At 46.0% G+C, this 254,998-nt stretch overlaps 1 protein-coding gene and 1 non-coding gene across 7 annotated transcripts; one reads left to right on the top strand and one right to left on the bottom strand.

Annotated features, from left to right (window-relative positions):
- The first annotated feature begins 15,117 nt into the window (after positions 1 to 15,117).
- ADCYAP1R1 (ADCYAP receptor type I) lies at positions 15,118 to 134,770 on the top strand. 6 transcript variants are annotated; one of them, XM_042248616.1, is made up of 17 exons: positions 15,118 to 15,240; positions 84,277 to 84,415; positions 86,166 to 86,271; positions 101,943 to 102,050; positions 104,126 to 104,146; positions 105,375 to 105,416; positions 107,869 to 107,978; positions 108,619 to 108,716; positions 109,177 to 109,309; positions 110,189 to 110,342; positions 110,773 to 110,833; positions 111,400 to 111,469; positions 115,712 to 115,803; positions 123,275 to 123,358; positions 126,727 to 126,856; positions 128,324 to 128,365; positions 129,851 to 134,770. In XM_042248616.1, exons 2-17 carry the CDS (start codon positions 84,314 to 84,316, stop codon positions 130,037 to 130,039), a joined length of 1,542 nt encoding a protein of 513 aa, XP_042104550.1. In that variant the 5' UTR covers positions 15,118 to 15,240; positions 84,277 to 84,313; the 3' UTR covers positions 130,040 to 134,770. The 6 variants fall into 6 exon arrangements, with proteins under 6 accessions (XP_042104550.1, XP_042104551.1, XP_027824438.1 ...); XM_042248617.2 differs by lacking the exon at positions 15,118 to 15,240 and adding an exon at positions 72,818 to 73,194 and having other exon boundaries at positions 123,278 to 123,358; XM_027968637.3 differs by lacking the exon at positions 15,118 to 15,240 and adding an exon at positions 72,818 to 73,194.
- Positions 134,771 to 154,107: 19,337 nt separating this feature from the next.
- TRNAS-GGA (transfer RNA serine (anticodon GGA)) lies at positions 154,108 to 154,179 on the bottom strand. The gene has a single exon. It is a non-coding gene; the product is annotated as a tRNA-Ser (tRNA).
- Between the last annotated feature and the right edge of the window lie 100,819 nt (positions 154,180 to 254,998).

Here is a 254,998-nt window from a genome sequence, read left to right as displayed (position 1 = left end):
GCTTACCAAAAGCTCGATTGCACCTGGCTTCCTCTTGGTGTTCTCTTCCAAACCCAAGTGCCACAGAGCTACTTCTGACGGCACAGCCTTGGCCTGCTAGTGGCAGGGGGTGCCAGAGAGCCCCTGCTGACTTCTACCCAGAGAGAGTCTGCACACTGTCACAAGTTCCTCAGACATAAGACTGACATTCAGAATAAGCTGGCCACGGACGTGACAGAGTCCAGCACTGGGAGGCGGTCATGCAGCTCAAACAGTTGCATGATAATGGTGTACTCGGGAGAAACAGAGCTCCAAAAGAAGCAGCAGCTAGAGGACCAAGTCTAGCCTGGGCTAGTTTCTTAAAAAAAGGCTGTCTGCTCTGTGACAACCTGGAGGGGTGGGACGGGGAGGCATGTAGGAGGGAGGTTCAGGAGAGAGGGGACATCGGATAACTATGGCTGTTGCCCATTGGACATATGTATACTTATGTTGATGTTTGGCGGAAATGAACACAATAATGTAAAGCAATCATCCTTCAAGTAAAAATAAATACATTTAAAAAATATTTAAATAAAAAAGGCTTTCTGGAGAAAGTGCCATGCAAGCTGAGATTAGACGACAAGTATAAATTGGCTGGATAAGAAAGTGGGTGAAAATCCCAGATAGTGGAAATAGCATGTGCGAAGGCCCTGAGGTGGAAAGGAGCTTGTCATTTGGCAGGAACTGAAAGTAGCTACTGTGGTTATTGGAATGAGAAAAGCCTGAGATGAGGAAGTTTGGGCAGCACCCAGCTCATGCAGGGTCAGTGAAATCACACTGAGGAAGTTTTATCTCAAGAGCTGTTGGAAATGTGTGATGTAATGAGACTTCCAATTTTGCAATAATCTCTCTGACTGGTTTGGATAGGAAGACTGAATTTCCGGTGGAGACCTCAGCTGGAAGCAGGGAGGCTGGAAAGGGAGGCTTGACTCAGGGGATGGTGGTAGGAAAGATTAGGCCAGAGTAAAGATGTCTAACTGGGTGATGAGTTAATATGTGAGGTGAAGGGAAGGGAGATTTCCAGGAAGGTTCTTCTGAAACAGGTTGTGGTGGAGAAGAGCACATTTTAGGGGGAAGGTCACATCTTAGGAGTGTGAGCACGACTGGTGTTGGGTGCATGGGAGACAGTTGGATGCTAGAGGGCAGGCTGGAGCTGAGAAGACAGGCCTGGCTCTGGAGTGGAGTTCCTGAGTGGTGGAAATATTGGTGGTGGTGTTTGACTCCCAAAGGGTGAGAGTGAGTAGTGGAGACAGAGCTGCTGAACATCCCCGTGGGGAGCAGGAAACTCCAGAGCAGGCTGGAGGGGACAGCCCTAGACTGGGAGGAAATCCAGATGGACTGGGACTGGGGACGCTTTGAGCACTGCCTCACAGCCCTGAGACCTGAGACCGGGCTTGCAAACTCGTCGGTGGACTTGGGAGCACAGCTCAGGGCAGGAACGTCTGGGGCAGAGGATAGACTTGGAAAGCAGATGGGAGGGTGCTGAAAAGTGAGTGAGGCATGAGGGCACAGAGGCAGGATGTGTAGACCAAGCTGGCTTGGGGCGGGGTAGGGGAGCTGAAAGGGTTTTGGGAGGGGAATGTGGGGTTCATGGTAGGGAGGTTGGTTATAAGAAGATAATCTGGATAAATGCTAATGAGCTGGATACGGGAATCACTGAAGGATAAGGGGAGGGCACGTTGTGGAGCGAGCTCACTGAAAATGTAGTCTCCGAACCCAGACGAGGGTACCTTGTCTGGGGAAGGGGGTCCCTGCCCCTGGGGATGTGGTGTGTGAGTGCCAAGTTGCTTCTGTCATATCGGACTCTGTGTGACCCTATGGATTATAGCCCACTAGGGTCCTCTGCCCATGGGATTCTCTAGGCAAGAATACTGGAGTGGGTTGCCATTTCCCTCTCCAGGCAATCTCCTTGATCTAGGGATGTAACCCGGGTCTCCTGCGTCTACCTGCATGGGCAGGCGGGTTCTTTAGCACTAGTGCCCCCCGGGAAGCCCTGGGGATGTGGTGGATGCAGGCGATGGGAGGGGCAGGGGTGGACGGCTGTGGAATGCTGGCCGTTCACTCTGAAAGCACGGTGATCTGCGGGGGAAGGGAGGGGAGCTGGGCATCTTGAGGAGAAGGCAGAAGGTGGGAAGTAGCAGTGGCAGAGGTGGGGGAACTAGTTGGCAAGAAGTGTGGTGAGCTGGGCAGGTGAGTTTGGAGTGAGGGCACTTCCCCTGCGGAGAGTATCTGGCCCAGGGAAGGCCCAGGGGAGCCTTACTGAGGGTGTGGCTTTGCCCAGAAGATCGAGGCACTAGTGGCTTCTAGGCCATGTTTGCAAATGAGGGTTTGTGTTGACGACCCTGTGATCTGAGCCGGAGGGGACAGTGAATGGAAGGTCCAGGGTATGGAAGTGTTAGCTGTGTGGGTGGGGACGTTGAGAACTGGAAGGACAGATGACAAGGTCAGAGGGGACCGAAGCTGCTGCCTGCCTTGCCCTTTGTACCCAGGGCAAGGGCTCCTCGCCGGGCAGGGGAAGAGCTGCTGTGAGTCGAGGAGGAGGACAGGGTGGTGCAGGATGGGAGGGGCCGCTTGGCCAGTAGGCCTGGGCATCACAGTCACCCAGGAAAAAGGCTCGGATGGAGGGGAAGGAAGACTTGGAGCCAGAGTCTCCAGGGAGGAGGGAAGGCTGGTGATGGCGGAAGGGGGCTCAGGCAGGGAGGGGTGATGCAGTGAGGAGGACAGGGCATGCTGGAGGGAGATGAAGGACAAAGCCACAGATGGAGCGGACCGGGCAGGGCGGGCAGCGGGCAGGAGAAGACCCAGGCGCTTGCCCCCTCTCCAGAGCCCGCGTGTCCCGGTCCTGCCCAAGTGTCCTGTGATGCCCTCATCATCCTCCGGGGCTGCCAGCAGCTGGGCCCTGCAACCATGAGGAGCAGGACTGCTTTGGGAGGTAGAGCAGGGCCTTGGAGAACAGCGAGAAGCCGAGAGCCGTGGATGTCTGGGGCTTTTGTGGGAAGGGGGTGGTCTGTCGCGTCTCCCTCATCTGTGTGAATCTCCTGGTGTGGATGTTTCTCTTCTGGGGCTCCCCCACCCTGTCTCTGTGTGCATGTCTCTCTCCCTCTGTTCCTGTCCTTTTGTTTTTCTCTGTCTCTTTCTTCCACTTTATGGAGCTCCAGCTTCCAGCTGTGGGAAGTGAAGAACCAACCCATTAGGCAGCTGGCTTGTCTCTGTGATACTGGACATCTGGGGCTAGGGTTGGCTGGAGGTGGCTGGAGCTGTGCACTTGCATCCAGATGGCCAGCTGCCTGCTCTGTCAGAATCCTGGTTCCCTTTGCACACCTGCCTCAGTATGTCTCTCTCTCTCTTTCCTCACTGTCTTCTCTCTAGATTATTCTACCCCAGGTGTCCCTGCCACAGCCAGGATGCCGTGTGTGTGTATGTGTGTGTGTGTGTGTGTGTAGGGAGTCTGGGGAATGACAGGTGGGACAGCACAATCCAAGTTCACGGAGCCTGTCTGCCGGCTTCCCAGGGAGCAGGGCAGGCTGGCAGGCAGGATGAGGTTGATGGGCAGTCCGTTTCCCAGTCTCGGAGATGTTGCATAAGCAGCCTCAGCCCCGTGTACATTCCCATGGTTACGGGGCTGGGAAAGGCTGGTGGCGGTGGCATCGCCATGGCACCAGCATGGCCCAGGGCTCAGCTGGCATGGTGCTGGCACAGAGCAACTCTGGGTTCTCATTGGACAGATCTCTGCCAGGCAGGGCTCCTTCCGGGCACCGAGTGCTTGTGGAGTCAGGCAGGAGGCAAGCAGCCCAGGGCCAGTCTCAGCCCAGCGGCCAGAGCTCCGTGGGGTGGGGGCTGGCCATGGGAGTAAATACCCCCCATATTAGCTGGCTCAGCGCAGGCAGAACTGACTCTGTCCACAGCCCCATCCTCAACCCTCAACCTGCGGATATCTTGGCCTTGACCCTAGCCTCATCCTGAGAGTTTTCATCCCCTCCACACTCTCCTGCTAGGCCTGTGCCCTGGGGATCTCACAGTGGAGACCTAAGCCCTGTTTTGGGGGGAATGCACACCAGGAGCTTCCCTGGTGGCTCAGACAGTAAAGAATCTGCCTGCAGTGCAGAAGACCCGGGTTTGATCTCCGGGTTGGGAAGATTCCCTGGAGAAGAGAATGGCTACCTACTCCAGTATTCTTGCCTGGAGAATTCCACGGGCAGAGGAGCCTGGAAGAGTTGGACACCACTGAGTGACTGGCACTTTCACTTTCATATTCTGAGGATAGAGGCATATAGGATTCAGGCCAGCAGGACTGTGGGGGTTCAAATGTCAGAGGTCAGTGGGGGTCAGAGCAGTCACAGAAGTCCTCCTGAGAGGCAGTGGTATGCTGGACCCATGAGGATCAATAAAATTTGAGGCAGGGAAAGATCCTGGGAGGAGGAGCATCTGACATGAAGATGGGGAGGCCCAGAACACATGATCTCTCTGATGAGATTAGGTCTTTCAAAAAAGAGAGTATCTGTGTGTGTGTGTGTGTGTGTGTGTGTGTGTGTGTGTGTGTGTAGCAGTTTCTCCAGGTTTAGCTTTGGGCTGCTTGAGCGCAGGAAGTCTCCTGGTGGGTGAGGTAGGGGAAAGTTAGTGGGAAATCCCCTTAGAAAGAGCCTTGCTGACGCCCTGACACAGCCTCCAGGGAGGATCTTGAACACGTTCCATGAGGCTCCTGCATGACCCCACTCCCCCTCCACACCCCAACCAGCTCCTCCTCCACACCTCCCTCTGCCTGGGCACCTGGGCCAGCTCCTCCTGCTCTTCCCCAGCTCTGAGGGTCACCCCCACTAAACCAGCAGGTCCTGCACAATTCCAGGACTGATTCCTGCATCTCCACCAGGGAGTTCTGAAGCCTCAGCGTCGGTCCTGTATTCACATCCACCCTTTGTCACCAAGTCCCTTGTGACAACCCTAGAACTCCTGCCACAGGGGGACCCCTCCCTGGTGGCCTCTCAGCCATTCTAGGACCTCGACCACAGGGGAGGAATAAAGCCCTCCTGGCCCTCCCCACTTTCCCATTTAACTAGGAAAGAGGAACCCAGGTTTCTTTCCGTGGCCTGCAGGGCCTGGTGTGGCCGGGACCTCCTACCTCCCCAGCTTCATCTTCCATCATCTTTCTCCCCTGGGCTCTGCCCTGGCCGCACTGGCCATCTCATGGTGCCCAGAGTCCCTCGGGCCCATGCTCATTCCAGAATGACTGCTGCTTGGCATACTCTGCCTGCCGCATCTCCCCCAGCTGCTGTCTTCACCGAGTCCCGACTTAGCGCTACTGTCACCTCCTAAGGGAGGCTCATCCTAACCGCCTGGGGACATCGCTCAAGGTCGTGTGGCATCTCCATGTTTTATTTTCTTTGTGGCACTTGGCTGTGGTTGCAGTAGAGCCTTATTGTTCACAGGCAGTCTATAAAGTCACCTCGAACACTGAATTAGTAAATATGAAACCATTGCTCCTAGAAGAGAGACAGAGCTAGGCTCCTGTGAGCCTCTAGTCACCAGGTTTTGTCAACGGATCAATACATAACCTTGTTTTCTGTGTGTTTCTGTTTCTAGACACCTGATTTAATATATATCACTGATTCATTAACATAGAACTCACGGCCAACAGCACTATTATTCATGATTTAGAGACCCTAAGTTACCCTTGAATTTTCTCTGGAGAGCACATCACAGACGCCTTGCATCAAGGAACTCTAGATAACACTTCTGCCCTAAGCTCGGGGCCATTTAAACAGTGAAACCACCAACAAAAAGCATGAAAATGTAAAGAAACATAGCTCTCAGTAAACCTCAAAAAGGACACTTTAAAGTCTGAACTGAGCCAAGATTGCAGAGGTCATCGTGGTGGAACCCAGCTGGGGATTCGTGAATCGGGCTGTTCAAGTTCTCCCCACCCAGGGCACGTCCAAGAATGACTGTGGCAGCGCTGTGAGTATTGACTGAGGGGTGCAAATACATTTCAGGGATCAGGCGAGTCACAAATACGGAGTCTGCCAGTAGTGAGGATCCACTGCTTGTTATTCCTAAGTGTTTCGTGTGTATTGCTGGACTTCCTTTTGCTTATTCACTGCTGTATCTTCAGCACCAAACAGGGTCAAGGTCAAGATTCACAGTAGATGCTTAATAAATATTTATTGACTGATTGTCCTGCCTCTCTCTCTTTCACATACACACAGACACACACTCACACACACACTCACATGCACTTACAACACAGAGTACTTATCAGGTCTTGGAGCTGAGAAGATAGGGATTCTCTTTTCTGGGCACCACAGGCAAGAGAGAAGGAAGAGGGGGTAGATGGGCATCCTTGTCCTAAACCTTTGCTATTCCTGGCCTCTGCTCCCTACTTACAAGTCCTGGGGCTAGCTGTGTGTGTGCAAGCGTGTTGTTAAATCCCCCGCCCCGCCCCCCCTGCAGGAATCCATGAGGACATGCGGTACGTATGCAGCCTGGCTGAGGACCCCTGTGTCTGGTCCTGGGAAGATGGTGTGGGCATGTGCATGAGGGTGCCATGCCCCTTCGCAAGCACGTGTGTGAACACGGGCTCCAGCCTGCCCCGATGAGGCCTGCTGGCTTCCTCGCAGCTGCAGAGCTTGCTGCACTGACAGGCCTGTAATCACGGGAAATTACCGAGCCCAGAACTAAAATTAAGGCTGCTGCTGCTGCCACAGGACCTGTTTACAAAGACAAGCACCCGGAAGAGGCCTTGGGAGGCTCTGCTGGGAGCTGCAACTCCTGGGGAGGATGGAGTGGGGACCCAGCAGAGAGGCCACAGAGAGAGAAAGCCTCTTATATTTGTCATACACCTGCTAAGTGACAGGCACTGTGCTCGGTAATTTCACGCTTCAGTTTATTTGATCCTCACAGAGACCCCGCCAGGCAGGAAATGGTCCTGGGGTACCAACACCAGACCTGGCCTTTGAGGTCGAGGAAGGAGCTTGAGGTTGTGAAGCTTGCTACTGGCAGAGCCGGAGTCTGAACGCAGGGCTGGCTGACTCCGGGACCAGGGCTGCGGGGCCCTGTGGGGTAGGGAGAGGGGAGCCCTGGGGAGTGGGAGGTGGGCTCTCTGGTTTTCGTATTTGGTGTCTGGTGTAAGGAACACTGGAAAGACGACCCCCATCCACCATCCTGTCTCTCCCGCCTGTCACGTGGTCTGTGGCATACCTCTAAATACTTTAGGGTGAAGGTGGCCCCACGGGAACCCACATATCCCTCCAGGAAGAAAACAGATGAATCGTGCACACTGACATCAAGTCTAAGGGACCCTGTTCCACGTGCAGGGTGGCCCCACCCCCAGCACAGCCATCCGGCCTCACATGGGTGGGGCTGAGGGGACACGGCATGAAGCTATACATTGGCCCGGGCTCTGGATTCCCAGCTGAGGTCTTCTCTTTTCCTTTTTCCTTTTCTGTGGCTCTCCACACACCTCTGGCCCCAGAAAGCCCTAAACATGACTCTGAGAGCTGCCCTTCCCACCCCAGCCCCCAGCCAGAGAGCAGGTTATTTGTGAACAGTGAGTGATGATTGTGTCTGTGGAGGGGCATTGGGTGGGGCAGGGAACTCCCTCTACAGAGGGCAGAGCTGGACTGGGCAGACAGTCATCCGTGCTGTCTGGGTCAGGCTTTCTGGGTGAACAGCAGCCTCCTCTCTCCCCAGCCCCGCCACTGTCTCAAGGAGAGCCTGGCTCACTGGCCTGGGGGCCGTGGAGAGAGAAAACTCAACCCAGAGGCCCCATGTGACATATGTTGGCACACTATTGGACTGGCTTCCAGCCAATAAGCACTTTCATCTGACAGCAGTCAAAATATTAGTAGTGCCAGGGGCTGTTCTAGGACACACAAACAACACTCACATACATAGACTTGCAGAGACTCCTTTGAGGAATTAGCATTATCCCCATTTTACAGATGAGAAAACTGAGGCACAGAGAGATCAAGTGGTTTGCCCACAGCCATAGAGCTGGCTGGTTATGAGGTGGAATTTAGACCTGGGCAGTGTGGCAGCAAAGGTCCTATGCTAACCACTATGCTCTACTGCCTCCTGAGTCCCCAGTCCCTTGGTCTTTCCCAAAGCAGACACACACCGTGCAGGCTGTATGGTGAGTGGCCATCTGGTCTCTGCCTGAAATGGCCCCTGTCATCTCCTGAAGGCAGCTTGGCTGGGCAGAAGGGCCCTATTTGAGAGGCTGAAGCAGACTCTTGGGAGCATCTGCTGCTGGGGTCTGCTCACCAGGCCTCTTGTGTCCCTGTGGGGGACTGAAGAGGACAGTCGCATGGCAACGGTCACACTCACCCACCAGCCCTCACAACCCCGAGCTGTTCTCAAAAGGGCTGAAGGGAACCCTCTGTGAGCCCGACTGCCTGCCAGATCCGTGGGCTGCGCTTCATGTGAGCTTGTTAATCATTTTTTTGCACTTGGGTTGTGACCAGCGATTAATCTGGAGAAGGGAATGGCAACCCACTCCAGTATTCTTCCCTGGGAAGTCCCACGGACAGAGGAGCCTGGCAGGCTACAGTCCATGGGGTTGCAAAAGACTCAGACACGACTTAGCGACTAAATAATAACAACAACAACAGCATTTAATAGTTTCAATGAAATGGAAGAATGAAAATAGAGTACATCATGCCTGGTAAAGGTAGGTACTGTTTCATGAAACTTTTATTTCCATTTCACACATTTATGCTGAGTCACAGTAAAAATGAAGTAAAAAACCCCCAAGTCTGAACCTCCCAGAGGTTGCCTTCTTACTCCTTGCATCTCACTCAGGTTCCTGCATCCATGGAAGGCAGCCAGCACCTGGATCAGGCCCAGCCTGGAAGTCCCCCTGCTCCTCACACTGCAGAGCCAAGCCCAGCTCCGGGCGCCCGGAGGTGAGCACTCAGCTTACAGACTGAGCCGTGAGCAAAGGGCCTACTGTGTGGTGTAGGCCGCCAGGCACCAGGCTCTGTGCTGGGCATTTTGCTTGCATCACCTCTTAAGCCTCACGAAATAAGCGGCCCTGGTCTCTGCCTTCCACAGATCAGGAAACTGAGGCTCAGTGAGTTTCATGTGCTCACTCAGTCTTGCAGCTCACACACATCATAACCGGGTTCTGGATGGTGGACACACAGGTGCTGATGACAGGCAGGCAGTGATGAGAAGGCGCCCTGACCCCGTCACCTCACCTCTGGGGACCCCTCCTCCTCCCTCTGTACCCAAGCTCCTCGGCCACCAAGTTCCCCTGAGACCCCCTCCCTCACGGCCTGTGGGATTCTGTGGGTCTACTCTGAAGCAGTTTCTGATTTCAAGGACCCCGGGATGGAGTAACTTGGGAAGCCTCCTGGGAATGTAGGGAAGGGTCCTGCCCAAGGAGAGCCTGGCCCTGACTCCAAAGGCTATTGCGCAACCTTGGGTCTACACATTTACCTCACCCAGACTTTTCCTTTCCCCATGCGCTCCATAGCTGGCACCCGAGGGCAACATGCCTTGTGTTGCTGAGGGTGAATGGTCACAGGAGCCACACTCCTTCCCAGAGCTGCTCAGAGCCCAGCAACGCTGCCCCAGCCCAAACCCCTGACCCAGGGCTCGACAGGTCGCTTCCATTCCTAGTTCCTTCCTTTTCAGAGGTGTGGGGACCTAGTGAGCACTGAGTTTGGAGTTAGTTGGACCTGGGTTCACACCAGGGCTGGATTCAGAGAAGAGTATGGTGCCTATTCCTCCTCTGACACATGTGAATTTAAAATAAACCCTGTTACTTCACAAACTCTCCAGTCGCTCCCCGTTCTCTTCAAAGCAAAATGCTGAAGGCCTTACAGCGGTTTGCAGAGGGCTTCAGAGTCCTGTATGTCTACTTCTCTGGACACGTCTCATTTCTGGAGTCACTCAGCTCTAGCCATGCTGACCTCTTGCCATTTCTGCCCCAGGGCCTTTGCACTTGCAGTTCCCTCGGCCTGGAGCCATCTTTCCTCAGATGCCCACATGGATCACTCCTTCACCTCAGTGAGGGTCCCTGATCCAAAGGCACGCTTCAGCCTCAGCTACAGCCCGTGGCATGCCTTATGTTGCCCTCTCACTTTATATTCCTCCACACTAAATCACTTCAGTCATGTTCAACTCTTTGTGACCCTATGGACTGTAGCCCGCCAGGCTCCTCTGTCCATGGGATTCTCCAGGCAAGAATACTGGAGTGGGTTGCCATGCCTTCCTTCATGGGATCTTTCTGACTTATGGATCAAACCTGCATCTCTTATATTTCTTGCATTGGCAGGCAGATTTCTTACCACTAACACCACCTGGGAAGCCCCTCCTACTAAAATACTGTATGACTTATTCACCTACCTTGTTTATCCAGAGATGTTTATCATCTATCTCTATCCATTAGAATGTAAGCTCCACAGGGGTGGGGTTTTTTGTGTCTTTGTTCAGCGGAACTTAACACCAAGTAGGCATCCAAAAAAAAAAAAAAAAAAAAGGTGCAAAAGAACTGAGAGAGAATTAAGTATGTGTAAAGAGATCCAGAATTTGGATTTCTTCCATGAAGTCCCTGAATCATCCATATCAAATTCTTTGAAGCCAAAGTCTTCTGAAGAAGCTGGTCTTGGACATTCCTTCTTTGCTCCAGGTCTTCATTTGGGTGAGTTTCCACTCTGACCCAGTGGCTGGCCCCAGCTGTCATCCTCCTGGGTGCCAAGCTGGGCCCTGTAAATACAGACGCAAACCAGAAAGCCACACCACGCCCCACCCACCAGCCTGGTGGAGACGCTGACAGGAAGACAAGAGGCAATGACGTGTGTGTGACAGGGAAGCAGCAGGGCACCCATAGAACAAGAGAGAGAGATGGAAACGGAAATCCTTTTTCCCAGACAAAGGAGATGGTTGTGTGGGTAGCTGACCTCCTTAGAGTGTTTCCTCACGGTGGTGCTGAGTTCTAGACCAAGCGAGGTGAAGAACTGGAGGCCCATCCAGTTCTGAAATGTGACATGCAGAGATTTTTGTTTTTCACTCTTCAGAAACAGGCAAGAAGCCAAGGCAGAGATCAGTAAGTCCATTTCACAGATTTTGCCATGTGTGAACTTCTTCCTCCATCCCAAATTTCAGTCTCATCCAGAGGTCCTGAGACAAGACCCTTTCAGCTTCATCCTGCCTCCTTCCTGACCCCATCTCAAGCTGCTGCTGCCGCTAAGTCGCTTCAGTCGTGTCCGACTCTGTGCGACCCCATAGACGGCAGCCCACCAGTCTCCCCTGTCCCTGGGATTCTCCAGGCAAGAACACTGGAGTGGGTTGCCATTGCCTTCTCCAGTGCATGAAAGTGAAAAGCGAAAGTGAAGTCACTCAGTCATGTCCGACTCTTCGAGACCCTATGGACTGCAGCCTACCAGGCTCTTCCATCCATGGGATTTTCCAGGCAAGAGTACTGGAGTGGGGTGCCATTTCCTTCTCCACCATCTCAAGCTAGCCTTTGTCAGTTAGGACACTGAGACTCAGAGAGAGAGAGTGAGCTGCTTACGGTCACACAGAGAATTAAGAGTCTGGGCAAGGACTGGGAACCAGGCCTTCTGCCTCTCAGCCTGAGGCCCTTCCACTGCCAAACATGTGTTCTTTGGAGCCTCTGCCTTAGCCTGGGTTCCTGGAAGATGCCATGACCTCTGACCTGGCTAAGCCTGCATCCACTCCTTCTGCACCCCTGGGGCCACCAAATTCAGGGCTGAGGGCCTGTGGGGGCTGGCTAGAGGCGTGGGAGTCGGGGTAAAGCCAGTTCTCACTGAAGCCTTTGCGTGCCTCTGCCAGCGTTCTGCACTGCCTTCCTCTGGAGAGCAGCTCTGGGTGGGTGAAGGGGGGTGGTGGAGGTGGGCATGGCCCACGCTTTTGGGGCAAACTCTCCCAAGGCTCAAGAATACAGAGTTTTAGGCCCAGAGGGGCTGTCATAAAATTCAAAGTCATACCTTCTCCTGACATACTGTAGAGGAGAAACTGAGGCTCAGAGCAGGTACGAGGCCTGCCCAAGTTCCCAGGGGATCAGAGACAGGGCCAGGCCTGGAGTCAGAGTTTTGCATCATCATCAAGTTTGATTGTATTTGCTCCTTCAGGAATTCTGGTATATTTCATTTGGGCAGCATCCTGGAGTCCAGATTTCTAGCTAGACTTACATACGTCCAATGATGGGGGACTCACTACCAGTTTGTGTTTTCTCTTGCTCTCTCTCCATTTCTGTTCACCTGATCTCTGGGCCCAGACCCTAGAGTTCAGGTTCTCTGCTTCTGACCCATCCTGCCTTTCCCAAGGGTGCTTCTAAGGACCCTCACATGCTTGCTGTCTGTCCGTGTTTACAGAGGGGACTTCTATCCTTCTATCACCCCCTCTCCACTCTAATGAGCATACTCAGGGCCCGAGATGGGGTTTGCTCTTCCTTGTCACTCATTTTTTCAAAAATTCCTACTGACTATGTGTTCTGTCATGTACCGGGTCCTTCGCACTAAGGATACACTAATGAAAACAAACATAAATATCAGACCAGAGACTTGAACCGTCCCTGACACAGGCCCTCCATCCTCACCACACAGCCTCATGCAGCTCTGAGACCGATGGCCGGAGGGGCAGACTACCATAAAGAGACGGATACACAGAACACAAGTGTTCAGAACAAAGGTGGGAAGAGGCGCAGGGAAATGCTATAAACCGCCGGCCCCATGGTCAGTACAGTTCCTCTGCCAGGAAATTACAAGGCTGTCCTTTGGCCTTCTTCTGGACTTGGAGGCTGAGCAGCCCTTGGGAACATCTGGAACATCTGGTAGCCATCTTCTCCCACCGAGGGAGAAGGGCCAGGGCTTGAGTGGGCTGGGGGTGGGGCCGGGGAGGCCTCTTCCTTCTCCCAGATCCCTAACATCAGTTCCAGACCCAGGGCGGCGTGGTACCTCGCCAGCCTCTCTGCTGGACCCTTCTGGTCTTGCCTGCCTCCTCTGGCTTCTCAGAGTGGACCGTGCCCACCCGGGGCATACTCTCTGCCAGGTCCCATGGGGATGTCAGCTCCCCTGGAGCAAAGCCAGGCTGGGGGGCAGGGGCGCAAGCCAAGCTCCCATGAGAGTTCACTCTCTGGGACATTGGGACTGGGCTGCATGGGCTGTAACGGGGTGGAGGCCTCCCCAGGGTGGTCCAGGCTGGGAGCAGCTGCGATAGCTGGGGGCAATGGAAGATACAGGTGGGTGGGGATGACAGAGTGGGCAACTCACATCCCACACTGAGAGGGATCAAACTTGCCCTCCCCCCATAACTGCTGTTGGGGTTAAAACGAGAGTGGGAGATGTTATGGGCCTAACTAGTGGCCTGTCAATTCCTATGTTGAAGTCCTACCCCCCAGTACCTTGGAATGTGCCTGTATCTGAAGACAGGGTTTTTAAAGAGGGGATTCAGTTAAGACAGGGTTTTATGGTTGGTACCTAATCCAACGTGCCTGCTGCTGCTGCTGCTAAGTTGCTTCAGTCGTGTCTGACTCTGTGTGACCCCATAGACGGCAGCCCACCAGGTTCCCCCGTTCTTGGGATTCTCCAGGCAAGAACACTGGAGTGGGTTGCCATTTCCTTCTCCAATGCATGAAAGTGAAAAGTGAAAGTGAAGTCGCTCAGTCGTGTCCGACTCTTAGCGACCCCATGGACTTCAGCCCACCAGGCTCCTCTGTCCATGGGATTCTCTAGGCAAGAGTACTGGAGTGGGGTGCCATTGCCTTCTCCATCCAATGTGCCTGGTGCCCCTTTAAGAAGAGGAGGTTAGGACACAGAAACACACAGAGGGAAGGCCATGTGAAGACACAGGGAAGGGATGCTAGTCTGCAAATCAAGAAGAGAGGCCTCAAGAGACACCAACCCTGCTGACCCCTGGGTCTTGGACTTCCAGCCTCCAGAAATGTGGGGAAATAAATTTCTGTCCTTTATGCCCTCAGCCTGTGCTATGTGCTACAGCAACCCCAGCAAACTAACATAGGTGCAAATCTGTTTCATTATGGCAATGCCTTAAGCATGGTCACTTTCAGCCCCCCCCAGAGAACCCCATGTTCAGATGCTCTGCCAGAAAATAGGCAAGTATACCTTTAGGATTATACTCCTGGATTATTATTTCCCATGGATTAGCGTAAAGATTGGAGCAGCTGGAGGAGTCGATATTCTTCAAGGAGACCAGACAGGACATCAGTTCTCAGCAGTGAGTTGTATCTGCCTTTAGGAATGTAGGTGAAAACGAGACACAACATCAGCAGTACAGAGACCAACCAGAAAGTTACCACTGTCTTCCTCTTGGAAGGGATAGAGGTGTTTTCCTCCCACCTGGAATTAATAGAAAGCCTATAAAAAGAGGAACTTATGAACATTTAGCAAGTGCCTGAGGCCGCGCAGTGTACACAAGTGCAGGATGTGGTGGGGTGCTGAAACTTTATAATCTGGATGGCAAGGTGTGTGTCCACAAAACAACTACAACAGCTAATCCTTTTCTATTCAGACATTAATGACAGACCATGTTCTAAGCATGTTACAAAAGTCATCTTCATTAATCCTCACAAAGCCCTATGAGACAGGCATTATTTGTGCCCCTGTTTCATGCATGAGAAAACCAAGACACAAAGAGATTACACGATTTGGCGAAGATCACAAAGCTTGTAAGAAGGAAGAGTAATAACATTAGATGGAGAAGAGACATGAAGAAAGGAAGGGTGAAGGCACAGGGTAGCAGACACACGGGCTGCCCCCCAAAGTTCAGTCCCCCAGGTTGCGGTGACTTCAGAACACTTATTGGAACCCTTCAGTGAAGAACTACGTAACTCACCACTGGGGTCCAAGGAGTATTCAATCTGAAGATAAGCCCTGAGGGACTACTGTTGAGATAACTCAAAATGCCAGTTAAAGTGGAGAGTCATAAACAATGGCACATGGATCTTACATATTTTGGGACAATTTCTAAAACGCATGGCTCTATTAATCACTCTGAATATATGACCAAAGCCTCTTCTTTGAGCAGAAGTTCACTGACTGGAACTCCAGTTTATCTATTTTTTTAAAAAATAAGCCACACCCATGATGCCTCATCTTTGGTTTCCTGTTCTGGTTCTTTAATATGCAGAGCAGTGAGGGTGTGGGCTGGTTCACACTCGCTGTGTACAGGGTGGGCAAGACAGCCCCTCTGTGCCCGCATGAAGTTCGTTCCAGCCAGGTAACTTCCCTGGGTCAGCAGAAGGTAAGCGGAAGTGACGGGAGTCACTCCTGGGCAGGAGCTGGCAAAGCCAGCACAGGCTTCCCCACGTTCCCTTCCTTCTGCCTTGGTTTCTGGCAAAGGTGCAGATATCGGCTGCACCAGCCGTCGAGGCCTGCAGCAGAGCCCCTGCTTGCCAGGAGGAGTCTGCAGCAGGACCAAGACTGTGTGGGTTGAACTGCTGAGGTTTGGGGAGTGATTCGTTCTTGCGGTCTAGCCTACTACCTCCTCCCGACCGGTATACTCATCAAGTACTACGAGTTCAGTCTTGGTCTGGGCGTTTTGATGTATTTCTCTATATTTCTCCAGTGTTTAGACCTCATTTCACTCTTCTTCCTAGCTCTTTGTTTTTGCTGTGGGATACCCAGAGAACTCAGCCCTTATTTATGATGTTGTTTCCGTAGTAAACGTGTGCAAGGCCTCCAAGGAGAGGCCTAGTGGGCAAGCACGAGACAGCATACTGAATGTGGTCACTTGGGACACCCCGGGGGGTAGGAACCGTGCCCACCCCTCTCCTGCATTTTCCTCCTGCTGAGACAGACAACTCTCTGGCAACCCTGGGCGTTTTTCCACATTCCTACTGGGTACTCCACGAATTCAAGGCCCTGACCTCTCTTCACCTGGGCCACTCCTCAGAGTCATGTCTGCCACAAGCAGTCTTGAGAGAAGAGGTAACATCTCCTACCAGGCAAAGAGCAGTCTTTCTCCCACTTTCTATAAAAGCAGAAAATCTCCCGAGGCCAGAGTTCCTCTCCTGTTACTCTAGCCACTGAGTACCCCACCCGTCCTGGGCCCCTCGCAATGGCTGTGTGGGACTTGAGTGGCAGCAGAGAACCAGAGCCAACCATCAGAGTGCTCTGGGGACTGCTTTTGCCTGAGTAATGAAGTCTTTTGTCTCAGACCTAGGAGTCCGGGCTCTTCGGCTGGCATCTGTGTAACAGTAGCAGGCTAACTTGTGAGCTTATACACAGGCTAATGGGGTTTCCCAAGTGGCTCCGTGGTAAAGAACCTGCTTGCCGGTGCAGGTGACCCAGGTTCGAGCTCTGGGTTGGGAAGACCCCCTGGAGGAGGAAATGGCAACCCACTCCAGCATTCTTGCCTGGAAATGCCCTGGACAGAGGCGCCTGGTGGGCTATAGTCTATGGGGCTGCGAAAGAGTCGGGCATAACTAAGTGACTAAGCAACAACTGCAAACAGGGTGATGTATCAGTCTCTGCACTGCTCCTGACACCCCACCCCACTTCTGCTCAGGACCGGGCAGTCTGTGGACTGACGGGCAGTCAGTAAGTGTCCTTTTCACTCACTGACCTGGGGACCGGGGAGTCTCCAGACAGTTCATTCTATACCGGTTCCCTAGGGGCTGCAGTACTGATGCTTCCTGGAACCTCAGTTTTCCCCTCTGCAAGAGGCACAGCACCCAGGACCCAGTTCACACTCAGGGCTGTTGGATTCAGGTTTGGAGGAGGATGACTGGCCTTCTCTGGCAATTGCCAGCTGATTTCTGTCTTCCTTTGAGGTGATGCCAGCACACTTGGACTCCAACCAGAGAACTTAGGAAGGAGGAAGGAAGAACTCACTGTGAGTGAGAAAGGGGGAACGCAGCCAGTGGAGACGCACTTGGCCGCAGAGTCTTTCCTTCTGGAGGTCTGCGCAAGCAGGACAGGGGCTCAGTGTTGTCATGAGGCTGGGCTGCTGTGTGTCTCTCCTGGGGTTCTGTTTGGAGAAAGAGATGTGACGTCCACCTTCAGGGAGCTGACAGGAGGGAGTTGCCGTAGTTTCTAGCCAAGGATTTGAGGTGGCTTTGTCAGGGAGGCCGTGGCAGCCTGGGGAAGGTAGCACGTGTGAGCTCAGTTGCTCAGTTGAGTTCAACTATTTGCGACCCCATGGTCTGCAGCCCACCACGCTCCTATGTCCATGGGATTTTCCAGGCAAGAATACTTGACTGGGTTGTCATTTCTTCCTCCAGGGAATCTTCCCTATCCAGGGATTGAGTCTGTGTCTTCTGAGGGAAGGTAGAAGGTAGCCAGAATCAAGGGGACGGGCGTGTGAGGTCGCTCCCCAGGAAGTGCTGGAATTTGCCCCCAAATCAACTCTTGGCAAAACTAGGTTGTGTTCATGTTCTTCCCACTTAACAAATCCAGAGAATCCAACTTAGTGTGACATTGGAAAAAAAAAAAAAACCAAAGGGACGATTACTTGACTAGCATTTTTGCTATGTCTTCAACAGCTGTAAGCGGGGGACACCTGTGTGCCAGCATCTCTTTCCTCTGCTTCAGGAAGGAGGTGGCTTAGGGAAGATTGCAGGTGAGGCTGGAAGCGGAGAAGAGAGGCAGTGGGGGACAGGGACGAAAGCAGCTCTCTTGGGAGGGGCTGCAGCAGGAGAGAGGAGGCATGAAGGAGGGGACATGATGTGGTTTACTTCTCAGCAGGGGGTGTGGTGTCTGACTGGCTCTGGGGGCCTTGGTGTGCCCTCGTCTGCTGCAGCCAGCCTAGGGCTTTCTCTTCACAGAGGATTCTGGCAAAGGTTGGCCCTCCTAGTCTTGGGTCTCAGGGCTTGCGGGGAGGGGTCTGGCCAGTCTCAGGAACACAGCCTCTCCGCCCTCCACGTAGGAAGGGCCTGTCGCCAGAAGAAGGATAACCCTACTGTGTCTGAGTCCTCATTTCACTTGCAGCTGGGCGCTAATCCAATTGCTGGCTCTAACCTAATTCTCCATTGATGCCCGAGTCCTTTGCCTGCCGATATTAAAACTCTTTTCATTTAATTGTGTAGAAGATAGATCCTCCTCAGCCGTCAGGTGGTAAATATAGAAGAGCTGATGTGTAGCTCTAATTTCTTCCTTGGCAGGGCTCCTGTGGCTCTGAATAATTGGGGACTAAGATGCTCCGGAAGGAGGACCAGGAAGGAGGGGAAAGGAGTTGGGTGGGGTGCTGGGACGTTACTGTGGCCCAAAGGTTACAGCTCAGAGGGAGCTGGGCCTGGTCAGCGTGTTCCTGGCCTGGTCGGTGAGTCCGTTCCATAAGGACAGTCACCTCCCTTCTGAATCTTTCACATGACTGATGTCCTGAGATGTTGCGGGAGAATCAAATGTTTCTGAATTGAGGATGATTAAGAAGAGGGGGCTGTCCTATCGGCAAGAGTAGGAGGGGTCATGAGAGCCCCAGAGTCAGAGGCAGGGAGCAGTGGTCATGATAAGCCCCTTTGATCTCATCACAGGGAAGACTGTTAGAGTCTAGGCACAAAATCACCTGCAGAGTCAGCGTTTTTAAAGGACCAAGACCCTCTAAGACAACTGATTGCAGCTCCCTTGTCCGGTGACCACAAGCAGGGCAATGAGGAGGTGGTGATGAGAGCACGCCTCATGGTTTCCAGTTCAGCCTATAACAAGGTGGCCATCCTATTTCCCAGTGGAGGGAGGGACGGAGAATCAGAGTGAGACCCTGGTGGCTGTTCGTTAGGAGGCTCATCCACCCAGCAGAGGCCTCCTGAAGTTACTCCTGCCACATGCTGCCTATCCCCACCCTCTTAAAACACACTTATGCAGGGAAAGGCGGTACAGACATAAAGACCACACGGCCCAGGCAGCGGGTCATGGGCAGAGCCTGTTGCTGGCCTCACACCCGGCCTCAAGGAAGCAGGAAGCATCCTAGCAAGAGACCCACTAGTATCTTGGTCACCAGACATGGGCTTCTCTGGTGAGACACTCCAACTGTGGCTTCCCAGGAGCTCACAGCTTCTGGGGCTACCCCAGGCTCTGGAGGGCCTGGCACACACTCCAGCTGTCTTCTCAGGGGCGGCTGCTGCTGCCTCTAGGCCACCTACTCAGCTCCCAGCTCCTCAGAGTTCCCTGTGCTTGACCACTGGAGGACCTGAGCTTCCTGGACTGGCCATGCTTCCTATGCGAGAGGCTTTGCTTATCTTAGCTTCCTGAAACCCCCCTCCCCTCCCCCTTGTCATGGGCTGGGAGGCACCTCAGATGGTCCTTTCCTCTCCTCTTTCCCTTCCTGCCTCAAGACAAGGCACATATCCAGCATTTCCTGAGGGCTGTTCTCTCCTGGATACTGGGAGATTCTTAGGGCTCCATCCCCTCCTGGCCTGGCCACCCTAGGCCTCTCTGACTCCACCTGTCCACTTCCAAGACCAGCTTCTCCCTTCCCACATCCCACCTTGGCTCAGTCTTTACCCCTCCTTCACCTTCTGAGCCAGGAGATCCTGGGGCAAGGAGAGGGCATGCCTGGGGCTTGGAGTAGCTGAATCCTCTGACCAGGAGATCCTGGAGAAGGTGACCAGAGCACTTTGTAAGACTATGGCCCGGATATCACCACTGTTCTTTCCTTCAGAATCTGAGGCAAAGCCTGTGACTTGGGGGTCACTCTCCCCCATAGTATTTTCAGAGGAAACACTGCTAGGACAGATGACTGCTGGGAACATGGGCCCAGATGGTCCAGTCACAGGATCCCTGAGTGCTGGGGCCGTAACAGTCAAAGCTGCTTAGCAGAGTGACCTCTGTTCAAATGAGGAAACTGAGGATCAAATACAGCACACAGGAGGGTGTGTTCGCTTAGGCTCATGCTGTGTCTCCGCTCAGAGACCCTGGCTTCCTAACTTCAGTCTATACTCCAGGCATTTCTGCCAGTACGGTCAGAATGATGAGGATTCTTCTGAGCATGGGGGTCAGGATGACGACGTGCCAATTCCATCTCCACCCTCTGCTGGCTGTGTGACCTCCAGAAAGTTAACTGACCTCTCTGGGCATCAGATTCTTCATCAGTCAACTGGGGATGCCAATGCTGTCTACCTCATATGAGGCTTGAGAATGCACTGAGATCATTCTCCCAAAGCCCCAGCACAGCATTTGGCACATAGTGAGTGATAATTAGCCATCATGTAACATTCAGCTTCTCTGGATTGCAAATATCGCTAAAACCAGTGTGAACCAGAATGAGCATTAGCTATTCAAGAAACAAGCAGGCGCTTAATTTACTCCCTCAGCAAATCGAAATGTTCTGTGTCAGGACACCCTTTGGATGGTTTTCCAGAAAAAGAAGGTGACACAGGTGTTGTTCTCCCCTCTGTAGAAGTTTCCCAGCCCAGAACAGGGGCAACAGAGACATTCCTCTCACCTTGAAGCTGCTCACAGGAAGCAGATGGAGCCATCCGAGCCAGGATGCTGCCTGTTCTCTTCTAGAAGGTCCAGAAGCCCAGGACTGCCCTGACCTGCAGCCCACCCTCAACTGAGCAGTGTATCTAAAGCTGTGAGAAGCCCCACTCCCCATCCAAGGACCTTCGGAGCAATGATTACGCCCCCCACGGTTCAGTACCTTACTTTCAGATTAAGTAAAAATGCTACTACTCACTAGGATTAGAAGAACTAGGGTGAGGCGAGTGGGGCACTCCTAAGATGTAAAATTTAAGAGGCACCCTCAAACTCAGTGGGGGCTTCCCAGGTGACTCTAGTCCCTGGGTCAGGAAGATCCCCTGGAGGAAGGCATGGCAACCTACTCCAGAATCTTTGCCTGGAGAATCCCATGGACAGAGGAGCCTGGCATGGAGTCACAAAGAGTCGGACACAAGTGAAGCGACTTAGCACACATGCATTCCCCAAACTCAGTAGCCAAGATAAATAATATTTCAAGACATTAAAATTAATTTAAAAATCCATGATGAACAAAACATCACCTATCCTTTTTTTGTTGTTGTTTTTTAATATAAATTTATTTATTTTAATTGTTGATGTATGGCAAAACCAATACAATATTGTAAAGTAATCACCCATGCTTTTAAGTGAAGATGGACTCTGTCCCTGCTGAACTGGAGAGTAAGCGCCTCCCTTGCCTCACTCTAGTCCCAGCCCTGAAGCTCAGGTCCCTTCTCAGACAGTAGAGTCAGACTCCCTGGGAAGGGTGTTCCAGACAGAGGTACCATCTGTGGGAAGCTCTGCGGGTAGTTCTGCTGTGCAGAGAGTTGAGTTCCCTTGCTCTGAAAGAAGTAGCTAATGCAGGCATGTCTGAGGTTTGCAGAGGAGAAAGAGGGGATGCAATGTGATCCCCTAATTGCAGCTGTTTAAGAGTTTTGTGTAGATAGACAGAGTCCCACCCACCAAGGGTGCTGAAATTCTGCTTTTCCAACTTTATTCCTTTGGGGCTTTCTCTGTGGGTTTTCTTTCAGAACCCAGAAACTCCTAGAACAATTAAGCAATGCAATAATTGAACTTACTGAGTCTTTGCGGACCTTATGCTCCGCAGTTTCCACTCCAGATAACTGGGGTCCTTCTCTCTGCTTATTCAAATCCTGTGCAGATTTCCAGCCCCAGTTTATTAAGATTCCGTCTGTGGAATCTCTCTCTATATTCATTCCATATGTACACATTTGAGGACCTACAGTGTGCCAGTCTGGATTATGGACAAGGACTGAATTTTAAAAATTGTGCTTGGGGAACTCAAAATAATGCCAGCATATAACACAAGTTAAATTATACTAGAAGGTTTAGAATGAAAATCAGCAGTCTCTGGTCCAAACTTCTCCAAGTTCAGTATCATTTCTAGGCGCTTATCTCCCTTAATTCTTGTAGGTGTTTCATCTAGTCTTCATTTAGTTCCCTTTTCTAAATATATGCATACAAATTTTTTATTTAGCAGCTTTGGGGATTCACTTTTGAACTCTTGCCATGGTAAAAAAAAATAAATAAATAAGACAAGTCTCCCATCTCCTTCCTGTTTCCTTTCCCTCTGTCCTTCCAACATGGTTATTTTCCAGTTTTTTTTTTTTTAACTGAACAATAAAGAAACCATTGCTGAGCTCAGTTGTACAGTAAAACTGCATTCTTTTTTTTTATACAACCTAGAGCTAAAAACCTTTTTTATTTATCTGATGCGAGGTATCTATTGTTAACTTTTTCAGTGTCTCTGCCTCTTACCTATCAATATCAATCAAATACGTTGGTTTTATTTTTTTCTGTTTTCTTATTTTAAGTTGGACTTGTTGCTTGCTAAGCCTGGGACTCAAACGTCTTCTTAGGACACTTGGTCTTCGTCTTCACACTGAGACATACTTCACTGCACGTCTCAGTTCACGTCCTCGTTTCTGGAATCTCTTCCTTTTTCTTCCAAAACAGCATTTGTTCCCCTGTTTTGGTGGCACCCATACTCCAATAGCTTCCTGAGAAAGGGACCTGGGAAGCAAAATTCTCCATTCTTTTATGTCTGAAAATGTCTTTATTCTATCCTCACATTTTGTTATAAGTTTCCCAGAGCATGAAGTTCTAATTGGAAATACTTTCCATTGTAAAGCATTGCCCATTGACTTCTAAACTCCGGAACTGCTGGTAACCCAATGCCATTTCTGGTCTCCTGTGACCTGCTCTGTCACTTGGAGGCTCCTAAGATCTCTTCATAACCATCCCAATTCTCTCTCATGACTTTTTTCACATCCATTATGCTAGGACCCAAGTGAACCCTTTTGTTCTGGAAATTCTTGTCCCTTAACCCTGGTGAGGTTTTGTGTGTAATTTCTTTGGTAATTTCTTCTTTTCCATTTTCTCTGTCTTTGCTTTCTTGAATTACCTTTAGCTATATGCTGGGCTTCCTAAAATGAAGCTCTAATTCTGTTGTAACATTGTCCCCCTATATTTTTAAAGAGAATTTTTTTCTGGATGGGTTCCTCATATTTCATCTTCTACCCATATATTGGTTTTTAAATTTATCACTCTTTTTATTTTAATTTCTGAGAACTCATTTTTGTTCTCTGTTCCTTTTTCCAAACTCCCTTGTGTCTGGATGTGATATTTTTCTTCTCATTAGGAATGTTATAATTATAATTAGCATTGTTTAAGTTTTCTTCTGTTCTCTGCATAGTCTCTATTTTTCTTCCTTCCTTTCTTCCTTTCCCTCTTTCCTCTTACCATCCTTCTTGTTTCTTTCTTTGCAGTTTGGATCTTGTATTTTGTTTGGACTTTAGTCTTTAATGTCAGATGTCTGGTCTTTAATGTCAAATGTCTAGTGATCCTTGGATACCATTTCTTACTAACTGCATGCTCAGTTGTGTCTGACTCTTTGTGACCCACACACTGTAGCCCACCAGGGTCTTCTGTCCCTGGGATTTTCCATGCAAGAATACTAGAGTGGGTTGCCATGCTCTCCTCCAGGGGATCTTCCCAACACAGGGATCAAACACACATCTCTCGTGGCTCCTGCATTGGCAGATGTGTTCTTTACCACTGAGCCACCTGGGAAGAGCTCCCCAGATGCTGACTAAAGCCCTGTGTGCCTGGCCAGGCTCAGCTATTGGTGTGCTCCACTGGAGGTGGTCAGAGGGCATGCCTGCTTTTCTGTTGGGGAATACCTATATGTCAGAGTTTGTTTGTCTCTATCTTACGGGCTTGTTCAGGTCTCCTGAGAAGATTCTTACATCCTGTGTGTGGCTCTTGGCCTCCCAGAATCCAGGAGGACTGGAGGGCTGTTGTGGTCCTTTAATGTACTGGAACCTGGTGGTCCAGAGTCCACGATAAAAAAGTGAAAGAGAGAAAGAAGCTAGTATTCCCTGGTTTACGCAGAGAACCAATGAAACCCTAGAACAGGGCTTGCACCGCTCACAAAGGCACAGAGCATCCTCTCGAGGAGGTCTGAAAGCCCGGGCAGGAGAGTGAGCTTGGCGGGTTTCCACGCTCCAGAGCATTAGCTGGAGGGGGAGAGAGAGAGAACAAGAGAGAGAGAAAAAGACAAGGGGACCCAAGTCTCTGGTGGAGCAAGGGTGTTTTAATGATCTTTTTATGAGTATATATAGGGCGGCTGCGACGGCGCGTAGAGCACGGCTGAGAGGAGCTATCCCACGTCTGAGGTCAGGGGCAGCAGCTGAGAAGAGCTACCCCGCGTCCAAGGTTAGGGGTGGCAGCCGAGAGTGCCAGGCTGAGACAGCGCAGGAGCTGCCAAGAAGAGCTACCCCTGCCCGGGGCCAGGGGCAGCAGCCGGGAGGAGCAACCCCACATCCAAGGAGCGGTGGCTGCGCAGGCACCAGAGGGCCTAGAGGAGCTATTCCACGTTTAAGGCCAGGAGGGGCGATGGTGAGGAGATGTCCCTTGTCCAAGGTAAGGAGCAGTGGCTGCGCTTTGCTGGAGCAGCCGTGAAGAGATACCCCACGTCCAAGGTAAGAGAAACCCAAGTAAGATAGTAGGTGTTGCAAGAGGGCATCAGAGGGCAGACACACTGAAACCATAATCACAGAAAACTAGTCAATCTAATCACACTAGGACCACAGCCTTGTCTAACTCAATGAAACTAAGCCATGCCCTGTGGGGCCAGCCAAGACAGGCGGGCATGGTGGAGAGGTCTGACACAATGTGGTCCACTGGAGAAGGGAATGGCAAACCACTTCAGTATTCTTGCCTTGAGAACCCCATGAATAGTAGGAAAAGGCAAAATGATAGGATACTGACAGAAGAACTCCCCAGGTCAGTAGGTGCCCAATATGCTACTGGAGGTTAGTGGAGAAATAACTCCAGAAAGAATGAAGGGATGGAGCCAAAGCAAAAACAATACCCAGTTGTGGATGTGACTGGTGATAGAAGCAAGGTCCGATGCGGTAAAGAGCAATATTGCATAGGAACCTGGAATGTCAGGTCCATGAATCAAGGCAAATTGGAAGTGGTCAAACAAGGGATAGCAAGGGTGAACGTTGACATTCTAGGAATCAGCGAACTAAAATGGGCTGGAATGGGTGAATTTAACTCAGATGACCATTATATCTACTATTGCAGGCAGGAACCCCTTAGAAGAAATGGAGTAGCCATCATGGTCAACAAAAGAGTCTGAAATGCAGTACTTGGATGCAATCTCAAAAACGACAGAATGATCTCTGTTTGTTTCCAAGGCAAACCATTCAATATCACAGTAATCCAAGTCTATGCCCCAACCAGTAACACTGAAGAAACTGAAGTTGAACGATTCTATGAAGACCTATAAGACCTTTTAGAACTAACACTCAAAAAAGATGTCCTTTTCATTATAGGTGACTGGAATGCAAAAATAGGACGTCAAGAAACACCTGGAGTAACAGGCAAATTTGGCGTTGGAATGCAGAATGAAGCAGGCCAAAGACTAATAGAGTTTTGCCAAGAAAATGCACTGGTCATAGCAAACACCCTCTTCCAACAACACAAGAGAAGACTCTACACATGGACATCACCAGATGGTCAACACTGAAATCAGATTGACTATATTCTTTGCAGCCAAAGATGGAGAAGCTCTATACAGTCAACAAAAACAAGACCAGGAGCTGACTGTGGCTCAGATCATGAACTCCTTATTGCCAAATTCAGACTGAAATTGAAGAAAGTAGGGAAAACCACTAGACCATTTAGGTATGACCTAAATCAAATCCCTTATTTGGAGATGAAGTGAGAAATAGATTTAAGAGACTAGATCTGATAGATAGAGTGCCTGATGAACTATGGATGGAGGTTCATGACATCGTGCAGGAGACAGGGATCAAGACCATCCCCATGGAAAATAAATGCCAAAAAGCAAAATGCCTGTCTGAGGAGGCCTTACAAATAGCTGTGAAAAGAAGAGAGGCGAAAAGCCAAGGAGAAAAGGAAATATATAAGCATCTGAATGCAGAGTGCCAAAGAATAGCAAGAGATAAGAAAGCCTTCCTCAGTGATCAATGCAAAGAAATAGAGGAAAACAACAGAATGGGAAAAACTACAGATCTCTTCAAGAAAATTAGAGATACCAAGGGAACATTTCATGCAAAGATGGGCTCAATAAAGGACAGAAATGGTATGGACCTAACAGAAGCAGAAAATATTAAGAAGAAGTGGCAAGAATACACGGAAGAACTGTACGAAAAAGATCTTCATGACCCAGATAATCACGATGGTGTGATCACTCATCTAGAGCCAGACATCCTGGAATGTGAAGTCAAGTGGGCCTTAGAAAGCATCACTACGAACAAAGCTAGTGGAGGTGATGGAATTCCAGTTGAGCTGTTTCAAATCCTGAAAGATGATGCTGTGAAAGTGCTGCACTCAATATGCCAGCAAATTTGGAAAATTCAGCAGTGGCCACAGGACTGGAAAAGGGCAGTTTTCATTCCAATCCCAAAGAAAGGCAATGCCAAAGAATGCTCAAACTACCACACAATTGCACTCATCTCACACGCTAGTAAAGTAATGCTCAAAATTCTCCAAGCCAGGCTTCAACAATACGTGAACCATGAACTTCCAGATGTTCAAGCTGGTTTTAGAAAAGGCAGAGGAATCAGAGATCAAATGGCCAACATCCGCTGGATCATGGAAAAAGCAAGAGAGTTCCAGAAAAACATCTATTTCTACTTTATTGACTATGCCAAAGCCTTTGACTGTGTGGATCACAATAAACTGTGGAAAATTCTGAAAGAGATGGGAATACCAGACTACCTGACCTGCCTCTAGAGAAACCTGTATGCAGGTCAGGAAGCAGCAGTTAGAACTGGATATGGAACAACAGACTGGTTCCAAATAGGAAAAGGAGTACATTAAGGCTGTGTATGGTCACCCTGCTTATTTAACTCATATGCAGAGTATATCATGAGAAATGCTGGGCTGGAAGAAGCACAAGCTGGAATCAAGATTGCCAGGAGAAATATCAATAACCTCAGATATGCAGATGACACCACCCTTATGGCAGAAAGCGAAGAGGAACTAAGAAGCCTCTTGATGAAAGTGAAAGAGGAGAGTGAAAAAGTAGGCTTAAAGCTCAACATTCAGAAAATGAAGATCATGGCATCTGGTCCCATTGCTTCATGGGAAATAGATGGGGAAACAGTGGAAACAGTGTCAGACTTTATTTTGGGGGGCTCCAAAATCACTGCAGATGGTGATTGCAGACATGGAATTAAAAGACGCTTACTCCTTGGAAGGAAAGTTATGACCAACCTAGATAGCATATTCAAAAGCAGAGACATTACTTTGCCAATAAAGGTCCGTCTAGTCAAGGCTATGGTTTTTCCTGTGGTCATGTATAGATGTGAGAGTTGGACTGTGAAGAAAGCTGAGCACCGAAGAATTGATGCTTTTGAACTGTGGTGTTGGAGAAGACTCTTGAGAGTCTCTTGGACTGCAAGGAGATCCAAACAGTCCATTCTGAAGGAGATCAGCCCTGGGATTTCTTTGCAGGGAATGATGCTAAAGCTGAAACTCCAGTACTTTGGCCACCTCATGTGAAGAGTTGACTCATTGGAAAAGATTCTGATGCTGGGAGGGATTGGGGGCAGGAGGAGAAGGGGACAACAGAGAATGAGATGACTGGATGGCATCACTGACTCGATGGATGTGAGTCTGAGTGAACTCCTGGAGTTGGTGATGGACAGGGAGGCCTGGCGTACTACGATTCATGGGGTTGCAAAGAGTCAGACACAACTGAGCGACTGAACTGGACTGATGGGCTGTTATACAAGGAATTTCTTTTGACAATGATAAAGATCAGAAAACCAAAGGTACAGCAATGTCATCAAGGAAACAAGGAATTAGGAATGGTCAGAAGGTCAGTAGACAATCCATATCTCAAGAAAGAGGGTGATGACTAAGCAGTTTTGTTGTAAGGAGAATGTTTACTGAAGGAAATCCACGCATGTGTTTTATCTCATGACCTCAGTCCTGGGAGCAGCGTGCCACTCCGCTCGTTCCCATTACCAGGAACTGATAAGGAACAGAGGATTTATGAGAGACAGAAAACAGCACACAGGAATCCTCCTGTTAAACCTTGCCTGACAGAGGGGAAACACCTGAGAGAGCTTTCAGACATGGAATCCACAGGACTTGTTTTTCCCTGAAGTTACTAATTTTTTGTTGGCTTGTTTCATACTTAGTTTCCACATACCTACCACAAATTCTTCCTCAAATTTCCAACAAAACATAAAAATGCTCTCGATTCCATCCACCTCCTTAGATAAGCTAAAAGTGTGATTTTTTTTTTTCTTTTAATGACATGCTCCTTAGAACCTCCTATTCCTGCCTGGAAGTGATACTCTCCACGTCTCTCCCCCAGTTAAGGAGAATCATTTTAGAGCTGTCCTTCCTTATAATCCTGAGGATTTACTTCTCTCTCTCATGAGCTGACCTCACTATGTCCTGGATCCAATGCCTTTCTATTTCCTAGCTAACTTCCTTGTTTTAGGGTAGCACATTCTCCAGTAACTACCTAAGAAATGTACACAGGAGATAAATTTTGTGAATCATTGAATGTCTGAATATGTATTTATTTTACCTTTTATTTACTCTTCATTCTACTTACATGATGGATAGTTGTGCTAGATATAGAATTCTATGTTGCAAGTAAAATTTCTCTAAGTTTTAAAGACATTTCTTCATCGTTTTCTAGTTTCCAGTATTGCTGTTGAGAAGTCTAATGTCATTCTAAGTCTTTGTCCTTTGCACATGACTTGTTGTTCTCCTTTTCCCTAAATTTTTCGTGATTTTTTTCCCTTTTGTCTCTGCTGCTCTGTGCCTTGAATGAATGAATCTTTTACAATTCTTTGCTGCTAAGTTCTCATGAGTGCTTTCAATGTAGAGACTCATATCCTTCAGTTCTAGAAAAGCTTCTTGTATCATCTTTGAAAATTTTCTCCCCCTTTATTCTCTCTGATTTCTCTTTCTAGAACTCCTGTCACTAAGATAACTTGAACTTCTGATCTCTTATTTTTTATCTCTTACTTTCCAACTTGTCATTTTGCTCTATTTTTTGAAAAAAATGTCTTCAAACTCTCTTTTAGCTCTTCCACTGATTTTAGCTAAAATATTTTTCTTTTTTACTTTCCATGAGCTAGTGCTTATTTTTTGAAAGTTTCCTTTCTTAAAAAAAAAATAGCACTCTGTACTTTTTTTCTCCCATAGATGCAATATAGTCTATCACTTTTCAGAGGATATTATCTATACTTTTTGTTTTTTCCTTCCTACTTATCTCTGTTTCTCTAAGTTTCTTTCTTTATCTGCCTGATGGTTTTCTTGCTCCCCACTCCTTGTTTAGTGCCTTTCACATTGAAGGCATTTCTAGTATGTCTGGGGATCCTTGGCAGGAGTTCATTTAAGAAAGAGGCATCCACCATCTGATCACAGACTCTGTGGACAGGGCTTGTCCTCAGAGGGGCTTTCCTGGGGGGATCAGGTGATGAGCTCATGCTACTGAGCTCATGCTACTATCTCTAGATCTTCCCTCTTGAGCTGATTGGTTTCTCCAGAGAGGGGCTCTCTCCTATCCTGCTGAGAGTCTTTTCAGTGGAGTAGCAGCTGGGACTGGAGATCCACCATTCTGCCAGGCAATCCCTCATTTTCAGTATGGCACTTCATCTCCTGCTCCCACTGCTCAGACCCAGTGTCACTAAGAAATTCTCTTTCCATCCTCAGCTAGTAGGGAAGAAATTTGCAGAGAGAATGGGGTGGGAGAGGGTGGGTTTAAGTCCTTTCCTAAAGGGACTTCCACTGTGTCTCACTCATCCTCCCTCCTGCTTTCAGAGGCGTCTGGCCGCTCTCTGTCCTGAGGCTTTCCAGGCATCGAGGTAGAATCTGGCTCGCTTCTTGCTGCTTTCTACTGGCATGTACGTATCCACTTTCTCAAATTTGCCAAGGCAGTTACTGCTGGGCCATCCACTTTCCCCTTTCCCAAACTGTACCGTGTCGTACTGCCTCAAGCTGTGCTCTCCATGATCCTTCTGTCCTTACCTGTCTTGTTCAGAATCAAGAAGTAGAGCTGTGGGAGGGGAAACAGTTGGCTAAAGGATGCTTGCTGACCTCTGCCCTTCTTCCACCACCCGTCAAGTCCCCACCTTCCCGCCCCAGCATCTCCTCCCTCCATGGGTATTCAGGGCCCTCATGGTGTCGACTGCTACCTATCACAAGTTGGTCCATCCTAAGGGGATGCCTCCGAGGGTAGATGCCCTAAGCTTCAATGGTGACCATTCTGGCATCTGGCCACACTCTGGAAAAACAGTGTTGTGTTAACACAACAGTGGCTGCCCTGAATTTCCCTTGGAGGGAGTACGTGGGTGGTGCCCAGGATTGGTCAAGGAGTCCAAGGACTCCATCCCTCATCTATCCCAGCTCAGATAGAAATCCAATCCCCAGCCTAGACCTTTGAGAAATAAATGCCACTCTCAGGGATCCACTCCTCAGAGTAAGGCCATGCTAAAATGCTTTAATTCCGGGAAAGACCTGATTGAAGCCTTACCAGTCATGTCATCCTTGGCTTGAATGAAAGCCTCCTGCCTTCCCGAGCTCAGCTCTTAATGATGAGGGTGGGAATGCAGGGCACCCGAGAGGAAAATGATTTTGTTGGAAGTCATACAGCGGGAGTGAGGCTGAGACAGGAAGCCTGAACGTACAGTGGTCCTCTGGGCCAGGCACCACTCGCTCTGACCTCAGCCTGCTACCCCAGGATGGAGGTGCACTAGGTGGACACTGTGGAGAAGTTTCTGGGATGGATGTAAGTTGTGGGGGAGGACACAGGAAATGGAGGAAAACTCCACCCCACCCACTCTGCCTTGAGCTGCTTACAGATCCCTGGTTCCCACTCTTCTGGGGGGTTGTGGAGAGGGTATGCCTCCACACGCCTCCCTGGCTGTTGTTCTGACACTGGCTGTTACCCTCTTTCCCTCTAGCTGAGGGTGGAGCCTTTGTTGTTGTTTTTGCGGTGTTTTTGGCATCCAGGGTGAACTCTGGTTGTCATGGCAACCCCAGCAGAGGGAAGGAGGGAGAGGGCCTGAGGGAGGCAAATTTATTCCATCGTCAGCTGGTTCTCCAAGAGGGGATCTGCTGAGGATGGAGACTGAGGGGCCTCTCCCTTCCTGGCCCAACTCCAAGCTGGCTCCTGCACCGCCACTTCCCCATGCTTCTTCCCTTGGGGGCGACATGGGCTTTCCCCGCTGCCACATGACATTCTGGGTCTTTTGAAGGATACCCTAGTAGGGGTGGAGAAAAGGGAGGGAGAGCCCCAGAGAAACATCCAGGACTTGGGAACTTGTGCTGACCTCTTAATCCTGTTGGGGCAGTGGCCATGGGGTGGGCCAGTGCTAGGAAGTCCTCTGGGTGGTCTGAGAACACATAGGCCTTGGGCCAGGAAGTCAAATAAGAGCACAGGACCATTTTTTGATGGTTACATATCTTTCTAAGGACATCATCTCCTTTGCTATTTTCTTCTTAAAACATATGTCCCTCCCATTCAATTCTCCACTTCTGACAGTGACACACTGACAGAGTAACAGCTTTCTATGAAAACAACAGCATATGACTGGTGATAAATGGCATCTGGCATTAGGGACGAGGGACGATGGGGAATGGTGGGGACCATGGCCAAATGGAGAGCCCTTTCTCAGGATGATGGGCCCTGGGCATGCCCACTCTGGTTGATTGCTGCCGTGTGGACATCCCAGGTCAATTGCTCAGAAGTCAGAAATCCATTTTATGTGAAGTTTCCTGAACTTTACCTTTTTCTTTACTGTAGTCCTGTGCCCACCTAGATCCAGGACTTCTGAAGATCATAGACAAAGAGGCCCCTGTGATCACTTAAACAGTTGAAGTGGGTCAAGCCTCTAGAAATGATCTCATTTGCCTCGTCCTGTTACAGACAGAAACTGGGGCAGAGACCTGCCTGGCTAATGGCCCTGAATGGGTTAGTGGCAGGGCTGCAGCTGGAGGTACTCAAGGTGGATAAACGGAAAGACAGCCCAGGTCCTACATGTGCTACAGGACCACTTGATGAGCACCTGGCCCCTTCAGGATCAGATGGGCTGAGAAGACCTAGGGATCATCATTTTAGCTCATATTTATTAGGACAGGCATCCGTCGTGGTTCTTTACATGTATATGTTGAATGAGCAGGACTTGCCTATTGAAAATAAATTTATTTTCAGATCTCATAGCCTCGTTAAAATGTATTTTTAAGGAGGTCTTCTCTTGCTCCAGTGAAAACTCAGGCTGGTCCTATGCGTTTTCCAGTCACTCTTAGGCCACAGAGGAGACAGGAATTAAAACTCTGAAATTGATTTAACAGCACTTTGCCCCTGGCCCAACTCAGGTATGGAATGTGCTGTGGGAAGAGAGAATTTGTTCTTCTGCTAGTGTTTCTCCCCTCCTTCAGCCTCTGTCCAGCTTGCTAGCCAGTTTCCGACTCCTCCTGGGTGTGGGAGGACAGGAGGGAGGTGGGGCTGACAAGGGGAGGAAAAGTCTTGTTGGAGCTGGCACCACCATGAACTGACCTTGTATTCTCTGAGCTCAGCAGATGGGTAAAGCCAGCTCCTCCTTTGCAGTCCCTGGAGGGGGGCGGGGGGCATCTCTATTCTGTGGCCTGGGGAAGGAGATGGCACCAATCACAGTGGGTAGCAATGCCCACCCCACAGCCTACCACCTAGCCACAGGGGTCCCCCAATCAATTGGACCATCCCCAGTAACTTGGTCTGTGTCAATGTTTTATTCCAGGACCACTTCCCCACTGCATGACCTTGTTAAAGACCTTGGGTAGTCTCTTTTGGTCTTAGTTGTCCTCATCTGTAACATAAGAATGTCCATACCTTGCCTTCCTGCTGGTAAGGAGCCGGGTCCCCTGGAGGGCATGGGCGAGAGAGGAAACCTCTTTTCCTGGCTCCCACCTGGGCATTCCGTTCACAAGGACTCTGAGTTCCGGTCCCCATGAGACTCTCCACTGCCTGCCTGTGGGGCCCCTCCCAATCTCAGACATCTCCCCTGCCCCTCCAAGCGCTGGGCTCCTGGCCTCACCCACACTTCCTCCCCTGTACCAACAGCGGAGCAAGAGAAGCCGCTGACTGTGGGGTAAGGAAGGGGCAGGGATTGATGCCTGGTGGGTCTCTGGACCGCCCCTTCGTTCTTGTCCTCCGTCTCCTAACCCCGCCCCGTCGCCAGGCACAGACCCTGCTCTTGGTAAACTGGCCATGGAGGAAGGTGAGGACCCCAAGGGGCCGAATCAGTGTTTGGATGTGGGCTGCAGGAGTGTAAGGTGGGGCAGCGGGCTCATCACCAGGAGTCCCTGCTCTTCCCCCGGGACTCAACAGCTGTGTCATTGAGGTCAGGAAGCCACACGGATTCTCAGATGAGATAGGGCAGATCAGATTAACCCAGAAACATAGAAGAATCCCCCCGACACCTTTGCCTCAAGCCCGTAGGCTCCGGCGGGCCTCCCTGCTGGTGCCTCTGGTCCAGCCCTTCGAGCACTCTAGGGATGGTCATCTTCCTTTGAGGCCCAGGGCTGGGCTATATCTGTTTCCCCCGCTATACTCCAGCCCTGGGTCTCCTACCTGGCACAGTGTGGCCATTCGACCACTCATTGCTGAATGAGTGGATACATCTGGTAGGATGAGTGGAGGAGAGAGGGGAGGGGCGGGGGCCCTGGAGGAAGGGCTGGGTGTGAGCGCCAGTTCTGTCCAGCTGGGTTCATTTCTGCCTGGCGGGAAATATGGGGGGTGGGGTGGGCTCTGAGGATAAAGCTCCCTGCTCTAGTGTGTGGGGCTTGCCCCAGGCTGACAGCTCTGCTGCTAGTCTGAGGGCGACAGCTCAGCCCCACTCCTCTCAGTCTGCCTGGGTCTAGGGGTGGGGGCCAGGGGTTGCTCTGGGGATAAAGGGGGGCAGGTGGAGGAAGCCAGGGGAGGACCAGGCGGGCACGGAGACCAGAAGAAGAGAGAGACTCAGAAGGAGGGAGACTGAAGCAGGGATGGGGGATCTGGAGGGGTTTCCCCTCCTGGTCCCTCATGCCTTGGCTGACAAAGCACAATCTGCCTATTTGCACCTCTCCTTCAGGAACCACTTCCTGGCTCACTGACCCTGGCTATCTCCTCTGCAGATGGGTGAGGACCACCACAGCGCCTTCCGTAGGCTGTGGGCTCCCAGGAAGGCACTGATCCATGCCTGGGGGGTGGCTGACCAGAGCCATTCAGGCTCACCCTATTAGTCCTTAGATTCAAGGGGGCTAAGGCAGTGAAGAGCGTGGCATGCTGAGAGATGAGAGGTCCTGGGTTCTAATCCCTGACAGGCACCCAGGCACTAGGTGCCTCTATGGGCCAGTAGCTTAAGCACAATCTGCCTCGGTTTGCCTGTCTATAAATTGGAGATAGTAATCAGACCGTTTCATGGTGGTGTTGTGAGAGCTGAATGAGATAATCCAAGGAGAGCACTGAGCCTGTGACAGCATAAGGTCTCCGTAAATATGTGCTGTTTTTACCTGGGGCTCTCTGAATGGACTTGGGACAACAAGCAAACATTTAACATCTGCATGTTGGTGATCATATCCACCAAAAGGGAGAGAATGACTCTGGCTCAGACTGCCTGCCAAGGATGGTGAGAGAACTCAAGCTGATGATGGATGGGAAAGCTAATAATTTCCAATAATTCCAATGGCCTCCTCCTTGGTTTCTTATATTATTTCCAATCTTCACTTAATCCTTTGAAGAAGATGTCAATGCCCATTATACAGATGAGGAGACTGAGGCTTGGGGAAGGTAGGTGGTTTGCCCAGGGTCACAGGCCCTGCTGGGGACAGCAGGGAGGGCTCCTCTAGATTCCCGCCTGAGGAGGGGACTGGGGTGTCTAACGTGAGAGCAAGAGGAAGAGGAGGGGCTTCTGCTTCATCTCTGCCCAGCAACCCTCTCCATGTGTCCCACACACTGCTCCCTGCTGATTCTGAACAGCAGGTCTCAGATCTCCCTGCCACAATCACCTGTCTATTTGAGGAGAAAATTGGACTGAAATTGTCTGGAGCATTCAGCCTACAGTTTAGGAGAAGGGAGGGTCGGGAGGGATGATCAGGATCAGGGAGGAAGAGAGCAGGTTCTGAATTGATGTTTGCACTGCCAGGGCCTCAGAAGATAGCAGCCCCAGGCCCAGGTCCATGTTTGGGGAGGAGGTAAATGCCAGGAGTCAGAGGACTTAGACCCAGGCTCCCAGCTGCAAGACCTGAGCTCCCAAACTGCTCCCCCAAGAAGATATGGTGTAAAACCCATCCAAGACCACTGGGATCCCAGAGTTTTCCTCTGAGAACAATAAATGTAGTTGTCTAGGCCAAGGAAAGGTGGAGGGCATGAGTGGTCCCTCTGAATGTTGAAGGAGACCCTGCTCTACACTCTGTCCTCTAAGTCCTGGTCTTCACTTTATTGGCCTCCTGGAAATACTGGGATGGAGACCTGTGACCTATGCTTTAGGAAGCCCCTGGCTGGTAGGGAGACCAGCCTCACCAGCTTGTCAGTCAGAGAAGAGTCCAGGCTGAGGTGAGAGCCAGGCTGGAGGGGAGAGCTCAGCCCTTTGGGACATGGGAGTTCAGAGAAGGGAGGTCCATGGGGGTTGAGGCTGTTGGGAAACTCCTCTAGGAGGGTGGATAGAGCTGGTCTTTCAAGACTTGGACATAAGAACTGGGGCTACCATCTTGCAACATGAGTTGGGGCAAAAGTTGAGAATAAACCGAGAAACGATGGAGGAAGGTGAAGGAAAACTTCACCTGATTGGATCAAGGAAGTTTGGCAGGTAGAGTAAGTCAGGAAAGAGAAAACAGACCTGGGAGCGGATGGCAGAGAGAGTTGGGAGCCACTGAGGATTTTAGAGCAAGGGAATGGCTTGGTCAGATTAACAGGTGGCAAAACTCATTCAATTCCTGGTGGGACAGTGGCGGAGAGTAGAGGCCTGGTACATGTAGGGAAGATGTTGCAACTGGTAGAAGGTAATCGTCCCTGGCTTGAGCAATTCCTTACTGTCAGAAAAGAGAAACAAAGTGCCTTTCTAATGTAAATGAGGGACAGGACTAGTTGGATTAGATCAGAATAGGAGTGATCTATGTAGAAGAGGCTAATTCTTAACTAGGTTTCTCATTTGGGCAATTAGGTCATTTACAAGGACTGAGAATGCAGAGATGAGCTGGATTTTGCCAAGTATCTGACTGCCAAGTATCTGTGAGGTATCAATGTGGAGATGCCCAATAGATAGCTGGATAGATAGGAGTGGGGCTCAAATGATGGCTTTGTTTTCATTGGTAAATAGATTGGGATACAGGGTGGTGCTCAGTGGGGTGGGCGTGGGTGTTCAGTAAGAGTATCAGAGTCCATGGGGGACATCTCTACCCCCTCCCACAGAGACTGTGCTGTGACTAAAAGTGCTGCTGCAGAGTGAGAAGGGGGTGGGGACACAGCCCAGGGCCACCACCATTTAATGGGGGAGCAGAGGAGGAGTGGCAATGGGTGGGGTTAAGGAAGTTCAGGGTCAGAGTCAAAGGCGCCTGTGTTGCCAAGGGGAGTGCAGTGAGGTGTGGGTTGCAGCATGGGGTCAGCTGACGGCAGGGCCCATGTTCCAGAAGCCAAGTCACTCCTGCTGTGGCTGGCTCCCACTGGTTCTGCAAATTGTCCTGGAAGGAATTGGGGGTGCACTACTGTGGGCCCCCAAAGCCCCAGGGATGCCCTCCATCTTGTGCTTATGGGAAGAGGCAGCCGATGAGCCAGCATCTCTCCCTCTCCTAGCCCATTTGTCCCGGGTCTTGGCCATCTGTCTTCTCGGCCCTCCTAGTCCCTTTCCTCCCTCCTTCACACTTTCAGAGCCAGAAGACTAGGCCACCCCGGGCCTGAGTGTGTTGCCAGTTCCTGCACCCCACTCTGGGGCCCCAGAACTCCCCCATTCCAAGGGGGCAGAAGTGCCATGCAGACTGAACCCGAATTTTATGCTGCAGTTCTGACCTCCTATGGCATGAACAAGCCATTCCCGGCCTTGTGAGGGAGTGAATAGACTTTGGGGGTAGGCACAGGCTGGGCCCAGTTCTGAGGTGACAAAGTGTACTAGGAAGTTGGCCACTGGGACCCAGGCTGGGAGAGTGGATGGTCTCTGCCACCCGCCTGATGGCTGAGGGAGGCAGCCAGCACTGGGGGCGTTGGGCAGCTGAAGGCACAGCTCCTGAGGTCCACATAGGGGGTGCCTGGCGGTCTGGGCAGTGGCTGAGTCATCTCTGAAGCTGCTGTGGCTGGAACATCCAGTGCCCACTGATGAACAGGAGCAGATCTGGGCCACCCGCTGCCGGCCTGTGTCTGACGTGATCTCCTGGAGGAGACTGTGTCCCTGGCACTGGTCTGCAGCATGGAGGCCTTGCAGAGCTGGGTGGAGGTGGTGAGGAGGCCCCTGAAACCTGTGGCCCAGGACCAACACACAAGACTCGGGTCTTAGAGGCACAGGGTGAGTTCTTATCCAAAGAGACCCAAAGTCCCTTTGCTTCTATTTCAGCAACCCCTGCCAGATAGCTCCAAACTATAGCTGCTTCCCTAAGGGACACTCATATCTCCCGTCTTGGGCTCAACAAGATCAAAAATACTAGCTATGCCCAGAATGGAGGCTTGCTGTGGGTAGGTGGTCTGGCAACATGGAGAGAGGTCGGGACCTTTAAATATGGAGACTTGGAGAATGTCTTGCCTGGTGTGGGTTTTCAAACATTTTTAGCAGTGGCTCAAGTACACGAAAGTAGTCACAGTGACTGCCCTGGGGCGTGAGGGGCTGGGGTCCCTGTTGACCCCAGGGCAGCCCCTGGATTGTCTCTGATTAACAGCTGCAGTTCCAGGTAGCAGTCTGAAAAGCCGTATGTATCAGCTTCAGCCTCTGCCTGATACGTTCAGCCTCCCTGGTTTACAGATAGGCACGCTGAGACTTGAAGAGGGGGAACGATCTACATGAGGTTGTTTGTGGCAAAGCAGAGGACATGAACCCCGGTTCCTGCATCCCAGCCTGGGGCCTCCCAGCTGCCTGAGAGAACTCCATCTTCCTGACTGCTGATTGGATTCCAACAGCTCTGTTTTAAAGAATAATTTTATTGTCCTAATTATGCATCTCAATATTCTAAACCATCTTACATCTGCTTTGGAAGCAGGCAAAGTGAAGGTCGTGAATGGATATGTAAAATCATTATGCCTCTTTTTTTCCTCCGTGGGAAGAAATAAAAGGATGAATCTGGTCCCTGCTCTTGATAAGCTCACAGTCTGGGTGGGGTGTTGGGGGGAGAGAGGGTGGCAGACTCTGGGTCCACCCTCAAAAGCTGTAGATAGACTGGGGAGGGGGGCAGTAAGGCAGACACCTCCAGGGCATCATTCTGGCTAGCTGCAGAGCAGAGACATAGTCATAGTTCCTGCGTCTTTGGCCCGAATGCTATTAAGACTGTGGATTCTGCCACTTAATAGAAGTGAAGTTTGCTCACATCTTTGTGCCTCAGTTTCCTCATCTGAGTGTAAAGATTTTAAAAGCACAAACCTCAAAGAGCTATTATGAAATTTATCATGTATCAGTTCACACAAAACTCTTAGCACTGCACTTGGCAGGTGGTAAATGCCTCTAACAATCAGTTGATGATGGTGATATGACTGGGTTCCCTCGGGCTCAGGTGGGGCGTCTATCCTGAAGGAGGGGCTGTGGGGTGAGCTGTCCCAGGGGCAGCACTTCTTGCCTGAGGCTTGGTCATGATTGAATATAGAGAAATTGTGCTGGCCCCAGAAGCAAGAGGCTTGGAACTCAGATCCTTACTCTGCCACTGGGGCAGTTCTGTTTCTTTCCTGAGCCTCAGTTTTTGCAGCTGTAAGATGGGGAGCATTATACCAAACACACCATGGTGCTGTGAGTGTTAGATCAAATCAATGTGTGAAATGCTTATCTCTTTACCTGGCATGCTGGAAGAGGCATTTGGAAAATATTAGTTCCCCTCCCAAAAAGAACAGGTAGGAGAACCCTGGGTAATGCGTCACACAAGGTTCCTCTTCAGAGTTTGGGGAGAAGTTAGCAGTGGCAGCACCAGGAGCTAATAGAGATAGGAGCAAGGGGAGAAATCTGGTGAGACATTGGAAACTTTCATTTTCATTCACTGAGCACCTGGACAAGAATTGTGTCTGGCCCGTGGGCTGGGTCCTGGGCAGATATAATCTCTGCCTACAGGAGCTCCTGGCCTGGGGGAAGCCGGGTGAAGATGTCCCCTTAACTGAACACCATGCCAAGTATAGCTATTAATAGGGGCTGAAGGCCCTTTAAGCTGGAGATGGTGGAGGTTTTGTTTTGTTTTGGTTGGTTGGGCTTTGAGAGACAGCTTTGATAGAAGACATTTTGGTAGGACAGGCAGGTTGGAGGGCATGCCAGGCGTACGGAGCTCATGGGCAAGGGGAGGGGTGGGGAATTATGAAGGGTGACTGAATGAAGGTCTAAATTGCGAAGTTTTCTTCCCCAAAATGAGGCAAGCCTGAAACTCTGCTCCATCCCCACCAGTTACTTAGATCACCCTATTCAACCGGATCAGAATTCTTCCTGGAGGAATTTCTTAATATACAGACCAAAGCCGTAGGGCTGCACAGGGGAATATGGACTGCAAGTTCATCACAGGCCTCGGGAGGGTCCAGAGAAGGCTGCGGTGAGCCTGGGTAAAGTCAGCCTAGGCCTGGAAGTCTTCTCGGAGGGGGTAATATATATGGAGACCTGCCCTTGTGTCAGGAGAAAGCCAAGCTAAACAGAAGATCATTTACTTCGTACTGCATATCAGAGCTGAGAGTTTCCCTCAGATTACTTCTCACTAAGAAGACAGGCCTCTTTTCAGGCATGGCAGTTCTGTTTTCCCCAGATGAGGATAATCAGCTTGTTTGGGAGTCAGGCTGACAGCTCAGGCAGCAGGCAGGGGCTGGGGGCGGGAGGCCCTGGGCTGCAGGCAGCTCTGAGGGAACCAAATGATGCTGCTGTCTGGGTGACAACCTGGGGCAGGAGGGGATTTCTGTTTGCACCACGGAGGAGTGAGCTGCAGGGCAATGAGTTCAGTTATGTGAACCCCAGAGCCTGTCTGAGTCCTGCCACCCCTTCCTCCAAGAAAAGACATCCATCAAGATCTATGCTTGGAGCTATGCCAGGTCTTTTCAGACCTCCTGTAGGGAAGGACCTGATGCCCCCTCTCTCTCCCCTTCTCTGGGAAGACATCTGTTGCTGATGGCCCCACCCATGTGACCCCACAACCCTGAGAGGCCCGGCCTCAGACTCCAGCCCAGACAGGAATTTTCATGGACCCATGAACTGGGGGGCAAGAGGGGCACCTGCCAGCCTTGGGGTCTTCATGAGCAGGCCACGGATGAGTCACTCTTCTGCTTGAGGGTCAGCTCCAGGCCCTTGTCCTGCTCAGCACAGCTAAGCACTTGACTGGAGAGCTTGAGTACTGAACACAGCAGGGCCGAGGATGGCTATCTTAGAATCACCTTTAGCAAAACAGCTGTATGTACCCTGAGGATGGCAACCTCCACCTCGTCTCTGCAGGTCTGTGGGAGGCCCCATAACTGCTTCACCACCTTTAAGGAGGCAAACCTGGCCATACAGACTTTCTCAGAGGCTTGCACTTTCCCCTTAACCCAACATACCCTTTGATTTCCTCCTGTGTAAGAAGGGGGTGGACTTGACTGGCTCCAAGGTCCCGCTGCCCCCATCTCACCACCCCTTCTCCGGCTCCCCTCTCGGGGCCCCGCTTCCATCTCTCAGTGTTTGCATATTCACTTCCAGGGCATCCAGAGCTGGGAGATTTCCTCAGACTCTGTGGGGGCAGGGAGCGAGGTTTAGTGGGGATCTTCAACAAAGCCTGAGGTCTTTCCTGAGGATGCAGATGGGGGACCTGGCCGTGGAGACCACTACATCCCCTGGCTGTGTGTTGCTGGGTTGTGGCCCCTGGAGGTCTGTAGAGTCCAAGGCTGAGGGGCAGGGCCCCTTGCTCTGTCCTGGTTCCCCCACCAGTGACCCTCAGTGTGTCAACCTGTCAGGTCCTCCACCGTCGGCGCCTCAGTTTCCCTATCTGCCTCCTGCATGTGGAGGAGGGACCTGCACGGCGTCCCTGCGCCCGTGGCCCCCTGGAGAGGTACCTCTGGGACCAGCAGCCATTGGCCCTCGGTAGCCGTGTGAAGCAACTCTCCTTCTCCGTGGTCTCCAAGGCAACGCCGAGCTGCCTGCCAAGCTTGCTGCCGAGGGTTGGCTCTCTGCACACATCTTTAGTGCCTCACTGAGATGGCTGATGGCAGGAGCCAGGGTGAGGCCCAGCCTCCCCAGCTGTCACAGGAGCGAATCGGACAAAGGCTGAGCGGGGTCGAGAGGGGTGGTGCCGGGGCAGGGAGCCTGGGAAAGCATCTCAGAGGCTGTGCTGCCCTCCACCTACCTCATCCTCCTAACGCTGCCCTCTCAGTGACCCCTGCTTTCTAGAACACTCCGTTTGGAATCTCAGTTTCCCCATATATCAAAGGGGTGGGGGCCAATCTGTAGCCCTTCAGACATTAATGGCCTGAGACAAGAGCCCAGTTGGGATATCAGAGGTCTAGGGAATGGGCCCTGAACAGTCTTTGGACAGCTGCTCCAGCAGGACATCAGAGGGTGTATCTCTCCATGGCGTTTACTAGACATAGTCTCCAGGAGCATTTGCTCCAAGGTCCAGAAGCTACCCTCTGCTCCTCACTCAACACCGCTGGTGATGAGCCTTCTCCTAGCTGCCAATCCAAGGACTGGCAGGCTCTGGGGGCCAGATACATGTTTCTTACAGTCACTCCTGCATTAAGGCCACTATCCCACTCCCATTCAGGGAGGTGTGGAAGTTTGAGCTGGCCCAGGGAGTTGGGACCAGAGGGGGATGGACAGAGAGGAGAGAGCCCTGCAGACGGTTGCCTTGGTACATGAATAGCTGGGGTGGCGGGAGCAGCGACCTCCCAGCACCCACAAGACGAGGACAGGGAAAGGAAGTGCCATCCCACCCCCAGCAGATTGCCAGGTTCAGAGCACAGAGGCAGGCATTCCCCACCTAGGCTGAGTTCCCTGGGTCCTGGGCCAGGCTTGGGGCACGAGAAGGGACCATTGCTGTTATGGAGAGTTCCACTGGGACTGGGCAGCTGACAGCATTAGGTCAAGATACTGCCAGCCCCTGTGGCCCCTTTGTGTGAATTAGAGAAAGACTCCTTCTCTAGGCAGACCTAGCCCTGCAGTGCATGGATTTCTCCCTTTGCCACGTGCACAGGTGGTCATTGCTCAGGGCTGAACCTGAATTGCCATCCAGAGCAGCTGGCCAAGCAGCAATTGGAGAGGCAGTGATGCTTCGACCAACCCCCTGGAGAGTCAAGGGTGGCTCCTGGCACAGCTGTGTGGGGAAGGGCTGGGGACTTGGAGTGAGGCCTGGAGGCTGGGTCAGAAAGGGCATCGGTTCCTTCAGTCCTAGCTGAGAGCACGTACTCTGCCTGGCTCCCCTCAGGATGCTGGGAGGACAGTGGTCATCAAGACAGACAAGGTCCCTGTGGTCCTGAAGCTTACGTTTCAGAGTGAAGAAACAGATGACAGTAACCCAGGAAAACATCAGGCAGCTTGCAAAGACTTACACTCCAGGGATGGGGAGTGAGTGAAGAGCAGTGGGAGCTTGGAGGTGGGTAGAGATATCTGACAGTCTCCATAGAGCCATACACCAAGGCCTGAGTAACAAGAAGGAAGGTGGGAGTGGGGTTGCTTCTGGCCTCTAGGGAGTAGAGGTCAGAAAAGAAAGTGTACTCGCTTAGTCATGTCCGACTCTGCGACCCCATGGACTGTAGCCCACCAGGCTCCTCTGTCTATGGGATTTCCCAGGGAAGAATTCTGGAGTGGGTTGCCATTCCCTTCTCCAGGGGATCTTCTCCAACCAGGGATTGAACCCGTTTCTCCCGCATTCCAGGCAGATTCTTTATCATCGGAGCCACCGGGGAAGCCCAGTAGAGGTCAGGGATGCAGTTAAAAATCCCACAAGGCACAGGAGAGTCCCCACGGCCAAGAACTGTCTGCCCCCAAATTTCAATAGTGCTGAGGTTGTGCTCCCCAGGGCTGCTGTTCTTCTTGGATAATCCAGGGCCCCTGCACTCACATTTCCAGCACCTTCTATACATACTCTGGGTTCAAATTCTGTCTCCACCACTTGCCCCCAAAATATCAATGGTGCAGAGGATGAAAAACTCTGCTATGGAGGAAAAGTGGAAACCTTAAGACTATTTAGACCTGCACGGGTCCAAGCGGCAGCCACTGGCCAGACAGGGCTTTAGAGCATTGAAATGGGCTAGTTCTAGCCGATGTGCTGGGGGTATAAAACACACACTGGATTTAAGAAACAGTACAAAAAAATAATGTAAAATATTCATCTTTTAAAATTGATTATATGTTAAAATCATAATATTTTACATATAGTGGGTTGAATAAAACATTAAAACTAATTCCACTTCTTTTTATCTTTTATAATGAGGCTAGTAGAAAATTTTAAATCATATGTACAACTTCTGTTTGTAGCTCAGGTTATTATGTTTCTATTGGGTGGTGCTGAGTTGGACAGTGATGATATTAGTTGCTTCCTATGTGCCAAGCACTATTCTTTTTTACATATACCATTTGACTTAATTTTCATAATGACTTCATCAGGGATATATTGCTATTATTTTCGCTTTCCATGTGAGAAAGCTGTGGCTCAGATAGGTCAATTAACTTGCCCAAGGGCACACAGGGAGTAAGTGTAGAGCTGATTCACGGCGTTTGCTTTGAACAGCAGGTGGAGTGTGATCACTGAGTTGGGGAAGTTGGGAAGCAGGCATGTAAGTGGACTCATGTGTTCTGAGTGGTTCTGCTAAGCTTGAGATGACTGTAGACATCCAACCAGAGATATCAAGAAGGCAGGGGGTTTACAGGAAGACATTTGGGGTAGAGATACACAACTGGGGGTCAGCAGTAGAAAAATGGAATTTAAAGCCATAGGGGGCAATGTGATCACATAGAGAGGGGTTCTTAGGATGGAGCCTGAAGCACACCAACATTTGAGGGAGAGATGTGGAGAAGGAGCCCCAGCAGGAGGCTGAGAGAGAGAAGCAAGTGAGGCAGGAAAAGAAAATGTCTCAAGAAAGAGTGTTATCAGGCTGACCTGGGAGCTGGGAGCTGCTGGGCGGTCGGGGCAAGACCGGAGGAGAACTCACTGGCCCAAGGTAGGACATCTGGGGGACTGGGCTCACCTGTGGGCTGGAGCCCTGCAGGCTGGCCAGACCCATGGTGAGTTCCAGAACTAGACATCCTTGGTTCCTGAAAAGATCAGGGAGGGGCCACGCCAAGTGCACCCAGCCAAAGTGAGAGGCAGGCCCTGGGGTGTGGGAGTGGGACCCAGACAGCTCATTTTGTTTGGCAACCAGGAAGTCCTCCCTTATGCCTGACTATAACCCTAGGGGCTTCAAAGTTAGCCTAATAGTTCTTGGTAGCTAAGCTGAGCAGATGCTCTCATACACATCCTTTCTATGGTTGAAGACAGAAGATGCTTCTTTTCCCCTCCCCCTTCTCATAAATCCATTAGCCCTTCTCTCCTGGGCTACTCCTGCTTCTTTTGCTCTTCTTTGCAATAGCCCATAAATTCAGCTCAGAGCTCAGAGTTTGGAGTTCAGGACACATGGGGATTTATAGGTAGATCTGAGCTTCCAGTGTCCTGTCTGTTGTTCTAGAAGCTTCTGGCCCCCAGCCTTATTTCCCACTGTCTCAGTTGATTCGAAAGTTCTCTGTGTCCAGGAATCTGTTCTTAAGAGCACTTGTTTCTGCTTTGGCAACCTCCTCGCTGGCACCTGGCTCCTGACCACAGCCCAACTTGGCTTCTGTTCTCAGTGTGCCCACCCTGGATATTTTGGACAGCCCCCGCCTGGAGCCTACACCTAGTCTGGGCTCTCCTGCGGCTTCATTAGCGCCATCTCCCCAGTGCACTAGCCCCTGCATGTCCCCAGTCACTAATCTCTTCATCAGCAGCTTCTCTTCAACCGCATTGCCCACAGAACCAAGTGCTTTGTCAATGAAAAACTCCTTTGGGGGCAAACACAGGAAATTAAAGACTCTGAGTGCAGTAAGAAAATCCATTCTTTTTCATAGATTTCTGCAGTCTGATTGCTTCGGCTTCTGCTGAGTGGCTAGGATCTCCTGGTTGGAGCTCACACCCAAGGGGCCTGGCCAGAGGAGGTGATATTGCCAGGAGAGCAGGGCTCTGTCTGAGATTCCACCATCCCTGTCCGTGCCTCTGGGGCTGTAGGGCAGGCCATCTGGTCAGCAGGATGTCCTGGGCAGGAGGGAGCCTTCAGGGTACCATCAGAGCTCATACCTAGAGTGGATCTACCCATGGCCAGCTGGGCAAGAGTATGTCCTGCCAGAGGAGAGCTTTGTGGCTCTGAGTGTAAAGTGTGAGGGGAACTGCCTTCTGCAGGGATGCAAGGGGACCATGGCCCTACCTCCTGGTCCCAGTGGGTTAGTGCTACTCTGTGACTCCATGGCTCAGGCTGTAAAATGAGGGAGTTTGGATTGATGGTGTTTAAGGTCCTCTGGGTATATAACTGATGCAACAAATGCTAGTTGAGCTCTGTCCATGTGCCAGAACTTTCAGGAGCCTCAATCAACAGCTCCCAGGGCTTCAAGTCAACCAGACAGTAGCGGCCTCCCCTCACCTCCTGAGTCCGGCCACTGCAGAGACCAGATTCAACCTGCCATTCAGCTCACAAGCTCACTGGCCCTGACCTTTGGAAGTGCCTGCAACACCAGGGGGCCTCAGGGACACTGGGCTCAGGTGGGTATTGGGTGTCTTCTCTGAGAACCCCTGAGATTCCACCAAGGCACTTTACTGTGGCGGGCTCTGCATCCAGAGGAAGAGACTGGGTCACTGAGAAGGCAGGCCAGGGGCAGAGTGATGGAAGCAGGGGATGCCCTGCAGGGCAGAGGCAGAGGGCAAGGAGACACGACCTACACCCGGGACCCTAACTCACCATCTCTGGGAGCAGAAAGAGCAATGAATGAAGAGGGTAAGCAGAGCAGAATCTGGAGTAGGGCACAAGGAGCACTCCTTCAGGTCACCCAGGCCCAGCCACAGGCCTGAGTGTGGGAACTGGGGCCTGGGGTTGCAGCTGGCCCTGCGAGAGCCTCCCAACTCAGGGTTCTAGGGAGTGGCCCAGTCCAGGCACAGGGAGAGCAACTCCCACAGGGCAGGACAGGCCACCCCAGCCCCAGGGGTGCAGCAGCTGTCAAAGACAGTGGCTGGACAACCTGTCAGCACCAGGATAGGGGCTCAGCATGAGCTGTCCAGGCTCCGTCACCCTGTTCATTTGTCTACTGACTCATCCGGGGAACATTTCCTAGTTGCCCTGCTTTTGCCACCACCGCCCCCGTCCCCACTGCCTCTTGCCCAGGTGGCTCCTTCCCATTCACAAGCTATTCCCTGTAGACCCTCCCTTGTGTCAGGCAATACTTCCTGGTCGTGTGTCTGACCTTTCACATTTTCTCTGGACACCCCAGGTGCAGTAACTGATTTCTCACCTTGGAGATGGTCATTTCAGGTGCTGGATCAGTAAGCCCTCTTCCTGCCAGCCCATAATATTGCCAGAAATCTCTTGGTTACAGGGAACTCATAATCCTCAGACTTTACATTTGTACCACACTGAACAGTTACTTGATTAATATAAAAGAAAAAGAGGAACCGATAGGCAGCTACACTGAGTCAGGCCTTTTCCTGATTCACTCACAATTTCCTGACGTTTGTGTAATCTGTCAACAGCAAACATAGCTAATATTTACTATTGGCTACTGCGATGGTCTATGCTTTATGTGAGGTGATTTGTAGATGAAGAAGCATCTTCAGAAGGATAAGTGCTTCATAACTTGCTTAGCATCACATAATCAAAGGTTGGTAGCACTGATATTCAAATGGGTCTGGTGATCCTTGCCACCTTCCACCTTGACTTCCCAGGATAGACATGGATTGTCACATGCTGTGGGGGACCCAGACGAGGAAAACACATGTTTGATTTCAAGACAATACTGCAGCTGGGACATCCTTCTGGGGGACTTCCTATCATGACCTCTGCCCTCCTGAACTGCAGGCTCCTCCTGACCAAATGCTTCATGGTTTTCCCTGAAGTCACGCTCTTGCTTCTGTAAGCATCGGGGTCCCCTTCCTCTCTTTGTCTGCCTCCCTCCCTCCCTCTGTCTTCCACCAAACCTGGAGAGCAGCAGAGGTGGGGAGATGAAAGGTGTTCATAAATCCTTATAATTTCATTACTGGCCGCTTTGATGCTCACCAAAAACTTACCGTCTTGGTAGGAATGAGTAGAACTAGGCTATTTTATAGAAGAGAAATCGGAGGTTCAGAAAAACAAAATGGCTGGAAAGAAAGGGAGCAGCAGATATCCGGAATGCTCCCTGTGTGTGAGCTCACAGCACAGGCAGCTGGGCCCTGCAGACAGAGAGCCCAGCTCTGGTGACAGCCTTGGTGGAGTTCCCGGGGGCAGGGCCTCCACCCCAGCAGGGAAGGTGGAATTTCCTCCCTTGCAGCTTCTGGCCAGCTCAGCTGTGAGGACTGCCCAGCAGGGAAGGTGGAACTTCCCCCCTTGCAGCTTCTGGCCAGCTCAGCTGGGAGGACTGGAGCAGCTTCCCGAGTGGCAGGCAGGCAACCCCAGGAGGGAGGGAGGGAGGGAGGGAGGGAGGAGGGTCTGTTTTGTCACTCCAGAGCCTGGTGACATCAAGAGGACTATTGCGTCGCCTCTTTGCCTCTCCTTGCCTTGTGTCGTGGAAGAACTGGGGTGGAGACGGCTGGGCAGTTGCTCTGTGTTGTCTGCTCTTTCGCCTCTGCCAGTGGGTCCAGGTGGTGTGAGGCGGCCTGGAATTGATGGGACTGGAAGATGGATTCTTCTGTCATTCTCTACATCTTCCGTTGGCCATCTCATCCATTCTTGCAGCTTCATTACCATCCACACTACTGGTTCTCATCTCTGGCTGCACGTTAGTACCACCAGAGGGGATTTTTAAAGATGCTGATGCCAAGCCCTGTCCCAGACTGAACAAAGCAGAATCTCTGAGGTTGGGCCCAGGTATCTGAATTTGTTAAACGCCTTTGTGCGGTTAGGGCTGAGAACCACAAATTCATTCTCTGATCATACTTTCTTCCAACTCCGATTCTAAGTTTCCCACCTGCTCCCTGGACATCTTTTTTTGTTTCCTTCCAGGAAACAACTTGCCCAAGTTACATTCACAATGTGGACAAATCCTACCTCGTGCCACCTTGAAGCCTGTTTCTCCCCCAGGATCCCTGTCCTAGTGAGCTCGACCCGCACCATCCAGTGGTGTTAGCCAGTGACCGGATGGCAGCCCTGTCTCTCTTGTCCATATTCTTCATGTCCAACCTGTTGTTCTATGAAGATAGGATTCAGCAGCTGTAATGGAGAGACCCAAATAGCAGTGCCCAGACAAAATAAAGCTTACATAAAAGGGTGGGTGGAAAATTCAGGGCTGGCATGGCCACTCCACAATCACCAGAGGCCCCGTCTCCCTCTCAATCGAGTCTTTGCTCTCCAGCATAAGCAGATTTCTTCTCTTTGTCCAAGATGGATTCTTTAGTTCCCACTGTCATGTCCCAATTCCAGGGGGAAGGGGAGGTCACGGCCCTTTAGGGCACAAGTTGGATGTCATTCACATCACTTCTGCTCTCATCCCATTGGCCTAGACACAGGCCCACACCTGGCTGCAAGGAAAAGTGGGAAATGTATCTTATTGATTTCATTTGCTCAGATGGTCTCTGGCTCCTCCACTTCCTCTTCCACCATCCCCTTAGTCCAACCCATAATCTCCTGCCTCATCGACTGCAAGAGCCTTCTAGTGGGTCTCCCCACATCCTCCAGCCTGGTTTTAAATGCAAATAAGTGATATGGTTTAAAAGCAAACGAGACCAGATCATCCGTTCAGCAGCTTCCCATTGCTCTCAGGATAAGCCCCAGAGGCCCTCATGACCTCACCTGGTCCTCTGGCCTCAGATCAAGCCTCTCTGCCTTGCTTGTCTCCCAGCCATACTGCTCTCAGTCCCATTGCTCTCAGGGTAAGTCCCAGAGGCCCTCATGACCTCACCTGGTCCTCTGGCCTCAGATCAAGCCTCTCTGCCTTGCTTGTCTCCTAACCATACTGCTCTCAGTCCAGTGGGTTGAGAGCAGCTGGCACTGTCTCTCTGGCTCTGTCTCTCTGTTCATGGTCCTGGTTCTTGTTGCTTTCTCTGCTAAAGTATTTTTCCCCCACCCTGACCCCCTACCTCCCCCTACTCCCAGCCCCATCAGACCTTGTCCTTTAGAACCAAGATAAGTGGACTGTTTCTCTGGAAAGCCTCTTGGACGGCGTGGCTGAGATCAGGCCACCCATTACTTAGGCTTACTGTACCCTTTTCTTTTATTTCAGTGTTACTGTATAATGTTACGTGTGTGATCATTGCTAAACTTCGGTGCCCCTCATCTGACCCAAAGCTCCAGGAGGGCAGGGACTGTTGTGACCCCCGTGCCTGGCATGCTGCCTTGCCCACAAGGTCCTCACTAAATGTTGGCTGCCTGGGTGAATTATGAGGCATGGCAAAGTGTGAAGAATGACTCCCAGGTTTCTGGCTCACACTGAATGCCTAACGTGCAGTCAGGGCCCAGGGAGGTGGGTGCAGACTGGAGTAGGATCCTGTGTGCAGTGCTGGAAATGGTGGGCCCAGGATGTCGACTAGGCTGTCGGATAGTGACCCTGGACTTCCAGGAAGAGGTATAACTTGAATCAACTGACACTGGATTCTCCTCTTGGTTCAAGGTTATCATGGGTCAAGGCTGCCACAAAGGCAATCATTTGGTGGGGTCAGGGGGTGGTAAGAATAGGGGTCCTGGTCTTGTGTCCAATTTTAGATGAGAGGAATTAGGAAAGAGGTACCAGAAGAACTCCTTAATGCAATTTTCTCTACTGAATCCTATTCTCAAAAGGGCCTGTTCAAGGCGTTAGATTGTCAGGGAAGCTGAGGGTCTGGGTAGCAAGCACAGTGAGCATGGAGGGGCTGGAATGGTGGTGACAGGGCATACTTCTCACCACACTCTACACCCGTGAGCAGCCTTGTTCAGCGAACACATACGGGATGTACTGAATGCCAGAGGCCTGGGGATCAATCATGAAAGCGGCAATGGCAGAATAGTATAGCTGCTATTTATAGAGCCTCACTCACATCAGACATCACCCTAGGCACTAGGCATAGAAACACAGTTCCTCCTTAAAACAACTCCATGCGCCATTATTCACATTTTACAGCTGGGGAAACCGTGCTCAGTCGCTCAGTCGCGTCTGACTCTTGGCGACCCCATGGACTGGAGCCCTCCAGGCTCCTCTGTCCATCAGATTTCCCAGGCCAGAATACAGGAGTGGGTTGCCATTTCCTTCCCCAGGGGATCTTCTTGACCCAAAGATCAAACCCACAGTCTCCTGCATCTCCTGCATTGGCAGGCGGATTCTTTACCACTGAGACACCTGGGAAGCCTAGAGGAAATCAAGGCAACAAAAAAAAAGTCAAAACAAGATCACAGCTACTTGGTAGCAAAAAGAAGAACAACTATAGCCCCTTTGTTTAAAAATGCTTAGAGGCATGGGATTATTTTATATAGTGAGAATAGCTAGTATCACTCCCCTTAGGTAGATGGGGAAGAAGATCTGGGGGCTGTAACACTTTCTAGCTATACTAATTCTCTCTGCCTTTCTCTTGCTCTTTCCCTTCTGCACCCATTATGACTACTCAAGTTTTCTTTGGAACAGGAGAAAACTAGTTTTAAGAAGACAGCTAGTGCGCTGTCTGCATTTCAGTGAAAGGTGATGGGTGATCGTGGCAAAGTTAACTTTCAGCAACCTGCTGGGATAATAATCCTTCACAGAGCTTGGCAGTTTAAAAGGTCCTTTATAGAACTCAATCCTGTGAGATAAATAGTATCGTCTATGAGGCACATATGACTCCAAGAAGTTAGGTGACTTGCCAGGACCGTGGGGCTGCTAAGTTGTGGATCCGTTAGAGACGTAAACGCTGTTCCCCAGACTTTCTGTCCAGAGCAGTCTGTTCTGTCTGTATCACCTTCTCCAGATGTCCAGCTTCATTCCCACTTGTGTCTTTCATTTTCCTGGTGGTACATTTTTCTTTTGCCTTTCCCTACCAGGTTTTCTCTCTTTTTTTAAACATAAATTTATTTATTTTAATTGGAGGTTAATTACTTTACAATATTGTATTGGTTTTGCCATACATCAACATGTATCTGCCACAGGTATACATGTGTTCCTCATCCTGAACCCCCTCCCTCCTCCCTCCTCGTACCATCCTTCTGGGTTGTCTCAGTGCACCAGCCCCAGGCATCCAATATCATGCATTGAACCTGGACTGGTGACTCATTTCATATATGATATTATACATGTTTCAATGTCATTCTCCCAAATCATCCCACCCTCTCCCTCTCCCACAGAGTCCAAAAGACCGTTCTATACATCTGTGTCTCTTTTGCTGTCTCACATACAGGGTTATCGTTACCATCTTTCTAAATTCCATATATATGCGTCGCCCAAGGTAAGAGAAACCCAAGTAAGATGGTAGGTGTTGCAAGAGGGCATCAGAGGGCAGACACACTGAAACCATACTCACAAAAAACTAGTCAATCTAATCACACTAAGACCACAGCCTTGTCTAACTCAATGAAACCAAGCCATGCCTGCGGGGCAACCCAAGATGGGTGGGTCATGGTGGAGAGGTCTGACACAATGTGGTCCACTGGAGAAGGGAATGGCAAGCCACTTCAGTATTCTTGCCTTGAGAACCCCATGAACAGTATGAAAAGGCAAAATGATAGGATACTGAAATAGGAACTCCCCGGGTCATTATGTTCCCAATATGCTACTGGAGATCAGTGGAGAAATAACTCCAGAAAGAATGAAGGGATGGAGACAAAGCAAAAACAATACCCAGTTGTGGATGTGACTGGTGATAGAAGCAAGGTCCGATGCGGTAAAGAGCAATATTGCATAGGACCCTGGAATGTCAGGTCCATGAATCAAGGCAAATTGGAAGTGGTCAAACAAGAGATGGCAAGGGTGAATGTCGACATTCTAGGAATCAGTGAACTAAAATGGGCTGGAATGGGTGAATTTAACTCAGATGACCATTATATCTACTACTGCGGGCAGGAATCCCTCAGAAGAAATGGAGTAGCCCTCATGGTCAACAGAAGAGTCCAAAATGCAGTACTTGGATGCAATCTCAAAAACGACAGAATCATCTCTGTTCGTCTCCAAGGCAAACCATTCAATATCACAGTTATCTAAGTCTATGCCCCAACCAGTAATGCTGAAGAAACTGAAGTTGAATGGTTCTATGAAGACCTACATTCTATGAAGACCTACAAGACCTTTTAGAACTAACACCCCAAAAGATGTCCTTTTCATTATAGGGGACTGGAATGCAAAAGTAGGAAGTCAAGAAACACCTGGAGTAACAGGCAGATTTGGCCTTGGAATGCAGAATGAAGCAGGAAAAAGACTAATAGAGTTTTGCCAAGAAAATGCACTGGTCATAGCAAACACCCTCTTCCAACAACACAAGAGAAGACTCTACACATAGACATCACCAGATGGTCAACACTGAAATCAGATTGATTATATTCTCTGCAGCCAAAGATGGAGAAGCTCTATACAGTCAGCAAAAACAAGACCAGGAGCTGACTGTGGCTCAGATCATGAACTCCTTATTGCCAAATTCAGACCAAAATTGAAGAAAATAGGGAAAACTGCTAGACCATTCAGGTATGACCTAAATCAAATCCCTTATGATTACACAGTGGAAGTGAGAAATAGATTTAAGGGCCTAGATCTGATAGATAGAGTGCCTGATGAACTATGGACTGAGGTTCATGACATTGTACAGGAGACAAGGATCAAGACCATCCCCATGCAAAAGAAATGCAAAAAAGCAAAATGGCTGTCTGGGGAGGCCTTACAAATAGCTGTGAAAAGAAGAGAGGCTAAAAGCCAAGGAGAAAAGGAAAGATATAAGCATCTGAATGCAGAGTTCCAAAGAATAGCAAGAGATAAGAAAGCCTTCTTCAGTGATCAATGGAAAGAAATAGAGGAAAACAACAGAATAGGAAAGACTAGAGATCAGTTTAAGAAAATTAGAGATACCAAGGGAACACTTCATGCAAAGATGGGCTCGATAAAGGACAGAAATGGTATGGACCTAACAGAAGCAGAAGACATTAAGAAGAGGTGGCAAGAATACACGGAAGAACTGTACAAAAAAGATCTTCACGACCCAGATAATCATGATGATGTGATCACTAATCTAGAGCTAGACATCTTGGAATGTGAAGTCAAGTGGGCCTTAGAAAGCATCACTACGAACAAAGCTAGTGGAGGTGATGGAATTCCAGTTGAGCTATTTCAAATCCTGAAAGATGATGCTGTGAAAGTGCTGCACTCAATATGCCAGCAAATTTGGAAAACTCAGCAGTGGCCACAGGACTGGAAAAGGTCAGTTTTCATTCCAATCCCAAAGAAAGGCAATGCCAAAGAATGCTCAAACTACCACACAATTGCACTCATCTCACACGCTAGTAAAGCAATGCTCAAAATTCTCCAAGCCAGGCTTCAGCAATACGTGAACTGTGAAATCCTTGATGTTCAAGCTGGTTTTAGAAAAGGCAGAGGAACCAGAGATCAAATGGCCAACATCCGCTGGATCATCAAAAAAGCAAGAGAGTTCCAGAAAAACATCTATTTCTGCTTTATTGACTATGCCAAAGCCTTTGACAGTGTGGATCACAAGAAACTGTGGAAAATTCTGAAAGAGATGGGAATACCAGACCACCTAACCTGCCTCTTGAGAAACCTGTATGCAGGTCAGGAAGCAACAGTTAGAACTGGACATGGAACAACAGACTGGTTCCAAATAGGAAAAGGAGTACGTCAAGGCTGTGTATGGTCACCCTGCTTATTTAACTTCTATGCAGAGTACATCATGAGAAACGCTGGAATGGAAAAAACACAAGCTGGAATCAAGATTGCCGGGAGAAATATCAATAACCTCAGATATGCAGATGACACCACCCTTATGGCAGAAAGTGAAGAGGAACTAAAATGCCTCTTGATGAAAGTGAAAGAGGAGAGTAAAAAAGTTGGCTTAAAGCTCAACATTCAGAAAATGAAGATCATGGCATCCGGTCCCATCACTTCATGGGAAATAGATGAGGAAACAGTAGAAACAGTGTCGGACTTTATTTTTTTGGGTTCCAAAATCACTGCAGATGGTGACTGCAGCCATGAAATTAAAAGACGCTTACTCCTTGGAAGAAAAGTTATGACCAACCTAGATAGCATATTCAAAAGCAGAGACATTACTTTGCCAAAAAAGGTCCGTCTAGTCAAGGCTATGGTTTTTCCTGTGGTCATGTATGGATGTGAGAGTTGGACTGTGAAGAAGGCTGAGTGCCGAAGAATTGATGCTTTTGAAGTGTGGTGTTGGAGAAGACTCTTGAGAGTCCCTTGGACTGCAAGGAGATTCTACCAATCCATTCTGAAGATCAACCCTGGGATTTCTTTGGAAGGAATGATGCTAAAGCTGAAACTCCAGTACTTTGGCCACCTCATGCGAAGACTTGACTCATTGGAAAAGACTCTGATGGTGGGAGGGATTGGGGGCAGGAGGAGAAGGGGACGACCGAGGATGAGATGGCTGGATGGCATCACGGACTCGATGGACGTGAGTCTGAGTGAACTCCTGGAGTTGGTGATGGACAGGGCGGCCTGGCGTGCTGCAATCATGGGGTCGCAAAGAGTCAGACACGACTGAGCGACTGAACTGATAGAACTGATATGATCCTTTGTATTTCTGTGTTGTCTGTTGTGATCTCTCCATTTTCATTTCTAATTTTATTGATTTGATTTTTCTCCCTTTGTTTCTTGATGATTCTGGCTAATGGTTTGTCAATTTTATTTATTGTTTCTAAGAACCAGCTTTTGGCTTTGTTGATTTTTGCTATGGTCTCTTTTGTTTCTTTTGCATTTATTTCTGTTCTAATTTTTAAGATTTCTTTCCTTCTACTAACACTAGGGTTCTTCACTTCCTTTTCTATTGCTTTAGGTGTAGAGTTAGGTTATTTATTTGACTTTTTTCTTGTTTCTTGAGGTACGCCTGTATTGCTATGAACTTTCCCCTTAGCACTGCTTTTACAGTGTCCCACAAGTTTTGGGTTGTTGTGTTTTCATTTTCATGCGTTTCTATGCATATTTTGATTTCTTTTTGATTTCTTCTGTGATTTGTTGGTTATTCAGCAGTGTGTTGTTCAGCCTCCATATGTTGAAATTTTTAATAGTTTTTCTCCTGTAATTGAGATCTAATCTTACTGCATTGTGGTCAGAAAAGATGCTTGGAATGATTTCAATTTTTTTGAATTTACCACGGCTAGATTTATGGCCCAGTATGTGATCTATCCTGGAGAAGGTTCCGTGTGTGCTTGAGAAAAAGATGAAATTCATTGTTTTGGGGTGAAATGTCCTATAGATATCAATTAGGTCTAACTGGTCTATTGTATCATTTAAAGTTTGTGTTTCCTTGTTAATTTTCTGTTTAGTTGATCTGTCCATAGGTGTGAGTGGGGTGTTAAAGTCTCCCACTATTATTGTGTTATTGTTAATTTCCCCTTTCATACTTGTTAGCATTTGTCTTACATATTGTGGTGCTCCTATGTTGGGTGCACATATATTTATAATTGTTATATCTTCTTCTTGGATTGATCCTTTGATCATTATGTAGTGTCTTTCTTTGTCTCTTTTCACAGCCTTTATTTTAAAGTCTATTTTATCTGATATGAGTATTGTTACTCCTGCTTTCTTTTGGTCTCTATTTGCATGGAATATCTTTTTCCAGCCCTTCACTTTCAGCCTGTATGTGTCCCCTGTTTTGAGGTGGGTCTCTTGTAGACAACATATATAGGGGTCTTGTTTTTGTATCCATTCAGCCAGTCTTTGTCTTTTGGTTGGGGCATTCAACCCATTTACATTTAAGGTAATTATTGATAAGTATGATCCTGTTGCCATTTACTTTATTGTTTGGGGTTCAAGTCCTGTCTAGAGAATATCCTTTAGTATTTGTTGGAAAGCTGGTTTGATGGTGCTGAATTCTCTCAGCTTTTGCTTGTCTGTAAAGCTTTTGATTTCTCCTTCATATTTGGATGAGATCCTTGCTGGGTACAATAATCTAGGCTGTAGGTTATTTTCTTTCATCACTTTAAGTATGTCTTGCCATTCCCTTCTGGCCTGGAGAGTTTCTATTGAAAGATCAGCTGTTATCCTTATGGGAATCCCCTTGTGTGTTATTTGTTGTTTTTCCTTTGCTGCTTTTAATATTTGTTCTTTGTGTTTGATCTTTGTTAACTTGATTAATATGTGTCTTGGGGTGTTTCACCTTGGGTTTATCCTGTTTGGGACTCTCTGGGAGTTTATCTCTGTTTGGGACTTGGGTGATTATTTCCTTCCCCATATTAGGGAAGTTTTCAACTATTATCTCCTCAAGTATTTTCTCATGGTCTTTCTTTTTATCTTCTTCTTCTGGGACTTCTATGATTCGAATGTTGGGGAGTTTAACACTGTCCTGGAGGTCTCTGAGATTGTCCTCATTTCTTTTAATTCATTTTTCTTTTTCTCCTCTCTGATTCATTTATTTCTACCATTCTCTCTTCTAATTCACTAATTCTATCTTCTGCCTCTGTTATTCTGCTATTTGTTGCCTCCAGAGTGTTTTTGATCTCACTTATTGCATTATTCATTATATATTGACTCTTTTTTATTTATTCTAGGTCCTTGTTAAACCTTCCTTGCATCTTCTCAATCCTTGTCTCCAGGCTATTTATCTGTGATTCCATTTTTTATTTCAAGATTTCGGATAATTTTCACTACCATTATTCGGAATTCTTTATCAGGTAGATTCCCTATCTCTTCCTCTTTTGTTTGGTTTGGTGGGCATTTATCCTCTTCCTTTACCTGCTGGGTATTCCTCTGTCTCTTCATCTTATTTATATTGCTGCGTTTGGGGTGTCCTTTCTGTATTCTGGCAGTTTGTGGAGTTCTCTTTATTGTGACATTTCCTCACTGTGGGTGGGGTTGTGCAGGTGGCTTGTCAAGGTTTCTTGGTTAGGGAAGCTTGTGTTGGTGTTCTGGTGGGTGGAGATGGATTTCTTCTCTCTGGAGTGCAATGAAGTGTCCAGTAATGAATTATAAGGTGTCTGTGGTTTTGGAGTAACTTTGGGCAGCCTGTATATTGGAGTTCAGGGCTGTGTTCCTGTGTTGCTGGAGAATTTGCACAGTATGTCTTGCTCTGGAACTTGTTGGCCCTTGGGTGGTGCTTGGTTTCAGTGTAGGTATGGAGGCATTTGATGAGCTCCTATTGATTAATATTTCCCTGGAGTCAGGAGTTCTCTGGTGTTCTCAGGGTTTGGACTTAAGCCTCCTGCTTCTGGTTTTCAGTCTTATTTTTATAGTAGTCTCAAAACTTCTCTTTCTATACAGCACCATTGATAAAACATCTAGGTTAAAGATGAAAAGTTTCTCCACAGTGAAGGACACCCAGAGAGGTTCACAGAGTTACATGGAGAAGAAAAGAGGGAGGAGAGAGTTAGAGGCGACCCGAATGAGATGAGGTGGAATCGATAGAGGAGAGAGCAAGCTAGCCAGTAATCACTTCCTTATGTGCACTCCACAACTGGGCCACTCAGAGATGTTCACGGAGTTATAAAGAGAAGAGAAGAGGGAGGAAGGAGACAGAGGTGGCCAGGAGGATAAAAGGAGAGAGACAGATCCACCCAGCAATCAATTCCCTAAGTGTTCTCCACCGTTTGGAACCCACAGATTCACAGAGTTGTGTAGAGAAGAGAGGAATTAGTGAGGAGACACAGGTGACCTGGTGGAAAAAAAGGAGAGTCCAAAGGGGAAGAGAGCAGTCAAGCCAGTAATCTTGCTCCCAAGTAAAAATGCATCCTGCAAATTGGGTTCTTAAAGGTACAAAATTGATAACAAATATCAAAAAGCAAAGATTAAAAATCTAGAGTAGGGTTTGGAATTTAAAAAATACAATATTAAAGAAAAGCAGAAAAAGAAAGAAAGAAAGAAGAAAAACAAAGTCACAAAAATTATAAAAATATATATATATGAAGTTTGCTTTTAAAAAATAGGGTCTTTTTTTCAAAGTAATAGGTTATAAAAGTGAAAATTAGAGGAGTAATAGAGGACTTAAAAATTAAAAAAAAATTTTTTTAAAAGAATGATCATAAAAATAGTAAAAATATATCTAGGACTTTCTCTGGTGTTGTGGGTATTGTGGGGTCAGTTCATTTTTGGATAGTTCTTTGGTCCGTCTTATATTTCTCAAGATCTGTAGGCCCCTTCCTATGTAATCAGTCCTAACGACAGGGTTTTAATCTATTACACCTGTCACTTCCATGGCGGTTCCCTCTGTTTTAGCTTCTGTTTGCTGGTCTCTTCAGTGTCTGATTTCCGCCCTGACACAAGGGGGGTGGTGGTGAACACGTTTTTTAGGCTCACTTGTTCAGTCGTGCTGTGGGGAGGGAGGGATGCTGCAAACAAATAACACTGGCGTGTGCTCGCAGTGCCTCAGCCACACTGGGCCTGCCCCTGCTCACGGCGCGTGTGCCCTTCCTGCCCACACTGCTCAGGCTCTAGGTTGCTCCGCTGGGGACCGTCCGAGGCCGGCCCTGGGCTGCATGCACCTATCAGGTCTAAGCCGCTCAGGTTCAGGCACTCGGGTAGTCCTCAGAGGCGCAGACTTGCTTGGGCCTGTGTTTTGTGCCCTTCCCAGGTCCGAGCAGCTCAGGTGATGGGGTGTTTGGCGAGCGTGGTCTCTGCGACTTATCGCCTCCCGCGTCCCTGCCGCTCAGTTTTCTCCCTGCTCGGTTTTCTGGGTGTAAAACCAGCGCACCTTCTCAGGCGGATGTTGACCATCCAGAACCCCAAGAAGTCTTAGTTAGCAAAGAAGCCTGCTTACAGTTTTGTAGATAATGTCTCTCTGGGGCTGCGATTGCCCCCTTCCGGCTCTGGCTGCTTGTCACTGGAGGGGGATGGTCTGCAGCCGGCTATCTCTGTTCAGTCCTTAGTTCTGTGCGCAGGCCTGGCGGTGTCTTAGGTTAGGGCTGGCTTTTCGTATAGTTATCCCACAGTCTGGTTTGCTAGCCCAAGTTAATTCACTCAGATTGCCCTCGGGGCATTCAGGCCAGATTCTTACGCTAAGCAATGCAGCCTGCGCCTCCCTGCCGAGCCCCTGCTTGCTGGTGGCGGGTGCAGGCATCTGCGCTGCTTCTCTGCTGGGGGAGTTACCGTTGGGCATGGAATCTGTGGGGTTTAATTATTTATTTACTTTTCCTCCCTGTTATGTTGCCCTCTGTGCTTCCAAGGCTCACCGCAGACTTGGCAGTGGGAGTGTTTCCTGGTGTTTGGAAACTTCTCTCTTTTAAGACTCCCTTCCCAGGATGGAGCTCCATCCCTACCTCTTTTGTCTCTTTTTTTTGTCTTTTATATTTTTTCCTACTTCCTTTCGAAGACAATGGGCTGCTTCTCTGGGCGCCTGATGTCCTCTGCCAGCATTCAGAAGTTATTTTGTGGAATTTACTCAGAGTTTAAATATTCTTTTGATAAATTTGTGGGGGAGAAAGTGGTCTCCCTGTCCTATTCCTCTGCCATCTTAGGACCGCCCCCAGGTTTTCTTAAAACCTGCTTTTGCTAAATGTCAACAGCTCCACGGATGAATGGCTAATTCATACTAAAGTGTTAATGACTGATAATGGCACTCATCTATTCCCTCTCCAGAAAGTTTTGTATTTTAAGACAATAATGATAACAAAACTCCTCTTATGGGTCTTGCCTTTTGGAGTCTTCACAAACAGTTCCTATTGATTTATCTTATTTTTTCCCTCAGCTCCACCCCTACCCTTTCACATCTATGTCCACTGTTGTAGCCCAGTCCAGCCCTTCATCATCTGTCCTCAGGACTACCTCAGTAGGTTCTTAACTGTTTTCCTGCCTCTCTTGCAGCTTCTATCATGCTGCCCACATGATTCTGTTTAGCATGCCTTGCTTTAAGCCCTCCCCTGGCTCTATATCCTGCATAAATAAGGTAAATCCCTTGGTATAATTCTTCCTACACATTGGGGGGGGACATGTCTCTGGGAAGTCAGCTGTCAGTCTCTGTGTCACCCAATTTCAGCAAAAACTGCCAAGCTCTCCACAAGAGTCTTTTCAAGCTCTTTTCATGGGGCTGGGATGAGGGCAAGTGCCCTTTTCTATGTGCCTTCCTTTGGGAGCCCCCACCACAAACACATCCTCAGTAGTTTTATCATGTCTTCCTATCTTCTCTCATATAGCTTGGAGGTGGTGGTGGACTGATGTTGGTTAAACAGGTTTGAGGCTCTTCCCTTTGCAGTTACTGCAGAGACAATGTCTCTGAATAGTTCTCAAGTGGGTAGAAAGTGGGTAGTGGTGGGTAAGCATGGGAGGGCTTTTAATGTCACAATGACTGGGCAATGCCGTTAGCATTTAGAACTAGGGACTGAACTAATGCTTAATGGTGTGCATGGCAAGGGAAAGTCTGGCAATAAAGAAGAAGTAGCCTAACCAGGATGCCCGCCATGTGAGGTTATGTGGTAGAAGTGTGGATCAGAGCAGTACTGTGATCCAGATTAGAATGCAAGGTCTCTCCTCATCAGACCAAAGCTCTTTCCTCTATCTTCCAGAAGAAAATGCATATTTCCTCTATCTTCCAGAAGAAAATGAGTCTCAGTGGAGAGATTTTTGTGCAGCACTGAACAGGGAAGATTGCCCAGAGGATAGAGGGTTTTTCCTCGTGACCCTCATATCTTGTGGTCATCTGAGCCAGGTGAGGCTGGACCTCAGTAGAGGAACTACCGCAGCCCCTGGAATATGGGTGACAGTTTCTCGCTTCTTCGTCCAGGTGCAGCTCCAAGAGGTTGGTGGGTCCATTTGTCCTTTCACTGCCTTATCTTCCTGGGAGTGAGCAGTGTGTGTCAGACATTTTAAAGTGCCTAAGAGGGGGAGCCTCCAGTTCTACTGGGCACCATGTTGATGGGATGAAGGCAGCTGTCCTTCCACCTTGGAGATGCTAAAACCAGAAGCAGGGAATACACAAAGACTCCAATTTATTTGTTATTTGGATTATTACAGAGTTCCTCCTCCAAAAGCGCTGGGCTTATTAAGGAAAAACAGTGGCCTATTCCAAGGCACTAAAACCAGGCCAATCAAAGCCAAGATGGTGAGTGTCAGAAGGGCAGAAAGGAGTGCAGTTGAGGGAAGAGCGGAGAGGTTGGGAGACCTTCACGAGGCACGTGTCTATCACCAGGCTTACAAATATTCATTGATATCATCAACTTCATTTGTCAAGACCGCCCAGGCAAGCATCACCACAGCTGTCTCCACCTCCAGTACCACCAGGGTCACCTCTGCTGACGCTACTCCGGCTTTCATGCCGCAGTTTGCATCTCCGTCCCCAGCAGCGTCTTGACGGGGTCTGGTCCTCCGACAGCCTTCCAGGTTCTCTTTCTCATGTTGGAAAGAGCTCAGGCTGGAGCAGGACTACCTCTGAACTGAAGCCCTTCCCACAGCAGGGAGGGGAGAGTCCACTTGCTCTGGGCTTTGAGAGGGAGATCAACCTGGGTCTTTGTAGCTGTTTCTGGAAGCCAGCATGTGTGTGTACGGTTTAAGGAATCCTCCTGGCTTTTGGATTCTTTGAGGTGAATTCTATTTTCAGAGATCTGCAGATGCGTGAAACATTGTTTGGAGGAAAATTTAGCTGGGATCGGGCTTCCCAGGTGGCACTCGTGGTGAAGAACCCGCCTGCCAATGCAGAAGACATAAGAGACGCAGGTTCGATCCCAGTGTTGGGAAGATCCCCTGGAGAAGGGCATGGCAACCCACTCCAGTATTCTTGCCTGGAGAACTCCATGGGCCTGGAGAACTATAGTCCATAGGGTTGCAAAGAATCGGACAAGACTGAAGTGATTTAGCATGCACTCACTTAGCTGGGATCAGGGTTCTGATCCCAGAGCTCAATCTAGAGGTTAGTCTGTAGCTGGGATAGGGGCTTCCTATGGGACTGGGACCGGGGCCTAATTTGAGAGAAGTTCAGGGTTCAGTGTCTAGCCCAGGTCAAAGGGCTGCCTGGGATTGAGTCAATATTCAGGGTAAAAGTAGTGTTCAGTTCAATTCAGTTCAGTCGCTCAGTTGTGTCCGACTCTTTGCGACCCCATGAATCACAGCATGCCAGGCCTCCCTGTCCATCACCAACTCCCGGAGTTCACTAGCGGCTCATTAATTGAACCTCTGTTTAATATGCAGAATTTCTCATCAAGTACCATATATTCTACCTTAGGTCTACCATTCTACCCTAGGTCAATCCATTTTCTTGAGGAGTTCCTCTATTCTCTGCCCCCTGGCCACCTCCCCCCTTTTAGCCCTGGGTCTCCTGGGGCTCATAACCTAACCACACTCCTGCTCTAGGGTGTGGACTTCAGAACAGGATAGGGCACCTGTCTGAACCGCAAGCACTGTGCGGACCCAGCCTGCCTTTGGATGGGAGGGCAGAGCCAGACCTGGGGCCCAGCCGGTCCTGGCAGCTGGATGGCCAGCTGTGATGGGATCAGAACGGGCCATGCCCATGCCCTGCATGTTGCCCCAACCCCCTCCCTCCCTTTCTCCTCCTGCATCCTCATTAGCATGCAGTCTTAGGCTCCACCTGCCCAGCCAGCCTCATTGTCTCAGCCAGTGCCAGCGCCTAGCAACCCTCTCAGGGGAGCCCTTTCCCACCACTGTCCTGGCCCTTCTCCCCGCCCCTCAGCTCTGAACACCAGCACAACTTAGGTTTGTTTTTATCACTGCAAAGAAGTCAGCAACGCAGGGCCATTAGGTCTCACCGGGTTCTCTCAAAGACCCGGTTCTGAGAGCCTCTTCTGAAATTCTGGGTCTCCTCTCCAAGATTCCTAGGTTCTATCAACAAATCGCAGATTACATTCTGAGCTTCCAGAGTTCCATTCTGGAATTCTCCAAGGCCTGGAGTCCATTCTAGGCATCCATGAATTCTAGGCTTCCAGGATTTTATGACATAAGTTTCAGACCATTTCATCACAGGGTAGAATTTGGTTATTGTGGTACAGAGTCACCTTGTGGTTCCAGAAGTGAAGTCTGTGGTCATGAATCAAGGTGACAGAGGTTAGAAGATGATGAGGGCATGGAAGCTGCATCTTTATTTTCTTTGAGAACTTCTGAAGAGCACAGAGAGAAGTGAAACGTCTGCCCGAGAAGAGAGAAGGTAGGATTCACTCACTGATTCAACAGGTGCTTTGGAATAAAGCAATGAGCAAAGAAAAGCCCTGCCCTCAAGTAGCTTCCATCCTTTTTGGGGAGACAAATATTAAATAGACAAATAACACGCAACATATTATTTGTTGCATAGCAGATAGTGACAGGTGTTATAAAGAAAAAGAAGAACAAAGGAATTATTAACACTTTATTGTATTTATTCTATGTTAGACTCTGTTCTAATGTTCTTCTTATTTATTTTTGGCCACATCATATGGCAAGCAAGATCTTAGCTTCAGGAATCTAACCCAGGTCCCCTGCAGTGGAAGTGTGGAGTCTTAACCACTAGACCTCCAGGGAAGTCTAATGATTTACATATATATTAACTTATTTACAGTCATAACAATGTGATGCTACTGTTTAGTCCCACTTTAAAAATGAGGGAACTGAGGCACAGAAGGTTAATAATTTGTCCAAGTGGCAGAGCCAGGATGGGAACCCAGCAGTCTGGCTCCAAAATCTGTGCTTACCTACTGTGTTATAACTTGGGGTCAGGAGCCAGACAGTGATGAGTGCAGTGACATTTGACCAGAGCTGTACAGAAGGAGTGGCTTCCCTGGTGGCTCAGCTGGTAAAGAATCCGCCTGCAATGCAGGAGACCTGCGTTTGATCCCTGGGCTGGAAAGATGGCCTGGAGAAGGGAAAGGCTACCCCCTCCAGTATTCCGGCGTGGAGAATTCCAAGGACTGTATAGTCCATGGGGTTGCAAAGAGTCAGACACGACTGAGCAACTTTCACTTACAGAAGGACAGGGAGTGATGCATGAGGGTCTCTGGGGAAGGGTGCTCCCCTGTGGAGCATGGCAGGCCTGTCTCCCAGGATGGACGTGTGTTCTCTGTGCTCTGGATCTGGAAAAATACAAGCTCCCATGGGGATCTGGTGGAAGGGGTAGGCTTGGTGAGATACTTGTCTCTGTGGTCATGAATGACCTGATTGCCCAATCCCAGTCAGATTCCCCTGCATCCTCTTCTCCCTGGTTATGCAGACAGGTCCCCTCCTTTCCAGAGAAGTGTCCCCAGAACACAAAGGAGAGCACTAACAGAGACAGTCCCATGTGACAGGACTAATCAGCTTGCTAATTATGAGTAATTAGAAAGACCTCCCTGCCTTGTCAGGCTCTGGGTGGCCCAGTGTGAAACAGTGATGACTTAATCCCCATGGGAAGGAAGAGGAAGCAGCGGGCAGAGTCATGGGGGAAGGTGACCAAGCATCCCCAAGCATCTCCACACACACGGCCTCCTCCTGCTGCTCTCAGTCTCTCCCACCTGCAGACACAGACAACTCAGCATGGAAAAGGGAGCCCCAGGGACATGGGGTCAAGTTGAGCGAGCTTGAGTCCTGATTTATGATGGTGCCAGCAGCATCTTTGGAAAAATTACTTTGCCTCCCTGAGACTTGGTCTCTTCATCTGTAAACCTTGGGTATTCATCATCCCTAATCACACAGCTTTATGACAATTTAAGGAGCTGGTAAGATAACCAAACGTGATGTCTGGTACACAGTAACTGCTCAATTAATGGCAGTACTTATTGTTGTTCCAACTTAGCCATCGGTTGCCTTGGATGACTTGAAAAAGTACTTTCCTTTCTCTAGTCTTGGCTTCCCCACCTGTACATTGGAGGTAGGAGTTGGTGACTCACTTATTCAACTGAAAAATATTTCCTGAGCATCGATTTCATGCCAAACACTTGGATGGAACAAGACTAACACGGGTTGTGACCTCAGAGATCTTTGCTTAATAGGTTGTTCCCACCCCATCTCTCACGTTCAGTCTCTAGATGACAGGGACCTCAGTAGACAGGATTGTAAGGTGCCCTGGGATACAAGCCCACACAAGTCCCTCCTCTCAGACGTGGACAGGATGTAGAAATAGAATGGATTCTACTTTCCTGGTTAGGCTAGTTACATGGCAAAGGGGAAAGGATTTTGCAGAGGTTGTTGGTCTTCCCTGGTGGCTCAGATGGTAAAGAATCTGCCTGTGATGCAGAAGACTTGGGTTTGATCCCTGCTTCAGGAATATCCCATGGAGAAGGGAATGGGTGCCCACTGCAGTATTCTTGCCTGGAGAATTCCCTGGACAGAGGATCCTGGCAGGCTACAGTCCATGGGGTTGCAGAGAGTCAGACAGGATGGAGTGACTAAGCACACACACATGTTGCTTTGACTTTAAATTTGTCAAAAGGGAGATTAGCCCAAGACAATTTGAGATAATCAGATGAGCCCTTTAAGAGAGAGTCTAGACTTCAAAGACGGAGGCATCAGTCTCTCTCCTGTTGGCCTTCAAGAAGCAAACTGTCATGTTGTAGAGAGGACCAGATGGGGTCCCGGAAGCTGACTGCTCAGCCCCTCAACCATATGGAATAGATTCTATCGACAAGCTTGGAAGAAGACCCTGAGCCTCAGATGAGACCCCAGACCTAACTGACACTTTGATTGCAGTCTTATGACACCTTGAGCAGGGGACTCCACCTGTACTCCTGCCCTAGGAAAACCATGACGTAATCAATGTGCATTATTTTAAACTGCCAAGTTGGTGGGAACTTGTTATCCTGCAGTAGAAGTCTGATCTACATACCCCACCCCTGAATACCTGCAAGGTCTTGGGTCAAGGTCATCCTGCCAGCTCTATCTTCCCAGCCCCCACTCAGGGCCCAGAGCCCCCAGCACCGCCAGTGAATTCCCAGCAGACAATGCTCCCATCAGCTGTGGCAAAGAATTGTTTCATCACCTGCCAACCTGCTCCCAAAGTTGGTTGTCAAAGAACGTTCTATTTGCCCTACTTTTAATATAATTATCAGCATCGTTTGCACGACACCGAGTCAGGGCTCAGCCCGTCACAGGGCCCCTATTATCCCGAGTTGCTTTTCTGGGAACGGCTGGATCCATGCCTCACGCTTGCTGCCTCCTCCCACATGAATTATCTGTAATTTCCACACCTCCGTGCTTGCTTGCTGGGGTCCCGCGTGAAAGCCAGGACTTGTGCTGGGCCGGGTGCACTGTTATTTTCCAGGCAGCCAAGTCAGGCTCTGAGGAAACTGGAACAACAGCAAGCAGGACCAGGCTTTTTCTGTGGGACCTGCAAGGGGGTGGGTGCCCCATCCAGCAGGAGCTGGAGCCAGACTGAGGGCAGTGAACAAGCATCCAGCAGAGGGCGAGGCATGAGCAACGTGGCTCTTGAACACCTGCAGTGAGGCCCGTTTGTAGAGTGCCCAGGAGGGGGCCTTTCTTGCAGGGGAAGACCTCACACCAACTCCAGAGCGTGCCAGTGAAGATGGGGAGGATGGAGGTGCAGGGAAGAAATAAAAGTCCGGTGAATAGAGAATTGGAGATGGAATGGAAATACGCATTCTCCTTCCACCAGAGTTCCCGCAGGGTATTTGGCTCTCATGGGTAAACAGCTAAGTCCCTGGGGAGGGGACTACGGAAGGTGAATGGGAAACTGCTTTACGAAAACTGCCTGACAGGGATGAAGCTCTGCCTCTGCAGAGTGGCCCACTGCCTGGCTCAATTCTACAAGGGAGAAATGGCCTCTCTTGGTAGAGACAGTGTAGTTTCGCCCGGCAGATCTGTGGATGGTGCGCATGAGCGTGTGCGTGAGAGCATGTTTGGGCCCTAGGCGAATGCACCTCTGGGCATACCTAATGGACAGAGAAGCACACGTGCGCCTGTGTGGCGAATACTCCCATGCAGCAATGCATGCTAAGTCGCTTCAGTCGTGTCTATCTCTTTGCAACCCCTGTGGACTCTAACCTGCTAGGCTCCTCTGTCCATGGGAATCTCCAAGCAAGAGTACTGGAGTGGGTTGCTATGTCCGAGAAGGACCCAAAGATCGAACCCGTGCCTTGGGTGCATTCCCCACCCAAAGATCGAACCTGTGTCTCATGTCTCTTGCATTGGCAAGCGGGTTCTTTACCACTAGCGTCACCTGGGAACCACCCTCTCCATGCAGCAATAAGTATGTGTATTTGGGTGTGTGGGAGGCTTCCCTTGTAGCTCGCTAGTAAAGGATCCTTCTCCAGGCCAGCGGCTGCAGTTGGGTACTTATGTACATGGGGGACAGAGATACGACATTTGGCTCTTCGCATGTATCTCTCACTTTTGCCTATTTTGTATTGGGATATAGCTGATTAACAAACAATGTTGTGATGGTTTCAGGTGAACAGTGAAGGGACTCAGCCATACATATTCATGGATCCATTCTCCCTCAAACTCCCCTCCCATCCAGGCTGCCACATAACATTAAGCAGAGTTCCATGTGCCACACAGTAGGTCCTGGTTGGCTATCCATTTTAAATATGGCAGTGTATCGTGTCCATCCCAAACTCCCTAATTATCCCATGCCGCATCCTTCCCTCCCAGCAACTGTAAGTTCATCCTCTAAGTCTGAGAGTCTCTTTCTGTGTTGTAGTTCACTTGTATCATTTCTTTTTAGATTCTACATATAAGAGAAGTCATACAATGTCTCCTCGTCTCTGTCTGACTTCCTTCACTCAGTATGACAATCTCTAGGTCCATCCATGTTGCTGCAGATGGCATTATTTCCTCTTTCTAATGGCCGAGCAATATTCCATTTCACTTTTACCTCCTTTGATGCCTACTCACATTTACCTACACTTCCCACCTCCCAAGAAGCACCTCTTCCTTTCTAAGAGTTATGGTCCAGGGGACAGAACTCAGGACTTGAAATCCAGAGATCTGGTATGTGGCCCCATCTCTGATAATAATTAGCTTTTATGACTTTGAGCCAATCATTCCTGTTGAGCCTCATTTGCTTTCTCTGTGAAATGGGGTGCTTAACCAGTCAAGTCTGCACTTAGGATTCCCAAATTGGTGACCCCTGGTCTCTTTCTCTTCCTCTGACAGTCCTCCCCTTGCTCACCCTCATCCATCACCGTGCCCTGTGGACATGGAACAGAGAGGACGCAGAATGCCTGAGCTCTGAGGAGCTCCCAGGAGGCTCTGAGAACATGCCTTCCTTCCATCTGTGCTCCAGGTTTCTGGTGAGGCAGCTTCAAGTATTTTAGAGTTCCTGGAGAACAGTCTGAAAACCATGGGTCTAAGTAGCCTGGTGTTTATTGCCTTGGTTTCTTAGAAAATTTCAAGGGTCCCTGGGGTAGTTGAAAAGGCTCTGGAGGGTACTGGTTTATCCGCTAAGGATGCTGCCAGCTGGGTGCAAGCCTGCTTCTGGAATGGTGCTCTCCCCAGGGAGCCCAGGCCTGCTACCTGGATGTCCCTACAGACTGTCTATCTGCTGGAGAGCGGAGTTATAGAGGCACTGGACCTGCCCTACGCACCATCATGGGACTGACCTTCCAGAGCCTCCCTGCTCACCCCGCTGTGTTTCTGGGCCTTCCAGGGGCCACTCCCTGATGCACGTGGGTCGACTCAGAGCCTCCCTGGCTGTCTGACTCCAGCACAGATGCAGGGGGTGACCAGAGGCCCTTCAGAATCAAACTTCCCCTGTGCACTGGCTTGCGTGAGAAGTGACCCAGGGTCAACATTTTGCTCCTTCATAGAAAGAAACACAGATTCCATAGCTTGCCATGCAAGGCCCAGCACTTTCCCCAAACAGGAATTAGATGGGCAAATGCACGGAAGGCAGTTACTTTCCCATCCGTTTCATGGCCCGGAGCATGTAGAAAACAAAAACATATGTATATGAATAGTTCCCTGAGGAGGTAAAAGAGGCTGCTGATGGTTGCGAGGGCACTGAGGGACGGTCCCTCGGCACATCTCTCAGGGTTCCAGACATGTGAGCATGCCACCTTGTGACACGCACAAGGAAGGCATTTAACAAAGGGCTTATGACAGTGGTTCTGAGCCTTGGCTGCACATTACAATCCACTGGGGAGCTTTTAAAAAAATCCTTTTGCCCAGGCCTTACCGCAGACTGTCTACTGATCTCGGTGGTAAGACCTAGGCATGGGGACATTTTTAAAGCTCCCCAAGGATTCTATAGCACTGGAGGGTTGAAAACCACTGGCTCAAGATAAGGTGAGCATTCAGCAAATGTCAGCTGTTTACTGTACAATAAAAACGCCTCGGTATCCTCGAATGTGCTGTTTTCCCCGCCTGCGCAGCTGGACTGGTGTGGCTGGCATGGGGTGGGGGTGGGGGGGTAGGGGCTGAGAGTCATGGAGGGAACCGGTGCTCAGGAGAGATGAATGCTGGGTAGGGCAGCCTGGCATCCATCTCCCTCTGCCACATCTCAGAAAATTGAATTAAAATCCATCTTTTTTGGCTGCTGCCCGCCTGGCTGGCTGGCTTGTGGAAGGGAGCTGAGGCAATGAGCACCTCAGGGGAGGGAAAAACTGTTGAGGAGACCCCAGCCTCCCACCCCAGGGGAGAGACGGAAACTCCAGGGGTCCTCTAGGAGGAGCGGGTGGTCCCACGGGTGGTCCCTCGGCCTCCAGTCTCCCTGAATGAAGCCAGGCAGGCAGGGTGAGGAGGAAAAAGAAGGAAGTCTGGTCCTGTCCTTGGGGAGGCCCAGTCTGGGAGACCAGAATTGGCATAGCTCCTGCTGAAGGAGATCAGGCTTGTCTGGAGAGACCAGAGCTGTAGGCCTGCATGGGTGGAGAACAGTCTGGGCCATGAGAGGCCAGCCTGCTCCAGAATGATTGGGGCTGTTAGCTAGGTCAAACAACACCAAACTGGGCACATGGACACAAACTTTAGTCCCCAGTCTAAATGTGTCCTCGGGCTAGTCCTGTGGCGCTCCAGGCTTGGGTGCTTCATTCTTAGAGAAGGGGACTAGTCAGCCTTCCTGGATCCCAGCTCTGATGATTCTCATTCCTGTGGCTCATCTAAACTGATGTTATTAGGTACGGCAGGGATTAGAAGCCATCTATAAGGACTGTAACACCTTGGAGAGAGTAGAGAGGTGCCCTGTCCAGAACCAACTATAAGAAATGTCCCTTATGGTGGACTCTATGTGGCTGGCTTAGTGGGCAGCAGGCAGAGCAGGAGCTGAATTTCTACCCTACCTGCTCCATGCTGGGCATGGATGGCACAGCAGGACCTGGAGCCCTGGCTGACCCCTAGCTGTGGCAAAGGGGGAAGAGGTGAAGGGAAGGGATGTGAGCGGAGGACTGCAGGTTAATTCCTGTCCACTGGCTGCTCAGGCAGAAGGGGGAAGGGATGCTCAATCTGCTCACTGCCCACACCAAGCAAGACACACATCTGGGACACAAAACAGACAGCAGGTGTTCCAGAGCCCAGAGGGGGACCTGGAGTATGGAAAAGATAGTAAACGTGGAAATGAAGGCTGACTCTGAGCCAAGGGTCCTCATCTAGTCACCTGACCATGGAAATTTCCAGGGACAGCCAGCCTGCCACAGGTGACCTTCGTCACATTTCGTGCCTCCAATGTCCTGAGTTCCATGCTTCCCTCCTGACTCTGAGACTGCTGTAGCCCCTCCTCTCTCCTCACAACATTTCACAGTTTACAGAGCACTTTCACACACAACATCTCATTTGATCTTCAAACACCTGGGTTGGAGACGGATGAAAGGAAGCTGCCAGGGGTCAGGCAACAATCTAGAAAGGGGTCTACTCAGGTGTGGAGGGAAGTCCTGCTGGTCTTGTCTGTCTGACTTGACCAAGGCACCGAGCCCTCTTCTCTCCAGAGGGACCTCACTCTTTATTGATACAGATAAGAACGGACATTCTCCTCTTCCAGGAAGCTTTCCTGGACTCAAAGAAATGTGATCCATGCAGACCAACAGTGTGGTGTACCACAGGGGGCCAGGGATCACTGTGTTGTAGAGAGAAACCATCAACTCACTGAGCAGACTTTCTGGACACTCAGATACTTCCTTTGTTTCCCTTATGGAGTCCTGCTCCATCCTCCAGTCCTCTCCTCAGCTGGGCAAGAATTCCCAAGGAAAGGCGCTCAAGTCTCTCTCTTCTTCCTCCTCCTTTTTGAAGCTTCCTCAAGAAGGTGGCATACCCAAAACTCAAACCCACTTGGAAGGTGAAGAATAACTTACTTGAATAAGGAAAGCCAGAGCCTGGTTGCAGAGCTGTGGGCTGGGGCATGGAGGGAGCTCTTCAGATGCTGACACCTGGGGTGGGACCAAGAAACCGTGAGCAGGGGCAGGTAGGAGCAGTGGGTTGGCTGGTAGGGGTGGGCCTGGGAGTATGTAACTAACTGTTCTCGGTTGGGCTTTGGCTTTGCCACCAACTGGCTACCTGACCTTGACCTGTTTGGGGCTTCCCAGGTTGCACTAGTGGTAAAGAACTCATCTGCCAATGTAGGAGACACAAGAGACACAGGTTCTATCCCTGGTTGGGAAGGTCCCCTGGAGGAGGGCATGGCAACCCACTCCAGTGTTCTTGCCTGGAGACTGCCATGGAGAGGAGCCTGGCAGGCTATAGCCCTTAGGGTTGCAAAGAGTCAGTCAGTTCCCCTCACTAAGCCTCAGCTTATCCATCTGTACCTGGAGGAGGTTGAGCAGTACAACAGCAGTTGTTCAGGCTCTAAGTCATGTCCGACTCTTCGTGACCCCACAGACAACAGCAAGCCAGGCTTTCCTGTCCCTCACGTCTCCTGGATTTTGCTCAAACTCATGTCCATTGAGTTCATGTAGCAATAGCAATTAATTCATTAGTGAGGAAATAAAATCAGTGAAAACCTACTTAGTCCTAGTCTTGTTTAATGCTGTTGACAAGAGGTGGGGAGTGGGGGAGGAGAGGTACTGTGATGTCCCTGTACAGGCAGAGAGCTGAGACACCCAGTCACCTGCCCCAGCTCACAGAGCTACCCCTGGCACAGCCTCGACTGGAGCCAGGCAATCTGACCCCAGAGCGCTGTTGATTAAGCTGCTGTAGGGCGCCCCTGTAAGACACACCCACCTCCCTTTTCTGGCCGTAGAGGGGATCACATTTGAAGACATTCGGACAGGCTCCCGGAAGCTAGCTGACTTCCCCAGGCCAGGGCTGTGGGGGCAAAGAAAAATCTCAAGGGGAGTCTGGCACTTGCCGTGTAAGGAAGGCTTCCTGGAGGAGGAGGAACTGGTTCTGACAGGGAATCAGAAGGACGTGGGAAGGAGAAGACTGATGGTTTCTCGCTCTGGGTATTTCGGGAGGGTTAAAAGGAGGGAGGTGAGCCCCGGGATTGAGTCCCGGAAGCCGGGCGACAGAGGGGGATTGTCGCCTCCGCATCCTCGCCCCCAGGTCTCCGCGCCAAAGCTCCTGCTTTGGTTTGCGGCGGGCGGGGTCCGGCTCCCCTAACCCCTCCCCCGGGCGCCCATTGGCCTGCACCCCACCCCGCAGCCTGCGAAGCACGGGGGGAGGCGGTGGTCGGTCGCCTCCCTCCTGCCCCCGGCCTGGCTTCGCGGTGGAGGCGGCGCCTCTCCGGCAAGGCAGACCAGGCTGGGCGGACGCGCGGCGCGGGGCGGGCTAGGGCAGGCCGGGGGCCCCGCGGTCGGGCCCCGGGCGGCGACTGACAGCGGCGGCGGCGGCGGCAGCGGCTCCAGGCGAGCGTGGTCCCCGCGTGCGCACAAGCTCACGCCGCCGCGCAGGGACCCACGGACACCGGCGCCCGGCGGACACACAGACGCGGAGATCCGGCTCTACGCGCGCTAGTCAGCGCACGAGCTCCCCATCCCTGGGCGGAGCGGGGCGCGGACTCGCCGCTGCGCGCCGTCCCCGCGGAGTCTGCCCCGGGCAGACCTGCAGCCCGCGGCCCCGCCGCGAGGCCCCTGGGTGAGCAGGTAAGCGCCGCCCCGCCGCCCTTGCCCCTCTACGCCTCGTCCGCCCTCCCCCGACTCCAGAACCTTCGCCCCTCCGGGGCCACGGGACCCCTCCTCCAGCTCAGCTGTCTCAGCCAGCCGCGTCCTTCACCGACGGAGAGCGGGCCAGGGCCAGAGCGGGGCCAACCTCCCGAAACCGAAATGAAGCCCTCTCCCGCCGCTGCTTCCGTCCTGCGCGACACTCTGCCACCCTCCGTCCCGAACCCCCCACCCCCACCCCCCTCCACCCAGTATCTGGGATCGCGCCCCGGAGAGACCGATCCCTGCAGCCCGCAGAGGGTGGGATGGGCTAGCTCCCGGGCGCCCCTCCTCGTGCCAGAGGGAGGACCCGGGCAGAAAGGCACTGCGACCGGAGGGACCCAGAGGGACCTGTCTACGTACTCCTGAAGCAGACGGCTACGCGGATCCGATCGCGAAGGCAACGCTGGAGGGTTCCCAGGGGGGTGGGGACCGCAGTCTTCATGGGGTTTGAGGGGTGGGCTTGGGACATGCTGTGTAGAGGGTGAAGTACTGGCCAACGTATATAACGTTCCGGAGTAGTGACACCTTCGCAATGGTTCAAAAGAGCGTTGTCTCTGGATTTCCCGCGGTGCAGAGGCAGGGGTCGGGATGCCTGGGTTTCTGCGGTTCCGCGAGGAAACGGCTCACCCGGGGCCTGTGGGAGAAACGTGTCGGTCTCCCCTGGCTGAAGTGGGCCCGCCTGAGACGAGACCCCTGCCCGCTTCCTTAAAGGCACAGGCTCCCGCAGCAGCTGTGGGAGGCAGGGGCTGGCAACCTGGCCAGGCAGGACCTTTGCAGGTTTGCAGGAGGGGGTTCGGGGGCCGGAAGCGGGGGTGGTGGGTTAGAAGCGGCCAGAGTGCCACTGGATGGAGCTAGACACTCAGGAGGGAGCCCAGCCACAGACTGATTGTGTTTCATGTGGAGCTGGGAGTGGAAGCTCACCCCTGGAAGGTGCTGAGACCCGCTCTGAAAGCTGCTGGGGGAGGGAGGGAGGGTGGACCCCTGCCAATTCTCCAGAGGATTTCTATGCTTTTAGTACAGGTGCATCAGTCTCCTTTGTCTCCTCCAGCACCCTCCGCCCGACTACCAAAAGAAAAGACATGGCGTTTGGCTTTTCCAGTGAGCAGCCCTGCGTGGGGCGGGGGGCAGCTGGGAAGTGAGAGGTGGCTACACAGTCAGAGGGGGGCAACTTTCCCTGGAGAGAGGCAGAAAACCATTCTGAAGGTCAAGCTAGAGGATTTTGAGTAGCTGTGGGCCTCTGGAGGGGTTAAAAAACTATATGAGCCTTGGAGGGGTTGGGGGGAGTGGGGAGGAGAAGCACTTAGATTATCTCAAAAGGCCAGTCTGAGTTGGTGTTGGGTGCAGGTGAGGTTGGCAGAACCCCTAGTCCCTACCCAGATGAATCTGGGGCTCCTGCTCCCTTCTGACCTTGGGGAGGACAAGCAGAGGTGCCAGTCTGGACACCAGTCAAAATTTGAGCTTATAAATTAGAAATAGAACACACTGGGGCAGGTCCTGGCCAGATTTTCCAAACAGTTCATCAACAAGTGTGTGTGGGGTGGCCAGGGAGCTGAAGCCGGTGCCTCCCCCACTACCCTGGGTCATTCGTCTGTGATTCTGTGCCCGGGACAGGATGCATGACTCTCTTTGCCCCTGTTTGCAATGAGAGGGAATGTCTATGGGGAGATTCCTAAAGGACTTTTGCCTACACTCTGGGAACTAACCAGGCTGAAAGATCCATTAAGTCTTGTTTTATGTCAGGTTCAGGCGGGCAGGGAGAGGATTGGAGAAACATTGGAATCCACCCTTTTTATGTGGCCACCCGTCTCTGCCATGCCCCTACTTTGGGAAACCCCCTCGATTCGTGTTGAATAATCCAAATAAAACAAAATGTGGGTTTATAGATCAACATAGACACCTAGAAGGCTAGGGAAGACAAGACTTAAGCCACAAAGTAGCTTTCTTCCTGGGGATGTGGCCTCAGGTTATGTGTCCTGGGTATCCGGTCTCACAGATTTCCCTGACCAGGGCTAGCACTAAGTGGAGGACACCTTGTGTTGTCTGCTGGAGGGCAGAACCAAGGAGTGCCAAGCACAGAGCACACGCTCAGCTCGGTGCCAGAGAGGCCTTGCTTCCCCAGGAGCCACCCCAGCATGGAGCCGGCACTTGTGGGTGACAGGGGGTTTCCTGTCTGGGGAGGTATGTGAGCAGAGATCCCCATGCCCCAGATAGGTAGGCTTAGAGCCCCTGTAAGCCTCAATTCCCCCTGAATGGAGGAATCTATGAGTCTGGGGTCTGAATGGGCTGGGACTAGTGGTCTGGCTGCCTGGCAACATGAAGTCTGGAAACTCATCAGCTGCAGCATGCTTGTACTGAGCCCTGGATGCCGTCAGAGGCACATGGTGACAGCCACCCCCACAGTGACACACAGGGAGTGACACACCGCTGGGGTGGCATCAAGACTTCCTGTGGCACCCGCCAGAAAGCCAGGGCAAACGTACAACAGCAGAGAGCAACATACGCAGGGACATGGGAGACGCACATGGACATGGAGACACACCCTCTCACACAGGTCTGGACACGCCTGGGGACTGAGGTGTCTGCTCCACGAAGATCACAAAGTCTTCCTTAATGAGTGTCCACGTGCACGACGTTGACACTGAATGGAGAAAGTGTGTGTGTGTTGCGTGAGGCTGGAACGAGGGTTGGCAGGCTTTTTCTGCAAAGGGCCAGATAGTAAATTATTTTAGGCTTTTGCTGGCTCTACACTCTGCTGCAACTGCTTCATTCTGCTGTCATAACGTAAAAGCAGCCATAGATGCTACTTATGCAAATGAGCGGAGCTGTGTTCTGATGAGCTTTATTTATGGCCACAAATTTGATTTTCACACAGTTTTCCTGTGTCATGAAATATGAGCCTTTTGATTTTTTTCCTGACCATTTGAAAATGTAAAAACCATTTTTGGCTCCCTGACTGTATAAAAATAGGTGACAGGCTGGATCCAATCTGCTAGAAGGGTTTGTGATCTCCTGGGCTATAGGTTAGCAAAGAGAAATGGTTTAAGAGGTGGAAGAAGGGAGGAGCTTTAGTCCTGGGAGCCCACATTGCTCTAGGGGGCCCTGGATGCCTGTCTTCACCCTGCCTGGAGCTCAGGGTACCCGTCTATTTAATGCCTGACCTCAGCATCCTATCCTAGACAAGCTTCTGCTGGGTTCATGTTATACATCTCCCACGCTAAGGACACCTGGAGACAGTGTTCATGCCTGAGCATGAAAGGATATCATGTCACTGGACTCACCAAACAGGTCCTGAGCCTCTCTCTCATTCACCCTGTTGGCCAAGGACATGCCCACCTCCACCAGGAGGAAAACCCACAGGGAAACCTGGAGATGCCCCTTGTTTTTGGACAAGACTTCAAACTCGCAAAGACAAGGATGAGACCTGAAACAGCCCAGGCAGGGGTGAGGGCTTTCCTCATCTAGGTCTGGCAGTTGTCAGAGGAGGGTGAGGCCAGTGGAGGTGGGTGCAGCCAGGCTGGGCTTCCTGGAAGTGGTGATAGGAGGTTGTATTGGCCTCATGGAATACCTGGGCTCTCTCATCCCAGCTCCATGCATTGCCTTAGCGGTCACCTTTCTCCCATGACAAAAGGGCACTTCAGAGGGATGGATTGGGAATAAAACATAGAACTCCTTTGTGGATACCTCTGAATGTTCCAGCTTCTGACTTAACGCTGTGTGGTGGACTGGGTCCTGCTCAGTTTCTTCTTATCCCTCCTGTCCCCTTCTGACATTTCTTTCCTGCCATTTCCCCAGAGGAGAGGCCCGGAGATCGTTCCCCACTTTCTCAAGTCTCTGGATTCTGTCCTCCACTTCCCATTCCAGCTGCCCTTCCCTGCCAAGACCCCCATCTCCTCTACCTGGATCCCAGGTTTTCCGCTTGTGTTTTCTCCTTCCACTCAGCTCACCAGCCTTCTGAGGAATATTCCCTAAATGAGAAGCCTAGCACTTCAGTCCCCTGCCTGAAACTCTTCAGTGCCCCAGCCCTCTCTCCTGTAGCTAGGCTGCTGCATCCCTGGCATCCCAGACTGGCACCAGCTTCCCACCATCTCACCACCCCCACCTTGCTGGGTCCCTCAGCACTCTTCAGTCACCTTTCTAAGCTCATCACCAGGCACCCCTCAAGTTTTAGGGTCCCCACCGAATGCCCTACTTGTTCCAGGTGCTAGTCAGAGCTGGCCCTCCCTTCCAGGGGTCAGCATCCCCTCCAGAGGGATGGTTGGTTAGCAAGAGGGTCAGTGCAGATGGCCACGCTCTCCATCCCACCGGCCCCGAGCCTCAGCCCCGGCCTGGGAGGGGCACAGTCACCCATCGGCAAACCAGTGCCCACTTCCTGTCCCCCTCCTGCACTATGCCCTCTCCTCCCACCCCCACCTCCCACCGCCTTCCATCACCTCCCGCCCTGCCTCATGCTCTCCCTTTCTTTTATCTTCTCTTTCCTTATTTCCATTCTTCTCCCTTCTTCCTCTTCCAGGCCCTGGGGGGCTGTCCCTGACAGAGGATTCCTAGGACCCTTCAGGGATAGGAGATGCGCCTGGACTAGCTAGTGTGGAAGGTTTAGCAGCTTAACCTTGGCAAAGACTCTGGGCCGCTTTGGGCCTCAAACCCTCACCTATGAAATGGGACATGATTAACAATCATGTTAAAGGCGGGCTTCCCTGGTGGCTCAGATGGTAAAGAATCCGCCTGCAATGCAGGAAACCCAGGTTCAATCCCTGAGTTGGGAAGATCCCCTGGAGAAGGGAATGGCGACCCACTCCATCCAGTATTCTTGCCTAGTGAATCCCATGCACAGAAGAGCCTGGCAGGCTACAGTCCATGGGGTTGCAAAGAGTTGGATATGACTGAGTGATGAACACACACACACACGCATGCCACCAGCGCCCACGTGTGCCCAGCCTTTCCTGAGCCCAGGTTCCCTATGTGTAAGACTAGTAGGAGACCCTTTCAGGGACATGACTTCTGTCTCCTGCTGTGCATAGGCCGCCGGGAACCAGACTTTGAAAGGGGAACATTTGAACATCAAAGAAGAACATTCGCATGAATGATTAATCTGTCCATTGCCAGAACACCCCTCACTGCAGCATTGGGCACTGACCTTTATCAACTCTGACCTTATTGGTGAGAAAAGAGGTTCTTCTTTCCCAAAAACAAGTTAAGTTCCCTCCATTTGAGGGATGAGTTGGAGGAGCAGTGTTTCGTCTTTCAGCCTGCCTTCTCTGGTCCCCTGTACTAGGAGGGAGAGGAGGAAGTGGGGGATGGGTTCTGCTCAGGTTTCATGAGTAAAGGGGGCATGTGTAGAGTAAGGGAGGTGAATGGTCCACTTTCTCTGCGTCGTCTTTGATCTGGTGTCCAGGCTTCGCACTGCCCCGTGATGGGGACGGATGCTGAATGGCCAGAGGAGATGCCAATAGGAGATGCTCCAACTCCATGAGGACAGAGGAGGGACCCAGGGCTACGAGGCTCCACGGAGAGGAAGAGTGCGATGCTGCCCTCCTCCAGTGGGCGCTCCCAGGAGACAGAGGAACCTGTGCTGCTCAGGGCTGGCCTGGAAGGATGTGGTGGAAAGACATCAAAGCTTCCCCTGGGGGCCCTAGAGAGGGCTGAGCTCCCGAGCCCAGGAACTGGACCATCTCAGCAGGGAGGGGGCTACAGAGAGGGTCCTGCAGGGTGTGGGGCAGCGTGGGAGATGCTGCAGGGTCTCCAAGTCCCCTCCCACTCCATGCAGAGCCCAGTGAGTCACCGCTGGCTCCGGTGTGCTGACTGATGATGCCGTCTTCCTGTGTGCCTGGCGCAGTGGCTCGCTGCAGGACATGGCTGCTCTTTCTCTTCCTGCCCCAGGCCAGTCGCTGGGCTTGTGGGTCCTGAAGAGGGCAGGCCCTTCCAAGTCTGGAGTGGGGAGCCGACTCCCCTGTGGTCCGCATATTTGTCACGCATCCATTCCTGCCAGGCAAGGCTCCGGGACTCTCTTTTGGGTGACCTTGGGAAGTGTCTCCCCCACTCTGGACTCAGTTTCCCCACAGGAAGCTCAGTACCTTGGGGAGGAGGCCTTCAAAGTCCATTTCCGGTCTGAAATGCTATGTCTGTCATGAACTCTTCCTAAGGAGGGTGCTTCAGACATAGAAATGTGGGTAGAGGGGTAGCAGATGGCCTCACTAGTCCCGGGGGATGAGAGAGGGATTGCTATTAGGATACCAGTGGGTTCTGAACTGGTCTCTTTTTTAGCAATAGCAGAGAGTGGTGGGAGCATAGGGATGGAGTGCACAAGCTTTGAAGCCAGGCTGTTTCCGTCCACTCCCCAGCTCTACCGCATGCTTGCTGTGTGACCTTGGGGAAGTCGCCTACCCTCTTTGTGCCTCAGTCTCCTCCGCTGTAGAATGAGGATACTGCTAGTAATGACGGCATAGGTTTGGGGCAGGTAAAATGAGTTAATGTATATTTATTGTTGGGAAAAGTGCCTGGCATGTACTGAGTGTTCAATAAATGTTAGCCATTAGTGAATAAAAGTGCAGCAGACCTGACGTTCCCATTTTGAGTATAACAGAGGGCTTCCCTGGTGGCTCAGATGCTAAAGAATCTGTTTGCAATGCAGGAGACCCAGGTTCAGTCCCTGGGTCAGAAAGATCCCCTGGAGAAGGGAATGGCAACCCACTCTAGTACTCTTGCCTGGAGAATTCCATGGACGTAGGAGCCTGGTGGGCTACAGTTCATGGGGTTGCAAAGAGTCGGACACGACTCAGGGAATAACACTTAAAGGGGTAGAGATGACAGTAAGATGATAAAAAAAAAAAAGCCTGAACACAAGGTGGTAAGATAATAATAGTTAACATCTGGATAGTCCTTATTGGGAGCCAGGATATACTCTACTATCTATGGCTTATTGTTGTTTGGTTTGGTTTGTATTATTTTTTTATTGTTTGTTTGTTTGTATTGTTTGGTTTGGTTTGTATTGTTTGTTTGTATTGTTGTATGGTTTATTAATCGCTAAGTCGTGTTCAACTCTTTTGGGACCCCATGAACTATAGCCCACCAGGCTCCTTTGTCCGTGGAATTTCCCAGGCAAGAATACTGGAGTGGGTTGCTGTTTCCTTCTCCAGGGCTTCTTCCCGACCCAGGGATTGAACGTGGGTCCCCAGTGCAGGTGTATTCTTTGTCACTGAGCCACCAGGGAAGCCCTGTCTATAGTTAACTTACATGAATTGGTTGATGCCTCCTAGTAACATCTATGAAGTAGGTATTATTATTCTCATTTCACATATAATTGAATTAAGGCACAGAAAAGTTAAGTGGCTTGCCTAAGGTCTTTAGGCTTAAAACTCTAGCAAAATGGTTCTCAAGTCCACCGTACTAAATGCCAGTATGTAGTTTAATTGCCTTCAGATCAGTTGCAAAAGCTGGTTTATCTCAGCAGAGCCTGGACCCAAGAGACAGAGCCTGGGAATATCGGTGAACTGGTCATCCTGAGCCACATGTTCGGTGGGGCTGAAAGAGCCCAGCATCCATCCTGAGGGAGGGGAGAGTCCAACCCCACGCTTCAGTGGCCAGGCTTGACTGTGGCCCTTATGAGGGTCATTGAGAGCTTGGGGGAGTCCAGAAGAGGGAGGCAGCCTTGACAGGGAGCAGGGGACAGGGCTGGGAGTGGCAGACCCAGGGGTTACATTTGGAAGGGCTTTCCTGGGACAGAGGACCCTCCATGTGGTCCAGATGTATATGAGGTTTGGGGCAGGTGTAAGACTAAGCTCTAAGCTTTGTACTGTGGTCTTGGGGTGGGGGCCTGGGAAAAGAGGTGGGCCTGGGATTACATCCTGAGACCAGGTTCCCAGCTGAGGTTGGGGAGGGGAATGATCAAAGCCTGGGAGCCTGCAGGTTCTCTCTCTCCATGCTTTGGTGAGTGATGTCTGTGTCCTGTTGGGCAGAGGGTAGACTGTAGTTGGGGAAGGTGAACTAGAGAGGACAAAAGTGGGAATCAGGAACCCGGCTCTAGTTCCAGAGGAGGCCCCATATTGAGAGTATCCCCTCTGCCATGCGGCACAGGGTGGGGGTGGGGTGGGGGTTACACCGCTCTCTTGGTTCTCATCATTGTCTGAGCAGCCTGGTGACAAAGCAGAGAGCTGGGGGATGGTGAGGCAGGCAGGCTGGGGCCTCTGCTCTAGCTTGTTTTTAATCCACTGCAGGGATAAGCATCCTGCAAGTCAGGGCATCGTGTGTGTGTGTGTGTGTGTGTGTGTGTGTGTATGGATGTGTTTGTCTATGTGTCTGTGTGTGTGCTCATATGCTCATATGTGTGTGTACCTACAGCCCCATCTGAATTCAGATAAATCTGCTGCTTCTAAATATCTGAATGCTTTTGCAGAATGAGTGCGTGTATGGTTGCATGCATTAATAATCCGATAAATGTGCCTGAAGATGTAAATCTCTGTGTGATGCATCTGCACATACCTTTGTTCTGAGCTCTGTGAGGGGGCCTTGGCATTTATGTGAACATGTGTGGAATTGTGTGTCGATCCCCCAAGGAGTTTCCATCTTCATTATTCCACACTTGGGTGTTTGTATTGATGCCTTCAGGTGGGTGCCCTGGGGGTAGAGTCTCTCTCTGTGGAATTGATGTGTCGTTACGCTCTTCTCTGTAGACCTGTTTCTCTCTCTGTGTGTGTGTGTGTGTCTGAGAGAGAGAGAGAGCACCAGTCCTCAAATACAAACTCCTTCTGCTTGCCTGCTGCCACCCACTTGCCCCCTAGAACAACCGCAACAGGGCCAGCCCCTTGTTCTTCCAGGCTAACGCTCTTGGTTCTATTAAGTTAAGGTTAAAGCAAAGGCTTTATAATCCTGTCTCTATATGAGAATTTCCTGTAGAATTTAAACAACACTGGTACCTGGGCCCAGCCTGAGGGATTCTGACTCAGTTGGGCGGGGGTAGTTTTAAATGCTCCTCAACGATTCTGCTGGACAGCCCAAGTTGAGGACTGCCAGGGTGGTTGACAAAGGTATGGGGAGCACCAGCCCCTCTGACCCCAGGCCCCGTCAGCCTTTGCTCTGCACTGTAGCACGTGCGGGAGAATCAGCCCAGATATTGGAGGCTTCCTGCCTTAGGAGCTTTTCTGAGCCCTTAGTCTCCAGCGTCTGCTGAGGAACTGTAGGCCCAGCATTCCTCTCTTCCATTCAGCTGTGTAGGGAGCACCAGCTCTCTGAAGACAGGGACTTGGCCTTCCTAGGGTTAGTGGAGATGACGGATTCCCCTGGGGACCACCAGTGCCAAGTTGGGCCAGAGGCAGCCTGTGGCCCCAGGGGTATGGAGGGTTCTGGGAGGGGGTACAGAGGCTAAAGCCTGTGCCTGGGGTGCCCAGGGGTACTGGTGCCAATGTTTCCCCAACCTGCCCAGTCCTTCTTGACCTGCAGGGGGGAGACTGGGCCAGCATCCCTGAGGCCCCCTGGCCTTCTCAGAGCATCTCTTGGGGATACCCAGGCCCCCCTCAGTATTTCCAAGTGACCCCCAAAAGGCAGAACAGCAGGTAGGTAGAGAAGGTCCCCCTTTCCTTGAACCTTCCTGAAATTGGTTTTCTTTCTTCTTTTTGGGTGCTTATTTGTCACCAGATTGAGCTTGAAGAGGTGAGGAGAGGAGGGAGGTACGAGAAGGTGGAAATTCCAGGGGCACAGAGGGCCCTGGAGTGATGGCTGCTCTGCCCATTAGTGGGGGTGTGCAAGGACTCATAGTTGGGATGCAGCCCCTTGGGTCTCCCCATGGATGCAACCCCGGCACCTGTGGGTTAGTGGTGGCCCTGATATGGGCCTAGTCAATATTTTTAGTAATAATTTAATGGTAATAATAACTTTTAATTACTGTTTAGTACTTCATTGTATGGCTATGCAGGGGTCTATTAACAGTGCCTGCCTGATGGATGGGTGGCTGCCCCCCCCCTTTTTTTTTTTTGGCTGTTGGTGCTATTTTAAATGATGCTGCAGTGAACATTCTTGCATATGCTTCTTTCTGTACAAGTGCAGATATCTCCCTGGGATAGATACCCAGATGCCGAATTGCTGGCGTGTGAGGCATATCAATTACTGATTGATTTTAGAAGCAGACTGAACTCTTCCTCTGGGCAGATGCTGGGGCTCCCTTAACCTCCTCACTCGACTCTCTTTGCCCTATCTGGTCCCTGGGAGCTCTGAGGGGGAGATCCTCGAGGTCTGAGCACATCCTCCGTAGCATCACGTTTTGTCTGTTGCATTGGTGATGGTTTTATCCTGGAGGCCAAGTGGGCTGGGGCAGGGTGAAAGGATGCTATGTTTGTTGGGGACCAGGCTCGGCTGCTGGAACAAAGCGGCCCTGTATGAGCTAGTGAGCTGGAGAGAAGAGCAGCTCCTTGTCACATAGCAGCTGGCAGCTAGGTGGGCCTTCAGGCTGGCAGGGAGGCTCAGCACCCCAGGGCCCACTCCGTCATCCCGGCTGCCCCTGGCGAGTTGTTCCCCAACCCTCAGGTTATCCTGACTGCTCCATCCAGACTGGGCCTGGGGAGGGCAAGAGCAGCAGGGGCAAGCACGAGCTGCCTTAGGGATAGGTAGTGTTGGGGTGGCACATGTCATGTCACCCACATTCCTTAGGTGGGAAGTTCATCACATGCCTGCACCCGAGAGCAGGAGGGACCCGGAAATGTCCTCTCCGGGTGGGCATGTATGTGCCAGCTAAGACTTTGCCGCTGTCAAGGGAGATCCGGAGACACAGTCATCTGCTGCGGAGGAGAAAGCCACCCAGACCATTCTCGTAGTCCGATGGGCACCAGGGCCAGTGGGTTCCCTGCTGTGCCTCAGCGCCTGGTACTGAGCAGGTGCTCGGCAGATGCTTGTGTGTTGGAAGAATAAAGAACTGCACATACAAAGGCATGGACGGGGGTACCCTTGGAGGCTTCGCTGTGCGTAGGGAAGAGGGACTGTCCCTGCCCCTCCTGTGCCACTGAACCTGCGGGACTCATGCTTTTCCTTTCTTTCTAGCCTGTAGACACCTGGGGTTGAGCAGTGGCGGCTGTGAATGAGAGCCGGGCGGCACTGGCCTGAGCCGCCTGCCAGGCTGAGAAGCGTCATGGCCAGCATCGCGCAGGCCTGCCTGGCTGCTCTCCTCCTGCTGCCTATGGTAAGGACCCAGGACCCGCGCCGCACCCGGCCCCCCTCCGCCCACCGCCGACCAGCCAGAGCCCCAGGCTCACTCGAGCTCCCCCCAGATAACCTGTGTCTTTTGTGTGCTCTCAGCCAAGCTCAATTCACATGGCTGATATCTCTGCCTGTACCCCCACTGGACCATCCTGTACCATTGTGCGCATTGAAAAGGGTGCTTCTTCCTGAAGATCTTGTACCAGTTTGACAAGAAATTGTTACATAATTTACAAATTGATTATGATAGTAATATATGTGGGCTTCCCTGGTGACTCAGACGGTAAAGAATCTGCCTGCAATGCAGAAGACCCAGGTTCAGGAAGATTCTCTGGAGAAGAGAATGGCTACCCACTCCAGTATTCTTGCCTGGAGAATTCCATGGACAGAGAAGCCTAGCAGGCTAATAATCCATGGGGTCACAAAGAGTCAGACATGACTGAGTGACTAACACACACACATATGTGGCAGCCTTTAGAGTTGTGCAGTGTACAACCTGCTCAACTGTATACAGGGGCCCTCATTAGGGCTGCATAAAGCAATGCTGATCCTGGTTCCCAGCCTACTAATCTCTGGCAGGCTAGAGCACAGAAGCCTCTAGCTGGAGCTCAGAAGCCTCTCCCTGACCGAGAGGGATAGGGTGGGTGGTTCCCAGGCATTGCCCCCTGCTCCTCTATCTGGGAATTCTGACCAGCATAGATGCAGCTCTCTTCAGAGCCCTGGATGCCAGTCCTGCCTCTGGCTTGCCTTTCTGTGTGACTACAGACACGCTCCGTTCTTTCCCTCCACGACTATGAACAGTCAGTGCTAGACTGGATCCCTGGGCCCTGCTCTTGGCAGCCTGTGATGCCTGGCACCTGCCTCCACGCTTACCAACATCCCCTTGTGAAACCAGCCCTGCCCTGGAGCTTTAAGCAGAAGTAACAGCCTAAGTATGCGGCTGTCATGACAGCATTCATGGGCTTTGAAGTTATTTGACCCTGCACTGAAATCCAGTATCTGCCACTAACCAGCAGGCAGTATGATCTTGAGCAGGAGTTGTTTTTAACTCTTTTGGGCCTCAGTTTTCCTCTTTTGTAAAATGGGGCAGGAGTAAATGAGTGTGGTCCGTAAGCGCCATGCGGTGCTATTACTGTCCTTCGCCTGTAGCTCCTGGGCCCCAGAGGAGAGAAAGGATGAGCCCTCTCAACCGACTCTCCACTCTCCCTCACCTGCTGCTTGCTCCCCTAAAGTGCAGTCATAGCCTCGGGGTCGCTGGAGCTGGACTGCATGAATTTGAATTCTGGCAGTTCAGTCTACTGAGCTGTGTGACTGAGCAAGTTTCTTAACATCTCTGTGCTTAGGTCTCACATCTGTTGAGTGGGAAATGGCAAAAATAGTGCCTAGTTTGTAGTACTCTTGATATATATGTTTGCATGGATAGAACAGAGGAATGCACGCACTTTAGTATGGTGCTATCTATGTATTTGCTAACGTTCTAATAAAACGTGGAAACTGAGAGCCAGGCAGGGGAGTGGGATCTGCCCGGGTCCCACATTGAGCTGGTAAAGTGGAAGAGTCCTCATGGCATTTGTGACAAAGCAGAGGCACCGCTGCTTCTGAAATCTCTTGGTCACTGTCCTCTTGCTGCTTCTTTTGCTCCCCACTCCCACTGCCCCTGAGGCTTAAGTAGCCGGGCTTGTCAGTGAACCTCCCTGCTCCTCCTTACCATTTATCCCCTGTGTCCCCTGCAGGCCACCGCCATGCACTCCGACTGCATCTTCAAGAAGGAGCAAGCCATGTGCCTGGAGAAGATCCAGAGGGTGAATGACCTGATGGGCTTGAATGACTCCTCCCCAGGTGAGGATGGTGGTGGGGAGGGCCACCACCTCCGGCACATCTCAGGTCAGCCTTAGAACTGATGTGCCCACCTCTGGCCACCTACAGAAAGTGGGGGTACAGGTCCCTGGGTCCTTCAGAAAGCCCTTTGGGGTGATGGAGCCCTGGATCTGCTCTGGGCAGTGATGCTGGGGTTGCCCTCCTTGGGGATGGCCTGCCTAGATGCCTCACTCTGAAACGGGCTATTCCAGGTGGCACATGGCCGCCTTCACTCCCATGGGGGCCGAGAATGAGCTGGTATCTGGCTTGGGCAGCCAGTGGCTGTCAGAGAGCTCATTAGCAGGCAGCCTGGGTCTCATGGCAGAAGGGACACAGCTGTTGCTGGTGGCCAAGCTAGAGAGCCCCTGGTCAGTTCAGAGCATGAGGTGTGGGATCGTGCCCGCCTCCTCTGCTCACCCCATCAGAGGGCAGAGAACAGGGTGGCAGTGGGGAACCCAGCCCTGTGTGTGTCTGTGCTGCTCTTCTCCTGGGCTGCTATGAGCATGGGGGCCAGGAGGCTGCTCCCTTAGGCTGGATGGTGCCACACATTGCAGGACATTTAGTGGCCCTAGCTCTCTCACTAGATGCCTGTGCCACCCCCTAATCTCAGTGACAGCCCCCAAAACCTCATATTACCAGATGTCCCAAGGGAGTGGCCTGGGCCCTGGCTGCCAACCAGTGGTCCTGTGTACCCTTTCCTCCTATGGGATACTGAGGCCCATAGAGCAAAGGCACCCTGACCCCAGCAGAGCCAGGAGGAGGGTCTGCATGGGAAGCTGGGGACTTGAGGGTAGGGGGCATCACTGGAGAACTCCTTAGACTTTCCCATGCTTCAGTCACTGGAAGGTGGGACTCTCTGCCCCCTCCAGAGGGATCTCCTTTTCTCTTTGGTCCTCCCCATTCGCAGGGAGCTCTTCTGAGTACCATTTATTTAAATACTTGGTTAGCCTGCAGATCAGTTAATTGTAATGATCCCTCTGGGCTGAACTCCCTAGCCAGTCAGCTCAGTGAACATTAACTAGTAATGGAGTCCCTCCCAGCCATGCTGGCCTTTCCCTCCAGCCATGCTCTTGTTCAGCCCTGCTGCTGCTGCTGCTGCTGCTGCTGCTAAGTCACTTCAGTTGTGTCTGACTCTGTGCAACCCCATAGACAGCAGCCCACCAGGCTCCCCCAACCCCTGGGATTCTCCAGGCAAGAACACTGGAGTGGGTTGCCATTTCCTTCTCCAGTGCATAAAAGTGAAAAGTAAAAGTCAAGTCACTCAGTCGTATCCGACTCTTCGTAACCCCATGGACTGCAGCCTACCAGGCTCCTACCTGAGGCCAAAAGTGGATCTGAGGCCCCACCAGCCAGGGAAACCAAGGCGGGGGCCCAGGTGGGCACACGGTTGCAAGAGACTCAATGAAGAGCCGATCCAGGCCTCTTGTCTAGAGGATGGGAACGTGGAGCGCAGAGGGCAGTGATTCTTTGGAACCATGGGAAGAGGGAGCGTCAGACTCAGGTGGACCTGGACCCCATACACCCTGCCTCCCAGCACGAGGCCATTGTTCTTGAGTCACAGGTCTCAGGTATACTTGGGACTGAGTGGTAGGAAGCATCAGGTAGGGACAGGTAGAGATGGGAGGTGGGATGGGGACTGGGCCCACAGGTGTGCAAGCGGATTGCACCCATGGAGCCCTGGGCAGGAGGACAAGAGGCTCTGCCTGCAAGGGTGTCCTGGCAGAAGTGTGAATGTGGGCAAGGCAGGTGTAACGATGGTACCACCCAAGAGGGGCAGGCCAGAACTGCTGGGAGGGGCTCTCCCTTCCAGGTGTTCTCAGGAGAGGATGGATCAAAGGAATTCTCTATGGGGAAGAATTCATGGAGAAGGTGGTATTTAAACCAGATCCTTGGTCCTCACACCTGGCTCTGTGTGCCTCAGACATGGCAGCTTTTAGGAAAATGTAGCCAAGACCCAATCCAAACCAATTCAACCAGAACCTCAGTCTGTCATAGTCGCCATGAGTTTTCAAGGCTCCCCAGGCAATTCTGCTGAGAAGCTAGGCTGAGAATCCTTGAGTTAGTAGCTCTTGATGGTAGGTGAGAGCTGAGGGATGGATGATTGGGGAGAACGTTCTAGGCTGAGGGAACCACAGCAGCAAGAAGCGGATAGGGAAGGGGAGTGAGTAGGTCCCTATATCTGGAACCCTGAATTGAAGTCGGGGGGGTGAGCTAGAGGGAGGTACGGCTGAGGGCCAGGGAGCAGCTATCTGTGTGTTGTGTGTCCTCTACCACTGGGGCTGGAGGTGGGAGGGGATGGCACTGGGGGCTTCTTCCCCCAAGCTACTGTCTCTCCAGCTTTTCCCAGGATACCACCTGGACCTCCCTCCTCTAACCCTGCCTCGGGGACCCTGTGAGTCAGGTCACCCTCAAACCTGAACTTGAGCAAGGGATCCCAAGCCTATGGAAGAATTCTACTGACCCACCCACCGGCTCATTCATTCACTCACTCACTCTCATTCAACTTCCATGACAAGCTGGCATCTTGGGTCCTGCCTGGTGGAGTGCAGGCAAGTTCGGGGAAGGATGGGGGCCTGCCGAGAGAGAGGTTCACACACTGATAGCCCTACCTGGAGAGTTCTCCTGGGGAGTGTGGAGACATCTCTAGGGAAGAGGTCAGTGAAGTTCAGACCATCTGGGAAGGCTTTCTGGAAGAGCAGAGAGGGCTTAGGGACCAGATTTGGGCTTTGGAGGGCAGATGGGGAAGCCAGGAAAGTTCCAGGTGGGGACTGACCCCAGTAAAAGTAGGAAGGGAGCAGTGAGTATGGTCAGAGGGAATTGTGACAGCTGGCACTCAGATACCAGGGGCCAGGTTCTAAATTATTACACATTCACAATTGCATAGCATAGCTCATTTAAACCTCACCAACCTACGAGCCGGGTAGCATTTTCCTCCCATTTTCTGGACAAGGCTGTACAGACTCACAAGAGGGTAGGTCACTACCTGTTACCTAGTAAGTCACACAGCCTGGAAGGGGGGAGCCAGGACATGGGTTTGATCCTTCCAGAGTTCGTGCTCTCTGATCACTAGACTGCATTCCGGTTCAGAAAGGAGGGAAGAGACAGCCCCACCCCCGCATCCCCCCCCGCCCCAACCCGAAGGCCTGCAATTTTCTTGGCTACTAAAGGCCAGAGGGTGTTTGTGTTTACAAGGGCTGGGCTGGCTGGAGGCCTCAGCCTCTAGTGACCTGCTTGGCTAGGTCTCCCAGGCCCCAGCTTCAGCCTTGTGGAAAGAGAGGGGCAGGTAGAGGGGAGGTGTGAGTGTCCAGCTCAGCTCACTTCAGGGGTCCTTCCTGCTGGCCAAGGTTGGAGGAGCCCCACCTTGAGGGTCCTTCAGAGCAGGGGGCCTCTGGGCATTCCCCAGATGTCCTGGGAGATATCTGCCATCCTGTCAGCTGCCTGGGCTTGGGCTTGACTCAGGACTCAGGCTGGGTCCGCGGGGCATCCTTGGCTTCAGGTTTAACATGCTTATGAACCATGGGTAGCCATTCATCCCATCGTGCCTTGTAGAGCTTCTGGGAGCATTTAAAGATGCTGATGGTCAGGCCCTCCCCAAAGCAATGAGGGGAGCATTTGGGCATGGCGGCTTGTTGAGAGAGTGTGTTAAAAGCCTCTCAATGATTCTAGAGTGTATCCAAGTTTTAGAACCACTGGTTTGGTCAGAGAAGACCATCTTCCAGGGTGCTCATGTCAACTCAGGCCAGAGAGCAGTGCTCAGGGTCCAGGCAAACCCATCTGGGAGCCAAGAGTCCAATCTGACAGTAAGCTAGAGTCAGCAGTTGTGCATTCTGGTATTGATATCTGTGCCTGGGGTGAATGGAGAGAGACCAGCTCTCCTGCTACAGCCCTTCTCGGCACCTCCCCTGCCCCTTCTGTCCCAAGCGCACATGCTATGCATGGAACATTGGTCGAGGGTCAGCCAGTGTCACTGAAACACACCTGAACAAGGAAATCTGTCAGCCTGTTACAGTGACTGTGAGTGTGAATTCACGGCAACACTTTTATATATATTTTTATGCTGATGGCTCAGCAGTAAAGAATCTGCCTGCAGTGCAGGAGATGTGGGTTCAATCCTGGATCAGAAAGATCCCCTGAAGGAGGAAATGGCAACCCACTCCAGTATTCTTGCCTGGAGAATCCCATGGACAGAGCAGCCTGGTGGGCTATAGTCCAAAGGGTCACAAAGTTGGACACAACTAAGCAATTGAGCAGGAGCGTGTACTAATATTTATATATTTACTACTTGTGGGCTTCCTAGGTAGCTCAGCTGGTAAGGAATCCACCTGCAATGCAGGAGACCCTGGTTCAATTCCTGATTCAGAAAGATCCCCTGGAGAAGGGATTGGATACCTCTTCAGCATTCCTGGGCTTCCGTGGTGGCTCAGACGGTACAGAATCTGCCTGCAGTTTGGGAAGATCCCCTGGAGGAGGGCAAGGCAACCCACTCCAACATTCTTGCCTGGAGAATCCCCATGGACAAAGGAGCCTGGCGGGCTGCAGTCCATGGAGTCTCAAAGAGTTGGACATGACTGAGCAACTAAGCACAGCATAGCATATTACTTCTATGTCCCCGTGATCTTTTATATCCAGTAAAGTGAGTGCATTGGAATGAGGACGCTGATCTATTAGAGACGAAATGCGTCTGTGCCATGTTGTAGCTGTGTAGCTGTAGGTGGGGGGCCTCCCAGGAGGGCACCTGCGTCCGCTTAAATCCTTACTCCTCACTGATCCTGGGATACCCACCCCCTACCCCCAAAGAGAATATGGGATGGTAACATGTATAGTGGCCTTCAGAGTGGAAGCCGAGGGACAGTGATAGGCTGGGGAGGGCACTGAATCTCGGCAGGGGGCTTAAGCGAGTAGAAAATGCAGGGAAGACCATGGAGAGTGAAAGCAAGTCTCTGACTGGGTGATTTCGTCCACACCATCCTTGGCAGGTTTTAAGGATGTTTATTGGGACTGATATATTTAGTGGTTTTGTCCCTCATTCCAAAGCCCTGCATGTGAACTAGATCTTGAGACAACACCAAGTCCGGCTTCGTCGTTGTGACGCACGGAGAGGCCGAGGCCAGAGGTGGCCGACACTGGCCAAGTCACACCGAGGGCCAGAGCCAGCTCTGGGACAGGCCCCAGGTCTGCCGTCCCAGCTGGGGAGCGCTAGGAAGCAAGGAGACGAGAGACAAGGAGAAAGGACTCCTGTGCGTGGGAACCGGAGTCGCCTCTCTGAAGTGTCCCCAGGCCCACGCAGGGCACAGGCACCGCCCGCTGGGCTGGCCGCTTTGTTCTCTCGGTTCAGCCCAGGCAGCCCTGCCAGCCCCGGTGAGTCCTGCCAGCACCTCTTCTTTGTGGGGCTGCAGGCTTGCATCAGTCTGGAGGCTTTCCCTGGATTTAAGTGGGCTGGTCAGGTGTGGTCCTCCTTGGGGGTCCCCCGCCCCATACTTTGGAGGAGATGGAAGAGGGAAGCCAGCAGTGGCTTTGGCACGAGGAAAGCGGCTTGGAGGAGACATAAACAGCCTGCTCATTGCTATTCCGAACCAGCCGCTGAGGCCTGTCCAGGGTGCAGAGTGCATATCCCAGCCCCCACCTCCCCTCTCACCAGGAGAGCAGCCTGAAGGGGGAGGGAACCTCTGCAAGGCTGGGCCCAGGCTGCCATCCTTGGAGCAAGATCAGCTTCCTGTCTGTGCCTCCCAGCAGCTCTGAGAATGAACAGACCCCCAGCATGGGGGTCTGCAGGGACCCTCCCTCTGAGGAACTCACTTCCCAGATCTCACTTCCCAGTTTCTGTCCAAACCTGTTTTCCTTTGGTCCTGTAGTTCTCAGATGTAAGCCTGCGTCAGAACTTGCTGGAAGGCTTGTTAAAACCCGGATTGCTGGGCCCAGCCCCAGTTTCTGACCCAGTGGATCTGATGGGGCCTGAGAGTCCGTACCTCTGGCAAGCTCCCAGTGGCACTCCTGCTTGGGGGTCCACACTTTGAGGACCACTGACTCCCACAGAGAAGGGCTGCATCTTTAGTCCTCTCTCCACTCCCCTAGCACCGAATTCACAGCTGGTCCGCATTTTATGGATCAGCAACATTGGCTGGAAAGTAAATTTCAGTATGTTGAATCATTTTTACCCTTGAATCGTGTGCCGAGATGAGGGACTTGTTCTAACAATACCCAGGCACCCTCGGGCAGCTTCTCAAAAGAGAGGACGGTGCCTTTGTGTGAGTCCCCCTGGTTTCATGAGTGTTGAACGCTGTGTGGAACTGGACGGAATCATCGCCATGACAACCCGAGATCAGCTCCTTGTTTTGTTCCAGTCGGGGCTAATGGCTCTTGCATTCTCTCTCCATTCAACCTGCCCAAGTGGTCTTTCCCCTCCTGCTGTCACAACGCACCGCGTCTCCTTGGCTGCTGTGCGTCTCAGCGTCTCAGCGGGAGCAGCCCCAGAGAGTGTGCCCACCATCACCTCCCACCCCAGCAGGAATCCCCCTGGGCCTGAATTCCTCTCACCGAGTCCCCATCGAGGCTTGTAGTGGGATAGACTGAGCCAGGAAGGTGTAGGCAGGCTTCATGGAGAATTGGGAGGCTTGGGGTGTCAGAGTGGAGAGTTCTCCCAGGGAAGAACACTGTTCTGACTTCCTCTGCACGGGGAAAGAGGACGGGAATGCTCTTGACCCTGAAACCACGTCTGATGCACTTTGCCAGCTCCTCCTTGAAGCAGAGTTCGCTGCAGCCGTGTCATCAGTATCTTCCGGTTGTCCTTGTGTTTCTGGCCAGCCCTCCAAGTCATCTTTGCCAACTTCTCTTCTGAGTGGTGACCTTCCTTTTGTTGGGGCCAGGCCCTAGTCTCTTCTCTCTCTTTTTTTTTTTTCCTCTCAAATCTACACCCTCTCACTGGACATATTATATGGGCCCATGGCCCTACATAACTTCCTTGTGCTGACCGCTTCTTATTCTCTTCCTCCAGTGGCAACCTCCCTTCTGAACACTAGAATTTTATCTAAGTGCCTATTTGAAATCTAGTTCTGCTTGGCGCTTTGCATCATCTCAAGCTAAACATACCCCAGATGACACTCTTGAGTTCCAGCTTGCTGATTCCCTCCACCACCTGCTTCTCATCCAGCCCTCCCCACTGTGGCCGGTGGCTCAGTCATCTAGCCATCCAGACACTCAAACCCAGGTGCCAACCTCGGTGCCTCTCTCCCCTTCACTGCATAGTCAGGGTAGCCTAGACCATGGTGCAGTAGCAAATGAGCCTTAACATCTCAGAGACTTAGTACTGTAACATTTATTGCTTGCACGTCACAGGCCAGTGTGGTGGGAAGAGTGGGGAGGTGAGTTTGACTCCACTTAGTCCTTCAGGGATCCATCTCGGAACACTGCCACCCTGGATATGTGGCCTCCAGGGATGCTGCAGAGAGGGGAGAGACGGAAAGGCTGCAGGGTCTGCGAGGGGTGTTTGAGACCATTTGTCGTGCCCCGCCCGCTCGCCATGAGTGAGCGCTCAGTCACGTGGGATGGGTGAGCGTGAATGGTCCCTGGCACGCTCGCCGGTTGTGTCCAGCCGGTCTGCCACCAACCCCTGCCTGCAGACCCTCCTACACAGCACTCCATTCTACCTCGGCGGCCATGGCTCTTCATCGAGCCCCACCACCCTCCTCCCAACTGCTGCCGCACCCTGACAGGCCTGTCTTCGTGTTTGCTTTCCTGCTCTTGAAATGTATCCCTTCCCACACAGCCGAATCAGGCCGCGTGCCTCCTTGTCTTAAAACCCCTCCAGGGGAGGCACAATAATGTCCCCACCAAGGATGCCTACATCCTCATCCCCCAAAGCCAGCGGACTGTGTTGCCTTAAAAGACAGAAGGGACTTGGCAGGTATAGTTATGTTAAGATGGGTGAGTAGCCTGGATTATTCAGTATATTCACAAGCATCTTTATAAGTGATAGGAGGCAGCAGGAGTTTCAAAGGAGAGAGATTTGGAGATGCTATGCTACTGGCTTGGAAGATGGAGGAAGGGGCCACAGGGCAAGGGATGTGGATGGGTGCCTGAATCTGGAAAAGATAAGAAAACAGATTCCTCACTAGAGCCTCCAGAAGAAATGTTCACACCTTGACTTTGGCCCCTTTCTGACTTCTGACCTCCAGAACCGTGAGATAAGAAATCAGGTCATTGTAAGCCACTTAGTTTTCTGTGTTACAGCAGCAATGGGAAAGTAATACACCATCCAAGGTCTTCCTCAGCATTTGGCACTAAACCCAAATTTATTCCCGTGATCACAGACTGTAAGCCCTGGGTGAGCCAAGACCAATGGTGCTTATTCATCCCACTTTTGCTCTTCAGTATCTGACTCTTAACAGACACTTAATATTTCTTGAATATGTGAGTGAAGAAGAGGGAGGGAAGGAGAAAATGAGAAGATGAAAAAGAGGCAAAAGGAGGAGAGGGAGGAAGAGAAAAGGCATCTTGAAATCTTCCAGCCCCAACAGCACTAAGCTTTGTTGGGGCTGGAGTCTGGAACAGATGGGGAGAGAGAAGCTGGACGTATTGCGTGGGTGTGGAAGGAAGATGAGTCGTCATCCTTAGTTAAAAAAAAACCACACACACACACAAAAAAAAAACAGCCCAAGGTGTTCTCAGGAGCCCAGACCCAGCTCTCATTTCCCTGGAAAGTGTTCTTGGGAGCACTCAGCTCCGAGGCTCCTGAGGCCAGAACCAACCCATCGAGAATGGGGGAGAAGACAGACCCCACCTCCCTTCTCATTCAGGTCCAGCTGAAAGGTGATAACTGTAGGAAAATGTGCACGAGGCATCCTGGGAAGCCCTAAGAAGACTTGCGTCTCCTTTGACCCCGGTGATGCCAGCCAGAGGGGTGGGTGGAGGGCTGAGAGCTCCCTATGGGATCAAGGACATTGTCCCATAAAGCAAAACTGTTTATCTATTCACAACATGTCAACACCAAATGTGTGAATTTTCCATACCAAGCAATTCTCCAGTTTTCTATGGATACCCACTGGATGTCCCTACAATTTAATTCAAACCTGACCCTAACGACCTAGAGTTAGCACAGACCCTACAGGTGAAGGGTCAGTTTCAGGAGACTGCTCCCCCATTTCAGATGCCAGTAGCACATCGTGGGTCCTCAGGTAACCCACACTTCAGTCTGACTTGGCTACCGATCAGGGGTTTCCATGGCCTCCTTCTCACACTCAATAATTTGCTATAATGACTTACAGAACACACTTACCAGTTTACTATAAAGGATTTTATAAATGAACAGCCAGATGAAGAGGTCCATAGGATGAAGTCCAATAGAATCCCAAGTGTGGGAGCTTCTGTCTTTGTGGAATGTGCCACTGTCTGGCATGTGGATATGTTCACCAACCCAGAAACTCTCCAGATCGCATTGTGTAGGGGTTTATGGATGTTCCATTATGTAGGCACGATAGGTTAAATTGTTGGCCTTTGATGATTAACTCGATTTCCGGCCCCAGGGTGAGAGGTGGGGCTGAAAGTTCCAGTTCCTTAATCCCACAGTTGGTTGCCCTGTGGACCAGTCCCTATCCTCCAAGAGCCATGTCATGAACATTCACTCAGGTATGGCTGAAAAGGGCTAATGAATAATGAAAGCTGCTCCTCTGAAACCATCACTCAGGTTGTTCCCAGGGTTTCAGGAGCTCTATGCTCTAGTGCCAGAGAATTGACGCTTTCGAACTGTGGTTCTGGAGAAGGTTCTTAAGAGTCCTTTGGATGGCAAGGAGATCAAACCAGTCAATCCTAAAGGAAATCAACCCTGAATATTCATTGGAAGGACTAATGCTAAAGCTAAAACTCCAATACTTTGCCACTTGATGCAAATAACTGACTCATTGGAAAATACCCTGAAGCTGGGAAAGATTAAATGCGAAAAGATAAAGGACCAGCCGAGGATGAGATGATTAGATAGTAGCACTGATTCAATGGACGTGAGTTTGAGCAAACTCCGGGAGATTGTGAAGGACAAAGGAGCCTGGTGTGCTATAGTCCATGGCGTCACAAAGAGCCGGACACAACTCAGTGACTAAATAGCACCAAACAGTCAGGAATCTGGGGTGAAGACCAAGTGTGTAATTCTTGTTATACCACAATATCATAGTCTCACAATATCAGAGTCATTATGATTTATTATATCATGATATCAAATTTATTTTATCACAATATCATAGTCTCCTAAACCCAGACACTAGACTTGGGCCCTAAGGTTTGGGTTCTACTTTTAGGCTTCCTACCTGCTCTGGTGCTAGGATCTTTAGTCTATGGAGGGGAGGCAGGCCAGGAACCAGGAGGGCTTGTAGAGTGTGGTGGGCCGTGGGGCAGGTGAGGGGACCTTGGCAGATGCCCTGCTGAGGATGTCTGTCTGGGCAGTGGGGCCAGGGAAAGTAGCCCTAGCCTACTGGCCATCCTTCCAGATCCCAGCAGGTCCTGAGTGACTCTCTTCCAGATCTGAGCTCTAATCACTCAAGGAGCTGGGAGGCCACTCAGAGTCATCCAACCCTTGATGTGCTCAATGGGAAACTGAGTCAGGCTGGAGGATGTGGAGACTTGCCAGAATCATGCTGTGAGCCCTTGGCAAAACTCGAGTCACTGACGCCCTGCCAATGTGGAAGGGGCACCCTGTCCTTTCCCTCCCGCTGCCCTCAAATGCGAACTTCTCAAATTTGTTTTCTCCACCACTGTAGCCCTGGGCCTGATGGGCCCTGGCACATGCTAGCTGCTCAGTAAACAGTTGTTGGGAGGATGGATCCCTTACTGCCTCTGTGTCTCTGACCTTCAACCTGGGAGCCCTCCTCCATTGTGCCATCTACACCTGAGCCCCTCGGCCCTTGTGACTGTGTTCCCTCACTCATCTAACAAGTTCTGGGCCTCGGGGATGTCAGCTGGCAGAAGCAGCTGGCTGTGCCAGGGCCTAATGTTCCACATTGAGGAACATCTGTTGGCCAGGGCTCCAGGGCGTGGGCCAGACACAGCCACACTCCACGGCCATTCTGTGGTCAGCATGGGCCATGTCGGCCAAAGATGTACTGGTAGGTCTCTTTCAAGGACATGTTATCATGACTAGCCATGTGTAGGGGGAGTCCTGCTGTAATGGGTGGACAGGAGTCTTCAGTAACAGGCCTGGGACCCATCTCCTTTCATGTGGCCCCCAGAATCCTCATCATCTTGGTTTGTCATCCTCAGAGCTTTCTGTGATGCTTCTAGCTCCCAAATGCAGTCATTCTGGAAGCAGGATACTATGGGTTAATGTGACTGCATGTGAATTCTAAAGTTGTTGTTCAGTTGCTTAGTCACGTCCGACTCTTTGTGACCCCATGGACTGCAGCACGACAAGCTCCTCTGTCCTCCACTGTCTCCCGGGGTTTGCTTAAACTCATGTCCATTGAGTCAGTGATGCTATCTAACCATTCTAAAGTAGCCAGGTCTGAATTCTAAGAGATAGGGTTTTTTGCACATGGTAACTTTGGATGCTTTCTGATCTAAACATGACCCCAAACTGTGGGCCCCAACATGCAACTTTGGACGCTTTCTGATCTAAACATGACCCCAAACTGTGGGCCCCAACAGAGTGGCTGTGAGCTCAGGAGGCCCACCCCAGACCCCTACCCCTGCCCAATGCCTGCCAGGCTTCCTCTGTGACTGCCCAGGGGCCCTCCACCGGGCCTTTTCACCTGCTTGGGCTTTATTTCATCTCTCTGCCTAGGTCTGTCTCAGGGGTATGATTCTCAGGGATACCTAAGTGAAATAATGAGATTAGTGGTAATAACAATGGTGACCAGGCACTGAGTGAGTCCGCCTTTCTTCCGACAACTTTCCATGTATGAACTCATTAATCCTTCCCACAGCCCTGGGGGTGGAACAGGCACAGGCTGTCTTGTACCTGGCAGAGGAGCCCTCCAAAGTCCTGCTTTAGAGCCTGGCTAACCAGGTGAGGTCCCTTTCCTGCAAGTCTGCACTCTGCCATCAGACACACCACATCCTGCCTCCTGTCTCTGCCTTTGCCCCTCTGTCCTGATTCTATCACTCTATGCACTTTCTCTGCCCACCAGGAACACGTGGAGTTCCCTGCTCCTCTCAGGTTGTGTCCTTTCCCTGGATGACCTCTCACCCCGTGGCCTTGCCCATGTCCCTTGTGCTGGAGTGTAAAGCAAGGACAAGGCTTCAGGGACCATGTTAAGGAGCTGAGGTGATAGGGCCACTGGTTGGCGCTCACTGATAGTGGTGGCTGTGTGACCCGGTCACATCTGTCTTTGGAAGAGCTCGCAGTCACAGGTGTGTGGGGATGAGTGAGAAGACCAATGGGGAAGCTGTAACCAAGGTCCCAGGGAAAAGTGGTCTGCCCTTGACCAGGTGGACGTGCATGGATTCCACAACTATTTGACTGTCAGACAGCAGGACTTGGTGACCTGTTGTCTACGGAGCATGAAGAAGGTGACAAAATGAGAATGATTCCAGGATTCCAACTGGGGCTGAGACAGGAAATCAGGTTTTGTAGGAGATGCTCAGTTGAGTCTTAGACAGGCTGGGTGCTTGGGCCTTTCAAGGTGGGGCTATCCAGCAGGCACCTGGCTGTGAGAGGCAGCCCTCAGGCTGTACAGGAGACAGGCTTGGGAGCTGTGTGTATAATTCTGTCAGGAAGCCCTTGAGCCTGGTTCAGTTCAGTTCAGTTCACTGATTGAGGTGTATCTGACTCTTTGCAACCCCATGGACTGCAGCATGCCAGGCTTCCCTGTCCATCACCAACTCCCGGAGCTTGCTCAAACTCACATCCATTGAGCTGGTGATGCCATCCAACCATCTCATCCTTTGTTGTCCCCTTCTCCTCCTGCCTTCAGTCTTTCCCAGCATCAGGGTCTTTTCTAATGAGTCAGTTCTTCACATCAGGTGGCCAAAGTGTTGGAGCTTCAGCTTCAGCATCAGTTCTTCCAATGAATATTCAGGACTGATTTCTTTTAGGATGGACTGGTTGGATCTCCTTGCAGTCCAAGGGACTCGCAAGTGTCTTCTCCAACACCACAGTTCAGAAGCATCAATTCTTTGGCACTCAGCTTTCTTTATGGTCTCTCACATCCATATATGACTACTAGAAAAAACAGCTTTGACTATACAGACCTTTGTCGGTAATGTCTCTGCTTTTTAATATGCTGTCTAGGTTTGTCATAGCTTTTCTTTCAAGAAGCAAATGTCTTTTAATTTTACTTGCTCCTTGGAAGAAAAGTTTTGAGTCTGTTGATATCGTCTGAGATGAGTGGAGCAAAGGGCTGAGGGCAGGGCAGATGTGAGCCCCTGCATTCGGTCAGGTGGGGCCCCATGATGAGGGCCAGTAAGGTCAAGTAAGGGTGATGAGGTCAGTAAGGTCAAGAGGCCTCTCAGTGAAGAGGAGGGATGAAGTCAGATGAGGGGTGAAGCATGAAGGAGAGGTGAGGATGGGGTGACAAGGAGTGCAGAGAACAACAGCAGGAGGCTGGTAGGGGCTGGGAGGAGGGTGGGCACAGGGGTTGGAGGATATACTGAGCGCCCCAAATCTGAAAATCTAGTCTTCACACTTGACCTCCTCTTCCTCCTGGCAGCTCACATGCCGTGAGTCACTGTCTTAATGATTCCTAAATAGCTCTCAGTTTGTCCTTACTCCTCTCCATCCCTTGGTGCTCACCTGATCTGGGCATGCGTCCCCGCCATGGTGGTGCCTGTCCCCCATCCCTCTGTGCTCCGAGCCCTTTCATAGTCCTGGGGTTTGGCTGCGTAGGTCTCTGCCTGGCTGACTCTGCCCTCCTCCCCACCCTCATCTGACCAGTTTGTGCTCCTCCTTTGGTTCCTCCTTCATTTTCACTCCATCTCTCCGCTCCAGGCCTGTCCCGAACGTCAGTGGGTGGCCGGGGCACGGGGTAGTGGTGGCAGTGGAGCATCCTCAGGCCAGCCAGTTCCTGCCTCTTCCTCCACCCAGGAGGTCGATCTGAAGCTGGACCTCACAGTGATGTGGAGCCTGGGGATGTGGAAGAGCTCGTGTGTGTGTGTGCTGCGTGTGTGCTCTGTGTGTGTGTGTTGTGTGTGTGCTGTGTGTGTGTCTGTGCTGTATGTGTGTGTGCTGTGTGTGTGTGCTATGTGTGTGTACGCACTCTGTGCGTATGCTCTGTGTGTGCTGTGTGTGTGCTGTGTGTATGCATTCTGTGTGTGTGCTCCGCGTGTGTGTGCTCCGTGTGTGCTCCGTGTGTGTGCTCTGTGTGTGTGCTCTGTGCTGTGTGTGCTCTGTGTGTGTGCTGTGTGTGTGCTGTGTGTGTACACACTCTGTGAGTATGCTCTGTGTGTGCTGTGTGTGTGTGTTGTGTGTATGCATTCTGTTGTGTGCTCCGTGTGTGTGTATTGTGTGTATGCATTCTGTGTGTGTGCTCCGTGTGTGTGTGTGCTCTGTGCTGTGTGCTCTGTGTGTGCCCAGTGTGCTCTGTGTGTGCTCTGTGTGTGCTGTGTGTGCTCTGTGTGTGTGCTCTGTGTGTGTATGCACTCTGTGTGTATGCTCTGTTTGTGTGTGTGCTCTGTGTGTGTGTGCTGTGTGTACACACTGTGTGTGTGCTGTGTGCTGTGTGTGCTCTGTGTGTGTGTGCTGTGTGTGCATGCTCTGTGTGTGTGCTATGTGTGCTCTGTGTGAGTGTGTGTACCCACTCAGTGTGTGTGCTCTGTGTGTGTGCTGTGTGTGTATATACTCTGTGTGTATGCTCTGTGTGTGTGTTTGTGCCCTGTGTGTGTGTGTTCTGTGTGTGTATGCAGTCAGTGTGTGCTCTGTGTGTGTGCTCTGTGTGTGTGTGTGCTCTGTGTGTGTGTGCTGTGTGTGTATATACTCTGTGTGTATGCTCTGTGTGTGCTGTGTGTGTGCATGCTCTGTGTGTGTGCTATGTGTGCTCTGTGTGTGTGTGTGTACGCACTCGGTGTGTGTGCTCTGTGTGTGTGCTCTGTGTGTGTGTGCTGTGTGTGCATGCTCTGTGTGTGTGCTGTGTGTGCTCTGTGTGTGTGTGTGTACTCAGTGTGTGTGCTCTGTGTGTTGTGTATATACTCTGTGTGTATGCTCTGTGTGTGTGTGTGTGCTCTGTGTGTGTGTTCTGTGTGTGTATGCAGTCAGTGTGTGTGCTCTGTGTGTGTGTGCTCTGTGCGTGTGTGCTGTGTGTGTATATACTCTGTGTGTATGCTCTGTGTGTGCTGTGTGTGTGCATGCTCTGTGTGTGCTGTGTGTGCTCTGTGTGTGTGTATGTTCTGTGTGTGTATGCACTCTGTGTGTATGTTCTGTGTGTGTGCTCTGTGTGTGTGTGCTGTGTGTGCTCTGTGTGTGTGTGTTCTGTGTGTACACACTCTGTGTGTGTGCTGTGTGTGCTGTGTGTGTGTGTGTGCTGTGTGTGTGCATGCTCTGTGTGTGTGCTGTGTGCTGTGTGTGTGTGTTCTGTGTGTGTACGCACTCGGTGTGTGTGCTCTGTGTGTGTGTGCTCTGTGTGTGTGTGCTGTGTGTGTATATACTCTGTGTGCATGCTCTGTGTGTGCTGTGTGTGCTCTGTGAGTGTGTGTGGGGAGGGGCTATGGATGCCCTCTCACCGTGGTTTTCATCCTCACAGGGTGCCCTGGGATGTGGGACAACATCACGTGTTGGAAGCCCGCCCACGTGGGTGAGATGGTCCTCGTCAGTTGCCCTGAACTCTTCCGAATCTTCAACCCAGACCAAGGTGGGTTTCCCCCAGGGCCTCTTCAGGCTATACTCGGTCCAGCCTGTTCCCCCAAGTCAGACCCCAGGCATTCCTGGGAGACAAGCACCAAAGACCGGGGGCACCCTGCAGGGAGGTGGTTCCCATTTCGGAGCTCTGTGCTGGTGAGATGAAATCAGGGACCCCCGTGCACAAAGGGACACAGAAGCACCCCTCACACACGGCAAGGCCCTGTAGAGGTGCGTCATCGTGGTGGGGCAAGGCTAGGCTCTCGGATGTGGGCTCCATCGCGTAACCCAGCTGGGGACCTTGAGCAGGGCAGTCACCCCTCTGTCCCCCCATTTCCTAGTCTATCAGATGGGAATGTGGAATGGTGACTGGGAGAATTTAAGTGGAAGATGCTGGTGGAAGTCCCTTAGCAGGACTGGGTGCAGCTTGATGGTCAGCCGAAAGTGTGAGCTGATGTTATCACCACGATCACTCATACAGAGAGGCCAGATGACTGCTCTCCATGGGGAGGGGCCTGAGGGGAAAGGGTTCCGAGGGATCTCTCCTTTGGATGTGAGTCTGATGGGCTCTCCAGGCCTATTTCTGCCTTGGCAGAGACTCATGGACCCCAAAAGAAGGTTGGTGTCTGCTTTTAGTGGACATTGACACTGGGAGGGGCCTGGAGCCAGACTGGCCTTCTGCCCCAACTCTGTGGGTATCCCAGGAAGCAGGGTGGCAAGCTGAGGGTTGCTGAGTTAGGCTGGGTAGAGGCTGATGGAGAGACTGGGCTCCAGGCAGATGATGTACTGAGAACCACGCATGGACCACCTAGTCCTGGGCTGGGGCCTTGGTTTAAGGAAGGAGGGTAGGGGCTCTTACAGGGGCTAGAGGCTCTGAGACACTTGTGTAGCCATGCATGAGTCCCTTGAGACCTGGTCCTCAGCTTCCTCCCTCATGTGCCTAAGGCCTCGGCCAGCGTCCATCTAGAATCAGAGAGGCTCCAAGCTGTGCTTCACTCTAGTGTCCTCTAGCCCATGTCAGAGGCAGAGGCAATTTTTTTCACACCTGAAGTCCAGCAACCTTGTTTCTGCCTGCAGAGGAGTCTGCTTGGAGGAGGTGGTGCAGGGGGATAGAGGCAGTGTGTTGGGGATGCCCGGCCCCGCCTCTGGCTCCCCACCCAGGACTAGAGAAGGCAGGGTCTAGCTGTGCTGCCTCTATCTTGCCTCCCCGACTTTCTGTTGGGGCCCGTTAGCCATACCTCCTACCTCCAGAATCTCAGTCCAGGCCAGTCCAGCAGTTAAATTCTCCCATCCTGACAGTGGCATGAGGACTGGATGCAACCCAGAGTAGAACGGGAAGTGCTGAAAGGAGAGGCACAGTGTGAATGGTGGCTCGTCAAGCGGGGTGGCAGCCCAGTGATTCAGCCCCAATTTCTAATTCATTCCTATAGAAACCAATTAATCACTTCCTCCATTCACGTACTCCTTTCATTCAGTCATTTATTCAAAGTTGACAGGACAGCTACTCTGGGTCAGGTACCGTGGCAGGACTACTTTTCCACCACGCACAGAAAAGGTAAAATGAATCAGCAGTTAAAATAAAATTTTCTTAAGATATGCTTTCTTTCAGATTCTATGCCTCCTTCTGGCAGTTGCACAATGAATGTGTTATTTACACCTGCCTCTTAATGGTTCATTAAGGCAGGGCCTTTTAGCATCTCCATTCACAAAGTTAGACTTGACTTAAACACTTAGAAAGCTGAGAACCGCAGTTTTCCTTTTATTTCCTGGTTCCCAGGGGTGAGTCTCATGCTCATTATAATAGTTGCTGCTCTGCAACTGTTGGAGATGCAGGAACACCGTCTCGCTCCTCCTTTGGAATGCCTCTCTTTCTCAGTAACTGTGCCCTGTTCTTGCAGGATTGGTAGAAGTCTCTAGTAGAACAGTAGAATCCCAGCTTGTAGTTCTCAGGCCTCTGGGGCCTCAGCACAACTTCTCTTCAGAGTCTAGGAGTGGGAAGGAGGAGGGCACCATCAGCAGGGCTCAGAGAGCAGATTGACTTTAGCCAACCTTGCTCACCTCTGTGTTTTCTCTCTCGCTCTGTTTCAGTCTGGGAAACGGAAACCATCGGTAAGAGGAACCTTGGAGAGGACAGACTGCTGATCATCTGTCCATCCAGCAGGAGCCCAGCTGACTGTTAGGAGTGGGTGGGGGTGGACTGAGAGGTTCATCAGGGGCTGGGCTCATCCCTCCTTTCCCTCCCCTCCACCCTTGGCCTTCTGGAAGCTGGGGAGACACAGGGAGATGGAAGGTTGCAGCCCTGGTCTCAGGGTGCCCATGGGCTTGTTTGGGAAGATGGGACTCGCCTATAGAGGGGCAGCAAGCAAGGACACCTGTGTGCTTTGGCATGAGCTTCTGTACACATACAGGCCTGACTGTGTGTGTGAGCCCATGCCGATACTGACATCCCCAGGGCCACGGAGTTGGAATGTACGGCAGACTCTGGAGCAGAAGAGACCTAACAAGGCAAACTAATTAGTTTGACATGCAGGCAAACTAATGATGGTGTCAGGGAAGGCTTCCTGAAGGAGGTGACATGTCAGTTGGACCTTGAAAACACAGTTTGGAAAAGTAGAGGGAGATGGGGGTTCATTGCTGGCCGAGGATTCAGCCTAAAAAAGGTGGAGGTGGAAATGAAGAATTGGGAAAGAGAAAAATATATCTGAGGAGGAAATGTTTAGAGTTCTGGGGTTCCTTTGATGGGAGCGGTTTGTGGGCTGAGATGGAGGGTTGAACACCAAACAAAAAACCCGAGAGCAGGATCCATATTGCTATTCTATGTCCTTTTTCCTGAAAAGAGCCAGTTAATGAGCTTGTTTACAAAACAGAAATAGACTCAGAGATAGAAAGCAAACATGATTATCAGAGAGGATGGTGGAGGTAGAGGTAAATTAGGAGTTTTACACGAACATATATGCACTCTTTTATACGAGTTAGACAAACAACAAGGAAAGACAAAAAAGAGAAAGGGCCAGTCACCCTCTTCCAGTCCTCTCTCACTCCAGAGGCCCTCCCCTCCTCCCGACAATGTCTCATTTCCATACCCTGTCATCCAGAGGAGAGAACTGAGTCATGAGCCACCATTAGCATCATAGAAATACAAAGCAAATGAGATGGCCCTGGAAGGTACAGTGTGTGTGTGGCTGCTGTGTGCGATGCTTCCTCTTGGCCTTGACCCCACCTCCTCCTAGCCCCCCTTCTCTAGACTAGGGACCTTCCAGGGAGCAGAGTAAGCAGTGGATAGCTCTGGCAAGCTGATGGTCAAGTGTCCTGACTCATGTCCACGTCTGTTTTGCAGGAGAGTTCGGTTTTGCAGACAGTAAATCCTTGGATCTCTCAGGTAAGGGATGAGCTAAAATTGACCATGAGCTGGCTAGAGGGAGGACGTCTCACATGTGAGGTCACAGGGAGCTAACCTGTGAGCTTGGGGACCCCCTTCCAGGCGGGGCTATGCCCTCTGTGGCTCTGTGATCTTTGGTAGCTCACTTTCCTTCTCTGATGAAGTTGTGGGTTTTCTCCATGGAAATTTGCATGCAAGTGCTCAGACAGAACACCGTGCATATAATTTCAGGGAAGGACAGATCTCAGTAAACGAACTCCTGGATTAAATGGCCTGTGATAGCTTGGAGCTCCCACAAGTAGCCCAGTGGTTCTCATACTTTGTGATCACGGTCACCTGCATGCTAAGTCACTTCAGTCCTGTCTGACTCTTTGTGACCCCGTGGACTGTAGCCCACCAGGCTCTTCTGTCCATGGGATTCTCCAGGCAGAAATATTAGAATGGGTTGCCATTCCCTTCTCCAGAACAGTCACCTAGTGGGCTTGTTAAAACAGATTCCTGAACCTCACCCCAAGAGTCTCTGATAGAGCAGTCTGGGTGGGGCCTGAGAATGTGCATTTTGGCCAGTCTCCCTGGTGATGCTAATGGACCCGTCTAGGGAGGGCACCCACTTTGAGAACCTCTGCCCTAAGATTCTGTGCTTCTATGAAGTTGTTGGAGGAAAACAGCCTAGTGAAGTAGGCGCAGCCACTGCAGGGTGTTGGCATTCTGGAGAGTACTCCATCTTCCGGAGATTTCTATCAGAACAATAGACCAGCAGATTCATGGAATAGTTCTAAACAAAAAGGTTTATACTTTTCTGAGCCCACACTATATTTTGAAAAGGGTAAGAAGGAAAATAAAAGAAAGGAAATGGCTTGTATCTCCAGGATACTTTTTTTAAAAAAATGTTTTTCAGTGCAGCTTCCCTTTCCTCTTCCCAACACCCTGATGTGGGCAGAGCAGAGAGGAGGCCCAGGGAAGGCAAGGGCTTGGCCACTGCCATGATCCCCTAGGACGTGCAGCCTTTCTGAAAGAAGCGTTCAGAGGGACTTGGAAGGAGGGTGCCAATAGCAGCTTGAAACAGATTTGCTGGAAGGAAAAACCATTTGGCATCAAACTGTGGGACAGAAGTGACCTCGTCTCTCCTGGGCCTGCCAGACGTCCTCCTTGTCCTGGGTCACATACGACTCAGGATCTGAGCTGCAGTAAGAGACCAGTCTCCCTGCTCTGGGCAGAGCTCTCTTTATGGCAGGATCCCCCACCCTCTGGTGCTTCCCAAAGCCCCAGGAAGTGCATTTCTGACTCTTGGTTGAAAATAACTGGCCTTGGATCTTCCAACTCAATCAGCAGGACACGAGGTTGGAAAAGTGTTGGCGTCTCCTGTGTTGGCTGCTGCCTTTGTCCCTGTCCGAGCTCCCCAGAGATGGCCTTGGCCTCTGAGCAGGGGTTCTTCCAGCAGCATAGATGCTGGAGCCCCTTTTATACAGATGTCTTTTGTTTATGATTTCCTGGCCCCTGAGTCCTGTGAAAGGAAGAGCCACCCCCAGGTGTCCTAACACACCAGGTAAACTCCCAGGAAGCCAGTCGGGGAACAGGGGTCAGTCTGGGGCCACACTCAGGGCCTGGGCTGGAGGCAAAGGGGGCTGTTGCCTTTTCCCTTCCCCTAGACATCATGGTTCACCCTTAGACAGTCAGAAGCAGAGAGGATAAAATGAGCAATCATTAAAGGCTAAAAGGCCCCAGGCAGGGTGAAAACCAGACTGGACTCCACTCTGCAGACAGCAAATGACTCCTGCCTCCTCTGGTGTCTACAAAATGGCCTTTAAAGTCAAGCTGAAGAAAATTAAAGTACATTAGTGATAGGAAACAGACTTCTAAACTTGAAAAGGCAGAAGTCTTCTTTTTTTTTTTTTAAATGTGAATATGTATCTTAATAAGATCTGATGCTAGGTTAATGGAGGTCTGGTCCTTGTTAATTAAGCAAGCCTCATACCCCCTGGACACCACGGAAGCTCCTGGAAGGCCCAGAACTCCTGGTGAAAGCCTCACCTGGAGCTTCTCCAGATATGACGAGAGCTCCTGCCACACCACCCCCAAGGTGATTCCTGGGCCAGGAATCTGCATTTGTGATCCCAGGTTATTCTTGTGCTCTTCCAGGGCCTTCAGGAGGGGCTCAGGCCTTTTCCTAGAGGGAAAGAGGCTAGATTCATCCTGGCTCAATCCTCTCACTCCTTGTTTAGAGGTCAGCTTTCCCTGGGCCCCCCTGTACCCCATGTTCTTAGTGTAAGGGCTAAGCAATTACTATTTTCACTCGGACACTGGAAGATCTCATGAACCTGCGGCTGCCATGCTTCTCAGATGGACATGTGGATTTCCAGGAATTGCTACTTAAGGAGTAATGGGCCATTAAGAATTTTAGACCCCCTCTTCCATCACTTCTGTGCCTCACCGCATTTTTGTTTTGCTGCAGACATGAGGGTGGTGAGCCGGAATTGCACGGAGGATGGGTGGTCGGAGCCATTCCCGCATTATTTCGATGCCTGTGGGTTTGAGGAGTATGAATATGAGACTGGGGACCAGGTGAGTATCTGCTGCCCTCCTGAAGGTGGAGGGATGGGGCCAAGGAGGCAGGTGGAAGCCTGTGTCCCCCAGGGGCCCCGACTCCTGATGGAACTGCAGAAACTTGAGTCCCCAGGCAGCATCCACGGGTGCCTGCCGTGGGGCCAGATGCACACAGGGCAGGACTTTGACTCACTCATTCTAGTCCGAGAAACAACTGTCTTGCTGCCTGAGTTCTTCCGGCCCCCACCACGTGTCCACCACCTCCCGGGTGGCTTTTCCAGATTCCTGCCTTTCTGTGGTCCAGCCATTGTAGGGTTAATGCAGGGCCCAGCAGGGGCCCCCCTGGATCCTCCTCCAGGCTAAAGGCTGGCTCTGTTCTGGCTGGTCAGTGCTCCTGCACTCTACCAGCATTTAGCTTCTGCGCAGTGCAGATGGACAGAAGGAGGAGGTGGCTCAGGGGTAACGGGCTTGGGGAGCTTGGGGTGGTGGAGGAACTGATGGCGGGGGGGAGGAGATGTGGTCAACTAGAGAAGAGGGGAAGGAGGAGCTGGGTAGCATGCCCAGAGGTGGGCAGGCCTGGCCTGGGAGGCTTGGTGCCCTCCCAAGGGGGCTGGGGGCAGGCCCCACATGGAGCCCTGTGCCTTGTGCTCCACTCCAGGATTACTACTACCTGTCGGTGAAGGCCCTGTATACAGTCGGCTATAGCACGTCCCTCGTCACCCTCACCACCGCCATGGTCATCCTGTGTCGTTTCCGGTGAGGTTCCCGACAGCCGTCGAGTGACTGCAGCCCACCCCAGTACAGAGCCCTGGCTCTGTGCCTCCCACCCCCGCCTCCTGCCCCGGATGTCAGCCCTGGACGTCTCTTGAAAGAGACCTACAATAAGAGATAGGACCCCAGAGAGGACAGCTGACTTGTCCAGGGCCTCACACAGCAAGGCAGACCAGGGGCAGTAGACCTATGCTCCTCACACTATCGTCCTGGTCTGGATGGAGAGAGTCACAGGAGGGAGCAGTATGGCCCCAGTAGTGGGGCAGGAGGTGGGAGCCTGGGAGTGAGTGCGGGTTTAGAGAGCTGGGAAGAAGGCGTGGTCTAGGTGGATGACCCCCTTGAGACAAAGCTGTGGAGTCAGCCCAAAGCGGACCCCAGGGTGGAGGGTGGAAGGCTGTGGGGCTCCTTACTTCAAGGCATCTGTCTTCCCCGCCCGTGGGCGTAGGAAGCTGCACTGCACCCGCAACTTCATCCACATGAACCTGTTCGTGTCGTTTATGCTGAGGGCCATCTCCGTCTTCATCAAAGACTGGATCCTCTATGCTGAGCAGGACAGCAATCACTGCTTTGTCTCCACTGTGAGTGCGCTGAGCCCCGCCACGATTGGTCCTCCTTGCAACGCCCCCCTGTCCAGGTGTTTTCCTGCAGGTTGAGATGTTGGCCCCAGTGACCACAGAAACCCAGGAATGACCATGAGGTTACTAGCAGCCGGTGAGACCCTGGCTTGACATCACTTCCTGTTCCTTGGCCTGTGGGTATACTTGGCAGAGCAGTTGAGGCGGGTCAGGTGGAAATGTCAAGTCCCATTGACTAAGGAGGGAACTTGGCTCAGAGAGAGGACTGGCCTGGTCACTGGTGCTTTAGCCCAAGATGGAGCCAAGGGGCTGATTGACTGGGGTTCCCTCCATACCACCTACCCAGTTCTGATAGCTTTGGAAGTAAGCAGAAAAGAGAACAGCTCAGAGCACAACGCCTTGACCTGAGAGGGCACACTTGGAGGCGGGTGTCTATGAGACAATGGGGCAAGGGTATCCCATTTACCCATGTGGTATCTGAACCCTTTATTGTACCAAGGAGGCTCCTTCCTCTTTGTTCTCTTTATTCTCCTCTTCTGTGGGGGGCTGGGGAAGGGGCAGAAAGTGGGGGAGAGTGAGCCTGGGGAGAAGAGAGGGTTCTGTGTGCACCCCCTGACCCCACCCCATCCCCATCCTTTTCTTACATATGCAGAGCTGCCTCCATGGGCAACTTTGATTCAGACTCATAGGATGCTGCAATTTTAGACTGCTGCAATTTTAGACTCTGAATCCAGGAATGTTGAGTCTTTCAGACCCAAGGGGTGTTTAAGCTGGAGATGCCTAAGCTAAGAGCCCTCAGGATTCCCTATGGTCCTGTTGGGCTGGATTTTCAAGGTTTGTTGGGGGCTTGCACCTCCCTCCTCTTCCCCACTCACCCTGTAGGTGGAATGCAAGGCTGTGATGGTTTTCTTCCACTACTGCGTCGTATCCAACTACTTCTGGCTGTTCATCGAGGGCCTGTATCTCTTCACCCTGCTGGTGGAGACCTTCTTCCCCGAGAGGAGATATTTCTACTGGTACATCATCATTGGCTGGGGTAGGTCTCTGACTGTGGCCTGGACAGGTTCAGGCCCCATGAGCAGGATGTCCTTCGTCCCGCCATCCGGGAGTATTAGTCAGAGGAGGGAGGCTAGGGAGGTGCTGCCCTGCCTCACAGCTATGGCATACTGCTGGATCTTGGATACTTTCTTGCTCTTCTCCTTGTAGAAAGCCTGCCGGCTGAGGGAGGGGATATGCTCAGCGAGGCAAGATAGCCCAGGGTCTGAGGGAGACATGGACCCCCAGAAGGCCTGGGTATGAGGGACAGTTAGGGTCCCCAGGATACCAGGTCTGAGAAGGAGATATGCCCCATGGACCAGAACCCCATGTCTGAGGGGTCCATTGGCCCCTAGAAGCCCCAGGTCTGAGGGGGATACTGGGACTATTAGTTTTCCTATTATCATGGGGCTCGTTTTCTTTGTATCCAGGGACACCGACTGTGTGTGTGTCCGTGTGGGCTATGCTGAGGCTCTACTTCGATGACACAGGGTGAGTACATGCTCGAGAGCCAGGGCCGGAGCCCCAGGCAGGCTGTCAGTTAACGCCCTGAACTTCATGTTGACTGTCTCAGACAAACTATCTGACGCCGGGCCTGGCTACACCACCAGCCCTGAGCACTGACTATGCCGTGAACCCGCTGTGGCTGGACACACCCTGCCTCATCTCAACTGGGACCCAGTGAGGGAGTGCACAAGGTTTCAGAGCCCTACTCTGCTTCTGGGCTCAGCTCTGAGTGACTGCTCTCCTTTCAGGGAGGAGGGGGGAACGTCGAGGCTGAGACAGCATCCCCAAGAACCTGAGGTCTCAAGGGGGAATGTGGCCCTTGCCCAGGAGCCCAGCAGTGCCCTGACTCCTGGCTCCAATTGCTGCCTTGACAGTGGAGCAGAAGAGAGCGCCAAAGCGCTGGGACCAGGACTGGGCTTGGGGGTACAGTCCATCAGCTCTCCTTCCAGCCAGCCCCGCTCCAGAGCCACAGGGGAAGGAGTGCCACCCCATTGTCTTGCAGGGCTCCTGGCTCCCAAGCATCATCTCTCTTTTTTCTGTCTGTCTTACAGCTGCTGGGATATGAATGACAACACGGCTCTGTGGTGGGTGATCAAAGGTCCTGTAGTTGGCTCCATAATGGTGAGTGTGCTTGGGACAAGAAGCAGGAGAGAGAGAGAGGTCTGGGCTGAAAGGTCCGGGAGAGGAGAAATAAAGTGGTCACCACACAGACCAACCTCCTTTTTCACGGCTGTGTTATGTTCTGCCACATGGATGTGCAAGTTATTTAGCTGTTTCACTAGTGTTGGGCATTTGTCTATATTCCATTTTACCTCATTATGGAAGATGCTATTATGAAGAGTTCTCTGCATAGTTTTGAGAATGTGTGAATATTTCTTTAGAATTAATCCCTAGAAGTAGAATTGCCAGGTCAAAAAGGGTATCCCATATCATTGTCTGCACTTGTAATTTCAATCATTTAAATTTTTGCACAGCTTTGTGGGAGATAATGTAGCTCATTGTTTTAATTTTTCCACATTGCTTGTGCAGCAAAGCAATTTTTTTGACACATTTATTGACAATTTGCTTTTTTTCTGGTTACTGTCTGTTTATTTCTTTGCTCATTTTTTCTAGCCCAGTTGTTATCTTTCTTACTGTTTGATAGATAGTAATGCTTCGTTTGTTACACATATTGTAAATATAATGCCAACATTGCATGGTTTTATACAGTCAGACCACCAGGCCTTTTCATCATGAATTCTGAGGCTTATTTCTTGTTTCTGGAAGTCTTTCCCAACCGGAGAATATACAAGTAATCTTAATTGGTTTATAACGATTTTATAAATTGGATTATTACATGTATGATGGGCTTCCCTGGTGGCTCAGATGGTAAAGAATCTGCCTGCCTATGCTGGAGACCTGGGTTCGATTCCTAGCTTGGGAAGATCCCCTGGAGGAGGGCACAGCAACCCACTCCAGTATTCTTGCCTGGAGAATTCCACGGACAGAGGAGCCTGGCGGACTACAGTCCATGAGATCACAGAGTCGGACACAACTGAGTCACTAACACTTCCACTTTCATTCCATGTATGTCTTTAATCCATCTGAAATTTTATTTCTCTGATCTGAAATGATATCTAATCTTATCAAGTTGTTTTTTTTTCCCCCAATGGATAGACATCCCACCCTCTAAATATTTTTATTGAATAGGTCATCCTTTCTCCATTATGTAGAAATGGAAGTTTATTATAAACACTCAATGAAGTCTACTTGTGTTTAGCTGCAGACTTCCTGCTCCATGTTACTAATCTATTCAGCTATTCTTGTGGCGAGTACCCCGTAGTGCTGGTTACCATAATCTGGCAGCATGCTTTGATATCTGCTGTGGCTAATATTCTTTCATTATTTTTTCCCTTCAGAATTTTCTTGTACATTTACTTTTTCACATGGACTTGCACATGTGTTAAGTTGAAGGAAAAAGACTGGTTGAAATTTTTTATAGGAACGCCACTGAATTTATGAGCAAATTTGGAGGATAAGTGGTTTTCTTAAAACACTAAGTCTTCCTTTCCAAGAATATGGCATGATTCTCTATTTATTTAGTCTTTCTCACAGAGTCATTCTGTATAGTGTTTTTAAGTTGTCTTGATAAGTTTACCTTTATGGTGTCTTTCAGGTTGGGCTCGTATGTAGGAATTATTCTTTTGTTGTATTTTCTAGTGGGTGTATTTGTGCTGGTGTTTAGGAAACCTACTAGTTTTTGTGTATTTTTTTTCCTTTCTTGGTTTCCTTTGAAGCTCTTTTATTGGTTCTTATCCCTTTTCAGTTGGTTCTCATGGAAAATTATATAACCTATAAATGAAAATATTTTTCTCCTTCATTTCCAGTATGTATACTGTTTATTCCTTGGTTTTGTTGAGGATGATGTTTGCTACAGTTTTGGGCAGCTACCCTTCACTGAATTAGGAAAGTTTCTATTTCTGACTTGTTTCACTGTGTAGTTTTTAAAATAAGGAATAGATGTCAACTTTTATCAACTGTGTTTTGGAGACATTAATTGCTCATCCCTTTAGTGATGAACATGGATAATATTCCAGTTTATCTTCATGATGAACAATGCTGCTGTGGATATATTTGTGCATACCCTTGAGTATGTATGAACGTGTCTTTAGAATATATCTCCAGGAGTAGAATTTCTGGGACAAAGGATATATACATTTAATATTTTCTTGGACATCAAATTGCCCTCCACATGTGGACTATTAAAGTGCTCATTTCTCATGTTTTCATTGGTGTTTTGATTACTGAACTATTCACCAGTCTTATGGGGATAAAGATAGCTCATTGTTTTAATCTGTTAATGTAACAAATATTGGGCTTCCCTGATGGCTAAGTGGTAAAGAATCTGCCTGCCAGTGCAGGAGATGTGGGTTCAGTCCCTGGGTTGGGAAGATCCCCTGGAGAAGGAAATGGCAACCCACTCCAGTATTCTTGTCTGGGAAACTCCGTGGACAGAGGAGCCTGGCAGGCTCCGTTGGATGGCAAAGAGTCAGACATGACGTAGTGACTAAACAGCAACAACAAATGTTACTGGATTTTTTTTTCCCCTCTTGGCATAAAACCTTTATTGCCCTGATCTGTTTGTCCTTTCAATGCATTGCTAAATTTTTCGTGTGTTAATATTCAGTTTATAGCTTTTGCATTGTTCTTTGTATGTTCTCTGGTTTTAGACATGTGCCTGATCATGTGTGTGAGCATGGTTTCTGCCCTTGTCTGGGTATAGCAGGGTTTTGTTCACCTCATAGGTAATTTGGGAGGTTTTCTTTTTATTTGCTTTTAAATAATGATATAGCATATAAATTCCATCTTTCCTAAAGGTCTTATGAAACTGGCTGGTCAAATGATCTGGGCTGGTGCCTTTTAATACACACATCTTTGATTATTTTTAAATTTTTCCTGAGGTCATTGTGCTGTTCTGATTTCTACATCTTGATTTGACTTGATTAATTTATATTTTACCATGTCTGATCTTTTTCCTTGTGATGATTCAAAATACTCTACACATCTGTTGTCTTGTCCTCTTTCTCATCCTTTAATTTGTTTAATTGCATTTTCTCTTTTTGGAGGGACTAACGTATGCAGTTAACAGTATTGACTGTGCTAAATTCCAAGTGCTGATTAGACACTGGGCATGTAGTAGAAGGCAAAACTGACAAAAACTGCCCTCCAGGAAGGCCCTTTATCATTCTGCTTGATCTGTGAAAGCAAAACAAAACCAAAAAAATTTACATTCATTGATTATCTACTTTTTTCATATTTCTTTAATGAATTTTTATCTTTAACTTCCTTCTTTAAAGGAAGTAGAAATTTAATTTATGGTACTCTTTCCCTAACTTTTGATTTAAATGCTTAATTATTTTATTTTATATTATTATTTATATTATTAATTATTATTATTTATATTATATTATTTACATTATTTTATTTTCACTTATCTTTTAATAAGTTAGTGTTTCCTTAAGCCCGGCTTCACTTCAGCCAGGCGTTGCTGTGCGGTCCCCATTGTTAAGTGTGTGTTAGTCTCTCAATCATGTCCGACTCTCCGCAATCCCTTGAACTATAGCCGGCCAGCCTCTTCTGTCCATGGGGATTTTCCAGGCAAGAATACTGGAGTGGGTTGCCATTGCTTTCTCCAGGGGATCTTCCCACCCCAGAGATGGAACCCAGGTCTCCCACATTCCTTACCATCTGAGCCACCAGGGAAGCCCATTGTCTCTATTTATTTACTCCCCTCCTGCCTTGTCTTTATTTACTTACTCCCCTCCCTCCTGCTTTCTCACCATCCACACAGCTTCCTACTTTGTTTAGAGAGCTTTTGTCCCTGACCTCTGAAGGTAAATGCTATTGCCATTCAAAGGCAGTCCTTTAATTAATAATCCTTATTGCTCTCCATTCTGGTTCTCCGTATTCAGTGACTCTGAACTTGGAGTTTCTCCAGAGGACAGCTCTCACCTCTGCAATAGCCTCTTCTCTGTTTTGCATGGCTGTTTTTCCATCACCCTGACGCTGTTTGTTCCATCTTTTCCAGAAATTGCTCGCTTTTCCGGCTCACGCATGACAGCTCTTGCTATTTCTCAGTACTCTCCTGGGGTTCTTTTTATCCCTCTCTCCTGTGGCTTCAGCGACATGGAGGGCGGCTGGGGAGGGAATGAGTGTTCCCGTGCTGCCATCTTACGTGTGCTTACAATGCTGCCATTTAAGTCTGGATGGGATCTTGACTGACGGGAAGAGGGCCTTGTTGAGGGAGTAACAGCCAGCGTAGTGGCAGGGGTGTGGAAAGTCTTTGCTCAGAACCGTTTTCACTGCTGTTTCTTTGCTCCTCAGGTTAACTTTGTGCTGTTCATTGGCATCATTGTCATCCTTGTGCAGAAACTTCAGTCTCCAGACATGGGAGGCAACGAGTCCAGCATCTACTTGTAAGTACCACTGGGTGAATGCCATGGTTAAATTCCAACAGCTCGGTGGGGCCTGCACTCAGGACACAGGAGGAGAAGGCCTGGGCATCACTAATTGGGTGCCCTACATGGGCATTGGCAGGACTTCTTTTGGATTAAAGTGACTTGAAAATATAGTTGCCCATCTATCCTTCAGCCAACCCAGGAGCACCCAATCCACATAGTGACAACATGGAAACGAGAGAGAAAAAGATGGACAGATCTGTGTCTTGCTAGGAAAATCAAGATGGAAAAGGCAGATTCCTTAAGGTAGTTAGGGTGGGTCTTGGTGGATTGAAATTGTAGTTCTTTTGGGGATCTTGGTTCTCAGGGGAGCTCATGACTGCTGCTGGATACAGTGTTGCCTGAAGTCCCCATTCCCAGGCCAGTGGGTACAAGTTGCTCAGTCCCCACTAGTGAGTGAGTCGGGGAGACAGTCTCCATGGTCTGAGTACTGGAAGAGAAATTCTCTTTGCACCTTCTGTTGGGGCAACTCTACTTCTAGGTCTGGTCATCTTCCTGAAACTCCCTCCTCCCTGGGCAGAGGGACATCTAACATGTTTGGGGTTAATGGTGTTCGGGGGCAACCTCTTACCACTGAGTGTCGGGTTTCTCCACTTCCACGGCCATTGGGTTTGTTTCTTCCCAGTGTCTCTGCAGCCAGGTCCCTAATAGCTTATCCCTGCTAGCTCTGTCCCACCCCTCTCCTAGCCCTCCACCTATGCTGAATCAGACCAAGCACCTTCCATCTCACCCTTCTTGCCTTGTAATCATGACCAGCTTGGTGTATGGGCTGTGGGGGAACTTCTGATGCTGGGGAGGCAGTTTGGTCCCCTGTGGTTGGCTGGAGGGGCCAGAGAGGGACAAACTGAGAACAACCTGTGAGGTGGAAGCCTCTGTGTTGCTTCCTCAGTTTGAGAAGAGAACAGGTTAGAAAGAACTTTGTCAGAGACCCCAGCCTGGGGTTCAGAACCTTGATAGCTGCCCAGAGGACAAGTGGGACAGCAGAGAGACTCCAACAGAGGGTCCCCCCACCCAGCCATTCTCCTGGAGAGAAGGAGAGGCAGGAATGCTTGGGAACCAGCCCCGGATCCTTCTCTCAGCCTCCTTGAGACTTCCCTGGGTTGGTGGAGCTTGTCCTTGGTCCCTGCAGTCTGGCACCTCTTCCGTGGCAGCCCTTCCCTGGGAGTGGGGATCAGTGCAGGGCCTGGCTCGGTCAGGCGCTTGTTTTCCCTGCATTTAGGATGATTACACTGACCACTGCTCCTCTCCTTTTTCTGGCTATCCATTTATTGTCTTTTATTTTTTCATGTTTTTGTGAACATTTACCAGCGTTTGCTTATATGTGCGTGTTACATAGCACATAAAATTGTTCATCCATATAAAGTCCCCTGCACTGAGGGACTGCAGGGGCCAGCTCTCTGCAGATAACTGACCTGGAAAGATCATTCCTGCCTTTGTCTCCTGGAGCCACAAAACAGGGCCCTGCTGCTCCCCCTACCTTCTTGTCCAGCGTCAGAGACCACATCCTTGTATCTGGCTTGTTTCTCCCACTTGAGGGTGGTTTTGCTCCTGCATTAGCAGTTAGTTATCTCAAATGTCCTCTGAAGCTGGCAGGTAGCTAACTAAGTCAGCGTCTTCTCTCCTTTGGGCTCTAAGCAACCTTGGCTCCCCCCCCAACCCCCCCCTGCCTCCCTGCCACTTTGATTCCTAGTAGGATCTATTTCTTCTTCTGAGGTCCCTGGGACTTGTCCTCCTGGGACCCCCCTGGCCTCCTCTCTGTCTGTGCAGGGACACACAGGGACTCAGCCGCAGCCTGAGTAAGGACACTCTGCTGACCCCAGAACATTCTTTACCAGCTTAGACATCTTTCCCCAGGCTGCAAGAAACCCAGAGTGCAGAGGGAGGGAAGTGTGGGGGCAGGGATTTGAAGGTGTATTGTAGACTAGGAGCTGTGGAGTCCTATAAGACCTTCCGAATGCATAGATCAGAACTGTCTATAATTAACACAGGGTTTATACATTTAAGTAAAAGTGCTTAAAGAACCAGCTGCAAGCATACCTCGTTTTATTGTGCCTCACTTTACTGTGCTTCACAGATACTGCCTTTATTACAGATTAAAGGCCTTTGGCAACCTGGGTCTGTGTTGAGCAAGTCTGTCGGCCCCATCTTTCCAATAGCATTTTCTTACTTGGTGTCTCTGTGTTATATTTTGGTAATGCTCACAATATTTCAAGCTTTTTTAAAAAATTATATTTGTTGTGGTGATCAGTGATCTTTGTTACTGCTGTGATTCACGGGAGGTTCAGATCACTAGTGTTTTTTAGCAATAAGATGTTTTTAAATTAAGGAATGTACATTTTCTTAGACATTTTGCCATTGCACACTTAACAGGCTATAGGATAATGTAAACATAACCTTTATATGCACTGGGAAGCCACAAAATTGATGTGACTTTATTACAATATTCTCTTCATTGCAGTGGTCTGAACTGAACTCACAATATCTCAGGGGTATGCCTATAGTTGGTTTGCTCTTATTGTGTCAAAAATCCCCTTGAAATCTCGGCAAATTCTTTTAAATTTTTTTAGAGACATCTAAGCTTGAGCTCATCTCAAGCCCCAAAGATTAAACCTCAGGAGGATGTGGTTTGTAAGCCAGGTGGGAGGGCTGACACAAGACAACGGGGATCAGTTTTAAGTGCAGCTACATGTTTGAGTGTTGCCAGGGTCAAGGAGACTCTATTGGTGAATGTAAGGGGTAATCAAAGCAGCCGTGCTGCCAAGCATTTAAAAACACTTGCCATTCATTTAATGCCAACAAATCTGGATTAAATATAATCCCCATTTTACATCTGAGGGAACTAGTTATCAGTGAAGTGGGATGAATCCAGTGGGAAAGAATGAAGCCGTAGTTACAGTGCAGGCAGGCAGGCCCTTGACTCCGAGCTTGCTTGCACCATCATTCCTCCCCTCAAGGAATTTACAGGCAAGATGATAATATTAAACAAGGCTTCCTGGAAGAAAAGGCCGCAGTGGGTTCCAGCCTAGTACACAACTGCCCTACCTGGAGTGCTTTGAGCTGGGAGGTGTCTACTGCTGGGTGGGAAGAGGAGGGAACAATGGGGGAATTCAAAAAGGGGCAGGATGTGATGGGAGAGGGAGATTTCAGAGCTGTGTCTGAATCCCCTTGGTCAGCAGAGTTCTGTGTTGGGCTGAGATCCTTTCAGATCTGCCCACAACAATTTTTTGGTTTTTCCCTCTGTTCCCAGAACAAATTTAAGCCTGGGAGTCCCCAGGAGAGCCTGAGAGGACCTCCTGCCTGTGCCCACAGACCAGCACTCACTCCTTTTCCTGTAGGTTTGTTCCAGCGGCTCAGATGATGAGGTTTGCCCTCCTCTGTAGACCAAGATGGTGCTCCAGACCCAATCAAAGGACCTGTTGAGGGCTGGGGTTCCTGCAGGGCCAGCAGCCCTGAGCCACCTCCGCTCTCACTGGCTGCTGGGAGAAGGAGTGGCTGGGCTCAGAACTTGGGCAGTGGCCAGGCATGGAGTGTGGGCCTGAGTCCTGGTTAAGCCTGTGCTTAGGCTCAACGCTGTTTGAAGCCAGGGGTTAGGGCTCAGTCCCATCCTGGGGTCAGGGCTAACCTTCCTTTTCTTGGGACCAGAGTTTACCTCTGTGAGAAGCTGACTGGCTTAGAAAAAGGAGGGTGAGGTTTCTGTGCTGAGAGCATCTCAGGCCTGTCTCTGCAGGGAGCTGGCTTTATTCCCAGCGGTCTTCCTGTTGCAAGATGGGCATTGGAGCAGCCTCTTGAGTCTGGGTCAGGGAGGGAAACTTCGTCTTTATTCCCCTCAGGGACCCCACAGAGCAGATCTCCATGGCCCCATGGGGTAAAGGAAAGAGAACAGACACTGTGATGTAGTACATAGCTCAGCAGGGCTGTGACCTACCCAGTGTCGGAGAGACAACATTCGCCTCTGAAGACAGACTCTTCCCTGTCTAGGCAGAAGTACAGCCAGGAAGCTCTTAGTCCAGGAGCTCAGCCCACAGCCTGAGGCTCACATGGGGCTCTGTGTTCTCCTTCCAAAACACGCTCTCCCCATCTTCTGTCTAGGAGTACCCTATCCTAACAACTCCTGTTAGGGATTGTCAATAGGGAATGGTTGCCCACATTTTGCAGGTGGAGAAACTGAGGTCCAGAGAAGGAAAGTGGCAACACCTAAGATCAGCAAGTCAGTGGCCAAACAAAACCTTGGACTCAGGTCCCCAAGCCACAGGTTAGGCACGAGGCACAGGGGGCTGGCAGGTCCTCAGTGGTGGTGGGTAGCGAGGGAGGGCAGGGAAACTCCAAGATCTGTTTAGCTGGGCTTCTGATTGGAGTGCCAGTGTGGTGGGGAGTGCTTCTCTGGGGACTGGGCCAGGCTTTGACGGGGCACAGCATCTTAGCAGCCGGAGGGACCCTATGGGGAGTGTTCAATTCAGGTCACGACATTCTGTGGGTCTGCTATGTGTCTAGCGTTATGCTGATCAGTAGGATCAGGGTGAGATAGACAAGGATCCTGCCTACAAAAGGTTCCCCTGCAGGGGTCTCTGTCTAATATCTAGGGGCTACAGTCCAGGCAGCCTTACATACAAAAGGCACTATAACACGCGTGGGCTTTATTTAGCTTGAGACCAAAGCAAGGTCTGAAGAACCCATGTGCTGCGTCCCTGAGTTATAGATGACAGTGTTTGACCTTCCTGCAGACATCCAGCAAAGCTGTGGCAGAACCCGGCCTGGGAGCTCCCTGACTCCCAGATGTGGGTGTCACTCCTGCACCCGCTGTAAGGGTCTGCTGCCTCTGATTTAGGCCGACGATGCTGCTCTCCACGCAGCTTCCACCCAGTATCCTTGTCTGAGTTGCTTATCCCCTTGGATCCAAATCAGAATGGAGCTGATCAGCCCACGCGGGTTAATCTCTTCCTCTTGACTGAATTTCGTTTCTTTTTTTTCCCCACTAATTGTAGTGACTTTTTGGCGATTTGGACATTTTTCTCGTGCCTGTCTCTGGCTTTTCTGCCACCCTCTTTCCTTTTGGTTTCTTTTCATTGGATCCTTTGAACAGTCACTGGAGGTTTGGGGGAAGGAGGGTATTTGGGAAGAAGGTCCTTTAACTTTATCCCTTCTCCCGGGAGCCCTCCCAGGCATCAGGTGCAACTTTTGATCCACCCTCCCTGCCTCCCCCGTAGAGACACACATCTTTACTGGGGTGTGATTTCCCAGCTTACTTGTTGCTAAATGGCCCTTAGTAGTATTTAGAGAAATCAGAAGGGCCTGTGTTTACTGTATCCAGGGCTCAGAAAGAATAGGGACAACTTGGAAACTGGAGGAGAAGAGGTCTTGGAGGAGAACAGCTAAAGCTTTAGAGTTCGGGGTGAGAGTTTAAGCCTGGTGTGTATGAAGTGACCTGTGAGGTTTGGGCTCTCAGGCTCCCTGACTCTGATTTTTGTGGCTCACCCAGACCACGGTTGAGGGGTGAGGCCACTTGCCTTAGGAGAGAGTAGTCAATCTTTCAACCTGGGCAAGGTAGAGAATAAATTTGAAGACTAGAATGGCTTCCATTTCTGAATATCCAATTAAACTCTTAATTATTGAGAAAAACATACTTATGTGTCCATCTGTCTCTTTGTACACGAAAAAGACCTTTGATATTCATTGAGGCACATGAAGAAACTTCTCAGATACATGACTTCCTCTCAACAGTGTTCTGAAACTTTGATTTGCAGGCGGATCACCTAGGGATGTTGTTGAAATGCAGATTCTGAGGCAGTAGGTCTGAAACTCTGAATTTCTGCATTTCTAAGACGTTCTCAGGTGGTACTGATGCTTCGTCTGGGTAGCAGAGCCTCATACCATCCCTCATCTGTAGAAGAATCTAGTAGCACCCACTGGCATGAAGTGAAAGATGTTGTTAATTAAAGGAGAACCACACACCTGACTGAGGCAAGGATGCTGGGTGGACCTCAGCTTGCCCCAGCTATGGTGTGTGTGATTCAGCTGTCTACCTCAGCTAAATGATATGTCAGTACATGTCAGGGACCTTCAGACTTACTCTTACAGAGCTGGGATCACACATTCCGGATCCATGAATGCCGAAGGTCTGGGCTCTTTGGGCGTATCCATTCTCATCTGCATCAGACCCCCGCAGGTCTCTCGGTTCACCAGCAGCTCTGGTTCACGGTGCCTAACAAGGTGTGTGGAATGGGCCTCTCCTTTGCAGTCTGACAAGACGGCACAGCTCTTACTCCATCTCTTAGATGTTTGTCAGGGATGGGGAAAAAAATGGGTAGTGCCAGCCCAAGGGTAAGCAGGACTGAGAGGGGCTAGAAGAGATGGAAGTTGAGCCTCTCTGAGGAGACAGAGCTCTGTGTCTCCCCCAGGGGCAGGTAGAGCTGAACAGGCATCCTGGACCCAGGTGTGGATGGCTCCTTAAGGTGGCTTATTTCTGCAGTCAGTGGAGCAGAGCCCGAAGGGTGTCCCCTCAGCCCTCAGTCCCTGCCTGTTGAACTTCTATGGAGAAGTCTAGGCAGCGCTGTGCAGTGGAGCCTCAGCAGTGGTGCAGGGCCTCCAGTCTGGGCAGCGCTGTGCAGTGGAGCCTCAGCAGTGGTGCAGGGCCTCCAGTCTGGGCAGCGCTGTGCAGTGGAGCCTCAGCAGTGGTGCAGGGCCTCCAGTCTGGGCAGCACTGTGCAGTGGAGCCTCAGCAGTGGTGCAGGGCCTCCAGTCTGGGAACCACCACCACCCGTGGCTGTTGAGCTGCTGCAGTGTGACTCAGTCCACTCAGAAAGTGGATTTTTCATCTCATTTCAGCTTGCCTGGTGGGTGTGTAGTGTCTATCATCCGCATCCGGTCCACCCATCCTACCTCTTCTCCGCTTAGGCCCATGCCGAGGTGCTCAAGGTTCGGTCAGAGGAAGGCGCAGGCAGAGGAGGGAGAGGGTCAGGGGATGACCAGTGGATGTTCCAGTTGGCTTTCACAAGCAAGCCCACAGCTGGCCTGATTTTAGGTGTTTCCAGCTGCCCCTCTTGCCTTGGGATCTCTGGCAAGGCCATGCCCCAAGCCTGGAGCTAACTCCGGAGACAGCTCCTGGTCCCGTGTTGAGACCCAGCCAGGCCCCACTTCTAAACACACACGCTCTCCCATGAACCCCACCGCCACCTTTTGGTTTCCCAGTGTGAGTGCTCACGTATGCCTGTGTGTCTGTGTGCACACGTGTATATGTAGGGGGTGTGTGTGTTTCCATGTCCAGAGCTGACCGCATCTCGGCCCTCAGCTTCCTCCATGTGATGCCCCCGCTCGTCTCTACACCCTGAGCCGCTCTACCCTCCCTGTGAGCCGTGCCGCTCTAAGTTCCCACCTCAGTTTCTCGTGGCCCAATGCCCCCAGCTGACAGAAATGCTGATCTTGTCACACCCAGCAGCTGCGTGCAGAAATGCTACTGCAAGCCACAGCGGGCTCAGCAGCACTCTTGCAAGATGTCAGAACTGTCCACCATTACTCTGTAAGTGTGCGTGGCGTGGCTGTGGCCGGGTGTGTTGGATGGGAGGGGGACGCATGCTGCTGCCGCCTCCACCTGGAGCTCCCGTCTGCCCAGGCTGGAGGAGAGCGGGGAGTGAGCCTGTGCCTCCAGCCCTGAGCCCTTGCCCGGCTGTTGCATGTTGACATCTGTGCGTCTTGTGAGTTCTCTGCAACCCTGTGGCCTGCGGTATGAGGGGAGGTGGTAGGGATGGGGCTATGGACGTCGTGGGAGCAGCCGTGGTGCAGCTGGTTCTGAGGAGGAAGCAGCTTGGAAGCCTCTGCCGATGCTGCTTCGACGTGTGGTCTTCCCCCAACACCCCACTTCTCTAGGTTTCAGCCTTTGCAGCTGTCAGATGATTTTTAAGAGCCTTGAGCTTGAACTCACTTAGACGGTCCCCCTGCAGGGGGCGGGACCCTCACCCAGGTGCCTCACTCACACGTCACCTGCAGAGTGACGTACTCCCACACAAGCCTTTGAGATGGGTACTTGTATTATCCTCTATTTACAGGTGGGGAAACTGAAGCACAGAGAGGTGAAATGACTCACTCAAGGCCGGAGGTTGGCAGGGCGAGGAATTGAACCCCCAGGGAGTCCTAAGCACTAGACTCTGAGGCATCTCTAGCTGGAGCTCCAGCCCCTGTTTGAAAAGCCCTCTAAGTGGGGGATCCCACTGTCATTTGGGCATCTCTGGTTGTAGGAAGCTCTCCTTTGTGTTTCTTTAGGCCCCTTCTGCCCATCGATGCCTTCTTGGGGCAGGAGGACAGAGTCTAAAGGCTTGTGTCACTGTCTCTCTGGCTTAATCAGATCATAGCGTGATTCTGTGACTCCCCAAGGAGGGGTTCTAAGGTTCAAACCTTATGTCCCCCTTCCAAGGCCTCTGGTCCCCGCTCTGAGGGACAGCAGTCCCCGAACTCTGAGACCCAGTGCCTTCCTCGTCCACTTCCACTGCTGCGTCTGTCAGGAGTCACTTGGATGCCTGGGTCCCTGGCAGGAGTCCCTCGTTCTTTCTGGGCCATCGCAGGGCTGCGGGGGAGGGAGGGCAGGGCCCTTGGGTTGCACTCTGGTATGCTAGGGGCTGGGAAGTGCTCGAAGGCTTGTGTTTCTCACATACTGAACCCGTCCCGTCCTCTGCCACCACAAATGCTGGAGAGGGTTGGCCTTTTGATTTCTAGGGCTTTCCTGGTGGCTCAGATGGCAAAGGGTTTGCCTGCAGGGCAGGAGACCCGGGTTCAGTTCCTGCATCGGCAAGTTCCCCTGGAGAACAGGATGGCAACCCACTCCAGTGTTCTTGCCTGGAGAATCCCATGGACAGAGGAGCCTGGCGGGCTACAGTCCATGGGGTCACAAGAGTCAGACAGGACTGAGCGACTAACACTTTCACTTGTCAAACTGCACAGACAGATCCCTGGAAACAGACCCATTTGGGGAGAGGCGAAAGGGACTGCAGGAGGTCGGGCTGCCTTCTCTCCTCAACTTCTTCAATTAAGCTGCTCTTTAAAGTAACCTCTTTAGTCAGGGTCACAGAGGGGCCCTCAAGATGTCCATGCTCCTGTGTTTCCAGACAACTTTGCTTTTCATTCTTCAGCCAACACTCCCTGCTGTCCTCTGGGGTGAGGCTCTGGGTGCCTGGAGATGAGTGGGACCTGGGCGCTCAGGTCATGCCCAGTGTCAAGGGCTCTGGGGTGTATCATCCCAGGCCCGTGTGGCTGTACCTTCACGGACACACACTTTCTGAGCATGGGCCCCATGCCTGGCAGATGCTGGCCAGGGTAGATGACAGATAAGTGAGGCACCACACCTGCCATCAAGGAGCCACTTCTGAGAGAGGACAGACAGAGGAGAGGAGAGGTGAGAGGCTAGGGTACTCCAAGACCACAGCCAGGCTCTGAGTGGGATCCTGTTGACCCCCACTCTGGTCCAGGCACCCCCACGTCTTGCAGAAGCGGCCACCTGTGAGCATGTGGAAGATTGGTGGGTGCTGGGCAGTTGAGGGGTTTTTTCCCAGGACTGAGCCATGACCCACCTGGAGGTCTCCCCAGGCTATTCCTTCCCCTTTCTTAGCGTACCTCCCCTCTGCTTCTCTTTCTTCCCCTTCCCCATCCTTTCCCTCTGAGTAGGCGTCACTCAGACTCTATGGACTCTGCTTCTCCTGAAAATCTGGAGCCCTCACATTCAGTGGAATAGTCTCTCCCAGAAAGGCTGGGGTTGGGAAGAGAGAGGGGCACCTAGTGTAACTGCCCCAGACCAAAGGGCTGCCCCCATCTTCTGCTGCCCACCTCATGGACTGAGGTCTGCCAGAGAGGGTGAGGCTGAAGCTCAGAGGGCTCCAGGGGGCAGACTGCACCTGCAGGGTGGGGCCGGTTCTTCCAGGAGGTCCAAAGAGAACCAGTCTGCTGGGGTGGGCGGAGATGGGGTCCCACTCTTGGAGGCCCTCTGGGTGGCCCCCTGCCCTGAGCAGGACCCACAGGAGCCCACGTCACCATGCTTCCTCTTGGTGTTTCCCCGTGGCTTCTGCGCCCCATCCCCCTCAGGGTCCCACTCCGCTCGGCTTAGGAGCCAGCTGCAGTCAAGGAACCCCAGGAGAGCTGGGCGCAGGGGGTAGTGAGGTCCCTAGGGCCATTTCTCTCTTCCCTCTGCCACTCCCACCCCGCAGACAGCCGTCTTCACAACCTCTGACTCAGTTTCCCAGGTGGCAGGTTCCTCCTGCTGGATGGTGGCTGTTTACGTTCAGGGTCAGTAAATCCTCCCTAGCATCCCTCCCATGAGTCTCCTTCTGTGCTCCACCCTCTGGGCCCATCCCCCTCACAGTGGTCAGCACCTCCCCACCGCCCTCCATGAGCGTCCCTGGCCAGCCCCAGACTCAGAGAAGCTGGCTGTCTCTGTGGTCCCCTAGAGCTGCTCTTTCCAGGCACAGAGAGCTTCCTTTCAGAGCTGAAAAATGTTTGTTTTGCTTGAGGATGCATCACGTTGTCTGTCCGAATCCCACGGCAGGATTTTGCCCTGACTTCACTTTTCCAGAGGGCTTCATATCTCCCCAGAGAGGTTTCTGCCAATCACATACTCACCCGTGCACGTTCAGTGGTTCCACGGGACACCAGTGTGGCCTAGGGGGATGGGCACCCCGCAGACTGAGGGAAGTCTCCCCAGAACTTCCCAGGGAGTTCTGGAAGCTGGGGCTCTGTTGACCATCTCCCCTAGGACCCACACCCTGGGAGAGAATCCTGAGGGCATCCATGGGCACGGGCTCCTCCTGGGAGAGGAGGGGCTGAGACTGCGGTTCTCTGCCCTGCACGGCTCCGGCCTCAGGCCCTGGCGGCCCCCGGAGCAGACGGCTTGTTCTCTCCCGACAGACGGCTCGCCAGGTCCACCCTGCTGCTCATCCCACTCTTTGGAATCCACTACACGGTCTTTGCTTTCTCCCCGGAGAACGTCAGCAAGAGGGAGAGACTCGTGTTTGAGCTGGGTCTGGGCTCCTTCCAGGTAGGCGTGGTGTGTGTGTGTGTGTGTGTGTGTGTGTGTGTGTGTGTGTGTAGGGAAGAGCTTGTGGGGAGCCAGGTCCCTGACCTCTACCTTGTTGGTGGTCCTAAGTCGTTAACTTAAACTCAGCTCTGAGTTTCCCCTTCTGGAATAACAGTACTAGATTAGAAGACACCTGGGAGGGCCCTTCATACTATCTGCCCTCTAGGCTTCCAAGAGAAGACATGCGGGTGCTTTCATGTTGCTGGTGCATCTGGGAGTCCTGAGCCAGGCCTCCCTTGGGCCATCAGAGACAGCAGACAGCAGCTCCCTCTCCCTCAGCATTAGCCCTGGGGATGGGTGGAGTGTCCTCAAGAGACCTCTCTGTCCACATCTGACGTCCTCCTCTGAGTGCTGGAGCTCTGAGTTACCCAGGTCGAGATCCCCAGCACAGGATCTGATCCCAGGGAGCTGAATGAGCTGAACAGGGGATGAACAGTTACATAAATAAGTGATCCAGGGAATGAGAAAACTGGAGGACTAGTAAGTCCGTTCTTGAAGGAATCAGCAGACAGGGTTGTAAATGAATGAGTGAAGCAGAGTGAGTCAGTGCAAGGATGCATAGTGACGCATCAGGTGGGTGCATGAGTGGGTCAGTGAAGGCAAGGTTGGCTCCCTTGAATGTCCCTGGGATACAGTGCCTCTCCCAAGCCCAGCTCATTAGAGGAGTATTTGACCTTGAAGGTTGAAAAGTTATTCTGTGTATCTGACTTGATTCTCTCCCTCCTCCCATTTATTCTGTGTATCTGACTTGATTCTCTCCCTCCTCCCATTTTAACTCAGTTGTTTTACCTGATCAGGTTCTTACCCTGGCAAGGCTGAGGGGTTTATTGGCAAAGCCCCAGACTGGGAGTCAGAGCCTGGGTTCCTATCTCTCAGCACAGGAATTCTAAATGCACAGAATATAAGTCAAGAATATATGTAGAAGAGCCAAACACCTACTAGGTAGCAGGAACCACGTGGTGTTCTGTGCGGTCCATGTACGAAGCTGTCTGGCCAACGGAGTTGGGAGGTGGTGGTGGATAAAACAGGCTATTCTGTCCTGAAGGAGTGCTGCCCTCAGGGGGCCTGCAGGCTGGCTTGGGAGCCTGGAGAAGACTTTGGGGTATGTGGAGAAGGCCTCTTCTAGAAAGTGGGACAGAGCTGGCCCTTGGGAATGGGAAGGATTTGACCAAGGGAATTTGGGATCCAAAGCTAGGGCTGTGGGTGGGAGGGAATGCCGCCACCAGCCACTTGGCTTCAGGGGTGTGGCCATCTCAGTGGAGCAGAACTTTGACTGCTTTACTGCAGGCTCCTGGGCAGGTGCTTGCATCTCGGTCAGCTTATCTTTCTGCTTCCTGGTGTCACTCCCCGCTCCTGCTGCCTCCCACACACCCTACGTGGGAGGTTCCTTGCTAGCATTCTCAGGTTCTGTTTGTTCTCTCTCCTTAGGGCTTTGTGGTGGCTGTTCTCTACTGTTTTCTGAATGGAGAGGTAAGTAAGATCCTGGGTTTCTTAGCGGTGGAGGTGCAGCTTGCTGGGGAGCAGACAGGGGTGTGACCGGCTGGCCACACAGGGTTGATCCTCCAGACCAGGGCTCCGCAGACTCCCAGTGGCTACAGGAGGAGGATGACAGCCTCCCCCCAAGCCCGCCACCTTTCCTGGTGCCAGATTCTCTCCTGCTTTGCTGAGGCCCAGCCTCAGGAGCAGAGATCCTTCCATAAAGGCATCAATTTCTGAGTGCAAACCCGCCTGGGAGGGCTCACCATAAGACAAACCTTAGGAAATGGTACCTACAGTACCATCCACAGGAAATGGTACCTACAGTTCATGAGGCTACTCTTGGGCAGGGGTGCTGAGCAGGGAGCTGTCCAATGCTCGACACTGCCCCAGCACGCCAGCCTGCCTGCTCAGACCTGTCCCCTGTAGAGTGGACTTGACTGATCCTGGGGAGAGGCCTGGAATCTTCTAGTAATGCTCCCTTGCCAGGCCTCCTGCTTTAGCCTGTTAGGATGATGTTTTGAGCAGAACCCAGAACAGAGATGCTGAGATGGGAGAGGCGCTGAGTGGGTGGGTGGCTTTGAAGAGTGGGGAGAAGTCATTGCACCAAGTGCTTGGGTCTTGGCTGCATGACTGTGGCAGGCTCCCCTGATTCTGTATCTGAGAAATAAGACTTTCTCAGACAACCTGCAGAAGGGTTGCTGCTGCTAAGTCGCTTCAGTCGTGTCCGACTCTGTGCGACCCCATAGGCGGCAGCCCAACAGGCTCCCCTGTCCCTGGGATTCTCCAGGCAAGAACACTGGAGTGGGTTGCCATTTCCTTCTCCAATGCATGAAAGTGAAAAGTGAAAGTGAAGTCATTCAGTCGTGTCCAACTCTTTGAGACCCCAGGGACTGCAGCCTACCAGGCTCCTCCGTCCATGGGATTTTCCAGGCAAGAGTACTGGAGTGGGCTGCCATCGCCTTCTCCAACAGAGGGGTTAGATAAGGATAAAGAGAGGCGGACAGAGCCCTGCAGGTAGTGACTGCAAGAAACAAGAAGAAGTCCAAGCAGCTTATCAGGGCCAATGGTGGAAGTGGGAGCTGGAACTGGAGGCTGTGGGTGCCACACAAAGGTGCTGGTTGGAGGAGGCTGGCATGTGGACTCTGAAACTGGGCATGCCCTGCATGTACCATACTAGGAGCAATGTGTTGGGAGTTCACCCAGAAGGGTGCTTTATTTAGTGATCCTCAACCCTAACAGCATATTGGAATCCCCTAGAAAGCCTTAAAACATGTGGGAGCCCTACCCCAGAGGTCTGAGTGTCATGGTTCAGGGGAATGGTCTCGGCATCTGGGTTGTTAAAGCTCTCCAGGAGATCCTCATCCGCAGCCACTGTTAATGGGCGTGCCCTCCTGGGACGGCCAGGGTGCCCGGATGGGCAGGTGAGGTGTGAGAGGGTGTCCATCCGGCAGTGACCACCCGAGTTGCCGCCCGCAGGTGCAGGCGGAGATCAAGCGGAAGTGGAGGAGCTGGAAGGTGAACCGCTACTTCACCATGGATTTCAAGCACCGGCATCCGTCCCTGGCCAGCAGCGGCGTGAATGGGGGCACCCAGCTCTCCATCCTGAGCAAGAGCAGCTCCCAGATCCGCATGTCTGGCCTCCCGGCCGACAACCTGGCCACCTGAGCCCACCCTGCCCCCTCCTCTCCTCTGTACACAGGCTGGGGCTTCGGTCGGGCGCCGGCCCACGCATGTTGTGCCTCTTCTCTCCCTTCGGGCAGGCCCTGGGCTGGGCGCCTGGCCCCCCGAGGTGGGAGAAGGATGCGGGGCACAGGCGGCTGTCTAGCCTCCCTGTTTTGGCGCTGGGCCCACCCACCATGGGCCCCTGGGCCCTGACCCCAGACATGTAAATACTCCTTTATTTTGAGAAAGTCATCCCATCCCTCCCCCTCTCCTCAGGGTCCCTGCTCACCTCAAGCAGGTCCCCAGATCCACCTCACCCCATCCCCATCAGCCTCAGTAATCACCTGACCCTGAGTGGAAGGCCTCCTATGGGCCGAGGCTGCTGACCTGGCTTTGGGAGCCTTGGGCAGGGGCCTGCCTGACAAGTGCCCCCTGCAATGTCTGACTCTCAGTGTGGACTCTGAGTCTACTTGCCACTCCGTGGCCCTTTGCAGGCCTGGTCCAGTCACCAAGGTTACTGGAAGTCCAGCTTGGATGGCCAGACAGCTTTTTGGTGCGGGCAGACCCATGCTCACCCAATATCTTGGTGTCCAGGTGCCCAGGTGCCCAGCTCCTGGGCATCAGACAGTGGGAAAGCTCCAGGAATCTACCATCAAAGACTTCAGTTTGGATGTAGGGCTAAGGCCAGAGAAAAGTTCTGGTGCTTTTCATCTGGCCCAAGAAAAAATTGCCAAGATCCAGAAAAGTGGATCTGAGTGGAATTTAGATGCAAAGAGCTTAGAGGGATCCACGAGAGAAGACATTCCCCACCTTCGTTATTTTATCCCTGACTCAAGGCAGGCAAGGTTCTTCTGGAAGTTTCCCTTTTCCCCCTCCTGTCCCCAGGCATCACTTGCAGAAGTTTGAGAGATGGATGCCTCAGAGAAACTGCTCCCCAACCATACCTACCACACAGAGCCCCTAAGCCCTCCCCTTTCCTATTTCCCTTGAAGTCAAAGCCATTACTAGGATGAACCAGCCGCTTTCCTGTGAATCCTGCAGCACCTTACACCTCCATGTGCCCAAGTCCAGGGACCGGGGCTCCCCCTCATGCCCCCTCACCCTCATGGACCGTGAGGAACCCTAGTTAGCCTCTGGCTTGGGTTTAGCTACCGAAATCTGAGACCTCTGCAGAGACTTCTCTCTGGATGTTGAGTCAGCATGGATGCCAATGTGTCCTAGGGCTTGGTGGGGGGAGGTGGGAAACCCCATCCACCATGCCTGTTAGCAGAAGCTGCTGATGGGAGGAGTGACTGCACCCCGACTCCTGTCCTGACTGTCTAGCCGCAAGTTACCGGATCACAGCCTAAGAATTTAAAATGGGGCAGAGCCAGGTTCAGGGAAGGTGGAGGAAAGTGCTAGAGTGCCATAGCCTCTATGTGGGACCCGCTTCATTTGTATCAGCTTATGGTGTTGCTGTCCAAGTGTTTTGTGGGCTTGTTTTGTGGTTGTGTTCTGGAATGCTTGGAGAGTTCGGGGGGATGGGGAATGTTGCTTTGCTTGGCTTTATGAAGAAGAAAGGGCCCAGGGGGCTTAGGGACCTTTTCCTCAAGGCCTGTGAAGTGACTGGGGAAGGGCTTAGTGCTTGCTTTAGAGATAAGCCCCATGTAAAGAAGGAGAACCAGCCTGCTTGCCCTGCCTGGACATACTTGGCAACTCAGGCTGGCGATGGGGTATGTGGTGGCCCTTCCATCCTGCGCCTGCCTCGTGACGCCCTTCCCTCTGTCTGAGTGCCTCGTGTATTACCTGAGGGGCTGTCCTCTGGCCACCTTGCATTTGGGGCCCTGTTGGGAGACCTGTTCCTGGCAGGTTGGAAGGATTCACAGGCTTCAATTCAGAGACACAGCATCTGTCCCAGTGGGGCTCAGACTGCTGACATGGCGGACATAGCGCTCCCTGTTCTGGGCCTCAGTGTCTGCATTTGTGAGATGAGGTGGCTCTCAGGGCTTCTCCAGGCTCTGTGCTCCAATAATTCTCCGGTTCAAAGCCAAGGCGCTAGAAGGGCACGCATCATTGTTGTGTGTATTGCCTATGGTTCTGGAGTGTCTGTGTTTGTTACATGTGGAGGGAGGGGGGAGTTCTGTATATTTTCCCTGTCTTAGAAAAGGGACACCTGTCCCTTCCATTTGGACCCTGAGAGTGGAAGCTGGCGGGCCGGAGGGAAGGCTCAGGCCAGGGGCCGTCGGCCAGGTGCCTGCAGAACCATGTGCAGACCCCTCTGTGTCCCAGCTGGGTCAGGATGCCACGACTGGGTGGGCAACAGCTATCCCCAGATCCTAGGAGCAGTCCCTTGAGTATGGCCCCTGTTTCTTTGTCCTCATACCCACCAGCAGGTCTGTTTCACATGGAAGAGGAGGCTTTGATTTTATACATTTATCATCACAAAACAGCAAAAACAAAATCCATCCCGAATCCCCATGCCATGCTGCCACCTGAGCCCTGAGCCCACATCCTCATGAAGGCTCCAGGTTTCTGCTGGCTGGTTTTTCTCTCTGAACAGATGATTGCCAGCCTTGTGAGCAGACGCAGTTGATGTATTTTGAATGCTCCAGGAGGGTAGGCAGCTGTCCTTCAGGGTCATGGCAGTGGGGGGACAGTGTAACGAAGGGTTACTTCCCTCTCTGACCGTTTTTTTTTTTTCCAAATTTGTATAATGGGCCAAAAGACTAGATAGTTTGTGTAGCCCCCTAGATCTCTGAAATTCTTGTCGAAACACCAGCTATCTACTGGGAATGGCTCCAGGCAAAGACTACAGTGTTTGCCTGGGCCTGGAACAGGTAGGAATCATGCTGAAGGATGAGGGGCTAAAGGGCCTTGGAAAGGGCCAGGCTGGAGAGGAGCAGAGTTATCCGACTCCATGACTCTAGAAGGGGGCTGTTTTTGTTCTATGCAATCCTGAAGAACAGAACTCGTCCAGGGGAGGCTGAGTTTTCCTTGGGATAAAGAAATCTCTCATCCTCAGTCATGACTGTCCCATCAAGGAACAGGCAGTGTTGGGAGAGACTCCAGCCCTGGGGGAGATGGGTCGCCAAGTAAAGGATGCTGAGCCTGTCAGGGAGCCTGTGAGGGGCTGGAGTGTGGGTATACGGGTTCAGGGCCTCTCTGGTGTTTCCCAGCATGACAGACTTCATGACTCCCCACCATGCCTGAGGCCAAGCCACCTTCTCTGTCTCCGGGGCAGCTCTATGACCCTACTCAACACACCCAGTGGCCCGCAGTCATTCCATCTCTAACCCCCAGCCCTCCCTGAACCAACTTCCCCAGGGGACAGGACCAGAGAGCTGGAGCCAGGCTCAAGGCCTCAAATACTCCCAAGTCCATCATCACCCACCACGAGTGGATAATGACTCATCGCCCTCACCTGACACTCTCCCTTCCCAGGAGGAAAGCTTGAAGAGGCTTTCTTTGTAATATTCTGAGTACTCTTGACCCACCCAAGGCTACCCTAGAGTCAAAGCAGGGAGTGCTTCATCATCATAAATTCCTGCTTGGGGCCCAGTGACCATGGATGCCTGCTGGAAGAGCTCTGAGCCGGGAACAGGGGACCTGGGCATCTCCTGGCTCTGCCATTGATCTGCTGTTTGGCCTGGACTCCTTCCTCATGTATCTCTGGGGAGACGCACAGAGCACTAGAGCTGGGAGGAAACTTGGTGGTCTGCAGGTCAAGCCTCCCCCTCGGGCTGCTGAGAAAACCCTGACAGGTGGGCTTAATATGATGCTTGTGCCATGTTGGGACCCAGGATGCTTTACAAACCTGAGTGGGGAAATGGGCCTGCTGATGTGTGTGCCTGGCCTGCACATGAGCCAGAACAAGACACCCAATAAAGCTTCTGACCAGAAAACATTCAGCCTTGCACAGGAGAGGGGCTCTGGCTATGGAGGGTGTCAGGACTCCAGACTGCAGGAGGAGCCTGGGGTTGGTATCATGACGGGAGACCTGTGTTCCAGTCTGGCTTCACCACCTGCTCTGTCCTCCAGCACTGATCCTCTCTGGGCCTCTGCTTCTTGATCTGAGAAATGGGAGGACCTGATTTTCAATCTGACCCACAGGTCAGGAGTGAGATTCAAGTGAGATGCCTTGGTGTGTAAAAGGGAAACTGCACAGATGTGAGCTGTTTTTGGGGTAAAGACCTCTGAAAGGGGGATCCCACGCTGTTTGTCAACTGCTTTGAGCCCTCCTGGATTAACCTTTGCCTCATTTGTAAAACCACCAGCACTTGGGGGGGTTAGGGGAAGGCCAGTGGGCTCTGATGGACACAGAATTCCAGGTTTATTCCCATCAGCTGATTGGTTGTTCCGGAGATAGAATGAGGAGACTTCCATATGGGTGATGTCAGTGTTTCCATGCCACCCCCATGGGAATCCTTCAAGGATCTGGGACATCCTTCAAGTAGGCTGTGTGCCTGCCTTTCTCATTCCATGAACTCGACATCCTGGGATGTGTCCATGCTTGGCCTTGTGCGTCTTGTCTTATGTCTGTCTTCTGTAGCTTTGCCCCATGAGGGCTGGAGTGGGGACGCCACTGGCACCCCAGACTTCAGGCTTGCTGTGGAAGTTGCACCCGCCTGGGTCTCATCTCCCACAATAAAGACAAGCCCCACAGACCTCACTGCTACTGCTGTGCTCACAACCTTGTCCGGGATTTTAAGGATGTCAAACTGCTGTAGATGACTCAATAAATATCTTATCATTTTTCCTGGTGGCTGTAATTGGCAGATGTGGAGGGCCGAGAGGAAGGGAGGTGGAAGGGGAGGAAGTCTGATCCCCCAGAGGAATCCAGCCTTCAAGGTCCTGTGGCTTTTTCCAGGGAGCTTAGAGTGGACTTGGAAAAGTAAAATCTTGGCCTCAAAAGGACCTGCAAGGATCATGCAACCTGAGCAGAATCGAGGTCACTTGGATGTTTTGGGGGCTCCCGGAAATGGAAGCAGCTCACCTCACAGTCCTTCTTGCCTCATGGTCTTTATATGTATATATTTTTATGAGAGTGGCCCCCGAATATCCCCAAAGATTGCCTGCACTGAGCGCTTCATTAGCACTATAGGTAACCACAGGTTGCCAGAGTCCCAACCCCTAATGTTTCTGGGCACTTCAAATCATCAGCCCCACCAGAACAGATAAGCAATCCATGGAACCCCCATTTCTGTGAGCTTCTATTGATTTTCACAACTTCCAATGTCCATAGTTATACTAGACTTTTTAGTTTCTAACAACAGGACATCATTTTGGCTGATAGATCAGAAAAGAGTTTAGGATAAAAAATATTGGGCAGCTCCTAGAATTCTTTTGAGGCTGGAGAAACCAGGAAAGGTGTCTCAAGCCTTACCGTCTTCTGGAACTGATGCCAGAGCTGTTGACTGCTGCTCTCAACCCAGGGATGGCTCTTCCGTGCTAGGGAGCCAACCTCACAGTGACCATTTTTGATAGCAAACAGCTTTGCTGTCCCGGTAACCAGCAAGTTCAAGTCCCCATGCAGCCCCCTTGCCTCCAGTTGCTCATGTCTGAATCAAAGTCTCGCATGAGTCCATCAGACTGGCTGCGTTCTCTCCACAGTGAGGCTGGAAATTTGACTTTTCTGGGTTCTACCTTGGGGCGGTCAGCCTCATGTAGCTGGAGAATTTCTAGATTTGACAATAGTGTTTAAAAGTCCTGAAATAATAAGTGCCTACCACCACAGGCCTGAGATCTATGGCAATTGCAGAGCCAGCTCCCTCCAGTGTTCAGGTGGGCCACTCTGAGGAAGTCAAGTCAATGGAAGGATGAATCCCAACCCACCTACCTGGGGTCCCTACAACCAGACAGACTACTCACTGAAAGCTCCCAGGTCTCCCAGCTGGGGTGCGCCCCAGCTGGGGTGCAGGCTGGTTCTGCTGTTTGGGGTCGCCCCTGCTCTTTCTTCTCCAGGTCCGCACAGATGATTCTCCTAGAGCTTAGAGAAATATTCTCACCGATGTGACCATGATACACTGAGGCTCTACATGTTTCGTTCTCAGAGAGAGGTCACACTCAAGAAGTAAAGATAAAGTCTTGAATTCCATCTTAGACTTGAATTTCTTGGCAATTGTGAAGATCACCCAAAGACTTAGTACAGATGAGCACTTATTAAATCCTATTTCCTCTATCCAATTTTCTCTATCCATTCCCCCCCAATTGATCAACTATTCCAGCTCTCTTTTCTCCCAGACCCAGTAAAATGTACCTTCAACCCTAGTTATTCCTGGTGATGCTCTCTGCTCCTGGTAGTATGAGCAATTCCTTTTGGGAACTCAGTGGTTCTCAAGTTTTAGCATGCATCAGAATCACCCAGGAGGTTAATAAAATACAGATTGCTGGGCCCACCTCCAGAGTTTCTGATCCAAGTCTGAGGTAGGGCATGATAATTTGCAATTGTAAGAAGTTCCTAGACATTCTACCTGTTATACCTGAGGACAGGAGCTGGGCATCTTAGCTCCTTTTCAGAAACCTTGGAGCTTGACAGTGATTAACTTTGGGGAGGACAACCAGGAACACTCACAACATGAAATTTAATTGACTTTTTCTTTCCAGGCCACTGTTTTAGGGAGCAAAAGCAGAAAGCTCCAAGAGAAAATCAATCCATGGATATCCATTTATTTTCTTTTTTCCCATTTTCAATGAAAGTAAGTATAAAACCATCTCTGACTCAACTAGGATCGAGTTCAGTATGCTATAGATGAAAAACTCAAATGAAAGGTGACTTTGAGAAGATAGAATTTAATTTTTCTCACATCAAAGAAGTCCAGAAGAGGCATTCCAGAATTGTATGGTGGCTGTGTGGTCTCTCCAAGGACTCAAGCTTCTCCCTCTCTGCTCCTCCATCCTTAGCATATGACTTCCAGGCTCAAGGTCAACTCATGGTCCAAGAATGTCTCCTGGAGATCTGGATGTCTCCAGACTCAGGGGAGAGTGGAAGAAGGCAAAAGGTCCTTCCTTCAAGTTTTTTAAATTTTCTTTTTGGAAGAAGCCTCACATCTGCTTACATCTCATTGGCTCACAGTTAACCACACGGCCACCCTTCAACACAGGTGATGGTATGCCCCCCTAGGAAAACAGGGAGAGAGAACGGATACTGGCTAGTAAACAGTAGTTTGTGCCATAGTCTCAAAGCGCAAGATCTTTCAGAATTTAGGTGGTGGTCACTGAGCTCATCCACATTGTGAAACTGGAGGCTAACTGATGACGTTGATGTCCCGCTGAGAGCGAACTGGAGGCTGTAGTCTCCAACCTGGACCAAAGAATTCCTCGAGAGGGTCCCCAGTCGGAGTTGAGGGAGCCTCTTGCACCCACTCACTGGAACCTACTCTGGTGTGAAGTGTGAGGATTGCGGGTATATTTGGGGCACTTCTGGTTTCCCCCATCCTTTCTCTCCCACGGCTGCATTTCCTGAGTGGATTCTGCTCCCTTGCGGCTTCTACGTTATTTCATCTCTTTTTAATTTGAAGGATCATCAGAATGGTGATGTAGTTCTGTTTCTTTTTTTTTTTCCCCAGTCTTTTAATTTTTGTCAGTTGTCTCAAGTGAACCCAACTTAGGAGCTTCTGAACTTCTCAACTATCTTAGTCTGCCCTCTGGTGGATGCCTGTCATAGCCATCCTTCTGATCAACGTCCCCAGCCCAATCCTAGATAAAAGATTAAGAATTTGATGTGTGGAACTCAGTCACTAAGAGTTCTTCTAACTTTTAGGATGTGGTCTTGTAAATGCTCATATGAAGATAGTGTTTCTTGGCCTCTTGAAATTGTTTCCTGAACTTCTATAAAGCATAGGTTTGGGGTGTCAATATTTTTAGGAGGATGGTGGCAATAAGGCTTGTACCTTTCATTTATTCAACAAAAGCCTGTTGAGCATCTAACTTTTCATTCACCAATTATTCCTTGACAGTCTGCTATGTGCCAGGAGCTGTTCTGGCACTCTTGAGCATCACCAGTGAGATGAGGGCCCTGTTCTCAGGAAACTACATTCTAAGTAGCAAAGAAAAGAGACAGTTTCAGATAGAGGAAAATGTTTTGAAGAAAATAAAGCAGCTAGGGCCCACCCTAATCCAGTATGACCTCATGTTAACACATTACATCTTCAAAATCCCTATTTCCAAATAACGTCACATTGATAGGTACCTAGTTAGGACTTCAGTGTGTCTTTGGGGGGGTGGGGTGGGGGTGGGGACACAGTTCAGTGCCCAGTGAAGGGAAAGAGAGTCTGAAGCTTCACAAACTTCACGATGCTTTGACTGAGATGATATGGAAGAGATGGGAGTTGATGATGGATATGAGGGGCAAAGTAGAGCGACAGCCTCCTCACCCACAGTTACCTCCTGGCACCACCAGTGGATTTAAATATTAATAATAATAATAAAAAGGAAAAACGTGTATCAGCCCTAACTCATCCTGGCCCTGATTTGGTCCCTTTTTGAGTATTTCTCATGGAAATTGACTGGCTCCTAATATTCCATCACCTGCTAGAACGCAAGCCACACAACAGCATCCAGATCCTTAGAGGGCTAAGTGTCAGCTGGTGAAGCTGGAAGAAGTTCATTCAAGCAGGCTGAACACTGACCTTCTCTCGCTGTTCAAACAACCCCGCGGTCAAAGAAACTGAGAGCCCATTTCCAAGCAGAAACAAAAGCAAACCAATGTTCCGGTAGCCACATACACTCGTGGATGCCAGAAGACACGTATAAAATCGTCATTCACATCTTTTATTCTGACTCACATAGACTCTTAGGGATTGAGAGTGATGCCTCAGCTTTAGCTGGCTTATCCCCAAAAACTCAGTGGGAAGCATTTTTGTTCTGGAGCTCAGGGCTTTCTCCCAGGCCATTCCACTCAGTCACTCTCTTCTCTCTTCCCCTTACAGGCATCCCTTCCTCCCTCATCCCGGGTCCCTCCTCTCTGCACTTGATCTAGACTCGGGCATGGCTGGGTGGTCAATGTTTTCTTTGCACTGATATTTTTTGGAGTTCCTGTCTTTTGAGTTTCCCTGACACTTGGGAATTTTCTGTGGTTTTATCGTCAACCTTATTCTCTTTAGACACTCTCTCCACGGGCAGAAACATCCATTCTTATGCATTAACCTTGATCTCAGTTGGTAATCCTGACTCTTTATTTTCCAGCAGAAGCAACTGGCACAGGCAGGGCCCGGTGCAGTTAGTACCATGGAGAGAGCTGAGTGAACTTGGCTCCAGCACCACAGACAGTTCCAGGACACTGTGCCTACTTGAGAGCAGATTGCGGCCAATTTATCTTATGTGAACAAAGACGCGTCTAAGTTTTATTGGGCCTGAAATATGTAATTTGGAGAGGTCCTCTTTAATAAAAAATGTAGAATTTAAAATTCAGGATTAGGCGCAAAAATGATTTTTTTTTTAGAAAGAAAAAAGTTGACAGCTATCATAAACATTACAAATCCAGAAAAATAACATAATATTTGTATTAATTATGATAGTTTTAACTTACTTTTTGGAAGTATATTCTTTGACTCCATCTTTATTGGACAAAAGTTTTTATATTGTTTTCTAGACAGATAATTGCGGAGAAGGCAATGGCACTCCACTCCAGTACTCTTGCCTGGAAAATCCCCTGGACAGAGCAAACTGGGCTGTAGTCCATGGGGTCGCTGAGGGTCAGACACGACTGACCGACTTCACTTTCAGTTTTCACTTTCATGCGTTGGAGAAGGAAATGGCAACCCACTCCAGTGTTCTTGCCTGGAGAATCCCAGGGACAGGGGAGCCTGGTGGGCTGCTGTCTATGGGGTTGCACAGAGTCGGACACGACTGAAGTGACTTAGCAGCAGCAGCAGACAGATAATTGAAATATATGTCATGTGATTATGACATATGATTATGTCATAATTATGATATGAAATATCAGTCATATGATTAATCAAAATATGTGTTTTATTGTTCATAGCTTTGACTCAGCATCAAGAACAGAATCCCTCACTTAAAATTTTACATATCGGATGACTGGGAAATTTTTTCCAAAGCCTGGCTCTATAGACGTCAATATTTATGTCTCTACCGTTACTCAGAGTGCCATACACTGTAGAATATTCCATGTTATGATATGATCTCTGACCTCTGTCTTTGTATGTAATGCTAGGTGGAATATAGGATATTAATAGTCTATATTATGAAGTAATAGAATACCACTTAACTGTAACCTAAACTAAAGTTTACCTCCAACATAACTTCCCCTTAGCAGATCTCCCAAGTGCTCACGGTCAGTCCAGCACTACCACACATGTGAGATGCTGTTCAGCGTTCCGTCTCCTGTCGCATGTTGTGTCTTGACTGTTAGAGCCATCTGATGCAGCTGCAGGAGGGGGCTGGCAAGTCAACTTTTCCATGAGACTTTGCTCTTAGGCTTGAGTACTAATGATGAGGGGAAAAAGAGAGAAAAGCAAGAAGAAAAAAAAAAAACTTAGAGGCAGATAAATTATAGCAAAGGCTTCTTCACTTTCTTCCAAACAGCTTTTCGTGAGTTCAAATCTGGTTAAATGCCTCTTTGATGTTTTTCCATAAAACTCTGTATTGAAGCCACATTGAATTCTGAGCATTTATTCAAGAAATGTTAATGGGACATCTACTAAGGTCTATGTGTTTTAGACGCCTGGGACTAAAACTGAGTTAGAGGTAAGAATTCTTTTCTTACAGGGAATACTTTCTAATCAAGAAAGCAGAAAATACATAGGCAAACACATATGTCCCTAAACTGTTAGTATGTATTTGATTTAGAACAGACGCCAAAAGCCGACTGGGAGGAGGAGGGGTCTGTTAGGAAGCACCGTTCACCCCACACTCCACAGGGCAGGTGGCAAGTGGTCTCTTCACATGAGAGCTCATCCAGGCCTCCCAGGGGTTTGTGACCTGAAAGTCTCCTGTTGGTGGCAGGACAGGCAGCTGATCAATCTGCAGTCCTTATTGACCCCGGTTATTATGGGCAGTTTCCAGTGCCTTTAGGAACCATGAGTCTCTCTCACCAAAATCCAGGACTTGTCCTAGCCTGCCCTCGTGTTAGAGAGCTGAGTCCAGGCAGCAGAAAGGGCTGGGCGGGAAGAATTGGCAGCTGGCTCAGGGAAGGGGCTCGGTTAGGAGTCCTATTTTCCTCCAAGATGGTTTGGGTCAGGCCCAGTGTTGGTAGAAACCATGGAGAGTCCAGTCCGCATCCCTGCCTCTTGAAGGAAGGAGGGGAGACTGCCGGATTGAGAACCAGGCTCTGGATGAACCAGTGGGGATGGTGATGGAAAGGCCCTGCTGGCAAAGGGACTGGTCCTTTTTCAGGCCTCTTTCTCTCCCAGGAAGGAACTTTGCTGGAAAGCAATCCTTTTGCTGGAGTGAAAGGGATGCAGGGTAACAGATGAGTTGAAGATTCAGTGGGTTTTGTCTTTAGGCAAGTGCAAGGAAATGCTGCCTTATGTGGCCCACTCAAGCACTCAGAACACTGGATCCAGCCCTGGCCCCAGAATGTCTGCCTCTTTAGCTTCGACCAGTATCCCAGGACCAGCCAGAGCCCCATCCCTGAATGCAACCACACACCAAGGTTTCTGCTCTGAGGGCCTATGTGATGCCCAGGCTGCACCCGGCCTCCCAGCAACCCAAGACCTGAGGCTGGGCCCCGGTCCACAGGTGGGCCACGTGGAAGCACAGAGGGGAGAAGATAGGCATCAACTGAAAACAGGTCCTGACACAACCAGTCATTTAACCTAAATTAGGCGAGGCAGCAGCAAATATAAAAGGCCTGGGAACCAAGAGCCAGTCCTTCCCCACGCCAACCAGGTCTGTGGGCGACATCTCTCATCTTGACTTGTCCTGGTAAAAATAATCAGTGCGTAGGTCTGTGCTGCCCTCTGTCGGTCACTTGGTTATTGGCATGGGCAGCCTTGCCCTAACCTGGAAAAGGCAGGAACTCTTCCCAGAATCGAGTGTTCTGCTCACCAGGCTTGTTTCCATACAGTGACTCATAAATGAGATCATGTGGGCAAGAGCAAGTTAAAATATTTACTATAATTAACATTGGGTGGAAAAACTTATATCTTAAGTCTCCTGTGGAAAGAATGTGGCCTAGAGAGATTTCTGAAATGGGTTTAACCCTCTGCATTCCCTGTGGATGAAGCACGCTGCTGCTGCTTACTTGCTTCAGCCATGTCTGACTCTTTGCAACCCTATGGACTGTAGGATGCCAGGCTCCTCTGTCCGTGTAATTCTCCAAGAATACTGGAGTGAGTTGCCAGGCTCTCTTCCATGGGATCTTCCTGACCTGGGATCAAACCCGGGTCTCCTGTATTGCAGTCAGATTCTTTACCACTGAGTCTCCAGGGAAGTAGATGAAGCATACCCTTACATTTTTTTTTCCTGATCATACAGAAAATTTATTATTCATTTCTGAAGGTCACATAAAGAAATATATGACACCAAATATATGTTTGGTGTCATTTAGGAAGTGAATATGTGTCTAAGAATTTTCACATTTCATTGTAAGCATGAGTGGTCACACATATCCATTCATGCCTTCCTCAGATTTTCAATGAGATGTTTGACATATTCTCCCCTCAATGGTCTGGGGAGCACAAAAGTGAAAAAGATAAAGATGCTAGTGTTGAGGAGCATGTTGTTTGCAGGGAAGTTAAGAAATATCTAAAAGAAGACAAGCAGAGACATCGGTCCAGTTGCTATTGGTGCCTGGTTGGGCTCCTGGCCAGTCCAGCTGCTGCAGGTGTGGGCTGCTAATGGCACACATCTGTCCCCTCTCCAGATGCTCACTGGGGGGGTACCTGACGGGTAACACTAACCCCACACCATACTTCTTATCCATGGTTGCCTGCGGCGGGAAACTGATTAATGTAGGGGTTCCATGGCCCAGGCCCCTGGGTGGAACAGCCTCTGTGGGGCAGCGTACGTTGCAGGGTCAGGAGGAGGCTGATGCTCCTAAAACGACATCCTTGCCTGCCTCCTTCCTCTTCCCTTCCCTGCTTTCCTCACGCCTCTCTAGTTTCTCCCCAGGCCAGCCCTCCATGGGTCACTTGCTGAAGAATCTCTGTTTCAGGCTCGACTTCTTGGGAATCCAGACAAAAACATGCGCTATCAAAGAGGCCCAGGAAAGATGATGTCTAGTGTCAGGATCAGGGAAAACGTGCCTTGAAGATGAGTTGAGATTTGAGCACATTTGAGCTATTCATTCATTCCACAAACACATATTGACAAGTGCCTTCCATGATCTGGGCTCTCTTCCAGGCCTTGGGGACACAACAGCAAATATGACAGTCTTGTTATCACTGGCACTTACATTCTGTGATGGGGAAGGAAAGAAATAAGAACACAAATAATGGATGATTAGATGAATTCAGGTAAGTCCTGTAGTAAAAACAAAACATGATAACGTCTCCAGCTCTCTTTCCTAGCATTCTGCGAACACTTACTCATGGGAACAGGTAATTCAACCTTTCTCTTAGCAGTTCTAATTCTTTACATCTGGTAGTTCAGATTTCAGTCAATGCCAACTCCCAGTGAGTTCCTATTGTGGATGGTTATTTTAAACCTTAGCATTGACCCCAAACATTTTTTCAAACACTTCCAAAGCCTGAATTTGGGGTCTGGGAGCATTCTTTAGGCTTTCCACAATTGAAGCCTCGAAGAGTTTCATTCAGTCTGATTTCAGAGCAGAGAGTCCCTCTAGAGGACTGGGAATGCTGTAAACTGTAGAAGGCAAGCCCCTGGTGTTGCTGGAGATGAATACATGTAACTGCCTGACAGATGATTCAGGGGATGAGAAGTTGGCTTTCCTGGGAGCTCAGGCTTGACCTGTCCTGCATGACTTATGTCCGTTCTCTGCACCATTGTTCCAGGACCGCCTTTGATCCAGTGTGCCTTGCCAAGGCCTGTAGCCTTAGGCGCTAACATCGCCTCTTTCTGGCCTGTGGGGTCTCCCCAGGCAGAGAGTGTTTGATTCATCTTCCTGTGTCCCAAGGGCACAAACAAAGCCTAGTGCACAGCTTAACCAGTGACATTTGTGGAAATACGTGAATTCCAGGTCCCTTTTAAGTCCATGCCTTGCTATCCATGGTCTCCTATAGCCAGGCCATCATCCTTTCTCCATTCGACAGATCTCAAGCCCTTTCTAGCCACCGTGCCTTTGTGCAGCCTTCTCTCTTGCTCAGTGGCTAACTGGATCACTGAAAGAAACCTCTGGGCAAATGGCAACCCACTCCAGTACTCTTGCCTGGAGAATCCCATGGAGGGAGGAGCCTGGTAGGCTACAGTCCATGGGGTCGCAAAGAGTCGGACACGACTGAGCGACTTCACTTCACTTCACTTCACTTTAGGGCAGCCAGGCCTGCACTGGAATCCCAAAGTGTGTGACTTAGAGCAGATGACTCCTACAGACACCCTACCGACAGTGTCCACTCCCGCCTGTACATAGTAGGTACTCAGTGTATGTCTTTCTCCAGCTCTCCCATCTTCTACCCAGTCTGCTTTTGAAATGGCCTCTATCTTTATAACCAAACAGCATCTACCTTTCAAATCTCACCCCCTTCTCAAAGGCTCCCATGATTGCTGTGACATAGACTGACCTTAGAACCAGTTGTTTTTCTCTAATTTGCATGGGACAGGCTCTTCCCCATGCTATGGCAAACACTCCTACGAAATTCAGTATTCCTTTTACATAACGCCGTGGGTGTTAGGCTTTCCTGAGAATCTTGATCCTTCTGTTTCTGAGAACAGAGTTGGATGGCAACTCCAAAGTCCTTGAAGTCAGGCATAGGCCTGTGACACACTGGCCAACGAACTGTAGCAGAAGGGAGCTTGGCCACTTTGCCACCTAAGTATTAAAGAGTCCTGTAAGATCTGTCATCCTTGTGTTCCCTCTGCTGGAGCAAACAATATGGACCTACAGTTTGCATTGGAAATAAACGCGGGCTGTTTCAAGTCACAGGGATTAACCCAGAGTTGCTCATTTCTGCCACAGTATGTAGCTCATAATGACTGAAGCACCCGTCTTAGTCTCCTAAAATGACATTAATCGTATACATGTGTGTCTATGTGTATATGTGCTGTGCTGTGCTTAGTTTCTCAGTCGTCTCCAACTCTTTGGGACCCCATGGACTGTAGCCCGCCACGCTCCTCTGTCTGTGGGATTGTCCAGGCAAGAATACTGGAGTGGGTTTCCATGCCCTCCACCAGGGGATCTTCCCAACCCAGGGATCAAACCCAGGTCTCCCACATTGCAGGCAGATTCTTTACCATCTGAGCCACCAGGGAAGCTCCTATATGTATGTATATCCACAAGTCCCATAAGCGTTCATGGCTCAGTCACGTCTGACTCTTTGTGACCCCATGGACTGTAGCCCACCGGGCTCCTCTGTCCCTGTTCTCCAAGCAAGAATCCTGGAGTGGGTTGCCGTTTCCTTCTCCAGGGGATCTTCCCAAACCAGGGATCAAACCTGGGTCTCCTGCATTGCAGGTGGTCTCTTTATTGACTTAGCTACCAGGGAAGCCCTATATGCCTATGTACATACACATACACGTATGAATATAGTATGCACATATTTAATTTAAAGGAGTTATATAATGGTCTAACTGCAATATGAGGGTGAAATACAGGGGCATTAAACTGTAATGACAAAGAAGGTAATTGCAACCCACTCTAGTACTCTTGCTTGGAAAATCCCATGGATGGAGGAACCTGGTAGGCTGAAGTCCATGGGGTTGTGAAGAGTCAGACACGACTGAGCGACTTCACTTTCACTTTTCACTTTCATGCATTGGAGAAGGAAATGGCAACCAACTCCAGTGTTCCTGCCTGGAGAATCCCAGGGACGGGGGAGCCTGGTGGGCTGCCGTCTATGGGGTCCCACAGAGTCAGACACGACTGAAGTGACTTAGCAGCAGCAGCAAACTGTAATGATATATATTCAATAGTAAATGCTCTCAGATGACACTCACTGACAGAAAGAGGGAGATGCTTGTCCTTATCCATCCCAGCACTAGGAATACAGCAGCTGCAAATGCAGACTCTTAGAGCTATGCCAATGACTCAGACACCACTGGCAGTACTATTGTCATTGACATGATTATCTAAAAATAGGAACAAATCTCAGTATGGTTTTTGATGAGACTTTAATCCTCCCTTGATTAACAAAGCAGTTGGCTTCCTGAGAAAATGCAATGTATTTTGAAGTTACAGTCCAAATACTTTGTGTTTAAGTATAAACAGGAGTTGTGTTCCTGGTCCAGGTTTAAATGTAACCTACAGTTGGCCCAGGTTTTAAGTAAAAGCCTACATGTTTTGCCTACATAACAGAAGGCAAAAGGTCTGTTAAGATGTTGGAAAGTTGTGCAGGATATGGGACAATTCATTTTTAGTGTGCACCTGCCCTATGTATTACAGTCTACTGTCCCTGGCCCCTGCCCAGTAAATGCCAGTTGCACCCCAACTCCATTGCTATGATACCCCCCCGACCTAAAATTTCCAAAGTAGCCCACAGATGCTGGTTTTTCCCTCCGTGTTTCTGAAGAAGGACTCTGTTTTATACTTTTTCAGAACCCCTACCACCTAGCATTGATTTATTAATAGTTAACAGTAGCTTTCTTTTAAAAATCTGTTGAGTTGATTTTTAAAGCTGATTCTGTTAAGCTGATTTCTTTCTTAGCACCTGCTGTATGATTAACCTGACCCTAGCTCAGTTGGTAAAGAATCCACCTGCAATGCGGGAGACCTGAGTTCAATCTCTAGATTGGGAAGCTCCCTGGAAAAGGGAAAGGCTACCCACTCCAGTATTCTGGCCTGGAGAATTCCATGGACTGTATGAAGTGAAGTCGCTCAGTCGTGCCCAACTCTTTGCGACCCCATGGACAGTAGCCTGTACCAAGCTCCTCCATCCATGGGGATTTTCTAGGCAAGAGTACTGGAGTGGGTTGCCGGTTCCTTCTCCAGGGAATCTTCCTGACCCTGGGATGGAACCCAGGTCTCCAGCATTGTAGACAGACGCTTTACCATCTGAGCCACCAGGGAAGTCCCAGTGTGTATAGGCCATGGGATTGCAAAGAGCAGGACATGACTGAGCGACTTTCACTTTGCACGAGTCTGTCTCTGATGGCACCACAAGGACCTGTGTTTCAGGGCTGGATATGCTGATGCCCTCAAACGCCATGGATGTTCTGAGTGTCACTAACTTTTCCTCATTTGCTTGTTCGAGTTCATCACACAGGTCTGTTCCCATGATCATCTCTGCAGTTTCCACCCCATGTCAGTGCCTCCCCATTAGCGCTAGTTTCAGATGGTCAGACGTGGTTCGGGAGATGGCGGGCCTAGGGCTGGGCTGGCTCAGCTGAGACTGGTTGTCTGTGGTAAACAGGAGCACGTTGTAGGCAGCTCATGTTCCCCCATGCCTCTGGGAAGGATGGCGCTCCCAGACCCGTGTGGCCCTCTGTGCCTTCCTCTTCCCCGAGACCCACCATTCGCTGCACCTGGCCAAACTCAAGCTTTGCCGGAGGGATCCCCTCCTGCCTTGTTTTCCACAGCTGCATTTGAAGCGAGATTCAGGAGGTTCATCCACCGGGTACTGCTACACTTCACTCACTTCCTGTTGGCGTGGTTTTGGAAACCAGGGGCTGATCCTGAGCATGCGTATATCCTGACCCCCATTTTCTAGTGTTGGGATTCTCTAAAATGCTGATTGACAATCTGATTCCTGAAAGCTCTGTTCTCTGCTCTTCAGTTCCACAAATCATGCTGTATAGTGGCCTCTGGGGCTTCCCTTGTGGCTCAGATGGTAAAGAATCTGCTTGTGAATGCGGGAGACAGAGGTTCGACCCCTGGGTTGGGAAGATCCCCTGGAGAAAGGAATGGCTACCCACTCCAGTATTTTTGCCTGGAGAATTGCACAGACAGAGGAGCCTACAGTCCCGGGAGCATCCAAGGGATGGACATGACTGAGTGACTGAGCGTTCATACAGAGTGTATATATGTCAATATCACTCTCTCAGTTTGAACCATCCTCTCCTTGTTAACTGAGGGTGACTACTTTCCTGGTGTCTGCTTCTGAAAGTTGTGTCTGGTGGCCGGAGTGTAGAATTTATCTGTTTCTTGTCTTCAAACACCAGTTCTGACTGGCACTCCATGATGGCAACAGGCATTATCTCTGGCAGACAGCAGGGGTGGGAAGGAACTGGTTTAATAAACATCCTCCATTTATTAAATTCCTCTTTGGCACAAATATTTTCTGCCATGTTTTCACTTTGTGAAACATGATTCAACTATATTCTGCTTATAGGAGACACAGTTTAGGTTCTAAGAAATAAGCAGATTGAAAGTAAAAGAATGAAAAAAGATGTGCCATACAAATGCAACCACAAGAATTCTGGAGTGGCTCTACTGATATTACCTAAATAGACATATAAGGAGGGGCATGAAAGGGTCAATCAATCAGGAAAATATAACAAGGATAAACGTATGTGAACCTAATAAAGAATATCAAAGCATATGAAACAAAATTGAAAGAATTCAGGGAGAAAGAGACAATTCAGAAATAGTTGCATACCACAATACTCCACTTTATTTTTTAAATTGAATTTAAATTTAATTTAATTAAAAAATTAAAGTATAGTTGATATACAATATTATGTAAGTTATAGGAGTGCAATATAGTGGTTCACAGATTTTAGGTTATGTTCCATTCATAGCTGTTATAAAAAATTGACCATATTCCCTGAACTGTACAATATATCATTGTAGCTTATTTTATACAAAACAGTTTGTACCTCTTAATCCCTTATCCCTACATTGACCCACTGGTAACCACTAACTTGCTCTCTATGAATCTGTTATATTCTCTAATCTGTCTTAAGTGATATATCATACAGTACTTTTCTTTCTCTGATTTACTTCCCTTAGCATGATATTCTCTAAGTCCATTCCTGTTTTTGCAAATGGTGTATATATTTTCAATGGCTGAGTAGTATTTCATTGTACACACATACTACATCTTTATCCATTCATCTGTTGATGGACGCTTAGGTTGCTTCCAACCTTGGCTATTGTAAATGTGCTGCTGTGAACACTGGGGTGCGTGCATCCTTTTGAGTTTTAGTTTCATTTTGAAGTCATTTTAATAGGTGTGTAGTAATATCCACTGAAGTTTTGATCTGTATTTCCCTAATGAATTATCCTGACAAACAACTTTCACATGTTTATTTGCTATACATCTCTTTCTTTTGTTTAAATATCTATTTGTATCTTTTTTCCCCTAAAATTGGGATGTTTTCTTGTTATTGAGTTGTTAGAGTGGCAAAAAACACACATTTTTCAAACAAATCCTTCATCAGATACATGATTTAAAAATGCATTTCCCAGTCTGTGACTTGTCCTTATTTCCCTAATAGCATTTTTAGAAAGACAATTATTTAAATTTTTTATAAAGTCCAGTTTATCAATCTTTAAATTTATTTTTACTAATATTATTTTCAGAGGGATTTCGTGCAGAAGGAAATGGCTTCTGAAGGATTTTGTGCAGGTGAGAAATATCTTAAAAGAGATGTTAAAACAAAAATTGGTCTGATAGTAGACAATGATTAAATTGAAGTCCAAATAATTCTAGAGTAAGAAAAAATCACCTGTTATAATAAGTAAGATATGAAATAAAGAACAATTTAGGTCAGTGTAGGAACAACAGGAATTGTAGTTTATTAAAATTTTATCTCTCTGCTTAGCTAGGATGTACTAATGATTACATAGGGTTACTCCAGGCCAGGCTGGGGTGACTCCAGAGGGAAAGCAGGAGTCCTCTGAGAGGCAGGGTGAGGAGAGCCAACTTCCTTCAGTCCATCTGGTCCATCCTCAGATGTCTTTTCTTAATGATTTCCTATTCAGCCAGGAAATATAAACTTTCTAAGATGTAATTTAGCAATAATACTTATGAGTTAGCTACAACTGTATCACAAATCACTCCAAAAGAATGTTAAAACAACCAGCATTTGTTTAGCTCATGATTCTGAAGACTGGCAATTTGGGTTAAAATCAATTGGGTGCTTCTTCTGGTTTCTACTGGGCCTCTCTGGTGGCTCAGATGGTAAAGAATTTGCCTACAATTGCAGGAGACTTGGATTCAATCCCTGGGTCTGGATGACCCCCCTAGAAAAAGGAATGGCTACCCACTCCAATATTCTTGCCTGTCCATGGAAAGAGGAGCCTGGCAGGCTACAGTCCACAGGGTTGCAAAGAGTTTGACACAACTGAGCAACTTCACTTTCACTTTCTGGTGGCTACTGGGCCCTCCCATGGATTTGTGAATGACTTTGCTCATCTTAGGCTTCTCCCATGTGTCATGGTATTCTGCTGGGATGACTGTCTCTGCTCTGTGTGTTCTTGTATGCTCCAACCAGGCTGCCTACAGTTTGCTTGGCAGTTGGTAGGGTTCCAAGAGATGAAGGTGAAGCACACAAGGCCTTGTAAGATCCAGACTCAGAACTGGCAAGTGTTTTCCACTGAGCTTTGGGGGGACAAAACAAGTCAAAGCCAGTCGAGACTCAAGCGATGAATATAGGGAGAAGAATAATTGTGATCATGTTTGCAGGCAATCTATTTCAGTGTCTATCTGATGTTCTGATATAAGTTATTTCTGTGACATTTCTTGGGATGAAAAGCATCTTAGAGATCCTTTTTCTGGGAGTCGATGGTGAAAGGATTATTTCTAAGACAGACTTTTATTACGCTCATTATTGCAGGACCTGGAGCCCTTATAAAGAACCAGAGTTAAGATTTAAATTGGAAATCCCAGCTCTTGTTATTTGCCTTCCACAAGGATAAGAAACAGCCGCATTATTAAGTGCTGTACTTTGCTGCAAATATTAAATAACAACAATTGACCCTCTATGGGATTTTCCATGTAGTTATTTATTGGAAGCGGTTCCCTGCAATTTTCAACAGTGCTGTTATTTATAAGATTATCTTTCTTTTAGCTGCGCTGGGTTTCCAGTTGCATTAATACAGCTTAATATCTCTTCCTGTTGCTTCTCTAATTAAAAGCTTGTTGGATATCCAAACAAGAACTACTGTATCCCGGCACTAGTAATAAAGACTGCTAAGAATCAGGAAGAAAACATCAGAAAGGGACAACATCAATCAGACATGAATAATCTTCTGATCCAGCAAAGATAAGGGTCCAGGGGTCTGGGGAGGATTTAGGGCAATGATAGAGCTTCCCTGGTAGTTCTTTACTGTCTGTATATGCAGACAGTAAAGAATCTGTCTGCAATGCAGGAGCCGTGGGTTACATCCCTGGGTTGGGAAGATCCCCTGGAGAAGGAAATGGCTACCCAGTCCAGTATTCTTGCTTGGGAAATCTCATGGACAGAGAAGCCTGGCAGGCTACAGTCCTCGGGTGGCAAAGAGTTGGATGCGAGCGACTGAGCGCACTCATGCAATAGGGCAATAATACAGCTCTGACAAGCCAGCCTCCCAAAGGAGGGGCCGCTGCAGGCGGGAGACACCGGTGGGCAGCCAGAGTACAGTTCAGCCCTGCTCTGAGCTGGATGTGTGAATCCTGGGTCCCTGAAGAATATCTTACGTCTGCCTATCCAATCACGACCTATCTCCTTTGTTGATTCCCGAAACTCCCGCCTTCCTCCCCTCTGGCTGCCTTTGCTGGCTTTGGTCCTCACAGCAGGTATCGGTTCCACTAGTTATAAGAATCAGCCACAAGATGGCACCAGCTGTTCAGATTAAAGTGCTGTATTGGGCCGGCTCTGTGGGTCCTTCCTCTGAGAAAGAAGGCAGGATCTGAAGATAGCTTCCCCTCTCTGCCACTGTCATTCTTTCTCCTACTTTCCCTCCATCTTCTCACTGCATCCCAACCCCACTTTAAATATAGGTTTATTCCAGCAGCAATTTTTAAATGATTCTGAAGGAGGAAAAGAATGTGTGTGTGTGTGATGGAATAGGGTTGTGGGGAGAGAGAGGGAATCTGTGGGCCCTCTAAGGATGTAGATGCAACTCTGGACAAGAAAGAAGATAAAACCACAACTACTCACTACTCTCACCTCTCTTGAGCACCCCCACTGGGTTGATCCACAGGCACCTTTATTGTTTCAAAAACTGTACTCGTTATTTCCTTCTGCCTTCCTCTCCAACCTCAATCTTCTCTTTCTAGTTTCCTCCTGATTTATTACACTCTGCTAACCCAGTCAATGGCACCCCACTCCAGTACTCTTGCCTGGCAAATCCCATGGAAGGAGGAGCCTGGAAGGCTTCAGTCCATGGGGTCGCTAAGAGTCGGACACGACTGAGCGACTTCACTTTTACTTTTCACTTCCATGCATTGGAGACGGAAATGGCAACCCACTCCAGTGTTCTTGCCTGGAGAATCCCAGGGACGGGGGAGCCTGATGGGCTGCTGTCTATGGGGTCGCACAGAGTCGGACACGACTGAAGCGACTTAGCAGCAGCATAACCCAGTCATTTCAGGAACCTCAAACTCATCCTATTTTCTTACACAACTCTCACCTCCTATGTAACTTGCTACCAATCACCTGTTCACTTCACATTTGCCTCCTCAGTCCTCCCATTCTGTGCATCTGCGCTGATTGATGCTGCTCTTTGTCTGATCACCTGTTTGTTTAAATGTAGCAGTGATGTTGACACTGAGGATTCAACAGTAACATCTAACCTGAAATCTCAAAGATGAGTTCCAGTTAGCCAGGCAAGTGTGGATAAAAGCATTCTTAACAGAGCAATGGATTCCCAGCTGGAAACAAGGGGAGATTTTACCGCGTAGGAATCTTTTGGTAATGTCTATGGACAGTCTTTACCCAACCAGTCCATTCTAAAGGAGATCATCCCTGGGTGTTCTTTGGAAGGACTGATGCTAAAGCTGAAACTCCAGTACTTTGTCCACCTCATGCGAAGAGTTGACTCATTAGAAAAGACTCTGATGCTGGGAGGCATTGGGGGCAGGAGGAAAAGAGGGCAACAGAGGATGAGATGTCTGGATGGCATCACCGACTCGATGGGCATGAGTTTAAGTGAACTCTGGGAGTTGGTGATGGACAAGGGAGGCCTGGCGTCCTGCGACTCATGGGGTCGTAAAGAGTCGGACATGACTCAGCGACTGAACTGAACTGAACTGAACTGATGGACAGTTTTGGTTGTTACGTCCTGGAGGGCGGGGGAGGTGGTATTGGCATCTAATGGGTAGAGGCCAGGGATGCTGCTGACCATTTTACGATGCACAGGACAGTCCCCAAGATAAAGGATTATCCACCCTCAGAGGTCACTAGAGGTGAGGCTGAGAACCCTATGGGATAAGAAGCAGCTGAGAGGTGAGAGGACATGGCTTCTTTAGGCACTGGAAGGGTTTTATTGTGATGGGAAGGAGTGCTGGGGAGAGGTGGCCAGCACCAAGTGTGCAGAGTTGCACTCAGGAGTTTAGACTGTCCCCATGTCTAATGGACAGTTCTCGAAGCCGCTGGTGCCCCTGCAGACTTTCTTCTCAGGGTCCCTGAGAGCCAGTGGTGGGAACTTTGGTGCCTCAGAAATACTTAGTGAGCGAATAGGCCCAATTTCAGCCAATGATTTGAACCAGGCCTTCTTGTCCAGGCCTTGTGTAGAAAAAATATTGATATGCTGTGATCTTTCCAAAATAAACTAGAAGTAATCATAGTCATTCATTTAAACAAATAAATAGATGAATTAAGCTTACATACCAAAGCACTGTTCTAAGCTTTCCATAAGATTTTTACCTTTCATCTACCCAACAACCCCTATGTAATAGGAACGTTTTTGTTTCATATCCTTGTTTTTTCAGATGAGGACACAGAACTTGAAAGAGTCATCTCCCAAATATCAAGACAGCAGGGATTTAGGAAGGTGGTGGTGTTTAGTCCCTAAAAGTGAAGTGAAGTGAAGTCGCTCAGTCGTGTCTGACTCTTTGCGACCCCAGGGACTGTAGCCTACCAGGCTCCTCCATCCATGGAATTTTCCAGGCAAGAGTACTGGAGTGGGTTGCCATTTCCTTCTCCAGGGGATCTTCCCGACCCAGGGATCGAACCCGGGTCTCCTGCATTCCAGGCAGATGCTTTAACCTCTGAGCCACCAGGGAAGCTAGTTTAGTCCCTAAGTCATACCCAACTCTTTGAGATCCCATGGACTATAGCCTGCTAGGCTTCTCTGTCCATGGGATTTCCCAGGCAAGAATACTTGAGTGGGTCATGCCCTCCTCCAGGGGATCTTCCTGACCCAGGGATTGAATTTGCATTTCCTGCGTTGCAGGCAGATTCTGTAACCACTGAGCTACCAGAGATGCCTCATAGCAAGGTACGTATATGTTAAATTTTAGGAGATACTGCCAAATACTTTTCCAAAGTGGCTAGCTGTACAACGTAACACTCCCACCAGCAGTATATGGAATTTAAAGTTGCTCACCAACACTTAGCAGCAGTATTTAAAATTTTAGTTATTCTTGTGGTTATATATTTCATTATGGTTTCAATATTCATTTCTCTGTATAATAATGACACTGAGCATATTTTTATGTATTTCATTGGACAGTTTGGGTATTATCTTTTTTCAAATGCCAGCTCAAATCTTATGTCTATTTTTCTTTTGAGTTGACAGCCTTTCTTGTATTGATTTGAGGTGTTTCAAAAATATTTTCTGGATTCAAATCTCTTGAGAGTTATATATATTCGATAATATCTTCTCCAACTATGTGACTTTCAATTTTACTGTCTTAATAATATAATCTTTTGATGAATAGACTGTCTTAATGTCAATATAGGCCATCTTACTAATCTTTTTCTCTTGTGTACTTTCTCTTGGTTACTATCAGGGTTTTATTTAAGAAATCTTAGTCTATCTCATTTTCATGAATATGTTCTCCTACATGTCTTTTTAATGTTCTTTTAAAAATCATTTACATTTAAGATTTTGATTCACCTCAAGTTTACGCTTGGTTGTAATGTGAAGTCAAAGCCAGTGTTCATTGTCTTTCCATATGGCTATTCAGTTGACCCAGCACTGTGGCTAGGATTTTGACTGAAATTTCTTGGCATCTTTAGGTCCATTTGGGTGTGAGTAGCTGACACCTTCAATAATATTGAGTCTCCCAAAACATAAACATGATAATATTAAGCCATTTCTTCTTTTTTAAAAAATATTTTTTGGTAAAATTTTATAGTTTTCTGTGAAGAGATGACATCTTTTCTTAGATTTGTTTCTGGTATCTAGTTTTTGGATGCTTTTGAAGATGGCATAATATTTTAAAATTTTACTTTCTAATTTTTGTTACTTAATTATCTGTAAATTTTAAAATATTCTGCATGCAATCAGGGCTTCCCAGGTGGTGCTAGTGATAAAGAACCGACCCCCAGGAGAAGGGAATGGCTACACGCTCCAGTATTCTTATCTGGAAAATCCCAAGGACAGAGGATCCTGGAGGGCTACAGTCCATGGGATCACAAAAGAGTCAGACGCTACTGAACATACACACACACATGTGTATATGTATACACATATACACACATATATTATATATAATATACACACACATATATGTATATGTACATATATGTGTACGTATATTTGTGTATATATAATATGTGTTGCTATTAACACAACTTTTGAGTTTTAAACTTTAGTTTTTAAATTAAAATTCCATTTTTTCTATTGTACTGTTTGCAATTCTCTAATTAAACCTACCATCTTGTCACCTAATTTCTTGAACACCAATAATCACTTATTTTAAAAACAGTGTCTGATAAAACCAATATTGATTCACCTGTGACTCAGTGTCTGTTACCTGTTTTTCTCTTTTTTCCCCCTCATTATTTATACCATCTGGCTTTATTTTCTGATGTAGCAACAAGTTTTTACTAAGTCCCTACATTGGATATAAAAATATTTTGGAGATGGTCTGGATGGTGTTATCTATACCTAGAAAGGGTTTGTTTTGCCCTGATAGACATCCAGGGTAGGATAAATTATTTTAATCCAGTTAGGTAATGAGTTAATTTGAAACTAGGCTTCAGTCTTTGTAAGGGATGGACTATTTTCTGGGTTCATCTCTACTTCTGCAACATAGATCCTGTAAGGCTCTCAACTGAAATTCTTGGGTATTTATTAGGGCCCCTCCTCTACTTGTTTTGCCCCAGGTCTTATGGAAGTGTAGGAAATACTTGCTCAGTTTCTCTATTCTTAGCCACCACTTGTGAATCATCAAATTCCTTGATCAGAAAAGCAGTATGAAATTAACGCCAAGCTCACCTCATTGCAAACTCATTCTTTTTAGGATTTGTTTTTGCAAATCTTCGCTGTTTTGTAGCTATTCAAGAACTTTCAAATACATATTTTAAAAGCATATTCCAAGTGTTGTCCTTGGTTGATTTTAGTGGGAAAGTTGGTTTGAAACCAGTTACTATGTAATTATCAGAAGCATAAACCTCTAATTACTAAAATTTGAAGTATATATCACTTTCCTGGATAGGATTTTTAATAAGGTTTCTGTGGAGGATAAGTATGGGTTCTGTATCAAGGTAGATTTTCCTTTATGATCCAGGATTTGGTATATAAATTCATTTTACTTTTATCTTTTTTCCTATGAACTGGATAGATATCTGTAAGGTTTTTTTCTTTATCCACTGCTACAAAGAAAATGTTTATGGTTTCTGTGTTTATATTTCCTGTTCTTTTTACTTTACAAAGATTTATGGGGAGATGAAGGAAGAAATTCTAACTCTATAATGCTATTTTCAAATCAGAAGTCTGATCTCATTTTCATTTTAAATGAATCACACTGGCTTTTGTCTGGAACATTTTATTTCAAATAGTGAAAGACTGAAATAAACCTAAATGATATGAATACAGAATGGTTAAATAAATTATGATAAATTCACATAATAAAACATCATAGCCATTAAAAATAATTAGGTGGCTTTCTATGTAATGATATGGAACTATTCCAAGATGTATTGAATGAAAATATCAAGGTGTGAATATGACATTACTGCTACAATATGTTAAAAAAAAGTGTATATATACTTTTTACAAATGCATTAACTGTCTGGAATACATACAAAAACTAGTTAAAAGTTACTACTTTCTACAAAAGTTACTTCTAGGGAATGAGACAAGGTTATTGAATGACATACTCAAGGCAGACATTGAGCATATCCTCCTGTATGTTTTGGATGTTGTACTATGGGTATGTATTACCTATTCAGAAATTTAAGTAAAATATTTTAAAAAATAAAACATGCATTTTCCTATTCTCTAGCAAAATCATTTTCATTTGTAGGCTTTATTGACCTGCTTCTTTCCTTTCATTATTTGCTTTTCATCATACATATTTTATATAATTGTAATCAGAATTTATTAAGAAATTTTTCACATTTTATAGTCTTCAAAATTATTTTAAAATTTTGCAGAATATTTTGTTTAGCTCATGTAGCATGAATTTGCTTATCCTTTCTCCAGTGTTGGTCATTTATATATTTACATGTTTCCTTATTATGTGTAACACAGTAATAAGTGTCTTTGTGCATGTGTATTCACTTGGTCTCTATAATTAGCTCTGATACTTTATGGTTATTTGGTAGGGCTGAATGAAAATAAAATAAGCATTACATGGAGTAGATAAAAGGTCCAAATTGATTACAGATGATGCTCTAGATACTTAGGATAAGCATAGTGATTTTCATTCTTTTTAACATTTATCTATAAGGGTAAAACAAACAGAGTTATTGCTCTTGAAATATACATATAGTGAAAATTGAGCTCATAGGAAATAATGCACTTAAAGAATCATTAATTATTACCTAATTACTTGCACCACTGTGGCATGGACAGAAAAGTACTCTGCGATGATGAAGTTGTCAATTACAGTTGATAATTAAGGGGCCAGGTGCATGTTTAACTTAACAAGATAAATATCTGCCCAGATGTTGTTTGTCTGCTGCTTCATTACCAGGTAGGTTAAAAGATTTTCATAAACTAGAAAGACTATTAAATTCATAACCTTGCTACATCAAAAAATCTTTAACAAATCTGTTACTGTAGCCAATATTCATTTAAATAGGCTGTCCATCAGACTTCCTGGAAAACTGAAGAAGTATGTGTATACAATACCGTATTTGCAGATTCTCAGTGAAATGGCTATTTGAACATAAAATAGGGCTAAAATAAGACAGCTTTGGAAACTAGAGAAGATGCTTTCCCATGCCAGAAACAGAAAGGAATTTTATGCAAGATTTAAAATGGCAGATTGAAAGAAGACCACAAAGAATCAGTCCATGTTTAGGCCATTCCAAAAAACCCAAGACCCTTGTAGGTAAGAGATGTTTGTAGAGGTACAGTGAGACATCCTCAATTGAAGGGGAAGGTGGGGAAGAAATGACTGCCAGAATAAAACATGGAAGTCAGGTCATGTCACTCCTTGTGTTAGTTTGCTTGGGCTATCATAATAAAATACCACAGACTGGGTGGCTCAAACAACAGAAATTTGTTTGCTCAGAGTTCTGGAGGCTGGAAGTCCAAGATTAAGGTACTGGCAGGGCTGGTTTCTCTTGACACCTCTCATTGGCTTGCAGATAGCTGTCTCTGCCTCTGTCACACCTGGCCTTTTCTCTCTGTGTGTGTCTCTTCCTCTTCTTATAAGGACACTAGTCATATCGGATTAAAGTCTCAGCCTTATGATTTCATTTAATATTAATTACTTCTCTAAAGAATCTACATACAAGTACAATCACATTTAGTGCTTCAAAATATAAATTTTGAGGGAACATAATTCAGTCTATAACACTCCTCTCTTTAAAATCCTCCAAAGGCCTTAAAATGACCTGAAAGGGCCCATGTAATCTGGTTCAATGTACAGAGGGTTTCTCCCAGGGTGGGGGACGTGGCTTGGGCCGTCTCAGTGGCTGTAGCAGAGAAAGCCACTATGCACTTACTACTCTGTGGCCTCTTCCTTGCACAAAGGACTATGACATTCCCAGCCTCCTTTGCAGTTAGTCTGGGGCCATGTTGTCAGTGAACCTCACATGGAAGAGACACAAACCACATCTAGCTGGAGGTGCTTAAGAGTTTTCTTTTTCTCCTCTCCTCCCCTGCGCAGTGACCCTAGGTGTGCTTTGTTAAGAAGCAAAGCTACAGGGATCCTTAAGATACAAATTGTGAGAGGTTTCTCTTGAGACCTGTGGACTTGCTGAAAACTTTATTTGAGTGAGAAACAAATTTTGAGCTTTGTTACCATAGAATGCCCTTCCCTGATGACTCAGCTGGTAAAGAATCTGCCTGTAGTGCAGGAGACACAGGAGATTTGGGTTTAATTCCTGGGTTGGGAAGATGTCCTCGAGGAGGAAATGGCAACCCACTATAGCATTCTCACCTGAAAAATCCCATGGGCAGAGGAGCCTGGTGGACTACAGTCCACAGGGTAGCAAAGAGTCGGGCACTACTGAGCAACTAAGCATGCATGTATGCACGCACTGTAGCATAACCTCACCTCATTGAAATGAGTCAAATACTATAGTGACTAGGATACATTCCCCAGAGCTAGGGCAAATCCAGGAGAATTCTGATGAATCCAGACTGGTTTTACCTGGACTAATCAATGTGGACAGGAGGATAAGTTAACAGGATGGGCTGAATTATGTGCAGAGTCCTCTGACCAGGGGTTGAGTCTGTTATAATAACATAAAATTAATAATCTTACATTAAGAACAATTACAGTAATCTCTGGGAAGCGTCTGGAGTTGCACAGATACAGCTACTATTGGGAGTCATGAAGATGTCCCAATTTGTGGCTAGTTAATTAAGGCAAACAAGAAAATGATAATAAACATGAATATAAAAATTAACATTCTTTTTTGAAAATAAGCAAAACCAATAAACAAGCCCAACAGTTGTTTCACTGAAAGAGAAAGTAAAATAATTAAGTCTTTGGCTGATTTTGTCAAGAAAAAAGAAAACAGAGAGACACAGTTAGAAACTAGAAAAGGATATTGGCCATCAGATTCAAGGGGAGCTGATTAATAATCATATGTTTGAAAAGTTATATGAAATATGTGCCTTTTTTGGAATGTGACAACATGATCTTAAAAAATTGTATATAATAGTAAATGGAAGGAAATTGCCAAGGAAGTTTTGGTAAAGAGAGACAAAGGGGAATGACTTTATTTATTACTAAAATATATAAAGTAGTAATGACTAAATTATATAGAAATTACTGGGCTTGTTTTTTATTGTAAGATTTTTAATTTTGTGATTTTAATATTTATTAGTAATAACCACATATATAATTATTAATTTTAAATACTTGAATAAATTGATTTATGATCATTTTATTTTTACTACATATCTTCTCTTTTAAAAACATCATTTGTATTTCACTTTCTACCATGTTTATACTTTATAATTCACTAAACATTTAAAATTGTGCAATTTCAGGGTTCATGGCTAATCTACCTTTTCTACATCTTTATTATTTTTAAGTTTTTTATATAGTTCATTTTTCACCATAGCACTTATCACTGCTTCTGTGTGTGTATCCACACACACACACACACACACACACACACACATATATAATTTTTGCCTAGTGCTTTGTTAATATTCATCAATGTTGTTATGTGTAATAGTATTTTATTCATTTTCATTACTATATGGTATTCCATTAAGTAAAGATACTATAACTTATCCATTCTACATGGATAGACAATTGGTTATTTACAATTATTGTGGCTATTATAAAGTGTTTTTATGAATGTCATCATATATACACATATACATGTATGTATATATACACACATATACATGTATGTGTGTATATATATAGAGAGAGCACACATAAGCATACATTTCTGTAAGGTATAGGAATAGAATTAACACATAACAGTTTATAGGTAGTGGAAAAATGCAACCTTTTTCCCAAAGTGGTTGTACTTCATGTTAAAACAATCTAGCAGCTGTGTAGTGACATCTCATTGTGGTTTTAATTTGTCCTGCCCTGATTACTAATGAGGTTGAGCTCCTTTTTATGTGTTTATTAGCCACTTGAATGTCTTCCTTCCCAAAGTGTCATTTCAAGTCTTCCAGTCTTGGTCAATTGACAGTTTCTTACTGACTTAGGAGTCCTTTACTTATTCTGGATGTAATAGTTATTGCAAAAAACTGCTTTTCTGTAGCTTACCTTTCATTCTCTTAGTGATCTCTTTTGATAAATATAATTTGTTTTATTTTTGGTGTTTAAATCTTTTCTTTAAAAGTGATGTTTATGTCTCTTTTGAGAAGTCTTTTTTTCTGGGACACAAGAGCCAATCAGATGGTGCTCCCAATATCCAAAACAGTTTGAGCCACAAAATAAATAATGATCATATTGTATTATAACCCACAGAATAAAATAAATAACTATTAACTCATACTGTTACAAATAAATCATTGGCTCAACTGAAAAATGGGAAGATGGATAGCTCTTCCTTATACTGCAGAAGGACATTAATTTTAAAATGTAGAAGACTTTCCTGGTAGTCCAATGGATAAGACTCCGTGCTCCCAATGCAAAGGGCCCAGGTTAGATCCCTGGTCAAGGAACTAAGATCCCACATATTGCAACTAAGCCTGCATGCCATGAAGACTCAGCTAGACAAAATAAATAATAAATATTGAAAAATGTAGAAGACATAAGGCAATAGAAAGTTACCATTAGACAAACACCATAATATTTACTGTAAGCAAAGTCTCCAGTGGATGCTAAAAACATCCATTGGATGAAATTTTGAGGGAAAACAGGATATTTACTTAGTCTCAAAGTATTTTCCCCAGGAAATGTATTGATTACAAACGGAAAAGAGAGTGACTTTGTAGTGACCCAGTAGACAGTTAATCAGGGAATCAGTTAACAAACAGGTAATAAGACATCCTGACACCTTGATAATCCTTGATATGATGCATTGAAAAGAGAACATTATCACTCCTAATTGTTTTTATAAAAATGGATAATCTCAGTATAATCATGGGAAATGACCAGACACAACCTAAGTGGTAAACTTCGCATGAAATAAGTTCCCAGTTCAAAATGGCCAAGATCATGAAAGACAAAGATTGAGGAATTATCACAAACAGATGGACAATAAATGGACATAAATCAGTGGATGATCCTGGAGTGGATCTCAGAATAGAGAAAGGAATTTTTCCCCCTCTTTGACTTCAATTCTGTCTCTTTCTGACATGACATATACTATGGGGACCTTACTAGTTAGTAAGCTTTAAAAGAGCAAGAGGTAGTTATGTTTAGTTTTCTTAAGTAGCTGCAGTGTCTATAGTACAAGACCTAACACAGAGTGCTGAGCAGTCAATCTTCATAGAATCAATAAATTAATAAGTGAATAAACAGAGTTTTAGCTGACAGGCTCTTTGTATGCATGATCTCATTTGGTTCTGTTAAAATAAAGTTCATTTGAAAGGGGAAAGGTATGTACTGTTCCACTGCTGCATTCAAGTCATCCGACCAATTGTTTACACAAAGATTTAATAAGAGCAACAATATTAAGAGTCTGGGATTTTTGTGTTCTCTGCAGAAGTGAAATGTCCTTCTCTTTCATATGTGAATGTGAATTTGTCGTCTATTGACTCTGGTTTTCCTGCGTCATGTGGGCACTCTTCGGTCTTGTTTGGTTTAAAGCCCCTTTATTCAGAATTCTCTTGCCAGTGATGTCTTCCCAGTTTCTGTTAGATGTACTCCCACCCGTAGTCATCATGTTGGTGTTGTAGGAGGCACCTTAAAATCTAGTCCAGCTGGTTACTTACCTCAGCTTCCTTTCTCTTCCAGAATCAAAACTTTCTAGGGAGGAGGAGATGAAAACACCACCTGAATTCCCTTCTGCTTTCCACTGAGATTCCCGGAGGTTGCACTCCACTTTTCTCCCAGCTTTGTGTTTGTTCTCTGTGAAATTGTGTAAGTGAGAGGAGTCGGTGGGTTTGAGGTGCTTGGGTAACTTTTCCTCACAAGTGTTTACGCACAGACTGTAGGGCAGTTGATTTTACTTCTTCAGGGTCTTCGCCTTGGCCCCCTCCTGGGCTGCCCTTAGACCTTCACCTGCCCCAGCGAGGACCACACCTGCCACACCCCATGCTCCTCTCTCACTCAGCCACAGCCACACAGGAGCAGCCTGACTTCAGATCTCCCGCTGGTTTGTAGTTTGACCTTGAAGAAGTCGTAGACCTTCTTTGACCACCTGGGGAATGGAACTTAACTTCAGAAAGAGAATAGTGAACTGAGAGTTGTGGAAAAACTTAAAAAAAAAAAAAAAAGAAACAGCAGCTAAATGAGTTAATTATGCTAGTGTTTCTCCACCCATTTTGTTGATGAAAGAGCTTCTAAAACATTACCTGTCAATCTGATCCTTCAGATAAAAGACTCTCCCTTTGAAAACTGTCATCATGTGAAAGTATGAGGGCCAGTATCAATATTTATTAGGGAATGCCCACCCCTCCTGTCCTGTCATATCATGGGTTTACAGCACACCAGTTATCCTGAGCTCCCTAAGCTCTTTCAAGGATTGTGCTGAAATTAAACTTGTCGGCTCTTCCTTGGGAGAATCGCAAAGTTTCAGGCATTTGTGTAGCTGACTTGCCTGCAGAAGTATGGAAGCAGAGTTTCGTTTCTTTTAATTTCAAGCTAGCAAAATACTTCTCCTTTTATCTCTTCTAACCTTGTCATTTCTGGTGATTAGTATCCAAAGGCCAAATTCCTCTGGGAATAGTTGTCATCTTCTGCCACTACATAGGTCAAAAGGGAGGATGAGGTAAACACTGGCCATCAACTGATGGGAGAAATAGAAAGCTTGACAACTGGAAGAAATTAGACATAGAAAGGAATAAGAAACAACCGTAAAAGGAAGAAAATACACTTTATTTTCTTAAAATTAATTTTAGAGAAAGATTAGGTCAATCAGGAAAGTCAAAAAAGCTCAGTGACCAAAGCAAGGAGCAGCAAATGAAATGATGGTCCACGTGAGCTGAAACTAATGCCAAGACAGATTTAGAAAGAAGTAGGAGAGCTTGTCCCTAAAGGGAATGCAGAGATACATCAATAGTCAAGTGTGTTGGGTTGTATTAGATACAATTCCCATTTTTAGAACTCCAAGAATTTCTTAGGGACAGAAATAATAAGTGCAAGTGGATGCATGAAGTGAACAGAATAAGGATGTTGATGTTTCTTCTCTGACCTGGCCAGACTGCACCTGGAATGTTGTGCTCAAATTGCAGGACCACTGAGATGGTGGTGGTCTAGAAATCGTGTTAATGAAGAATTTTGAAGAAATTGGAAAGTTTGATTTCAAGAGGAATACTTAAGGCCATGGAGATACCTCATACTGCTGCTGCTGCCGAGTCGCTTCAGTCGTGTCCAACTCTGTGTGACCCCATAGATGGCAGCCCTCCAGGCTCCCCCGTCCCTGGGATTCTCAAGGCAAGAACACCAGAGTGGGTTGCCATTTCCTTCTCCAATGCATGAAAGTGAAAAGTGAAAGTGAAGTCGCTCAGTCGTGTCCAACTCTTAGCAACCCCATGGACTGCAGCCCACCAGGCTCCTCCGTCCATGGGATTTTCCAGGCAAGAGTACTGGAGTGGGTTGCCATTGCCTTCTCCAGAGGTACCTCATAGCTACTTCCAACTCTTCAAAACCTTAGTGAATTAAATGAAAATCTGAACACCAGCTCACAGCATATCCTGTGCATGGAGCCTGAGATGGGTAGCGAATATGGACATGTGCTACTTTCCGGACCCTTCTCATGTGAGAAGGAAAATGAGACTGCTTCTGCATGCTTCTAAACAGACACTGGTGGCTCAAAGACAGGAAGATTTCAGTTTAATGAAAGGAAAAGGGCCTTTATGAACACACCTGTCCCAAGATGGAAAGAGACGGCAAGTCTTCCTGTTATGTGACCTCATGGTATGGTAGTTTTGGGTCTCATGGCAGGGTAGCATGACCAGGGATCTTAGCTGTCTTAGAGGAAACATTGGGTAGACAGGACGACCCCATGTTTGGGCTATCCTTGGAATGGAGTCTCCATTCCCTTCCATTTCTCATAAATCTGTGTTTCCAAATCTTAAGATTTAGGAGAAGAAAGAGAATAGAGTAGCCAAGTAATAAAGGAAGCATAGTTTGAGTTAATTAAAGCATATATAATAATTGCAAACTTTTATTTGGCAGGGATGGGCAGCACCTATCCTGTGAGGCAGCGCTAGCTTATCTTCTTTTTACAGCCGAAGTAACTCACCCAAGGTGCCACAGCAGGTCAGCGAGCCTGGGAACCCAGAGTCATGCATCAGCCTCTGGGCGGTGCTGCCCCGTTACTCACACCTAGTGTCGTTTCGTCACTCAGACCTGCACTTGTATGCCTGCGGGAATGATCCCAGCAAGGATTCTAGAAATGTGCTTAATTTTGTTGCAGCTTGTATAAGCTGATAGGAATGTACACCAAACATATGAAACTATGAAAATATGAGAAACTGGGGAAAATTATTTGCAGCAAGAGTTTTTTTACATGGAATCCGTGTGTGTGTGTGTCTGTGTGCATACCACTCTATGTAGAGATCTGAAGAGTCCTGAGATATAGGTTCTCAGAAGGGTGATGCATTACCTCACCAAAGTTTATGAAATACTGCTTTAAGATCTCCTCCAGCTTCTGGGCAGAGAAGAAAGCTGGAACAGATAGAAACATTCATTCACAAATAGGAACCAGCTAGTTTAAGAAAGAAAAACAAAATAAAGCAAAACAAAAATACTCTTAACAATTAAAGTTATTAAACCAATTCATTCTGATTGTAGGAACCATCTAGATCTAACCTTCAGGGATTCACTTTACTAAGTGTTTCAGAGTCTGCGAGGAGGCCCTTAGTGGTTGTATCCTTTTCCCTAAAGGAACTTGAGAAGATAGGAAGAACATAGCAACTGACTGGAATGGAGGGATGAGGATTCCTCGCCGGCTTTTCTTAAGCACCCCTCCCCTAGAGTTTTGCAATATTCAACAGGGAAGTCTCTGAATGATCATTTTGTTTTCACAAGGCTTTCTTTTCTCTCGCCTTCGATCCTGGCCTAACACCATCGAGTACTACACAGCCTCAGAAACAGGTGACAAAATGGAAACCACAGAGATCAAAAGCAGTCACATTTCCAAGCACAAAAACTCATCTCTGTTTCTGAGTATCCAAAGCCACTCTCTCCGTTCCTGCTGAATGCTTTTGATGTCAGCTAACTGCAGGAGTGAGCCTTGTATAGTAACTGCATACTTCTGAGTGCTATCTGTTGTGACTGATTTTTGGCAGAAATCTTCTGAAAAGCTATTGGGAAAAAGGAGGGTTTGGTTTTATTAACTAGTTTCACATTAAGCATTTAATGATCACATTTCTATATTTCTGTTAACACTACATAAAATACCAGTACCATCTTGCTGTTTTATTAACAGTCCATTCTCTTACAGGAAATGACCCAGAAAAAAGAAATAAAATCAACACTTTCTACTAATGAAAAAAATGACTTCTATTCTGACTCAGCTTTTTTTTCCCCTTGCTTAATTCTCAGATCTGCTTTGGAAGGACAGTCTCTTTGCCTAAGTGTCCAATATCACTCTACATTAACTTGCTGTAATCTCCTTATGTAACTGGCTTGGGCTTCCCAGTGTGGCTTCCCCAAATTGAGGTTTCTTAGTTGTTATCAGCAAAGGTTTGTTAGCTATGAGCCTGTAGATTAGTGCATACTGGTTCCGTCGATTACCTCAAGATGCTAATAAGGAAGCAGTAATGTTAAAGAACACACCTGCCAATGCAGGAGATCTGGGTTTGACCCCTAGTTTGGGAAGATCCCCCTGGAGGAGGAAATGGCAACCCACTCCAATATTCTTGCCTGGAAAATCTCATGGACAGAGGTGCCTGATGAGCTATAGTCCATGGGGTCCCAAAGAGTCTGACATGTCTGAGCACACACACACACACACACACACACACACACAGTTTGACTGATCTATGAATAGTTTATCACTGCTTTCACATTCAGATCTCCCCTAATCCTAATGAAACATGTGACTGTCTTTGCAAAACTGTGCTCTCTCTCTCTCTCTCTCTCTCTCTCTCTATATATATATATATATATATATATATATATATATATATATTCTTTTTCTCTGGAGAACCCTTACTAATGCATTATCTCTATTCTCTCTCTCTGTCTCTATTTCTCCTGATCTCTCTCTCTTATCACTCCTCTCTGGAATTACGTTTTCTTCCTACTAGTGAGAGAAGTAGCTGGGATCTCTTTTCCATTGAGAGGAGACTCATCTCATAACACTCGCTGTATGGCTGGGGGGCTTCCTAATCCTGATCCTGCCCTACATTCTAAGAGCCAGAGGGTCAGTTTGTTTCCTCAGCATCTATTTCTTGATTTTTTTGGTTGTATCAGCTTTATAGATAAGGGACCATGTTCATTACCTATGGGCTGAATTGGCTGGATGAGGGGTGAGGAGAGGCTAGCCAATGGTTATGGGCCAACAACGCTAATGATAATGGAAAGCACATAGCCGTTTTTCTTACTGTATTGGCATCAATTTAAGAAATTCAATTTATTTTTTAATAGACTTTACTTTTTAGAGCAGTGTTAGATTTATGGGAAAACTAACAACATAGTACATAGTTAGTTCCCATGCTCTGTACACCCAGTCTCCCATTAATAACATTTTGCATCATTATGGTGTATTTGTTATATGTAAATATATTTAGTATATTAATTAGTGAACAATATTTGTATGTTAGTATTAACTAAAATCCATAGTTTACTCAGATTTCCTTGTGTCTCTGGTATTGTTCAGACTCATATCTGACCCTTTGCAACCTCATGGACTGCAACACGCCAGGCTCCTCTGTCCTCCACTGTCTCCCAGGGGTTGTTCAAATTCATATCCATTGAGTCCACGATGCTATCTAACCATCTCATCTTCTACTGTTCCCTTCTCTTTTCATCTTCAATCTCTATCAGCATCAGGGTCTTTCCCAATGAGTCGGCTCTTCTCATTAGGTGGCCAAAGTACTGGAGCTTCAGCTTCAGCAGGAGTTCTTGCAATGAATGCTCAGGGCTGATTTCCTTTAGGACTGACTGGTTTGGTCTCCTTGCAGGTTTCCTTAGTTTTTACCTGATGTCCTCTTTCTGTTCCAGGATCCTATCCAGAATACCATATTACATGTAGGTATCATGTTTCTGCTGGCTTCGCTTTGCTGTGACCATTTCTCAGACTTTCCCTGTTTTTGATGACCTCGAATGTTTTGAGAAACAGTTGCCAGATGTTTGGGCATTTGTCTGATGCTTTCTTTGTGATTAGACTGGGATTATATGCTTTGGGAGGAAGATCATAGAAGTAAAGTGCCATTTTAATTACATCCTTACCAAGGTACAGTCTATCAATGTGATTTATGACTGCTGACATTGACCTTGATAACTAGATGATTCAGGGTTTGTCAGATTTTAGCACTGTAGAGTTATAATTTTCCAAACCCACTATGCGCGGACCACAGCTAAGGAGTAGGGGGTTGTGCTTCTCCTCCCTGAGGGCCAGGTATCTCCATCAGTGATTTGGAATTCTTTTGTATGGGAAATTTGTCTCTTCCCCCACAGAAATCACTTTTCAAAAACTATTAAAGCAATAGTATAAAGGCTTTTAAAAACATATGGTATCATTTGTCCACTGTTACTAATCTCTCCATCTGAGGCATATATTGTGAATCCATAAACTTAAACCTAAACTCCATAAACCCAAATATAAACCTAAACTCCATAAACCTAAACCTAAACTCCATAAACCTATCCATAACTCCATAAACCTGAAATTCAGTTACGGCTACAGATGCTCCAGGCATCTGGAAAAGCTAAAGGGTAAAGAGTAAATGTGGTTCTCAATTAGTGGAGAAATGGTAGATGAATCCCTGGGAAAATTCCTAACTGGGCTCTGAAACCTCTGGGCAGCCCAGAATAGGCAGGTAGAGGTAGATTCAGATAATCACATACCGGACAGTGAGTACTGCTGATATCAATGCAAAGACGGCATACAGAGTGTGCGCTGGGGCCCTAAGAAGAGAGTGACTTCCCCTGGGAACTTCCGAGGAGGCCCCAAGTGGGCAAAGGTGGAGACACAGCCAGCAGCAGTGGTTGACCAGAAGTGCTTTTAGAAAGATCAGGAAGAGGAGGAGGACAGGAGGGAGATGATTGGGATGGCGATGCCAGTAAAGTGAATGAGTTTGTGACAAATTACCTACCCCCTCACTCGGCCCTTTGTTTCCTAGCTTTGTTACCTCTTGTTGCAAGGATGTGAGGTAAGGGCCACAAGTGAACAGAACTGAGTTCATCAGACTCCACAGTTCATGGCAATGAACATCACTGGTCAATGTAAGGCATCTCTTTGGTTTGGTTATTATTGATATTCTTCCCCTTCGTTGTTTTCTTCTTACTGCATATGTACCCATATGTGTGTATATTCAGGCTATGTCCTTTCAGTATACTTTCCTAATATTCTTTAAAAATAGGTCCCATTGTTTTGAGTTTGTCATTTTAAAATTTACTTAGTAGTATTTCATGTTCTAAATCTAACTATTTCTTGTTTTAAATAATTTTTTCTTACTTTATTTTCACTCAATAATGTTTTTAAAATCTATCCAAAGTGCATACAAAATTTAGTCCATTATTCTCACTGCTATATTGTATTTCTTCCTGCTTAAACTCCTATTTTATTTATTCATTTTCCTGTTACTATTGCCAATTCCTTGTTCCCCCTAAATGTTGCTACAGTGAGAATCCTAATAAAAGTCCCCATGTGACAATGAGGGAACTTCTCTGGGTTACACACTATTAATATAAGTGAAATTGCTTGGCTTTCTGTGTGTGTGTGTGTGTGTGTGTGTGTGTGTGTGTAAATAAATACATACTTTGATTAAATATAACCAAATTGCCATCAGGATGACCAAAGAACATGATGCTGAATTCAAATGTCAGTTCTAATTCACTTCAGTTCAGTTCAGTCGCTCAGTTGTGTCCGACTCTTTGCAACCCCATGAATCGCAGCATGCCAGGCCTCCCTGTCCATCACCAACTCCCGGAGTTCACTCAGACTCACGTCCATCGAGTCAGTGATGCCATCCAGCCATCTCATCCTCTGTTGTCCCCTTCTCCTCCTGCTCCCAATCCTTCCCAGCATCAGAGTCTTTTCCAATGAGTCAAGTCTTTGCATGAGGTGGCCAAAGTACTGGAGTTTCTAAGTAATCCCTTAATAACATTTGTCAGAATTATCATTGCCCACCTTTTGAATTCCTTTTCAATTTGGTTCCATTAAATGAGGTGATTTTCCCCTTTCTTCACTGGCCACATATTTCCATTCTCCCTTGCCTTTTGCTGACATGTAGAGGGGGCCCTGCTTGTTTAGCTTATATGCAGAGTACATCATGAGAAACACTGGGCTGGATGAAGCACAAGCTGGAATCAAGATTGCTGGGAGAAATACCAATAACCTCAGATACCCAGATGACACCACCTTTATGGCAGAAAGTGAAGAACTAAAGAGCCTCTTGATGAAAGGGAAAGAGGAGAGTGAAAAAGTTGGCTTAAAACTCAGCATTCAGAAAACTAAGATCATGGCATCAGGTCCCATCACTTCATGGCAAATAGATGAGGAAACAGAGAGAGACTTTATTTTTCTGGGCTCCAAAATCACTGCAGATGATGACTGCAGCCATGAAATTAAAAGATGCTTGTTCCTTGGAAGAAAAGCTATGACCAACCTAGACAGCATATTAAAAAGCAGAGACATTACCAACAAAGGTCCATCTAGTCATAGTTATGGTTCTTCCTGTAGTCATGTGTGAGAGCTTTTCTCTCATAAAGAAAGCTGAGCACCAAAGAATTGATGCTTTTGAACTACGGTGTTAGAGGAGACTCTTGAGAGTTCCTTGGACTGCAAGGAGATCCAACCAGTCCATCCTAAAGGAAATCAGTCCTGAATATTCATTGGAAGGACAGATGATGAAGCTGAAACTCCAATACTTTGGCCACCTGATGGGAAGAGCTGACTCATTTGAAAAGACCCTGATGCTGGGAAAGATTGAAGGCAAGAGGAGAAGGGGATGACAGAGGATGAGATGGTTGGATGGCATCACTGACGCAATGGACATGAGTTTGAGTAGGCTCCGGGAGTTGGTGATGGACAGGGAAGCCTGGTGTGCTGCAGTCCATGGGGGTCACAAAGAGTCGGACACTACTGAGCGACTGAACTGAGCTGAGATGGGGGCAGCCTTGGAAATCTGCTGTAGCAGACTAGAAGCCTTCTTCTGACTATTTGTATGCAGGATGGTGGGTGTGCTCGTGCATTTCCCTGGCCATTAATACCATATCCATATTAGTGCTTTCAAATACATAAGCATAGCCCTGATCTTTACTCCAAACTCTAGACTCAGTGTTTCCATTTGAATATCAGCCTGACTTTCCTATGACAGGTCCAGGGATGGTTAAGGCACGGACCTGGAAACACATGCTGATAACCATCTTGTTTATCTCATTTTGAATTTGAATGGAGTCTTCTCTCCTTGGGATAGATGATTGGTTTTAGAAACTCAGAATCACTCCTTTCCCTTGGATGCTTTGAGCACTCATGAACCCTACTCATCTTAAGCACTGACCCAGTCAAAGCACTTTTTCGATGCAGACTGGGAGTTCTTACAGTAAGTAGACCACCATTTAATAGGAGCGCTTCTGCCTGGGCAGGTCACTAATGGGAACCAGAGTCCCTTAACCTCCATCCCCCCACTCTGGGCTGAGGCATTTAGACTTGTTTTTCTCAGAAGGTGATACAGCAGCTTCTCTTGGATATTCATCTGGATTCTTCCTCCCTTCAGACACATCTACACTCAAATATTGGCTCCTCAAAGAAGCTCTCCCTGATCATCTAAACAAAAATAGGCTCCACCCACACCATCACTCTGCCCACTTAGCCAGCTTTACATTTCATTATGTAACTGACATGATGGTATACATTTTCTGTCTTCCTTACAGGAATGCCTACACCATGATACCCAGACTTTGATGTTTTTTGTCACCGTATTCCCTACACTTGGCACACCGAGATCAGTGAATAAATGCTATTATTTGGCAGCTTCTATGCATGACTATCACGAGGGAACATCCACAGTCTTTTTATATTCCACTTCTGTTTTTAGCTCTTTTTTCTGCTGGGGTCACGGTGGGAACCAGGATGGCTGCGTGAGGCCAGAAAAAGTCCAGACAGAAGGGTGGGGAGGCCCCCATTGTGACTGTGGGACTATTTCAGCTCAAAATGCTATTCTGACGGAAAGTTTGACCCTGAGTCCTCTGAAGCATTCTGAGCACGTGGCTGTATAAAGTGCCAGAGTTCAAGCTCTTGGGAGTAGATGTCTTTGAAGCTAGGAGGAAAATTTATAGAATTCGGATCATATGCTGTTTTTCAGCTTCAGTTACAAATGAGTTAGCAAAACAAAGTTTAAAGTTCCCAAATGAGCATTTAAAATAAAAATAGAATTTTTCAGGGAGCATAACAAGAAGGGATAGGATGTAATGAGCCTTTTCTGAAAAATGGCATGACAGAACAATCCAAGCTGGTTGCCCAAGGTAAGTAGAAATTTGTGTGGGAAATGAGAAAACTCTGGCTACTGATAATCTTCTTCCTCTTGCAATAAAGTGAGATGGTCAGAAGGATATGTGCTTTATATTTTATATTCAGATCTCCCCTAATCCTAATGAAATGCCTTTACTTGACCACAAATATTTCTTCTCTTCTGATGCATCTAAGGGCTGACTGGAAGGGATTTTAACAGTGGCTATTTTAACTCCGTGGGCTTCCATGGTGGGTCCGTGTCAAAGAACCCACCTGCCAATGCAGGAGACATGGGTTCAGTTCCTGGATCAGGAAGATCCCGTGGAGAAGGAAATGGCAACCCACTCCAGTACTCCTGCCTGGGAAATCCCACGGACAGAGGAGCCTGGCAGGCTACAGTCCATGGTGTCACAAAGAGTCGGACATGACTTAGTGACTAAACAACAACAAATTTTAGCTCCACACCTTAAAAGTTTATTTTCTTGTACTTTTGTAAGTTAAAGGGAGGATTTATAATATCTTGCTCATTCCATTACTGGCCCATAAATGAGCGATTATAAGAGTTGGCATGAACCAAATTATTCTTATGAGTGACCTAAAGCATATTTTTGGGAGGGACAACAATCAGAGCTACAAGTCATCTGATAAGGAAAGTTGTGAAGTTATAATAACAGGCTGAAGATGCTATTCCTTCTGTTTCCAAGCTTGTTTCATCCTTGCATCCTGGGAAGGATATTTTGCCCAACCTGGTGGACTAATCTCGTATGAGGTCTACTCAGATGTCACTTTCTTTGTGCAGCCTTCCTGACCACTGCTTTTTCCCCAGATAGAGTTAGCTGCTTTCCTCTCTAAGTTGGCACAGAACATTTTTTTCACACCTCTGTTGTGGCCCCTACCATATATTGTAAACAAGAGTTTATCTTGTTTTGCTAGATCATTGTCACCAAAGAAAGTGGCCTAAGTTTTCTTCCTTCTTGTGTTTCTGGTATTTAGCACAGTGGCTAGCCCAGAAAGTGAATGAATGAGTGAGATTATTCATTTATTATGTATATTGACCAACTACCTGTCCAATTGTATGACCACATTCTCCCAAGGCACAATGTACTAATTTCTGATGCTGTCTCCTTTACCCATGGGCAGGGTCATTGCAGTGACAGTCCTCTGCAAGTCTTGGGGGTGAAATTGCATGGAGCAGCCAACTTGCAGAGCCACACTGACTCCTACTGGTATGACCGGCCACTGCTACTAGTACACTGCTGTGTCTTTCCTTCCCATTTTGTCTTCCCAGCAGATCCCAAAGGCTAACTATTCCACCTGCCCCAGATGTAGAACTGTGGTTTGACAGGAAGCCTGGATCCATTTCTTGGTGCTCTTTGTCTGTCTTTGATGGCACTCACTTTCTGCTGAGATTGACCATCAGCAGCAGAGCACTGCTCATCCTGCTCTGTTGAATTAATTTTCCCTGCTGTTTGGAGTCTGCCTTCTCAAGAGAGTGACCAGATGTCTCTGAGAGCCTCTGGCAGGCTTGGCATCCGAAGACATTGCCATCTCTCCCAGTGTACCTCCATCAGGATGTCAGGCCAAGTGGTTGGAGCAAGCTCTACTGCTTGCCCTGAGTACGGGGAAATTTCTAACACCATCTGAGCTCTTAGATGTCTGTCTTGGGACTAGTCCTTGCTAAGATCATCTTGTCATAGGGTGGAGACATAACTATGTCAGGTTTATTCTCTTAGAATCCCGAATCACGTGTTTACCAAGTAGGCATAGATTATATCTATGATGGGCTGGTGTTGTGCTTGGAATGAAAGGGTTAAGGTGTGCTTCTCAGAGTAATACCAATTAACATGTTTGTCCCTGTTAAAATTGGAGAATGGACAGTTATAAAGTCCATTTATTTACCAACAAAGTCAGCGAACTATTACCTTGGCAGTTGAGCTGATTTTTGGTTTCTTAGTTTGAAAGCGAGGAGAAATTACTGGTTCACTGGAGGAGTTATCAAGTGTGTTTCTGTTGCTCCTAAGATGCTGTGTTTTAGAAACCTCAAGGCCCAGTGGCATACACATTGCATGGAACAGGGCAGCAGGGGCCCTAACTTCTAACCCTGCCTCTGCCAACATCTAGCTCTGTGACTTTGGACATGTCACCTCACCCTTCTGGGCTTCACACTCAACTTACAGAGGGTGGGAGTTCCTTCCATGTTTAATAAATCAGGCATGGAGAGATTACTGGAGCATCAGGGATTCAATGTTCAGCCTGCATACGAAGATTCTTCCTCTCAAAGCCACTTTAATCTCTCCTTCAATGAGCTCTAGGTGGTTTGGCTGTCTTGTCCAGATCTGTCAAAGCGGCACCAGGAAGCACCATTTTCCAAACTAGAATCCAAGGGTGCCCTTGCAATTGTGAGACGCAAAAATGTATCCAAGTCTGCTTTTTTTTCCTTGAAAGGACATGTCTATTTTCCATTTCATAGCTGAAACTGAATAGATAATGGTGCATAAATCACAAGGCAAAGCATAACTTTGTAAAAAGACATCTGAGTCTACTCTACAGTAAAGAATGTGCACCCAAACATAACTACATTGAATGTAGTAGCGAGTATGTCCTTCTTCCCCCAGCAGCAGCTGCTGAAAGGAACTATTCTTTCTAAACACCCTTCCAAGTTCAGAGAGATCTTTGATGGTTTCCTTTCTAATCTGCTATTGATCCTTAGGTGTTCTTACTCCATTTCTGCTCTCAGTCTCTATTTTCTCTCTCATTCCTTTGTTCAAGCCTTCTCCATCTCTTGTTTGACAGCTACAGTATCTTTGGGTTTCCCTGCTTACTGTCTCTTTTCTCTCTAAGACTCCTCATGCGCTACTGCCAGACGACTCTCTGAATAAGCCCAACCCCGACCCCATGCTGGCCCCATGCTGCATGCCAACGGTGGTTAAGACTGTGGGCTATTTAGTCAGATTCTTTGGTCTGAATCTTGGCTCCTCAACTTGCTGACTCTGCATTTGCGTAAGTCACATCCCTTCTTCAAGCTTCACTTTTTTGTTCTGGGAGATGGAATAATTATTGATCTAACACAAAAGAGCGTTAGGGAAACTCTATGCCTGGCACATAGAAATTATCAAAAATCGTTAGCTGCTCTTTTAATGATAGGTGTTCATGGCTCTTCCTAAACAGTTCTTTCTAGTTGCTTAAAACAGGGTGGCAGGGACCCTGACTTCTAGCCCTGCCTCTGCCAACATCTAGCTCTGTGACTCTGGAAGCGTCACCTCAGCCTTCTGGGCTTCACACTCAACTTTGAGGGAGTGAGAGTTCCTTCCATGTCTGATGAATCAAGCATGGAGAGATCGTTGGGCAGATTGTCTGCCCAAATCTGTGTGTCACCACCCTTCTTTATGTAATCTGTGTTAGTCTACATTGCTCACTGTTCCTTCCAGCAGCCTGGATGTTCCTACCTGCACCCGTGTATGTTCTTTCACCCAGATTCTTACTTATCCATGCTTAGATCGGTCATTCACAAACATATTATGGAAATTTTCATATGAATACTGTCGACTCTTGAAAAGCTCAGGGGTTTGAGGCATTTGATCTCATGCAGTGGAAAATCTGAGTCTGAGGTTCCTCTGTATTGTCAGTCCTGCATCCATGGATTCAACCAAACATGATCGTTAGTACCACAGAATGCATTTATGAAAAATTCCATGTAGAACTGGACCCAAGCAATTCCCATGTTTTTCAAAGGCCAACTGTATACACTAAATAGAAGAGTAAAACGAACTTTCATGAACCTGTCACCCAGCTTCAAAAATAACCAGCACGTGGCCAACCTTGTTTCAACTTTACCCTTAATAGATTATTTTTATATTTTTTGAAATTTATTTTCTTGAAGTATAGTTTATCTGCAATGTTGTGTTAATTTTTGCTGTACAGCAGAGTGATTCAGTTATATTTATATACATTCTTTTTTGTATTCTTTTCCTTTATGGTTTATCACTAGATATTGAAAAAAGTTCCCTGCGCTAGACAGTAGGGCCTTGTTGTTTATCTGTTCTCTAGATAAGAGTTTTCATATTATAATCCCAAACTCCCAATCCATCCCTCTCCCCTCCCCCCTTGGCAACTACAAGTCTGTTCTCTATGTCTGTGAATCTGTTTCTGCTCTTCAGAGAAGTTCATTTGGGTCATATTTTAGACTCATATACAAGTGATATCATATGGTATTTGGTATCATATGGAATTTGCCTTTCTCTTTGTGACTTACTTCACTCAGTATAATAATCTATAGGTCCATCCATGTTGCTCCAGATGGCATTCTAAGATAATTTTAAAGCATACCTCAGATGCCATACTGTTTCATCTAAAAGTTCGTAAGTATCCTTAAAAAAAAAAGGACTCTTATAAAACATAATTACAATACTATGACCACACCTAACAAATGAAAAGTCATTTTTTAACATCAAGTATATATTGTCAATGCTTAAATTTCTCCACTGTCTTATAAATGTTTAACTACTACTTTTTATACTTTGTTATTCAAATCAAGATTCCAACACAGTCCAACATTCTTTGAATGCATAGATTAAAAGAGATTTAAGAGACATCTCAACCAAATTCAATAAGTGGACTTTGTTGGACTCTTGATTTGAATATCAACTGGATCATTTGTCCTGTAGAATTTGTTACATTCTGCTTTTTGCTGATTGCATGCTTAACATGTTCTGCTGTCTTCCGTATTACCCATAAATTGGTAGTCAGGTCTACAGACTTGATCAGACTCAGGCTTGAACTTTGGGGTCAGAAGCCTTCACAGGCAATGTCAAGAGCCACATCTTGGACACTGAGCCCTGGCACGGCTCCTGGTGTGCAGGGGAGTGAGACACATCTCCCACATCGGGATGCATAATGCTCCAAGCTCCACCTCACTGATGTGTGTGCGCTTAGTTGCTCAGTTGTGTCCGGCTCTTTGTGACCCCCATGGATGGTAGCCCACCAGGCTCCTCTGCCCATGGGATTCTCTAGGCAAGAATATTGGAGTGGGCTGCCGTTTCCTACTCCAGGGGATCTTCCCAACCCAGGGATCAGACCTGGGTCTCCTGCATTGCATGTAGATTCTTTACCATCTGAGCCATTAGGGAAATTTTTAGTTCACTGACATTTTCTTATAAATAATTTTTTTGCCTGGTATTTCAGCTTTTTACACAGTGGTCCATGAATCAAGGCAAATTGGAAGTGGTCAAACAGGAGATGGCAAGAGTGAACATCAACATTTTAGGAATCAGCGAACTAAAAGGGACTGGAATGGGTGAATTTTACTCAGATGACCATTATATCTACTACCGTGGGCAAGAATTCCTTAGAAGAAATGGAGTAGCCATCATGGTCAACAAAAGAGTCTGACATGCAGTACTTGGATGCAATCTCAAAAATGACAGAATGATCTCTGTTCGTTTCCAAGGTAAACCATTCAATATCACAGTAATCCAAGTCTTTGCCCCGACCAGTAATGCTGAAGAAGCTGGAGTTGAACTTTTCTATGAAGACCTAAAAGACCTTCTAGAACTAACACCCCAAAAAGATGTCTTTTCATTATAGGGGACTGGAATGCAAAAGTAGGTAGTCAAGAAATATCTGGCTGCTGCTGCTGCTAAGTCGCTTCAGTTGTGTTTGACTCTGTGCAACTCCATAGACGGCAGCCCACCAGGCTCCCCTGTTCCTGGGATTCTCCAGGCAAGAACACTGGAGTGGGTCGCCATTTCCTTCTCCAATGCATGAAAGTGAAAAGGGAAAGTGAAATCGCTCAGTCATGTCCAACTCATCGCAACCCCATGGACTGCAGCCCACCAGGCTCCTCTATCCATGGGATTTGCCAGGCAAGAGTCCTGGAGTGGGTTGCCATTGCCTTCTCCTGGAAATACCTGGAGTAACAGGCAAATTTGGCCTTGGAGTACAGAACGAAGCAGGGCAAACGCTAATAGAGTTTTGCCAAGAGAATGCACTGGTCATAGCAAACACCCTCTTCCAATAACATAAGAGAAGACTCTACACATGGACATCACCAAATGGTCAAATCAGATTGATTATATTCTTTGCAGCCAAAGATGGAGAAGTTCTATACAGTCAACAAAAACAGGACAGGAGCTAACTGTGGCTCAGATCATGAACTCCTTAATACCAAATTCAGACTTAAATTGAAGAAATTAGGGAAAACGACTAGACCATTCAGGTATGACCTAAATCAAATCCCTTACAATTATACAGTGGAAGTGACAAATAGATTCAAGGGGTTAGATCTGATAAGACAGAGTGCCTGAAGAACTATGGACAGAGGTTCGCGACATTGTACAGGAGGCAGGGATCAAGACCATCCCCAAGAAAAAGAAATGCAAAAAAGCAAAATGGTTGTTTGAGGAGGCCTTACAAATAGCTGTGAATAGAAGAGAAGCAAAAGGCAAAGGAGAAAGGAAAAGATATACCCAACTGAATGCAGAGTTCCAAAGAACAGCAAGGAGCGATAAGAAAGCCTTTCTCAGTGATCAGTACAAAGAAATAGAGGGAAACAATAGAATGGTAAAGACTAGCAATCTCTTCAAGAAAATTAGAGATACCAAGGGAACATTTCATGCAAAGATGGGCACAATAAAGGACAGAAATGGTATGGACCTAACAGAAGCAGAAGATATTAAGAAGAGGCGGCAAGAATACACAGAAGAACTGTACAAAAAAGAGCTTCATGACCGAGATAATCACGATGGTATGATCACTAACCTAGAGCCAGACATTCTGGAATACAAAGTTAAGTGGCCTTAGGAAACATCACTATGAACAAAGCTAGTGGAGGTGATGGAATTTCAGTTGAGCTAATTTCAAATCCTGAAAGATGATGCTGTGAAAGTGCTGCACTCAATATGTCAGCAAATTTGGAAAACTCAGCAGTGGCCACAGGACTGGAAAAAGTCAGTTTTCATTCCAATCCCAAAGAAAAGCAATGCCAAAGAATGCTCAAACTACCACACGATTGCACTCATCTCACACGCTAGTGAAGTAATGCTCAAAATTCTCCAAGCCAGGCTTCAACAGTACATCAACTGTGAACTTCCAGATGTTCAAGCTGGATTTAGACAAGGCAGAGGAACCAGAGATCAAATTACCAATATCCACTGGATTATTGAAAAAGCAAGAGAGTTCCAGATATACATCTACTTCTGCTTAACTGACTATGCCAAAGCCTTTGACTGTGTGGACCACAACAAACTCTGGAAAATTATTCAAAAGATGGGAATACCAGACGACCTGACCTACCTCTTGAGAAATCTGTATGAGGGTCAGGAAGCAATAGTTAGTATTGGACATGGAACAACAGACTGGTTCCAAATCGGGAAAGGAATATGTCAAGGCTGTATGTTGTCACCCTGCTTGTTTAACTTATATGCAGAGTACCTCATGAGAAAGGCTGGACTGGATGAAGCACAAGCTGGAATCAAGATTGCTGGGAGAAATATCAATAACCTCAGATATGCAGATGACACCACCCTTATGGCAGAAAGCGAAGAACTAAAGAGCCTATTGATGAAAGTGAAAGAGAAGAGTGAAAATGTTGGCTTAAAATTCAACATTCAGAAAAGTAAGATCATGGTCCCATCACTTCTTGGCAAATAGATGGGGAAACAGTGAGAGACTTTATTTTTTGGGGCTCCAAAATCACTGCAGATGGTGACTACAGCCCTGAAATTAAAAGATGCTTGCTCCTTGGAAGAGAAGCTATGAGCAAACTAGACAGCATATTAAAAAGCAGAGACATTGCTTTGCCAACAAAGGTCCATCTAATCAAAGCTATGGTCTTTCCAGAAGTCATGTATGGATGTGAGATTTGGACTGTGAAGAAAGCTGAATGACAAAGAATTGATGCTTTTGAACTGTGGTTTTGAGAAGACTCTTGAGAGTCCCTTGGACTGCAAGGAGATCCAACCAGTCCATCCTAAAGGAAATCAATCCTGAGTGTTCACTGGAAGGACTGATGCTGAAGCTGAAACTCCAATACTTTGGCCACCTGATGGGAAGAACTGACTTATTTGAAAAGACCCTGCTGCTGGGAAAGCTTGAAGGCAGGAGGAGAGGACGACAGAGGATGAGATGGTTGGATGGCATCACTGGCTCAATGGATGTGAGTAAACTCCAGGAGTTGGCAATGGATGGGGAGGCTTGGCGTGCTGCAGTCCATGGGGTCGAAAAGAGTAGACATGACTGGGCGACTGGACTGAGCTGAAACTTATGAGCAAGGTGTTTTTAGTATTATCACTCTAGAGATGAGGAAACTGAGGGAGAGTTTCAGAATTTCCTCCAAAGAAACTTTTAGGTGATGCCCCAAATAACTGGGATCAGTTTCCAGTGTTGAGTCCTTCCCTATGGCAGTGAGCCAGCCCTGTAGGTAATCCCACTTCTTTTCATCCTCTGTGAGAGAATTTGACTTGACTTTTCCTTTTGAACCTGGAGTGCTAGCTTACTTCAGTGCCAATAACTTTTGCTATTTGCTGAAGTCGTTGTGTGTGTAAATTCAGGTTTGAAAGATGCCTTGAGAGCTGCAGTTTAGAAGGGATTGCAGTATAGCAGTTAGGGAAGGCGGCTATGGAGTAGAATCCTAACAGCAACTTGCCAGCTCTATGACCTTGGATAAGTCACTTAACCTCTCTCTGCCTTCCTTACCTCATAATACAGTGCATGCTAAATGAAAGCAATGAAGCACCTAGCATATAGTAAACCGCCAGTAAGTGTTACCTGCTACTACTGTTTTTAAATTATTGTCATTATTATCCCTAGTACTTGAATAATAACCAGGAAGACACACAAAAAAGCTTGAAGGTAATTTATTTTGTATCTCCTGTTGTGAAAGGCCAACCCCCTTTCCCTTTAACTAGTCATTTCTTTTTCATAGAGGATCAGAAGTACAGAGGTTTCTCTCCACCCTCCTCCCGCCACCACACACATTTTAATTAAGGTATCTTTTGAGAAGGAATACTTTAATCCAAAGTGATCACTTTGATACTCAAAGAGACACATTTGGAGGCTACTTGGCGAGGGGGAATTAACGACGGGGAAGCTGAATAAATAGCAAGCAAAATGTTAATGTTTTGGCTTTGTGGTGTCTGCATCTGAGAGCACTCGCTGCAGATTTGTTGGCCGGCTCCAGCTGGAAGCTTCCGCGGCTCCTTTTGTGTGCGCGAGAGCCCTGGCTGCGGATTGCCGCGCTGCCCCTAGGGGTCAGTCTGATCCAGGGATTGTCCGGATCCGGGCCGCTCCGGACGTGAGAGGAGGCGGGCGCCAGGTCCACGCGGCTTCCCAGAACCTGCAGGGCCAGGAGCAGGTATCTATGCTTCCCCAGCCGCGCAGAGAGGGCGCATAGCCGTGAGCCCCGCCGCTGCGCGCCGCCCTGACTTCGTCCCTCCCGCGGTTCTCCTCCTGAAGACGCGTTTTTCCGAAGGCAGAAGCCATCAAATTTTTCTTCAGCATCCTGAGTGGCTGGGATTAGCCTCAGTTCTTAATGTAAAAAAGCGCCCCCCCCCCCAAAAAAAAAGGATATAGATGATTTAGTAATATTTTCTAATAAACTCTAATTTTCGCTTGTGCTACATTCACCCTATTGCACCCAAGAGTCATAATATGTTAGTGCTTATGAGAAACCTCATATACGTTTTATGTCAACCCTTCATCTACAAAGAAACTGAGGCCCAAAGGAGAAAAAAAACAAACAGCCCTAGTTATCACACTTGACATCTCAACTGAAGGTTATTTCCACTGTATGTGAACTTGTTAATTAGAAAAAAAAAACTTTGTGAATGATTATTAATTTTAAAGACCATGAAATGATTGAAAAAGTGAGTTGGCAAACAAGCATAGAAATTAAACTGGTTGCAGATTAAATTAATCAGTTGCAGATTATCTGTGTTCCAGTGGGGATTGGGTTATGGAGGCAAAGTGTTACCACTAATAATTTGTGAGGTCCTAAGTCTTTAACCTCTCTGTGCCTCAGTTTACTTGTCTGTAAAATGATGATAAATAGAGAGAATTCACTTTTTTTAAAGTTCCTACAAGATAATCCTGTAAATATTCAGTGAATGTTGGCTGACATTATTTAATACCAGTGAAAACATTGGTATTGCATTTTCAGGAAGAGATGGGACTGCCCTGCTTCATCTTGCTGCTGCTGCTGCTGCTGCGGCTAAGTCGCATCAGTCGTGTCCGACTCTGTGTGACCCCATAGACGGCAGCCCACCAGGCTCCCCTGTCCCTGGGATTCTCCAGGCAAGAATACTGGAGTGGGTTGCCATGTCCTTCTCCAATGCATGAGAGTGAAAAGTGGAAGTGAAGTCGCTCAGTCATGTCCGACTCTTCATGACCCCAGGGATTGTAGCCCACCAGGCTCCCCCATCCATGGGATTTTCCAGGCAAGAGTACTGGAGCGGGGCCAGGAGCAGGCCATTGCCTTCTCCACTGGTTCATCTTGGGAGCAGTTTCACTCCTTCCAGTCTGTCCCCTACATGACTGCCAGAGTGATCTTCTCTAAATACATGTTGTGAGTCATTTCCCCCATCCCAGTATGAAAATGCAATGTCCAGCTAAAGCAGAAGGAATGTCCCTTGGGAATCTGCTGAAGGAGCCAAGAGCAGGGTGATAACAAGCAGGGTGGCAGGTGTTAGAAAGAAAAAGTCTGTCCCTGGACACATTTTCAAGGAAGAATTCTCAAGATTTAGTAACCCTTTCAAGTTCAAATTCCAAAGGAACAGGACCTTCATGGGGACTTTGGATTTTTATTTCTTGCTCTGTGGTTCAGTTAGCTGTATGTTGTTCATACTCAGGTCATCCTAGAGGACAGAGATTCTGTCCCCAACCTCTAGGTTCACTTCATGTGCGAGGGATGCTTATGAAAATGCTTGCTATGGTGTGAATTGCTGGACAAGATGCTTACTGCAGTCTTCTCCTTGTGAACTGTCTTGGGTACCATTCTTTCTCTGCAAACACCGTATATAAATAGTCAGAAAATTAATACAATAGACCACTGCCTTTAGACTTTTCTGTCTTCTTTTTCCATTGATTTTGCTACATTTATGGTATTTGAAGATATTGCCATGTACATTTTCCTCCCATTAGTACTCAGTTTGCCTTTGGAGAGGGGCTAGCAGCTAATCCTTTCTTACAGTTCTGGGGATATTCAAAGACAGTTACCAAGGCTCCTGGATTCTCTTTCACAGATCTCCATCCATTCTTCATGGAGCATGATTCAGAGTCATCATTATCTTGGTCATCATTACTTCTAGATCTCCAATTTGTAAGCATCTCTGATCACTTCTTAGATTTTGGTACCCAGAATGAACCTGGAACTGTGGATTAGATCAGATTTCCCCAGGGTTCTAGTTTATCCTTTGCTTTATTCTAAATACTACCCTGTCTTTAGCACATTCCAGGAATACATAAGTGTCTCTCAGAGAAACAGTTTGCTCTTGAATTGTGGATCTTGTGGCAAAATAAACTCCCATTTTTTTCACATTAAGGGTCATTGAGCTGAATTATTCACCACTCCCTATCCAGTACTTGTTTGACTTGATTGTTTTGAGTCCAGAACTAGATTCTGTTCTTGTTTCATCAATACCAACTTGTTCATTTTGCAGACTGGTAGACTCTTTGGTTCTATTATGATTTCCCTGACGTTGGATACTTTGTCTCAACTCTGTTTCTAGTGGCTGCCCATCACAGCGCATGGCATTTCATAAGTGCTTAATAAATGCTTGTGGAGTAAAAGAATGAACCTATTGAAAGTCTTTGAATCTTTAGTTTCTTATTCATAATTTTTACAATATTATTTGTAGCATGCAAATATGTTACATGTAATTATACTAAACTGTTCTTCTATGTTTTCATCCTAAATCAGTAATATTTTGATTAAGACAGAGCTATATAGAACCTAACTAGACATCATCTTTCATAAAGTGTAATAAGAATTGTAATGATAATAATCAACACCTCTTGCCAGGGTTAATAAATGTACCATGTATTTATTTCATTTTGCTAATACCCAGCTAAAATGTTCAGATGCTGAGCACAAGGACTTCAGGAAAGTTTTGCTGAAGACTATGTTAAAACCAAGATATAAAGATGTATCCATGGCAATCCTGATATTCAAATATAAGAACCAAGCATTGGAAATGAAGTTTGTGTATCCTAACTTGAATTTAGTGATTTGCTGTTTCCTTAGGCAAATAGCTTACCATCTCAGTGTTACTACTGCCTCCTGTGAGAAGTGTCAGTAAAATAGTGCTACACTATTAAGCTGTTGTGTAGGTAGCACAGAGATCCACATGAAGTGTTCAGCATAATTCCTGGCACATACTGTCATACTTAAAAATGCTAACTACTCTTATTATTGCTTCTATATGGCCAGCTATGAACCCACTCAATTGAATTAGTATCCAATAAATTGTGCATCCATGCAGTCAAGTCTGTTTTGATTTTTTAAATTAGTTAGCTAGTTTAATGTCCTATAGCCAGGGACCATGGTTGGCTCAATTTTTATCATATCAACCTTTTTTGTTTACTTGTTTGTTTTGTTTCTTTGCCTGGAAGAGACAAAAACCTGAGTGTGTTTCTTATGAGCAGATGCACGTGTTTGTTTAAGCTGGTGGCACAGGGCTGGGAAGCGAACGAGGTAGTATGGCCAACAGAGAACCTTGTAAATACAGGTCAGGCCAATGCAAAGAAAGTATGCTGGCTAAATCGTTTGTGTCTCAGTGATTTGTGAAAACAAAATGCAGGGAGTTTTCTCCATCTATCAGCAAGATAGTTTACACATATGGCAAAATGTCCAGCATTTTTAATGCAGTTGTATAAATTAATAAAATATAAAATCCAACATCAACCAAGGTGTGGCTACTGGTGTAGTTTGACCTTTTGAGTTTTAGGGTGTGAATCTTTCTGTTGTTTTAGTTGAACGCAGGTCTTGATATCCTCATCTGTCACAGGGGACAGTTTCAGGTAATTGTTAAGATGTACTGGTCCTGACCATGTCATTGTTCTAGCTTTTTCCAAATTGTCTTTATGGCCTTGATATTATTTCTCAAGTAAATACATATGTTAGATATTATTAGCTCAACTTTCCAAAGAGTTGTCCCAGGCCACACAGCTAGTAAGTGACAAAGAAAGGTCTCTTGGACCCCAACAGTCTTTTTTTGTTTGTTTTTAATTTTGTTTTCCCTTTTTGCTCTGCTAGCCTCTCCATGACATAATTCTGCATTCTAGGAGACCTCAAGGGCCTCTTCAGCTCATTCAGTGAGCTTTGAGAATGCTTTATGAAAGTAGGAATAGTTTATATATTATTAAAAAGAACAAAAAGGTCATATAACTTCTTGTTTTAATCTCTGGGACAAGTAGAACCAAAGAAGTTGGCTATCAATTATTCATAAACAGCCATTAATTACCTTTTGGCTTTGAGGTTTGATCTTCAGTTACTCAATTCAGAATTGATTTATTAATAATTTAATTAATTCAACAAATATTAATGAGGCACTTATCACTTGCCTGTCATTGTCCAAAGTGCTGAGGAACTACTCTGATTAAAAAACTTTCTATAGAGTTGGATATTAGTCTAAACTAAATACTTTAAAATCATCATTGCAACTTAAGTTCTCACTTGAATGAAATATTCTTTATCCCTCTAGCATAATTTACATATATGTATATCTATCCCTGAACCGTGGTCAGTCCTCATCTCATATCCACTGTGCCAAATTCTGCTCCTTCTTCATGGACCCAGAGCCACCTTCCCCTTGAAACCTTTTCTGACCACAAGGCTACAGGTTACAAGTTCCTCCTCCTCTTCTTAACCTCTATTTGGTGTTGAGAATACCTTCTTGTCCCTAAAAGCACAGCTGTTGAATTTTCATATTTCAAGGGTTCTTAAACTGTGGTGAGCCCAGAGTCATCTGAGGAATTTTAATAAAAACTCATGTGCTTAGACTTTATCTCACTGAATATTTGCTGACTCAATATTGCTGGTATTGGAGCTTGATTATGTTACCATTTGAAATAGCTCTCTGAGTGATTCTGAAGCCTGAGACAGGCTAAGAAATCATAGTCTTGTATATTAAGAGTTATTAAGGAACCCCTAAATTTTATATGCAATATTACATTCAATGTTATATAAATTAAATTTATATGAAATATTATAGTGTTACCTCTTCCACTAGATTTAAGCACCTGGAAACACTGTGATTTTAATTCTTTGTATTTTCCTAATTCCTAGCACAATGCTGGAGGAATACTCAATAATCACTGAAAGAATCATCAGCTAATGGGACTGACTCTGTTTCTTCTTCTTTGCTAATGCACTCAGAAAATTTCAGGAGTGAAGTAGGCAATCTGACACCTAAGTCTCATGTCTTTAGAGACAAACTCCCTGACCCCAGCCTGTGTGATAGACACAAGGGTGATTTGCTTGCTTCTACTTTTCTGCAGAAGAACATCATGGTAGAACAGCAGTCCTCATACCTTGAAATTATTTGCATGATCATGTGACTTGTTTTCTTCCAAGACTCATGAGTAGAGGTGATGTGTGTCTTTCCCAGGCCAGAGCACTGAACTGCTGTTGCAGTACCTGCTCGGATTCCCTCCCCTTGCCTGGGCAACCAGTAATGCTTCAGGGACAGAGGCTCCAAAACATGACATGGGGTCCTTGAGTGAGGGGATGTGGAACAGACCTTCCACTTACCCATTTGGGATGTGTAGCATGAGCAAGTGGAGAAGGCAACGGCACCCCACTCCAGTACTCTTGCCTGGAAAATCCTATGGATGGAGGAACCTGGTAGGCTGCAGTCCATGGGGTCGCTAAGAGTCGGACACGACTGAGCGACTTCATTTTCACTTTTCACTTTCATGCATTGGAGAAGGAAATGGCAACCCACTCCAGTATTCTTGCCTAGAGAATCCCAGGGATGGGGGAGCCTGGTAGGCTGTAGTTCATGGGGTCGCACAGAGTCGGACACGACTGAAGCGACTTAGCAGCAGCATGAGCAAGAAATACAGCCTTGTGGTGACAAACCACACACATTTGTGGAGGCTTTGTTACTGTACTTTAACCTGTTTTGACTTAACGAGTGTGGCCCATATCCATATGAATTATTTGTTGTATATATTATATAAGGCTTTTCAATTTTAAAAAAGTATATAAACTTGAACTATTTCTAGGAAGGAATAATGGAAACTAAGCCAAAACCTAAGGCTTACTATAAAAAGTTAAGGAGTGTGGGACTAAAGTAATGTTTTTGTCCTACATGTTCTTATCAAAAAATCAGTATTCTTTTCACTCGGTTACATAATGAGGAATTGTTTGGTAAGAGGGGTAAATATCATCTTCAGTCCTCTGATATGGAGCATTGAAGATGGAACAAAAGGCAGTCATCCTATAAGAGTAAGTACCTTGGTCACATTCCTAATTAGTCATTTGGGATAAAGCCACTAAGAGAGATGGCTAGGTTGACAGGTATGCCACTTCTTAGGATTTTGATATAAAGTACCAGGAAGACAGTTCCATTTTACATGAGCACCAGTGACTTAGGCTATGTTTCTTTAAACTCTCTCTGATATTGGATATCACCTTTTTCTCAGCACTTAGTAGTTTGATAGATTAAAAAAAAAATGTGTGTGTGTGCTTAGTTGCATCTGATTCTTTGCAACCTCATGGATTGTAGCTCGCCAGGCTCCTCTGTCCATGGGATTTTCCAGGCAAGAATACTGGAGTGGGTTGCCATTTTCTCCTCCAGAGAATTTTCCTGACCCAGGGATTGAAACTGTATCTGTATTGACAGGCAGATTCTCTACCACTGTGCTAGCTGGGAAGCCCAAAGAAAACTGATGTCTTAATTTGATTTTTTTGTTGGTAGTGAGGTCATCCGATATTACATGTACTATTGAAACTTATTCTTTTGTGAACTGCTTCCTCACGCCTTTGACAGGGACATACCTAAGGAGGTGGAAGTCTCTCTCCAAGTCAGGACACAAAGTCTCAAAGCTCTTCTGCTCACCTTGGAGCTTTGTGTCTGTCTCCAGACATTCCTGCCATCATCTCAGCACATGGGCTGGCAGAAGGGCAGAGGGATGCCACCAGTACAAGAATCCTTGTTGCCTACCCCTGACTTCTGAATGTCCCTCTCCTTTCAACTCACTCAGCTCCAGGGTTGGATCAGGCTTCTGGAATGCCAAGAAAGGTTAGAGAGGGTGTGAGAATCAGTCTCAACTCAGGATGTTGGGAGAACCTCGAGTCTTTCACTTTTAAGAACTGATCTCTCTTTTCTCTTTTTTTTCTATTTTGAACCACTCTCTCCCTCTTTTTCAGTTTCCCTTGTATAGGGAGTCAGGCGGGCTGCACGGCTGCAGCAGCTGAGACTCTGACTCCTCAATTCTCCCTGGGAGCTGCCAGTAGCTTGTTCCATGCCACATGCTCCTCTCTAGGGAGTGTAGACTTACTCACAATCTCTTCTAACCTTGGGGAAGGGCACCCTCCAAATAAGTCATGGTTCTCCCTCCTCCCAACCTCCCCACCTCACAGGCTACCTCTGTTCTAGTCTTGCCCCCACGCTGGGGTCTGGATGATTTTTTATTGGACTCATCTTATTTCCCCTACTACCCAGGGCCCATCACCTACAAGGAGGATGAAGACCCCTGACTTGGCCTGTAAGGTCTCTGATCATCTAACTGATTGCTTGATGAGGAGTTTCAGCTGTGCTTAGAAGGACAGTCTGAAGTCAGATCACTGTGGACCTTGAATGCCAAATGGAGGAGTTTAGACGGAATCCTTTCAGTTAGTTCAGTTCAGTCGCTCAGTCATATCTGACTCTTTGCAGCTCCATGGACTGCAGCACGCCAGGGTTCCCTGTCCTTCACGAACTCCTGGAGCTTGCTCAAACTCATGACCATCGAGTTGGTGATGCCATCCAACCGTCTCATCCACTGTCATCCCCTTCTCCTGCCTTCAATCTTTCCCAGCATTAGGATCTTTTCCAATAAGTCAGTTCTTCACATCAGGTGGCCAAATATTGGAGTTCAGCTTCAGCATCAGTCCTTCCAATGAATCCTTTGGGTAATAAGAAAACAGTGCAGGTGAGTGTGTCATGGCCAAAGGTGTGCCTTATCACATGGGGAGGCCAGGTGACCGCTCTTTTGTTTATAACACCTGACAAGAAGTAAGGGGGCCACCTTCTTGCACTGACAGCTAACACGCAGAGTCCCAGTTGGGATAACCGCGTTCTGGGAGATCTACTGGACAAAGGATGCAGGGAGAACTCTGGCTAAGATGAACGGATAAGAGTTTTCTTCTAAGAGAGAAGAGAAAGCCTTCCTCCCACCTCTAAGGAGAGTGCTCTGCTGTATGGGACTTTGGCTTCTGTGGGAAGGGTGCAGCTATGTCCTGAGACCTGAGGTGAAGTCACTGTGGAGGATTCTTCTGAACACTCGGTGGGTGCTGCCTCAGTTGTCTTCTCACCCCATCCTGGGGAGACGTAATCAACTCCCGGCTAAAAGAGAGATAGAGAAGATCAGATTGCCCATTACTCGCAAGTGCTGGCACGTGGGTGGTGGTACCTGCTTGCTTACTCCGCTTGTCTCGGTTGTAGGCACAAGGATAGCGGCCAAAGTGGCAAGAGCAGTCACTGAGCTTTCAGGGCTCAAAGGAGCATGAAAAAGTTGCCTGGGACCCTGCTGCAAGTTATAAGATGGGACTTAGGTTCCAAGGTAATGGAACTGCCCCCCAAAATTTCCTCTAATTTATGATTGTCTTCCATCTTCCTTGTATAGGACTGAAGGTTCTGGCAAGAAAAAGCACATCCAAAGTGAGTAATTTAAGGGAGTTCCTAGGAAACCATGTACAAAGGTAGAGGTGGGTACAGAAAACTTCAAGGGGTACAGTAGTACCCAGGGGGTAGTTCAGACTCTCTCACCCCTAGACCAGAAAGGGAAGAAGCAGTCAAAGAAGTCGTGTGGAGTGGGCTCCCTTGCAGAAGCTGGGCTTTCAAGTGAGGGACATAGCCCATGGTGACCTCACAGCACTGGAGGGAATAAATACCATGACCTCATTCTTCTTTCTCTGAGCTCTTCCTGATGCTTCCAGGTGGCCAAAGCCAAGGGAGCCTGTTGAAGTGGTCCGTGCAGGCGACTCTCCTAGGGTAGAGAGGAGAAGGTGGGTCTGGATGGGCAAGTGGAGGATACACCCAAGCTGATCCCACTGTAGAGGAGGAAAAGCCTTTCCTCTCCCTTCTTATGTTCAGAACTTGAGGACTTGCAAATTAAACTAACCAAAGACAGATTAGCAAAAGAAAACAGAGATTTAAAACATACTTAAGGTAATGCTCAGAAGGACTTAACTTAGGGAAGTAAGTTACATCTTGGGGCTTACACACCATCTTAATGGGAAAGGAAAGGAGAGCAAAGCACTTATGGGAAAATAAATGACTTTTTGCAAAAGATGGATGGATGCTTAGAAAAAAAGATAGGAGATATGATAGTTTTATGACAATGTCTCATCTCCCAGTATAAGAGTCAGTCTTCCGAGTTACAAGCTCTGGGACTTAATGATGATTGTGTTCTTTTGAGTTCTTTTCGGGAGGGGGCTCTGCTTTTAGGCAGAAAAGAGATTTCAGGAACTCAAATGCCTCTGCTCAAAATAGTTTTTATGCCACAGTGGTATGTTCGGGAACTCTTTACCACCAAAGGTAACATGGTCTGTGAGGGACACTAGGGAGATCTGAAGTTCCCTCTTTTGCTCCACACAGAGAACTGAGCAGGTGGTCCTGCTTCGAGGAAGTGCAGTCCTGTGCCATCTTAGGTTTTTCTGTAGCATGACTAGGGCCCCATGCTCTCATTTTCATGCAGCCTGAAGGGTCTATACGGCCCACAGCCTTCCCTTGCTAGGAAGTCAACAACCTATCTATCCGAGAACTTCAGGAAATGTTGCTGCTTCTAGACAGGTCCTGCTGGAGTAAAGAACTCCAGACTGTATTTTCTTCAGGGCTTTGGGGAAAATGCAGAGCACTTCTAACCACTCAAAGAAGATTCTGTATGCAATTATAAAGTTTTTTGGAGTTCAAGAAGAAAGTGAACTTCCCAGGTGTGTGTGTGTGTGTGTGTGTGTGTGTGTGCGTGTGTGCCTTCCAGATGGAAGGAAGGTAAAATAGATAAGGTGATAGAATTTCCATTGTTAGATGCCTCTTGTTTGTCTGTGAAATCCACATGAAGGAGCTATACTGAGCCACAGATACTGAAAACACTTGAGGGTGTTGCCATGTGTGAAAACCTTACCCTTTGAAAAATCCGAGGCCCGCCCCGGGCCACACATGTCGGATCTGGAGCTCAGCTGTTCGCTAGCAACTCACCTGCACAAACAGCGAGAGCAAAAGTGGTACGGCACAGACATTGTTTAAAATGAATGTGTTAAAAATACCATCTCAGCTTCACAGATTTTTGGAATGGTGAGGAGGTATCTTCATTTGTGTACTTAGGTGAAGGTAAGTCTGGGAGAAATGCACAAGCCAGTTAAAAGTGGTTGTCTAATTGGATTATGAAACAACAGCTTTTGTATTTCAGTGCTTAACATTTTAAAGAAGCAGCTACTTGTTGGTGCCCCAAATCATGGTCTGGAGCAAGGCTCCAGGGGATGGAATGGGAGAGAGGCTGGCAGCTCCATCCTGGTGTGACTTTGGCAGTGACCTCATCTGTAAGGTGGTCTACTGTTGGGGATGAAAGAGATCCGTTTACAGGGAAGACTTTCCTAAGTGCTGAGGGGGAAAGAAACTCTGGGTGTGTTAAAGGGGAAGGATGCAAGGACTCCCGAAGAAGACCTGACTCTGAGGTCCGTCCCCAGTGAAGGAAATTGGTGATAATCTTGGTTCAGGTTTACTTTAGAAGCCACAGGAGTTTTATTCTCGAAAGCTGAGCTTGGCCTTCACATGGTCGACTCCCTCTCCCCCCACTCCCAATTAAATCAGGTTTATGAGCTTGGTCTTCTTTTTCAGAAGGTGTCTGTTTTGTGCACTCAGGCAAACATTTTACAAAGGACCCTCTTGCCTCCTGTTAACTGCAAATGTAGCTGCCTACCAGTTGACCCCTGCCCCCCAACCCTTAGCAGCTCTTCTCCTCCTTGTTTGACGCAAGGTTGGCCTGGGCCAGGCTCATTTCAGTGGCACAAGTGTAATAGGCTTATCTAGGACTCATAGACCTTCTGAAAAGGAAGATCATGGCTGTGAACCCAGTGATATATTCCCTTCAAACCAGACTCTCTGTTGTCTCCATTTTTTATTTCTCTGATGATTTACTACTTTATTCTGCTGCTAGCTTTTGAGGTATAGTCAGAACTGTCAATGTTTCTGAAGTTCCCACCTCCAAAGGTGGTGGGGTAGGGGGTTGAGGCAAGAGAAAAGGATTGAGAAAGACGGCCAATATGATGGCCCCATGGGAAGATAACCTCTAGTATTTACTCCTGAAAAGTGAAACGGTTGGCAAACCACCCAGAAGTCAGGGGAAGGGATTGTAAAAGCAGAAGAAAGAGGAAAAATACTCAACATGTGTTGATTATGAATTTTAATTACTGAGTTATCTGTTCAGTCAAACAAGCTGGGAAAAAATGTGGGCAGGAAGAGCTCTATGAATGTTACAGATGATATGATTCTGTTTTTAGGAAATGCACAATTAGACTGTGTCTACACAACCCAAAGTAAAAGCAGATGTAGCCGTCACCAGGCTATTTTGATTAATGGGGAAATTTGGAGCTTAAATTATCTGGTTCCGCCAGCTATGTTGATCAAATGAACTGGATCATTGCCAGATCTCCACTTCCTTCAGTGAGGTGTAGATACAAGTTTTGAGGTGAGCTAGTGTCAGAGACAGGATTCATCATGTGAAGTAGCAGAGTCTAAGGGGAGGGGAAACGCACCACAAAGCTAGTGATAATGTCATCATTACATTGGGATAATCCATATGAGAGGTCACAGACTTAGTTTACTTCCTAATCACATAATCAACTCAGCAGGCCCCATAATCTCTGATATGGGACCCTATTTTTCCTTCTTTCTAGGAGTTGGTTATCCAGTTAGGGAAAAAGTCCTCATGCTATCGGTCTGTGATGAGGGGACTGGGTGGCTAGACAGAAGTAGAAGAGGTGGCAGAGCCCTTCCACACACAAAGACTTCTTTCATGATCGCTCATGCCAGTGATAGGGCTTGTTCCATGAAGATGGAGCCTTTGCTCTCTCGTTGACAGAACCAAAGTTCTCTATAGGACCATCTGCCCTCCAGAGATTTCACTGTGCCACTCAGGTTTGATTATACGTGACTTGGAGGATGCTGTTACACGAACAAATATCTGTTGAAATAAGGCCCTTTTGGAATATGGGTCCTGCAACATTAACTAATGTGTCAAATGATCTTGAATGTCTTTTACTATAAAGTCAAATAAGCAAATAAAAATGAAAAGGAATAACCAACCTGGAAATCATTAATGATAAAGGTGATTACAAAGTGGCTGCAATAATCCAAATGTCCACCAATGGATGAAATGAGCTAAAAGCAGTATACACATACCAGTAGGATATCAGCCACAAAAAGGAATGAAGAACTGATAATTTCTACAACACAGATGAACCTCAAAAACATGCTAATTTAAAGAAGGCAGGCACAAAAGTTTGCATATCATATGCTTGCATTTATATTGCTTGTCTAAAATAGGCAATACCTCATTTAATTTACTCTCAAATCATATGAAGTCAATAAGGAAACAGAGATCTACAAAGGGAAAGCAAATGTCCTCCAGAGGTTAGTAGAGCAGTTGGGGTTGGTGGTCTATTGCCAAGAGCTTCAGTACTCTCAACCAATACACTAGTATTTTTTAGACCTTCGGATTTTACAAACTAATAAAATTTCCAAAACCAACATAAGGTAGTCATGTTTTATTTTGCCTAGTATAAACACTGAGTAACAAACAAATTATAAAAGAAACAAAACCCTACCATCATTATGCAATCAAAGAAAAAATGTTTTATGCCATAAAGGAGAACTTAATCTCAGAATAGACAATGGTCTTTTAAAATGGGTCTGTTTAGCTGTATGAAATGTCTCTCACTCATTTGGCTGTCCAGCAGGATTTCATAGTGGAGGCTGAGCTGGTCGCAGCAATAGAAGTGATCAATGAGAGACATAATATTATTAGACTATGTTTTAGGGTAATAGTGGCACTAATGTTTGGGTAATTTAGAGAAAAGATACCTACCAGGAGACCAGCAGTCTGAATGGTCACGATGAGAAGGTGTTGCAGTGGGAATGAAGAGAGTGAGAAGAACAATTTTGGTTTATACATGTTTTTTTGTGCCAATCAAGTGACAGATAGTTGCTGTTTGAAGACCAGAGCTTCTATCTGATGCTCTATTAGTGAACCCAGTCAGGAGGCTGTGAGGATTGTGCACTGCAGCAGATTGCCTCAGAGTTCTGCTTTTGCAGTTAGAAAGCCAAACTGATGTGAAGAGCGTTTGGTCTCTTCTCATTTCTATGTACGTGGAGATTTCCTAGTTATATCAAAGGAAGTCAGTTGTGTACAGAAAGGAGAAAATAATATACTTTGGGGTCCTTATTTGTCAAACTCCATCAGGATTTTCTTCTTGCTCATGAAAATGACAGAATTCACTTGAATAGTTTTGACAGCATGTGATGAAACGATGTCAGAGGTGATAGCAATAATAATAACTAATGTTTATTGAGTATTTACAATGATCCGGGCAGTGTGCTTTGCACTATGCCTTATTAATCACTGACAGCAAACCTAGGAGATGGTATTCTTTATTATTCTCATGTTACAGATGAGGAAGAAGAGATGTAGACAAGTTAAGCCTAAGCTCACACAGAGAGAAAGAGACAAAGTTGCTTCTCTGCGGCAGAACTGGCCAGCTCTAGAGGCCATACTCTTACCTTTTATTCTCTACTTCATCTCAATAAAGTTTGTGTTGTCTATTGTCTGTATAGGATCCCTGGTGGCTCAGAGGGTAGAGTGCCTGCCTGAAAAGCAGGAGATCGGGGTTCGATCCCTGGGTCGGGAAGATCCCCTGGAGAAGGAAATGGCAACCCACTCCAGTGCTCTTGGCTGGAAAATCACATTGTCTGTTAAATTATGCATGCTTGATGCATGCTTATTTATGTATGTATTACTCAAGATACTTGAAAATTTGGCTTTATCCAGTGCCTGACTTCAAGTTTTTAAATGTATTAATAATTAATGTGATTAGTTTTCTATTGGACAAGAAATTGATTGGGCTTTGGTTGAGTTATTTAGGCATAGGTAAGAGTAAACAGACAGAGGAGCCTGGTAGGAGGCCATCTATGGGGTCGCACAGAGTCGGACATGACTGAAGTGACTTAGCAGCAGCAGCAGCAGCAGCAGCAGCAGCAGCAGCAGCAGTAGCAGCAAGAGTAAACAGAAGAATTATAACTAATGTTCACCAAGCACTTACTTTTGGCCAGGTTCTGTTTAAAGATTTATACATATTATCTCATTTTGTTCTCACTACAATTTTGGGAGAGAGATAGTAACAGGGTCTTCTGAAATTTAGCAATAATTAATAAGGGGGAAAAATTGCCCTCAGATGGAAAGGCTGTATTAACATTTATTTTAATACTCCACTTAAAATGACCTTTTGGGAACAGAATTTTGTCAGGACTAGTCAATTACCCATCCATACTTTCAGATTCACTCATTCACTCAAAAATGCTGCCAGATTGCCGGGAGAAACATCAATAACCTCAGATATGCAGTTGATACCATCCTTATGGCAGAAAGTGAAGAGGAACTAAAAAGCCTCTTGATGAAAGTGAAAGAGGAGAGTGAAAAAGTTGGCTTAAAGCTCAACATTCAGAAAACGAAGATTATGGCATCTGGTTCCATCACTTCGTGGGAATTAGATGGGGAAACAGTGTCAGACTTCATTTTTTTGGGCTCCAAAATCACTGCAGATAGTGACTGCAGCCATGAAATTAAAAGACGCTTACTCCTTGGAAGGAAAGTCATGACCAACCTAGTTAGCATATTACAAAGCAAAGACATTATTTTGCCAACAAAGGTCTGTCTAGTCAAGGCTATGGTTTTTCCAGTGGTCATGTATGGATGTGAGAGCTGGACTGTGAAGAAAGCTGAGCATGGAAGAATTGATGCTTTTGAACTGTGGTATTGGAGAAGACTGTTGAGAGTCCCTTGGACTGCAAGGAGATCCAACCAGTCCATCCTAAAGGAGATCAGTCCTGGGTGTTCTTTGGAAGGACTGATGCTAAAGCTGAAACTCCAATACTTTGGCCATCTCATGCAAAGAGTTGACTCATTGGAAAAGACTCTGATGCCGGGAGGGATTGGGGATGGGAGGAGAAGGGGACGACGGAGGATGAGATGGCTGGATGGCATCACCAACTCGATGGACATGAGTTTGGGTGAACTCTGGGAGTTGGTGATGGACAGGGAGGCCTGGCGTGCTGCAATTCATGGGGTTGCAAAGAGTCTGACACGACTGAGTGACTGAACTGAACTGAATATATATACCAGTTCTATTCTCAGCTATGGGTCTGTTTTCAGTAATGGAGCACACTGATCGATGAAACATAGCCTCTGCTCTCGAGATGCCTACTTCTTAGCAGAGGGGGAACTGAAGTCCATCTGCATGCCATCAACACTTCCTGCCTTGGTGAAAAGTGGGTAAAAGAAATTGAATGGGGCTTCCCCCGTGGCTCAGTGATAAACCTAACACCTACCAATGCAAGAGACATGGCTTTGATCCTTGCTCTTGGAAAACCCCACATGCCACGGAGAACTATGTCTGTGGATGCTATTACTGAATCCCGGGCACCCTAGAGTTCATACTCTAGGGTGTATGTAATAGAAGAAGCCACCACAGTGAAAAGCTTGTGCATCACAACTAGAGATAAGGCCCTGCTAGCCACAACTAGAGAAAGGCCAGCACAGCAGAGAAGACCCAGCACAGCCAAGAAAGTGAAGTAAATTAAAAAAAAAGAAATTGGATAAATCCGACCTTGATTGAGGAAGAGATACGATAACATTTTCTTAACATTTAAGATTGGATTGTTAATTTTAACTGATGTCACGGTCTTCTGATTATGCTGCTTTGTCCTAACTGAATCAGGAGTGTTGCATTTTGGGGGTTTCTCTGGTGGCTCAGTGGTAAAGAATCGCCTGATAAGAGATCTGGGTTCAGTCCCTGGCTTGAGAAGATCCCTTGTAGAAGGAAATGGCAACCAACTCCAGTATTCTTGGCTGGAGAATTCCATGGACAGAGGAGCCTGGCGGGCTACAGTCCATGGGGTCGCAAGAGTCAGGCATGACTTAGTGACTAAATCACCATCATTGCCTTTTTTGATCTCTGACTCTAACCGAATTCTTGCCTTCCAGCTCCACTCAGAGGTCAAAAAATCCGACCCCATTCAAATGTTTTCTTTAAATAGGATTATTTCTTTAATAGAAACAAGAAATCGTATTATAATTAGCAATGTCTACTCTATTATTATTGTTATTAATTCTTTAAGTAGTAAGTACCACTGATCACCTCCTTGGGCAGAGACAGTTGGGTAACACTATAAAATACTCTTCCCTTAGGAAGGAAGATAGAAAAATAAATTATTCTTAATGTATCACTGAAAATCTCCCCGACACATTAGATTAATATATTTTTGTACTCAACCTGCATTAGAGTGGTGTGACCCATCACATTGATCATAAAATATTAGTTCCCAGGAAGAGTTTAGCGAAGAACACTGGTGAGAGCGGCAATGTAGTCTGCAAATTGTATATGGCAACCATTGCTTCCATACAGCACCAAGCTTATCCAGGGAGAAGAAATCACATTTCATCAGAGAACAGGTTTTCCATCTGATTTGTGCTCAGAACATGTAAAAAACATAGCAGATTGCATGCTGCATTGACTTAGGAACATACATATGCATTTAAATCACTTATGTTTTACTTTTTTTATGATGCATTGGTGGATTGTATTTCTTTTGCATTTGTAATTAGGAGGTGGAACAGATGTGATGGCTTCGTTTAAAGTGATATGTCCATTAAAATAACCAATACTACCACGTAATTGTTTCCTCTAACAAGGAAGGCTGTCCACGGCAGTGCTGTTTTTGAGCCAGTTAAACAGACAATGAGGAAAAACATGTGTGTCTTCAGGAAATGTAGATTAATTATGGAAGTCAGAAATTTGTGGGGTGGGGTTCGACTGTTTTTATATTGATACATCAGTTACTGCTTGTTTTTGTTTTCTTCTGTTTGTTTGGAGATGTGTGTGATGCTCAGTTGCTCAGTTGTGTTTGACTCTTTGTGACCCCATGGACTGTATATATAGCCTACCAGGCTCCACTGTCCCTGGGGTTCTCCAAGCAAGAATACTAGAGTAGGTTGCCATTCCCTTCTCCAGGGGATCTTCCCGACCCAGAGATCAAACCCACATCTCCTGTCTCCTGTGTCTTTTGTACTGGCAGGCAGATTCTTTGCCACAGAGCCACTTGGGAATCTGTCTTATTTGGAAATGGAACATTATCAAAGGAACATTCATTCCTTTAACATCACTTTTTGTTCTCAAACTGAGTCAAATAATCAAACCTATCTGTATTTCCAAAGAGACCAAGACCTTTTAATTTTAGCAAGCTGCAGTCCAGTAAAACCAAATACTCAGCTATCATGCACTTGGTGATCAAATGTAGTTGACAGTAGTACCAGCTCTTTGAACCTAAATAAAATGTAGGTTTTTATTTTGATCAATAGCAGCTTTCTGGGAATTTGCAGTTATGCTTGATTGAGACAGACTGTGACAGCCAACACAGTAGCTAGCAGATAATTCTTTAATATATGAACTCAACTGACCCAATTACCCACCTCCAGCCTCAATGTAAATAGCATCTGCAGCAGCCTTTTCACCATTTTATTCTTGCAATGTCAATTCACTTATGGCAAAAGTTTAAATAAAATTAATCTTTGTAGAACAGGTGCATATTAATACCTTGTACTGCTATAATTAAACAACTTTGTCTTTGAGTCACCAGTGTTTGTAGACACATCCTCAAGTTCAAAGCTGGCATTTTATTTAAAGGGAAATTTAATATTGGGAACACTACATGGTCTGTGCGTAGCTTAAAAAGACAGTATGCTGCTGCTAAGTCACTTCAGTCGTGTCTGACTCTGTGTGACCCCATAAACGGCAGCCCACCAGGCTCCCCCGTCCCTGGGATTCTCCAGGCAAGAACACTGGAGTGGGTTGCCATTTCCTTCTCCAATGCATGAGAGTGAAAAGTGAAAGTGAAGTCACTCAGTCGTGTCCGACTCCCAGCGACCCCATGGACTGCAGCCTACCAGGCTCCCCCCTCCATGGGACAGTTTCATACAAATTTCATTTAAGATACATTATTGCCAAAATAGAATATTTTCTTGACATAAAGCACACAGAAAGGCTTTATATGGGAAGAAAAGTTGCAATGAAATATGTTAAATGATTATGACATCCAGTCTAGTAAGTTAGGCTTTTGTATAGAAGAAGGCTATTGTAAGCTCCAAGGATGCTAGTATCATGTCCTATAAACTAGGTGGAAAGAAAATTCTTTCAAGCTACTCCAACCACATCCCTGAGATGGTCAGCTAAGTTGTATACTGTAGTTCAGCACTAACAAATGTATCTTGATGCTTACTTCTCTTGGCTTGCTGGTTTTTTAGGGAACAAAAAAGTTTCCCTCAACCTTCTTAGGGTTCCTGACTGGGTCTGAATGTTAAATTAGCAAAGAGAGATAAATAGGAGAAAAGTATACAAATTTACTATATATGTTTTAAGTAACATGCAAACCTTCCTAAGGAGATGAAGGCCCAAAGAAACAAACAGTAAGACCTGAGAATTTTTATGCTGGGTTTGATGCAGAGTGGGCAGCTGAACAGAGCTGGGATAGGTTAGGGAGTATGAGGTAAGCACAGTCACCTGGGGGGAACTGAGCAAGGTCTGTGTGTTTGGGCAGTGTCCCCTTGTCTTCAAGATAAAGATGCTCTCCTTTCTTCCAGTGTAGGGAAGGCATATCTCACATAGCATTTATGATCTGTTTCAGGAGAGTAGGTTGGGAGGAAAGTTAAAGTGACTTTCCTGCTTCTGCTGTTTTCTCAAACTTCTTCAGCTTAAAATACTCAATATGCCAAAGTGCCATATTTTGGGGTAGTGTATTTGCATTGACTGCAATATAGAAAAATGTCTAGCTTTCTGTTTTTGCTGTGGAAGTTATCACTATTTCATGTTTTCCTTGTCTCACTAGTCATGATTTTGCTTTCCTATTTCTAAATATAATAAACTTATTGAATATACATTCTCCATTGACAGTAGCTCTCAAATTCTATTTGGAAGGAGATATTCAGACACTCTCAGGTTAATAATGGTGAACTAATTTGACCACAAAAATTAAGCCTTTGATTTTTTTCCTAATTGCTAATTTTCCATTTGCAAAAGAGAAATAATGATATATTTTCTTCAACTGCACTATATGATTTGTGTGTCCCTGTAAATTCATATTCTATAAATGCCTTAAAGTTTTATTCAAAATGCCAATTAAGTTGTTGGCAAATGATTGACAGATATTAATAGTAAGCATGTTGCAATAAGAATAATACACTCAATTTGTTAAATTGATATTCTATTGGTTAGCTAATTATTTCTAGATATCATATAAACAGACACCATATTAGGGAGTTTCTAGTCTACAATAGCTGAAAATGCATAGATGGTTCAGTACTCTATAAAGCTTACAACTGCTCATAAATCCAATTATATGAAATATCATTATCTCTTTGAAGCTCAGGGGATTGGGGAATGAAAAGGAAGCATTTAAAGACATTTCTGTAGTCAGTGAGGAAGTTGTCTTTTGGGGGTCCTTTCAATGAGTGTCACTTCCCGTGGGGTCACAACTGTGATCCTGGCAATCACGTGTGTAGATTCTGCCCTCAGCAGACAAGGGGGACACTGGGTGGTCCTTGCATGTGGTCCTAACCAGGGATATCTAAAAACAAGTACCATGGGTCAGACTTGTGCAGAGAGAAAACAGAAAGAAGAGACCAGGCAATGAACCAGTGAGAGTAGTTTTATAGCTTTGATGTTTGTATCAATGTTCTATCTTTCATGGGATGAACCTAAGAAAAAACAATGTTTAGTAACGTAACCTCCACTGTTTTTTGACTTAAAGTCTGCTGCTTCCTGGGAGAAAGAGGCTAGGTTGAATCACTTCCAGGACCGATATGCAATGTAGTTGCATTTGAATTTTATTCTTCAAATTTTATGAAAACACATTTGTTTTAAAATTTGAGGCTAACAATAGCTAGTAGCCACTAAGTTCTTTGATTTTTAATATTTGTATTTAGATTTACTATAGCTAAGAAGAAATTAAGATTCCTATTTCCTCTTCTGATAATGCAAGAAGAAATGGATCTACTTTATTATCTAGAACGGGGGAATCTTTGCATCTGTTCCATTGAAAATTTTGGTTATTTAAATGGCTAATCATTTAAATCATTTAAATGGATTATTTAAATGGATACACTTGGATTTTTTTCAAGGTTCTGGAACAACTATGGTGGCTGGGTAGAGATTTTTCAACAAGTAAAAGCTTCTCTCTTCCCTCTCCAAAGAATGCACCATCTACTCTTCTGACCCTAGATCCTTAAATGCTCCCTGCATCCTTTGCCAAAACTCTCTTCTGTTTTTCTATTATTTCTCTTGGCAATTCAACCTCTCTTGTGGTTCCAGTGATGATCCAAAATTTATATCTTCACCCTTATGTCTAAGCAAACTTTTCCAGAAACCAATATGTTACACACTTCCAAAGACTGTGTGCATATAATACACACATATATGTGTATTAATACGTATATAATGCTTCCCTGGTGGCTCATATATATGTATATATACATTATATATATATATATATATATATCCCTATATGTATTCCAATTTACTTATCTACATTTCTGTATCTCTAACCACATTTCAAACTGTGGTTGCTCTAACACCATACTGGTCATCATCCTTCCTAGATCTGTTTCTCCTGGTGGCCTCTCAGCTCTTCAGTTCCTTTTGCTTCCTCTGCTTCCCACAGCAAAGCCATCTGCTGAGTCCCAATGGCTTTACCTCTTCAGTGTCTGTCCTTTCTGACTCTTCTTCACTCTTCTCCTCTACAGCACTGGGCTGCCAGCCATTCTGCTCTGATTCAAAATGCTTTCCTCTTCCAACTGATTATTACCTGACTTCCAGATTAACATTTTTCAAGTATGTAATTATGATATCGTTACAGTGTTGTCAAGATATTTCAATGGCTTTCCTTTGCATCCAGCCTAAAACCCGAGCTTGCTTTTTGGCCTCAGCCTACACTTTCAGTCTTTACTCCCACTCTCCCGAAGCTGATTCATCTGTCATCCTGCAACTGTGTACTTGACATGCTCTACCCACTGTGAAAAACACCCAGCTCCTCCAGCTACATGTGGCCTTTTCCACGCCAAAGGCCATTACAGAAGCTACCTAGATGCCACTGCAAAAGTCACCTAGATAAAGCTTTCTCCAAGGCTCCCAGCTGGAAAGAAGCTTCCAGTTCTCTGAATTCATGTAGTTTTTTTTTTTTTTTAATCTATTTGATTAGTTTACCAGAGGTGCCACTGGAGAATTTAAACAACAGAAATTAATTTTCTCACATATTTGGAGGCCTAGAAGACTGCAATTAAGGTTTCCGGGGTTAGTTTCTTCTAAGGCCCCTCCTTGACCTAGAGATGGCGGTCTTCTCCTGTGTCTTCACATCGTCTTCCCTCAGTATGTATCATGTCCTAATGTCCTCCTCTTAAAAGGACAGCAGTTATATAGGATTAAGGTCCATCCAAATTACCTCATTTTAAGTATCTTTTTAAGGAACGTCTCTCCAAATACAGTTAAATTCTGAGGTTCTGGGGTTTAGGGCTTCAACACATAGATTTTAGGAGGCACCATCCAGCCCTAACACCCAACTCTGCAGCATGTCTCACCTTTTTGTGTAAATATCATAAATTCCTGAACTTATTCTTAATATGAAAGGGCAGGGTCCACATTTGCTCCATAAGCCGTCTATGCAAACCCTATAAACATTCAACACAGTACGTTGCACATAAGAGATATGTAATACTTAAAAAAAAATAGATTAAACCAGTCAATATTAAAGGAAATCAACTTGAATATTCATTGGAAGGACTGATGCTAAAGCTGAAGCTCCAATATTCTGGCCACCTGATGTGAAGAGTTGACTCATTAGAAAATGCTGGGAAAGATTGAAGGCAGGAAGAGAAGGGACAACAGAGAATGAGATGGTTGGATGGCATCACTGACTCAACGGACCTGAGTTTGAGCAAACTTCAGGAGATAGTGAAGGATGGGGAAGCCTGGCTTGCTTCAGTCCATGGGGTCACAAAGAGTCAGACACAACTTAGAGAGTGAGTCAGACATGATTTAGTGACTAAACAACAACAACAAAGAAAACAAACTGACTTTTTTTCAAGGAACATCTGGTATGTAAATAATAAAGACTACAGTCAAATTGATTTGGGTAGGTATCAATTATTTGGATAATTATTGCAAATACAGCTACTGAGAAATATGAAGACTTCTGGCCAGGATTGTGCATATTGTTAGCATTAGTTACACTAACCAACTAACTAGCTGATGCTTATTCTGCCACAAAATGTATTCTTTGGTCTGAATTATTTTACCAGCATCCCACAATGAGTATTGCCAAATGTCAGATTGGGCATGGACTATAAAAAAACTTAGTTTTGTCTCATGGCCAATCTCTCTAGTATAGAAACTCAACTGTTGCATATATATACAAATTGATACATTGCTGTGGTGAATGAAAGATTCCTCAGGATTATTAAGTATTTGGTAGATAAAATCAATGACAAAAAATGGCAGATAATTAAAGATGGGCTCATGGAATACCCTTCCTTTTAAAATCAACACACATAAATCTTTTGAGATATTATCCATGATTATCTTTGGAAAATTTGAATTAAAAAACCCCTGCAGAATTAAGGAATATAAATTGGTGCAATTGGTGTACAATAACGCTGCTGACTTTTGCAGATGCTATATTAGGATAATTAGCCAACTCAAAGTAGCCAGAGAGAGAGAGAAAGAGAGAGACTAAGAGAGAGAGAGAGAACTTTTAGGCTCCTGTTGCTAAGTTTCAGAGAAGCTGAGCCAACATCAGTTTTTCTGACTCTCGCCACCCCCTCTCTCCCCTTCTATCTCTTTCTCCCTTACTTCTCAGTATGTTCGTTTTCATCACAGAAGCAAGATGTCCCCAGTGGCTCTACAGACCCTTATTAATCATCATTTTAGAATGATGAAATTAATCATCATTTTAGAAGGAGAAAGAAACTTTTTCCTCTGACATACATTATCATTCCCCAGCTTTAGGACTCTGAAAAAGGGCAGGGTATGGAGGTGGGCCTCCTGACGACAGGTCCATGGCAGGTGGGGAGGAAGTATGAAGCCAAAGAAGGAGAAGTGCAGGTGAGGCAAAAAAGTAACAGATGCCTCCCGCAACTGCTGAACTATTTACAAACAAAATCTATTTAACCTCTTTCTTGGGAAAATTCCCATTTTTTTAAACTCAAAATACATCAGAGTGGCAAAGATAATCCTTTTAAAGATAGGAAAGTCATAAGAGAGTAAAAAATAATACAATACAGTAAAATGAATAAAGATAGGAAGTCCAGAGAGTATTGATGTTTTATAATTAAAGTAAATGCTGTCACATAAAAAAAAAAACATTAGGTGTTGGATGTATTCCGGCCTTCCAAGCTGAGCTTTTAAAAATGGTAGTAGTAGCCAGGTACATTAGAATCCTTAAAAGCTTCGGGGCAAAATAAACAATCTGGGTATGTTTTCTGGCTCTGAAGTTTACTCCTGTGCTTGTTACTGGAGTTTTTCACTGTGTTCTTTTTTATTACTTGAGCAAGTAATACATTGACTGGATTTCTTTGGATTTTCCTATGTTCACTAATTTCTCTTTTCTTGGATGGTTGATGCCTGGACTAAAGAGATGGTGCACATAAAGCAGATCCTCAATAAAGGGTAGTTCCCAGCACGATGTGCACACTTACAGCCAGATTGATTCCCCTCCCCCTTATTAGCCATTTTTTCCCCAGTTGACATCACACAGTACAAATGGAAGCAGAAGTAGTTTGTTCAGGTAGTATGGGTTAGGAGCTGAATTAATGATAAACTATACTCAACATATTTCTGGTAATGAAAAAGACAAGCTTGTTAATTACACCTTGTTACATGTCAGAAATCCAACTGAAAGGAGAGACAGAGCTGGACACCCACTGAGTCACAATCACGGTAAAGCGAGCCTTTTGATGGGACAGAATATTATACGTCACATTGTTCCCGTCACTCTGTCGGTCACTGGCGACTGCGGCCATATGTGGCCCCCAACCACACGCAGCTGCACGGCACAGCGTTTAAACCAAAGACAACAGCAAGGCCTTATATGTTGGCCCATTATTTTAAAAGTGAAAAATCACATTTTCCTTTCACAGTAGACAAATGAGTTGAGTTCTTTACTCTGTAGCTTTGGATTTTGTGTTTAGTGTTTAAAGATGACATAACTTCCCTATACTTTTATTTCTCAAAAATAGATTACTGGCAGGCTGAATGTGCGTTTTTTTTTTTTTTAATATTTCTGAGAAAAATTCCCTTCCACTTGTAAAGTGGTAAACCTCTCTTATAAACCTATGGAAAGAGTATTTAAAGGAGAGTGTTCAATATTTTTAGTTTTTTTCTAGCTATATCTCCTTGCGACCCATAGTTGAGATGAAACGACAGATATGGGGTTTTCATCAGAAGAAATCATTCTAGAAACTTGATGGAAAACAGAAAAAAACCCTGAATTAACTTATACAGCCTAACATATGATCATAATTTTCTTTGCATGTGTTTATTGTTGGTAAAGTTTAGAAAAAATTCATATTTTAATCTGAAGTACATTCTTATGAAATGTACATGGTTGTGTGGGTAAATGTTTATGGGAACTTTTCAGTTTTTGCTGTTCAGACTGCTTTCAAAATATTCAAATATATTTGGCTTTTGTAACTTCACTAATTAAACCTTCTAAAACAGATGGAATTATAGAAATTAGAGGGTTAGAAGTATGGTTTAAATTGGTTTACGATCTATGTGACACACAGCGCCATTCATACTGTATAAAATATATACGAAAGGCTTGATAAAGATAGCACACCAATTAATTTTTCTTTAACTCTATCAATTAAATCTTGTCTTTGTTATTTAATCCCCTTTCTGTTAGCCTGGCTCCAAACAAGTCTGACCAACCCTAACTGTGAAGATACAGGTTGTAACCTGAACCATATTGGAGAGTTTTTTTTAAGGATGACTAAAGGTGGGGAGAATCTGAATTTACCTTCTTTCTAAAGAAAAGCCTATAAGCCTGTGTGTGGCAGCTCCATGGCGTGTTGCCTAGGTTAATCTTTCTTTTTGAAATATGACTGCTTAATGTATGTGAGCAACCACAGTCCTCTGATTTTCTGGAATAGACTTGATTGCAAATATTTATTTTACCATCCCACTAAGGACTCCTGCATCTCTCAGACCTCAGGTTCAGATGTTTGCGTTGGGTTGGGGAGATATAATCTCTGTACATAGATTTTTTAGGAGATCTGTGTAGGCTGCTTCCTGACTGTCTATGTGCCTGAAGATCAAGAGTCTGGCTGAAGGTCTTCCCTGGTGGTCCAGTGGTTAAGGCTTTGCCTTCCAATGTAGAGGATGCAGGTTTGATCCTTGGTCAAGGATCTAGGTTTCCACATCCGTTAAAGCCAAAAAATCAAAACAGAAAAAATATTGCCACAAACTCAATAAAAATTTTAAAAATGTTTCACATCAGACAAATCTTAAAAAGAAAAAAAAAAAGAATCTGGTTGAAAAAAGCTCATCCCAACCTTCAAAGAGATTAATTTTAAGGCCCACAGTGAAGGCCTCAGTTAAATAAACCTGTTCTATCCAGTAAAATAACATGCTATTTAAAAAACAAAACAAAACACTATGCTACCTTCTTTGGGTTACTATTGGCTAATAAAATTAAACTCGACTGCTTCTTTCAAATATCTCAATTTGCCATTTAGATGTGATTTTAAAGATACTCTTCCCCTTTGTTGCCATAGTAACATGTTTGGGCCCGTACGAGTGACAGGAAAGTATCATAGGACTGGTTCCTGTTTGAACACACTGCTCCCTGGGTCTTGCCTTGCAGCAGGCGGATGGAGGAGGCTAGAATCACTGCTCTTCCCACAGTCAGGTAAACCCATGCATCAAGTCACACTCAGAGCTGGGGAAATCACCCACAGCAGGGACAGATTACCTCTTACAGTCACGATGGAGAACGATTCAAATTCAAGCTTTAATGATCCCAGATAGAGCCCTTCTCCTCCCCACCAATGTGACATTTTGCAGACATTTTATATATCAAGGAAATATTTAATTGAAACGTGCTTCCAAGAATGCCTACAGAGCTGGCTCTAGGAATCTTCCAACACTGCTGGGGTCAGTTAAAAGAACCGATCAATTGTTTTTAAAACTTTAAAATATTAAAAAAAAAAAAGGTGGCGGGTAAAGAAAGTGGACAAAAAGTAATGTTAAATAGCATGGAGCATGACTAATGGCGCTAGCATGTTAAAATCATTGGGAAAATGTCCTTGGAAGACAAATGAATTTTCAGCAGAATAATTAACTTAATTAACAAATTTGCATGCATATTCATCAGGCTATTGAAGTCTTTCCAGCCCAGCTTGATGAGCGTTGGTGTAATAATTGTCTCATTTACATTCTGCAATCTACTACAATTTAGGGCATACAAAAAAAACCGACCTCTTCCCTTTGACTTTCTTTAGAACACACGCACTCCTAATAACAGGGCCATCACCCACTCAGTGGCCTTAAGTTCTGGCCTTTTGAGAGAACCACCCCACACACCCCACTCCCTGCTTGCTCCCAGGAGAGTTGACTATGGTTTCCCCCATCCCCCAGCCTTCCTCTTCCTTTTTCTTCTTCTTCTTCTCTCTCTCTCTCTCTCTTTTTTTTTTTTTTTTTCGTTTTGGCCCAGGTTCGCTGTTTTTGCCTCTGCTTTCTCTCCTGGGTAAATCTTGGCACCAGTTCTGACTTCAAATCTCCTGGGTCGCCAGACTGCATCATGTAAAAATTGCCATTTCCCTCTATCTCTGCAGGGCAATCTTTAAAGGCAGTAAGGTGTGACGCTCCAGACTGGCAGCTTGGCAAGATGCAGCCCATGGATACCAGCACATGGGAATCTGGACCGTTCACTCTGACAGCAGTCAGCACTGGGAACAAAAGAAACGGAGCGGGAGAAAAAGCGCAAATGTATTTTTACATATTGTAGGCATATGGCCACAAGACCAGCAGAAATATATTTAATTACCAATTGCGTACATTCACGAGAAAAACAGCGGGAAGGAAAAAAAAAAACTGTGTACACAGGATATTATTCTACTTTAACTTTTCACCTCATTTTTGTTGTTTGTTTGTTTTGGTTTGATTTTTTTAGACAAAGATAAAAGGGTTAGAATTGCTAAGGGTTATCTGCTGTAATCCTACCAAAGGTGATACGGATTTTGTTTGATGTGCTTTTCTGAATAGCATAACTTTACATATGGAAATATAAAAGTTTTAAAAAATTATTTTAATTAGAAAATAACTTTATGAAGTATTTTGAGGGGTCTAGGGAAGCCTATGTGAAATACAACAATTAGACAATCTTAATGTCCTGTTAAAATTACACTTCTGATGCTAAACATTTGTTTAGGCCTTAACAAGGAAAACACCACCTTTGAAAATTTATAGTTTTGTTTTTTCTTATAAAATCAGAACAGTTCTTAATTGCCTGCTTCTTGGCCAGCAGGCACTGTGCTAGGCAGTGGAGGGGCAAGGATGAACCAGATCTATTCCCTACACTCAAGAGGCTCATAGTCTGATGGGAGACAAATATACATATGTATGATCATACTACTAAGTTATTATGTATATTAAAAGTATAACAAAAATTAAAAGTATATTTATATGTATATAATACAATATGTGTAATGTAATGAGGTAGATATACTGATACAGGGACCAGAGAGAATTGACTCTAACTTTAGCCAGGGAGTTACTCATCCAGAAAGGCCAGGGATGAGTTCATTAACTCCTGGAAGTTAATGAAAAGGAGCTTTTGGTTTGAGCAAGAGTGTAGATAAATGGTGTCATGGTATCTGCTGATCCTGTTGATTCTGTTTCATCAGTCATCAACCTGTTGGAAAATTGTATCTGAATCAATGTGTTAAAACTTCCCACTAACCTAATCTCTAGCAGCTGCAGAGAACAGGGTTGGACAGACACTTGCTGGTACCACACATACACCTTTGAGTCATCTGGTTGCTGGGGGACTGGGGCTGATGGCTAGAGTTCAGAGCCAAAACCAGTGAGAATCTGTGCCAGTGAGTCACAGGCCTCCTCCTCCGAGTGCTGGCGAGTGAGACTTCCAGCAGCAGTAGGTGCAGCAGTCCCAGCATCAACGAAGGGTTGGGAGACTTTGCTATATGACCAAGTTGGTAGAAAAGGACAATAGTCAGAAAGAGGAATCCCAAAGATCAAGGCAGACAGACCTCATCCACCGAATTAGTGGCCAGTCCTTGAGTTTCCCAGCCCTGATTGATGATACCTGGCAGGTACGCCTCTGACAATTCTGAGAATCCTGTGGACAGTTCTCTTCTTGTTCTTGCTGGCCTCTGCAGGGTTTATTGGAAGGACAGATATAGAAAGGCTTCCAACCCAAGCGTGTTATAGTTGTGATAAACACCAGAAGCTAGCTCTACCTTTTATGGAGTGAGTTTGGTATATTCAGAGCTTGGCCCTGGAGAGATCAACACCTAAGAAAGAGGTGGAGCTCATTGCAAGGCTCCAAGTGGATTCCATTTGAGCACATGAGTTGTCCTAAGTAATTGGTGAATTCAAATGTGCTTGGGTAGGAGTTGGTGTTCAGTCTCTAAGTCATGTCTGACTCTTTGCAACCCCAAGGACTGCAGCACGGCAAGCTTCCCTGTCCTTCATTATCTCCCAGAGTTTGCTCATATTCGTGTCCACTGTGTCAAAGATGCCATCCAACCATCTTGTCCTCTGCCGGCCTCTTCTCCTCCTGCCCTCAGTCTTTCCCAGCATCAGGGTCTTTTCCAATGAGTCGATTCTTTGAATCAAGTGGCCAAAGTATTGGAGCTTCAGCTTCAGCATCAGTCCTTCCATTTAAATATTCAGGACTGATTTCCTTTAGGATTGACTGGTTTGATCTTGCAATCCAAGTCAAGAATATTCTCTAGCATCGCAGTTCAAAAGCATCAATTCTTTGGTGCTCAGCCTTCTTTATGGTCCAACTGTCACATATACATGACCACTGGAAAAAACATAGGTTTGACTAGATGGACCTTTGTTGGCAAAGTAATGTCTCTTCTTTTTAATATGCTGTCTAGGTTTGTCATAGCCTTTCTTCCAAGAAGAAAGTATCTTATGCAGTCACTGTCTGCAGTGATTTTGGAGACCAAGAAAATAAAATCTGTCACTGTTTCTATTGTTTCCCCATCTATTTGCCATGAAGTGATGTGACTGGATTCTATAATCTAGTTATTTGAATGTTGAGTTTTAAGCCAGCTTTTTCACTCTCCTCTTTCACCCATCAAGAGGCTCTCTAGTTCTTCTTCACTTTCTGCCATTAGAGTGGTATCATCTGCATATCTGAGATTGTTGATATTTCTCCTGGCAATCTTGATTCCAGCTTGTGCTTCATCCAGCCTGGCATTTCACATGATGTACTCTACATATACGTTAAATAAGCAGAGTGACATTCTATGACCTTGACATACTCCTTTCCCAGTCCACTGTTCCATGTCTGGTTCTAACTGTTGCTTCTTGACCTGCATTCTCATTTCTCCGGTGACAGATAAGGTGGTCTTTAAGAAGTTTCCACAGTTTGTTGTGATCCACACAGTCAAAGGCTTTAGCATAGTCAATGAAGCAGAAATAGATATTTTTCTGGAATTCCCTTGCTTTTTGTATGATCCAATGGATGTTGGCAATTTGATCTCTGGTTCCTCTGCCCATTCTAAATCCAGCAGGAAGTTCTTGGTTCACATACTGTTGAAGCCTACCTTGAAGGATTTTGAGCATTACCTTGCTAGCATGTGATATGAATGCAATTGTGTGATAGTTTGAACATATTTTGGTGTTGTTCTTCTTTGAAATTGGAATGAAAATGTGAGGGTAGAAGTTAAAAATGTTGAGATCATCATGGGTTAGGAGCTTGCTGGAAATTATCTTCCTATAGCCCAAATTTAAGGTACTTCAGGAAAATAAAGAGACTGCATCAGAAGATTTCTAAAGTCTTTCATTCACTCACTCATTTATTCATCCATCCATTCATTTATTCATCAGATTTATCCAGTATCTACTATGTGCCTCCTGTCGTGCCACTTGTTGGAGATATGATGGTGAATGAAATAGACACAGTCCCTGTCTTTCCAAGGCTTCTAGTCCAGTAATGGAGAGAGGTGATCAAGCAAGTAGAGAGGACTAACTGTGTGATTATAAAAGATCAAGGGAGTGCCGAATGGGAAGATCTAACCCAGAATAAAGGGACTTGGAAATTTTTCTGAAGAAAATGAGCCTAACATTAGATGTTTCAGTCCAGAAAAGACAGTAAGGAGATCAACAACAACCATCCATTTTGGGTTTTCACCATGATGAACACTCAAATGACTTGCCCAGGGACACTGTGTAAGAGGCAGAATCTAGATCTTACAAAGCCAAATTCTTCGTTCTTATTTACTTTGCTCTATTGTCAATATTGAAATTATTAGTTAAAAGGCCCAAATGCTGGGCCCACACACATTGGGGACCAGACCATAGATTTGGCTGCTCAACTGGCAACATGGGGTTTGGAGATTCAACTTTTCAACCAGTAGAAAAAGCCTAATTCAAACTATTGGGTAGTTGAGGGAGCTCAGTCTCTTACCTGCATAATACAAATGTTGTTTTTACTCCAAATAACATATTCAAAACAACTTTCCTATTGTTTGGGTAAGTTACTCCACTGATTTACAGTTTGGCTAAACCATGCACATTTAGTTGATTTTGTAAGCCCTAAGTGAAGTTATTAGGTTTTATAGACACCATGTGATACTTTTTAAAGCTTGCAAAATAAAGTAAGGATGATACTTACTACCACAGGTCTAGAACAATGCCCTGATAAATTAGACACCTGCCGTTAAATTAATAAAATTTGTGGCACCAAATACATGTAAATTTACATTTCTGTCTCCCAGAAGCATATGTAATATCTTAAAGGAAATGCATTTTAAAAGCTAAGACTCAAAGGAATATAAAGGGGAATTTCAATTTAAACAGGAATATGTATCTTTCTTTCTGAGCTTCCTAGAAACCAAAGCAGAAAGGGAAACATGGAAAATTGCATATTTTTCACCATCAAAAAAGAAGAAAGCACATTCTCAGGGAGAAAAAGTATTCACTAAGACACAAATTCTGAAAGTAATTTAATATGGACTTCACTTCTGAAAGAAGGAAGGAACAATTTAATGTGTTTGTAACGGAGTGGATTATAGTACAGTTTAAGAACTGTGATAAGATGCACCCTTTCCTTTAAACCTGGAATGGAGGAAGCATTCCTACCAAGGCACTGTTAGTGGAAAATCTGAGAACCACTACACCCTGATGCACAGATCTGGGTTCAGAATGCAGCACTGATTAGCCTGTTTGGTTATGTATTCATGAGGCAAACATTTGTTGATTACCTGATTTCTTCCATTCATGTTTCTAGGGCTAGAATTTAGTGATAAAAAGAAAAAAGGATCCCTGCACACAGTTCGGATTAAAATTATTCCAGTACATTAATATAAAATTTTATCGTTTTAATTGTTCCAATGATATATAATGATGAATGACTTACAGGTTAATCAACTTACATGATGCTTTATGAAAAAATGTTTTCATACATTATTATAACCTAAGCATCCTTCTTGGGATGTTCCAGGTATAACTTTACATTCAGATTTAGACTGATATTCCTGGTTACAGAGTCTTGATATATCATGAAAGTATTGTTTGTGTGTACATTTTTCCATTAGAAAGGATATGCTTGAGAGCCTATTTCAGAACTTAGTAAGAAAGTCTGCTAGTTAATGCCACAAATGACCTTAACATACCTTCATATGTTTAAGACTTGAATGTTATACTAAGTGACACTTGGTTTCATGAACATCTTACTTCTCTTCACACCCCATAAAGTACAGCAGGACTTTTGGCAAATAGTAGGATCCTTGTGTGAGGCAATGCCAGGAAATATTAATAATTGTTCAGTTATAACCACTTGTTGGTATCTCAATGTGAAGATTGCTAGTCATATGGTCCATTCAGGCTCTTAGGCCCTTTATTCTCCTTCCTCAGCATGCCTATTATGCACAATGGGTGAAGAATCCTGCTTTTTTCCCAGTTAATTAACCCATAAGCTAATGATACTGTTCCATCTTTGGTTAACTCAGAGCAACCTCCACCAGTCTGCCTCCTGTCTATAAGAAGGAAGTAGCTGTACACATCCACCAGTGCAGGCAGGGGTGCTAGGCGGGGTGGCCATCTCAACCTAGCTTGCCCATGACTTTCTTGGTTTTAGTGCTGAAAGTCCCAAGTTCTGGTAACCACCTCTTATTTAGGCAAATAGGACTGGGAATGGCTACCTCAAGTGCAAGAAACCATCTGGACAAACAAAAAACAACAAATGAGCATCTCCATCACTGAGGAAGGGGGCATAGGTAACACTGGGTGACTTGGTTTGGATTCCCCCATGAGTCTGTTAGTAGTAGAGAAGAATTAGGATATAGAGCAGCTGTGTGGATCCTCAGGGCCATAAGGGTGGATCATTGGAATGAGATGCAATGTTGGCCTGCCCTGGAGAGGAAAAGGAAACAGGTGGCTCAGCTTGGCTTGTGTCTGTAAAGTCAATCCAGTGTCTTCGGGTGTGGCTATGAGGCTGCTGGGACAGTTCTCCGTATTCTTCAGTTCCCATGTGCAACCTTATAAGAAATCCAGTTAATGGAAAAAATCTGGGTGTCCCTGTCTACCTGACTATTTTATATGTTTGAAACATATATTTATATGTTTGAAATTGCTTCTTACCTTTCTAATTTAAGCTAAAATATTTAAATTCCATTCATATTTTTTATTCTTACAAATTTTTTGAATAGGTCTCATTTACCATGTTCTTTCTCATTCTGTTGTTTTGCCTTTTAGAATTGGTTTATTTGTTTATTTAATTTTTTCACATTTGTTGATGTATAATTGTGAAATAAAACTGTAAGGTATTTAAAGTGTAAGATATGACTATTTTATATAAGTATAAATGATGTATTTTACAACTTTAGTAATAATTTTATTAAAGATATAAACACTCATAGATTTAATTTATCCTCTTTAAGTCCTCCTGCCTAACAGGCCTTGGGTAAAGGGAGTAGAAGAATGTTGGATTTAGGGAAAGATACAGATTTAAGTCTTGGCCCTGAAATTTACTGTAGATGTGCTCAGGAGCAAGTTACTCAATATCTCTGAATCTTAAATAGGGATAATAATTATTATTAACAATAATTTTATCATCATTACTGTTGTTACCCCACAAGAAATAAGACTGTGAAATCCTTTCTTTGCACCCATCCCTGCCTCCACATACAGTCTATAAAAGATTGAGGTTCGTCATATTAAAAAAATAAGATCTAATAATAAAAAGAAAAGAATAAGAGCCAAAAACATGTGAAAGGGAGAAGAGATAAGTTAAGAAAGCCTATTATAATTAAGCTAAAACCTTACTGGCAAGCTTCTTGGAAACAAAGGCGAAATGCCATAGTCATATCCTACTACAAGAAAATAAAATATAAAATCTTGTAAAGTAATAAATATTGTTTTAATTATAATATGAATTATTACAGGATTCTGTTTATCAGAGACTGTGAAATGCACAGTAGAAATTTTATCATAGATAGAGAAGAGCCTCTGTGTCCTGCTTCTTCTACTGACTGCAAATTAAAAGCAATGAATGTAGGATTGTGTTGAAGGTTCCTTGAAGGCATTCTGTAGAGAGCTGAGAGGAAATGCATCAGTATAACCTAAAGTAATTAGAGAAATTTGAGTAATTAGAGAAATTTGTTTGCTTTATGTCCTTTCTCTAATCATTTTCCAGTGTGAATTGTCATGGTTTACCTTGATATTACATCAGCTTTTTAACTGGTCTCCTTGGCTCCATTCTTGACCGTCTTGACTCCTTTCTGCCCGTCTTGACCTTATACTGCAGCCCCAGCAGTATTTCTGAAACTATCATTGTGTTACCCCCTGCCTTTATTTCCATAATCTATTCCTAAATTATTTCAGTTTCTCAAATATACCCTCTGTACTTTCTTCTTTGTCTGGAATAGCCATATCTGTTATCAAACTCCGTTCCTCCCCACCCCTCACAAAATTGCCTATACTCATCCCCTAGAAGTCGGGTCAGATGTGGCTACTTCTACCCTGACATCCTCAACCTCCTTTTTCTGAATTAGTTTCCCCTTCTCTGTGTTCCTCAGCACACCACTACACACTATTGTTACTCTGTGTTTACTTACCTAGACCTCCCATTAGACTGAAGATGTGTAAGTCTGGAATGTCATTGTCAGAATTTCAGTGAGCTGTCAGTGTTAGCAGGGCCCTGGCACATCGTAGAGGCCTCATATGATAAAGAAATGAATGTGCGAGCTGATAGAGGCCTTCAAACCAACAGTCGTTGTCAAGGTCATAGCCAATGGACATTTTCCCAAAGTGGGTCTCATGAAACACTGCTTCTGAGAAGTATCAGGAGGAGTCCTGGACTAAAGACTTCTATGATTAAGAATGTAGAAAATGTTGTATATTTTATCTCTCAAAAATTCACCATTTTTATTAGAACATTAAAGTTTCTGTTATATTTTTCAATTAATACACTTTACTATTTATGTTTCTTCTACTTTTGGGGTATTTTGTGCTTGTGCACACAGTACCTGTTGGAACTAATCCCAGGCAACAACACTAGCTGCATGACAGGATTTTACTTTAAGTTAAGAAATGAAGCAGGGATGCGTTTGTCTCCGTGATTACTGATGTCATTCTGTAAAGGTTGAGCCAATGCAGTAAGACCTAATAGGAAAAAGAAAGGAAGGAAAAAAGAATCAGCAATAGCACAGCAAGATGAAAATGACTATTTTGCAGATAATATGAATCAACTTCAAAAAGATAAGAAAATTAACTGGGAAAGTCTATTCGATAACAAGAAATGTAAGTGAGGTTAAGAAAGAAAATGACTATATGTACTACATAAATGGAAAAGGAAGTGGCAACCCACCCCAGTATTCTTGCCTGGAGAATCCCACGGACTAGAGAAGCCTGGCAGAATACAGTCCATGGGGTCGCAAAGAGTTGGACACGGCTAAGTGAGGGACACTTGCAACTTCTAACTATATAAACTGTGGTGATAAGCTCAGGAAATATTATGCACAAAGAAAAGAGTCCTCACTAACAAATATAACAAAATATAATGAACTAGGAATAAAATTCACGTAAATATATATGATTTAAATAGTGCAAATTAAAAAATTAATATAGAGACAGTCCATAAGTCGAGAGATCTGCTATATTTCTGAATTAAATCATTCAGTGTTGTAGGATATACCAAGATATTGACTGAACATAATGTTATTTAAAAATCTCAATTTGGAATTTGATAAAGTGTTTCTAAAGTTCAGCTGGAAGATACATGGGTAAAAATAGCCCAAAGTGTAATTAAGAGCAATTAGGGGAAACCGGCAATATTAGTTATTTAAATATATTAGAAGTTTTAAGTCTCAAAACCTTACTGTACCATGCAAGAATAATTCAAAAGACACTAGAATAATTCAAAAGTATAATTCAAAAGATTCTATAAAACTAAAAGTGATTTTATACCTAATGACAATGCAAAATAAAGGTAGAATCACACATAAATGTAGGATTGGGTGATGTTGTTGCAGAAATTGGATAACAATTTTAAAATTAAATTTAGTTCCTCATTTCATACTAAATACAATTTCCAGATGGAGTAAGGATTTAAATGGAAAGAAACAAAACACAGGAGAACCAAGAGAAAATAAAGAAATTTTGTTTGCTTTTTAATTAATAGTTGCTATTTTTTAGAGTTTTTTTACAGAACATTGCACAGAAAGTACAGGGTTTCCATATGCCCCTCCCCACTCTTCCTCTCACAGTTGCTCTTCTTCATAGCATCTTGCACCGGTACATTTGTCATCATGGATGAACCCATATTGGTACATTATTATTAACTAAGTCCATATAGAGTTTACATTAGGGCTCACTCTGTGTTGTATAGTTATTAGGATTTTGATAAATGCTCTAAGCCATGTATCCACCATTATAGTAGAATACAGGTAGTCTCACAAAAATTCTCCTAAGCTGCACCTGTTCATCCTTCTTGATCCCCTGGAAACCACGGAATTTTTTTTTTTTTTACTACCTATATAGTACTGCCTTTTCCCAGTGTGTCAATTAGTTGAAATTACACAATATGTAGCCTTTTCAGACTGACTTCTTTCATTTAACAATATAAATTTAAGATTTTCCCAAGTCTTTTCATGATTTAAAAGCCCATTTCTTCTTACCACTAAAGAGTATTCCATTTCATAGTTGTACCACAGTTTATTTCTCCACTTACCTATTGGTGGACTAGATATTTTCAAAGGAATATTTGTCTTATTCATTAAAAATAAAACACAACCTTTATTGAGAGGCTACCATGGGCCAAGCCTTTTTCTTGAGTCTTGGGATTTATCAATGAGCAAAATGTGCAATGGTCTTTGTTTTGGGGAAGATTCTATGAACATGAGAGGAGACAAACACACAGAAAATAAAGAAGAGAAAAAATGAATAGATAAATTTTAATATATAGAAGAATGTGGTGATTGCTATGACAAAATATAAAAAGACTAAAAGGAATTGGGAGTTGGGGCACTAGTGAGGGTGGGCAGCTTGTGACAATTGTGAATAGGGTGTCAGAGCCCCATAAGAAGATGATGCCAACACCGAGAGTTGGGGGAGGTCAGTATAAACAGATAGTCTGTAAATGTAAAAATGTTAAACTTGCTACTAATAAAAATGGCAGATTTAAGGAATGTTATAATATTTCACTTATTAAATTGGAAAAAGCTTTAAAAAGTACAGGGTCAGTTATATTGAGATCTCACACAGTAGGAAGAAGTATTAACTTCTATAATCTTATTGATTATAGGAAAAGGTAAAATATGGAATTTGGAGTCTTAACAATGTTTAAACATAGTCATCCTACATCTACAAATGCATGGTAAAAAAGTAGTTGTGATGCTAACAAAATTGGTGTAAAAGTTATTTAATTCTAATTTTAAATTTGGAAATAACTACAATTTCTATAATGGAGACAATTAGAAATTATTATGGTACATTCAATTAATGTAATGATATGCCATCTTTAAACATAATGAAATCATTTTTGAAGAATGTTTAATGATTTGGGAAAGTGCTTATGCATAGAAAATGTTCCAAAAGAACTATACCAAATGTTAGCAGTAGTTATAAACCTCGGGTGGTGGGATTATGGATGCTTAAAAATAACTCCTTTTTGATATTTATGTATTATACATTATGAAATCATGCATAATACATATATGTTATAAAATACATTATTAAAAATGAAAATTACAGAAAAGTGAAAAAAATCAAAATGGTTTTGGCTTATTTCTCCTAATTCTATTTGTTGTTTTACTTTCTTCTTCTTGGATTAATTATCGCTTGTCCTTTCACTTTGTTCCTTCCTCTGTCCCTCTCTTCCTGTTTCTATCTCCTCCTCCAGCTTCTGCCGCTGCTTCTGATGTTCATGGGTCAAGCTGCTGCTGCTGCTAAGTGGCGTCAGTCGTGTCCAACTCTGTGCGACCCCATAGATTGCAGCCCACCAGGCTCCTCTGTCCCTGGGATTCTCCAGGCAAGAACACTGGAGTGGGTTGCCATTGCCTTCTCCAATGCATGAAAGTGAAAAGTGAAAGTGAAGTCGCTCAGTCATGTCCGACTCTTCACCACCCCATGGACCGTAGCCCACCAGGCTCCTCTGTCCATGGGATTCTCCAGGCAAGAGTACTGGAGTGGGTTGCCATTGCCTTCTCCGCATGCATGGGTCAAGAGGTATTCACGTATTTTATTTCCTGCTAGCTTACACTCCTGAAAGGCAATGATAATTTTACCCACTCTCTTCACCCTCACCAGCACTTTACATATAACTTAACTTTCCTGTTTTTGCTATTTGGCTCAGAGAACAGTTAAGTCTTGTTTTGAATTGCATTTCTCTAATTTCTAGTGAGACTGAACTTCTTTTTGTGTTCTTAGTTATGTGGGCTTTCCTTTCTGTGAATTCAGTTTCCAGATCCTTTGCCCATTTTCTGGGTGGGCTGTTCATTCACTTACTTCTCCCTCCCTCCCTTCTTCCCTCCCTCCCCTCCTTCCTTCCTTCTTCCTTGCTGATTTGGAGGCATTCCTTACTGTTCTGAATGGCAATCTCTTATACATTTAAGCAATTCAAATATTTTCTCTCAGTTTATGCCTTTCCTGTGAACTTTGCTATGCTGTCCTCTTTAGAAGAAATTCTTGAATATTGATCCAACAATCTTTACCTGACTCACCAAAATTTTCATGTAGACTACCACTTAGATCATCAGTTGATCTTGGCGTTTTTGTACCCATCTTTTTTTCTCTCCATTTCCATTTTTGTCGTTTCCCTCTTTGTTCTATAATGAATTCTCAAGTTTGTCCTCTATATTACTTATTCAGTATGTCAATGCCAATTTTGCTATTTCTGCTTTAAGCAAGGGCTTCATTCTGCCTTTTGAAAATTTCCTTTCCATATAGCCATGTCTTACTTTAGTAAACCCTACTTTCTTCTCACCTTATTCCTTATAGTTCTATTTTATCACTAACCTTCTTTTTCCATTTTATCGCATCATCTATTGAAATAAAACAATTCTTTTTTTGCTTATATAAGCAAAAATGTCTAGAGTTATCCTCTTTTCTGAGTCTTTCAGAAAGTGTTACCCTTCTCTTAATTTCCCCCTTACTTTTCAGTTTGCTGCATCCTTACCAGGGAAGCCAGTGGGAGGGTAACCCAGCCCCTGTGCTCTGACCACTTCTGTAGTGGCTAAATCTCCTTCCTGGAGTCACAGATGGAAGGTAGGTTGGTGAGCCCAGCACCTCACACGTTTCCTGTCTAGTTCTGCTCCCTCAGACAGAAATGGGATCCCCTCCTACGTCCATCGTCGGCGCTCAAGCACATGAAACAGATGGACTGCATGGAAAACTATAGCCCTGGTTTTACTGCTTCTATTTCTATCTTCTCCCAGGCCTATTTTGTTTTATTTATGGAGACTACTATGCTGGTAGCCCACAACCTAAGTCTTGTCCAGGTGTTTTCTGAAGAGTTGAAGTCTCTGGATGTAGATAGGGGCGAGGCGGGTGTGAGTGAAATGAGAAATTACCATCTGGCTGTCCTAAAAAATAACATGAGCTCCGTGAAGGGCTAGATGACTAGTTTTTTGGTGAGTACAGTTCATGTGTTTCTCAACCAAGAATCATACAGTGGAGGAGATACAAAAGATTTTTGTCTCTTTCAGGTGTACTTTTAAAATTTTATTTTCTTAAGAAACAAAACTTGCCATGTCCCTTGCTGTGGAGTGATGCTTGTGAGTCTGGTTATAGGGACATTAAACCTAAATTCTCCTGGTATTTGGAAACAAGCTCATTGTTCTAATTTTCACGGATGCAATGAATTTTTATTGTTGTGTGTCTTTAGAGATATTTTAATGAGGCATTGAGAAAGGTATCACTTAGGGTTGATTCATTTATTTAAGAAACCACAGTTTCATTTTTGTCCTGGGGCAGCAGTGATTCTGCACAAAAAATTCCTCAAGACAACCTAGGACAGGTTAGGCTACTTCTCAGAGAATAAAGGCTGGAAATTACACCAAATATTTGAGCAAACAATTCTCAATGAAAGAGAAAAATTTGCTTGAGACTTTCTGAAGTTTAATATTAATAATGTCCACCTCCACCATATAAAAAGTTTTAATATGACTTCTCCTAAAGTCATGAACTTTAGACACATTGCATATTGAGGAATCCATTCTAGTAGATAAAAATGCAGAAATGAATAAAATCTAGTTGTATAGATACAGAGTGACAGAAGAGAGCAAAGAATAATATAAACGGGATCCATAACACCTGGGGAGTGCTATATGGTTTAGCATAGTGTTCTGTGGATGTACTTATTTGGCAGTTTTTTGTTTGGGTGCTGAAGGTCAAAGAAAAACAATAGATCTTAACCGTCCTTATTTCAACATGAGAAGTACACCTGCTGTGTATAAGGTTGCCAAATGAAATAAAACTTGCTCAGTTAAATTTGAATTTCAGATAAACAATGAATAAATTTTTTTTAGTATGCCCCAAATTTACAGGATTTGCAAAAGGTGGTGTCTGAACATTTTTAGTGATTTCATGAATATATCAAAGTGTTGAGGCTGAGGAGCCCAGGTAATAGAGTTTGGTGTCTTCCCCACTGTCCCCACCCTCATGGAGGAAAGGAGGGTGCGTTTTTTTCTATAAACCTCTCCTGAAAAAGGCCTGAAGAACCTGCAGCCTAGAGACAGTGGGAGCTGGTGAGGTTATGCGCCTGGTAGACTCAAGTTAAAGGCTGGCGGGGGCCATTTGCGTTGTGATGAGCAAGCAGGAGAGGGTATGCTGAGAGCAAGCTGAGCCTCCCTGGAGGGCAGGACAGAGGGGCCTGTTTCTCATGGATTGGACATGAGCCTCCTGGCAGGGGCTGGATCTGCAGGTTATTTGAAAATGAACTCCATTCAGGAGGGCTTCCTTGCAGATGAGGAGATTTCGACAGGAAGAGACCTCCCAGTTGGAGGCACTGAGGAATTGCTATAAGGTGCCGTCTGGAGGAGAATTGAGGGAGGTCAAGGCTGATGCTTCCAGGAAGAACTTTCTGTGGGATTTATGGACGCATCCCAGAGAAGTAACCCTCTAAAGGCCAGGGAGCAGCACTGGAGGGCATTCATTCAATCATGTATTCATCCACGGTTTATCAGAGATTTGTACTACATGCTCGGTAAACACTGTTCTCTGTGCTTTGAAAACAGCAGAGAACACAGTAGACACAGACACTTGCTCTTAGGGACCAAAGAGTTGCAGACAAGAACTAAACATGATGAATACATAAACAATAGAGTGTGTTAGAAAGTAATGATTGTCATACTCTTCTTAGAGCAGAGTCTGGGTCTTGGGAGTGCCAGGGGTGCTGAGGGGCAGGCATTCATTTGTGAGGTAAGTACTGATTGGAGTGCTCAGGGCTCCTAGTGGAAGTCTGTCATATCTTATGCGATACATCAAGTGAACATACATTTATTTCATTTAAAATCACCAGGAATAAATTAATGCATATGACCAGCAGTCACACATCATTCTTAAACATCTTTTCAATTGGCCTAAAGACAGTACAGTCATAGTGAAAAACAAACTTCCCCAGTCAGAACTGTCTTTTCTTATAGAGAAAGCCAAGTGAAAGTGACATCGCTCAGTCGTGTCCGACTCTTTGCGACCCCATGGACTGTAGCCTACCATCCATGGGATTTTCTAGGCAAGAGTACTGGAGTGAGCTGCCATTTCCTTCTCCAGGGGATCTTCCCGACCCAGGGATCGAATCCAAGTCTCCTGCACTGCAGGTAGACGCTTTACCGTCTGAGCCACCAGGGAAGCCCAACAGAGACTCAAAAGAAAAAGCTGGGGAAAAAGTAAATGTCAAGCTTTCCTTTATGGCTCCTCCACCTACCTGGCTCCTGGCTAAGATAAGAAGGGATATGAGTGGACAGAGAATGAGGATGAAATGAAGGATCATATTCTATCGGAAATGGAAGAGAAATAGTAGAAAGAATGACCTGAAAAGGGGGAAGGTGGCAGTAAAAAAAGACCAAAAATTATAAAGGCAGATTTGAATGAGAGTTGAACAGGAAAAAGAATATATGTAAAGTATTTAAACAGCTTCTCAGTTATTTTAGTTTATCAAAATAGTGCTCCCCTGAATATAATTCTGTGCCAAGTCTGACTTCAAAGTTAGAGAGCAATCTCAGTTCATACATGTTACCAAAGGTCATAGCAAGATGGCTTGAAGGAGTTGGAGATCACCAGGAGAATGTGTAAATGAAATGGGGATATACCATCAACAATAACGGACTAAGTGTAGATGGAACAATAAGGTTAGATTTTATAATATGGGGTGACATAAAAAAATGAAAATGATTAATAGCGTAACACCATGACAATAATTAAACACACACACAAAATAGCTATTCTCTATATTTTATGCAACATGATGTCTACACAGATATATTGAATGTAGATTCAAAGCTTAAATAATGAATATACTCGAGTGGTAAGGAAAGGAAAAGAATTAGGAGTGGAAATGGGGGAGGAAGCACACTGAATAGCCGGTGAGAATGCCCCGCGTTGGAGCCTGTGGGCAGTATTACTGACCATGTCTCATCAGGCAGGGCCACTGCCCATGGTGCTCCAAAGCACAGGTACTGTGTAAGTATAGGCTGCCTCTTGATTCAAATGCATCTGTAGCCTAGTGTGCTCCTCTCTAATCCCATGTATCAGTGAAAAGCAGTGAGGCATCTGGGTTGCCAATGCAATTCTCTGAAACCAGCAGGGTGAGCCTAGAACATGGGTTTATAATACCAAAAAGTATGATAAATTCTAACTTTTAATGGTAGCTCTCTAGGGGGCATCCCTTTTTCTGGTGATCAAGGAGAGGCTGGAAGGAAGATCAGACAGGCTCTGGAAAGCCCCACCAGACCTCTTCCATTTAGCACTTTGCAAATGCCCTACACAGCAGCGACCTCTGTAGAGGATGATGGTGAGAAAAATACATTGGGTTTCAGCTCCAAAATTCCTCTGGGAACCATAAGCCCAAGATTATGTAGCTGAAGCAAAAAGCAAGATTCAACAATTATACAGGTGTTTTTTCTTTTTCCTGGTAGTTTAGGAAGTCTAGGTGAATATTTCAAACAAAATATATTCATTGATCTTTTTCTATGATTGAAAGAATCCTACATCAACCAAGCCTTTATCTAACCCTTTTTAAAGATGAGAATTGGTCCCTGTGTTGATCATTTCTCAGCCTCCTACTTTTCCTTCAGTGTGGAAAACAATAGCATGCAGCAGTTAAATATGCAGGCTCTGAAGCCGTGCTGCTTGGGTGAGATCCCCAACAAAGATAATAGCTGAATACCATGGTAGCAGGGAAGTGACTACTCGGAAGAATAATAAAAGGAGAAGTGTCTTAGTCCATTTCGGAAGGCTGCGATTATAAAACACAATAGAAAGAGTGGTGTAACAACAACAGGAGTTTAATTCTCACAGTTCTGGAGCCTGGGAGGTCCAAGGTCAAGATGCTGGCAGATTTAGGGTCTGGTGAGAGTCTGTGTTCTGGTCCACAGACAGTGCCTTCTCACTGTTCCCTCAAATGTTGGAGGGGTCAGGTAAGCTCTCTAGAATCTCTCTTAGAAGCAAACTCTAGTTGAACAATATGGGTTTGAATTTTGTGGGTTCAAATCACTTATGCACAATTTTTTTCCCCTACAACCTGTGGTTGAATCCTTGGTTGAATCCTTAGTTGTGGAACTGTTGACCCAGAGAGATAACTGTAAATTTATAGGCATATTTTTGGTTTCTAATCAGTTCTCTGGACTCATTCTTTCTCTTTATTCCACTAGGTTGTGAGCAAGCCCATATAACTGCCATGTGAAATGAAAGTGAAGCCGCTCAGTCGTGTCCGACTCTTTGCGGCCCCATGGACTGCAGCCTATCAAGCTCCTCCGTCCATGGGATTTTCCAGGCAAGAGTGCTGGAGTGGATTGCCATTTCTTTCTCCAGGGGATCTTTCGGACCCAGGAATCGAACCCGGGTCTCCCGCATTGCAAGTGGATGCTTTACCATCTGAGCCACCAGGGAAGCAAATCCAAGGGCTGGTTTTTCTTGACTGTGGACTTGGGTGGCAAATTATAGCTGTGAATGTGATATTTTATTTCCCATACCAAATCCTTCCTCTTGACCTCATGTAGCTGAGTGTTTCTCTAGCATCTCTCTCGATATTTGCTTCCTCTGATTTTATGTGGTCTTTTACAGTAGAGTACCTAGGAGAATGGTCTTTTAGAGTTATAATTTAATTATTGAATTTAAAACAAGGTGATAAGCTTGTGTGGTTCATATTCCAAAAGTGTAAAATAATAGGCAGTGAAAATTGTCTCTCTATTCCTATTCCATCCCCTAGTTACCCATTTCCCTCTTGAAGGAAGCATGAAGCAATATTATTGAGTTTCTTATGTATATTTAAAGGAATAAAGGATGCATATACAAGGAAAGAAGTCACACACACATATACACACATAAGCAGATGCACATATTCTTTGTTCTTTTTTTTACATAAATAGTAGATACCATATGCCCTCTTCTGGTCTCTTATTTTCTTCCTTAACTATATATCTAGGAAATTATACCATAACAGTACATAAAATTTTTATTTTATTTCTACTTTTTAAACTGAAGTAAAATATACATGCTATGTATGTATGTATATATGCACAAATATAATAATTATACAGTTCAGTGAATCTTAGTGTGAACACATATGTGCTGTCAAAATTTGGATCAGGAAATAGGATATTATTGATATAAACACACCAGAAGGCCCTATTAGCAGGTATCCCAACTACTGCTATCTCTTCTACCACTGTATCTGTTAGATACACTCCAAAACTAAGTGGCTTCAGACAACAGTCACTTACAATTCTGTGGGTTGGCAATTTGGGTTCAGCTCAGCTGGGAAGTTTTCTTGATCTGGATATGGCTCAGATAATCTTAAAGGGGCCACAGAGATTTATTTCTGCATCAGAAGGTGGCTGCTAGATTGCCTGGGGGCAGGTTGGCTAGAGTGTCAAGGTTTTCCTCCATATAATCCCCACAACAAGCCAACTGAGGCTTGTTTTCCTAGTGGCAGAATTGCAACAGTAGCAGGAATAGAAGCTGCAAGATTTCTTCAAGCCTCAGCTCAGTAGTATGAGCTTCCCCAATGGCTCAGCAGGTAATGTGCCTGCACACAGGAGACTTGGAGACGCCAGTTTGATCAGTGGGTCAGGCAGATCCCCTGGAGGAGGAAACGGCAACTCACTCCAGTATTCTTCCTTGGAGAATCCCATGGACAGAGGAGCCTGGTGGGCTATAGTCCAAAGGGTTGAAAGAGTCAGATACGACTGAGCAACTAACACACACTGTCTCAATGTCGATACCACTTTGCACATTTTATTCATCAAAGCAAGTCACAAAGCCAGTCTAGTTTCAAGGGGTGAGATGCAAGGGTCTTCAAATTATTGAAGCCACTTATTTTACTATTTTTTACATTGGAGGATAATTGCTTTACAATAGCATGTTGGTCTCTGCCAAACATCAACACGAATCAGCCATAAGTATACTTGTGATCTTCCTCTTGAACCTCCTTTTCCCACCTCCTACCCCATCCCACCCATCTAGGTTGTCACAGAGCATCAATCTGAACTCCTTGCATCATACAGAAAATTTCCACTGTAAAGCTATTTCTATAATCAACCAAAATCACCATTAATAGGTTTTGCCTGTTTTTGATTTTTATATAAATGAAATCATATATTATGTACTATTTTTTGTTTTTTTTTAACTCAACATTTTCAGTTGCTGTGTGTAGCATTAATTTGTTATTTTTTATTGTTGTGTAGTATTTTTAAAGAATATACTATGGTTTTTCCAATCTACTATTGCTGGACATTTGATATATTTACCTACTTTAGCTTATTATGAATAGTACCAATATAATATTTTTGTCCGTGTCTTTTCAGGAACACATATACACATATTAAGAAGCCATTTTCTCTGTGTAATCAAGTCCTCTGTATACTTCAGATCAATTCACAAAACCAAACAATGCAGTTTTCTCAAGCAATGAAGCAGGATTTGGCTACTAATTGAAATATACAGAATAAGGCATTGTTAATAGAGGAAGGACCCTCACACACGTGGCTTCATGCTCTATAGTATTGTACTGTTGGTGGTAGAGAGAATTCAGAAAAAAACAATTACCTGCTCAAAGTTTTATAATTTGCCTTTTAGAGAAAAGTGCCAGGTCGAAATGAAGACACTATTTTCTCCCCTTGCCAAAAATTTCTTGATTGGCTTTTCTTCACTCCCATCACTACTCATTACTTTCCACCAAGCACCCCTCTCTTAATGTATACTTTCTCTCAAAAACAAAAACAAAAACAAACCCGGGCAAGACTCTGCCAAACTTCCCTCATCTGAATGCATTATGCCTCTTATACTTTACAGGTAACTCTGACAATGCTCGGGGAGTAAGATGACGAATTAACAAATTGGCTGAAAAATCAGAGTTGTTGTAAAATTGGCAGCAGTAGGATAAGCAAGCAGCAAAAACTGGCAATGGTTAAGTAAGCCAACAGTAGCGTCGAAATGGCTAGGCTCAAACTGGCCTCCTTAGAACTTTCTGGCTTTGTGGAGAAAACCAGACGAAGGGCACTTCTTGTGGGATTTAGTCATAAGCCTAGTGTCAGGGAAAGTTCCCTGTGCTTCACGGTTGGCTGGGTTTTGCCGCGTCTTTGCACAGGTCCTACCCACATGTTTTAATAGCACTCACTGGTTTTGCATATGGTAAAAGTTAAATGAATGGTGGGTCAGAGAGTCCCTGAAGAGATTGTCATTCCTCACGTCAGTCACTCCACACTGGTCTCCTTGTTCTTCTTCAAGTGTACAAAGCACTTTCCCATCTTAGTTTCAACATTTTTTTCTCTCTGCCTAAAATAGCCTTCCCAAAATACTTAAGAGTGTTTTTGCCCCTCACTTATTTGGGTTTCTGTTCAGAGAGGTCTTCCCTACTGCCCTTTTCTAAACTATCTCACAAAACGTACTATCCCATTACCCCACTTATTCTTCTTCATGGTTCTTGATTCTTGGCACTGTGTTAAATGTTTATTGATATATTTATCTGTTCCGCAAACTTTCAAGTTGGGAGTCTTTATGCTTTGTTAGCACCTCTACGGTGCTACCTGAAACACTCAGGATGCAGTACGTTAAGTCTCTCAAGTTTCAAATGCCAGACACTGGCTTGTGAGGAAGGCACTGCACTCTTCACTGCTGCATCTCAGTTACACGTGGAGCCCCTTCTGTGGGCCACGAACAACTCAGGATGCTGGAAGCAAGCTGCACCCCCCTTCTCTGCTTTGGTTTTCTTCATAGCGCTTCTTACTTTCTAGCATGTTATGGTTTGTATACTCTTTGTCTCTTTCCCTGTCTCCCAGAATGTAAATTCCACTAGGGTGGATATTTTTCTCTCTTTTGTCTCCTGTCATATTCCAGAACCTAGAATTGTGCCTGGTATGGAGAAAATGCTTCAGTTCAGTTTGTTTCAGCCACTCAGTTGTGTCTGACTCTTTGTGACCCCATGGAGTGCAGCACGCCAGGCTTCCCTGTCCATACCAACTCTTGGAGCTTGCTCAAACTCATGTCCATCGAGTCGGTGATGCCATCCAACCATCTTATCCTCTGTCATCCCTGTCTCTTCCTGCCTTCAGTCTTTCCCAGAATCAGGGTCTTTTCCAATGAGTCAACTCTTTAGCATCAAGCGGCCAAAGTATTGGAGTTTCAGCTTCAGCATCAATCCTTCTAATGAATACTCAGGACGGTTTTCCTTTAGGATTTCCTTTAGGATTGGTTTGATTTCCTTGCAGTCCAAGGGACTCTTAAGAGTCTTTAACACCGAAGTTCAAAAGCATCAATTCTTCAGCACTCAGCTTTCTTTATAGTCCAACTCTCACATCCATACATGACTACTGGAAAAACCATAGCTTTGATTAGATAGATGGACCATTGTTGGCCAAGTAATATCTCTGCTTTGTAATATGCTGTCTAGGTTAGTCTTAGCTTTTCTTCCAAGGAGCAAGCATCTTTTAATTTCATGGTTGCAGTCACTATCTGCAGTGATTTTGGAGTCCAAGAAAATAAAGTCCCTCACTGTTTCCACCGTTTCCCCATCTATTTGCCATGAAGTGATGGGACCTGATGTCATGATCTTAGTTTTCTGAATGTTGAGTTTTAAGCCAACTTTTTCACTATCCTCTTTCACTTTCATCAAGAGGCTCTTTAGTTCTTCTTCACTTTCTCCCATATAAGTGGTGTCATCTGTGTATCTGAGGTTATTGATATTTCTCCCAGCAACCTCGAGAAAACACTTGGTAAATATTTATTGAAGAAATGAATGGGGATGAGTTGAACCTCTGTGCTTTTTAAAAAAGATACTTCTCTATATTCAATAAGTTAGTATTATTCCATCTGGTATATTTTGCTCATTTCTTCACAAGATTTTAGTTTTTCCACTTTTATACTCATTTCTTATAGATTTTAGCTTCTCTTCTGTTCAAAAGAAAAGAGCTGTTACCTAAAAATATGTTTAAATTATTCTGATATTGTTTGTAGCTAAACCAGCTTCATTAAAACACGCACGGGTGTGCACACACACACACACGGACACACACACACACCCCACCACCACCAAGCAACGCATTGCAGTTTTATAGCAATTTTCATAGTTTGTGCCAGGAAAATAACAATCCCCTGTGATCAGAGCTTTATGTATTTTTTTTTAAATGCTCAGCTGTCATTAACATACAGGTTTCCTGATTAGCTTTGTCAGTTTAGTATTAGATAAGGAAAAAGAAGAATGGGGTCCAATTTTAAGTTTTATAAAAATTAGACATTTAAATCAAATTGAATTTGTGTGTGTGTGTGTGTGTGTGTATATAATCAGTGGCCAGTTGTGGTTTTACCAGAGATCGCAGTATTTGGGCTTGGCAGCCTAGGAGGTGTGTCCATCATGCATATTGTTGCCTTTACAGGTCCCAGATGAGAAGTGGAGCTCCCTTCACCTTACCCTTATTTCCTTTTCTAATTTATGGCATGCTTTCTTACTCCTCCATGCACTTCCCTCCAGAAACCTGGAATGCTGCCTACTTTTCAGTAAGAAAAGTTATGTAGCAATGTCCTATTTCTCTTTTTGTCATGGCTGCCAAATTAGAATTCCCAAGTTGAGTTTAGAGTTTGTGAGTTTATGCATATCAATGTTTTTGCAGTTTCCTTTTTTCTATAGTCTTGGTCTTATAGTCCTTTTTATGTATTCTTTTTTTTTTCAGTGATTTTAGTTACATACTAATGTAAAGTCAAAGGAAAAGACATAAGTTATAAATAAGCCAAGTGGGCTCCAAAATTACTGTGGACCATGACTGTAACCGTGAAATTAAAAGATTCTTGCTCCTTGGAAGAAAAGCTATGACAAACCTAGACAGCATATTAAAAAGCAGAGACATTACTTTGCCGACCAAGGTCCATATAGTCAAAGCTATGGTTTTCCAGTAGTCATGTATGGATGTGAGAGTTGGACTATAAAGTAGGTTGAGTGCCAAAGAACTGATGCTTTCAAACTGTGGTGTTGGAGAAGACTCTTGAGAGTCCCTTGGACTGCAAGTAAATCAAACCAGTCAATCCTAAAGGAAATCAGTCCTGAATATTCATTGGGAGGACTGATGCTGAAGCTGAAGCTCCAATACTTTGGCCACCTTATGCAAAGAGCAGACTCATTGGAAAAGACCCTGATGCTGGGAAAGATTGAAGGCAGGAGAAGGAGGGTGACAGAGGATGAGACAGTTGGGTGGCATCACTGACTTAATGGACATGAGTTTAAGCAAACTCTGGGAGAGGGTGAAGGCCAGGGAAATCTGGCGTGCTGCAGTCCATGGGGTCGCAAAGAGTAGGACACAACTAAATGAGCAACAACAGGGAGTGGTAAAATTTGAGAGTACATGTATGGGCTTGTCACTGTAATATTCACAAGGGGTGAGGAGGAGGATCCAAGCAAAATATAAGACCTTTGGTGCTCTTGAAGCGTTTACACTAATGTTTGTTGAGTGGGACCAGTGTGAACCCAAGGAGCATGAATATGCTCTGGATCATTCATTCCGTCTTAGGATTTCAGAAGCTAGAATGGCTGTCAGCTACTCTGAAAATGAGAAGCTTACAGCCTTTTCAAATATGAGAAGTTACTTTTCATGTCATACTTTCATACTGTTCATGGCAAGAATGCTGAAGTGGTTTGCCATTCCCTTCTCCAGTGGGCCACATTTTATCAGAACTCTCCACATGATCCATCCATCTTGGGTGGCCCTATACAGAATCGTTTATAGTTTCATTGAGTTAGACAAGGCTGTGGTCCATGTGATCAGATTGGTTAGTTTTCAGTGACTGTGGTTTTCAGTCTGTCTTCCCTCTGATGGAGAAGGATAAGAGGTTTATGGAAGCTTCCTGATGGGAGAGACTGACTGAGGGGGAAACTGGGTTTTGTTCTGATGGGCGGGACCATGCTCAGTAAATCTTTAATCCAATTTTCTGTTGACAGGTAGAGCTGTGTTCCCTCCCTACTATCTACCTGGGGCCAACCTATGGTGGAGATAATGAAGATAATGGTGAAAATGAAAAGAAAGTGAAGTTGCTCAGTTATGTCTGACCCCATGTACTGTAGCCTACCAGGCTTCTCTGTCCATGGGATTTTCCAGGTAAGAATACTGGAGTGGGTTGCCATTTCCTTCTCCAGGGGATCTCCCAACCCAGGGATTGAACCCGAGTCTTCCGCATTGCAGGCAGACACTTACCCTCTGAGCCACCAGGGAAAGATCCCATGTATGTACTGCTACACTCAATGCCCCTAACCCTGCAGCAGGCCACTGCAGACCCACGCCTCCACTAGAGACTCCTGGACACTCACAGGCAAGTCTTGGTCATCTCTTGTGGGGTCACTGCTCCTTTCTTCTGGGTCCTGGTGCACAAGGTTCTGTTGCGTCCTCCAAGAGTCTATTTCCCAGTCCTGTGTAAGTTCTGGCAGCTCTATGCTTGGGGTTAAGGGCAACCTCTTCCAAGAGGGCTTATGCCATACCCAAGTCTGCTGCACCCAGAGCCTCTGTCCCTGTGGCAGTCCACTGCTGACCTGTTCCTCCACAGGAGACACTCAAACACAGTTCTGTCTCAGTCTCTGTGGGGTCCCTAGGTCCTGGTGTGCACAAGGTTTGTCTGAGCCCTCTGAGCATCTCTGGCGGGAATGGGGTTTGATTCTAAATGTGAATTCGCCCCTCTTACCATCTTGCTGGGGCTTCTTCTTTGTGCTTGGACATGGGGTATCTCCTCACAGCCACTGGCTGCTCCAGCGCTGCAGTTGTGATTGCTGGGAGAAATAGCAATAACCTCAGATATGTGGATGACATCACCCTTATGGCAGAAACTAAAGAAGAACTGAAGAGCCTCTTGAAGAAAGTGAAAGAAGAGAGTGGAAAAGTTGGCTTAAAGCTCAACATTCAGAAAACTAAGATCATGGCATCCAGTCCCATCACTTCATGGCAAATAGATGGTGGAACAGTGGAAACAATGACCAACTTTATTTTCTTGGGCTCCAAAATCACTTCAAATGGTGATAGCAGCCATGAAATTAAAAGACTCTTGCTCCTTGGAAGGAAAGTTATGACCAACCTAGACAGCATATTAAAAAGCAGAGACATTACTTTGCCAACAAATGTCCGTTTAGTCAAGGCTATGGTTTTTCCATTAGTCACATATGGATGTGAGAGTTGAACCATAAGGAAAGCTGAGTGCCGAAGAATTGATACTTTTGAACTGTGATGTTGGAGAAGACTCTTGAGAGTCCCTTGGACTGCAAGGAGATCCAACCAGTCCATCCTAAAGGAAATCAGTCCAGAATATTCATTGGAAGGAATAATGTTGAAACTGAAACTCCAATACTTTGGTCACCTGATGCTAAGGGTTGACTCACTGGAAAAGATCTAGATGTTGGGAAAGATTGAGGGTGTGAAGAGAAGGGGACGACAGAGGATGAGATGGTTGGATGGAATCACTGGCTCAATGGACATGAGTTTGAGTAAACTTTGGGAGTTGGTGACAGACAGGGAGGCCTGGCCTGCTGTAGTCCATGGGATTGCAAAGAGTCGGACCTGACTGAGTGACTGAACTGAACTGACTTGTCATGTCAAAAGATGCTGGAGACTCTGTACTAGTCAGCATAGGCTAGGGTAAGTGATAACAAACAACTTAAGAATGTTAACAGCTTAAAGCCACCAATTTTATTTCTGGATCAGGTCATCCAGAAAGATCATCCTGAATCCATGAAGGCCTCTGATCATCACGTTCACCCTGGCTGACAGGCTGATAGAGCAGCCATCATCTCTGATTACAGAAGAAGAGGGAAGAGTGGAGCTGTGCAGGGTGTCCCACTGGCCATTAAAGCCTGGTTCAGAAGTGACAATCATTATTTCCTTTCATTCATTAGAATTAGTCATATGCCGCCACAAGATTTGCAAACCTAGTGTGGGCTGAGAAGGAGAGAACTGGAAATATTGGTAAATGGTAATGATTGCCACAGATGTGCCTGTACAACAAGGTTGTCAATTTTTAATATTTATTGTTTGTGAAAATACATAATGATAAAAAGTTGCTATGCATTTGAGTAACACTTTAAAATTAATTTGTATTACATTAATCTTATTAATATCTAAGGAAATGTAGTAAGACCAAGACACTTTTATCTAAGAGTTAGGCTAGGAACAAATAACGTTAATACCAGGATTATTTCTAGGGAGAGAATTCTCTTCGGGAAAAGAGCCTGATATGTATGTGGAGGCAATGGTGGGAATGTGGAGGACAGGAGAACAGGTTGGTGTGAGAAGTTTGGAGTTCTGGGAGGCAATACAAGAGGATGAAAAGAAGGAGGGATGTAGGAAAGAAGGCAGAGGTGGAGGGATAGGCTAGCAAATGGGGAAATGGATTTGTTCCCTGGAACGACTCTCTCCCTTCGATCTTCATCCACAAGTTTCAATAATTTAATAAACTCAGAAATGCCTGATGTGAGGGAATTCTGGTTGTGATCATAGAAGTTTCATGCTGGATTGAAGTCTTAAACATCTTAGACAGTTAGGTTGCAGAAGAGGACGAGTGAATGCAACCTGCTCAGAAATTTGCAGAAGTCTTAGAGAGAGCTCTAGATGGCCTGGCCAAGTTTATGTACTTCTTGAAGTTTCCTGGCTGACATTTTTGTTAGCTAATACCATTATAGTTAATTGATATTATTTTTAAATGCACTAATCCACTTGCACCTTGGTTTATTCATTTAATATGTGTTGAGTACAAACAAGATAATGAATAACATCATAAACAAGGTTCCTGTTACCCATAGAGATTACTGTCATTCAGGATTGGCAGAAATTAAACACATATGGGAATAAACCTATTTATTCAGTCTAAGACAATGGTTATAGATACATAGAATCCATATGGACTATAGGGTCTGTGAGTTGACAGCAATAGTACTAGGAGTTCAGGCTATTCTTTAACATGGAAAGAACTAACTATAGCTACAACAAATTTAAATACTTCTCTTTTCTGAAAGTGTGCAGAGATTTCTTAATTTTTAATGCCATAAGTGATCCATGCTAGAAAATTAGCAGAGATATTAGAGAGAATTTACATTTGAGGAACTAAAGAAAATATCTCAATTAGAATCAGAAGGAAGAGGAGACTCGAACAGTCATAAAATTGATTAGAGAGTCAATTAGATGAATAGCTACCATTAAAAGTATCATAGCCCAGATAGCATAGACTTTGAAGAACATATTGCTTCACAATCATTTATCTATTCTAGGTCAAATGAAAGAACAAAAGCTTCCTAAGTCGTTTTTAGAAACTAACACAATATTGATATTGAAACCTGATAAGATAGACTGAATAGGAAAACTAAAGAATGAGTGTACTTCAATGTCAATGAAATCAATTATAAGAGACTTCCCAAATGGCTCAGCGATAAAGAATTCACTCGCCAATGCAGGAGATACAGTTAGATCTCTGGGTCGGGAAGATCCCCTGGAGGAGGAAATGGCAACCCACTCCAGTATTCTTGCCTGGGAAATCTCATGGACAGAAGAGCCTTGTGGGCTGCGGTCCATGGGGTCTCAAAGAGTCAGACACGCCGGAGTACACATGCACACAAGCAACTGTACACTTGTTCTTAGCCAGAAGGTCAAGAAGGGATCACGCAAGCAATTATAAATAAAATATTTCCAAACTAAGTAGAGCAATCCATCAGAGGAATAATACAGTATAGTTAGGCTTTATTCCAGAAAGAATAGCTTAGGTTAAAATATTTATTAATTCCCTTAATCAATAGATCAGAACAGAAAAAAAAATCATCACCATAGATGCTTTACGTCAGCATTTAAAAATATTCAACATCACTGATCAAAAAATTCTTAGAAAAAATAGAAATAGTGGCAAGCTTCTTTTACCTCATTAAGAATATTTAAAATCAACAATAAGACAAACATTCTTATTTCTGGGTTGGGGCAAGTGTAATTGCAGTTTTTGCATTGTGAAATTTGCCATTTGATATTGGAATACATTCTTAATAAATATGACTGTTATACATAATTTTAATGTGCATTTCTTGTTTTATATATATTTGCTAATGATTTATTACTTGCTATTTAACATATTTATTTTAGACTCTAGAAATGCTGTTAGACAAAAAGCAAATTCAAGCAATCTTTTTATTTGAGTTCAAAATGGGTTGTAAAGCAGCAGAGACAACTTGCAACTTCAGCAACGCATTTGGCCCAGGAACTGCTAACAAACATACAGTGCAGTGGTGGTTCAGGAAGTTTTACAAAGGAGATGAGAGCCTTGAAGATGAGGAGTGCAGTGGCTGGGCATAGGAAGTCAACAAGGACTAATTGAGAGCAATCATCGAAGCTGATCTTCCTACAACTACATGAGAAGCTGCCAAAGAACTCAGTGTTGACCAGTCTATGATCGTTCAGCATTTGAAGCAAATTGGAAAGGTGAAAAAGCTCGATAAGTGGGTGCTTCATGAGCTAGCCAAAAAAAAAAAAAAATGTTGTTTTGAAATGTCATCTTTTTCTACACAACAAGAATGAGCCATTTCTTCATTGGATTATGACGTGCAATGAAAAGTAGATTTTACATGACAACTGGCAATGACCAACTCAGTGGCTGGACTGAGAAGCTCCAAAGCCAAATTTGACCCCCCCAAAAGGTCATGGTCACTGTTTAGGGGTCCACTACAGCTTTCTGAATCTTGGAGAAACCATTACATCTGAGAAGTATGCTCAGCAAATCAGTGAGATGCACCGAAAACTGCAAAGTCTGCACCAGCACTGGTCAACAGAAAGGGCCCAGTTCTTCTCCAGAACAACGCCCAACCACACTTTGCACAACCAAAGCTTCGAAAGTTGAAGGAGCTGGGCTACAAAGTTTTGCCTCATCCATCCATTCACCAGACCTATTGCCAACCTACTACAATTTTTTCAAGCATCTCAATAACTTTTTGCAGGGAAAGTGCTTCCGCAACCAGCAAGATTCAGAAAATGTTTTCCAAGAGTTCACTGAATCCTGAAGCACAGATTGTTATGCTGCAGGAATAAAACTACTTATTTCTCATTGGCAAAATGTGTTGATTGTAATAGTTCCTATTTTTACTAATAAAGATGTGTTTGAGCCTAGTTATAACAACTTAAAATTCACAGTCTGAAACCACAATTACTTTTGCATCAACCTAACTATTATCTAGCACTTTTGGGCAAGCCTAGTCAATCAGTAGATATGAAATAGAAATTAGATTATTATAAGGGAGGATATAGAATACTCCTTATTGTAGATAATGTGAACTTCTACCATGAGAATTAATGAGATCATTCTGAACCAACATATTTAAATAATACAGCAATTGAAGAAAATAATTATAGTAACTTTTCTCTGAACCATCAATTGTCAGTAGAATATATATGGGGAAAATGGCCATGTTTAAAATAGAAGAATTGCAAATTACCTAGGGAAAACACGAAGGAAATATTTAAGACCTTTGTGGGGAAAATCATCTGAAATGAGTCTACTTCTCTGAGGTATAAGAAGGACTTCTTGAAATAATCAGGGAAACCTGATTAAACCTGTTAAAGACAGAAAAATCTCTCAAAACAAGGTGTAAGTTTACTGCAACATCAAATGAAACTTGCTATGAAATTTAGGGGAGTGGTATCTGGGTAGGATCAAGAAAATTATTTTTAAGAAAGCGTAGAGGAGGCAATGGAAACCCACTCCAGTACTCTTGCCTGGAAAATCCCATGGACGGGGGAGCCTGGTAGGCTGCAGTACATAGGGTCACTAGGAGTGGGACACGACTGAGCGAATTCCCTTTCACTTTTCACTTTCATGCATTGGAGAAGGAAATGGCAACCCACTCCAGTGTTCTTGCCTGGAGAATCCCAGGGACAGGGGAGCCTGATGGGCTGCCGTCTCTGGGGTCGCACAGAGTCGGACACAACTGAAGCGACTTAGCAGCAGTAGCAGCAGCAGCTGTCAATAGCATTTCTGGGTGAAGCATTTTTGTTTATTACTTGATCCTCACAAAATTTTAAGTCTAGGCTTAGGCTCATAAAGGTTAAATAATTTTCAAAGGGTTACATAGCTGAGTGGAATTGGGACTCCAACACAGGTCTGATGGCCTTATTCCAGAAGCTGAGATCTTTAATACCCATGTTATATATTGTAAGAGGAACAGCCATTTAAGTTTTTTGTGTTATGAATCATGTCTAGCCTATTTGAAGAAGAAGCAGTTTCTACTAAATAGTGTTACTCACATTCCATTTACAGATTATTCAAAAAGGGATATTCAAAGTCTTTCTTTACCTACACTTAAAATAGTAGTCTTATGGAAAGCTGTTCATGATATATGTTTAAATGAAAAAAAAAAAAACCTCAAACCCCAAAACACATTGCAGTGAAGAATGATCTACTTTAGCACAAAATATCCTTTTATATATACATATACATGCATACATATATATATGTATATGTATGTGTATATATATGTATGCTGTTTGATATATATATATCAAACCAGTCAATATTAAGGGAAATGACCCCTGAATACTCACTGGAAGGACTGATGCTGAAACTCCAGTATTTTGGTCATCTGGTGACCAAATAGCAAGTTCATTGGAAAAGTCCCTGAAGCTGCAAAAGATTGAAGGCAGAAGAAGTGGGCATCAGAGAATGAGATGGCTGGATGGCATCACCGAAGTAATGGACATGAACTTGGGCAAACTGGGAAGTGGTGAGCGACAGGGAGGCCTGGATTGCTGCAGTCCGTGGGCAAAGAGTCGGACATGACTGGGCCACTGAACAACAACCACCAAATCTATATATTCCTTTTATATAAATGACACGATATTATATCCTAAAACGCTAACAAAGACTAACTCAGAATAATTTTTCTTCTTTTTTGTCTGTAATTTTTATAGTCAGTTCTTTTAAAAGTTGTAACATTTCCCAAAAGAAAACAAATAAATGCCCATCACCCCCAAACTACAGCGTTTTAAAATGGAAGAATGCAGGGAACTAAACTCATTCCCTAATCCAGGTTGACAATGATCAATAGTCAGTATTTTTTACCTTCAGTCTAAAAATAGTAGTATTAATAAAGTTATTCTGGGGGTTTTATTTGTGAAAACTGTCAAGTCCAATTAGCTTGATCTTTACCCATTACCCAAGTGTAAGGTGAAAATAAATAACAATTTTAGTATGGTAATCAGGTGAAATTATACTGTGTGTTTATTTTAGAAATGGGTCTCGTCATCTTCCAAGGCAGTTATCACAAATCCTGGTTTTTGTGCTAACATCAGAATGTGGTCCTGTGATCCCTGGGTTTCCGAGCCCCTCCCTTTGCCCCTCTGCAATGCCTGCTGACTGGTGCACCCAGGGACACTGGATCGCTCCACTAATAAGCAGCATCCCTCTCGCAGTCATGTTCTGCTTGGTTGTCTGCGGATGGCCAATGACTCTTGTTCTCACCCTGCAATTCTACATGTTAACATGTATCTTAGCAAGACCTTAAATACTGACTTTCTAGCAGCCGCATTTCAGCTTGCACTCTCAGTGTTTCCTTTTTGTTTGTTAAATATAAAACCGAGCAAATGGGACTGAGGGACTCTGGCACAACTCCAAATCAGAGTGAAACGCATCCTGAATTGGCCCTTTGCCCAAAGGTATAATTTTCAGCTGTGAGTTGTCGTTAATTTTGAAAATCATTTTTGTAGCTTCAGATTTTTCAGAGGAGTAGAAGCATTGTGTCTGCTCTCCAGGCAACCAGCATTCAAAAACCAAACCCAAATCGCAGTATTTTGCCTTCTCTGCATCAGATAAGACTTCTTTAGCTAAAGGATTCAACAGCATTCAAGTGTAAATTATATAAGTATCTTGTGCTTGCCAGCCATACACACCTCAGTAATGTGCGCATTTCTTTAGGTTATTTCATCTTTAAACAGATCATTCTTTTAAGTTTGATACCTAAGGTATTTTAAAACTATATTACACAGTAAAATTACTTAACATCAGTTTCAATTATGTTAGTGTAAATAACAGATTATTCTATGATTAAGGATAACAATTGACAATACATGTATTTGGTAAACATGAGTGCCAGTGTGTATGAAATAGCTACAATATGCTAATACTATAGAGCATAGGGACTCGCCAAACAGCAAGTTGATATTTATTTCTTTTGTTCTATGGATAGTATCTTCTAACATGTCTTAAACTCCATCAGGCATGAATTCGTTGTCCTACTCAGTGGAGATCTTTCCTTCTTTGAAAAGATCATGCCTGTAAGAACTTGAAGAATTTTCATAGCTGCCATTTTGCTTTTTGTATCTGTTAGAAGTAAGATGTGTTATTTTTCTATTTTAACAAGTGCAGCTTACAAAGTGCAGGTTTAAAAAAAATCTGTTGAATTACATCACCTAATCTTCTATCTCTTTTACCTCCCAAATTGAAAACTAGATGCACAAAAAATAAAAAGAATTGTATGCTATTCCTTATCATTAGTTCTGTGACAAATACAAACCACAGTCTTTGGAATCAGACACGCCTGATTTTCTAATACTCCAGCAAAAGAATTAAACCTGTGCAGAAGATACCAGTCACTGCCAAGGATCTGACCCTTATTCTCTTTTTGAAACAAGGCTTCAATTTCCTTAACTAAAAACATAAGGAATTATGCCTTTTTTGTAAGACTGTTGTGAGGTGTCAGGAGATAATATGTGAATAGATTTAGCACAGGGCCTGACAAAATTTAAGAGTTTGATTACTCTGTGTGTGTGTATGTGTAGATGTGTTGTTTTAGATTATGAAATGACTTTAAGTTTATTATATAAATAAAAAATAAAAGTAGAAAAAAAGATCAACATTACTACACCATCCAGTTTTTTGCTTGCCTTTATCCTACCACCATTTTTGTAGCTGAAGTAATACTCACTATAAAATTTTAGATTCTGCCTTAATTCAATGTATTTTATAACACCAACATTTTCTCATGTTATTACAAGCTCCTCATAAACACCAGTTTTAGTGTCTGCATAGTATTCCATCGTGTTGTTTGTTAACATTTTCCTATCACCAGATAGGTTATTTCCAATGCCTTGTATTGTGAATAGTGCCATGATAACACCTTTGCTTCTAACTTTTGTATTTCAGATTATTCTTCCAGTATAGATTGTACTATGATCCATGTTTCTACCTTTTCTGTCTTCATATGATTAGTTTTTCTGTGATTCCATTTTATCTCTTTTATTAGCTTAATAAGTCTTCCCTGGTGTCTCAGTGATAAAGAATCTGCCTGTCAATGCAAGGGACACCAGAGATGTAGGTTGGATTCCTGGGTTGAGAAGATCCCCTGGAAAAGAAAATAGCAACCCACTCCAGTATTCTTGCCTGGGAAATCCCATGGACAGAAGAGCCTGGAGGGCTACAGTCTATAGGGTCGAGAAGGAGTCAGACAGACTTAGCAACTAAACAACAAATAATAGTACTCTGAATTGGTGTGCAGAAAAACTCCGCAAAGTACTAGATGGTATAAACCCAACCCACACTGCTACTCCTATTGCTACTTCTCCTCCTCCTCCTTCTTTTTAAATATCCATTTTTAATTGAAAAGTGTTACATGTGTGTTTAGTAAAAAGCATTTAATCAACGTGAAAAGTTCAAAGACACACCTCAAAACCCACTACCCAGAAACCACATGTTAATATTTGAACATCACTCAGAATTTCTCCAAGGACACACAGAATAATGAGTAGAAACAATTTTATAGTGTTTTTGTTATCTAGCTATGTAAGTATTATATATTATATGAATATATCATTATATGAAAATATAAATCTTGTAATATAAATGTTATCAGATCTTTTAAAAAGTGTAAACAATTAATTTCAGCAATTTGAAATTAAACTAGTGTGTGCTCTGAAAAACTCTGACATATGTTTCTAGGTCCTTCTCATATGCGCTTTCCATCTCAGCCTAGGGAGTATGGACATAATTGTAGATGCCCTGTTTCATGCTGTTCTGTATTCTTGGATATACCTAAATAGTTCCTTATTATTATAGATAATCTGAGTATATTTTCCACAATCTAAAAGCATGGAAAATGAACCTAACTTACTGTACCTATTTACCTCTTGTTAAACCATATCTAGCCACCTTTGTGTAGTTTTCTTAAACAAGAAGTAGTCATTCATGATTTCTCACATATACTGAATTTATATTTATTACAAGGTGTTTAAGAAAACTTCTTAAAAATTGTGAAGATAGTTTTATCTGGAACTAAAAGTGATAGTTATAGTAAAGGGGAAATGATAAAAGTATTCCCCATTAGGTTAAGAAACAATAATATTATCTATTGTCATCATTATTTTTTAAACATTCTGAAGGTTCAAGCAAATGCCACAATACAAAAAATAAAGGAAGCAGTAAAAATATTGGAATATAAAAGAAATTATTAAAAAATATTAGTAGTTGATCTGATTATATGGCTACAAATATAAGAATATCAGTTATGAAATTATTAATAAAGCTAAAAGATTTATTAAATTAGTAGAGTATACAAACACACAAAATCAAAGCTTTCCCATTTCCTAGGTATAACCAGCAAAGATTGAAATGAAAGAATAAGATTTCATTCATAATGAGTGTAGAAACTATAAACTACTTGGGAATATATTTAATAAGAAAATCTATATAAATAGAAATATAGTAGAGTCATATCATATGCCTGTTAATCATACATGAATTTTAAATTAAACTTACTCCATGATGCACATACTTCATTTTTTAAAGTTATGTCTATTTCATGTAAGTCTTATACTGGGTGTTCATCTTAAGAAATAGTGATCTGTTTCAGTACTGGAGGAAAAGCTGGCTGTGTTGAATTTATTGTAAGATGTTACATCTATATACTGGTTTTCAGGAAGCAATTTAAAGGCTTTTAAAGGATAATTTTTGATTATAAGCAATTGTCACCTTGAGTGCTGGTTTTGGAAACCAACCCTTGTGTACGAAGAGTCACCACTGTGGTATGCAAGTTTTCTGAAGGAGGTAAAATAAGATCAGAATAAATGGAGTTTGAGGTTATAATAGTATTAAACATTTGGTTATCTAATATCAAAATAAAATATGCAGAAAAATCAAAAGAATCAGGAAACTGTCAAACTATGCTCGCTCCCCCAACTCATTCTTGGAGGCCAAGTGCTTAGAACTGCTAGACATCCATCTGCCTTTGATGCTTTTCTTCCTGGCTGAGTTAGAGAATCTCCATTACTAAGGAAATATGGCTGCCTGCAGACTTTCAAACCATTACATACCTCCATAAATAAAACTTCAGGTAGTAAACTTGAAGCATGCTTGATTTCCTTGAACTAGTTATGTCTATTAAGAATAGTAGAAGCTAGGTCTGGGTTCCATAATGGCTGCTAATGTGTGGATGTGTTGATGTATGAGTTATGAGATCACGAAGGTGTAAGGGCTCACAAAATTGGAGAACTCCTAGGATGAAGTGTTGAAGAAAGCCAAAGTTCTCCTGAGACACGGCTCCACTGTTCTGCCCCCTTTTCGTGTATTACACTGGGAGAGGGGTGCTACCTGATTCCTCTGTCTTACTGACTCATTGGAAAAGACCCTGATGCTGGGAAAGATTGAGGGCAGGAGAAGGGACAATAGAGGATGAGATGGTTGAATGGCATTACCAACTTGATGGACATGAGTTTGAACAAGCTCCAGGAGTTGATGATGGACAGGAAGGCCTGGCATGCTGCAGTCCATAGGGTTCAAAAAATCGGACATGGCTGAATGACTGAACTGAACTGAACCTCTCCCATGAGTATGACCAAAGCCCCTAAAATTTATCAATCAGCTGAATTAGCCTGGGGAGGGTACCATAGCAGGCAAAAATGCAGTGACTATGACCCGAAACAATGTAATTCAAATGCTGATCTTTCCCAGATGAATACTGACGTATAATGCAATTACAATCAGTCCCAACTGCATTTTCTATTTCCTTGTCTCTGGACCTGGACAAGCTGGTTCAAAATATATGACAATTGTCAAGAGAATTTTAAACTAGTGGGAAGCATTTACTCCATCAGCCATAAATAGGCACTAAAAATACTGCAATAAAAATCCTCTGGTACTGAAATAGAAATAGTTAATAAGTTGTAAAAACATAATAGTAAAGACCTAATTGCAATCATTCAACAACAAATAATTTACTGGACATGTACTAAGTGCCAGAGGCTATGGCTGTGAACAATATACAGCCACTTGCCTCATTATAAACTGAATATTTCCAAAGTCTGAGAAATGTCAGGGAGAATAAAAGGTGCTATGAAACATAAAACTGAGTGATACTAGTTGGGATCCAAGGGAAATCTCCTTGAGACTGAAATTCTGCTGAGTCTTGAAGGATCATCAAAGTTAGCTAGATTAGGAGGGCTGTGGCAGAAGGATATGGCTTGGAGGAAAGTACCCCATGTGGGAGCAGTCTGGCATATCTCAACATAGGGAAAGCTTGTGACTAGCATGGAAGAGGGCATCAAAAATGAGCTTAAGAGCAAATCATGCACGAGACTTCCCTGGCTGTCCAGGGGTTAACACTTCACCTTCCGATCCAGTGAGTACAGATTCTACCCCTGGTTAGGGAACTAGATCTCACAAGCCTTGCGGCCAAAAACCAAACCATAAAACAGAAGCAATATTGTAATAAAAACTTTAAAAATGGTCCACATTAAAAAACAAACTAACAAACAAAGAATCTAAAAAACAGATCCTACAGAGCCAAGGAGAGGTTGAAAAACCTTCTAATTTTACCTTAAGAACAATGGAAAACCCTTGAAGATTTTATATAAATTTCTTTGTCTTTCAACTCAAGCTGCTACATACATTTCAATGCAATATTGATTGGTAAATAATATCTCTGTATCTCTGATACAGAATAACACAAATATAAATATCAATAAATATTGCTTATCAAGTAGAAATGAACTAGTATCTTTATTATTAATGAAAAACATCCATTTTCTTTCATTTTTTTTTCTTCTTTTGAGCTAGCTCTTGGTCTATAGTTTGCTGATTTGATTTTAGTTTTGTAGCCAATGTATTGGAATTTAGCTTTGTCTTTGAGCAACCAGAATTTAATAGTGTTTATAACATGCTTTCAAAAATAAAAGAACATGACTATGCTTTTATTTACCTTCTAATTGCATTCTCCCAATTATTTTAATAACCTAGAGTTTTAGTTTCAGTTTATTTTGACATGGTATCTTTGACATTAAGTTTTTTTATATTTTAAAATACTTTTTTGTTGTGGACCAGTTTTTAAAATTCTTTCCTGAGTTTACTACAATAACAAAGCCTTTGACTGTGTGGATCACAATAAACTGTGAAAAATTCTGAAAGAGATGGGAATACCAGACCACCTGACCTGCCTCTTGAGAAACCTGTATGCAGGTCAGGGAGCAACGGTTAGAACTGGACATGGAACAACAGACTGGTTCCAAATAGGAAAAGGAGTACGTCAAGGCTGTATATTGTCACCCTGCTTATTTAACTTCTATGCAGAGTACACCATGAGAAATGCTGGGCTGGAAGAAGCTCAAGCTGGAATCAAGATTGCTGGGAGAAATATCAATAATCTCAGATATGCAGATAACACCACCCTTATGGCAGAAAGTGAAGAGGAACTCAAAAGCCTCTTGATGAAAGTGAAAGAGGAGAATGAAAAAGTTGGCTTAAAGCTCAACATTCAGAAAACGAAGATCATGGCATCTGGTCCCATCACTTCATGGGAAATAGATGGGGAACAGTGGAAACTGTCAGACTTTATTTTTTTGTGCTCCAAAATCACTGCAGATGTTGACTGCAACCATGAAATTAAAAGACACTTACTCCTTGGAAGGAAAGTTATGAGCAACTTAGATAGCATATTCAAAAGCAGAGACATTACTTTGCCAACAAAGGTCCGTCTAGTCAAGGCTATGGTTTTTCCAGTAGTCGTGTATGGATGTGAGAGTTGAACTGTGAAGAAAGCTGAGCACCGAAGAATTGATGCTTTTGAACTGTGGTGTTGGAGAAGACTCTTGAGAGTCCCTTGGACTGCAAGGAGATCCAAGCAATCCATTCTGAAGGAGATCAGCCCTGGGATTTCTTTGGAGGGAATGATGCTGAGGCTGAAACTCCAGTACTGTGGCCACCTCATGCGAAGAGTTGACTCATTGGAGAAGACTTTGATGCTGGGAAGGATTGGGGGCAGGAGGAGAAGGGGACGACAGAGTATGAGATGGCTGGATGGCATCACTGACTCGATGGACATGAGTTTGAGTGAACTCCGGGAGATGGTGATGGACAGGGAGGCCTGGAGTGCTGCGATTCATGGGGTCGCAAAGAGTCGGACATGACTGAGCGACTGAACTGAACTGAACTGAACAATGATAATATTGCTTCTGTTTATGTTTTGGCTTTTTTGGCCACAAGGCATATGGGATCTTAGCTCCCTGACCAAGGTCTTACCACTGAACCAGCAGGGAAATCCCTAAGGTTCTTTTCTAAATAACAGCATTAAACTTTACAATTCCATTAACTGCAATTGTTTAGGCTTGGTATTAAATAGTTTAGTAGTTACACTGCCTGTCTCTGAATCTTTCTTTTTCTCTCTCTTGAGCTCTGCAGTCATTTTTGTTGTTGCTGTTGTCGGAGTGATTGAATGTATTATTTTCCTTAAGACTTGATGTTTTTTCCAGAAAATGAACATAGGTGGTACATATTCAATCTTTAAATGTCCTCAAATGTCACACTTTCCCACTTGTTTGAACAACAGCCTGTCTGAGTACAGAATTCTAACAGAAAACTCCCGTTTCCCTACAACCCTATGAACATTTCTTCATCATCTAGTATTTAGTCCAGTGCTCTTCTGGTTTACTTGTCATTTATCTTTGGCATTTGGAAATGGCATTATGATATGACTAATGTGTGGTTTCAATATTCCTGTCCAGGACCTTTTAGATCTGGTGACTCAAGTCTTTTTCTATCTTTCTATTTTTGAATTTGTTTCCCCTCTCTGTACTCAAATTCAGCTTTCTAGAACTCCACTTACAAGGATTGTATAGGATCCAGTGTGTAGTTAAAGGCTTTGGAGATGCCACTACTGTGGATCTTCCATGGCTATGTCTGTGTTTTCTGGCCTGGATCTGCCCTGATTATCCAAGGTTGGCCACTTGACCCCAGCTGACCAATCAACATCTTTCTCTAGGACTTTTCTTTTCACCTGGAATGAAGGGGAGTATGTTAGTTCTCCTGAGTAGTAAGAGAAGCAAACTGTAAAGTTTTTGGCTTGTAACTGAGCTGCTTTCTGCCGTGAGGAACATCCCTATTTGCAGTGAGAAAGAGTGAAGTTCCAAGAAAAAAGGAAAACAGATGGTGGTATTTGGAAACCTGGTTCCTGATGTTTCACTTTTAAGCAGAGTGTCATTGATTTTAAATGACCAAACTGGCACCAAGTAGAGGGACCAAGAGAAAGGAAGCAAGGAAACCAGTTGAGAGGATATATTAATAGTTCCCATGAGAGGTGATTATAACCTTTTCTTGAGTCTTTATTTATAGAGATGAATTGAAAAATGTAACTGGGAGTTATAGCTCACAGACCTGTTCATAGGTTAGATGTGAAAAGAAAGGTGGGGGGCTAGAATGTGCTAAGCTTTCTTGGGTGCTGGACAGATACAGGGATGAAGTAGACACACATGCCACAACCAGATATAAAAAAGTACATACTGTATGATTCAGGTTATACAAGCACACTGCTAGGCAATGCCAGTTTATGGCGTCTGAAACCAGTTTGGTAGATGGAGGGTAGCAAGATGGGCCATGAAGTGACTTCGGAGGCCACTGGTGATGTTCTATTTCTTAACCTAGATTCTGGTTAAACACGAGTATTTATTTTATGAAAAACAATATTGAATGGTATGAAAGGACATGTTTCTATATGAACTTATTACTGCAGCAAAAATGTTAAAAGCAAGGATAAGAGAGATTGGGGGTGAAGAGGATGATTACTATCTGAAATATTCTGAATGTGAGGTATCTGTGGGACAGCAGTTCTCAAAGTGTGGTTCCCAGGGCAATGGCAGCATCACTTAGGAACTTGCTAGGAAAGCAAATCCTTGGGCTTAATATCAGCTGTATTAGGAGGCAAGCCTGCTGGTGGCAGTGTGAGCAATCTGTGTTTGAACAAGCTTCCGGGTGATTCTAACATACACTAACACTTGAGAAAGGATACTCTAGGATATCCAGATGGATCCATTGGGCATAGAGCTAATTAAGTATGAGTCTGAAGTTATGTAGAAAATGGTTTGGGCTAGTGGCATAGTTTTGCCATTGCATCATTTTTTAACTTTATATTTGAGTGTAATTGATTAAAAATGTTGTGTTAGTTTCAAGTGTATAGCAGAGTGATGCAGTTATATATATCTGTATCTATATATCTATATCTTTTAAGCGATCCTTAAAGTCATGAGAATAGATGGATTTCCTCAAGGACAATACATACAGTAAAAAAAAAAGAGAGAGAGAGAGAGAGAAAGAACCATAGGGAACTGAGGAATTTTAGGGGTAAATAGGAAAATAAGATATTGCTTTAAATGACAGCATATACATGCAAATAGTATTCAGCTTTAAAAGACAATAGAAATAAACATTAACATGGAAAGATTTTTGTGATGTATTTTAAGTGAAAGAAAATAAACAATAAAAGGGCTCAAAACTTACATCCCATTGGCATACATTGTTATCTTTGAAGGGTGCAATTAAAACTCTACTTTTATTTTCTTCATTTTGCCTATCCTTTCTAATTTTTCCTAATGTGATGATGTCTTGCCTTTTGTAAATAAGGAAAAACAGACAATAAAATTGTTTTCAAAAGAGAAAAGATATCTTGTACACATGGAACTAGATAAAACAGACATGAAGAAAATGCAATTTTAAGACTTGAGACGTCTATATGAAGATCAAAATCGCTATTGCAAAACTGTAATACAGGCAGAGAATTGGGTGCTTCAGAAAATTGAATTACATTAGATGAGTTCAGTAAATTCTTTTGGAATGCAGAAGAAAAGAATATGGAGGAGAATGTAATGGGAATAGAATTAAGATATATAAAGTATGGACCCAAGAGAGAGCTATGCGCCTGCTCCCATTGCTGTTTCTCCCAACAGTTTTCTACACAGTAGCTTAGAATGATCTATTTATCGTATCAATCAGACTTAAATCCCCTCAGAGTCTTTCCATTGCATTTCAAATGAAATACAACATTTTCCACTGGCTACAGAACTGTCCACTCTCCTCTTTAGCCATCTTCTATCTTCATGCTGCCAACACTCCAGCTACACTGACTGTCTTTCTGTTCTATTGAGACGGTCATCTCAGGGCCTTTGGGAATGCTGCTGCCCTCACTAGAAATCTTCTCATTTTCATTCATTCTTCGGGTCACAGCTTAAATTAAACTTCCTAAGTGGTCCTCCTATGCTATACTTTTCCATGAAAGTGTTAGTCACTCTGTTATGTCTAACTCTTCGCAACTCATAGACTGTAGCCTGCTAGTCAATTCCGTTCATTAAATTCTCCAAGCAAAAAGACTGGATTGGGTAGCCATTCCATTCTCCAGGGCATCTTCCCAACCCAGGGATTGAACCCAGATCTCCTACATTGCAGGCAGATTCTTTACCATCTGAGCTACCAGGGAAGCCCCATCTGTCATAATACATAGTTATATTATTTCTACATCTTCCAGTATAGGATAAACTTAGTGAGAGCAGGATCAACGTCTAATTTATTCACCTTCATTAGGCTGTGCATAACAGGGTCTCTAACACTCAGTAGGTGCTCAATAAATATTTGTTAATAAAGGTCCATATAGCTTTGAGCTATGGTTTTTCCAGTAGTCATGTATGGACGTGAGAGTTAAGTATGAGCCTGAAGTTAAGTAGAACATGAGTGTCAAAGAATTGATGCTTTTGAACTGTGGTGCTGGAGAAGACTCTTGAGAGGCCTTTGGACAGCAAGATCAAACCAATCAATCCGAAAGGAAATCAACCCTGAATATTCATTGGAAGGACTGATGCTGAAGCTGAAGCTCGAATACTTTGGCCACTTGATGTGAAGAGCCAACACATTGGAAAAGACGCTGATGCTGGGAAAGACTGAGGGCAAGAGAAGAGGGTACAGAGAATGAGATGGTGGGATGGCATCACAGACTCAATGGACATGAGTTTGAGAAAACTCAGGAAGATAGTGAAGGACAGGGAAGCTTGGAATGCTGCAGTCCATGGGGGTCACAAAGAGTTAAACATGACTGACCGACTGAACAAAGCAACAACTGATGGTTGCATATGTTCTGCTATTGGTGTGCTTTCAGGCTGTTTAAAAGAGAAGTTTGAAAACGCATCCCCTCGCATCCATGTTTATGCTGTCATCTTACACAGACATTGCAAGTTGTGGGTATTTAACTGCAGTTCCTTCTATAATATAAACTGATTTCTAGAAGTAAGCTAACTAAATCTTAGAAGCTATGTTGTCCATTTGGAGTTTCCATGTGAGGTGTCCAGATGGCCTGGAAGAATGAAAATGGCTTCCAAATCTGCCTAGCATAATCTCAGTGAGTAGTTTATGCATCAATAGACTCTAGTTCAATAAATGGTAGGGGCAATCTTTTAATTATGTTGTTTTCATTCTGTCATCTAAAGCAGTATCGCACAAATTGTAGGTGTCTTATACATGCTTATAATTTAATCATAAGTCAATAACTGTGTTTTCTTGCACAATGATAGCTTAGTATTTCTTAATTTAGTGATCATTTCCTATTGCCAAATGGAACTCCCTTTCCTACCAAACTGATTAACTCCCAAAATAGGAAGATCTAACTCCTTGTTGAAAACAGTAATTGAAATCATGATGCTTCCAAATATTTCTAGCAATGTTACGCGTTTAGCTTCTTTTCTTCTCATAAAATTTGTGTTAATTATCTATTGCTGTATACCAAATTACCCCCAAGTTTAACAGCTTAAAATAACAAATTTGTACCATATCATAGTTTCTATAGGTCAGGAAGCCAGAGCAGCTCAGCTAGTCCTCTGGATCAGAGATTCTCACAAGGCTGTGGTTATCTTGAAACCTGATTTAGGGAAGACTCCTATTCTGGGTTTACTCATGGCTATTGGCAGATCTCAGATCCTCCTAGGCTGTTGGCTGAAGACATCGTTCCTTGCCACTGGGCCTCTCCATAGGGCGGCTGACAACCTGGCAGCTGGCTGTTCCCAGAGGGAGAGCAACGAGAAAAGAGAGAGAAACAAATGACAGTGAGTCAAAAATCTCTATGTTCTCTAACCTCAGAAGTGAGCTGCCATCACTTTTGCCTTATTCTGTTCATTAGAATTAAGTCACTAGGTCCAGCCTACACTCAAGGGGAAGGGAACACAAAGGTGTAGGTACCAGGAGGCAGGGACATTTGGAGCTTTCTCAGGAGTTGCCTAGAACAGCATTTTCTCTTATTATTTAATACCTGAAGTTGTGTCTTATTTTCTTATGAAAAATTGTAAGAGTATAGAATAAGGTGTCTTATTTTCTTATGGGAAATTGAAAGCATATAATAAGCAATCATATATCCAGAATCTAACTTAAACAATTATTAACATTTTGTCATACTCACTTCATTAATTTTCTTGTTTCTAATTAAGTACTTTTTGTTAGTTATGGACATTATGACATTTCACCTAGAAAAACTTCAATAGTCATCAATGAAAAAGGGGTCCATGTTCCTATGTAATTTTTGACAAAATCATCAATAGTTCTCTACTATAATGCTCAGCCCATTTTCAAATTTCCCAAAATGTCTTTTCTAGCTGTTTTGTCTAAATTAAGTTTCTGTGACCCTCACTTGTCTTTGAACTGAGAAGATCTTTGGCCTATAGCTCTGTATCAACTTGTTTTTCTATGCAAAATTATTGTTATACATCTGTGTCTCAACAAGAAACACAATTTGAAAGAATTCAAGTAGAACATAATTCAAGGATTCCTAAGTATGCCATTTATAGATTTTAATCAAACTCCTCTAAATTATACACATACTATGAGATTTAAATATTTCTGACCCCAATCACTTTCAGGATAGCAGGAGAATGCTTTTTTATTTCCCAAATTACATGCTGTTACTTTAGTTATTGCTATGTTTTAGTCACATGAATTATTATTAATTTAAAAGTGTTAGACACATGAAATTATTACCAAATTCACACTAATATATTAAAGTTGAAAAATATATGATCATCTCAATAAAAAGAGGAAAAAAAAGTGAAAAATTAAAGTTGCTCAGTTGTGTCTGACTCTTTGCAATGCCAGGGACTGTAGCCCACTAGGCTCCTCTGTCTATGGGATTTCCCAGGCAATAATACTGGAGTGGGTTGCCATTTCCCTTCTCCAGGGGATCTTTCTGATCCAGGGACTGAATCTGGGTCTTCTGCATTGCAGGCAGATTCTTTACCACCTGAGCCACCAAGGAAGCCCCCAAAGCAATGGCATTCATAAATTCAATACCATTTTATTATTAAAAACCCAGGTAGTCAGGAAAATCTTTAGAAACCTATGAAGACTATCTACCCCAAATCTGAGCCAACATTATTCCTTACAGGAAAACTTTACAAGAGTTCCCTCAACAGCAGGAAAAGACAAGACTGTCCATTCTCATGATTTTTTTTTAGCTTGTTTTGGAAATTCTAGTTGGTGGACTAACACAGGGAATAAAAATTAAGTCATAAAAATTATAAAAGAAGAAACAAAACTATCACCATTTATGAACAGTAGGACTGTTTCTAGAAAACACAAAATAATTACAAATTATTAGAAATTATAAGAAAATCTATTAAAGTGTTTGTATTTAAGATCAATACACAAAAATAATAAATGCCAGCCACAGTTTAAAAATGCAAATAAAGATAAGTAAATATTATCTTTTTACCTCAGTTTAGGCAAAACGTCTTTTTGACTCTTTTAGATGAAGCATAAAAATAGCGTCAATATTAAAATGTAAAATTAATTCATAAACGCTATTAAGAAAGTGAAAGACAAGTCACAAATTCAAATATGCTGCTGCTGCTGCTGCTAAGTCGCTTCAGTCATGTCCTACTCTGTGTGACCCCGTAGACGGGAGCCCACCAGGCTCCTCTGTCCCTGGGATTCTCCAGGCAAGAACACTGGAGTGGGTTGCCATTTCCTTCCCCAATGCATGCACGCATGCTAAGTCACTTCAGTCATGCCCAACTCTGTGCGGCCCTATGGACAGCAGCCCACCAGGCTCCTCTGTCCACAGGATTCTCCAGGCAAGAATACTGGAGTGGGTTGCCATTTCCTTCTCCAATTCAAAGATATATAACATTTAATTAGTAATGTTATATATGCGCATATATTTCTATAAATCATTGAGAAAAATGAAACAAAAGACATAAAAACATATATTTTAATTTTATCTTTGGCAAAGATTTTAGAAATTAATAGATAATATTCCTGTTGCTTCAAACCTTACTTTGACCCATATTATTTCTCAATTTATTAGAAATCACATGAAACTTTGTAACACATCTTGAATCTCTAGATGGTTTGGAAGTAGCTTTTGTTAATTGTGGTACAATATATATGCCAGAACATTTACCATTTTAAAGTGTATTCATTCAGTGCCACTGAGAACTATAGCCATTATCTCTATTTCTAAAACTTTTTCATCATGCCAAACAGAAACTCTGTGTCCATTAAGCAATAATTTCCCATTCTTCCTCTCTTCCTGCCCTTGACAACCTCTACTCCACTTTCTATCTTTATGAATTTGTCTATTCCAGAATCCTCATATTAGTTGAATCATATATTTGTCCTTTTGTGCCACGTTGTAGCATGTATCAGAATTTCATTCATTTTAATGGCTGAGTAATATTCCATTGTAGGTATATACCACATTGTATTTATTCATTCATCTGTTGATGGACATTCAGGTTTTTCGGCTTTTTGACTATTTCAAATAATGCTGCTATGAGATCTGGTGTACAAGTACATAAGCCCCTGCTTGCAATTCTTTTGGGTATATACCTAAGAGTGGAATTGGTGGGTCATAAGATAATTTTATATTTACTACTTGAGGATCCACCTAACTGTTTTCCACAGAGCCTACATGTTCCCACCAGCAATGCATTACAGTTCTAGTTGGGAGTATCTTTATGTGTTACCCTATCTTATTTTTAACCACACAAACAAACAAACAACAACAACAAAAAAAAACATGCAAAGATTAATTTTCACCTAGAGGTGAAAAGCAATAGTTAAATAGCAAA

The sequence above is a fragment of the Ovis aries genome, chromosome 4 (genome assembly GCF_016772045.2).
Source record: "Ovis aries strain OAR_USU_Benz2616 breed Rambouillet chromosome 4, ARS-UI_Ramb_v3.0, whole genome shotgun sequence".
Classification (NCBI taxonomy): domain Eukaryota; kingdom Metazoa; phylum Chordata; class Mammalia; order Artiodactyla; family Bovidae; genus Ovis; species Ovis aries.
The sequence above is the reverse complement of the archived record's forward strand: the minus strand, read 5'-3'. Positions and strand labels throughout refer to the sequence as shown.

What these genes read in the sequence shown, in the direction of transcription:
- ADCYAP1R1 (XM_042248616.1), top strand. Translation starts at nt 84,314, where the DNA reads ATGAGAGCCGGGCGGCACTGGCCTGAGCCGCCTGCCAGGCTGAGAAGC. An exon ending in AATCTTCAACCCAGACCAAG is followed by an intron (nt 102,051 to 104,125) that starts GTGGGTTTCCCC and finishes GCTCTGTTTCAG; the next exon opens with TCTGGGAAACGGAAACCATC. An exon ending in CTGGGAAACGGAAACCATCG is followed by an intron (nt 104,147 to 105,374) that starts GTAAGAGGAACC and finishes TCTGTTTTGCAG; the next exon opens with GAGAGTTCGGTTTTGCAGAC.